The 288,358-nt window shown below is 39.0% G+C and overlaps 2 protein-coding genes across 2 annotated transcripts; one reads left to right on the plus strand and one right to left on the minus strand.

Annotated features, from left to right (window-relative positions):
* Positions 1 to 2,310: 2,310 nt before the first annotated feature.
* Positions 2,311 to 219,661, minus strand: LOC126354951 (dynein heavy chain, cytoplasmic-like). The gene is given in 75 exon segments (XM_050005032.1): positions 2,311 to 2,872; positions 4,270 to 4,366; positions 9,969 to 10,143; positions 10,413 to 10,610; positions 12,576 to 12,704; positions 12,782 to 12,972; positions 19,706 to 20,048; positions 20,183 to 20,377; positions 22,639 to 22,852; positions 41,553 to 41,845; positions 43,354 to 43,516; positions 43,666 to 43,889; positions 45,911 to 46,087; positions 46,166 to 46,377; positions 46,551 to 46,848; positions 48,501 to 48,665; positions 52,283 to 52,456; positions 54,693 to 54,848; positions 58,428 to 58,643; positions 58,756 to 58,873; positions 71,087 to 71,285; positions 74,689 to 74,890; positions 77,942 to 78,101; positions 79,017 to 79,225; positions 81,604 to 81,848; positions 87,467 to 87,647; positions 87,731 to 87,922; positions 88,167 to 88,428; positions 89,235 to 89,428; positions 95,686 to 95,961; positions 96,148 to 96,335; positions 100,410 to 100,569; positions 104,325 to 104,538; positions 106,115 to 106,272; positions 106,373 to 106,576; positions 107,226 to 107,403; positions 107,710 to 107,945; positions 109,632 to 109,661; positions 109,783 to 109,871; positions 110,994 to 111,117; positions 112,435 to 112,621; positions 117,093 to 117,327; positions 118,601 to 118,760; positions 118,763 to 118,863; positions 120,493 to 120,775; positions 120,928 to 121,128; positions 122,222 to 122,407; positions 126,371 to 126,536; positions 126,708 to 126,875; positions 129,357 to 129,529; positions 137,538 to 137,684; positions 140,887 to 141,096; positions 141,732 to 141,988; positions 144,785 to 145,007; positions 147,407 to 147,553; positions 147,638 to 147,751; positions 147,885 to 148,068; positions 151,012 to 151,133; positions 151,347 to 151,613; positions 155,977 to 156,120; positions 161,168 to 161,431; positions 161,528 to 161,599; positions 168,262 to 168,300; positions 169,199 to 169,333; positions 174,290 to 174,528; positions 175,745 to 175,880; positions 187,797 to 188,105; positions 188,372 to 188,642; positions 193,416 to 193,537; positions 196,772 to 196,992; positions 199,052 to 199,238; positions 201,687 to 201,942; positions 202,030 to 202,203; positions 206,089 to 206,194; positions 219,400 to 219,661. Coding segments are annotated over 75 exon segments (14,064 nt in total). The 5' UTR covers positions 219,644 to 219,661; the 3' UTR covers positions 2,311 to 2,697.
* Positions 219,662 to 219,717: 56 nt separating this feature from the next.
* LOC126354952 (gastrulation defective protein 1 homolog) lies at positions 219,718 to 222,394 on the plus strand. Its single transcript, XM_050005033.1, has one exon. It carries the CDS (start codon positions 219,991 to 219,993, stop codon positions 221,980 to 221,982), a length of 1,992 nt encoding a protein of 663 aa, XP_049860990.1. The 5' UTR covers positions 219,718 to 219,990; the 3' UTR covers positions 221,983 to 222,394.
* The last annotated feature ends 65,964 nt before the right edge of the window (positions 222,395 to 288,358 follow it).

Here is a 288,358-nt window from a genome sequence, read left to right on the forward strand (position 1 = left end):
AATGTGCGTTCACCACGATGTCGCCAAACACGGATGTGACCATCATGATGCTGTAAACAGAACTTGGATTCGTCCGAAAAAATGACGTTTTGCCATTCGTGCACCCAGGTTCCTCGTTGAGTACACCATCGCAGGCACTCCTGGCTGTCACGAAGCGTCAAGCGTAACCGCAGCCATGGTCTCCGAGCTGATAGTTGATCCCGCTGTAAAGGTCGTCGAACTGTGCGTGCAGATGGTTGTTGTATTGCAAACGTCCCCATCTGTTGACTCAGGGATCAAGAGGCTGCACGATCCGTTACAGCCATATGGATAAGGTGCCTGTCATCTGGACTGCTAGTGATACGAGGCCATTGGGATCCAGCACGGCGTTCCGTATTACCATCTTGAACCTACCGATTGCATATTCTGCTAACAGTCATTGGATCTCGACCATCGTGAGGAGCAATGTCGCAATACGATAAACCGCATTCGCAATAGGCTACAATCAGACCTTTATCAAAGTCAGTAACGTGATGGTACACATTTCTCCTCCTCATACAAGGTATCACAACGTTTCACAAGGCAATGCCAGTAAACTGCTGTTTGTGTATGAGAAATTGGTTGGAAAGTTTCCTCATGTCCGAAGTTGTAGGTGTCGCCACTGGCGCCGACCTTGTGAGAATTCTCTGAAAAACTAATCATTTGCATATCAAAATATCTTCTTCCTTTCATTAAATTTTGTGTCTGTAGCATGTCCTCTTGGTGGTGTAACAATTTTAATGGCCAGTAGTGTAGTTCTTTGGAGTACTATTCATCACATTGCCTGTACATACATTCAAACCATTTTTAATTTTATTGATACTACTTCAGTGCTATTTGACAAATTAAAATTACTGTTCTTTCTTAGGTAACTAATACTACACATATGAAACGCTGGTCCGATATAAATGAGGTCTTAGATGTTTTAGTCTACCAGGTTAAATAAACAAACACACCTACATCCATTTTCTGCAAGCCACTGAAGCGCATGGCAAACGACTGTTTTACCAGTTATTAGGACTTCTTCTCCCTCTACTCATATGTAGCGCAGAAAGAATGATTGTTTAAATGCTCTGTGCATACTGTAATTAGTCTAATATTGTCTTCGTGATCTCTACGGCAGCGATACGTGGAGGGTTGTAGTATACTCTATGACAAATAACCTCTCACGGTATGAAGGAGTTATCCTAAAGGGACAAAAATCAGTTGATGTGATGTACATGCACAAACAAATGATTACAGTTTAATAAAAATTGGATGATTTGCTCAGGTGAAAGAGCTTCACAAATTGAGCAACTCAGTAACGCATTGGTCCATCTATGGTACATCTGCAAGAAGTTATTCAGCTTGGCATTGATTGATAGTTGTCAGAGGCCTTCCTGAGAGATATAATGCCATAATCTGTCCAAATAGCATGTTAAATTGTCAAAATTCCAAGCTGTTTGTAGGACCCTGCCCATAATGCTCCAAACGTTCTCAGTTTGAGAGAGACCCAGCAATCTTACTAGCCAAGGTGGAGTTTGGCAAGCACGAAGGCAAGCAGTAGAAACCCTCGCAGTGTGCGGGCGGCCATTATCTTGCTGAAATGTAAGCCCAGGGTTTCTTGCCATGAAGAACAACAAAACTAGGTGTAGACTTACCGCTTTGCTATAAGGGTGCCGCAGGTGATATATTCTCTCTCTCTCCCCTTTTACAGTATCAACCATAGTGTATGCAAATTATTTGTATGATATTAAGTAATGTGAATAAATGGTTTCTCACTGATTATAAGTGTTTCCATGATTTTCAGTGACAAAATGTGATTTTTGGAACATGTAACAGTTGCTATCAGTTATTAAATTCTTGGGGAATGAATAAAGTGATTTAATTAATACATAGAAGGAAATACTTCTCTTAAAATTACCTGTGTCTGGTTATTCAGTGTACCTGACCTGATGTCCAAAAGGTCAATATCAAATAATTTAAGAGAGTTCACGATGTTAAAAAGGGCCAATGTCCTCTTGAGTCCTTTAATTATGAAGTTGAAAATTCTAGAAATTTATTATTTAAGATCAAGCTTTAGTTAAGTTGATTTACTATAATGATAGTAACAGATAGTCCAAAATATATTGTTAATAGTTGTCAGAAAATGACAAAAAATATTCAGAAGCTTATAACTTAAAACTAAGATTCTTGACATTGGCCCTTTAGAACCAAGCCACAGATTTATTGAGGTAGTGGAAAGAAGGAATATTTGAAAAACAAGACTTCAAAGCTTTTTGTGTAGCCAATGGTACAGTGATAACAGAAAAATTTTAGAAACAATTAAGCACAAATTTATTCAAATCATCTATACAAAGAAATAAATCTGTAAAAAAAATTTAAGTTAAAAATACTGCTTGTAAAAACTTTTACGAAATGTTCACCAAATATAACAGTCCTAACTGCTACAACACTGTACAAATACCAAATTAACAAAAGCAGCTTTGTGCATCACAGTAAATATTTTAGATGTTCTAACAACTAATAGTCTAAAATATACAGTTTCTTTAAGATAGACATATTTTGCTTATGGACAAGACAAATTTGCAATTAATGCTCAATATGAATGTAGCTGTTAATTAACTGCACTTATTCTGCTGCTGCTAAAACAGATTTAACGTATAGATAACAACAATGACCAAGCAGTAAACTTGATATCTAATTGAGGGCAGTAGAAGTGAGAACAGCAACACCACGCTCATAGAAGCTGTGGTGGTCTTGGCCAGGAGCTATGTTTAGGTCCACTGTGAAAAGGAGTTCAGTGCGTGTTGAGTTGAGGTACACTGGCAATGAGAGCTTGCTTCGTGCATGTACCTCTGCAGTACTGCCATTCCTGAAAAGAAGTTTATTTTGCCTATGAGATAAATCATGATAAAAATCACAAAAATTAAATAGATGTTACAATTCCTTTCCTTTTTTCTTTGTTCACTCTATGTGCTTGACTCTTCACCAAGGAAATATCGTTATATTGTCAGATTATTTATTACTCTTGACTCCTCAAACTTCATTTTAAGAAATAATAGTAATGATCTATTGTGCTGAATTTTTATTTTGTTGTTTAGTAGTAACAATCAGTTTTTGTGACTGAAGATAGTCAGCATAATGGGAATTAATGGCAACGTTAGACAAGGAGACACAGTCAATGTACTGCCCATTACATCAAGATGCTAGTGAAGCAATATTATCTTTAGGAATTAAGGATTTTTCCCCCTTACGAAGAGACAGAAGGGAGTAAGACCCCACACTGAAACAAAAAAGAAAGCCATTACAAAGGCAACAACAGGAAAAAAACAGAGCACCAACACTGAAATGGAACGTATTGAATTGAAATATGCATTTGGTCATACGAGCACAAGTCACAATAGACAACAGCTGTGTACATGAGAAAAAATTATTTAAGTCAGTTGCAGAGTTTTAAGAAAGCTAACCACTCCATCAGGATTTAAAGTCCACATCAAACTGAGTCTTTTTTCTTGTCCTTTCAAGTCATCAACAACTATGTTTTAACTGCATCTTTGACCACAGGTATATTTAATATATTAAGTACTATTGCTATTTTGCTGAAGAGAGTCAAATTGCATAAGATCTTAATTTAGTACTTATAATGTACATGAATATTATGTTTTAGGAGTGGAAGTACTATGAAGGCTAGGTTTCTTCACAGAAGTAGCTCCAGTGAATCATTTGAAGTCAGCAAACCACTTCTTTAAAAATACGATACATATGCACAAAAGACGGAGATTTCTTATAGAATGTAAATAATTTAGGAGCAAAGATATGACTCCCCAAATAATAGAGGCGTTGAGTTGTCAAAGGTATGTAGCCAAGACTAAAAACTTTGGTAGCATTGGGACTAAAACTTTTTTGAGCTAAAGGACTCTCTCATACCCATATTATTTACAATTTATAATCTTGATTTCTTTGGCCCACATAAATGTAAGCACACATCGAATATTTTCCAGAACATCAATGCAAAAGTGTTACGATTTTGTTCAAGTGTATTTTGACTTTGAAGATTCGTCCCTCTATGCTACGAGAAATTTATAAAAATTTACAAATTCTATTTTTCTGAGCAAACAGAATTAGAATGAGTATTAAAAACTGAACTAGAGAAAAATTTTAACAGCTGAAAAATAAATAGAAATTTTAAAAATTCTTTTGCAGTTACTGGTGTGTAATTTTAATTTATTCAAAACGAAGTCCTTAAAGTGATCAACCTAAACTACATACCTGATCCACCGAAGAAGTGTTACTGGCAAATCCATCATGATGGTTGATGTCAAATGCAATTGATTATTGCGACAATTAGCTCCTTGCAGCTTTAAGCCTATAATAAAATAAAACATTAACAAATTTTATCACACAAATAAAGCAAGATATGTTAGGGTACAAATGCACATAAACATACCCTGGAAAGCATAAGGCACATGATATGAGCCTTGGACAATAACATTCCATTGGTTTTTGGCAAAGCATTCAATTCAATATTACTACTTATTCCAATATTTTTGCTGAAAACCTTCAACTCACTGTCAAAGTGAGACAGTGGATGAATTCTTAGGGTATAAGCATGTCTGTGTACTCTGGGCAATGCCAAGACCGTATGGCAGCTATACTACGAAGATCAAGACTACCACGTAGCAGTTGCATTGAACACAGCATTTGCAAGGTGTTATCTCTGACACAATAGTTTTACCAGTGACTGGCATTTGTTACTATAGTGTCACCTGTAACTCATGTAGCTTGAGCTTCACGTCATATCTTTGAAGCACAGGTGAATGTAGCACATCACCAGTCATAGTAGAAACTTGAGTGTTGAAGATCAAGTGCTGCCAGCATCCTATACAAACAAAGCTGCAAATCCAGAATGTTTGTGGGTAATGGTGTAAAATGCCTGGGCATTTCTAAATTGGGGAAATGCCCAGGATAAATGTCCAGGCAAATGCCCAGGCATGTAGGTATTTTAGAGATTAACTGATAACTGGCACTGACAAAAAACTTAAAATGTTACTCTGTATTGGAAAACGTGTTTTGCAACCCAGCTTCAGATTTAGGGGTGTGTTATTAAGGAAAATAAATTGGACTGTAAACATAATTTTTAAAACATCTTTAATGAGGTCAATTCTTTATGAGTTCATAATTAAAAAAAAAAGAACCACCACTCAAACTCCATTTCTAACTCTGCCTTAGAGTCTCCTGAATGTGATTCTTCGCTAACTACCGGGTTTCTTTCCATTTTGACTGTTCATTATGGGTTTTTCCTTGGGATCAACAGGCATAGGCTGTGTTCCTGCTCCAGTTAACTTCCAGTTATAGGAGAGGTAAGTTAGTTTTGCAGCTCTCTCTGATGTAAATCTGTTTCTTTTTTTACTATGGACCCATCCAAAAGTGCCAAAGGAAGACACTGTAGCAGCAAGTGCAAATGGTGTGCCGTGAATTTTAATGGCAACTTCTGACGATTCACAAGTTCCTCTTAAAACTCACCACCACAGTAAAAGATTTACACAATGATTTTTGTCTTTCTGATGGTGACAATCCATTTCTTTCAGTAGCCTATTGTACTAACACTTTCAATAACAGAAAGACAAGGTCCACTGCTTCTCACTCAAACACATAGCTTCACATGGCTGACAGACAGACAAACAGACCAGTGTTGTCAATTGACTAAATAACCAACAGAATTGCATAAATACCTGAAACTGCCAGCGACTCACTCAAGATGTCATCCATATTTGCAACAGCAGCAATAGCACTAATATTTGCATAGACTAACTGTAATTAGAGTAAAGAAATTCTCCACTAAGATTTTAATTAGGGATGTCTCATGTCCCAATTTAAAATCCCCGATCCCACGAATTGCCAATTCTCTAGTAATCAACTACGGTTAGAATCAAACAATTCTAATGTCTTGGGCATTGATTCTTTGTTATTAAATCTTTTTATGTTAGTGCTCTCATTTTATATTCACAGCAGTTTAGGCATATGGAAGTACATAAAGAAAGGAGCAGGACAGAAAATTATAGTCTGTCAAACATCGCTGCATCTGACAAAGCATCTTTTTTGTTGTTTTTTCGCTAAAAACTGTTGAAAATTTAAGAATACATTTATCATCAAGAAACACATGCCAACTGTTTAATATGACTACAGATACGATGTTCATATTCACAAGACATATAAATTAGAATGTTCTAGAACAAAGATTCCAAGACTTAACAAGCGGGAAAGCACCGGTAGACAGGCACAATAAATAAAACACACACACAGAATTTCTAGCTTTCGCAACCGATGGTTGCTTCTTCAGGAAAGAGGGAAGGAGACGGAAAGACGAAAGGATGTGGATTTTAAGGGAGAGGGTAAGGAGTCATTCCAATCCCGGGAGCGGAAAGACTTACCTTAGGGGGAAAAAAGGACAGGTGTACACTCACGCGCACACACACACACACACACACACACACACACACACACACACACACACACACACACACACACACACACATCCATCCGCCCATACACAGACAAGCAGACATTTGTAAAGGCAAAGAGTTCGGGCAGAGTTGTCAGTCGAGGCAGAAGCACAGAGGCAAAGAAGTTGTTGAAAGACAGGTGAGGTATGAGCGGCGGCAACTTGAAATTAGCGGAGGTTGAGGCCTGGCGGATATCGAGAAGAGAGGATATACTAAAGGGCAAGTTCCCATCTCCGGAGTTCGGATACGTTGGTGTTGGTGGGAAGTATCCAGATAACCCGGACAGTGTAACACTGTGCCAAGATGTGCTGGCCGTGCACCAAGGTATGTTTAGCCACAGGGTGATCCTCATTACCAACAAACACTGTCTGCCTGATCATTCCCACACAGAAAGCGTCACAGTGTAGACAGGTCAGTTGTTAAATCACGTGGTTGCTTTCACACGTGGCTCTGCCTTTGATCGTGTACACCTTCCGGGTTACAGGACTGGAGTAGGTGGTGGTGGGAGGGTGCATAGTACAGGTTTTACACCGAGGGCGGTTACAAGGGTAGGAGCCAGAGGGTAGGGAAGGTGGTTTGGGGATTTCATAGGGATGAACCAAGAGGTTACGAAGGTTAGGTGGACGGCGGAAGGACACTCTTGGTGGAGTGGGGAGGATTTCGTGAAGGATGGATCTCATTTCGGGGCAGGATTTTAGGAAGTCGTATCCCTGCCCCGAAACGAGATCCATCCTTCACGAAATCCTCCCCACTCCACCAAGAGTGTCCTTCCGCCGTCCACCTAACCTTCGTAACCTCTTGGTTCATCCCTATGAAATCCCCAAACCACCTTCCCTACCCTCTGGCTCCTACCATTGTAACCGCCCCCGGTATAAAACCTGTCCTATGCACCTTCCCACCACCACCTACTCCAGTCCTGTAACCCAGAAGGTGTACACGATCAAAGGCAGAGCCACGTGTGAAAGCAACCACGTGATTTAACAACTGACCTGTCTACACTGTGACGCTTTCTATGTGGGAATGACCAGCAACAAACTGTCCATTCGCATGAATGGACACAGGCAGACAGTGTTTGTTGGTAATGAGGATCACCCTGTGGCTAAACATGCCTTGGTGCACGGCCAGCACATCTTGGCACAGTAGTACACCGTCGGGGTTATCTGGATACTTCCCACCAATACCAACGTATCCGTACTCCGCAGATGGGAACTTGCCCTTCAGTATATCCTCTCTTCTTGATTTCTGCCAGGCCTCAACCTCCGCTAATTTCAAGTTGCCGCCGCTCATACCTCACCTGTCTTACAACAACTTCTTTGCCTCTGTACTTCCGCCTCGACTGACATCTCTGCCCGAACTCTTTGCCTTTACAAATGGGCGCGCGCGCGCGAGCGAGTGTACACCTGTCCTTTTTCCCCCCCTAAGGTAAGTCTTTCCGCTCCCGGGATTGGAATGACTCCTTACCCTCTCCCTTAAAACCCACATCCTTTCGTCTTTCCCTCTTTCCTGAAGAAGCAAGCGAAAGCTAGAAATTCTGTGTGTGTGTTTTATTTATTGTGCCTGTCTACCGGCATTTTCCCGCTTGGTAAGTCTTGGAATCTTTGTTCTAATATATTTTTCCCATGTGGAAGTATCTTTCTATTTTATTTACATGATAAATTAGAATGTTCTGCAGAAATGATTACCTTTTGGACAATGTCAGCCTACAGGTGCATGGTCAACACCGATATCATGGCGCAACACCACCTGCCACTAAAATAAGCCCGCAGCTCTCATTGTCACTATAAACTGAAGGTAACGGATCAGTGTGACTTGAGCAGACGTGTAGGATGCCTCACAGACGTATGTACAAATTGTATCGTCAAATCAGTAAGTTTGAAAGAGGGCACATTGTTGGCATGAGAGAATTTGATGTATCCATGCGAGAAACTGCTTCCGTGTGGGACAAAGTGTTTGAGCAGTGCAACGGTGTGTGCCGAACGGTTCACAGAAGGCTATACAACACAATGAGACGGGTCAGGTCACACCACCCAGACCAAACCCCGAGAAGATTAACACCTCATTCAAATCGCACTGCAGAAATGATCTGAACCCCCCCCCCCCCCCAGCTCTGGTGCAACAATGGAGCAGTTTAACACATCATACACTATCCGGAATGACAGTCTGTCACTGTTTACTACTGCATGGCTTATGTGCACATTGTCCACTTCTCTGCCTAATTTGACTAACATGCTGAAACATGCTTATGGCAATAGTGTGTGGAATGACATCACCGGAGGACAGGAATGGCATCAGATAGTGTTTCCAAACAAATCCAGGTCCTGTTTGTTTGAAAATGATCACCGCATTTTGCTTTGCCGCAAACAGGAGGAGTGACATCACAGTGACTGCATTCGCACAAGATATACAGCACTAACTGCAGGCCTTATGGTGTGGGGTGCTATTGGGTACAATCACAAATCACGTGCGAGTCCACGGCACTGACCAGTGAGACCAATGAGAACAACATCCTGTGTCCCACAGCCATAATCTTTCTGCGCACCTCACATGTCACTTTTCAGCAAGACAATGCACAACCACATGCTGCTGTACGAACACATGTTCCTGGTGTCAGTGGATGTCAGGTTTTTTCCCCTGGTCCACCAGATCACCAGACTTGTCGCCAATCGAAAATGTGTGGGATATGGTGAAGCAACAGGTGCAGCGCTGTGACCTAATGCCAAGCAACACAGATGAACTTTGGAATCAGATGAATGTAGCATGGATGGCTACACCATAGGATGCTATTCACACCTTATTCCCATTGATGCTATCATGCATGGAACAAGTTAACAGGGCCCATGGCAGACTTTTTGCCCATTAGGCAACAGGATACATGCTGAACCCAGAGGAGTCAAATGCTGATCATTTCTGCAGGATATACTAATGTACATGCCCTGTGAATATGAACATCCTGTTTCTAGTTGTTCAAGGTGGTCTGTTTTCTGAAAATAAGTGTTCTCTCTCTCTCTCTCTCTCTCTCTCTCTCTCTCTCTCTCTCTCTCTCTCTCTCTCTCTCTCACTCACACACACACACACACACACACACACTTTCTCCCACTGTGCTCAGTGATCTTATCTCAAAATGATTATTTATTTTTACCTGGAGGAAGAAAACACTTGTACATACTTAAATCTAGCTATCTTTTAGTGTCATGTTACAGTAGTATTCTAAGTACTGGAAGTAAAGGTGGAAATGTTCTTAACTATTGAATATGTGGTAGTGTATTGATGATGGTGCAGCATATAAATGGATGAGGAACTGCTATGATGCCTTCAAAGTAATGTGTGTCTTTTTCAGTGGTTTGTGATATACAGTCTTCTCCTGCTGATAGTTAGCCAATACTAGCAACATCAGATTTGGGGAACAATAATAAAATGTCTCCCCCCCTTACAAATTCTAGCAAGATAGAGTATGCTGAACCTTACCTATGACACCAAAGCTGCAGTCATCTGAAGATGATTTACTGGCATCTCCATCAGTTATTGTTACATCCAACATGAGTTCCTCCAAAGACCAACTGTTGGCCTGTGCAATGCATTGCCTAGTAGCAGTAATATAAGCTTCAGGATTCAACAATCCACCAAGCCACACATGGAAACTCTGTAAAGAACAAATATGATATAGCTAACTGTGTTGGTAATGTGCAAGTGTTAACTTAATGGTTAAATTTTAATTTAAAACAATTACACTCTTGTGACAGAACATAGATCTCTAACAAAAGCCCTCCTAGTAGAGAAATAGCAGTTACTCTTAACCATAAATCTCAAGCATTCACTGAACAGATATCTGGAGAACTAGAAACAAAAGGCAATAGAACACAAAAATTCATGAGCTTATGATGTTTAAAGTGATCTTTTAGGCCACTTTACCTTGAGACCCTGTGCACCACCTTGTGAAACTAGTGCAGACACTTGTTGTAGCTGTTTTATACGCTGAGCAAAGTCGGTGATCCACTGCATGACAGTGCAGCCACGAGGAACAGTATATCGTCGCCAGCTTGGTGGAATTATTCCTTTAACTAGGTCACTCAACATCGCGCGATGATAGTTAGTTTGCTTCTTTTCACCCTGAAATTAAAGAAACATACTTTTGAAGCTAATTTGCATACCCTCGTTGCTGCACATTGCAGAAAAAAAAACAGCAAAATAATGAAATGCAAATACCTTATTGTTTCTGCAACATACATATCATATTCATATGCTCACGAAAATATAACAACTTCATGATGACAAAGTTGGCATGTTACATTGTAACCAAGCTGGGGAGCACTGAGGATGGCCTGTACTGGCTGACCTTGTTAAGGAACTGTATTACATCATAACTGTGACTGTGATAAAGTCAGTTACAAATTTCAGTATCTCTCAATAGACATTAATGATGAATTGTGTTGAGGAGGCATTCGACATCACGATCATCAGCGCCCTGTCGAAAAATCAACAAGAAATCTCGTGGGTGGGGACGAAGGCTATCCCCACATGCAGAGCGGTTTATAACATACTAAAGTCTGCCGCCCTTCCCCACCAGTTAAGGGATGAGGCCTGATAGTTCACAAAATTACACCGCTCTGTTAACACTGGTATTGGTATCTGTGAGGACAGTGGGCAGATCTCCAGCGAGACCAAGGGCTGCCCTATTATCAGTATACAGGACACACATAGCCACAATACGCTGAACTGAAAGTGGCATGCCACAAACTTCACAGAGGGGTGGATTCTCCCCACCCCCCTCCCCACACGTCAATGGGTCTCTATAGGAATGCAGTTGGGTTAGAAGCACTCTGGAAATCACGAACTATGGAATCGATTTGAGGCCCCTGGACGACAGTATTTATTATGTCACATGAATAAAGAGCAAGTTGTGTTTCTACAATAATATTTTCTGAATCCATGCTGTGTGTCAGTGTGTGTTCCTTAAGGTAATTCACACTGTTCAAACACACAGTATGTGTTACAAAATCCTAATATGAATTTTGGTCAGTGATGCGAGTCTCTTACTCAGTGGATTACTCCTATTTTCTTTCTTTAGTGTTGGTGTGACCTGTACAAGTTTCCAGTTTTTAGGTACAAATCTTTTATCAAGCAAGTGGTTGCATACAACTGCTAAGAATGGAGGTATTGTATCAGCAGACTTCGAAAGGAATCTAACTGGTATACAATCTGGCCCAGAAGACTTTCCTTTATTACACAATTCAGTCTGCTTGGCAATATTTAGGATATATACTTTTAAGTTACTTGTGTTGACTGTTGCCCAATTCAGATTCTCAATTTTTATTAATTAATTTTTTTTAGAAATTTTGGAAAACCCTGTTCAGTAACTCCACTTTTGTGGCACTGCCATTACAACATTACACATTTATATCGCACGGCAATGGTATTAACTGTCTTGCTGGTGGTTTACTTTACATACAAGCAGAATCTCTTGACATTAGGCCAGATTTTGTGACAGTTTTGTTGTTTAAACTGTTAAAAGCATCTCAATATCAAAGTCCATGCTTAGTTTTGTACTTCAGGAAAACATTTCCAGTCTTTGAGATTTTGCATTCTTTTGAATTTGGCAACAGTGTTCTGACTGCTGGGTTTGTTCCATCTCTTATCAATTCATTTGGTACAAATCTCTGTTTCTTTGCATATAAACTTACATAGTTAGTTTTGAAGCAGTTGAAATTATCTCTTAGGAATCCATCAAGTGAATTTTTATCTTAACAGATAAATTTTGCTTTTATTTTTGTTGAATTTGGATGTTATAGTACACAGCCTCACTGCAACAACCTTGTAGTCATTAAACCTTGCATCTGACATAATGCTCCCTAATTGGAAAGGATTATTTGTTGCTAAGAGGTCAAGTATGTTTTTGCAACCATCTACACACTAAACGATTGAACTATGTTAAAAGTACTAGTACGAGTGCACTTACAAGAACACAAGTAGTCATTTCTAGTGCACAGTCATTAAGTATAATTTCAACAAAGAGCAACTATAGCTCTCTCCAGAGCTCATCAGCAGCAAAAATTTAGAACTATAGAAAAAAATTACCTGGCAGATCAAAACAACATCTTCCAAGTCATGGATGACATCTTGCAGCAATTTAGCTCCAGAGTTAACTTCACGTTCAAAGTAACGATACAATGGATCCTTTATGTTCTCCACAGTTCGTCGTAAAGTCTGTAAGAGGGAAAATTCAGTTATGGGAGGTTTGACTGGTTTGTGGGAGGAAGAAATTAATGGTGATCCAAACCTACCTGAAGAGATCTAGGAAGCAGCTGCAACCAGGTAGATGCAGAATTGTGCAATGTTCGCATCCAGGTAGGTCTTCCGTCACCAGCACCTTGGTCACGTGCTGCATTATCCAAGCTTTCATCTGTTGAATATGCAAGTTCGTCGTCATCTTCTAGCTGTTGCATTTTTAGCAGTTTGCTCACAAGATCCGTACCTGCAACATAACAATCAATGTCCTAAAAGATTCTTAAATTATTTTGTAAAAATATACATTTGGGAAGTAATGGGAAATAATGTTATTAGCTGCACAAATCTACAAGGGTAAGTAGTTCACAGGAGAACCCAAAGAAAGTATTCACAACTTTGGAATTATTATTGTGTGTGTGTGTGTGTGTGTGTGTGTGTGTGTGTGTGTGTGAGCACGTGCACGCTTTCACGAAAAGGGGGGGGGGGGGGTGTTTACATGCAACAAGCATGAGAATGTATACAGATGGACAATTATGTTATTGGATACTTCTTTATCCTCTTTGCTTTCTTTTCCTGGAACTGCAAAATCTCATAGAAACACATGATCTTGATGCATCATATAAGAATGCATGCAAGACAATATCAAACTAATCATCTGTGAGAGTGAAAGCTAAGAATTCGTCTCCAGCTTAGATCAATTCTTTCAGTCTGACAGAAAGGAAACATTGGCTACTTTTGAAGCCTAATCTTCACACAGTCACTTACACAGTCAGGGTCTTAACGAACAGTTGTTGGCTGGTTGGTTACAACCATCTCAAAACCTCAAATTCTTATAAGTCACTTTTTGTAATTTTTGGTATGCAGCAGCAGCACGCATCTACCCTCACTTCTCATGCACTCACTCAATCTGAAGTATCTCTTAGGATTACATCCCTTTCCAATAATGCATGGATTGCTTTTAATCTGTGTTGCATACCAAGCAAGAGAATGAGAACAAATACTGTGAGAAGCTCCACCACACAGGCACAACCACTCACCTGGCATCTCTCAGGCCCGTGAAGCAGCCTCAAAAATGGTACTCACTAACCCAGACCTCTTCCAGCTTCCACATCACTACCTCCAGTGTGCCGTAGGTCCACCGACAGAGTGGACAACAGCAAATAGGAAATGCTGTGAATTGTGGACTACTTTGATTCTACCTTTTATTGATGAATATGAGAATCCTTCCACCAACAGGCTCTAAACACAAAGGACCGCAGACACTTAGATGGTTCCACACCAGCAATTGGACCTTCACAAGCCAGCAGTTACACAATACTCTTCAGTGCCTGTGGCTAGATCAGACAGTGCTCTGAAGACTACTCTTCGACTTAGCAGTCACTTTTTACGAAGAACTATGATCAGTACAGAGTATCTGCAAATGTTACTCTTAACAATACTGACAATATCACAGACCGCCGTGAGATGATAGAATTAGATGTCGCTGCATTAGGTTTTGGACATCAAATGCCACACATTAAGCTGTACCGAAGTTACGTGCAATTTGTTATGCACTCTTAATAAAGGTTACTTTTTTATATCTTTTGTACTGTAACATCTTTGTTATAGTGCCAACCTATCATACAACTGTTTATCTGCAAACATGCAAATCAGTCACCATTAAGGAACCATAGTGGGGCAACAGTTTTCTGCTACCATGGATATTTAGGCTGAATTAATAGTAGTTTCAGATACTGTATACACAACAGACTAATACTGTCTTTGCAGTCCCTATGCGAGTGGTATGTAGGAGGGCGGAAGTATATCTCCAGATTCTTTACTTAATCTTGGTTCTGGAAAGTTTGCAAGTAGACTTTCAAGGATAACTGGTGACCATCTTCTAGCATCCATTAATTTCAGTTATTCATCATTTTGCTGACGCTTTTCTGTCAGTCAAACACATCTGTGACCATTCACATCACCTTTCTTTACATCCAAAACAATGAATCGAATTGATGAAGAAATGTATGGCACAACATGACTAAAAGATGGAACTGGTTGATAGTACACATCCTGAGGCATAGCCACTGAGGTGCCGGAGAGGCAGAGAAGTGGTGGTGGTGGTGGTGGTGGGGGGGGGGGCAAATGTATAGGGAGATGCATGGGATACAGTAGTGTGGAGCACTGCACCAAACCATTTTTCAGACTGAAGATCATATCATCATATAAGAAAAGAACTGCTATAGGCTGCACCAAATAATAATGTGCTTCTAAAGTTTTCACAAAAGGTATTTACAGGGGTGCTGAATGAAAAGAAAAAAAGTACACAAACATATCCTGTGACAATATGAACGTGGTTTTTGACCAGACAGACACCTCAAACCAGTGTCTATCATTAGCCAAATAACGGGAAAATTTATGAATGTGGAAGATCTACACTTCATGTATGTTGACTTTAAACAAGCTTTTGCTAGTGTTAATAGGCCACAAAGGCAAAAGTAAATAAAAAATAACCAAACCTCTACAGTTTTTGCCTTCAAGCAGCACCTAAATATAATCACACACATCAATGTGCAATATTAGCTGTAACTCTTTTGACTTGCACAATAACATCATAAATGCTATTTTTCAAACTTATCTGAATTATCTGTCACCAATAATCCAAAATGTTCATATAGCTTCCTTTTTCCCCTTGATGAAAAGAAAGGCTAGTGTTTACATCTCCAGTAGGGTTGGTTTTCTAAAAGATGCATGCTCGAGTACAGAGAGGGTGTTCTCAGTTTTGGTTATAAGCTCTTTGTATTTCATTGTTAAGTTTCCATCCTGTTTGACCAATGTAGATCTTGTCACAGTTATTGTGTTTAATTCTTAACATCCATAACCTGTCATACTTCTGATGTTTTCCATTTTGTGGATTATTCTCATTCTTAGTTCATTCCGGGGCAGAATCTCATTTTAATCTTAGTATTATGAAATGTGCTACTATTTTTTCGCATCCTATTTCCCATGCATGGTAAATTAATGAATTTCTCTTTCTTCTTTCTGTTTTCACCAATGTTACTTCCTCACTGTCATTTACACGCTTGGCTCCGATTTTCTTTCTGTATATTTGCAGCTACAGTTTTTATTGTATCTGTCTCTGTCTTCATTTTTTCCTTTAGTAAGCAGAGCGCTAATCACACAATCTATCATAACATGATAATATGGTATTTATGTGCTTTGGGGTGAAATGATGAACAATCACATGCAGTTGACTCACAAATTATGCAAGATTTATGCTATTTTTGTAGCTATGAAGTTCTCTATTTCATGATCAATGGTAAATTTGATATTGCACATATAATTCATTTGCTAAGGAAATGCATTAATTTCATCACTATTTCCATCAACAAGAATGGGGGTATCATAAACACATCAGTAATAAGCAATTTTATCAGCCTATTGGATTTGTTCTCTAAAAAATTATTTTTTAAGTTATCTAAGAAAATATCTGCCAGGGTTCATTCAAGACAGATTCCCATGGCAAATAAATCATACTGTTTGTATACCTCTCCCTGGAAGGAGAAGTAATTGTGTGATAGACATATTTCTAGAAGACTGATCAGTTCACATATTTATAGTTTGCTAATCTTGCCACTATTATGGCACCTGCGGTCGGTCTTGGGGTAGCATCCTGTCCTCGGTACTGGGCTCAAAACCCGCAACCGCTAAATTTTGATTAATGATCAGGATTAGCAGCTGAAGGATGCCAGCATACGAAGTCACCCTCATTCTGCCAATGGCCTTGTCAAAGAGGGCACAGGAGTGGACAAAGGTTCGGGTACACACTTGTCCTTGGGGGCGGGAAACTGCCCCTAAGGCAGAAGAATGAATAATGAACAACATGAGCATGCAGAAGGCAATGGAAACCACTGCATTAAAGACGCATAACGTGTCTCCACATTATATGTGGTCTATAGTTGAAAAGTGTCGTGATGATTTGTCCATTGGCAAAAAGATTCTGGATTAGGCCCCCATTCAGATAACTGGGAGGGGCTGCCAAGGAGGTGGTGACAACAAGAAAAAGATTGAATAAACAATGGGCAATGTTCTACGAGTCGGGGCATGGAATTTCAGAAGCTTGAAAGTAGCAGAGAAGGTAGGAAATGCTCAATCTCAATATAATAGGGGTCAGTGAAGTGAAATTGAAAGAAAACAAGGATTTCTGGTCATGTGAGTATAGGATAATATCAACGGCAGCAGAAAATGATATATTGGGATTAGGATTCGTTATGAAAACGAAGTGAGTGGGTTACTGTGAACAGTCCAGTGATAGGGTTGTTTTTATCAGAATCGACAGCAAACCAACACTAACAACAATAGTTCAGGTATAAATGCCAACGTCGCAAGCTAAAGATGAAGAGATTAAGTTCAAGGATATTGAAAGGGTAATACAGTATGTAAAGGGAGGTGAAAATCTAATTGTCATGGGGGACTGGAATGCAGCTGTAAGGGAAGGAATAGAAGAAAAAGTTACAGGAGAATATGGGCTTGGGACAAGGAACGAGAGAGGAGAAAGACTGAGTTCTGTACTAAATTTCAACTAGCAATAGCTAATACTCTGTTCAAAAATAACAAGAAGAGCAAGAGGAGGAGAGGTATACTTGGAAAAATCTGGAGGATACGGGAAGATTTCAGATAGATCACATCATCGTCAGACAGATATTCCAAAATCAGATACTGGATTGCAAGGCGTACCCAGGAGTAGATATAGACTAAGATCAAATGTTGTAGTGATGAAGAGTAGGCTTAAGTTAAGAAATTAGTCAGGAAGAATCAATATGCGAAGAAGTGGGATACAGAAGTACATAGGAATGATGAGATAACCATGAAGTTCTCTGTGACTATAGATACAGCAATAAGGAATGGTTAAGTAGGAAGTACATTTTAAGAGTAATGGGCATCTCTGGAAAGGACAATCACAGAAGTTGCAAAGAAAAACACAGTTACAAAGAAGATAACTGCGAAGAAACCATGGGTAACAGATGAAATACTTCAGTTAATTAATGAAAGAAGGAAGTATAAAATATTCAGGGAGATTCAGGAATACAGAAATACATGTTGCTGAGGAATGAAATACATAGAAAGTGCAGGGAAGCTAAGACAAAAGGCTGCATGAAAAATACAAAGAAATCTAAAGAGAGATGATTGTCCGAAGGACTGACTCAGCATATAGGAAAGTCAAAACAACCTTTGAGGTAAAGGGGGAGGGCAGCTTGCCAAATTTCTGTAGGTTATTTCTTACAACATTTACGGTTTCAATAATTGGTACATTTGTGTATAGATAAGTAACATTTAATGAGATAAATTTTCCATTTACTGGCAGTTTTGTGTCTTGTCTGATTAATTAGGCCCATGGAATTTTTAATTTTTTATTTCTTAATAAATGAATGGTATTGGTTAAGCAATTTATTTAGTTTTTAATAAGGACCAAGAGAGGTACAATAACGAAATCAAGTCATGTTGGATACAAAGATGGTATTTCATTTGTGGCAAGCAATAAAAAACACAATTCAAAACACTATGTAATGTAAGCGGAAGGAGCAAAAAATTGGACACACTATAATCGAAATTATGTGAGTGTCTCCAATTCCAAGACCAGCTAACCACCACATGGCCTGAATGCCTCTAACAAATATTTTGAAGGTGTCAGCTGCTTCAATTATGTAGGTGTCCTTTTAACCAGTGACAAAAACATGAGAATGTATATCTGAGAATGTATTACGTAAAGGATAGACGCAAGGAATAGAGCCTATTTTGCAAATTACAGATAGTTACAAATTTAACAACATGAACAATGAAGTTAATATTATACTTTTACCTGTATGTCCAGTTCTTACAAATGAGTGAATAGAATGGACAATGACATACAGAGGAAAGTTATAGTCAACTCATCAAATCTCAAAATACACTGAAGACATACAAAGAGGACGGCAAATGACTGAATGCTCAAAATAATAAGGAAAGGAAGGTCATGCTACAGAAGAAAGCATGTAATTGAGATGTATGGAGTCACATTGTTGACGAGGCTAAGGGCCATCAATGGTTGTGGTACTGAAGTAGAATAAGAACTGCAAAAATTGAAACTGTATTGTTATTTGTAAATGTTCACAAATGATTTCCACTATATATTACAGGTTATCAATCTTTTGTAATGAAGGGAAGCCAAAAGTTGCAATGCCGGGATGTATCAGGTGTCAATCAGAAGTCAGTACTAATGCCACTTATTTTACATATGTTTGAACACACTTTGTGTACACAGTCACTGCTATTACCAACTCTATACAAGTGACCAACTGTATTTCAGAATTACGCCACAAAATCTGAAAATAAATATAATCAATATTATCAGATATTGTTGAAGTCTTTTCCCACCCGAGCAGCAGAACAGAGTCCGAACAATGGAAAAATCCAAAACACACACGCACACAAACATAATTATTTACTTTCAGTATGCAGTCCCCCCTCATCAACTACAAGCCCCTACACCATGTCGTCTTATTGTAGCAACCTGTCCCATGGTATCAAAACCTACTGACGGTTTAAAAAATAAACTACTGTCACATTGAAATAATGTTATGTCTGACTTTACTTCACACTTACTAAATGTAAAAATGCAATATGCAAGCTCATGATCTCTTCCCCCCCCCCCCCCCCTTCCCGACTATCTTGACAGAACACAGGTAAGTATAAAACATCATACGCAAAAAAAGGAGAGAAGTAACCTAAAAAAAAATATGTAAATGGTCAGCATCTTACACTGAGAAAATATGTTGTAATTGTACAACTGACTTTTTTCTGAACCATAAGAAGAGACTGAAATTATGATTTACAGAATTTGCAAATAACTCAATTAAACTAAATTCTCTCACTTTCCCATTAATCTGTACAATGTAAAGCCTGGAAGGATCCAATCTGCACACAACAAAAGATGTAAACACACACTAATGCTTTAGTTTTACCTCTCGTTGTAAGCAGCACTTTCTCAGCATTGTTGGGCAACCCAAGCCAGGAAGGTGTCTGTCTATCAGCCAGAGACTCAATCCAGTGCAGGAAGTGATCTCTCCTTGTTCCATCTGGCATAGTAATGTGCCTCTGACCACCTGGACCACCAGCGACTCCATCCACATTTGCAACAAGGGCAAAATCTGCTTCAAAACTTCTTGCTGTAAAAAGTTTAGCTAGAAACGATGATAGTAAACGCTGGTCATAATCATTGTCTATCTTTCCACCATAAATGCACTGAGAGAGCAAAGTAACTAGTGCATCCCATGGCACCTTCTCTGGAGGAAGATTTGTACGTCCCTAGAAGGAAAAAAAAAAAAAAAAAAAAAAAAAAAAAAAAAAAAAAAAAAAAAAAAAAAAAGTCATCAACACAATATCAATTTGTACAATATTTTGTGAGAAGTTATATTCTCTTGCCACTTAAGATCAAATACCATTGCAGTTGCTTCAATCCAGGTATCCAATGTGTCACATGCCACTCGGAGATCACTTTCATTGAATTCATAGTACTTAGCCCAGCCCAATGGGACATATCTAAGTCTCTCCTGCACAATTGCATGGAACCAGGCTAGAAGGAAATAGAGTCGGGCCCTCTCATTTGGCGCTTTCATCATGCGAGATGCTGGCACCTGCAAAGGACACCAATAAAATTCTATAAGAATGTTACATTAAATTAAAGGAGCTGTTAATGTACAATAAAATTGAAGAGAGATATTCATCCTCACTGCACACACACAAAATACACTGTCAATTATTATAGTAAATTTGCAAATACTACATTCATCCTGATTTCTAGCAAATTATGCTTCAATGAAAAAAAGACAATAATGGATCATGCTTGCCATGGTACAAATGCATGCCAGAAGATAACTGGAATGTGGAAACAAACAAACAAACAAACAAAAACACACACACACACACACACACACACACACACACACACACACACAGTGGAAGTTTGCCAACTGCCGGAGGAAGCAAGACCAGTACCACCATAGATCACCACAGGGAGGGTGGGGTACAGAAGCTCCATCTATCTGCCTGTGTGCAGACAGCTTAATCTGGGCTTCATTTTTCCACAAAATCAGAAGCTACACACAGAGTTACAAATCATTTAAATATCATTCGTAACCCACACTTATCTTACTACATATTGACATGTTTAATAATGATCCTAACTGCAACAATTGCGTATAGTCATCAGAAGGAAAGGTAACAGAACATAATTGAGAAGTACAAAAAACAATTGCAGCAGACAACATTGGCTACATCACAAAATGCTCTCAGTTAGTTAATGTATGCTGCTACAAAAAACCAATGGCTACCTGCCAAGGCCATCTGGCTTATAACAAATCAGGACAAGGGAATATATTGATCAACTTACAGCTAACACACTGTATATAACATTAATTTGGAAAAAGCATTTGATGCAGTGGGCTGGAATATCCCCACAAAGATATTAAGAGGGGCTGGTGTAGACAGAGGACAGAAGACTTCTAAGGAAACTGTACATAGGACAGAAAATGGTAGTAAGGATTTGTGATGAAACTCTTGAGACAAGCACCAGAAGAAGTGTCACACAAGAGTGTTGTTTGTCACCAAGACCTCTAAATATGTGTGTTGATAAACTAAAGTACACAATTGTGGGGGAGGGGGGGAGGAGAGAAAACGAGAGGCGTTATAGTAGGAGTAAGGAAAAGTCAACCACATAGATAATAAAGCAGTATTGGCTGAATCAGGAAGACTATACTTTATGGAATGAGGATGAATACAGACAGACCAAACCAATGTGAAGAGGATCAGGTTGCATCAAAATATTCTTGTAAGGAAAGACTTTGGAACTACTAAAATCTTGTAATTTCTCATAAAGCTTGGTAACAGAAAATGGAAGCTGTATGGAGGAAATAAGTGGCTCTGAGCACTATGGTACTTAACATCTGTGGTCATCGGTCCCCTAGAACTTAGAACTACTTAAACCTAACTAACCTAAGGACATCACACACGTCCATGCCCAAGGCAGGATTCGAATCTGCGACCGCAGTGGTCAAGCGGTTCCAGACTGAAGCGCCTAGAACCGCAAGGCCACACTGGCCAGCGGAGGAAATAAGTATAATATCTATGAGAAAAAAAGCTTTTTTAAAGGTGAAAGGTCTGCTGGCAGAGAAAAGAACTCAGATAATTTAGAGACATATTCAACAGGAATTTTATTTGGATTGTAGTAATGTATGGCAGTGAATTATGGGCAGTTAAGAAGAAAGCATGTGAAAGTTGCTGGATTTGGACCGGTTACTCCTGTAACTGAAATATCAGATCTGAAGATGGTTCTGAATGAACCGAAACCGTTCATATGAATAAAAAATTTGCAATCAAGACTGATTTTAAGTAACATTATAAAATCACTGAATGCTGTTATCCCAGAAGACATTATGTCTGTTTTTGCAAAATAAAAAGAAAGAGGAAAAATACTTTTTTTAAAGCTTTGCAATGTAGTTGTGGAAAAAATGCAAAAAGTGAAATGCATTGACAGAATGAGGTCTAAAGGACATTTACAGATAGTAGAGAAAACTAATGGAAATTTGAAGGAGGAGGACAACATCTGGGCTGGGACATATACTGTGAAGAACTTGTCTGCAACGAAGAGTCACTGAAGGAAAGACTGCGGGGAATGGAGGGGGCGGGCGAGGAATGGAGGGGGGGGGGGAGGAGGAGGAGGAGAACTTAGATTCCTGGATGAAGATTAAATAAAATAATTAAGTTACCAATAAAAATCTTCACTTTGTCAGACAATATAAACTAAGTAATTCTGCACCAACTTATGCCTTAACTTCATAGAATCAACCATCTAATCATAATCTGCAGTAAAAAATACTACAATTCCTTTTTTACTCACAGTGCTGAATGTGCGCAGCAGGTTGGCTCGAATGCCAGGTGGTGGCTCAAATACAAAGATGCGTCCTGCTCGCAACAGGTTGACTGGTACTTTTGGATTGATCTCCATTGTCAAGAATAACCGGAAGCTGGCATGAGGCTGTAGGCTATGTAGTTTCTTCTCTAACTGCACAAGCCACTGAGGTGCCAAGTGTACATTTTTCAAAAGTACCCATCTACAAAACGAATGGTTTTTTGTTAGTGGCCAGTTATGTTACAAATTCATCAATTGTTTTCTGTGACCAGAGAGATGACATACAGCATGAACATGCTCATACCACATTGTTGATTGAATAAATCTGATATGATTATACAGACAATGTCATGATGGTAAACCCAATACTGCGTAAACACTCAGCCAAAATTAAGTCAAGATAATTTTTGTGCATTATTCGGTATTGGTATGATTTGCAGTCGGGGAATATTTCTATTTTGAAGCAAGACCATGAAACCAGCTTTCCTATCATTCTCACTCAGTTGTAGAGAAAACTTCAGAGTAAGAACTGCTCAGTGATGCACAAGTGATGGCAATCACTTCAAACTGTTCTCAGAGAAACTTTTGCTATCATAACTTCATTACCATCACATATTCTTCTAATGCAGTGTTTCTCAACCTTTCCGACACCATTACCCCTGAACTAGATTATACAAAAGCCAAAAACCCAACCATTTGAATACTACTAGTTTTTAAAATTACAGGAAAATACATCAATTTCACTGAAACACTCTGATGTTTTTGCAGGTGTCATATTAAAACAAGTCAATGAGATGCATCATACTGCATATTTCTAACAATATTTTTCATATTCGGTTTGGTCTTGGCCAATGCACCTCATAAAACTGTGTTCTAAGTTCAATCATTTCCTCGTTTTTGTTTTCATTGCCACCATAGTCACTAAGCCAGTTTCACACATGTTTTATGATGAATGGAATCCGCAATCTTACAACTTTTTCCAATAATAATGGATAGTCTGCACCAATCTTTCTCCAGAATGTTACTAGTACTGTTTTAGTGAAATATTTTTCAGTGTATTGTTTTCATGTACCAGTAGTCAAATTCTGAATTGGTTTTTACTTCACTGTTTGACAATATTCATTCACTCTCTGAAAACTGCCTTCAAACCAAGGCATTTACTAGTTGATTCTCCAGTTCAGGAGAATAGTTACTGACTGACTATTACTGATAAGTGCTGATTTATTCCATCTGCAAATAAGGAGTTTTCAATGTTGGTGTTCAGTATCATTATCTGTTCCGGAAAAACTGAAATGTATTGAACTTCGCCCCGCATTGGTAAAGCTTCGACTTGTGAAAAAACTAACAAACTTAATCTTGTGCTGACAAAATTTCACCATATTTACTTGCGATTTGAAGTTAAACATATTTATTGCAACAAAAAGATCCATGAGATGTGTCACTTTAAATGAATTATCTGTTATTTTGACACACAAGTGTATCTTCTTCCACCTTTGCCTTTTTCCAGAAATAAAGCAATTTGCCATCAAATATCGAGCCTCAATACGATACCTAGCCTGTGATAGTCAACTACTTCTGTTGAGAGAGGGGTCATGTAGAGAGGGGTCATGTAGAGAGGGGTCACATCAAATTTAACTTGAACCTCTTAGTACAACTGAGAACTCTCATGTTTTTTGCATTACCTCAGACACACGGTTTACAAACTTTACTACCCAAGAGTACATGCCACAAATCAGATGGGAGGGTTTTCACAGCCAGAGCATAAATATGTATAATATAGTGGTTGAATGGTGCATTTGGAGCAACTTCTTTTAACAAGCAAGAAATCCAGGGTGAACACCCAATGTGTATGGTGCTCCATTTGTACAAACACCTCTACCAACTTCGACTAATGCGTCTCATTTTCCTCATTAAAATTCTTCAGTCATCAGAAAATATCTTCGCCAGGTATAGTAGTGTCCAGCAATCCCAGGAACAAGTATTCTTCTGTCAGGTTTTCTCTCTGTGACAGATTAATGATGTACTTCCGGATGTTCCGTCATGTCATTTCCATTTTATGTACAATATTCGACCAAGTGACTCAGTTGTCTCCTTCAGGTGCTGCAAGTTGTGCTCCTATCTATACTCGCTGCCTGGACTCCAACCAGACTGCAAAAGATTGTTGGTCTCAAGCTGCTATTTATAGCTGATTGCGAGTTCGACTGCTGATGCCAACTACAAACTTTATGCTCCATTGTTTTACTGATCCTACAATGATATTCAGCAAAACACAAATTGTTTCTGTGTTTCAGAGTCCTGATTGATGTGGTGGCTTGTGAGATCTTAACAGAGTACCATACCTCATTTATTTATTTATTTATTCATTTATCTGAGATACATATTCCATAGATCCAGTATGGCATGATTACGTATGGATGTGGAACGAGTAAAGCAGATAAAATATAGATATCTCACAATACAATACATACTGGTATATTACACATGGTAGATGAATGATTCAAAACTGGTACAATACAATAATATAAGAGAGATAACAAACAATACAATACAAAAATACAATAGTGATTAAAAAAACAATACAGATACAATGACAAAGGAAATAATCTAAATTACTACTCAAATTATTTATCTCTTCTGAAGAATTCATCTAAAGAATAGTAACATTTTTCCAGTAGGAATTTCTTTAGCTTTTTTTAAATAGCTTTTTTTTAAAGAGACTTTATATTACTCGGGAGTGTGTTAAAGATTTTTGTACTTTTGTACTTTATCCCCTTTTGTACCAGTGAGAGATTTTTCCATTCACAGTGCGTATCACCTTTCCATCTTGTGTGATAATGATGGTATGCCTCATTTGCTTCATATGCAGAGGAATAGAGAAGTGTGAAACCCATGAGTGAGAGGAGATATTGTGAGATAGTGGTTAATATACCTATCTACTATTTTTTGTCGTCTGTCTTCTAGATACGATCTGAGCCAGTTATCCATTTGTCCACAGATTCCATATTGGGCTGCTTTTCCTAAAAGTACTCTGAGATCGACACAGTCGAAAGCCTTAATCAGGTCACAGAATATGCCAAGGGGTAATTTTTTCTTTTCAAGGCATTCTAAAACGTTATTTGTAAGTGCATAAATTGCTTCAGTCATAGATATACCTGATCTGAAAGCAAATTATTATTTACTAATTAGTGCAAATTTTTCAAGGTGATTGACAATCCTGACGTATATCCATTTTTCAAAGACTTTAGAAAATGCTGTTACAAGAGAGATAGGATGATAGTTTGAAACATCTGTGGGATCATCTTTTTTGTAGAGGGGCTCCACAGTAAAATAGTTCATTCTGTCAGGGAAGATACCTTGATTTAGAGAGGAATTGAATATATGAACTAGAACTTTAGAGAGTTGAATGCAGCTGGTTTTTATCAGTTTGCTGGAAATGTTGTCTACACCTTATAACAATACAGCCCGACCCGTGGGTTAACTGAAATGACTGATACCAACTGTTTTTTGATATGTAACTGTGTAGTTATTGGACAATACAGTGCCCTAGGGATTTGTATGTGTACCTATGTGTATTTATATATCAGTCTGTCGCATTTACTAGTAATATTCTGTATTCATTGTGAAAAGACTTATTGTCGTCATTAACGGAATTACATAATAAATGCCAAATTAAATGATTCATCAGCAGGGTGAGCTAAGAAATGTAAAGTAACGGATAATAAGATACTGTAGAAGTATTGGTATAAGTGGTCAGAGCCACTAATTACGATCATTTGGAACAAGAAATGTATTAGTATAGAAAAAGCTTCATTATCTTGAGAAACAGCTTTTTAAGTGATTACCAAGCAATGTATTCGTACTTGTTATTCATTTTATATCCTATTTTGAAATTAATGTACTTTGTAAACACATTTTGATTAACTCTCCAATTGTTTGCATCACACAATGTTCAGATTTTTCGTATTTCAGGGCGTATTTGTAACTTCCTTGTATACAGTCTGATAGAAAGCAGAATTTGTGATGTCATTAAATGTTAGTATCTGAAACCGAACTGTAATTAATTAAATAACTCAAAATTCACAAAAGACATTATTGTAATTAGAACCATATCGATTTTTAATATTTAAACCTAGTGATGACACTACAAAAATTACGTCAACTAATATTGTTAATTTTTCCTTATTCGGGTGTAATGTCTGTTCGCAAACATTTTGTACATTTTAATTGTAACTTTGAAATTCTTCAGAATTAATAATGCAATATTTTGTGAGTGATTGTTAAAATTCTATATAAGCAGAGATGATGCGAGGTCAGAGTCAGTCAGTTGTTTGTGATGTTTTCGGCTGGAGAGTCTGTACAAGTGACGCCTGTAAATAAATAATGTGAAGTGTGAAGAATTCTCCGATTTCTTCATCTAAAAATGAACCCCCAAAAGTTAAGTTTATAAATATAAAGCTGCTCGACGAACAAGTAGCTTTATAAGTGGTGGTGTGAGCTGGGATTTGATGATTGAAATCGGAACTGTTTTTAAAAAGTAATTGTTTCAGGTGACCGCAAGACGAATACTAAACATAAATTGTGAAGAAATTTTTGTGTTTATGGACGCACAGAACGAGTGGATGTTGCTGCATGAGAAGAGTTGGTGTGGAAAAGAAATACAAAGAAAATCATCACCTGCATGGGGAGATCGTAAATCATAACAACTGATCTGATGATAATGGACCAAATTCTCGGACTGCACCGCTGGAATTCAGATGAGTAACAGTTTTTTTTAATTAATTTGTGTTTTTTTTTGTTTTTGTGAGGAAAAGATTTTACTATGGCTGATAAAAAGTGTGTAGGCGGTGAATCAATTGAAAACACTTCGGACCTAGGATCGAGTATCAGTGAACTAAGTGTAGATCGAGGTTTTGGTGGAGAGGGTTCCAGTGAAAATGTCGCCACAAGTACTCCAATTGCACAGGGAAGAGTAGGCGGAGACGATCTGTTAATGTTATTAATGCAACATATGAAAGAAGCGAAGAAACAGATGGGACAGATTAGGCAGGATACTAGTAAGATAAGGGAAATCCAGGATGGTTTGGCAGCACTAAAAATGACTGTCGAGACAGGGCAGGGTGAACTCAATACTCGTGTAGGAGCAGTGGAAGAACGGGTTGATGTATTAGAAACTAATTTCACACAAGAGTTGTCCAAAAATGAGGAAAGGTTCAAAAAACTAGATAACCATGTAGAAGTAGAAAATTCAAAACTGAAAGTAGAGGTTGTTCAGACTAGGAGAATCTTAGAAGAAAAGCTTGAATCCAATAAAAAGAATTCAGAGTTAAAATTTGCAGAAATTTCCAATCAAATAAGTAATGTAGATCTAAAGTGTGATGAAAAAATAGATTTGTGTAAAAATAATGTTGTAGGTTTAAGTAAGAAAGTTGTAGAGTTACAAGAAGGTGTAGCCCAAAGAAATTTTGTTAGCAATTTTAATTGTGTATGGGGTGGCATACCTATAAAATGCTTTCCAGGAGATGGGAAATTGCATCCAGTTGATTTTTTACAGCATTGTCAGGATAATTTTAGTAATGACATGACAGATAATGTAAAAAATTAAATTTGTTAAACGATTTTTGGATGGAGAAGCAATCTCGTGGGCATATCAGAATGTTAATTCTACCATGTCATATAATGAATTTGAAAGAAAGTTTTTAAATAAGTTCTGGTCAGATACTGAGCAAGCTAGGATTAAAAGTGAGTTTTTGAATGGTCGAGTGTATAGGGAAAGTGATGGTAGCTTGAAGTGTTTTTGTGAAAGTCAGTTGAGGAAATTAGTACACCTCGACAAACCTTTTGATGAACTAATACAAATAGATGCATTAAAAAGAAGACTACCAAAAAGAGTACAGTGGGAGTTGATTTATGGACCAGATGATTCTGTAGATCAGTTCTTGAGGTATGTAGATAAGTTGGATAGAGCTTTTGAGAGAAATGAGAGGTTAAACAATGGCAGATTTGGCAATCAACCAACTGGGGGGTGGAACCAAAGCAGGAATCAAGGCAGGAGTAATAATAGTGATAACAGATGGATCAACCATAGTAATGGGGATGGAAACAGAGGGCACAATAGCAGGGAGAGACCTTGGGAAAATAATAACAGACAATTTGATAATCACCAATCAGGACGAGGCAATTTAAACTGACAGATGCCTCATTGGGAGCCTGTCAGTTTGGGGCAAGAAATGTGTACCGAAATCAGGCTAAACACCACTGGTCTAGAGACACCGAAAATAATTACAGAAGACAGAATAATCGAAGATGTTGGAGTGGAAGTGACAGTACTAATGTAAGACGAGTGCATCAAATTGGCAAATTGCAGTTTAACAGTAAACTCTGGAAATGTATGAATGAAAGTGTTGTAGATAGAAGTAATAGCATCTGTAAGAATGTTGAGGAAGTTCCGTTAGAGGAAGAAACTATTTCAAGTCTATATAATCAGTGTGGTAATGAAGTTTGCAAGGAAAATGTTGGTTCTGATAGTAATCTTGATGAGTTTGGATTAAGTAAATTAATGAAAGAAGAACCTATCCCTGTTAAGCACTTAAGTGATGATACCTGTACTAGTGTACATGTCAACAATTCTGATGGTCATAGTAAAGATGTTGTAGAAGTGTTCAGTGTTGGAGATGATAGTATATGTAGTAATATTGATAGTGGAAGTGTTGGAAGTAATGATGAATGTGAGGAAGAATTAGATGACATGGTGTATTTGGAGGTTAAAGAAGATTTAATTAGTAGTGAAGAAGATGATATCAGTAGTATTTGTGAAGAATATGAAGATCAGATTGTGCCAATGAAAACTGGGAAGGTATCATCAGATAAGGAACACGCAGAGAGCCATCATAATGTAGATGAGATGCTAGAAATGTTATGGGATACTTACAAGGATTATAGTGACAGTGACAGAATAAAAAGGGTCATCAAGATTATTTGTGAAGAATTGCATTCCAACTGGCAAGGTAGAACCAATCAACAGGCTTACAGTGGGATCAGTTCCGGGAAAAACAGACAGTGTGTTAAGGACAGACGTGACATCAAGCAATCATCTGATATAGCATTAAGTAAAATTCAGACAAGTAAGAGAAATTGTACAGGCAAAAATGGTACAAATTACTTGGACTTTAGAGATATTGAAGAAGATCTGTTGGATGAAAATGAGGACAGTAAGAAGGAAAAAGTTTTAGGTTGCCCGTATATACGTATAAAAGTTGCAAATTATGAAGGACTTTGCCTCTTAGACACGGGTAGTCCTGTCTGTGCTATTTCTGAAAAATTTAGAGACCAGATAAGACATAGTGATGACTTTGAAGAATATCCTGTTATTGGAATCAAAATTAAGGGAGCAACTGGTAGGCACAGCAAAGTTGTAAACAGGCAAGCCTTAATATCTTTCACTATTAATGATGTACAGTATAACCAAGGATGCTTTGTAGTACCTGATCTCAATGAGAATATTTTATTTGGAATGAATTGGATACAAGGAGTAAATGCAGATTTTGACTGGAATAACAAAAAGTTAAAGCTCACCAAGCCAAAGGCAGATGGAACACATGTGACTGAACTAATTATCCAAAATTGCCTAGAGAATAATTTTCAGATTAGAAGAGTGATTTGTACAGATGAGAAGATCGACATTAACAAGGAAGACAATGAAGAAGACTGCAGTGAAGACAAGTATGCTGAATTAGTGGCCACCAAACTAAAAGAAGCTGGTAATTTAAATGAAGAACAGACAGATCAACTAGGCAGTTTGTTGTGGGAATACAAAGATGTGTTTAGTGAGAAACCTGGGAAAGTGAAGAACTATGAATGTAGACTTAAACTAAAACCTCACGAACCATTTTTCATCAAACCCTGTGGAGTACCCATTTCAAAAAGAAAAGCTGTGGAGGAAGAACTACAAAAGATGGAAGAGTGGAGAGTAATTGAAAGATGTAATAGTGCATACAATAACCCGTTGGTGGTGGTTTCCAAACGTGATGGTGGAGTAAGATTTGTGCTCGATTCAAGACATTTAAACAAATACCTTGAGAGGGAAACTGATCACCCTGAAAATATAGATGAGTTATTACATAAGTTTGAACATATGAAGTACATGTCTAGCTTAGACTTAACAGCTGGTTTCCATCAGATACCATTAGAGATTCAGTCTAGAAAATATACTGCGTTTTTATATAGAGGAAGATGTTATTGCTATTGTGTTGTACCATTTGGCCTTAATGTATCAATTGCAGAATTTATTCGAGCATTGGATTTTGTTCTAGGAAAAGAACTGTTAAGAAAACTAATCCTTTATGTTGATGACATACTTGTAACAGGAAAAAGTTGGGAAGAACATATACATTTGTTGGGTGAAGTGTGTTACAAATTAAGACAGGGAGGCATGTCATTAAAACTAGAGAAGTGCAAATTCGGAGTTAAACAGCTCAAATTTTTAGGCCATACCATATCAGAAGAAGGAATCTTACCTGATGAAGAAAAACTTGAAGCCATTGCAAAATTTCCTGCACCCAAGACTAAGAAACAACTTAAATCATTCTATGGAATTTGTGGCTACTACCGGAAGTTTGTCAGCAATCAAGCTTTAAATGTACCGTGTTTGAACAACTTGTTGAAGAAGAAGAACACCATTTGGGTATGGGACAAGGATTGTCAGGAAGCATTCGACAACATCAAGAAACAGATGTGCAACAGTAAAATGTTATACAGACCTGACCTTACAGAACCATTTTGTATCATGACCGACAGCAGTGACTATGGACTGGGAGCTCATTTGTTCCAAGAAAAGATTGTAGATGGTGTGACGGAGCACAGGTCAATAGCTTTTGCCAGTAGAACTTTACAGAAACATGAGAAGTCATACACTGTCACCGAAAAAGAATTGTTAGCAGTCTATTGGGCTTTCATCAAGTTCAAGAATTACCTATTAGGACATCAAGTGGTAGTATACACAGACCATAAGGCTTTGATCTACATACAAGAGTGTACTTTGCATCACAGCAGGATAACCAGGTGGGCACTATTCCTCCAGCAGTTCGACTATACAGTAAAATATATAAAAGGTTAAGAAAATCAAATCGCAGATGCTCTATCAAGGTTGCCAATGGGAGGAGAAGGTGAAAATAACAGTGATGAGTGTGAAAGGGAGTTTCGGATTATGTATCTAAAAGGGGTGAAAGATGAGAATGAAATCAGGAAAATTTGTAATGACATCCGTAGATATCAAAACCATGATTCCAACTGGAAGTTAGTTAAAAGTTATCTAGGTAAAAGAGGATATGAGAAAGTAGAGCAGTATTATAAAGTGCATAAGGGTATACTATTCAGAAGATACAGTGCAGACAGTGACACTTGGAGATTGTGTTGGCCAGAACAGTATATTGAAGTGTTGATAAAGTATGTACATGAAAGTTTCGGGCATTGTGGGACACTGAAATGTATCCAAAAGATTCAAGAAAATGTGTACTTCTACAACATTGCTAGGAGAGTGAGAAAGCAAATATCTACATGTGACAGGTGTCAGAGAGTAAAAGTTAGCAATCAAACTTGCAGAGGATATATGCAAAACATCTTGCCAAAGGAACAACTACAACTTGTAGCAGTTGACCTTTATGGATCATTGCCTAAGGCTAAAGGAGGATTTTGTTACATATTTGTCATGGTGGATCTTTTTTCAAAATTCATTAAACTATATCCATTGAAGAAAGCAACAAGTAAGAACATCATTTTGAAAATTAGAAGAGACTATTTCACAAAGGTGGGAAAACCAAAGAGCATGCTCTCTGTCAATGGAGCACAATTTACTTCTAAAATTTGGAAAACATTTGTGGAGGATGAGAACATAAACCATATTCTGATCTCTGCGTATCACCCGTCCAGCAATCCGGCTGAACGTTACATGAGAGAAATAGGGAGATTATTTAGAACTTATTGCAACAAAAATCATGTGAGTTGGATAGAGTACGTAGACAGCTTTGAAGATATACTGAACAGCTTACAACATTCGTCTACTGGGTTCTGCCCATATGAAATACTGTATCATAAGAAACCGCCAAATCTGATCAACGAATTAATTGAATTCCCAGCATGTAAAGCTATGAGTCCACAGGAAAGAGAAGAAATAGTCAAGAAAGTAATGGAACAACAGGGGAAACTAAGAAAAAACAAACATGACAAGAAGTTGAAACCTACAAATTTTAAAATTGATGATCTGGTCCTGGTGAAAACACATGAAAAATCCAAAGCGATAAGCAATGAATTAAAGAAATTCTTTGACATCTATATTGGCCCATTCAAAATTCAGTCTATGCCACACCCAAATGCATATAGATTAGTGTACCCAAAGTCAGGAAGACTATTTGGTTTACGTAACATAACTGAACTGAAACCTTATAAACAAGTGTCAAATACCAAGAAAAAATAAGATAATGTAAAAGCCCTCAGGAGGATACATCCTGTATCAAGTGCGTGCCGAGCACTAGGTCTCCGAGCTATGTAGCATTCTATTTTCTTCTTTTCGTTTTCGGATGATACATCCTTTACTCATCTATAAACCTATAACGAAGTTATCTCTCACTGAAAATACTAGCCATTCTTTTAGTATAAGTTTTTTTGTATGTCATATGATTATTGAGTGACATTGTTTGAAAATAAGTAAATAAATTTAACTGTGTATAAAATTTGAATCCTCCCTTGACTAATGACTAATAATTCTTTAAGCATTTCAGGCAATAGTTATTACTATAATTCCTGATTAATATGTGGTGTAAAACTTTTCCAGATCCATATGTGTGTGTGTACTCTATGTTATGTAATATTGTAAATAAATTACTGTTAGCATTTTCATTACAGAATAGAATCCAAGGGGATATAAGATAATGGAGGTCATTGTGGTTATGGTCTGTAGAGTATGTATTTGATTTGTGGGTGGTTCTTTGAAGATTATAGGCTTGGTCATGATTTTGTTAGTTTGCCAATGAGATATACAAATGGACAATGTTAAGGATGTACACGTGTTACTAAATGGACAAGTTGTACTGTGAAAAATGAGTAAGTTTGTCATTACAAGGTGGTGTGCTAATGAACAATCAGTGAGTTTGTGTTTGATATGATAAAGAGCTAAAGGATATCTGGGACATTTAATATGCTGTATAGTGTATTATGCTGAAATATTAATCAAAAAGAAAGGATACATAAATAATTCATTTTTGTTCATTAACTTTAAGTTGTATATAGCTAAATCCTTACAGTTTAGAGATGCTTAATTTTGTGTGATTTTGTCTATAAATATACTAATAGTGTAGGATAGTATGTTAATGATTTTGATACATTTATACCTGATGTGACCTTAATTGTAACCTGCACGAGTACCTTGCGAAATGAGTTCATCCCTGTTCCTACCTAGAGAACTGTATCAAAGATCCTTACCTGACCTGAAAAAAAATTAAGAAACTGAAAAAACTAATAGTGGACTGTGCTATTGCAGTGTAGAGACTGCCAGAAGCAGAGGGGCTGCAGACACAAGATGGACAGCGCATTGGGACGGATGATTGTGAGCTGCCAATTCATTAAGATATACAACATGCACCAGTGACTGGAGTAACAGCTAAGAAAAAAAGAAATTCTATTTTGGAGGGTATTTAGCAGCCATTCATACAAGTTACACTTGTAAGAGTGGCTGGGGGGGTGTATAACAATACAGCCCGACCCGTGGGTTAACTGAAATGACTGATACCAACTGTTTTTTGATATGTAACTGTGTAGTTATTGGACAATACAGTGCCCTAGGGATTTGTATGTGTACCTATGTGTATTTATATATCAGTCTGTCGCATTTACTAGTAATATTCTGTATTCATTGTGAAAAGACTTATTGTCGTCATTAACGGAATTACATAATAAATGCCAAATTAAATGATTCATCAGCAGGGTGAGCTAAGAAATGTAAAGTAACGGATAATAAGATACTGTAGAAGTATTGGTATAAGTGGTCAGAGCCACTAATTACGATCATTTGGAACAAGAAATGTATTAGTATAGAAAAAGCTTCATTATCTTGAGAAACAGCTTTTTAAGTGATTACCAAGCAATGTATTCGTACTTGTTATTCATTTTATATCCTATTTTGAAATTAATGTACTTTGTAAACACATTTTGATTAACTCTCCAATTGTTTGCATCACACAATGTTCAGATTTTTCGTATTTCAGGGCGTATTTGTAACTTCCTTGTATACAGTCTGATAGAAAGCAGAATTTGTGATGTCATTAAATGTTAGTATCTGAAACCGAACTGTAATTAATTAAATAACTCAAAATTCACAAAAGACATTATTGTAATTAGAACCATATCGATTTTTAATATTTAAACCTAGTGATGACACTACAAAAATTACGTCAACTAATATTGTTAATTTTTCCTTATTCGGGTGTAATGTCTGTTCGCAAACATTTTGTACATTTTAATTGTAACTTTGAAATTCTTCAGAATTAATAATGCAATATTTTGTGAGTGATTGTTAAAATTCTATATAAGCAGAGATGATGCGAGGTCAGAGTCAGTCAGTTGTTTGTGATGTTTTCGGCTGGAGAGTCTGTACAAGTGACGCCTGTAAATAAATAATGTGAAGTGTGAAGAATTCTCCGATTTCTTCATCTAAAAATGAACCCCCAAAAGTTAAGTTTATAAATATAAAGCTGCTCGACGAACAAGTAGCTTTATAACCTGATGAATTTTTACTTTTTAGAGGCTCTATGGTTTTTCTTTCTTCTTGCACAGTTATGGGGGCCATACCTATCATGTCTATAGAGTTAGGGAAAGTTCTTTCAGAGTTTTTATTGCCTTTTCTGAAGAGCCTTTGCCTGCTGTTTTCTCAGCAACAGTTAAAAAGTTCTCATTAAAAATTTTAGCTAGAATGTCTTTATTTTGAACTAGCTTACCTTCACTGTTATAAGCAACATTTTGGGTCTTGGGGTAATTTGCACCAGTCTCATTTCGTATCAATTCCCATATAGTTTTGATTTTATTAGTGGAGCTATTAATTTTTGAGCACAGATACATACTTTTTGATTTCTGAATGACTTTGTTCAATATTTTACAGTATTGTTTATAGTTATTTAAAAGGTTAGGGTCATCAGATTTTTTTGAGCCAACGTACAACTCTCTCTTTTGCAAGAAATCCTAATTCCAGTGGTAATCCAAGGCTTGTTGGTAGATTTTTTAGTATGGGTTTTATGTACTCTTTTGGAAAAGTACTGTCAAATATTAGAGCCACTTCATTACTGAAAAGGTTAGATTTGGAATTGGCATTTTCTAAATTATATACCGGACCCCAGTCTACATTTTGGAGACATGATTTAATAATCTCAGTAGTTTCATCAATAGATTTCCTAGTAATTTTCCAGTTGGGATCACTATTAATCTCACAAATACTTGAACTGTTAATGGTGAGTCTTTGTCCATCGTGGTCAGAGAGACCATTCAGGACCTTTGTTATGTCAATAAATACCTTATCAATTAATGATTTTGTTCGTGAAGTTATTCTGGTAGGAAAATTTACAACAGAAGCAAGATTACATGAGGACATCAAATTCTCATAATTCATTCTGTTTCTGGAGTTCGTTAGTAAATTTGCATTGAAGTCTCCAACAACTATGACATCTCTGCCAAGTTTAAACATGTATATTAAGAGTGCATCTAACTGTTTCAAAAAAATGCTAAAGTTAACTGAATGTGCCCTGTATAAAGCTACTACTGCTATGTAAGAATTATTTAAAGCCAGCTCTATGGCACACTTTTCAAACCGTTGATCTATACAAAAATTCAGCATATTAATTACACTACATGTGATGCTGTTTCTGACATAGACCTTGTGTAAACTGAAACCTACTTTCCTGTAAGGTTTTGTGGCATTTTTTTACTTCAGTAGACACCTTAATCATGCTGCCCAGGAACTTCACATTTGCACCACAGTTCTGGTCTCATTACATTTCACTTCATGATTACATTCAAAGCAGTGTTTGATGACAGCTGATCCGATTGCTTATTTTAGTTGAGTGTGTCGCCAATGTTCCTTAGACCTCTCATTGACTGTTCTCACAGCTTGTTCTACATACGAGGTGCCCCATTCACAAGAAATAGAGTACACACACGGCTTTCTGAGACCGACATCCTATTTAACACTACAAAGATTTTTTTATCTTTGTTGACAGGAGCAGAATATATTGGACCACATGTTTCCATAGGAGATTATTGAACTTCTGGATAATGGGCCATCTCAAGTTAAGCAAGTGACGTTTGGCTTCTGTTTGTCCTAGAAAGAACCTCTTGCTCAAATGTTTTAAATTTTGACTGCAATGACTGCTTAATTTGATAATTGTGTATTAATTCTTAGGTGAGACTCACCTAGTCTGAAAGCATTCGACCTCTACAGACCAGAGTCTAGCATCCAATTTCTTTGCAACCAATGGTGGAGGCTTGAGGCATGGAGATAGAAATCAGTTAGTGTGTGTGTGTGTGTGTGTGTGTGTGTGTCCTGCATACACTATGACCGAGAGATCCATCCAGTTGCCTCTTAAAGGGGGTAGGACGTCAAACAAGCTGACTTTGAGCAGGAGAGGCACCACAGGAAATTTTAATTTACACTGTCTATACTTTTACAAATAAATTCATAAAACTGTAACAGCATGGCCAGGAAGGATTCAGGATTCATACTCATAGCAGTGAAATCTCATAAACGTAACAAAACACTTTTTTATGTGAAATTTCATCATTTTTTCACTTACTACTGGCTGCATTTGTTGCTATAGGTACACTTTTCTTCCTAAGGAAGAGAGATTCTGTGATGACTTTTGCACAGCATACAAACCATAGTTACAGGTGTATGAAACTCTAGAATGTATTTAATTTATGAAAAAATGAATGAACTGTTGCATTTTAAGCTTCATGTTTACAAAAATCTCAAGTTTTATAGCTAATTATCCCAGTTTTTCCCACAGTTTTTTTAATAGATTTGGAAAATCCTAGAGTTTCATACAACTGTAACTATTGTTTGTATGCTATGAAAAATTCATCGAAGAATCTCTCTTACTTAGGAAGAAAAGTGTACCTATAACAACACATGCAGCCAGTAATAAGTGAAAAAATGATGAAATTTCAACATGTAAAAAAAGATGTTTTGCTACGTTTTTGAACTTCCATTGCGATGAGTGAGAGTTCTCAATCCTTCCTGGTCATGGTGGCAAAGTTTTATGAATTTATTTGTAAAAGTATAGACAGTAGAAATTAAAATTTCCTGTGGTGACACTCCTGCTCCAAGTCGGCCCGTTTGACGTCTTACCCCCCTTAACTAGCAAGTTCAGAGATATCAAGGATAGAGTTCCAAGGATAGAATTTAAATATTCAAGGAAATCTTCAAGTCATTTTCCATTCCATGAGGATACGCAACAAATTTGGTGTCCATATATCAATAAAAACACATTGGTTTGAACTTTGTGGATTCTGGTGTCTTTGCCAAGTGCTCCATGTGTAAGTTTGCCAAGACAGGCAATATCTTACTGCCTATCGCCATGTCATCAGTTTGTTCACAATGTTCACAACACAGAGTTTATCAAAAAGAATCATACAATTTGGTACGTCTATATTTCTGAAACTAATAAACATACAAAATGAATTTTGTGTTTTGATGAAAGGGAAACTCAAAAACTTTTTTTTCCTTCTTCATACCTTTTCATAGGTATTCAATATGCACCCCTGGATACATGTGGTATATGTCAATGTGGTATTCAAATTGTTCCCACATTGCAGCTAGCATGTCTTGAGTTACAGCTTCTACAGCTGCTGTTATGCGATGTCTCGATTCCTTCATTTATTGTTGTTGGTAATGGAGGCACATAAGCAAAGTCTTCCATAAACCCCCACAAGAAATAATCACACAATCAGGTCCGGTGACCTTGGAAGCCAGTAATGTAATGCTGAATCATTTGGTCCAGAGTGACTGAAGCATCGTTCGGTAATCCTTTGATTTAACAATTCCTGCACTACCAGATGCCTGGGTGGCAGTGCCCCATCCCCTTGGTAATGAAATCATTCAAATCAGTCTTCAACTATGGAAAAAGACAATTCTCAAGCATATCGAGATATGTGCTTCCTGTAATAGTGTTCTCAGCAACAAAAAATGGACCATACACCTTTTCCCATGAAACTGCACAAAAGACATTAAATTTTTAAGAGTCCCCTCATGTTGTACAACTTATTCTTCCATACCCCATATTCTCACATTATGATTGTTCACTTTTCTATTTAAAAGGAATGTTGCCTCATCACTAAACACTAAGTGCAGAAGAAAACTGTCATCCTCCATCTTTCCAAGAACGAAATTGGTAGAAATCCCCACGTTGTTGTTTGCCACCTTCATGAAAAGCTTGCAGTAGCTGAATTTTGTATGGTTTCATGTGTAATCGTCAACGCAACATATGCCAGATGGACATCGGGGGCATCCTGAGCTGCTAAGCTGCAAGGCAAACAGATTTCTATGGACTCCTTGTGAAACTATTGCAGATGCGTTCATTGTCTGTGTCAGACACTCTGAGACGGCCCGGCAATTTGCCTTCACACAAGCAACACATTTCTCAGAATTGTTCATGTAATTGTCTAATGTTCTGTGCTGTAGGAGTATCCACACCATACCTAGTACGAAAGTCACACTAAGCTGTTATTAGTGATGCACACTGCGCAAAATGTAGAAAAAATGCTATCCGTTGTCCTGACACCAGTTTTACTAGAACTGAAGTGATCACACACTGCAGCTACCTAGCAGGAACCATGTGAAACTCTTAAGTTTGCCTTTCCAACAGCATGTTGTTCATGCTAATATCTCAAACAACATAATAGTTACGATTTTTTTTTTTAATCTGATGATTCTTTTTGATGCACCCTGTATTCCACCAAATAGAAAATAAACTGACAGAACTTGCCTAAAAAGTTCAGAAATGTAATCAAACGTTTTGGCTATTAATACGAAGAAGTCAGGAAGTTGGACTTTCAAAGATGCAGACCACATTGATGCTGACCATAACATCAATATTCTAGAGCCACAGTTAACTGAGGTAACGTAAAAAAGTGAGTGGTGTTGCAAATGTGATATTTCCACATCCTCATATATTCGCTGATCAGGTCTAGTTTAAGATCAAATCAACAAAAGTGGCCACTTGGGGGCGCCAAGCTGAAGTGAGCACCAGAGATGTCCAAATTCATTTCTGCCTCATTTAGATTTATTTATAAATGTCTTTCCAAGAGTCCAAGGAATGGCAACTGACATGGCAGGAAGTGCGAGAAATAGAAAGGGGGGGATTCAAGTGATACGTCACTTGTGCGGAAAAAAATTTTCTTGGACTGTCTGAGAATGTGTTTCAGGTATTTTGACAGTTGCTATGTAGGTGCAGAAGAGCAATGCCTTCCTTGTTTACTTAGGAAGGGCATATAGTCTTTGTGACAGACATTTAGTAACCATATGAGACAAGCCTGACTCATTGGGAAGAATTGTCATCTTCCTGTCAAATGCACTGGTAGGATTGTCACTGTGTCTGACAACAACGTCATTCAAGAGATAAAAAATAATGATATTGCAGACCACATGTGGCATTAGGACCGTAGCATTGCCCATGTCTGATGTCAGAATTATAATTCTCTCTTTTCACGTTAATTACAATGTTGTTACAAAATATATCTCAGATTTCTGTACGGATTTCCCTTATCATAAATTTCTTCAACTTCACAACAACCATGATTATGCCTGCAAGTTTGTATGTCATATATTATGCACAGTGGTACATATAAAAATAAGAAAGCAACTTTCACACCCACTCTTATCAGCTCAGCTATTCATGTGCTGTAAATTATCAGGTTCTAACACAACAGTTGGTACTTGAATAGGAAACTAATTTTATCACCTGATCCTCTTTCTCATCTAATGCATCGGCATTGATGTTGATATTTGACAATTTTACAATTATTTAACTACCTCACATTTATTGGTGTAATGAGGTAGTGATACTGATACAGTTAACCAACCACCCTGCCCAGTGTTTCATTTTACCCCTTTGGGCAATTACTCCCAGGTTGGAAACCATTGTTCTGATTTTTCCTAAAAAGGTTCATAAACGTAATATACTGTTAAATTACCACCTTTCCTTATTGCATGCATTTTCCTAATAAGTAGGTCTCACGTTTGCAGTAATGACACAGTTTTCCATTAAAAAATTTCTTAAACCAATGTCAAACTTCGTAACACTATCATTGAAGCCAATTTTCTCATTCATGATTTTTAAAAGTTAATGGGCCACAGCGTATTTCTCATTTGTGTACATTTCTAAAACAGTGTGCCTCAAAACAGCCTTGTCAAAATGAACCAGAACTGTTACATGTGCCTTGCAATTTGGGCACTTGCCAAGCTGCTCTTGCTTTGATTTCTCCATTTACAATTTACTGCTCACACTCAAATCAATGGCGTATGTTATTGTAATTCATGCTGGGAACTTTGAAATGCTGGTAGATCAGTTCAAAACTAGACAGCCTTTCAAAATGACATGTACTACAGAACTGTCCAAAGATAGATAGCCTTACAATACCCAGTATCTGTCTTAGCCAGCCTGTACACAGTAAGCACTTAAGTATTTTAACATAAAATTGCTTTTATTACTTACTACTGTTTTGGAAAGAGCACTGCTCAGCATGTTTGACTTGCAAATTTACAAAAAAAATTGCATGAATGTATATTTTGAGAAAATAGAATTTTTAATATTTACTCATAAAAGTTATAGGCCACTTAAAATTTGCAAATTACATTTGAAATGACTTACCTTCCTGTCTTCACTGCCATGTTAATGGCACGTTCAGCTTGGCTGAAACCTTCTGCAGAACCAATGGCAATACTTGCAATAGGTTTGCTCAGTTCAGCAGCCAGATCATCCACTCTTCCTGAGGCATCAAAGCCTGGCACAGAGCATAACAGGGCAGGAACATTTGCTTTCAGCTCAGTTTCTACACTAGCCGCCAGATCCAATTCTTTCTCTGCAGCTGGCATGAAGTCTTCCCCTAACACCGCAGATACCAACAGCTGACTGGCTGCTATCACACGATCTGGGCGGAATGCCTGAGAAAGAGACAAGCAAAGCCAATAACAATTTCAGCCATTCATGAAACTGCTGATGGAAGACATATTTGTTAACTTTTTATTACATTTGAAAGCAACAGAAATTAATTTTTCAGTTTAACTGTAACACATTGACTGAAACTAAAAATTCGGTCAAGTGCCGCAAAAATCAATTCTCATTATTTTCCGTGATTGAGCACACGTCTCCACCTCCTGTAGAGGCCCACTTACACTTTAGCACAGCAGCTTGTCAGTGCCTTGGAAGCCACGGTGCAAAGCGCGCAGACAACTACGTCAACCCCCAAACAACTGAAGATCATAAACGAGGACTGTTGGTTTGTTCTAAAATGTCAGATTGGTAGATTGGCATACGTCATGATCTGTTTGGAGCTGCCAGTTACAACAGATCTGTTCACCGACAATTGTAATGGAAGCTGTACACATAAACACTGCATGTAAAATAAGGAACAGTTTCCGCAAAATTGGTTACATCATTTAGTAGGTTGAATGGACTGGATCTCTCTTTCAGCACCCGCCTCAACTGCAAAAGGTTAATAAGCCACAGAGCGGCATGGCATAGCAGGTCCACTACAGAAAGTAACAGAGATAACTGTGAAAACCAGATAATTAAGGTAAAGTTTTTGCGTATATCAACAAGGTGACAGACAGTACATGGAGTGGAACACATTGTAACCAAACCCATTACCCTACAGTTTCCACTTGCCTGACGATAACCGTTGTATATCCCTCTCCCCAGTGTGTGTGTGTGTGTGTGTGTGTGTGTGTGTGTGTGTGTGTGTGTGTGTCGAGTGGCTAGGGAGGCAATGAAATGATCAGTTGCATATCAGATTCAGAGACATTAAAAATAAAGAGATGTGTCTCAATACCAAGGTCAAGCCAGGAAGTGTGTCATTAAAAATTGGGTGAAAAACATGTTTAAAAGGGGGATAACAAATTAAACTACACAAAAAACTCATCTGCCACAGCTGGGAATGATATCAAGATTGGTGCCTGAAGAGCAAGAGCAAGAGCAAGAGCAGGAAAATTCTGTACCTAAAGGAGAAAAAACCTTTTTACACTGACTAATACAGTATCCATGGTCTGAGGCACACTTTACTTATTTAAATTTTTTTATAGCCTGTTTTTTTCTTTTAGACTACTGGACACTAATGTACCCTACACTTTCCTATTTCTTTCTCTTTTTTTCAAATTTTTTAATAACAAAGTTTTCAAGAACACTATTTTTTAGTTAGAGCCAGCTATTTAAGACTCAATTTCATCATCATGTATAAAACATAAAACTGTTTTCTTCTTTCTTTACCAATATGTTATCCATAACCTGTTGTCTGCTTACTCTGGAACTGTATATTTTGCCTTACATCATGGGCACTTAGCTTCGTGTTAAGGACAGGTATAGAGGAGGGGGAAAGGGGGAGGGAAGCGCACAGATAATGGAGAGGTATAGAGTGGCACAGAAATGTTATACTGTAAAAAAATGTTTGACTTGCCTGTATTATCAGCAGCTGATACATAGCAGCTGTTACAGCATTAACTGGCTTCTCCTCCTGCCACAACTGAGGAACACACTGTTCAGGTGTGCTCTGTTGCAACCATGATGCAAATTCAGGCAGAGATTCTATTTTTTCAATTAAATTCTTGAAGGATGGTAACCTAAAAAAAAGGACAAAGCTGTAGATACATTTCACTAGAATACTTTTTCTGTACAGGCGGAATTGCACGTTCGCACGAAACGTTTATTCGTATAAATTAAAGTTTCAGTGTGCCAATACAAAAGGTAGGACTTCATATGCAGTTCTTACCTTAAGGATAAGCGGAAAAGTGCCTCTAGCTGCTCAGAATTCAATCCTTCAACAACAGGAGTCTTTGTAGTAATGACACCCTCTTTACCCCTAAGGAAGAAAGTAAATTCTTGGTCCAGACTTGGTTGATTCGGGACACCTTTCAGGAATATGCGGCACAGCAATAAGGCAAACGAAATGCGATCATTGTGCAGCATACCACGAGCAACACGTTCGTAACAGACCTGCAAATAAATGTTTGATCATTTCAAACAATTATTTTTGGAATTACAAAACTTTTTGAAGTTCTCATAAGCACATCAGAGCACCAACAGAAGGTTGCTAATTAAACTACATGAGAAAGAACAAAAGTTCAGATAAACTGAACAAAATTATAAAGTTGTTATTATTTAGATCCCTAACTTAGGTAAACTGCACTACACATTACTCTCCTCTACAGTTGCACAGTTATAATTTATCATCATCATCATCATCATCACGATTATCATTATTATCATTATCATTATTATTATTTCTTTCTTATCTCAGACGTTATGTCTGGTCAAAAGTAGGAAGTGACGCGGACCTTGATCAAGCGTGATTTCCTTTTAACTGTACGGTATATGTTACATTGCATTTAGGAACTTTCGGGTAATTGAACGTGTATCAACAATTACGGATTTCTGTAGTTGTATATTTAAGTTTGGATGTAGCTGTATTGCATTGATGTACTGGTGGATATTGTGTGGTATGATTCCTGTAGTTGATAGTATAATTGGTATAATGTCAAGTTTATCCTGATGCCACATATCCTTGACTTCCTCAGCCAGTTTGATGTATTTTTCAATTTTTTCTCCCGTTTTCTTTTGTATGTTTGTTGTATTGGGTATGGATATTTCGATTAGTTGTGTTAATTTCTTCTTTTTATTGCTGAGTATGATGTCAGGTTTGTTATGTGGTGTTTTATCTGGTATAATGGTTCTGTTCCAGTATAATTTGTATTCATCATTCTCCAGTACATTTTGTGGTGCATACTTTTATGTGGGAACGTGTTGTTTTATAAGTTTATGTTGTAGGACAAGCTGTTGATTTATTATTTTTGCTACATTGTCATGTCTTCTGGGGTATTATTATTATTATTATTATTATTATTATTATTATTTTACAAAATTTGGCAAAGTGTTTTTCCAAAGTTTAAAATAACTTGTGTCTCCTGCTTCAAATGAAAGGCTATTTTTGTACAGAAACTAGAACAGCAAATGCTTCATGAGACAATAGGCTCAAAGCAGAGAACTCCAGACACAGTCAGTTTCCCACTTTGGCTTGCACACCCTTTTGAATGCATGTCAGCAGGCTTTGTTGTTAGAGTTTTTTGCTACACTGTTTACTTGGCAAGAGACAGTAATAATGAATGGGCTTTTGTAATGTATGGTAGGGCCATGGCATGTCTCTCACAGAGTTTCAATTGTTAATGTAACACACATACATTTCCAATTCGGAATTGGTTTTATGAGTAAAGAATTTATTACTCATTGTGAAATCAGCTATGCCTAAAAAAGGTGCATTTTTAAATCAGTGATTGTATGTCTACTAATGTGTGCTGTGTTGGTTTACTAAGTAACAAGCTTTATGTGATGAGAAACTCTTACATTACTGCACAAGACACAGTAGGAAGTGCCTCCAATGGTCAAATATATTTTTAGAACCACATTGATGCAATTTTGTTCTGCGTGTTGAACATTTCAGCAACAAGCAAGTACATATGAATAATCAATCTTGGCTAGATGTGTAATGAGAAATACTGTGCCAGAAAACTACCACAAAACTGTAATTGAATGTATGTGACCTCAATTATAGAACATAGGTCAATGGATTTGATTTGGATTGTTATTCAGACACAGTCCCTCGATATTCCCAAGCGTCGTAACAGTCCAGTTGCTGTGCCGTACAGTAATAGCCTGGAGCTGGCAATATCACAGAGTGAGTGAAAAACATTACTGGTCACTGTGCATACTTTACATTGTGTTTGTGGGACCTATTTCTGTAGAGACAATTACTCCTTTGATAACAATTCATTATGTGGCAACACTGGGGGTTTAAGCACAAGAACAAAACTAGCTGAGTACTCCCCTCCGAGCCTCTTATTGCTGCTTATAGTACTGTGGCATGGCATAAATTACAAGAACTGCACAAGACTGATGGAAGGGAATACACCTCTAGATCAAAAAATTCTGAAGCTGAATCACAACAGCAATGTAATACTTACACCAAATAAGTCCTTTGTAATTATGCCCAGTCGATCCCTGTAGTCCGTGAGAGATGCCAATTTTGGATTATTGTGTAAAACTGAACTAAATATGTCCAAAAAGAACTTCAGAGAATACTGATACAAGAAATGAATCTGGTTCAGGCTATCCATTGTGAAGTATATGTTGCTGCAAGCCTACAACAGAATGAGTCGATTCATCAGTAACGAAAAGGCTAAAAAATTACCTGTTAAGTATTCAGATATTAGCATTACCTGCGAAAGAGGCATATACTGCTGAGACACAGTCTCAATTTCACCTATAACTTTGTCTGTCTCTTCCACTTTTTTGCTGATGTCAGCAGCTTCTTGTTTCAACGTTTCCAATGTTGTTATTACACTGTCATCATCCAGAATCTTTCCTTTAGCATCATTCAGAGCTTGAAGCAAGGATTTCTCCAACTGCCTCAATCTGAGATGGAACTCACCTATTACATGAAAGGTAATCATCTTCTAAAATCCTCTAAATATTGTAAATTGTATAAAAAATATTGCCAACATTTAGGCCCCTTCACAAACACACACACACACACACACACACACACACACACACACACACACAGCGAGAGAGAGAGAGAGAGAGAGAGAGAGAACAACATACCCTGTAGTTTCAGCAAGTCAGACCTCTTTTCGTCAATGTCTGGACGTTCTGCTTTTAGGACCTGATTCAAGCACTGGCTCTGAAGTGAACTTCGAGTGACTGTGAAATTCACAAAAGTCACCCTTGAGCATATGTCTGGTGGAAATTCAACAGTTGGATCTCTTGTCGACAGGAAAATAACAAAAGAAGGCGATAAATCAATGTCCTGATCACCAAGGGTAATCAAAACACGACCTCCAGTACGTCTTAATTCCCTGTTGAGGACAGGATTCAGGATTGGGTCATAATTCTCCACATCCTATACATAAAAAAAAGAGAAAGAGAATTATAAATCTGTACATATTTACAAAATTTATTCTGCTAAAATGTAGGTACAAACAGACGTAGCTATTAACTGACATAGGTACTAACAGAAACTTCAAGTAAAGTAAGATCGTGCCACATTTATTGTGTGTCTACTCTAAGTATTTGAAATGTCTTGTGGTCCCGCCCTCCACGAAAAGAAATTTGATGCCATAATATGTTTCATTGTTTACACACTTTCAAATAGTTTATACTTTGTCAATTACACTGTGCTAGATATAGCAACAACTTGAATTATAGATAGAAGTTTTTCATAGTGGAAATTTATGGCAAATCACATAGTTGATAAATTAATTCTCAAACATTGTGGCACACTTCATATTACCTATGAAAAAATTACGCCAAATTTTGAATGTAATATTATTCTATCTATATCCGAATCCCGCTCCAGCTACTGACGGATCTGGGTGCTGACGAGTCCTCTCCATTTGGCTCGGTCCTCCCACCACTTTTTTCCCTCCACTTGCTGCCAGGTCACACCTCTCCTTTCAATAGATATTCTCACTCCCATTTTCCACCCTGTTCTTGGGTGCCCTCTAGGTCTTTTCCCATCCACCTTTAATTCTTCCATAATTCTGGGAGAGTCTGCCCATGCATCCTCTTAACATGCCCATACCATCTTAATCTCTTTCTTTCAATTTCTTCTCTCATACTTTCTTGTTTGAGGTCCTTTCTAATGTCTACATTCCTTACTCAGTCCATTCTTGTTTTTCCCTTAACTGCTCTGAGAAATTTCATTTCCCCTGCTTGCAGTCTGCTCCAGTCCCTTTCTGTCATTGTCCATGTTTCTCCACCATAGGTGACAATAGGGATGTAATAATTCTTGTACATAACGAGTTTTGCTCTTTCTGAAACCTCATTATTCCAAATCAGATGTTTTATTGTTTGGTAGAAATTGCCACCCTTCTGTAATCTCCTATTAATTTCATTAGTTATTCTTCCATCCCTAGATATTTCACTCCCTAAATAAGTGAAACTTTCTACCACTTTGAGGGGTTCTCCATTCAAAGTAATATTTACATTGATTCCTTTCTCTCTTCCAAATACCATTACTTCACTCTTATCTTTATTTATTTTTAATCCATACCTTTTAATTATTTCCTTCCACATATCAAGCTGTAACTGTACATCTACCTCTTTATTACCCCATATTACCGTATCATCTGCAAAAATTATCTTTCTCTTTTACTATATCTTTAACTGCCCTATTCATTCCCTCCATCGCAACAATAAAAAGCGCAGGAGATAGAATACTTTCTTGCTTAAGTCCTTGTCTTACTTCGAAGTATTCAGAATTCCCCAATGGTGTTCTAATTCTACAATTGTGGCCTCTGTACATTGTCTTTATAACATTAATGTATCCATCTTCTGTATCTATCTTCTTCAGTTCTTCCCAGAGTCTTTCCCTGTCAACTGAGTCATATGCCTTTTCTATGTCTATATTATTCTAATCACCATAAATTACAGGAAGAAACAACTTTCAAAATCCCATTTATGAATAAATTACCCCTAGAAACACAATAGGTAGTATTTTAAAAATTTCTGTAACACTCAACAACAATGAAATAATTGAAGATGTATTCTTACCTGAACTAACAAGGGGTTTCCAAATCGCAAAGCGGACTCTAAATTCTTGCGGAAAGAGTCATCAAGGAAACTTGTCTTAGTGATTTTTTTATCCTGGAATTCATTCAGTATGAATTCTGTTGCTTGTCCAGATGGATCAATGATAAGAGGGTATCTATTGAAACGCTGCAAGATTAAATTAACATGGTACTGTTATGCAGAAGTATGCCAGCAACTAACACACTATTTACATATTGAAAATGTACACAGTATCACAGTGGCGTAACAGAGCTCCCAGCACAATTTATCAAAATAATGAAATAATACTCGGCAACATCCATTCTAAGATGAAACCTTAGGCTATATGAATACAGTGGAACTGCAATTTTACATTCTCAGATTTTACATTTTTCACAATTCTATACCATAAACTCATAGCCCCTTTGAAAAACCCATAAGATCAATGTTAAAAATTCCCCAATTTTACATTTCTTCCCAGTAATGTTTGCCTCAATCTTACTTGACATCTAACTTGGCTTTGTCTTATTTTCTTCCTATTGACATTTGATGTGACTAAATGAGTTACAAGTGGCACAAAAGACAAATGGTTCGCAACAGGAGTAACACCATGGTTAAGGATATATTTTAGGCCATTGTGGAGAGAGGACGTGTGAGAGGAAATACTAACGTAAGCCATGATTGATGCTGCCAACACAACTTGCAACATTTAGCTTCACCACACTATTATGATACAACTACTACTAGGTTGCAGCAGTAATGAAAAAACGAGACAATCGATACGAAGTGTTCTGGATTGAGCCAATGCTTGAAGAAGGGGCCTTGCCACCACCTTTTCTTGTGCCACTTATAACTCAGTCTCGTCTCTTTTCATGCATTTCCGATGTACTGTATTCAGCACCAATATTAATCATCAATATATAAAACTGAGTCTCAAAGAATATGCTGTGTCACAATCAAGGAAACACTGCCCTTTTTTGGCTAGTGAATTCTTATTGGCTGGCAACTTGTTAAGTTGCCCAATAGCAAGTGCAGCCACCTCACCAAACTAATACACATAAAACAAGCTCACCTACTGGATGTGAGGAGAAAGGAATGGCCCTTCAATGACTGAAGTGCAGGTGGGGGGTGAAAACACTTTGTGAAGTGCTGAAAATATACTTTTTGCGCAGGTGGTGTGCTATGACAGAGATATCGCACAGAACTACAACAAGGGGTTTGTGATAGCACATTTTGAAGATTTTCGGTTCAAAAGTGACACGATAGACTTGCAACAAATATGTAGACAACTCAGATATATAGCTTGCACCACACGCACTCACTACGCACTGCAGATTGTAAAGATTGGCAGCAGTGACAGAGGGCATGAAGCGAAACTGAAGCACCTACGTTTTCTTTCAAATTTACATTTTATACATTGTACAGAAATTCACTGTACCGACTTCTAATAAGCTTCTAATGTCAACTAGGGATGTAAACTCATTTTTTCTTATCTCTGTTTGTCTCATATAGCCTAAAATAACACTTTAACAGTTGTGAGCATATGAAGTGGGGCTCGTAACGCAAGCATTACACAATAACAGCAATGGTGACAAAATTTGTCACTAAGCAGATGTCTGCATTTATGCTTATCGTTTAACAACTTTGCTGCTGCGATGTTTTGGGTTTAAATCAACATGTTCATCAATTTTTGCTTTTTTCTGGGAGAGCACAAAAGATGATCTTTCTAAAATGTGTGTTTTGAATGTATAGTTTGTTATTGTAGCATGTCGGCAAATAGCTTGATTACCTTGTACCCAGATGCCAATTTCAATTTTTGATGAGCTTTTATTTGCTGTTACACATCTCTCATTTTCTTAAAAAGAACTGATGAAATCCATATCCACAAATTATCATATAAACATTGTATTGCACATTGCATTTCCTTCCCTTAGGCAGATTGTATACAAAGTATTGGGGCAGATTGCGATTTTTAATCAGATATGCCACATATGTGTTTTTGCTTATATTTTGGGGGTTTTTAACATTTTCCTCAGTTCTCCATTTCCCTCAATATTGCGTTTTTTAAGTCTGGACAGCACAAAAATGTAAACTAGGGGGTTTCACTATACTTGGTTTGCATTACGAAAAAGAATAGAACACGAGTAGTGAGGAAAAAAAAAATTAATGAAATTCTGAAAAATCCTTGCTGGGCTGTGAAGGGTGTGTGTATGTGTGATGGTGGTGCGAGAGGAGGGGGGGGGGGGGGTTGTAAGGATGTGTGTGGTTTGCAAAGTTTGTGAACAGTGATTATCAATGGTAGTGAATAGAACTCAAAAGCAAGAGCAATTTCAAGAGAGAGTTGTGACGAACCCAGTATGGTATTTCAAACGGTATCTTCAGAAACGGAAACTGAAGGAATGAAATTGGAAAAGGAAAGGAAAAGATGAAGTGTGTAGCTGAAATATTGTCTAGAAGTCATCCCTGCCTGCTTTACAGTTTTTTGTCTGTCCTGGGAGGGTTAGGTTCTGTTTCCGGAATGAATATCATTCTGCAGCACATTGTGCACTGTTCTGAAGCATGGCACTTGAAACCAGACAATAGTCTAGTAGAATAGATGGGTCTGTCGTTTTTTTAAATCAAAATTTTAATAAAATTGTGGCAGGGCTGACAAATGAAACTGAAGCATTCATACAAAAAAGTACAAAAATTAAAACGTAAATGAGGCATGGTGTGGGGGTTTGGACCAAGGAAGCTAAGATATTCTTACTACATTATTAGTTTTATTACAGAACTCTTACATCTAGTTTGTTATATTACCCAAACAAAGTGATTTCTCAGCAGGTAATATGTTGTTAATGGGACAAAAAGGTAAGGACGGTTTACAGTAAAAATGACAACTGTTCTAACGAGAAGGAGATTCAAGCACTGCCCCTTCCGCAATTACTTTACTTGTTCAATTTTTATTCACGAAAGGAAAACAATGGCTATGTGAGTGAAGTTTTCTATTAAAATCAATTCCCATGTGTAGATTAAAGTTTTTGAAGGGCATATATTACCTTAGCTGCACTTCATTTAATCAAGAAGAAGAAGACACAAGGGGAAGTGTGCGGAAAACGTCCATTTAACTACGCATTCTACATCAACAAATCCATCACGAATAAGATTTATGGGACACTTGACTAACTAGTTAACTAGCAAATATGTTAACTCTTAGTGGCTCAAGAACACATTGTACCAAATTCAAAAAGAATTGCGAGGTTTATGGATGACAACAATAGGTGCAGTTATCTCCACCACCACCACCACCACCACCACAGATGGTAAATACTGTAAAATTCTTTAGCAATATGTATACTTCGATAGAAGAATTACAGGCAACACGATTTTAAAGAACAGTAAAATACTATTAAATTAGCAACAAGCAACCTTTCTGGACAGGACTACCAGGCTTTGCCACTTTCAACTGTTTGAATCTCATTTTTTGTGAGTGCACAGTATATTGTGCATAACCTTACCAAACTGCTACAAAATGATGTACTTAATTCTCAAATTTGCCAATATTTAATTTGTGAACCACAGTGGGGCACAGCATGTATGTTCCAAAGCAAATCACAGGGGTACACTTTGAAGGAGGAATATTAGTGTTATGACAGAAGCACCTCTAAAACAGCCTCTCTCTGGAAATTGGGGAAACAACTGGGTACACTAAGTAATATTTTATACACAACCCATTATTAAAAAAAAACTCATTGTGCAAGAAAAGTTGTTAGATGAATGAGCAATAGCAATTTATGAAATTTTACCTTAAGCATGATCGCATTCTCAGTACAGAGATCATCTGAAGGCAATGCGTTAGCCTGCCAACGAAGCCTCTCATCTGGATTTGATAGATACTCAGTCCGTGCAATGTCTGGCCGGAACTGCAAGCCTGCTTGCTGCAGGTGCTGACACCATGTTGCAAACAAGTTCTGGCGATACTGTACAACAAACATGTCAGTTTTTAATTAAGGTTGCTAAAAACTAGGTCTACCACAAAGTTACAAATCTTGGTATAAAAAATATTCACAATTTGTTCGGAACTAAAAGAACAGTATTGATAAACAATGTACTGGTGTAAATAAAGGAAACCTATCCCCCCCCCCCCCCCCCAAGGGAAACTGATTTACAAACCAAATTGTTACAAAATTCAATAAACTTAGAAACTAGTTACACTACGAAATCCATCTCTAGAAAGTGATATGATTGCTTGAACATCAAAATGGCCCACTGGGAAAATAAATCCTGCTAAAAAGGTACTGAGCAACTACAACATTTTTTTATAATTAATCTATTAAAGAGTTGTTTGCACCATTTCAAGGTTAAAATATCTCCAAATACTAGCTGGCTACTTTTATTCATTGTGGGCAGGTATCACCACAAAAGTTTTATACTCTTCACTCTTATGAGAACTGGCTATCATGACAACTTAAGATATCCTTACAGCTCTGAATTATTAATTCTCTTGTGAATCTGTGTGTTGTCCAAGATAAATATTGCCACAAGTGAGAACATCTGCATATTGTCAGTAATGGTGGACTGAAGTTTCTCTCTCATGTTTGCTACATCAGTACATGTAAAAAGTCACTGATGCGCTAAAAGTCACTCTAAACATTCTTCCTGGGGTAAGTGGACACAACACAATCCTGCTCACCTGATTTGCAGGGCATTTCATACAGGGTATCTCTCATCACTTCCAAGTAAGGGTACCCCTCAACGATTCAGTTCTTTGGATGTTGTGCACCTATTTCTTTGAGCTCTTTCATACACACCTGGGGACTATTCTTATGTTTACCACCCCACGGCACTTTACGTACACTGGAACATTTATTACAGCTTACAGGCCAACCAAGGATACTAGCCTTCTCTCTGTTCAGCATCACCTGTCTGTACAACTGCAATTCATTGAACAAATGTTGTGTGCTACTTGCTTTCATTGCTTTGAATCATCCATTAATATACATTTGTTCAATACATTAGAACAAAACACCTATGGCATTCATAATTTCATTAGAAAAAATTAGAATCTAGATTGAAAAAGCTAACAAAAATCCTTTTTGTTATACACATTGACTTCTTGCCCTTAATTGTTAACAACATCACATACATTTATGAAGTATCATATTTTCCAGAGTGCGAGCATAACAATAAGAAACATTATTTGCAAAATAAATAGATATAGATTTTTTTTTTTTTAATACGAAGTTGCTCTTGTTAACCTAAGTTTCCGTATGTGAGGTTTGAAGAAAGAAAAATGTTAGATGAAGTCTCTAAACTGACAGGTAAAAGCAACAAAGGACAAGTGTCAGGTACTAAAAGTGTGATAATCAGTTTTCATATTTAACAGTTGTATCCAATAATTTAATTTGTTAGAATTCTCTTCTGAGTGCACACACTATTGTTTGTTTCAGCTAGGAATTTTACTTCAAAAAGTTAAGAAGTGGCCAGCCACTTTTGTCTCCTTTTAATTTTAAACAAATCTGGGATGATGATGATGATGATCATAGAAAGAGACTAAAAAGAAAGTGTATGTGGTAGAGAACAAAACACTGAAAATAATGCTTATAGAAGGAAAAGAAATATTTACAATTTAATGTTCCATCATTACAATTTAACATTCCATCAACAGCACAGTCACTGGAGACAGAGTACGAGACTGAGTTACAAAATAATAGCAAAGGAAACTGGTCATGCGTTATGCCCTTTTCAAAGGAATGATCCTGGCATTTGCCTGGAGTGATATGGGGATCATAGAAAACTTAAGTCTGGATGGCCAGATGAGGATTTGAACAATCATCCTCCCAAATGTGAATTCAGTATGGTAACCACTGCACCATCTCACTTAGAATGGATATGAGATGTGGGGATAGATATTGGGGGGAGGGTGTCCACTCAGCATTCTAGAATCTTCTGTTCGCTGTTTTGTTGGCCTTGTATTACTAATGAAAAAGACTGCTTTAATGAGACACTACTGCTTAATAATTGACTGTACCATAACGTAACACAGTAAGCTGCACACAGACTGCATCTGGAGGATGCAAGTAGATATAAGAAATTCTACTATGGTAATATGCTCAGTGTTACTTCTGCCAAATAGTATGTAATTATGTACTATGCTACATTCATAATTAAGAATTGAACTATCTATTATAAAAGTATTTCACAGACAGTACTCACGTGCTGGTCAAAGTAGCCGGCGTATGCCAAAAATGCTGATGAAAGGAGAACATCTCCAATAATGGTAGACATTTGTGATCTGAAAGTTTCACTGGTAGCTTCCCAACGCTCTCTCTCAATTGCAAGTGATTTTAGCAAAGCAATTGATCGATCAACCTGTTGATAGTTACATTTGTCAAATTTACTCTCTATCAGCATGATACTTCAAAGCACTACTTACTTTAATAAAATACACCAGCGCGTGGTTAATATACTTTACAGTACAATGGCTGAAGAGATTATCAGTATTACAAATTTTATTCAAGCTCGCATACTGAAATATTTAATTTATTTTTGAAACTAGAATCTTCACCAAGCAGCGACAGGAAACCCACATATGAAAGTCTCCAAATTTGCAAACTTCTGGAGCCAGTGGCTCCTCCTCCTGGCAACAGGCTTGAAGAGGAAGGAAGAGGGGTTAAGGAAAAGGTTTGGTGAGGTTTAGGAGATGGGGAATGTTCGGGGAAGTTGCCCAAGACACTGGACAGGAAGACAGGAAAGAGTGTTTCCTTCTCATCCTGTCTGGTAAGTCTCCCTTGGCCAAGGTCCTGGGTGACTTTTCGAAACTCTCTTCCATTTCCTATCCCTTGGCAGTCATTTTCTTTTACACCCTTCTTTCCCCTTCAACCCTTCGGCCAGAAAGAGTCATTGGCTCCCAAAGCTCGCCCGTCACTCACCTTCAGGAGACAAAATGTATAGCACCACTGGGTGCACATGTGAAGTAAAAGGTACACATCTAGCTTTTGGAATCAATAGTTCCTTTGTCATGGAGGAAAGAGGGATATGCTGGGGAAAGTTGAAAAAAGGAAGGGCAGGTCAGTCAGACCCTGGGACAAGATACACACCGCTGCAGTGATCAAACACACTCAGGTGCGAGCATGTGTGAGTGAATGGTCTTTTTTTTTTATTTTTTTCAACTTTCCCTCATCATAGCCCTCTCCCCTCAACTAAGGAACTATTACTTCCAAAAGCTATGTAGTGTGCTCCTTTTACTTTTATACATGTGCTATACATTTCGCCTCCTGACAGTAAGTATTGACTGGCAATTCAGTCTCATAATTTATTAGTTCTCTCAATTGAATTTTCCTTTAATACAATATATCAACACAGGAAAATCCAAGATGGAAGGTAAAAATTTATGAAAAAGGACAGTTGCTACTCACAATATATGGGAGACGCCAAGTCACAGATAGGCACAATAAAAAGACTGTCAGAAAATGAGCTTTCGGCCTTCACACACGCACGCACATACACTGCTGCAATCTCTGGCTGCTGAGGCCACACGGCAAGCAACTGCGCATGATGGGAGATGCAACTGGATGATGGGGTAAGGAGGAGGCTGGGGCAAGATAACAAGTCATGGGTCTCTGAAGTGCTGCTAATGGGAGCATACAGGGGTGTGGTGAGAGGGGGTAGGACAGCTGGGTGCAATCAGGAGATCAGGAGGTTAGACGGGGAGGGGGGGGGGGGGGGGGGGAGGGTAAAAAGACTGTGGGTGCCTTGCTAGAATAGAGGACAGTGTAGTGCTGGAATGGGAACAGGGAAGGGGCTAGAGGATAATGATAAAGACTAATGAAGGTTGAGACCAGGAGGATTACAGGAACATATGCTATATTGCAAGAAGAGTTGCCACTTACACAGTTCAGAAAAGCTGGTGTTTGTGGGAAGGTTCCAGATGGCACAGGCCGTGAAGTAGTCACTGAAATGAAGAACATTCGGTTGGGCGGTATGCTCAGCAATGGAGCGGCCCAGCTTTTTCTTGGCCACAGCTTGTCAGTGGTCATTCATGCAGACAGACAACTTGTTAGTTGCCATGCCCACATAGAATGCAGCACAGTGGTTGCAGCTTAGTTTGTAGATCACATGACTACTTTCATACGTAGCCTTGCCTTGATGGGACGGATGGTGATTGTGATCAGACTGAAGGAGGGGGAGTTGGGAGGATGTATGGAACAGATTGTGTGTCTAGGACTATTACAGGGATATAAGCTATGAGGCAAGGGGTTTGGAGCAGGAGTTATGTAGGGATGGATGAGGATATTGTGTATGTTCAGTGGGTGGCAGAATATCATTGTGGGAGGAGAGGGAAGGACATACCTTATTTCAGGGCATGACGAGAGGTAGTCAGAACCCTGATGGAGAATGTGATTCAACTGCTCCAGCCCTGGGTTGTGCCGAGCCATGAGAGGAACGATCATTTGTGGCCAAACAGTGGGACTTTGTGAGGTGGTGGGAGACTGGAGGGACACCTGTTTTTGTACAAGGTTGGGAAGGTAATTACAGTCTGTGTAGGACTCCGTGAGATCCTCAATGTATTTTGAAAGGGACTTCTTGTCACTACAGATGCATTGGCCATGGGTGGCTAAGCTGAATGGAAGGGACTTCTTGGTTTGGAATGGGTTGCAGCTGTCTAAGTGGAGGTATTCCTGGTGGTTTGTAATGGAGGGGGATACTGATGTAGGCGTCTTTAAGTTGGAGGTTAACATCGAGAAAGGTGGCTTGTTGGGTTGAGTAGGACCAGGTAAAGTGAAGGAGAGAGAAAGTGTTTAGGTCCTGGTGGATTGTGGGAATAAGGTGTCCTCACCCTTGAACTGGATAATGAAGACGTCATCAATGAATCTAAACCAGGCGGGGGTTTGGGATTCTGGATGTTTAGGAAGGATTCTTTTAGATAGCCCATGAATAGGATGGCATAGGACGGTGCCATGCGAGTCCCCATAGCCATACCCCAGATTTGTTTGTAGGTAATGCCTTCAAATTGCGGTTGAGGATATAGTCAATCCTGGTGATTAGGAAGGAGATTGTCAGTCTGGAATCCATCAGGCATTGTGAATGGTTTTGTTCAACAGCAGTAAGGCCATGAGAATTAGGGATGTTAGAGTAAAGGGAGGTGGCATCAGTAGTGGCAAGCAGGTAAAGGAATAATGGATTCCAAACCAACTTCCGGTACAGGTGAGAACTCTCCCTGCAAGATATTCTACATTCCCATAATCCTCCTGACCTCAGCCTCCGTTAGTCTTTATCCTTGCCCTCTAACCTCTTCCCTGTTCCCATTCCAGCACTACACAGACCTCTATTCCACCAAGACACCCACAGTCTTTCTGCCCCTCTCCTTTTCTGCGACCCCTTCCCCTCCCCCACCCTCCATCTAACCTCCCAACTGCACCTAGCTGTTCTACCTTCACTCCACCTCGTCCCTACATGCTTCCATAAGCAGCACTTTACCATCTCCCACTCATGCCCTGCTATCCTGCCCCAGCCTCCTTGCCACCACTACCCAGCTGCATCTCCCATCATGTGCAGCAGTTCTCTGTGTGGCTGCATCAGCCAGAGACTGCAGTCACATGAGCGTGAGTTGCATTTGCACGAGTGTGTGTGTGTGCAAATGTATGTTCTACCTCTGATGAAGGCCTTGTTGGCCATAAGCTCATTTTCTGACAGTCTTTTTGTTTATTCCTGCAACTCAGCATCTCCACTATATGGTGAGTAACAACTATCCTTTTCATAATATTGTTACAATATATCACAACACTAATTAATAATACTGCAACAGTAATATATATGTTTTACTAGTGTGAATTTCGTTGAAAACTATTCAATTGAAATTTTGAAGCCTAAAGTTTGGCTATACACCACACACTGGTGTTAGGACATTTAAACTGTAAGCAAGCATTCCATTAACATATTTAAAGTTACCTTGGCTTGCACATTCTCCAAGTCAGCTTTTATGGCCTGGGCCTGAGATATCAGCTGTGCATACTCCTCTTTATATGAAGCAATGCTCTGCTCTAACTGTGCTATCAGCTGTGTCACTTCATCTCCTTTCTTCTTGTTCTCATCTGCTTGTTTCTCTAGAGATGAAAGTTCTTCTCTCAGTGGTTCAACTCTCTTCAGCATATCTGCATAATTAATCTGAAATACAAATGAAACTTAATTTTTCTGGTCTGCATTTTGATCAGTTCTGCAGTAAATCAGCAAGCACATTAGAAAATTTGCACTTCTTTTGTGAGTCATTTGTACACACCTGCGCAATGGCCCATTTAACCATAGGACCACATGCCATACTGGCACGATTAACTTTTTCAAAATTGTAATCAGGATTGCTCAAGTATTTTGCTTTCATCTTCTCCCTTACATCATCACTGGGAACATGCAATTTATTATTAATATGTACAGAACTTTCAAGTAACAAGTTATTTTATATTATAGTTCTAGACACTTTTATTAATACCAGCTTTTAATCAAAGCAACTTTCACTGTACGTAATTGCATTCTAATTTTGGAGACAACAGGTAGGAATTTATACTAGCATCATATTTATCACGAATACACTCCAAACACACACACACACACACACACACACACATACACACACACACACACACACACAAATATAAATGACCCACATATTTCTCATTAATATCTTCATCCCAATCTAAATTTCAATAAAATTTAAACAGGGTTCATGTTTTTAATCTGGAATTTTCACGTTTCACAGTACGAGGCAACATGAGCGGAATGAAACTTCATTTGCTACAAATGCACAGCAAAAATCTGTGTTTCATAAGCAAGAATTATCCGCAAAGCTTTCCCGATTAAGTATCTATTCTTTGGCATAGTTACATACAGAATTTCATACTATTTAACTTTTAAGATTTCTTTGAAGGTGTTAAGCATTTTATTTCGTGGAGACATAGTGCATATGTGTAACTGCTCAGTACTACAATCTATACAACCAGAACTTTAAAGATTCAATTAATTATTCAGGTCTGAAGAATTAATATTTAGCAATCAACGTTAATCGTATTTTGGGGATGTATAGGAGTTTATCTGAAGGATCAATGGTGGTGGTGGTGGTTGTGGTTATAACTAAACTTTCACTGCTTCATCTCATGTAGACAGAAAACTATTTACCATATGGGTACTCAACTCTATAGGAATGATGTCCAGACTGTGCACTGTGTCATGACTTTTCATTAGGCACCAGTACTTTTACGGAGATGGAGGGCTGAAAGAAAATTATCAGCATGCAGTCAGTCAACACGGGCCTGAACCAGGTGAATAGGACTTCACATGTAAAGATGTTTTATCAAAACAACAGCAGTTTTACTGCAGCTCTTAATGAGTACCAAAGCATTAAAGGAATCTGAGAGATCCCCTTTCCCCACCAGTGTTGAAGAATGTGATTCAGAAGTTCGAATTAACTGGTGATTTGGGAATTGCTCCTGGGAGAGGCTGACAGCCAATTGTGCCACAAATTGTTAAGTTACTGTTGCCAAGGCTGAAATGCTGGATGCAATGTGCGATATTCAAGCACGGCTTGAGCTATGTCATGACAGCTGAACATTCCATGGCCCACCATTTGAATAGTGCTGCAAACAACTGTGAAACAGAATCACTAGTGTGGTTCCACGTTGTTATGGATGCAGATGGTTACCACACTGAGCAATGTTTTTAACTCTGAACATAAACATGGTAGGCAATTAACAAGTGTTACACTCTCTTATGGAAATTAAAATGTGCTTTTTGTGACAGTTTCACCATTATTTCTCTTCCATAAATTCTTACAAATATTTTAATGAAGTTTCACTGTCCTATGATCATCTTTTTTCGAGGATGATCCTCTTAAGCAGCCAAAGTTCATATATAACCTTCCCATAATTTAATTAGGGAACAGGCAATTCAATAAAAGTAATCAACATCAAGAATTGGTGCAATAGAGAAAGCAAATGAGAAGACTGCGTAATATAGACAAGAGTTTAAAATCTTAATTTATGTTGGTATCACGTGTCTGCCTGTGTTGAAAAAGAAAGCACAGAATTACTTCCCAATGTGACTTTACATAATGTTTAGTATTTGTTTATGAGGGTATATTACTGTGACCGGACAACTTTATCAAACACACATTATTCTTTCTCAAATGACATACAGTGAAGGACTACAATTATCTACAGTCATTTAACAACACATAAAAATTAATATTAGTATCAGTTTCCAATAATTACAACTACAGTGCTCCAAATAGAAAATAAAAATAAATGTAATAAAGACAAAGTTTTGAAAATAATTCCTCCTCTTCATGAGACTAGTATAAATGTGTAACCTACATCATATCTTAGGTAGTACATCTGTGTGCAATACGCTCAGTATTTTAATCATGTGGGGAAGTTGCTTGACAAACTACAAGCCATACAAAAATTGGCAGATAACCAAATAGATTACAGTTTGTATACATGAGGCTCAATGATTGTGACATCAAGTTAATTTTATGTATTTTCCCATTGCATAGTAAATATCAAAATGTTACTCAAACTTTCATTGCATTGACCTGTGCCTGAAACTGTAACACTGAAAATTAAGCTACAATTCACTACTGAAGCAATTTTCTGAGCAACACAACCTTGTGTTATATGTCCGGACCGCGGACTGTAGGGAAACTATGATTTGCAAGCCACATAACTGTGCACCAGCAGGACTATAGTCTGCTGCCATGTTATTACCTCATATTTTAATACATTATCATCAATAAATTCAATACAGTGACTAACCCAATTCGTTTGTTTAAAGTAATGATCCACTAAGAGTTTCACTTTTAAAGTTTGTACACGAATTAATTCCAAAACTTTGTCAGCTGTCACATATGATAACAGTACAACAAAAATAAAACTCTTAAAACTGTAACAAATTACATTGCATTATGCAATGCCAAAGAAAAAGAAAACACACATTCCTGTAAGTTATTTAAACAATAAAAATTATTTGAAAATAAAAGCTATAAAACAAGCATGAGAACATGCAAAGCAACAACTATGTGTGAAACTTTCACCAGCCCTCAAATGTACAGCACTTTAGAGAAATTACACGATTTGTGCAGTGTTGGCACAACAAGTAAATAATGGGTCCTTACTCACCAGACATTTATAATTATGGTATTTATGTATTAATTGTCAATCTTTTTGTTAAATCACTTTCAGCCAAATTTGTTTTGTGTTATAAAGGGTGGTCAAAAACAGTTTGAAAATCTTGTAAGGGTGTTGCAGGGGAGGTTGTGATGAGAAATAATTGTTAATGAAAAATTTGTGTGTGTTCTGACACTTCAGAGTTATTTGGGATTGAAGTTAGCCAATCAGGCAGTCAGCTGTACAAATTCAAGCAGCTTGCAAGAGGCAGTGTCGCTAAATGTTTTCTTAATTTGGTTTCTTAAAAACCAATAAATGTAGCTTAAATTTATCAGTTTTGAAAAATGCACATTTTAACAGTAATGTGCTCTTCAAGTAGTAGCTAATGGACCCATAGATGTCTGCAGATTATGGCATTTTAATGCCTACAAGTGCTGGAATTTGTGCGAGCAATGACCTGATTGGCTAACTTCAATGCTAAATATCTCTGAAATGGTGCAACATTCCAATTTTTTTCCCTACACCATAACCTCCCCAGCAACACCTTTACAAGGTTTCAGACTGTTTCTGAGCACCCTGCATATCTGGCAAGTAAAGCTCCTCCTATTTACAGTCTTCAAGGCCTCCAAAATTACAGAACGAAGTTAGTAAGCCACAGCTGGTAGCTGTACCAAGGTACAAACTTGCAAAACTTTTGAATGAATTACGATATTGTCTAGTGGTTTATGGTAAGACATAAGGAGACATACAAATGATGTACATACTGTACAAAATTACGTTACTTATTCAAGTGCCGTTTAACATAAAATTATACTTCCTACACCAAGAAATTCCAAACAATGGAAAACTTTATTGGACACCCAGATGAATTCGTGACAGCTCACTGAAGTTTCACATTGTAAATGAAATTCACAATGCATGTTATTGTTAACAAGAAACATTGCAACAACTTATAAAATACAGTACTTGGTATTTTAAAGTTTGGTTAACATGTAACTATTGAACAGCAGAGCAGCTCACACATGAAGTGTTACACAAATACTGCCAAAGACTTTCTTGCCATTCCAGTCATTAACAGCATAGCAACGAGTGGTTTAAGCCATATTCACATCTTGCAAAAAGTTTATCATATATGAAACAAATGGTTGATTTTTGGGGTATGGTGATCATTCTAATTTTTTACAGCTGCTCCCATAAGCCACTATCAACAAACAGGTTCAGCAGTGTTTGACATCATAAGTGTCACGTTGCTGAAGTGATACGTCATTTTTTTAACAAAATTCATCAATTACAAAATAAAATGAATACTACTGAACTGCTAATAGTTTCCTCTGCCCATTTTATGTACAGAACTACAAGAATCTGTAGCTGGATTGCAATGAAATATTGTTAGTTTCTAACTGCATATCTGTTTATTGCATTTTGTGTCTTCTCCCAAGAAATATCAAACATGTCAAGGACAACTAATTGTTATAAAGCCAAGAAATTCCATTGCTTCTCTTGAAATAACATTATGTGGTTCACCAAGTCCATAAATAAGAAATTTTAAACTGTTCAGTTTCTTCACAGTTTCTGCACTTTTCTTTGCTCTATTACCTCCATGCACCATGTTAGCGCTCTGAAATTTGATTACATCTCTTTATAGTCTTCCATTATCTTGAATTGAGGGTGAGGTTTTAGTTCCTCCATCAGCCGTATTGACATGGAGTGATCTACAATCGTAGAATATGTGATCAACATGTCACCAATCCCTTCAGCAGTTATTGCCAATAGATGAATCCTAGTGACATCACTGCTTCCTTATTCAAGCAGTTCCTCATACAGCCTGGCGAGGCTTAGTGGATCCCATTCCAGACCTTACCATCTCAGTAAAAATCTACAGAGGCACTGGGAATTTAACCCGGGACCTTCCAAACGCTAATCATTCAGCTATGGAAGTGGTCACAATTACTGTGTGTGTGTGTGTGTGTGTGTGTGTGTGTGTGTGTGTGTGTGTGTTTTTCAATCTGATGGGTGCCCAACAGCGAGGTCCTCAGGGCCCTTACACTTACGAAAACAAACATGGAGATGAACTAAAAGTGTTGTACACGCATGCACTTGAAATGATCACACAGTCACTCTTTATCACATGCACTAAAACCAATTGGGAGGGGGGAGGGGGGGAAGAGCAGTAATCAAGAAATTAAAACACAGAGAAAACAAAACACAGAAGAACTAAAAGGAAAGCACAGGGAAATGTGACTGGCTGACCACTTACAAAAAACTAGGGTGAGCCAGCCACCCTTAGACACATTAAGAACATCTCCCCAAAACTTTGTTAAAAACGTTAGACAATTCATGAAACTTTACAACTCTAATCAAATTCATTTCATCATTACATAAAAGAGACGGCAGACCGGCCACAGTCCGCTGGTTGGCACATAAAATGCAGTCCAATAAAATGTGGCGCACCTTGTTCTGCACGCCAAAAACACCCCACATTGTAGGGTCCTCTCACCAGAGTAAGAATCCACATATCATAAAGCTGTGGCCTATGCGAAAATGAGCAAGAAGAACCTCGTCCCACCAACGTGGCTGGAAGGAAGTACTCCAGGGCCGAATTGTGGGCTTGATGACATGGAGCTTGTTATCGGTCACTGCCAGCCACTCGTCTTCCCATTGACACATGACTTTGTACCTCAACAGCAAGGTGATAGCATGCAGGGGGATAGCACACCAAAATACCAGAGTATCACAAAACGTCTCCTTGGCTGCTTCATCCACCGTTTCATTCCCTGCAATTCCAATGTGCCCAGGTACCCAACAGAAAGATACATCCTTTGCACAGTCATAGTTGTAGGATGTCGCCCTGGATATTCAGTGTTACTAGATCTGCTGGGTACAAATGTCTGAGAAAGTAAAGGGTGCTCAGAGAATCTGAGCAGATGATAAATCTAACATGGGGAGAACATCTCATCTGCTCCAGTGCCCACAATATCACATATAATTCTGCATCAGACAGCAAATTCTGGAAGCAGTCTGACCTTGAGGATACGATCCAGGAAAACAACAAAGCAACCAACGGAGGCCCATCCGTAAAAAGAACTACACAGTCATGGTACTCAGATAAAATATCGAGAATATAACCCATTAAAAACAGAAGCAAGAGTGCTACCTCTCCACTACCACACCAAACCTAAAATCACTTAGGGTCTCTCCAGTAACCAGGGTGGCACATGGTTAAAACTCTTGATTTGGCATCATACTGACTCCAAACAGAGTAACTCCAGCACATGCTGCACGCGCATCCCAAATGGCATCATGGCTCTTGGACGGTTGGAAAAAAAGCATTCCAGAAGTGGACAAGCTATAGCATGGTATGGTGTGCGCAGAAGTTTGAGCTCCAAGGAACTTACACGCCTGATGCACCATGAGGAGCTAGCACCGGATGGTAAGTGGCAGTTCCCCTCCCTCAGCACTAATGCTAGGTATGAGACTGCTCCGGTAAGCACCCATGGCCAGCCAATCCCCTCATGATGGACAGCATCAATGATCCACAAGTAAGAGGGCCTTGCTGATCCACATACTGTGCAACCATAGTCAAGCCACAAATGCACAGAAGCCTGATAAAACTGAAGTAGACACACCCTGTTCACTCCCCAAGACCTGCGGCTCAGGCACTTGACGGTGTTCAGGTCTCGCAGGTGTGGTGATCACGACAATCGGGAGTCAAAAATGAGGCCCAGAAACAGCACTGTCTCTAAAATGTAGGGTGGTGTCCCCCATATCCAAGACAGGCAAAGTAAAAAGACGAGGGGGATGATTAAAATGCACACACACACACACACACACACACACACACACACACACACACACACACACACACTCTTATCTGCAGAAAACTGGAAACTCATCTTTGCAGCCCACTTATCTAATCACCACACCAGAAGTTGCAACGGACAGCTTGCCATTGCAACACTGGAGGAGGAATAGAAAACAGCAAAATCATCTATGAATAACGAGCACTGTACAGGACTCCTTACCGTAGATGTGATACTGCTGATTGCTATGGCAAAGAGGGTAACACTTGAGACACTACCCTGAGGAAAACCATTCTCCTGCTCAAATGGATCACACAGCGTGTCAACAACTCGGGTCCTAAAGAAACGCTGAGACAGGAAAGACCGTACGAAGATGGGGAGGTGTCCATGAAAGCCCCATTGATGCATTTGAGCAAGAATAAATTGTCTCCAAGAAGTATCATATGCCTTACTTATATCAAAGAATATGCCAATACAGTGATGCTTACAGAGGAAATCCTGCTGAATAGCCGCCTCTAGGAGGAACAGATTGTCGACAGTGGACTGAAATCTTTGGAATACACACAGAGAGGCTAAGGACTTGCCTGGTCTCTAGCAACTAGACCAGACGATGGTTAACTATTCACTGCAGGGTCTTTCCTACACAGCTAGTTAAGGCAATACTGTGATAATTTTACCAGGACATGTGCAGTTCTTTCCTGGTTTGAGGAGAGGGATCAGAATTGCCTCCCTTTATGAGTTGGGAAAGTTGCCTGTCTGCCATATTAGAGTAAAACATTCAAGGAGGATTTCCTTTGATGTCGCTGGTCACTGTTTAAGCATGCAGTAACGGAGTTGGTCGTGAGCAGGTGCAGTGTCACGGATCTCAGTCAGTGCCAATTCAATCTCCCACATGGAGAAAGTGGAGTTGTAGGCCCTAGAACTGTTGGATCTAAAATCAAACTTTTCCACTCTCTATAGTCACATGATAGCCATGAAATGCTGGATCCTGGCTTGCATTGGCAGTGGTTTGTGCAAAATGTTCGGCCAGCATCTAAGCAATGTCTCTGGGTGTTGTTCAGAGGCAACCCCGTTTCAGCATTGCTGCTGTCAGTAAACGGCTTAATTTACTGGAAATCTTCCGGCCACCTTCCCATACTTTTATAGAAGAAAGTGGAATGACTGACCGAGTCCAGGAACGCTTTCCATGACCTTTTCTTACTCTCCCTAATGATGCGTCGAGCCTTGGCCCTCGCGACTCTGAAGGCCCTAGGGTTGTCTATTGTTGGCGGCATTTAAAATGTTGAAGAGCTGCATGCCTTTCCTGGATCGCGGAACGGCACTCAGCAGCTGTCCACCAAGGTACTGGGTGCTTCCTAAGATGTCCTGAGGACTGTGGGATGGGGAGGTCAGCGGCACGATGGATCGCTCGTGTGATGTGGTCCACCCTTCCTTGGATGTTGTCACAATGTTTGAACACAGCCAGCTGGCTGGCTGAAACGCATCCAGTTAACCCTGCTGACCATCCATTTTCAGGGCTTAACTTCAGGTGGTGAGCCATTTAGTAGGTGAAGGTGAACTGGAAAGTGGTCACTGGAATGAAGGTCATCAGTGGCCTCCCACTGCACAGAGTCATCGAGGGCACGGGAACAGAAAGAGAGGTCGAAGGCTGAAAAATGGCCCAGCAGCAGTAGAGAAATGTGTGTGAGTACCCATGTTGAGGATGCACAGCTCGTGAGATGTCCTGAGGCCTTCCAAAACCCAACCTCGAGGGCTGGTATTGGTCAAGACCCACAGGACATGATGGGCATTGACATCTCCAGGAGGAGGAATGGCCGTTTGAGTTGTGCAATTAGATCCGTGACAGCCTCAGAGTCGAGGGCATCTTGCGAGGTAAATACAATGAGCAAACTGTGATCCTTCTACACACAGGAATTTGAACTGCAACTGCTTGCAGGTCAATAGCAAAGGTGAGCGCATAGGAGTGGTGTGCACTAGTGACAAACACTGCAACACCTCCTTTGGCCCTTTCCCCCAAAAGGTCATCCTTGCGGTATAGTGTATATTTCTGTAGCATAGGGACATCTGTATCTTTAAAATTGTTTCTTAAAAACTAAAGCACATGGGACATGCCTGTGATAGGAGCTTTAGTTCCTCCACATGATTCCTGACCCCATTCATGTTCCACTGTAGTATGGAAGCCATGTCATAGGTGCACTTTTAATTTACACTTATCTTTCCACAGGGGAGGTGAAGCACTTTAAGAGTGAGGGGGAGTGGAGGGGCTGACTGGATCCAAGGCATGTAACTCCATGATATCCTCCTCATCAGTCAGACAGGAAAGCTTTTGACCTGAACGTCGTGTCTTTACCTGCACCCTGTCCCTTCGAGAATGAGGGGGAAAGGGGGCATTGAGAGATACTCTGCTTTTCTTGTACCTTTTGGATGTTCACTGCGGGACTCTTGTTAGTCTTGCCTGGTGCAGCTGCCTGGATTGCTTTGTCCCTACTCCTTTCCTCTACATATACTTGTGCAAGTGCAGTTGCTTGAGGAGGATAGAGGCACACTAGGCATTGTCTGTGTCGAATCATCTGCCTTGGGAACAGGTTTCTGCACCATGGAAGAATACAAGATGGCAAAGACGGGGGTTTCGTGGCCTTATATACCTTTTTGGTTTCGGCATAGGGGATCTGCTTGGTCACTTTTATCTCCTGTATTTTGCATTCTTCAGCAAAAACAGGGCTGTCTTGGCTCCAGACTCGGTGGTTCCTAGAGCAGTTGATGCAGATCGGCGCAGACAGGCACTTAGTTCCAGGGTCAAGAGCAGCTTTTCTGCAGTTCCTGCACATCACTTCACCTCGAAAACTCAGGGTTATATGGCTGAAATACAGGCATTTATAGCACTGCATAGGATTTGGAATGTAAGGCGGAACATTAAGTTGAAGGAACCCCACCATAAGATGTTCAGGCACTGTCGGAGAATTGAATGTGGCAATGAAAGTGGCAGTCTTCAATTACTCCATTATCACTGCATGTTCATTGCTCCACATCGATTATTTCACTATTTCATGAGATGCCCATTCTTGCTTCCTCCATCTATCACCAGACACACATTGTTAGACATGACTCCACAAGCCCTGTTACTGCACCCCAATGTATTCTTTTTATCAGGAGGACGAGCCTCTCTCATTCTTTTGGATGAATAAGTGTGAATATTCGCAGGCGATACACCCTTCCCACTGGGAGGAGAAGATTTTGAAGGTTCCATCTCGGTCCCACTTCAGCGCACAGCACACCTTTGAGTTTTTTTTTTTAATTAATCCTGCCCTCGTGATCCGGGCGGTCAAGCCAAGATCTCCGTTCCCTGAGACACACAATGTTTGATTACCGTGCTCCGCAGTGGTCACTGAAACATGCCCAGAGCTTACGGTGACGGGGGTTGGCAGCACTTACCAGCCCCCAGGTCAGGAACCCTGGATTTGCCAAGCCTGTAGCAAGCAAATCAATACTGAGCCCCTGAGGGCAATTACTGGTTTAACAAACAAATTGTGCCGAGCTATATGCAGTCTGCTTCCATCACAAGATATTTTATCATCACAAAGTGTTACTTTTTGGCTTACTCTTAAGGGCAGTGTTTTTCACTGAAATTTGTAGTTTTATTTCTAGTTTTATTTGTGTTACAAATACAGAAAAATAAAAATTTAGCTTTGTTATTCCTTGTTACGTGTCTCCTTGGAACTGTGGTTGAGTAATGTTTTGCAGGCGCACACAGCCATTTCTGTAACTCAAGATGCTTTTGCAAAGGGAAAAATCACTTGAGGACCACATCCCTGATGTCCTACAGACAGCCTGTTGGAGTAAGTTCTGATGCAGTGTCATATTTTGTGACTTGGCCTTGACACTTTCAAAATTAATAAAAAGATATGATCCATTATGTAACTACTGTCACTGCCCTATTTTCTTCAACAATTATTACAATGTTTCACCTTTTTGGTGAACAGACCGTCAATGTCTTCATTTTTGCTAGGTAAGCACCTTTAACATAATCCAGACAAATGGCAACCACTTTATACTGGGTTGAAGTAGGTAAAGCCACATTCTGCTCCAGTTAAAAAAATGGAATTTTTTACATCAAAGTAATTGGATTGTGTCTGTCAAATATATGATTTATAAACAATGAAATTTCTGCACCTACAAATTTTTCTAACCTGATGATACTTTTGTAAGATCTTGGATATGGCCACTGAACCTATCCCAAAAACACAGGAGGAGGCGTCCTTTGCAGTTGCTCTCTGAACGTCAAACTTATGACCTTCAGGAGAGAGCTGTGGCTTCACACCTCTATCTACTTTTATCATCAATGAAACTTACTACATGTCAGAATTTGTAGCACCATCGAAAGACCCTAAATTCCAAAGGCACTTCATGAAGGCATTAGTTCACAATCACGATTTGAAACAATGTCTTAATTGTAAATTCTGATTAGATCCCTGCCATTCTCATGATTCTTGTAAACCAACATTCAAATTATTTCATTTATTGATATACTTTAGTGAAATTCCACTGATTCTTGTTTAGAGGTAAAACAATGAATTAAATTGGTGAAAGTTAATACTGCTGTAAAGTGAATATTCAGAGTGCCTTGTCAGTACTTATCTCCAAAGGTGTGATTCCTGCACCATCAATATACACACTAAAAAGTAGATAAAACAATAATACGAGCTTTCGGAACTCTTACTTCTTTCCACAGGAATGACAGAGTGATAGGTCTTTCAGATGCCAGGATGAGGATCTCCTTGTTTGATGAACTGCTTTCATTGTTGAAGGATTGTCTCGGTCTGATGGACATTCTTCCTTGTCAGTTACCCGTTCTCTCTCTCTCTCTCTCTCTCTCTCTCTCTCTCTCTCTCTCTCTGTCTCTAGTGATCTTGCATTATTCCCTTCCAGTTTTATTACCTTTCACAAACCTCTACAGTGAATTTAACATCTAGTTCTAACAGTGGATTTATTTTATCACGAAATATTTTCTACACATTACCCAGTCTTGTTCTACCCCTGTTCTCTTCATAATCACCTATCTAACTCATATCCCTTTTTTCCACCAATTTCATCATGTTTCCTAACCCAATTGTTCCTCCGGCACTTGCTCAATCTTTGTCATTGTTCCTAAAGGCTTTACCCCAGATTGCAGCCACATATAAGAACTATGTTTCCACTAACCCCTCTCCAATTTCGAAATAGATCTATCTGTAACTCTTATCCATATTGAAATTCAACTATATGCTTTCTCTGTCAACCCTGAACAGCTGCTGTCCATTCACAATCCTCTCACTTTTCATCCCCTGGAAGTGCTAGCACACACTGTGTACTTCTTCATGAAGGAACATGGGACATTACACATCTTTGTTTCCAAATGGCCTGACTCTTCTCCCATAAACTCACTCTCTTTCCTTCCTGTGGAATGAACCAACAGTTCCAAAAGCTTGTAATAGTTTGTCACTGGTAACTCTGAGCTCAATAAACCAGTTCCTACATCCACATAATTAACACAGTACCTTAAAACAAGCAAAGAAGAGTTTCACACAAGTTATGTTTGCTACCAATCACAAGCTCAAAATTAAAGCAAAACACAAAACAAAATGTTAATCTACAGTTAAGAACATAGTTGCATGCTTACGTAATATCCTCAGTACTGAAATTAGAGACAATGCTATTGATAAAGTTGTCCCTCATGATTACGGCACGTATAGATTTCCAGTCACTTGCATTTTCACCGAGCAGTAAGCAGATGGATTCAAGAGCAAGTTTCACAAGAACTGGTGGATTTGCCATAGAACGGACTTCCACGAGATGCTGTCTTCTGATTGATTTCACAGCTGTAGGAAATGTTCATGACAGAAGATAGCAGAAGTGTCAATTTTCATTTAGCAGGACAGGCATTGTTAAATTGCAGTACGGCAAAGCGAAAGAAAATGTGACCCATTTTTAAACAAGAAAGCCAGCTACAAATTTCTGTGACTAATGGCTACAGGAAATAGTCGTGCATTTTTATCATCATCTTATGAAAGTATATTATTATTATTATTATTATTATTATTATTATTATTATTATTATTATGAGACTGGCTGGCATACAAGGTTAAAAACGTGTCACTGCTTCTGTAAACACTATGTACATATGAACAGACATGTTAGAATATTTTGCAGGATAAATATACATCTGGGAGCAGAGGCATGCATACAACCAAAAAGAAATTAAGAGGTTATTTGGGCCTACAAGAGAAATATTTCCCCTTGTTTCTTACGTCATGTCTTCAGTGTTGAAGTTGACAATGGTTGAGATGAAGTTGTCGCGCATGGTGACTGATCGAATGCTCTTCCATTCCGTGGCATTCTCACCGAGCAGAAAGCAGATTGATTCTAGTGCAAGTTTTACCACTGCTGGAGGGTTTGCCATGGAGCGCACTTCCACCAGATGCTGCTTTTTGATTGACTTCACAGCTAGACAAGTTTCATAAACATTTTCAAAATTGAGTTTCAGCAATTTTTTCTAATATTTCCTCCAAAAATAAATTGTTCAAAACAGAAAGAGTTTGGTAAAAACAGACTGAGTGGTGAGAGTAAAATACTCAAGCCAACCCACTGGTGATATGAAAACTGGAAATGTTACTTAGGAAGAATTTTTCTTTATTTAAATGTACCAAATTTTCATTGACGTGTGTAGCTGCTGTTTGGTAATGCCACAAAAAAATACACATTTGTTACTCACAGAAACAAAATCACCAAGTTTAAAAATTTGAGTAACTACTGCCTTCATGAAAATAGTGTGTAATGCACACTACATCAAAGCTAACACTTTCCACAAAACTATGACAACAACGAAGTACATGTAATCTTCCTACCCACAGGGGACATTCAAGAGTATAAAATATTTTTACATACCCCTCTACAGTCCACATTTTCAGCCGGCTAACCATACAGTACCAAAATGTGAAATACACATTCCAAAATTATGTTAGAAAGCATTAGCACCAGTGCACATTGAAATGATCTTGTGAAAGTGCAGAAAATCAGGGATGCGATATTTGCAGATTTCATTGCAGTAATCTTATTTGTTTAAAGCACTGTTTAGTACAATGTAAGAAAGTCAAAAGGGCTGCAATAACTTTTATTTTGAGTTCTATACAGCATTCTGTGTCAAGACTTTCAACTTTTAATTATCCACAGAATCCCTTACACACTTTTTTCTGGTCTACAATTTCCTTTAGATGCTGATCGAGGAACAAGACTTTTGGAATATTGAGATTCATTACCTTTATTTTCAAGTTTATTATTTATATTCATTTACTAGTATGTAATTGTTTCTTGCCTTACTACTTCTGGTTTGTATTTGCATGGTACAAACACTTACAAATCAAACCATTTTCATCAGGTTTTGATCATGGTATTAGGCAGAAGCTGCCAACACTATACAGGATATAATTAAACAAATGGAGAAGTAGAAAAGTTGTCAACATATGGAAGACACCAAGAGTGGTAATGCACCTCTGCCCACCAGGAACCCTTGTAATGTATGTATCAATGTCTAAGACTTCCAATTTATTTTTAAATGACTTGTTATACAATTTCTATTTATCTTCCTTGGCCATTTGTATACTCACAGCTCAGATATCTAAATCCCCAGTGATTGAAATCGAAGGCCTGAAAACACAACAGAGTACACGAACATATTCCATTTAGACTTCATTCCTACAGACTGTAATGAAGCCATACCAAAATGAGTGTCCTGCATGAAGAGACCAAGATGGGAAAAAAAAACAGCCCAGAGACACAATACCATTTCTCAAAGATGGAAGAAGGTAACTTTGACATGGCAGTGTGGTGGAAGTACACCCATATAGAACAAGCATGTAATTTAACTTTCATTCAGTGGTTAAACCTACTTTGTGGCGAAAATCCCGCAGTGGGCAAAAAGCACTGTGCAGGAGTACTTGTTGAGAACAGAGGCAAATTGTTATACAGGCTAATTCTCTACAAGATTCTGATAATATATATATTCCAATAAAGATTTATTAAATTTAATAATGCAATTTGAATAACCCCTTATTCAGCGAACATACCAGTTTAAACAAAAGTTTATGCATACAGGTGTACTCAAATTCTAAGTTTGTCAGCTTGTTTTATCTGACTGGTAATGAATCAGTCTTACATTTTTATTTTGTAATGAAAGCATTCAAATACTATGTTCAATGTGAAGTAAATAATTTTTTGACATGATTATTGCCTATCCAAAACAAAAACCAAAATCATTAATTTATGATTAAAAATATTTTACTTTGCTCTCAGTTTCCATGTTAGCCCACATTTACAGTCCAAATAAACACTAACCTACTAAAATTTGGATGCAAAACAAGTTATGGTACTGCAACAAAAGCCATGGAGGGTGAAATACAAAGTATAGATGTGGTTGGGAAAAAAATGTGAAGTATCAAAATTAACTAACAGAAAACTTAAATTGCACTCGCTATAACATCTTCAGTAGCTACACTTTATTGGTTCATCATTTCTTCTGAATTTCAACTTTTTCATTCTGGCTGTTAACTGTTCTATTAGCATATTTTTGCTACCTTTAATAAATAAAGCCATGTTTTTTGTTCTTTCTCAGTACTTGAACAACAAATGTTTTTTTAATATTAACTGACCATGATGAAACACATTGCCTATTGTTTGTCAGATTTATGTATTTCTTAATACTTTTCATTATATGAGGTGGTCAGAAACAGTCTCAAAAGCATGAATGGGTGTTGCAATGTAGGTTATGCAAAATTCAATATGTTGCACCATTTCTTATATAATTAGCTCTGATGTTAGCAAATGAGGTCATCATACACAAATTCAAGCAGCCCACCAAACACAGTTAGTATCAGTTGTACTCCTAGCACACGAGACTGGTCAGCCTCCGAGCTGGATTTGATCCTCATTACTGCCCCAGTTTTAGGAAAAACTAACAGAGAACACATTTGGCGACACTTTCTCTGGCAAGCCACTTAGACTGAGTACACAATTTCCAGACTGGCCAATTACAATGCTAATTAACTCTCAAATGGTGCAATGTATTGAATTTTTTCTTTACAATAATTTCTCAGCACAACCTACCCTACAACACACTCAAGCTTTTCAGATTGTTTCTGAGCACCCTGTATTCTATTTGAATAATCCGAAGTTGATTTAAAATCACAGGATGTCATTCCTATAAGCAAAGCACATTTCAGAACTTACCTTGCTGAGCATCTATGACAGCTGGTTCCACTTGAGCTAAATCAGCCATGACATCTTCACGCTTCTGTGCTATTTTTACAGTTTGTATCTCCAGTTCAGCTTGAATCTCCTGACTCTGGACTTTCTTCTTTTCTGCTTCCTGTTGATCCTTTACCATTTGTTTCAATTTCGCATTTGCAGCTTCATTCTTGGCTTGCAACTCCTACATAACATACATGAAATCTCATTAAACTTTGCACAGTCTTCTAACAATAACTAGAGTTAATACAAGAGTTCAGCTTGCCAAGAAAAACAATGAGGTCATAGACTTTGACTTTTGGGGGGGGGGGGGGGGTTTTCAGCATTTCAGATTGTGATACAACAGCCTAAGAATGTCAAACAATGAAACATGTATTCAACTTTTTGTTGCTACACAGTTGTAAACAAGCTAAGAATCAAGAAACAATTTTTGTGGAATAAAAGGATACAAATGCATTAGTTACAAGTATTGGCAAATGTAGATGAAACGTTTCCTCACAAAGATGATGTTTGAATAGTTGAACGAAATACCAACATGGGACACCAAAACATTATCTTAATTTGTTTATCTCAAAGACAGTTGTCAACAATCAAAGACAAATGCTGCTACTTTGAGTTGGCGTAGGGATATGGAAGAGGAAGGAGGAGGAAGAAAGTGTAATTTGTAGAGGCAGGTGACAAGGGAAAGAATATTAAAAATTTATACCCTGTTGATACCAAGCCCCTACGCTCAGACTGGATATTTATGGGGAGACGAACTGCCCATTTTGTTTGCAAATGAATCATCCACTCAGTGCCTTAAATGATTTCAGGAACTAATGGTTTACTGCTCCACTTACTAGGACATAAATATTTGATTAGTATGAAGAGTAGCCATTAAGTTATAATTATCATTTAAAGAAAGTTATACAGTTTTATGTTTGTAAGTATGTGTGTGCAATCCTGATACACACTGATAGCCCACCACCACAGCACTGCTAAACTCAGCCAGAGAAGCCAAAACAAAATGAGACAATCTACCGTTTAACTGTGGGAAATTGGGCAATGATTAGTTTCCTGCATTTGAAGGGGAAGGACTCACCAACTGTCCATGCCGAGTTGGTGGAAGTGTACAACATTAAAGCACTATCACATGAGAAATTGGGCAGGTGGCTCAGAGGCTCCCAGTGTGGTCAAACTAGTCTGAATAATGATCAATGAAGCGGTTTGCTGAAAACTGTGACTTTCAAGAGAAGTGGAGGCTCTAGTGCTCAGAGGTCAGCATAATATAATTGAGGCACTTGTTGGAGAACCAAAAGCTGCCGGGGATCATTTTTAATATCTTAAGCAACAATTCTGAATTCCACAATGGTTACCATCCACTGGTTTCTGCAACAACTTACATTCACTCAAATCTTACTGAACAGAGGCAGCAGCAGAAATGTTGCAAATGTGCCTATCCTCCTTTAGTTGCTTAATCACCATGTTTGAGTGCCGAGTCTGTCATCATTAATCCATGGCAAAGGGACAAAGCAAGCCAAAAACGTGGATTCACCACTGGTGAAAAAGGTGAATGCCCACCCATTGTCAAGCAACTTGACATGGAGTGTTTGGTTTTCTTTTCTTTAGAATAGCCACGATATGGAGCTAACAGTTTATGTTCATCAGGGGCAACAGTACCAGGACCATACAACTGTAACCACTTTACAAGTTTACAGGAAGCAGTCCCATCACAATATCCCAGCTCATTCTGCACAGGACCTCATCCCACAAGCTGCTTCTCTGAATGTGAATATACAGAAGTACTAATGTAATATCAAGTTTCACAGTCCCAGCTTGATTTTTTATTTTTTTTTAGTGATAACTGAAACTTTATGATTTCTTGGTAAATGAAGACAGTGCATTTCTTCCAAAGATTTTGATTTAAGTTCCCTCATCATCTCAGTTATACCTCTGTGCTATATTAACTGGTTATATTCTAGCAGCATGTCTCCAAATTCTGTCAATCTCTGCTTTCATTCCTACTTTATATTGCTCTCTCACACTGGAGCAGTGTTCTGCAATAAGTTGCAATTATGTCTTGTGTGGTTTCAGTAAAAGGCACATTGCACTTTCTTAAAATCCTCACAACAATTCTGGGTTCCACCTGTCTCCCCTGCCAGTGACTTAATGTGTCCCTTCCATTTATCCCAGAAGAAGGAAGCAAAGTAGTTAGCTCAAACAGGACAAGGATTGGGAAGTAAATTGTCTGCATCATCCTGAAAGGGAGTATCCCAACATTGTTCTTAAAAGTTTCCCTTAAGGAACCAAAGTTAGCCTGAATCTGGGTAGACTTCCTTACATAAATCCAGAGAGTACACACACTGAAACAGCATCATCATCATCATCATCATCATCAACCACCAACCAATGTCAATGAGTCTATGTCAAGAATACCATCAGTCTTACTAAATTCCCTTGGGATGGAAGGACAGCCCACATGTGCCCCCTCCCCCATACATATATATCATTTTTTTCATTTCTCTCTTAAGATCACTACCAGTGTAGTTCACCATGATTAACTACTTACAAATTCTGAAAGTCAAGCAGATATTTTGTGTAGGTAATTTTGTGCAATTGTATGTCTCATATCAGACTGCAATGCAGAATACCATTCAGAAATATATATTTATGAAGTAAGCATACTAGGCATAATCAGGAGTTTACAAAAGTCACATCTTTACATATTTATTTCAGAATTTAAACTGTAACACTGCTGTTATCAGATTTAAGATATGAGAAAAATTTTAATAAAGAAATTCATTAACAACTGCAAAACACTTAGTACAAAAAGCACACTATTTTGGACATTACAACTGGGAAAAAGAGATATTACATTCATTTTCAAAACATGGAGGGGAAAAAAAAATTAACGTTATTGAAGTACTAAAGAGTGAGATACACCTAAACAATTTGTGACATATTCCAATGGCCATAATTATATGCACTGGAGAAGTTTATTGATAATGCATTGGAACATACTTTGGATGTGGAGCTAATTTTTTCGAAACAGCCATACTCCTCAATGGCCTATGTCCAAATTACCCATGCACAAGGATAGGTCGGTCTGTTTCCATACAATAGCATAGCATTAAGCAACGGTTCTTATATATACAACATTTATAGCATATGCATTCAGCAAGAAGGAAGCACATTGGGAGAGAGGGAGAGGGGGGAGGCAGAGACAGAGAACAAACTTATTTCAGTGCTCCAATACCTGAGATTTCACAGCAAGTGATTTTTGCATCTCTTCTACTTGTTCAACTGTTTCTGCAATCTTGCTCAAACCAACATTCAAATGCAGCTGCTGCTCTTCAAGATCCGATCTCTTTTCATTGTACAGCTTCACGAAATGGTGAATGAAGTCCAGATAATGCCTGCAATGGTTAACAAATAAATCAATGCAATACACCTACATAAATTTTGTTACAATGGATCCATTGTTTATTCCATGAAACCCTTAATCAGGACAATCTAAAAGGAGGCAAAACACATTTTTTGACATCATACATATTTCAAAACAAACTCATAAAATACTGTTACTTCTATAGTTCCTAAACCAAACCTTACTTCATACGAGTAGTATGTTAAAATTTTTTTTTACAAATTAATGCAAAAGTATCACAAACATGCAGATTTATACTTATATGAAAAGCTATTTCTGATTCCTAAGATATAATAGCCATTCACCATTTAAGGAAAACAATTAAGAAGATGTCTTTATACACACTGAATTGCTGTACTAAAGAAATGCAAGTGCAGAAGTACAAGATTCTGGATACATTAGTCGATAAAGCACTTACTTACGAAAGATAGAGGCACCAAGTTCAAGTCCTGATCTGGCACAAGACATGAATTTCCCTAACAGTGACCTCTTCGCTGCAGTGTAAAATGTAAATGTCAAGTGACTAGGGCCTTCCGTCGGGTAGACTGTTTGCTGAGTGCAAGTTTTTCAATTTGATGCCACTTCGGCAACTTGTGCATCGATGGGGATTAAATGATGATAATTACGACAACACAGCACCCAGTCCCTGAGTGGAGAAAATCTCCAACCCAGCCGGGAATCAAACCCGGGCCCCCTTAGGTTTGACATTCTGTCGTGCTGACCACTCAGCTACTGGGGGTGGACAGTGTAAATTCATTCTGGTGCCACCAAAACAACTTATAAATAAAAACCTTAATGTGACACCATAATTTCCAATATCTCTATCTTTTACTGAAGATCTCCACTAAGGTTCATTTGATCTCCAGTAAGGTTCATTTGTTTTTACACAATTCAACAGCTCGTTTACCTTGGAGTAATGGCCATCGTGCGAGCTCCTCTTTTAGCAAGACGAGCATTTGCCTTATGCAGAGTTTGATGAACGTAAACACAAGCATTGATAACTGCATCACGGTGAGTTGGTGAAGCTGGAAGGCCTGCATATGCTGTGGGGAAGAAGTCTGGTGCCTTCCATGAAGGACGCTCTAAATCTACACGGTTTGTGAATTCCCTGCCAACCTGCAAAGAAATTTTTCAGCACATACAATTTAACAACCAATCACCAAATTATATAAAATGATAACTACGTAATTGACATGTCAAAATAAGTGACAGTGTTAACAGCACACAAAAGCCTCACAAAAATTTGTCATCATATTACATGGATACAGGTTTATAAATTAAAGTACATTTCAAAACACTCCAACGGCAACTAACATATTGGCCTAAAATTTCCCATTTTTGTAAGCAGTTGCAAATGATTTTTCTCATTGGAAATCACATCTAGTGACTTTGAGGATATAATTATATATGTGGTTGCTACTGATTGTCCTTGTCAAGGGGTTTTAGTTAAAACCTGGTATGTGTAAGAACTAAAACACTGCCAAAACTTGATGAAAACACTGGTGCATTGTGTTTCCCACATTATACATGGACATCATCTTTATGTGGTTTTCAAAAACCATGTGAAAAAATATTTCAATATATTAATAAAATATACAGAATGACTTTAATTAGCCATTGATGTTTTGCCATGTCCAAAGCTTGTTACGTCTGTGAGAAAGGGATGCAACATGATGTCCCAACCAGCTAGAAGAAGAAGATTGCCCACTGTGGCAGAACATGGTTAACAAAAAAGTCTTACACCTGTAAGTAGATAGGAAACAACTAGTAAATGATGGTTAATATAAATAGTTGAAGACAAACACATTGGCATCTGTGTAGTGGCTACTCTTGGTAGAAGTGGTCAGGATGAGTGACTATCAAGCACATTCAGGTAAGTTTTACTTCATTACATCATATTAACATCATCTGGGAACAGTTTCAGATAAGGACATGCTTGAATTCTAATGGGGAACTCTAATGTAAAATCAAATTAAATTACTTTATTTTATCATTGCATATTCACTGAGGTAAGAAAATGGAACTTAACGAATGCTGCACTTGTAAAAAGTGCTAATTCTCCATGACACCCCGAAGTGTTTGACAACTGGCTCTCCCAGTCAGGTTGTCCAAAAGCTAAGAGTATTGGTTCCGATTCTATGCTTTGTCACTTTTACAAAAATGGCCAATTTTTAAATATCTGAAACATTACCAGAATCTTCCACAGTTTCACTTTCAAAACAGAGCTTTCTCTTGCTTGCAACATTCATGCAAACAGGTCTATCAGGAGGATTTCTAATGCCTAGAAGCCATTTTCCATTCATGTTTAGGCAGAAAAGTTTTACATATATGTATCCAGTTCTCAGAGTTCACTGTTCCTGCCTCATTGAGCACTGTAATTGGGCATCTTTGTGGGCAAGAATGAAATGGTACTCTATGATCTGCAGCAGCTCTTGTCACAAAGTTCTTTTTAGCCATGAAACACTATACATGGGCAAGTTCTGAGCAGTCACACTATTTGTCAGCCTCAATTCTGACATTCCCACACTACATTTGAACTGGAGTGATTGTCGATGACAGATAACCCAGAGGGCATTATGCAGCAACACCTGAGAAACCTTTCACATCCTTCAGAGCTTGGCATTTGATACAAATTAGATTATTAGATTAGATTTATTTTCATTCCAATTGATCCGTAGTGAGGAGATCCTCCAGGATGTAGAACACGTCAGAAAAACAACAATACATGACAAATATTTACAACTCAAACAAATTAACTAATGTACCATTCCACAGGTCCCAAGTGGCATGGTCATTTTTTAATGAACACTGTATGAAAGAATCATTTTACAAATACTAATGCATTGAATTTAAAATAAAAAAAGTTATTTATTTATATATAAGGTAATAAATGTGTAATACAACTACTAAATACTTATTTACAATGAACACATTACTACACTGAACTGGTACAGAAGTTAGATTGTACTTTTACACACACACACACACACACACACACACACACACACACACACACACACACACACACACACTTTTTTTACAATGAACACATTACTGCACTGAAATTGTGCACAAGTTATATTGTATCAGTTGGTTCTACTGAGAAATTCATCAATGGAGTAAATGCAAAAATAATCTCCCATTCTCCCATTTTTCTGCCTCTCCAACACATCAATCTTCCAACCTAGAGTTAAAAATATCTAACACAATATGCTCTGCAATGCGCTTCTGCCATTAACACACCGAGCACAAATCTACACCCATTAACTTATTACCCACAACCCCGCCTCACTATGTTATCTGCTTATATCTCAACTTCTTATCTTTGGCATGCCACTTTGGTAGTTTTTTTGGTCCAGTGAACAGGATTACTCGCATAAAATAACAACTTGTAAAATAATAATTATTAAGTTAAAAAAATTTGAACATGTGCTCTTAAAAATTACACTTGTGCATAAATGTCAAACCTCAATACATTAATAACAGAAAAATACCTGGAAGAGAGCACCATCTGACCAGTCTCCAAACCAGTTCAGAACACATCTGTTGAAGAGTGCAGGTGATGTTGCAGCTCTATCTTTGAGCCCTTCAGAAGAAGGATTCATTGTAAATACAACATGCAAATTCTTCATCACCTGACCAGTAAACCATTTGTATAATTCCTCATTAGAATCCAACATCAGACCTTCTCGTTGGGCCCCTTCTTTACACTGGGTCATCAATGTTGAATATTCATCCCCTGTGAACAAAGATAGGGTAGAGATTCCATACACAGCAGAGCCCCTAAAGACTGAAAACAGTATAGGTGTGAGATTACCTATAGCTAGAGAAAAAGACACTGAAATTACTGGTGTAGTGACTGATGACGTTAGATTGTTTTGTATATACAGGTCATGAAGCGGGAAGATTAGCATTTTTCTGGAAAAAATGGCCAACTTACCAAAAATGACTCTCTAAAGTACTGGAGGGGACTAGGAAATGCCATTAAGGTCCTAGACCCGATGAAGGGAAACTCCTGATCTACACCTCCAAGCGGTAGAGAGTGGGCAACATCACTTCATATGATGGCTAACGTAGACAGGGACCGAAGGATGACCGGGATAAGTCATCACCCCAGCATCTGCTGGACAGGGCACCCTCTTGCCCTGGAAATGAGAAATCATTTCCAAAGGCGGAAGAACCAGCTGATGGTCAACGGCATAGGATGTGGAAGGCAACGGGAAACCACCACATTAAAGAACTACAGTTATCCCAAGCATCAGCAGTAAACCATGTCAGTATCTTCTGTAAAATTTTCCGGAGATAAAATAGTCCCCCAATCGGATCTCCGGGTGGGGACTGCAAAAGATATAGACAACGTAAGGAAATGAATCCCAATTTTAACATAGCCACTTGGAATGTGAGAACACTGCTTCAGTGTAGCAAGCTAGAAAATGTAAAACTTGAAATGGAGCGACTGGAAATCGATATCCTGGGTATATCGGAGATGAGATGGCCCCAACCAGGTGATTTCTGGTCTGGAGAATACAGAGTCATTCACACCGGAACTGACCAAGATAGACCGGGAATGGGAGGAGTTGGAATAATTTTGAGGAAAAACTATGGCTCATGTGTCAAGGGATATGTGCAATATAGCTCTCGAATAATACTAGTCAAACTTGAAACTAAACCAAAGGACACTGTGATAATACAAATATACATGCCAACATCCAAAGAAGAAGATGCAGTCATTGACGAAATATAGGAAGAAATAAGTGATGCGATGAGAAATGTTAAGGGAGATGAAAACCTGATTGCCATGGGGGACTGGAACGCGATTGTGGGTGAAGACCCGGAGGAAGGAATTGTTGGCAAATATGGACTTGGAAGAAGAAATGAAAGAGGTGATCGACTGATCGAGTTCTGCTCAAAGCACCAATTAGTTGTTGCAAACACACTTTTCCAACACCACAAACGAAGAAGATATACATGGAAGGCCCCTGGAGACCTGAGGAGACAACAGATTGACTACATTCTAGTGAAAGCACGTTTTAGGAACCAGATAAAAGATTGCAGGAGCTATCCATCTGCAGACATAGGCAGTGATCATAACCTGGTCATGATGAAAAGTTCACTGAGATTCAAACGTTTGAAGAAGAAGCCAGTAAAACTTAAATGGGAACTAGAAAAACTGAAAACTGAGGGACTGGCAAAGCACTATGCTCATGAAACAGACAACCTAATTAAAAATTTTCAACATGGTGGAGTAAATGAAGACTGGAATCAGATTAAATCTGGTATATACAAAGCAGCAGAAAAGATAGTTGGAAGAACTGAACCCAAAAACAAGAGGAAATGGATTACAGCAGATATTATTGAGCTTATAGAAAACAGAAGATTATACAAAAATGCAACTGAGGAACAAGGAAAAGCTGAATACAGAAGACTAAGGAATTTAGTTAATAGAGAAGCTAGGAAAGCAAAAGAAAATTTTCTTGGAGAAATGTGCAGGAAAAGTAGAAGAAAATATGCAAAACGGAAGAACTGATTTAGCCTACAGAACAGCAAATCAATTTTTTTTAACAAACGTAAAACAGTACTCTCAGGCACAATAGAAAATAAAGAGGGGAAAATGCTGTTTGGTGAAGACATGCTGAAGAGATGGAAAGAATACATAGAGGAGTTATATGCTGGAACACCTCTTTCGGAGGAAGTAATAGGAAGAGAAGAGGAAGTAGACGAAGATGACAAGGGTGATGACATTCTGAGAAGAATTTGACAGAGCTCTAAAAGAACTACAGGACAACAAAGCAACGGGTATTGATGACATCCCTGCAGAACTAATAAAGAATGCTGGTGACGGCATGAAAATGATGCTGCTTAAACTTATTAGGTCCATCTATAACACAGGAGAGATACCGACAGACTTCCAGAAATGTATCATTGTTCCTATACCAAAGAAGGCAGCAGCTACAAAATGTGAACAGCACCGAACTCTTAGCCTAATATCACATGCATCAAAAATTCTCATAAAAATAGTTCTGAAGAGAATTGAAGAGAAGGTGGAGGATATGCTGAGTGAAGATCAGTTTGGTTTCAGAAGGGGATTGGGAACAAGAGAGGCGATTCTGGCACTAAGACTCATTATCGAAAAGCAATTACAGAAAAATAAACCAACTTATATTGCCTTTATAGACATGGAAAAGGCATTTGATAACGTTATCTGGCAAGAGATGTTCAGAGTGCTGAGGAAAATTGGAATAAAGTACAAAGACATCCGCGTGATACTCAGTTTCTATAAGAATGAGGTGGCAGTGATTAGGAACTGTCACCAGGAACAACAAGCAAATATTAGAAAAGGGGTAAGACAAGGATGTGCTCTCTCTCCTCTTATATTCAATGCTTACATCCAGGAAGCTATAGACCAAGTTCGAGAAACTACTGAGGTGGGGATCAAAATTAATGGGCAGAAGATAGACATGGTACGTTATGCAGATGATATTGCTATAGTCACGGAGACAGAAGAAGATCTAGAGGAAGTCCTCAGAACAACGGAAAAAATTCTATACAATCAGTATGGAATGAGAATAAACAAGAAAAAGACTAAAGTGATGGTATGCAGTACAGGAGCAGAATATGAACCTCCGAGAATTAGAATTGGAAGAGAGGAGTGGGAAGTGATACAGGAATTTACTTACCTGGGAAGCAAAATCACAAGGGATGGTAGAAGCCGGAAAGAAATTGCGACCAGAATACAAAAGGCCAAAATTGCATTTAATCGGAGAAGGAACTTACTCACCAGCAACAACATCAGTCTGAAAATAAGGAAACGCATCATGAAAGGTTTCGTTTGGAGTGTGGCCCTATATGGATGTGAAACTTGGACAGTTGGAAGAGCAGAGAGAAGACGGCTAGAGGCCCTGGAGATGTGGTGCTATAGAAGGATGATGAAGATCAGCTGGACAGACAAAGTAACAAATGAAGAGGTGCTTAGAAGAGTACAGGAAACTCGATCTCTGTGGAGGCACATCCAAACAAGAAGAGACAAACTTGTAGGGCACATCCTACGACACAACAATATCATTGGAACAATAGCAGAAGGAGTTATTGAGGGAAGGAATCGGCGGGGGCGACCAAGGATATCATACATGCAACAGATCATGAATGACGTTGGATGGAACACATATGTGGAAATGAAGAGGAAAGCAGACAGAAGAGAGGAATGGCGCTCTGCTGCAAACCAACCTCAGGGTTGAACACTAAAGAGGAAGACCAAAAATGAATACAAAGAAAAACATCATTATATGTGGTGACTTCAATATTGACATGGGAAAAGAATCAAAACCAAGACAGATTTTGAAGAATGGTTAATACAGTACGATGTGGAGGCAACAATATCTGCACCAACAAGAGTGACTTCTCAAAGTCAGCCAGCTATTGACAACATCATTACGAACATTAGTAGGTCTAACTACGAATCACATGTAGTCCTAAGAGAGATATCTGATCATCATGGATAGCTGATTTGCTTCTGCAAAAGTAAGGACATAATATCTGAGCCAAAACAACCAACCAAAGAAATCAAGAACATCAGTGAACAAAATATGAACATTTTTAGAGCAATATTGAGCAGGGAAACCTGGAATGAAGCCCTAAAGGTGCAGAATGTAAATGAAAAATATGATTCATTTATTAAAACAGTTAAACATCACTTTAATGTAGCATTCCCCAGAGTAAAGAGACGAGAGAAGATGCAGGGCCAGACAAAGTGGATTACCAGTGAAATAACAGAACTGCGAAGGAAATGCAGGATCTGAGATGGAGGGGTGAAGCTGAAAATCATAAAATTCTACAAACTATGTATAGACATATAATATGAGAGACAAAATCAAGAGCAATTAGTGCTACCATAACTAACTCAAGAAACAAGACAAAAGCAGCTTGGAATGCAATTAATGGTGAAAGACAGGAAAAAGCTGGATCAAACAAAAAAAAAGGGTATATGGTCAATTAAAATAAACACTGTGGTTACAGATGGCAGAGAAATAGGTAACAAACGCAATGATTACTATATAAAATCCTTGTTATGAACAAAAAAAAAAAAAAAAAAAAAAAAAAATAAGTTCAGAAATAAAGAGAAGGCTGTGCACATGGGTGTAGATGTATATGAAACAAGATTAGAAAAAGCAGAATTCACTAGATCCCTAGGTATTACCATGGATAACAAGCTGAAATGTAAACAACATATTAATTCTGTCTGTAAAAAACTCAGCTCCATCATATTTATAATGAGGCAGCTAGAACAATATGCAGATAAACAGCTTCTGTGCAAAGTACACTATGGACTCTTCGAACCATACCTGCAATATGGAATGGCAGTGTGGGGAAAATCAAAAATCCTAGAAATAAAAAGTGTGTTCACATAAAAAGGCAGTCAGAACCATATTAGGAAGAAAGACTTCTGAAACGAGCATAAACTGCTTCAAAAGAGTATGCATCTTAACTTTTTCCTCCTCGTACATATATAAAGCTACGCTACATGTCACGAAAGATAGTGCCAGATGGACTACAAATGCTAGTGCACACACCCACAATGCACATAGGAAGAATGACACACGAAGCATACCCCACCGACGGAAAATGCTTGAAAAATGACCCCAGTACTCGGGTATCAAATTACTAAGTCTGCCTAAAATGCTATGTGACAACACAAATGACATTAAGTTTTCAAAGAACCTAAGAGACTATCTGGTGAAAAAGGAATTTTACTGGTGATGAGTTTTACTGTGACGACGAGTACTGTTCACATTAAATGTGCAAATATTGTTAATTATAATCAATGATGTTAGAATAGTTGGGAAGTATGTGACAATGAACGTTTTTGTATTTTGGCATGCCCTATATTACATGTACATTCACTGTATACCATGTAATCCTACAGGATCAAATAAAATTCAATTCATTGAAGAAAGCATCTGAAATCCTCCATTGGTAACTGCTGTTTAATAGAACTAATTAAATTAAAATCAAGTGATACAGCAAGCATTCCTAAAAACAGACCCAAAGTTTCAAATTTGGAGAATAAATTGCTTAATTTGGGCACAGCTTTGATGATTTTGAAATTACTGGCAGTAATATAAGAAAACAGATAATATTGAAACTATGAAAGTAAGTGCTTATAAATTGAGGATAAACAGACAGTAACTCTGATCCAAGAATATTTCTTAATCAAAGACAACTTGAAGTAACAGTAGAGCAAAAATGAAGCAGTATTTTTATATCTATCATGACCATAAATTACTGAGATATTTTTTTAAAAATCCACATGTTCACAAATCACAGTGATACTGACATTTAATTCATAAACAGTTTTATTACCTTCAAACAGACCAGGCACTTCTCCATTAGCTAATAATGTATTCATTCTTTCCAAAAACCCAGAGTCCAGAACATTTGATTCGTCCAGTATAAAGGCTATTTTTTCATCTTTGCATCCAGCACGTCGCAATACAGCTCTCAAGTCTTCATCAAAATCTTCACCAGTGTATTTGTTATGTACCTGTTACATAGAAACCGAACAATGTGTCTGAAAATGATACAGTCTCTTTTAATCTCTGGAATATTTAACTGTAATACATGTACCTTTATTTGGAAGATTGAAAGGCCATTCATCCAAGCCACAAATCTCGACAATGTGGTTTTGCCAGCACCAGATACACCAATTAAAAGCAGATGTCCTTGAGGCTGCCTGAAAATTCTATCTATCCTCAATACATGATCAAGAACTTCATCAAACAAGACAAGGGGAACATCCAACTCTTCTTCATAGAAAACCTGATTTAAAATAACAAAACTATTAAAAACAGAAGAAACCATCAAAAGGTTCACACATTTCACTGTACTTATAAGACAAGAAAGTGATTGTTACAGGTGTAATGTGTGATGTGTGATGAAAAGCAGCCATACTTAAGACAAATGAGTTTCATTTCAAATTAAAGTGGACAAAAATGAAAAACTGCAGCATCAGGTAAAGTAATAAATACTTTTAAATTCACCAGTATACCAAATCTAAACTAACCTTTAGCCTGGCTTTCACATATTCTCTCAGCTCTTCCCTATCAACTGGCACATAGTCCTTGGACAACCAATTGCTGTAAAGTATTGGGCGAGTCAAAGCTGCTTCACGTTCAACTCCTGGGAAGTGTTTAAGTGCTACAACATCAATATTGTCATTTGTCCAACGACGCTCCACATCATCAACCAGACGATCTTGAAACAGACGAAGTGCTTCATGTGCCCAAAGTCGCACCAGCCCTTCGACTGGGAGTGACTCCAGTGGCCTACAATCACACGACACAAAAGAAAATAATTATCACAAAGTTGGAAACAGCATGGAGGGGGAGGAGAGGGGAAAAAAACCAACCCTCAGTACCACAATCCACTTGTTTAACATTAAGTTCATAGTAGTCATCACATCTATACCTTGGCCCAGGAGGCAGGAACTGGGCTGAAATTACAAGGGAGAGAGAAAGGGCCAGATTATTTTTTCTTCCTTTTTCTTTTTTGCTCTTCTGTGGAGTATAAATTGTCTTTACATGTGAAAGCTTTCGAATATGCTTTAATGTGACTGTTATCGATCTCAAATGAAACAACAAGTTTACTGTTAACGATCACTGTCTGTTTATTTCCACAGCACATTATGAAGATGTAGATCTCCGCCATCGAGTAGATTTATCTGGATTAATATGGCATACTGTGTTGCAACTTTGGAGTAATATGTGGCACTGTTTCCAGTGGTCAAATGATCTTTTCTCAATTGTGTTACACCATATACTCTATCACATTAGGTTTACAACTGGTAACAGCAAACATGTTGTTTCATTCAATATGAACTGTCAGTTCAGAAGAGCTTCTTATTTAGGATCAGTTAGAACCTAGGCACAGTTTTAATAAAAAAACAGACTTCCAACAAGATTTTAAAAGACAAGGACAGGCTGCACAAAATACACAATTAGCGAAACACATTTGTGCACTGTTTTTCCTTGTTTGTTGGGCACTGTTTAATTTGGAAAATAACACTCAGAATAGCGAGAGGTAATTATGTACTTCATTTTACAGTATGAAAGGAACTGATATTACAGCTTACCTAATCGCTTCACATATACCTCGTACCCATCTTGTCATTTCTCGAGGAGAATATACATAATGTGGCTGCATGTCCTGTGTGAAACGCTCTTGTGAAGCTAAATAAAATTCAACCATTGCATTTGTAAGTGGCTCAGCATATCCACGTAGAGATGGCACGAGTCTCAGCATTGCTCTGCTGAATGTGCCATAAATCTAGCAAAGAAAGTAAATGATTTTGTTCACAGCTGTTTTACATGGTATTTAATGAAATCATTATGCCATAATAGTAATAAATAATAATAATAATAATAATAATAATAATAATAATAATAATAAGTCAGGTATACGGGATCAGTTTTCATGTGCAAGAAATACACTGTCAACCTGCGATTCTGAATGAGAATAGGAAACAATATTAATTTTTCAGCCACAATAAAACTTCTAACAGATTCCTCCAAATAGCAGATACCACTAAATTATGAACAATTTCCTCACCAGGGATACAAGCAGTTTAACAGCAATATTGCTTCTTAATAACAGACATTCTTAACAACAGGCATGTACGCAAAAAACTACCTTCGCAATGCAAATACAGCTTTTTAACAAAGGGGAACCTGGTAGAAAATGGTTGCAATTCCTGAAATTTTAAATAAGAATCAACAGTACCTTGAGCCAGCACTCAATGTCTTCTGTTGCTACCAAGCACATATAGCAAACTCCCAATTACCTGGGTTAATAAGGACCAGAGATTTCAAAGACAACAGTAAAACGCACGTATTCCAAAAAAACACAGTAACTGCTATTGATTTTATTTACAGAAAATGCTACATGTCACATCTGGAAGCTCATTTTGCACAATGATCATCCTTTTCTGTTTCTGTTTTTCATTCAACTTTTTCTTGACTACAGTTCTAGTTTCCCAGAGAGGCAAAACATCAGTAGACTCAAATGAATGTTGTATAGCAGATTCCAATAAACCAACATATCCAGTCCATCAATAAGCATGATAACAGGTTCCTGTGTTGTCTTATCTGTGCTCTCTTCCTCTACTGAATGGAATTTGTGTCATTTAGCCTTTTACTATAACCTTCACAACCATTTTCAGAAGAGAGGCTAATGTTATCTTCACATTTCCACAAGCCTTAAAAACCCCATGGACTGCACTGAGCACAATGACAACATGATCTGCAGGATATCAAGGTGGGTTGTCCAGTGAAAGAATAGCTGTTTCAAGTAGCCCTTTCCCTCTCTGAAAATGTATGCACAGAAAGAACAGACTGGACCAGTCTCAGGAGATAGTACTGTCCATTCAGACTCCTTTCTGATGGATGTATTAATGTGGTAAGCTCATTATTTCTTTAAGTGTATGCAGTTTTGTGATTTGCCACTAAATAATGGTTTCAACTTGTGTTCACACTTTGAACTTGCTTGGGAAAAAAAAGTTAGCCTTATGTGTGGGAGCATGCATTTCAGTCTGAGAGGCTACAGTTAGTGCGGGCATTCCCCTCTAGTACAGTCCAGTTTAATCAGATATGTAAATGTTCCAGAAGCTTTCGTTGCATACATGAGTATCACCTTCACAATGAAAGTATAGGAAATGGCTGTATTCCTTTCCTGGACATACTGATTAGGAAGAAGGCAGATGGCACACTGGGCCATTCAGTGTACAGAAAGAAGGCACACACAGACCTGTACCTCTACGCAACCAGCTGCCACCATCCAGTGCAACGCCAGTCAGTATTGACCACCTTGGTACATAGGGCACGCATCGTTTGTGACAAAGAAAGCCTCTCAGGAGAATTGTACCACCTAAGAAAGGTATTTTAGGGAAAGGTACAGTGAAACACAGATTGGTAGGCCCTTCAAGAGGAGACAGGCTGACAAATTTCGGGAAGAGGAGGAGGGAGGAGGAGAAGAAGAAGAAGAAGAAGAAGAAGAAGGAGGAGGAGGAGGAGGAGGAGGATAGACTTGCCTTTATGCCATATTTGGGGGGCCTGTCAGCCAAAATGGGGAGGCTACTGAGAAAATCAAACATAAATACAATCTTCTGACCACTGCCGAAGATTAAAGAGCTGCTGGGCTCAGCTTAAGACCCACTCAAATTCCACACACCTGGCACATATAGCATGTCCTACGCTGCATCTCAAAAAGGGGCGAGGAGCACATCAGACACAGAGACACGAACAGCTCACCCACTTCCCCCTCCACCCCAACCGCCGGCTCACCTAGACCCAGCCTCCTGCCGCCAAGTGGTAGGGAGAGGGGGGGGGGAGCAGCGGCACACGTAGGTATAAAGGGACCGGCATCCGCAAAGTCTCGGCACTTCGCCAGAAGACGACGAGTACGTCACTCATCGAAACGTCGCAGTTTGCGCAGTTTGAAGACACCACAACCCGGCTGGAAGCCCGAGACCTCTCCACCAAAATTTAACAGCATTTTTAGAATTTTTTGTTTCTTCTCTCATCTTTCCTATGCCTATGCCATAAATCTGAGAAACTCTGCAGGTCCTCTAACCCATTATCAACATCTAATTTCTTTTCTAGTGTCAGAACAGCAAGTTTGCATTTAACTGTCATCTTAACAGTAAACATAAACTATCCTTAACTTCAGCAACAAGAAATGAGACATACATTAACACTCACTGCGTATGATCAGTTTTAAAAGCCATGGTATTATTGCAATCTATTTGTGGCTAGAAAATTCCGGTCAACAATGGAGTCCTCCAGGCAATGTGTATCGATAAACTTTCATTTTTTATCAACACAAAGGAAGAATTCTGAAGGCAGCTGTCCAAGAATAAAACCTACATAATTTCCTTTTACTGTCTGCTTTAGGTAAGTTGGCAATTTTTGACCTTTGGCTCCTTGGGAATGGGCTAGGCAAATGTATGAACAGAAAATGGATCACAGAAGAGAAGGGTCCCCATACATAAGATACTCAAGATGAAATGAGAAAAACTGGGAAAATATTTCAGGAATGTCAGACACTGGGATTGGGATCCCTCCGCTTCAGGCAGTAAAACAAGATTCATATACATAATATTATAAACAAAAATAGTTATTCCAAGGCAGGTTACTTATTTTTCCAAAGACTGCCGAACTATGCAGGAATAATCTACAAACCAGACAATACACACACACTGATAATTGGGAGCTTGCTGTAACATTTTTTAAAGTGCAGTATCCTTTGTGGTTACATCTTTAGAGCTGAGTGTAATGCATGATACAAAGGTTGCAAGAATAAAAATAGTTTACTTTCTTCTTCAAAGTTCAAATCATCAACATTTATGACAAAGAAAATGAAAAAATTAGGTGTTCAAGATTTTTCGATGTGTGCGTAAAACACGGGCTAATTTATTTATTTATTTATTTATTTAATTGTACAGCTAGGGCCCCCCTTCGGGCAGGCCTTTCACCTGGTACTGGTCTTTCCATTGGACGGCACTTTGGCGACCTGCACTCGATGATGATGATAAAGATGATGATGACCCAGTCCCTGGGTGGAGAATAGTCCCCAACCCAGCCGGGAACTGAACCCGGGCCCAGAGGATTGACAATCTGTCACACTGACCATTCAGCTACCAGGAGCTGACGCAGGATAGTTACAAGATCAAACAATGGAAACTCCATGTTGGAATACTGATGCTGCTGTTGATAACGTGTATGCATCAAGTGTGGTTGCTCGTGTGAATGTGTACACGTGCATGATACACAACAGTTACATTTTGAGAAACACTCTCATTTCCCAACACACCTTTCTTCAATGTTCTCAACTTGTTTATGAGCTGACACCTTATTCGCAAAAAAGATCACTTAACTACTAAATTAGGGCATCATGAGTTTACAGCAACCATGGGCTGAGTCGTTAAGTTCAGAATTAAGTGTAAGACTCTTTCAAAACATATCTAGAAACTCCAGTTCAGATGACAAAAACTGGAATCTCCAAAGATTATAAAGAAAAGAAATGTGTTTAACTGTCAAGACTTCTCATTTTTCAAGAGTATGTCCTCAAAAGATGAAAAGTTTTCAAGAGAAAAAACTATTTAAAGATAAACCATTGACTTTCTGTCATCAGAACAACAGGTGAATCTGAAAAACATTTTATACTCAAGGCTACAGGATCTAAATGTTATAATGCACTTGGTTCAGGAAAACAATGTGCAGTGCTATTCAAACAGCATGTTTGGATGACAAGCACAATAATAAACTGAATGGTTGTTGGCATTTAATTGAAAAATGTTATGAAAAAATAGGAAAGAGATTTTGTGGGTGTACAAAGCTACATCACACTGCTATGTTACTCTAAAAATGTGATGATTATGGTTTTGTTGCTAAATACTACTACCCATTGCCAACACCTGGATTAAGGGATTATTAATAAACATTTTGTACAGATAAAAAGCACCGAGACATATTTTGTCTCAAATGGATGATCTTGTATCTGCAGGTGAACTAATAAAATCTATGGGTGTCCTGCACAAAACTGAGTAAATTCTTCTGCTTTGAGACAAATTTCTTTCACCAGGGGTCACAATTGTTTCAAAGAAGGTATAGTACACTTAAAGACTGTAAAAATAAAGATGGCAGAAAAACAAACTGCGAGACTAAAGCTTGGAATCTAGCACTCAGTTTACTAAGATCTCGCCAACTGTATCATCCATCTGAGGTGGAAAATACGGGATGATGTGTATTTCACAGAAAGCACAACAAATGAGCATCAAAAGAATGTAGCAGACATCACGAATAACATCATCAGTATTTCACAATCTGGTTGGAATCCAGGTGGCAAGTACACATAGCAACATAGCTTGCAGCACCTGCAGGAGACTACTTCGTCAGTTGTCAAAATATTAAGCAAAAGAATGGAATCAGTCAACTCAGCTGAACTCGCAAAAGCACACCATTAATCAATCATGCCAAGAAAACCTGACTGGATAATTTCTATGTACATACAGCTCATTTCACTCTTACATCTACATTTGCAAATATACACTGAATCACTATGAATAATGTAGCAGTAGGCACTTTTATTTTTCCATACTTCAAGATTTATTCCTCTTCCATACAGAGATGGAATAGGAACTGTGAGAAAACACTGTCACCATTGTCTTAACATATACTGAGAAGGGGTGTCTTTACTATATGCAGTGAACACAGTGACTGGTGACAGTAAGTAAATGAATAGTGCAAATTGGCTTACATTTTACTGGTGGGCCAAGCTGGCCTGTGTAATTGTTATCTGTAATGGTCCAGTGGTGGAATAAACAACTAACTAAGGTTTCGTATAAAATAGAATACTCATTTCAGAAAACTGTTAAATTTCTAAAATAATTTGAAGTGCTGTTTTTTACTTTAAAATAACCAGCAGTTTTAGGAATTGTGCCTCCCGAAGGATACGAATGGCCAGCATTTGTCTATGTAATTTAACAAATTTATAACCAAGGTTACCCTCATGCTCTCTCCGACTGCCTGACAGTTAAAAAAATTCAGCACTTCGTTTCACTTCTGTGGCTGTCAAACTGGCCTCTAACCATTCATATCACAATCCTTTTCTATACACTATGCCTCCTATTAGACAACTCTAATATTTATTGCACCCATTTTAGTAATGTTCGCAGTATGCGACAGTTATTTTGGGGGCAAAGTCTCTGAAAGAAACTGTAGCTTTCCAGTATTCCGAAAATAAATTAAAGCCTTCCATTTGTTTTACCAATAACTAAGGAATTACATACATTCCCACAGTATCTAAATATAGTTCTTTTGTAAAAGAACAATACGACTGCTATGGACAAGTTAACTTCTCATGCTCTGCTGCTCCCCAGCTGCTGAGGACATGTTTCAACACAGCTTCTAGGTTTTCCTGAAGTGCTACTGATGCGTTTACTCGTCCCATTCCACTGACCCTCTCACTGCTGCTACATACGTTAGATGTAGAAACCAATACCTCAAGAACTAAATGAGATATCACTCTGCTTTCAATTTTAAATCAAATTTCTATATTTTATCTACATCTCTTTGGAGCAATTTATGAGTTAAAATCAACCAGTCACAAAATTCACACAATGTGTTTTTACCTCTGAAAATTCTGCAATACTTTATTTAATTTGCTGCAGCACAGTAGCTATGACAAATAACAAAGAAATCCACTTCTTTATCGAGCAAAGATATCAGACTGTAAGGTGGGCAAACTATTTTTTTTCTTCTGAACAGCTTCCTTAAAACAGATCATAGTACGTCAAAGTGGCCGGAACCATGTCTCTCAACACAGGTAACAGCTCTATACAAGCAGTACAGCAATGACAAAGCCATGCTTAGCAGGGAATGTAGAGAGCACATCTATAGCGGTGAATGGGTTAACTATACACCTTTATTTGAGAGCTTTTAACTACAAAAATTTTATCATTTCAACTAATTAAAATCAGTTATACGCTTTTTGTAATAGAAAAGTCACAGGAAGCACATTGCACTAACCTGCTTGAGTGACATCTCTCCTGGGTAGTCTACATATATCACTGGCACATGCCTAAGGAAACGATGAGAAAGTGGTTTTCGGCCCGGATCAGTTGGGGGATTGCAGGCCCCAACAAACTGAATCCGTTCCAGAGACACCCATGCCTGGTCTGAAGCACGGTAGAAGCCACAATGTTCTACTAACTGCCGCAGGAATGAGATTACTCGTTGTGTGCCATACTGATCCATGTCAGGCAAATTGATCTCATCACAAAACAGCACCAACCATTTCCCCAGCTAAAATAAAATTTTAAAAATATCAGTAAGATTACAAAACAGTACTACATTTCATAATGATCCCTTTCTTGTCACCTTAATATATTTTATTAATAGGCTAACAAGCATGGTGCTACCATAAGAAAGCGCCTTTTTAAAATTCAACACAGAAGAACTACAAATACTTTAATCATTAAAAGTAATTACCTGTACTGGTGCCAGAACAACGCCATTAGGTGTTTTTCGGTATTCACAATAGTGGTCAAATGTCTTCAGGAGCAATTCTGGTGTTGTAGCTGATGAGAAGTTGAGCCCAACTACTTCCATATCAGGAAGAGCACGCAAGGCAGAAAACAAGGTCATTGTCTTCCCTGAGCCAGGAGGCCCACACAGAACTGAAACAGATGTAAGCTATCATCAGGATCTATACATTGCAATACGTGCGTTCTGGGGGGAAAAAAGAGAGAGAGAGAGAGAGAGAGAGAGAGAGAGAGAGAGAGAGAGAGAGAGAGAGAGAGAGAGAGCAGAAAATACATTAACGTAACACTAAGGAACCAAGCCACTTGATGATTAGAAGAACACACTGTGACTTTAGTAAGTGTGACCAGAAGTTCTATTCCACTCAAACTACAAATACAGCTAACCTACGAATACGGCTAACCTACGAATACGGCTACAAGAGAAAAGTGACATTACTAATTTCAACATTACTGTTTTCTGTGTTGTAGTCCAGCATTTGCCTTAATTTAATGATGCTACAGAATAACTGTATCTGGATAGCCCCCATAATTCGAGTCCAGTTGTTTCTTGAACATGAGGGGGAGAGGAGTCTGGAGAAAGGGGTTTTTAACAAATTGGGAAGGGGGAGGTGGTGGTGGGGAGGCAGTGTCCACCTTGTCAGTCGACCCAACAGATCCTTTGAAGTAGTCAACCAGCATGGAGAATGGCAACCCACAACTGTGATTGGTTTGCCATAAATAAGTCTCTTAACTTTTAGATGGCTCAAACAACTACAAGGTATTCTTTTTCCGTTGTATGGTAGTCGTCCTCAAACTTTTGAGAGTACTATGGAAGCATAAGCACCTTTTTGGCATCTTCCTGAAATTTTACTAGAACTGCTCCTACCCCACAACTGCTAGCATCGGTGTTAAGTTCTATCTCAGCATTCTCACCATACAATGCTAGAAACAGATCCCTCCTTAACGACAAGCAAAGATTTTTCTTGCCCTTTGTTCCAGGAAAATTTGGCACCTCCCTGCAGTTCTTGCAAGGGGTATGCCTTGGTACAGAAGTCCTTTATGGAGCACCAGTAGGAAGAGCACATTCAGAGAAAACTTCTCATGTTACAAATGTGCCAAAGAGTCACAAAATCTGATGGGTCTTATTTTCTCTCGATCAGGACAAAACTTAATCATGAAGTGCCCAAAGATTTTTATTTCTTGGACAATGAAGAGGCACTTTCTCAGATTCAGGAGGAGACCCGTAGCCTGAATACACTTCAACACATTAAAGACTCATTGTCCACTCAAGATGTCTAAGCAGGTTTCCCATCGTTTGTTCAAAGGTGACTGGAGTGTTGCACAATCCAAGTGGTATTATTTTAAACTCTGACGTCGTCAGGAGTTATGAAGGCAGCTTTTTGGCCAGTCAACCTAGATTTGTGAGTAGCCTGTCTCTACGTCCACATCTGCAAACTACTTTGCTCAATTCAAACACTCTAGGGTATCAGCAATGTACACCTCTACGTCCACATCTGCAAACTATTTTGCTCCCTTCAAGCAGTCTAGGGTATCAGCAATGTGCACCAGTGGCTAACACCTTTCTCCACGATTTCATTCAGTCATTGGTAGTCAGCACAGAAATGCTATGTCCTGTTGTCTACCACAAAAACCACCAGGGAGGACCAAGGACACTCTGAAGGTTCAATGAAGTCATCTTGCAGCATCTTGTCCCCTTCCTCCCAAATTATCCGTCATCCATCCAGCACCTCTACATGACTGCTTGCTAATTAGAGGATGATACCTGATGTTAACATTGTGTTTTATCATGGGTCACTTGGTCTGTCTATTCGTCACTCCAGATTGAAAAGCAGCTGAAAATTGATGCCAAATGGTTATCACCCACCATCCTTGTTCCTCAATCAGGCCATATCTTACTGGCAGTTAAATAGTAGCTTTCTCCTGCATTGTCTGTAGTGGTCGTGGAGCATGATTCTCTGTCGATTACGCCAAGCTGCCTTTCCTGGACTGGTACTGTTGTACCTATGCATATACCTTTAAGGGTTGAGTTGTGGCTGCTCTTTACACTTGGTGATCTAAAGTTCTCCTTGATCATCTACAATGCGTGTTATTGTCCCTGGCATCAAGATTTATTTTGTGACCCTGAGTGACACTTTGCAGTCAACAAAAGCTTCTTAGTTTAACTGAGTATCTCAACTGATGACTATAACTTGTGTCACTGATGGTGGGACACCACCACCTTCAATGGCAAACAGCCATCCAGAGCAATCTATGTTGATCTGTATTTATTGTATTAGCTCTGTCAATCTGGAGCTCTCATCTTCCACAGTCTCTGACTGCTTGTGATGCCTTCTGTTAAAATTACAAATTCAAAGGGCTGTGTTAGATCACTGATAGTTATTTGTGAGATACATGTTCCAATCAGCTGGACGTATTTTCCATTTGCTGACCTTCAGCATAATCACTTTTATATCTTGGAACAGTCTTCTTTAGCTGCTGCCGAAAGGCATTTTACATCAAATAAATAAAAAATGCCCAACTGTTTGGCCATCTAGTGTTTATTGGGTTAATATTTTTGGTTGCTATCTCTTGCTTACTCAGTCCTACAGTTCTCATTGACATAAATCCTGTATCTCATCTCTCTCAACTTTTGTGTATGAGAGGCAGTATTGTGGCGGTCTTCTGTAACAGGCATAGGGACCACATTTGGGAGTCGATCATACTTCTTTCGTCCAACTCTCTTCGGTTGTACTTCCTCAGTGCATTGGCACCACTTGATTAATGCTTCTAACATTGTCTTACTTTGCCAGAGAAGCCTGTGACTCTTTTCACCAAATTTGTGGTTTTGTAGACTTCGGTTGTATCTGCATTCACAGTGTTGCAAAGGCCCAAAACATTCTGTGTGTATGACTGTGTCACTTTGCCATGACTTTGGACACTGTTCTTCAATTAAAGTTCTGATAAAGAGACTTCCTGTTTACTGTCACCAAATGTTGTCTTTGATTCGTCCTGGAATTTGTCCCAGCTATTAAACTTCTCTCCACTGTTTTTGAACTGGGCTGTGTTGTCCTGTTGTATTTGGTGACTCAGTTGAATTCTTTCATGCATATTGTTGACTCTTTGGCCAACATCTCTGGAAAACACTAATGGATGCTTAATGTACAGCTGACTTGCTGCTGGCTTAGACTCCATGAGTTCGTCTCCTATGAACTGTGGGAACAATTTACAGCTTGTATTCAGGTTCTTGTCTGGGTAGCTGATACCTTTTACACCGCCAAATCGGCACAATGTTTTAGATTTCTTGAGAATACCTAGTGTGTTCCCACCTACTTACTGACAATGTACTGCCAAAACCAAACTGATCATCCCCTGGATGTAGAGTGCAGCTAAACATCAATGTTCCAGGTATACAAACATGACAAACATAAAACATTTCAAGGAGCTTCTTGAAATGACTAGGAGAAAATAACAAATAACTGCTGGTGATTGTATTTGAAATGATGACCCGCAGCACAGCAAGCAGCAACGTTAACCACTACACCAGTAACTCCCAACCTTTTTGAGAATTCCCCCATGTGCGATCACATATTACCTAGTACCTCCCCACCTCACCCCCCCCTGCCCCCCCCCCCCCCCCCCCAATTACCAACATTACCACTTAACTTTAGAATGAAAAAGTATTTTATTTGAATAAATTCATTTTTAAAATGATGAAAGATGAATATTTAGTTTCTGTGCGGATTTTTTTAAACAAGAAATGAATGAGTCAATGAGATAATTAGTACACCTTATTTCTAACAAACTTGTTTTATGTAATGATGAAGCGATTCTCAATGCATTGTGAGAGCTATATACAACTCCCTCTCAGAAAAGAAAGTAGATAATCTACATTGGGAGTAGACACTTGTTATGAAACATGCTTCATATGCACCAATCTTCCCCATAACGATACTTGCTACACCTAGATCCTGCACCCCCATTTAAAGTCAACCAAATTAAAATGTATGCTACAATAAGGCCTACTTTTTGTAATCACTTGACTACTAGACAACAGTAACAGTAGCACTGATCTTTAAAAGTGATTTACTTTCATTACTTGTTCTTGCCGATCAGGAAACAACATTTTACCCCTTAGGTGGCAACTACCCCCAGCTTGGGAACCACTGCACTACACCATACTGATGACACCAGAGCTCGAGGCAATATAACAAAAAGTCATTTTATGCTTACCAAGAGGTTTATGTTCAGCCAGCCAAGTGTAAAGAAGGGATTCATGCCTCACAGTGTCCAGAGTTGGCACAACTACATCAGGAGCTGCAACTTTGTGTGTCTCCACCTCAATCTGAGGAACCTTGTTTGACCATGGGCACCATTCTCCAGTAATGCTCACCTACAACAAAGAAAACACTTTAATACACGCTTGTGCAAAATACACTGAGGTGATGAAAAGTCATGTGATTGAGACACAGTAAAACCCCTATTTTACATTTTCATGTGATCCAGACTTAAAAAGGGGAAAAACTGAGGAAAATGCAGAACCAAGGAAAATGTTAAAACCCCCAAAATACGAGCAAAACCATGTGTAATTGGCATATATGATTAAAAATTGTAATCCTCTCCAATACACTGTACAAAATTTGTATAAGTGAAGGAAATTAAAATGTTAATACAGCAATTTGTGATAATTTCATCAGTTCTTAAAAAAATCGATAAAAAAATTTATAGTCAAAAGCCTACTAATGACGTCACGACTGCAAAAAGTCGTGTGAAGTCTACTCAACACTACTGAATGGTTGAAAAGGAGCATTCTGCAGTATTTCCAACATGCACTGTTTGTACTTTGAACTCGTCACTTGCTGTAGTGTAAACACAGGTGGTTTTGTGAAAGCACGAGCATATTCACCCTTCAGCAAGTTCAATGTTTCTCTGTCCCAGTAATCCGTTACATTTATAACAATCTGTCTGCCATCACAACATGTAAACATCATTGAGGACTGCGACAAAGACAAACAAGCCATCACACAACAGTTCACTAAACACATCCTGTTAATTGTGGTGCTGCACATAGCAAATGGAGTAGCCTACACTGGCTGCAGTCTGTAGAGGCACGAAACATTCTGAATTCTGTTGACAGGCTCTGAGCAGAACTCCAACGGTTCAAACGGCTCTGAGCACTATGGGACTTAACATCTGAGGGCATCGGTCCTCTAGAACTTAGAACTACTTAAACCTAACTAACCTAAGGACATCACACACATCCATGCCCGAGGCAGGATTTGAACCTGCGACCGAAGCGGTCGCATGGTTCCAGACTGAAGTGCCTAGAACCGCTCGGACACCGGCCGACTCCGAGCAGAACTACTGTAACAAAAATTTGCGCACAGCAGTGAATAGTGTATGAAATATAACTACATAAATTAAACCTAAATGGAAGTTGAGGTCACTCCATTTGCTATACACCGCTCAAATCAGCTGTACTTTGAAACCAGCCGCCAAGTAAGCATGCTATTTATCAATCTATATGCTAGAAGCCACTTCATTAGCATGAAATCACCCTGCTACACAGTTACTGGCTGCAATTGGGAAACAAACATCCAAGATTTTGTAATGCGGCAGTTTTCACTGTAATTCAGTTTATTTCACCATGTAAGTTATAAATTTTTGCTATTTCGATATGAACATAAAATGAAAGAAAGTTCAAAACTGCTTGTTTTATGGGTATAATTTGTGGGGACTGTGTGTTGGGAAATGGCTCAATTACCTCGAACATCATTAGCAAAAAGAGATAGTCTTTTCAATTACGTACCGTATGTTATAACTAGTGCCAAAACCCACTTTTTCCTGATAGGTCTATCATATGATGTAAAACGTTGAAATTTCATTCTTGTTTGTGGATTTGTGATTTGGTTATGTCAGTTGATGTCATGAGTGTTGTTAACATTGCTACCAAGGAGGAGGAGAATGAAATTCTCCCACCAACTGATTTATAGCTTCTGTGCTTGTTCATACTTTTCATTTCTGTACTTTAGGAATTTCAACGTTTTGTAGGTTAAGGTCTGTAAACTTACTACGTAGTGAGCTAAACAAAGCGGCAAACTCATTTTACACGTGTTAGTGTAGTGTGGTGGCTGCGCTGACTGTTGGGTGATGTAACAAGTTGCCAGCCAATGTGAGCTCATGGCTCACAAGCCGGAAATGGCAGACATTTCCTCTATTCTGACCGAGCATATTCTTTGAGACTCAGTGTTCGAATTTAAAAAGTTGACAATCAATATTATTGCTGCATACAGTACATCAAAAATACATGTAAAAAGGTGAGATTGAGTTATAAGTGGCACAAGTAAAGGTGGCAGCTGGGCCCCTTTGTCACATATTGTCTAGGTCTGAAACATTTCGCACCGACTCATTGCTGCCACAACCTAGCAGAGGCTGATAGTAACTGTGCAGTGAAGCTAAATGTTACAAGTTGTGTTGGAAACGCTGATCATTGATTACATCAGCATTTCCTCTCTCATACCTCCCCTCTCCACAATAGCGTAAATTATTCCCTGAACTACTACTACTACTACTACTCCAACACCACCACCACCACCACCACCACCACCACCACCACCACCACCACCACCACCACCACCACCACCTGACGCAAACTGTTTGTCTTTTGTGCCACTCCCAGTCAGTCACACCAAATGTCAACAGGAAGAAAATGAGACAAAGTCAAGTGAGACATTAAATAAGAATTTAGAAATGAGGTAAACCCTACTAGGAAGAAACTTAAAAATCAGGGAATTTTCAGCACCGATCTTATGGGTTTTTCACAAGGAGCTACAAATTTATGGCATAGAATCACGGAAAACAAAATCAGAGAATGTAAAATCGAAGTTCCACTGTATTCACATATAAAGATGGCGACAGTGTTGGTGCCTTCACTAACAGTACGGCATTGCTTGAGGCGCCTCTCCTGGTCTCCATATTGGTTGGACCCTAGACAACTTGAGAACCGTGGCCTATTCAGATGACTCAATTTCAATTGGTAAGAGCTGATGATAGGGTTCAAGTGCAGTTCAGACCACAGAAAGCCATAGATGCATGCTGTCAATAATGCACTCTGCAAGTGTGTGTGTGTGTGTGTGTGTGTGTGTGTGTGTGTGTGTGTGTGTGTAATGTTATGGATGACAATGCATCTTGTCAGCAGGCCACAATTGTTTGTCACTGGTTTGAAGAACATTCTGGACAATTGGAACAAACAGTATGGCCGTCCAGATCACTTAAAATCAATCCCATCGAACATTTAAGGGACATAATCGAGAGGTCAGTTTTGTGCACAAAACCCTGTACCAGCAACACTTTCATAATTATAGACAGCTATAGAGGCAGCATGGGTCAATATTTCTTCAGGGTCTTCCAACAGCTTGTCGAGTCCATGCCACATCAAGTTGTTGCATTACATAAGCCAAAAGGAGGTCTAACAATATCATGAGGTATCCCATGACTTGTCACCTCAGTCATGTCATAATGACAATAACTATTAAAACTGGGATCTATACTATATTAGGAGGCTGCCGAAATTTAACTGTTTATGGCAGAAACTGTAAACACAACAAAAACTTTCAAATATATTTATGCTGTACATTTTTACAAGAAAAATAAGCTTTTATTTGGTTATCAATCCTCAACCCTGGGAATTTTGCTGTAGTTTCCATATGTATTCTATGAATAGCTGTTTAAATAAAGTGGGATAGTTGGGAAAAGGAGCAACAATGCAGAACATGGGAAAGCTACCATGGTTGAAACAATGTGAAATTTTCTTTATTTGATACACAAATAAAAGTTGTAGAAACTAAGACTAAGTCCACTGTTTTGAACCATCCTAAACTGTTAGGAGCTGTGGACAGGAGGGGTCAGGACACCTGTACAGTAGAATATATTCTGGAGCTGTGTATGTGCAAGACTCAGAAAGTATACCTCCAACAATATATAGCTACTTTAATGTGTACTGCATTTTTATCTTTAATCAAACATTCTAAGGAAGAAAGCTCAGAAATTTCACACCCAATAACTATTCAGTAGTTATTTTGTAAATAAATAGTTTCTCTGCCAAAGATGAAGTACAAAAGTAGTGTTAACACCATGAACGGTACTTACCTCATAATCAATTATTGACATACTAGTTGATGGTGGCAGTGCTATAGTAGTGACTGAGCGAATAAAGTCTCCCAAGTCCTGCCGTACTTTGAGCTTTGCATCACCAGCAAAACTCCACAGCAAAGCATAAACAAGGCATTTGGGAATATATCTTTCAAGCTGCTCAGAGGGCAGGGGAAAATCAGGATGTGAATGGTTGTACTGTAAAACATTCCTGAAACAATACGGTATAATTTGGAGACATTCCACATTATTACATGCTGTAACTTATCAAAATTATATTTCTGTATGTCAATGTAGAATTAACTGTCAGTGTAATTTTAAAAGAAATCAGCAGCAATTCTCATTAATGGAATTGAACTTGCATGCGTGTCTGAAGGAACAGACACTGCTTACGATCTACCACTGTAGAAAATACTTCGAAATTAATTCGCTGCCTATGAATTTCTTGATGGTGTTTCTATTAGGAATAGGACCCCTGACCAATAGTCACTTAGGAAAAATTGTGTGAAGTTCTAGTCCAGGTCTGGCACAAACCTTCACCTCACTACTCGTTCGTGGATCTATACCTAATACAGCTGCTGTCAAGGAATTCACAGGCAGCAAATTAATTTTGTAGCATGAAATTGAAACTGACATGATTTTAAGAACCGGAGTAATGACACTTAAAATGAAAAAAAGTTTAAGAAATTTTCACTAAAAAATGAGAACATTGTGATAGAATGGAAGATTTTATGTTTTAGCAATGGGAATGGAAACAAACAGAACAGTGTTCAAAAACACACAAATTCCATTTCCCATTTACACACTCTAAAAGCAGATTTAGTTAAGATAAAACAGAAATATAAGAAATAGGAAGAAATTTTGAGTGTGTTTTATGCAAGAGAGAAAAGAGTTTTGTTAAACTTTCACTTGAGAAAGACAAAGTGCAAGAAAGCATTTTGAACTGAAAGGAATACTGTTAGCACCTGTTGCAGCATTAAAGTGATGCCAATGACATCCTATTTCAATCTAAATTGATTCTGCAGTTAAAATTTAACTTAAGTTACATTAACAGAATAACCACATCCAACTTATTTTTTATCATTAAAAGTCTTACAATGTTGCCTACAGTCCTAATATCTCTCAATGTTTCTGCTAAGTACAGTTTATGCATGATGGACACCTGAAGAAACTTATGGCTGGCTTACTTAGTTCCTACCATAAAATGTGGAGGCGTGTCAGTTATGGTATCCCTTCAGTTTTATTGTGTTTCATTATAGTTCTGTTATGATGAAAGTTTTTATCTTCCTATGTAACAAGTTGGACATAAGGCCAAATGCAACAGAACATAAAATGCAGATACAGGTTCAGGTTAAAACTCAAATTCCACTGCAAAGTAGTGTCATTTCAAAAGGAATTCTTAATGTTAATATGAAGAATTGCTCTATAACTGAGTCAACCTGAATAACTTAACAGAATGCCCCATTCACTGTCAGTGAAATGTGAAATCAATAAGAAAGCAATAACCATTAACAACATGGAGGTAATAGTAGAGCAAACAATGCAAAAGAACTAGGTTACTGCAGGACAGTTGCTTAAGCAAGTTCATTTTTTTCCTTTTTCTTTTTTTTCCCTTCCAAAATGGACTTACAGTTCTGGCCTCTCCATAAAAAGAATGATTACAACATTTAAAGATTTATGCAGATCAGTGACTTTACAAACATTTTATTTCAGTGGAATGGTACTGAAACCTTAAATGCTGAAACTAAATCACAGAAATATGAGCATAAATGAAAATAATTTTTTACCTCACACTTTGGTTGACCATGGAGAACAATGAACTCAAAGCTCTTAATCTAGTGAAGTCCATAATGTGTTCTTGCTTCATAGCAAACTCCAGGCACTTCACCACAAGACCATCAGGGGAAAAGAAAGGCTGAAGAATGCTGGCAACCTCATTCTGGATCTAAAAGAATGATTATTGGTCAGTGAAAGTTAGTGAGTGTTTCTGTAACTGATAGATCATCATGATGGATTATCACTACTCAGTTATCACTTTTTATTACCTGTAATGCAGGTGACATTACATCTTCTTTTTTCTCTGTCTTTTTACCAAAGCCAGAATCTTCATCACTTTCCTCAAGTGGTATGTTCCTAAGACGGGACATGTAATTCTCAAAAATCATTTCTGTTGACAGAACATCCTCCGAGAACCACACCATACCACAGCGAGAAACAGTAGCCAAAGTTGCATACTTAAGATCTTGGACCTATAACAAAATTTAAGGCAAAAGGTGTACAGCAGTTAAATTTAATAATAATAATTATTATTATTAGTTGTGACATTTATAAAAAGAAATAATGTGAATGAAAATACTGCATTTTCACTGTTTACCCTCCGAATATAGCCCTTTTACCTGAACTCCCAGATCTTTGTCAGCAAAGGTCTCAAATGATTATAGTGTGTAAATTGGCAGCACAATGTAGGACTGTTGAACACAACAGATGTTTAATTCCAATGAAATTTTGTCTAATCAGATTTGTTATGTAATGTCTTGTGCAGTGGGAACCCCCCCCCACACACACACACACACACACAAAACCACAGTCTCTGGCTGCCTAGACCAGGCTCTAAACGTGGCAGCCAGAGACTGGTCATGTGAGTGAGTGCGTGTATTCTGATGAAGGCCTGTTTGGCCAAAAGCTCTGTCTGACTGTCTTTTTGTTGTGTCAATCTGTGACTCAGCATCTCTACTATGATGAGTAGCAACTATCCTTTCCAAAATATTGTCATCATTCCAACGTCAATTCAATTGTTACATACTAACAATTTATATTCTTCACATACCTCTCATATGCCACAGACAAAGAAAGAAATTATTATGCTCAAATAATATAAGCAAGAGATATTTAACTAACCTCAAACATCACTCTAACGTTAGGTGGAAGTGAGAGTCTTTCTCCATTTGGCAAGGTAAGCAACTTGTTATCATCCAGCACAGAGTTCAAATTCTCAACCCACTCAGGATCCACATCACCATCAAAAATTATCCACTGTCGCTTGTTAATTTCACCACGTACATTGTCAATTATCTTCCTGTAAAATTGAAGTCCATACTTTGTAAGTGGCTCAATATACATTACTAAAATAAGCTACCAAAACATAGCAGGAGCAAAACTGATCAATATTTAGTACATTTAAATTACAGCCACTACTTATCAGCTTCAATGTGTTTCTCGTAATATTTGATTAATGTTACAACAGCTCTCTCTGCACCATTTGCCAAGTTATGTTTCAGAGAGAAAGAAGGCAAGAAAGGTATCTACAGAGTAAAAACCATGTGGTCTCTTCTTTTAGAGTGACTGGGATATTTTACTTGAAATGGTCTCTGTCTGATAATACCTGAGAATATGGGTGAAAAGTCCATCAGTCCATTCTCTTGTGTTGGGATCCAACACACCATAAAGAGCCTCTTTTGAAATTGCCTTGGGATCAATGACATGTGCCACGCCCTCAATGCCTTCAAAGCGTTCAAGTGCTTTCAACAGGATTTTCCATGCAGTTGTCTTGCCTGAACCACTTGGGCCTACCATCATTAAACCGTGGTTCAAGTTGCAAATCTGGTACAGCTGGAGAACCTGTTGAAAAAAGCAAAACATATAAACAAAAAATTTTGAAACTTTTCTTATAATTAGTTTATGAAAGTAACATCATTAATATTTTTTCCTAGAAAAGTCTAGTTCTAAAACTGTTGCAACACTTTTGTTAACTCGATGATTCCACAGCACTCCCTCGTAACAGTTACTGAAATGTAACTTTTATGTATTTTTGAATATTTGTAACAGCTTTGCTTCTGGGTGCCTTATTTAATGCATTTCACAAGCTTTGGCTGAATGAACTGCTCAGATTCTGTTACATTCCTGCCCCCTTCATCATGTGGAATAGTCAGCTTTTCTGCAGATTATTTAGAATGACTGACGCCATACTTTGCAAAAAAAAAACATCCCCATGTTTTCCACTGTATATCTTCCAGATTTTTCATCTAGTACTAGTTGATGGGGCCAAAAGTGCAGGTTAGCAGTGGAACTGCATCTGTATTAATGGCACTTAAGATGGTTTTTTCCACTTAGTTTGAATTTCAAATTGAGGACATTGTGACTATGTACTCATAAGGCAATCTATTTTTTAATGCAAAGGTCATCTTCCTTGAAGGATGTCTAAATACTTTTAGGTTATGTTTCCATTGCTTATCTAAAACCCAGCAGTTTGGATTTTTTTCCCTTGCTTATGTTCATTCTCCCATATTTACCCAGCTTAAATGGCATGCTTATGTTTCTAGGAGACACTGTTACAATTTGTGGGAGGTGGGTCATCTGCATTTCTGTTGAAACGTATAGTTCAATACCATCCATGTACGCCAGATTACTTAATACATGGTTAAAGTCACTGCTGATTTTTATGGTCCTAAAACTGAGTAAATATGACAGTGGGCTGAGTGCTAAACAGAACCGAAACTGGCTTGATATGTCATCCTGAAATATGTCTCTATTGATTCTAATTTTCTAAGTTGTTAATGTAGCTTCCTGAGGACAAACTAACAAACAAGCATGTTGATTTCAGAAGACAATATGGTACATCATAAATATCAAAAATTCTTTGGATTATGTACCACAGTCTGATTAAACTAATACATATAAATCAAATTCAGGAAAGATTTGTTGTTTTCAAAGCACGGCAACAGTTTCATTTGCGCCTTAATACCTTCTCATATATGTTCAATTCATAATTTGAAATATTTATTAATGAATAAGTTGTTCTCAAAAACATGTATTCGTATATCTACACCACTGTAATATTTATTTTGAATGTGATAGTGATTACTCCATAACAATTTCAGCAAAGGAGCAAGTTCAGAAATTAACACAAAGGAATTTTGAAACGTGTCTTCAATCACTGTGTCTTCTCCTGAACTGACAACATAGGTTTGCGTTAGAATAAATTCATAAATTGTACTCTCATAGTGTTTTATCAGCAATGGATAAGCTGCTGAATTACACAGTTCCTTTTGAATAAGACTGGATTATATGACCATCAAAGAGAGTATGTCATAACAACAGAAACAATGAGAGAGAAGTTATTGGGGACGGGGAAGGAGGAGACAGAAAATTTTATGCTGTGCTGTATGATAAGGAAAATTACTAACATGTACCCAGCACTATAAAATAAATTTCACAATGCTAAAATTGCATCAAACTTCACTTCATGCAAAAAGTATTTACACCATTTTGCACAAACAAATTTTGCACTATTGCAAATTTGCATACCTTTTCAATCCATGTTTCTCCAACAGATCCCTTTGCAAGTATTGAAAGTAAGAACAAACATTATGTAAGTAAGTAAAAACATTATTTACACTGAACATACCACTTAGTAAAGTCCCAAAACTAAAAACAGATTGGCATACTTCATTTTTACCTTTTCCATCCAGGTTCCACCTTGCTCTTCTCCTTCACCACATACTAGATATTCTTCCTGGCACACTTTACGGATCTGTTCCTTCAACCCTGAAATGGAAATGGTGTTGCTACAAATCACTGCCCTCTGAACAGAATTTTAAGAACTTCACTGTAATCAAAACTGTCTTACACAGATTAAGAAATGTCTGTGAACCAAGCTAAACTCACAGTAGATATTGAAAATAAAGATAATAAACAGAACTGGGTCAGGACAGAACTAGATGAAAATATTAGCTGAACATTCACATGAAACATCTGAGAAGAGCTCATAAAATAATTTTCAGCAATGAAGATCTTCATGAAATAAAGAAACATGCATGGCAGGTTACCTGTAAATAATTTTATCATTTACATCTTGTCTTCTACTTTTGACAGTCTGTGCATCTTAGTTTTTTGAACCCTATTCTCTAACTTTCTTCCAGAGGAATAATTATTTTAAAAAACATAATGCTTCAGGATAAAATATTTTTACTTCCAGACTACCTGATCACAAACAACTCATCTAAATAAAACCTGGCCCAGTTCTTATAACCTGATGCCACTTTGGCACAGTTAGTGTGTCAATTTCCCTGATTATTTTATGAAACCTTGCTCAAACCTTTCTACTACAGAAAAATCCCAAGCAGAAATCTAATCTAGGAACTCTGCACCAGTCACCTGTAACAAAGACTAGATAACCAAAGTAGCCTACATGAAAAACAGTCATTCCACAAATATTGAATTTAATGTGAACTCACAGATGTTCAGGCTCACTTTTGTAGTTATTAGAGTGTCCATTTCCATTCAGCAGGCTTTCCAAGAATTGTTCTTATTTAAATTTATGGAGAGGTGGGTAACATGATTTCTGCTTTTTATAAGATACAGTCAAACCTAGTGTTATCATTCACACAGTTCCATAATTGTTACATACAACACATAAAACTAAACTAAGGAAGGCAATAAAACAGCTAAATCTGAAAATAATAAAACTAATTTTCATACACTTCTAACCTCTATCTTCTTTGACTGCCAGTAACTCACCCTGGTCACATATGCAACAGGTTTTATCCCTAACTTTAATTTTATTATAAGATACTGCTCAATATCCTATAGATTACTGCATCAGAGGTCAAGTGTTCTTAAGAAAGTTCAGAAAATACATTTTCAACAAATACATCCTAACATACTTACCAGCCATCTCAGCCCGTGTGTAGTTTACATTAGGGAAGACATCAGACAACAGCGAGAAAAGCAAAGGAATGTCCTCGGCAACAAGTTTTGGAACCATTGTTTCACATACTGATTGTATAAGAATCTGAAAGACAGAAAGAATATTTTTTAAATTTATTACGCCTGCATGCCATATGAAATTACAGTTAAGCCACGAAATTAATTATGATGTATCACAACAAAAATCTGTATTTTGTTAATTAACTTTCCCTTTGTTACTAAAACTGGATATTACTGAAAGTGGTGAAGAAATTTTAATGCTTCACAGGAAAAAGCCAGATTATTTTGATTTACTGGGGGTGGACAACAATGTGGAAACACCAAAACACGTCACCATGCTTAATAAGGTGCAGGAAAACCACTGGCATTGAAAACAACTTCCAGCAGACTTTTATTAAGGATAAATACAAGTAATGTATGGGTTTCAAGGGAATTCTTCCTGCAAAACACTGGAAAGTTCAGGTAACTACGATATAGGTGGACAGCAGTCTCCCAATCTTCTCTCCAAAGTAGACAGAGCCTCAATATTGAGAGATCTGGTGACTGTGGTGGCCGGGGGAGATGCAAAATTTCATTGCCAAGCTCACGAAGCCAGTCCTGGATAATGCGAGCTGTGCAACCAGGGGCCCTGTTGCCTTGCAACACGTCAGCATTGGGAAACTAACACTGTACTGTGGGATGGACCTCACCAGCCAAATGGTCACATAACCCTTAGCAGTAATACGAACTTGCAGAGTAGCCCCGGAGCCTATGGAATACCGTGAGATGGCTGCCCAAATCACCACCAAACCCACATCATGGTTCGTAACTGGGACAAACTCTGCCAGAAGTTGGAAACAGATGGAACCTACCGTTGCTCTATAATCCGGGTTTTAAAGCTCTGATACCACATATTCCAGTTACAGGCACCTGCATCACTAATGGTTTTGGAATTCTCACCCTTCAATTCCCTGCTTAAGCAGCTCCCTTTGAGCTATTTTGGTGCTGACAAGTTTCGCAAGTGTGACATTCAGTTCAGGGTGACTTTTGCAGATGTCATCTCATTTTTCGACACAATTACCTTCAATGACCAACTGTCACAATCACTCGACACATTTCTTCGTACGAGTTGAGACTTAGCAGCTAGCGTCTTTCTGCTTTCCTTGTATGCGGTACAAATTTTTGATACAGTGCCTCTTGAAACACCAAACACTTCCACTACTTTCGCTACTGAAGCATCCATTGAACGAGCAACAACACTTTGAACACTGTTCTGACCGCGACTGACACTTGCAATGCATCAAGGACAATGTAGCGGTACCCTCCGTGGTCAAATATAATAGTGCAACATGCAGGCTTGGCTAGTTTCCGTATTTTTGTCCACCCCTTGCATGACTAAATTCACTCTAAAAATGGCACTTACCTCTTGTTCTGGAAGGTTTTCTGCTATGGAAGCTTCATCAATGTTAGATTCACCTCTCAGTTTTTTACTTTCTTTAATTTTCATTATGCGATCTCGCTTGACATTACCAGCACTTACAAGCACCGACTTCAAAGCTCGAAGACCAAAATCATAATGGGATTGATTTGATAGTTGCTCACCACATAATCTGAATAAGGTAAAACAAATGTTATCTCATAAAAACTGAGTTACCTACAGCCCATCTTTGCTTCATGTTCAAAAGCAGAAGAATCTGGAAAAGTCTGTTAACTGAAATCAAAATTTAGGTCCAAAAGAAATGCAAGATACTTCTCCATCCACGAGACATTCTGAACATGGGTAAACAAACTGCTGCAGGCAAATCAGAACGAAACAACAAATTTAAAGACTCCTTACTCTCCTTCCCTCCCTGACTTTTGTGTTTGCTTCAGTTCTGTTCAAGCCTCACTAGACAGCAGTGTTTCTATTAATCCACCTTCTGCTTAATAATTTGAAACTTTATTATACAGGGTGATTATAATTAAAGTTAAACTTTTAAAACGCTGCAAAAATAACATCAGTGGTCAGAATGATATCAAATTGCAACAGAATATGATTTAAGAAGGGGGAGAATGTATGGCAGAAGAAAAAAAACTTGTGTGAAAATTGATCAATAGACGATGCTGTATGTGTCAATACATAACAGAAAACAGCTGTCATGCACACGACCCATTAAACTTGGCATAAAGACATCAGGTACATGGCTTTTCCTACTTTTACATCTGGGACTTTCGCCACGACTGTCTCAATGCAGGATCGTGCTTTGCTTGTAAAGCTGTATTACAAGGAGGATGATTGTGCACCCATCACTCTGCAGAAGCTCCAGACATTGAAGGGTTTGAAAAAAGGCGTTCGTCTGATGACTGCCATGGGTCTGGAGGAAAGGATTCGGAAATTTGGAAAGAGACGTTCGTTTGGTGTGCAACCTCGTACAGGGAAGAAATGAATTGATTTGATGTCAAAGGAAGCAGTGGCCACAGCAATGCAGGAGGAGATGAGTGATGGTGTGTAAATGTGTAGTGCACGAAGAATTTCCCAAACATTGGACATACCCATGAGCATAGTCCATAAAATCCTACAAAACATCCTCCTTTGCTGAAGTTCCTGGAAGATTAAAACTGTCTGCCGGACCGAGACTCGAACTCGGGACCTTTGCCTTTCACGGGCAAGTGCTCTACTACCTGAGATGCCCAAGCATGAATCACGCCCTGTCCTCACAGCTTTACTTCTGCTAGTAACTCGTCTCCTACCTTCCAAACTTTACAGAAGCCCCCTGCTCTCCTCAGGAGAGCTTCTGTAAAGTCTGGAAGGTAGGAGACGAGGTACTAGCACAAGTAAAGCTGTGAGGACAGGGCGTGAGTCATGCTTGCGTAGCTCAGGTAGTAGAGCACTTGGTCGCGAAAGGCAAAGGTCCCGAGTTCAAGTCTCAGTCTGGCAGACAGTTTTAACTTGCCAGGAAGTTTCATATCAGCACACACTCCGTTGCAGAGTGAAAATCTCATTCTCGACCTTCTTTGCTATCCATTCAAAATTACCCACGTGCACGAATTGCTTCCTGTTGAACTGCCAGCAAGAGAGACCTTTGTGAAAATTATTTTAGGAGCTCTTCTCAGATGTTTCATGTTAATGTTCAGCTAATATTTTCATTCAGTTCTGTCCTGAGCCAGTTCTGTTTATTATCTTTATTTTCAATATCTACTGTGAGTTTAGCTTGGTTCACATACGTTTCTTAATCTGTGTAGGACAGTTTTGACTACAGCGAAGTTCTTAAAATTCTGTTCAGAGGGCAATGATTTGTAGCAACACCATTTCCATTTCAGGGTTGTAGGAATAGATCCGTTTAGTTTTAGAATTTCTTGCTCCCATGGAAGTGGGCAATGATTGACCATGGAAGATTTCGTGAACACATGAAGCCCACTTTCATTTGACAGGACATGTCAATACACAGAATTGTCGAATACGGGCAGAGGAAAATCCACACGAAAATCAACCAGTACCACCTCATCCTGAAAAGGTCACTGGGTGCTGTGGCTTTATGGCATCATTAATCATAGGGCCATGTTTTTTCAAAGATACTGGTGCTTCTGGTCCTGTTACCTGTACCGTCACTATTAAGCACTAGGAGAGTCTTTTGCACAATCCCATCCTTCCAGCTCTCCAACAGCTTAGATGAGTGGATGGGATCACTTTTATGCAAAATGGCGCACCTCCACACATTGTAAATCCAGTTAAGCAGCTGCAGAAGTGCCATTTTGGAAACGCTACAATTATCAGCTGCCATTTCCCTACAGCCTGACTGTCCCAATCACCTGATCTTAATCCGTGTGACTTCTGGCTGCAGGGCTATGTGAAAGATGGTGTGTTCAGTGTTCTGACTGCAAACTTTGCTGCATTGAAAGCATGCATTGTGCAACACATTCTGAATGTGACCCCAGAAACACTTCAATCAGTTGTCGAACATGCTATATCTCTATTTCAACTTGTTGCTGAAAATGGTGGACAGCGTATTAAACGCGTTTTGCACCCCTCGCACAAAAACTAATAATCCGATTTGATTTTGATTGATTCTTTTTAAGCAGTTTTTGGCCTCAGGACAATTAAAAACCAAAATTTTCCCATCTGATGTGACCTTGCCATAGTGGATGGGCTTATGTAATTAACAGTACCACACCTGCACACCCATGCACACCGAGTAGTACAGTTTAATGTCAAACATACACCTTAGGCATTATTGTATGATTCGTTTGTCATTTGTAGTTGGCCACTATTGAATTACGATTCTTACTGCACCATCTATTGCTACATTTTGTAACTTTATTTTTCTTCTGCCATATATTTCCCCCTTCACCACTAATAATCCACTGCAATTTGACGTCATTCTGACCAGTGGTGTTATTTCTACAGCAGTTTGAAAGTATAACTTTAATTATTATCACCCTGTATATCTTGCAGACCTCTTCTCCCCGGCATACACTCATTCTGAGTTATTTGCTTTATCTGTCACTTTGTGGGCTCATTATTTCAAAACCTACTGCCTTCTACATTCTAAATATTACAAATCCCATGTTCTGAACTCCAGAAAATTTACACATGGTAGATACAAAACAGTCAGTAGAGCTGTATGATGCACACATTTTCAGTTCATTAATCACTTACATAAGGACAAAGAAAATATCTGATCTAAACTGTTACAATTACCAAAGTCAGTAAAAATGTACAAAAATAACATGTTTGACGTAAATTCATTGTATGTTATGTTTATCATTACACAGAAAGTACACTGTCCAGTCAAATTAATGTGACTGTCAAAAGCCTGAATAATCACCTTTTGCAGCATAAACCCCTGCAATACATGCAGGAAGAGTCAATGAGGTTCTACAAGGTACTGACAGGGATGCAGAGACATACCAACTCTGGTGCCGAGAGCAGCTGCACAAGGTTGCTCGGCTGATGACGATCCCTGGTGGGAACAGCCCAATCGAGGCGGTGCCACAGATTTTGCAACTGGGTTTAAATCTGGCAAGTTGAGTGGCCAGGAGAGTGAAATACACTCCTCCTGGTGTTCTTCAAACCATGCATTTACATTGCAAGCTGTATGACACATTGTGTTGGCTAGCTGGTACAAGCCATCAAACTGAGGAAAAACAAACTGTATGTAGGGGTGGACATGGCCTCCAATGTCAGATGCCTATTTGTGTTGAACTACTGTGCCTTCCAGAATGACTAGATCACCCAGGTAATGACACAAAAAAAGTTTACCAAACCATAATGCACCCTCCTCTGGCCTGGACCCTTACAATGATTGTTGCAGGGTGTTTGCTTTCAGTCTGACCGAACATAAAACACGATTCATCTGAAAAGGACACTTCTTTCCACTCATATGACCTCCAGTTGCATTATCAGCAAGCAAATTCCAGCCTTTGCCGCAGATGAACAGCAGTCAGCACTGGTGCATGAACCAGGGGCCTGCTGAGGAGGCTCATACACAGCAATGGAACGGCATTGGGGAAATCCCGTTGGTAGCTTCTTGGTCCATCTGGGCAATCAGATGCTCACCAGCTGCACAGCTATTCACCCATATACATCTCCGCAGCAGTAGTTCACCCACCATCTATGGCTTGTGCTGCATCATAGTTAAAGCAACACCAGTTTGGGATAGCATCATTTTTCAACTTGTGTTATAATTCAACCACGGAAGCACACAAACAGTTAGTAAATACAAACTTAGCCATTTTGGAAATACTTCCACCATTCGCCTAAAATCCAATAATCATACTAGTCTGGATATCAGTCTGTTTCTGCATTATGACAATGACTGCACTGTTTTCTGCTTACCCCCAATATATACCATCCACTGCTTGTGCTGCTGCCTTCGAGTGGTTACTGACTGCGCAGTGATGTCAAACTTAGGTGATGGACAAATTAATGTGACTGGATCTTGTATATGAATAATTCCTCACAATTTCACATCTTTAGCATTAATACTATTGTTAACTGGGATCAATCTCTCACTGTCACACCCTCTCACCCCCCCCCCCCCCCCCCCCACACACACACACACACACACACACACACACACTTTCTCCAATCCGAAATCTTACTTGAAGAATGGGACAATCTTGCAAGCCAACTTTTCTGCTGTTCGGAATCCTTGAGAGAAGAGCATAACTTCTGCAATTAACTGTCTGTCTGGCTTTGTCATGGCCAGTGAACGGAACAGTTTCTTCAGATTATCGGGCAGATTTGAACGACCAGCATAGCCTGGATTCATTGTAATAAATATGGCCATATCTGTAGACACACGTACTTGTTTGCCAACAAGTTCAACTGTTATACCTGGAAAAAAAAATAAATAAAATAAAATAAGAACGAAGTGTGAAATTGCACTCTAATGACTGCATCACCTTATCACAGAAAGTAAATCATTTTACCTTAGAGGAACAAGAAAGGCTGAATTTGGAATAGGGGCACAGACTAGTAGATGGTTGGGCAGAGCGGGCAGACTGTTAAGGGGAAGGAGCATAGAGGGCGAAGATTGGGGATGGGAGGGAAAGGGAATAGCGAGTGAGAAGTAGGAATGATCTGTCTCGCGTGTGTTTATGTGGTGGAGAGGAGGAGGCATGGAGTGAGAAGATGGTGGAGAGGAACAGAGGGAGAAGAGGGGCATGTGAGGAAGGGGAGGGAGATGAGTAGAGTTATGTGTGGAGGAGAGGGCAGAGGGGTGTGTGTGTGTGTGTGTGTGTGTGTGTGTGTGTGTGTGTGTGTAGGACAGGTAAGGAGGAAAAATGGTGAGAGTGTGGAAGACAGGAGTGGGGAAGAGAGGTGATCAAAGATTATGGGTAACAGTGTGGAGCAGTTGAAAAGTGTGGGTAGAGGAGGGTGTGTAAGGAGAGGAAGGGTAGAAGGCTGTGGAAGGACAGGGTGTGTAAAAGAGGGGACTCAGAGGGCAATAAAGAAGAACAGAAGAGAAATGGGTAAATAATATCATACAAACTTCTGAAGAATGTAAATGAAAGTAGAAAATAAAGATATCAGGAAAAGAATACAATTAACGCAAAAAATCATACAAACAAGATTTAAAAATATATCTAATGTTAGTAACGGCAGTAGCTTATCATCATGCAATACAACCACTTAACTCCCTTTCTTTAAAGGATCAAACTGCCATTCATGAAACAGTTTCGAAAGTCTCATTACTTTTCAAATAAAGTGTTAAATATTTGATCTGACGCGTGTAAACAACAAAAAGTTAAGAACAGGTAAAAAATTATGCTTAAAGTTTGTTGGAAGTAGCTCATTTTCAAACACTGGACAAATGAAGTCCAGATATTTGCACACTGTTGGTTAAACTGGCTCCAGACGAACACACAATTGCTAATTTTAATACTTGTCTTAGTGTATGAAACGTTTAACATAAAATTATACTGCTTAATAAGCAGATTACAACAGAATTTTAAATTTTTAAATATGATCAATAACTAGGCGAAATACTGAAAATCAAATTTATGCTGCCCACTCTCGGACAATCTCTTCGTAAAAAGACAGTGTGTTCATGCCTCAAAATCTGCAGTTTTCCACTTATCAGTACTGAGGCAAAATGACTACTTACTTCCTTCTTTCTTTCCATCCTGTGCAGATTTCAGTGCTTCTTGTATAGTTTGGACTTGCTGAGACACAGCAGACAACATACGTTCCTCCAGTCGATTGAATTCGTCAAAGCAGCCCCAGGCACCAACCTGACAAAGTCCTACAAAAATTCGACCCATAGCTCTTGGAAATCAAATGTCTCATCACAGTTGAACACTAGAACAAAACGACCAAGTTGGTGTCCAAGGGCTTTCACAGACTCCGTTTTGCCAGTTCCAGCAGGACCTGCAAGAAACAAACTGATTGAAAACAGACAGACAATTTCAACTGTACAGTTAACAAAGTAAATGAGAAGTGGCAGTTTAGCACAAATGGTTACCAATTTTTCTTCATTACACACACACACACACACACACACACACACACACACACACCATTAAACTTACATTTGTAGTTATTTACATTATTTTCACAGAAGACTCAAACTTATTCCCATCATCATACTTTGAATTTACAGCCATGAATTCTAACAGCAACCATATATCTTTTGTATCACAATGACCATTAATCAAAGTACTTTGATGTAAATGATATATATATAAGCGGGAAAGCGCCGGCAGACAGGCACAATGAACAAAACACACAAACACACACACACAATTACTAGCTTTCGCAACCGATGGTTGCTTCTTCAGGAAAGAGTGAAGGAGAGGGAAAGACGAAAGGATGTGGGTTTTAAGGGAGAGGGTAAGGAGTCATTCCAATCCCCGGGAGCGGAAAGACTTCCCTTAGGGGAAAAAAAGGACAGGTGTGCGGCGCACACACACACACACACACACACACACACACACACACACACACACACACACACACACACACACACACACACACACACACACACGTTGCGAAAGCTACCAACTCTGTGCGCGTGCCCGCGCGTCCTGCTAACTGTGCCCGCGCGTCCTGCTCACTGTGCGTGCCCGCCCGCGCCGCCCGCCCGCCCGCCCGCGGCGCCCCCCCGCCCGGCAAGTCCCAGAATCCCCGAGAAAGAAACTTCCACATGGGAAAAATATATTAAAAACAAAGATTCCATATATAGAGACATGGGAGGGAGAGAAGGGAGGGAGGGGAGGGAGGGAGGGGAGGGAGGGAGGGAGGGAGGAGGAGGGGAGGAGGGGGAGGGGAGGGGAGGGAGGGAGGGGAGGGGAGGTGAGGGATGGAGGGGAGGGGAGGGATGGAGGGGAGGGGAGGGGAGGGATGGAGGGCAGGGGAGGGGAGGGATGGAGGGCAGGGGAGGGGAGGGATGGAGGGGAGGGGAGGGGAGGGATGGAGGGGAGGGGAGGGGAGGGATGGAGGGGAGGGGAGGGATGGAGGGGAGGGGAGGGATGGAGGGGAGGGGAGGGATGGAGGGGAGGGGAGGGATGGAGGGGAGGGGAGGGAGAGAAGGGAGGGAGAGAAGGGAGGGAGAGAAGGGAGGGAGAGAAGGGAGGGAGAGAAGGGAGGGAGAGAAGGGAGGGAGAGAAGGGAGGGAGAGAAGGGAGGGAGAGAAGGGAGGGAGAGAAGGGAGGGAGAGAAGGGAGGGAGAGAAGGGAGGGAGAGAAGGGAGGGAGAGAAGGGAGGGAGAGAAGGGAGGGAGAGAAGGGAGGGAGAGAAGGGAGGGAGAGAAGGGAGGGAGAGAAGGGAGGGAGAGAAGGGAGGGAGAGAAGGGAGGGAGAGAAGGGAGGGAGAGAAGGGAGGGAGAGAAGGGAGGGAGAGAAGGGAGGGAGAGAAGGGAGGGAGAGAAGGGAGGGAGAGAAGGGAGGGAAGGACTTCAGCTTCTATCTGTTCTTGAAATAATTTTTATCATCAAAATACTAAGGGCCAATTCACACTTGAAAGAAAAAAAAATAAGAATGTGGTATAATGGGTGCTTACCAAACGGAGAACCTCCAAGTCTAGCTTCCAAGGCTTGTGTCATTGTAAGGTAGCAACGATCAGTAAGTGGTGTCTGCACCAGCCGGTCTTGAACACCAAGATATTCAAACCCATAAAAGAACTTTGCATTGGCCATGTGAATTGTAAGCTGCTGTAAAACATCTGTTTGTCGAGGATCAAAATAGAAGCGCATCTGGCACAACCACTCAAATGCCTTTGGACCAGATACTCCCGTAGCAATTAGCCTTCTTGTGACTGTACGTTTGTGTACAAACTCATTTATCTGAAGTATTAAACGATCAGCATCAGTGAAATTATCAACAGATGGTAGCTTGAAAAGATCTCAGAAAATTCATACACTAATTCTGCACAACTTTCATGAACTACATTTGCACTAGTGTTGTTTCTACTTTTAACTAGTGAGTTTCTCCTTACCAAATGTTCCAGTTTCTTTCTCCGCAGGGGTGGCTGCTCCTGCAAGACTGAGTCTGCAAGCACGTTAAGTGTCGTCTCAACTTGGCCAAGAACACGCTCCAGAGGTGCCATCCCCTGTTCAGGACTAGCACCTACTTGATGCAGTGCAGCCTCAACATCCTCGCTCCAAAGAATTTGTGCAGCCAAGATCACTATTTGAGCCTGAAAACAATATAAATGACAACTCTCTACCTCTCTTTAATTATTGTAAAAATCTCAAGTAAAATCAGTTATGACAACAAACATTATGGAATGGTTAACATCGTAAGGAAATACATTGATAAACGTCCTGCACTATTGTCAAAAGTGTCTCTTATCACAAATTAAAAATGGTGTTACTGTTATTTTATAATTGAAAAATAAAAGGAAAGATTAAATTGGAGGTCAAAATCATAATTTATGAACTGAAGTTCTGAATATTTCGAATGAAGGTGTCACAAATTGTGTGTTAGGCTTACTGTCAGTTCAACTGTGTGTTTCATTAATTGGTAAGTATTCACACCAAGTTTCTCCATTGTAATGCCAGTCAATTACTCTCAATTCAGTTCTTTTTGTTACTCCTGCATTTGTCTTCCATATGTTTTATGGATAGAATCAATTTCATTTACTACATTCCAACATTCACTGAAAGGCATAGAATGGAGAGACCAGTGCCATTTGCTCTATTCATTTAAAAAGTGTATTATTTGTTCGATAATTTAATAGGTATTTTTCCGTCACTGCCTTACAGAAATGTAATTTTCTTATGGTCATGTTTGAAGGAGGAACCTTATAACAAAATCTGTGAATACAAGTTTCAATGTCTCCTAGCATTGTCATGAAGGGTGAGAAACTGCATTTCCCTTGACAATTACGGAGGTCCTCAAAATACCTGATCATTATTTGAATTTAGTTGGATTAATGTTTCACCAATGCCTTACATTTCTCTTGCATTGCTAATAGGTAGTGTACTGATTAATTTATTATTATAAAAAATAAAATTTTACTCATAGGAAATGATATTACAGATATCTGACATCAAATATTCTTCACAAATGAAGGGCATACTACATCATCCAAACTTAATTCACAATTATTTCAAAGGTTTACATATGTGCATACTCAATAAATTGTGCAGTAAGAAAGGGGAAAGAGGAAAAGTAAGCACTTTACTTAACACTTATGTGCTTGCAAAATAACTACTTAGTACTAATTATAAAAAATTATGTTCAAATAACTGCTTCTGTGAAATATGTAACAGAAGGTAAGGAATTACCTGATATTTGTCACACCAGTTCATGTAAGCTGATGGATCAATACCACCTTCTTTGAACTGCTTAATATCTTGCACAGCCTGGGCCAAAGATGATGCCAATGTCAATCTCATTTGGCTCTCCACTAATGTAAGCCACTCATTTATCTTTGGATGGTCCACTGTTGAAACTGGCTCCATGAACTTGACCTAAACAAGAAGAAAATTTAGTGCAGTGAATCTGGACCAGTTTTGTTAGTTTGTAAACAGTATTTTCATCAATGTGAAGGAAGATTCTATTGTCTCTTTGGTGTGTGTATGTTGCTCTTTTTTAGTACAACACCATAAAAATCCAATAAGTTAACCACCATGAACTTTGTAAACAGAATTGGCAAGAACTGGAGTGTTAGTAACTTTATCATCCACGAATCTTTTTGTTTGTTTTTTGCCTAAGTATTTATCATTTGTCAAATAAGACAAAGGAAAAGCCACAGGGTGTCCATTCTAAGAGTCGTCAGGCACATTCTCTCTCATGTTTTGGCAGATATTTGCAATGTCAGTTTTGCAATGTGTAAATTGAGTTGTTGGAAACAAATATTGCTCTTGATATCTTTTAAGCAATACTTAGTGTTAATGGAAAGGGTCTGTTTCCCCTTTACAGACAACAGGATTATTAAAGTGGGATTTTACATGCCTATTCAACAAAGCAGTTGAGTGCAATATCAGTTTTATTTCCGTGTTAACAGAGACAGTAAAACATGAAGAATAACTTTCTGCAGTGTCTAAACAGTTCTGCTGCATTGCATAACCAGTCAGCAAGGAAGGTTGCAAGCTGTCTGGCTTGCCTCCTTCCTTTTATATACTAAATTCATCTGGCCCTTCTCACACCAGCCGATAGGCACAATTCTTCAGTTTCATCAAGTTAAAAGTCATAAGGTTACTTAATGCTGGGGAAAGTATTTTATAAATCTAAAATGGCTGTCGGTCGAGGCTTGTAGTTCCATTCTAGAAATGTGTGACAACTGCTTAGTTTGCACAGAACTCTGAAAACGACTGGAGAGATGTCACAGCATTCAGAGGCTTTGTTCTAGCTTATGCATATCGAGGAGTCACCTGACAGGCTCACCACACTCCCCTGTTAATCAAGCTAAGATGGGGTTCGCAGTATTCAGAGGAGGAGATTAGCGTTTAATGTCCTGTCGACAACGAGGTCATTAAGAGACGGAGCACAAGCTCGGATTAGGGAGGGACTGGGAAGGAAATCAGCCATGCCCTTTCAAAAGAACCATCCCAGCAATTGCCTGAAACGGTGTAGGGAAATCACAGAAAACCAAATTCAGCATGGCCGGAGACAGGTTTGAACCGTCGTCGTCCTAAATGTGCGCAGTATTCAGCACAGTACAGCTCTGTAGAAGGCTGAGAGCGGTGGTGAGAGATCACAAGTCTTGGAATGTCCGGGAATATGGGGTGGGAAGAGGAGCCTCATGGAGTTCTTGTCATGTAGGTTAGGATTCCAGAAACTAAAAAGTGTACAAAAACCACTGATTCACCATCGTCTACTGACATCAGATGGTGGTAACTGGTGAGAAAAATGTGGTCTGATTGGGCCACATCTGGAGACCTGTGATGAGAATTTATTAAACATGGCAATTTTCAAACTACTGGGGGAAAACAGGAACGTTTTTCCTTATTGGCAGCTGCGGCTGGAATGACGGAAACAACAGAATTGGGGGCAGCAACACATGAAGATAGACACACTTAGTGTGGATGTGAAAGGTGAAGGGTCACTGGTTTAAGATGTTGAGGGCTGACTTCAAACATCAGATGGGACTTCACAGTGTCTCAGCCCTGACTAGCAAGATTCTGTTTCTTCTTATGTGACCATGCACAGATGGCTTACTGTCACAGCGGACTGGTGAGAATACGTAGGGGCTCCAGTTATAGGTGGGTACTGATGTTTGCGAAAGGGATGTACCATTGACATAGTACTCTTAATCCTGGTTCTAGAGATAGTTTCATTTATTATTCATTCAAAAACTGGTGTAATTAAAATATTTGGTGGGTTGCATTCGTAATGGGGATTGAATATACAGCTAGGATATGGTAGTGCTCTCCTCAGTTGCTTCATACCTATATTACAAAAAAATTTCTAATAGTAATGTGACTGTCTTATGCTATGTCATTGCTTTTAATATAATAAAATATCTATTTAATTTTATTTTTATTTTAAGTACCTTGTATCTTCCTTCATTTCACCACCACCACCACCACCACCACCACCACCAGTTCTGTAGGATTTCATAGCAATTCCTCACCTTGGGATTCCACATTAGGGTCATTTTTGCAATAGCATCTTTGTTGGGCAATTAAAATTTAACATTTGGTAACAGGGAGTGTGACAGGGTCTGAGCAGCAACATCATTCCAGTACTAGTTCACAACCATACTCCATGGGGTTTTGCAAGTGCAGGCCACAGCACTGCCCAGTTGCTGCTGGATTAGAGGTTGTACATGTTTTAATGTCGCTGTTAATACATATCTACACCACACTACTCTACAGAATGGACACACAAAATTTTGTTAGCGGAATCATTGTTTCTGTTGACGCTGGGCATCGCATGAAAGACATAACAAGCAGCTTTTACTTGGGCTGACTCCAGCTACATACTGCAAAAAACAAAACTGAGTATCTGCCGAAACATCAGAGAAAACTCATTTGTTAATTCTTAGGTGGGACGCCCAATATACAGGGTGTCCCAAGATAATGTATACACTCTTTGAAACAGAATCTCTCTTTAATTAAAGGAGATAGAAATACAATTTTTATGGGTAATCATTTAGAAGGTGGTGAAAACCATAACAATGCTTTCTTTTGTTTCAGGCTTGTCAGCAAACATGGCGTTACCATTTGAACAATGAAAATGGGTACTAAAGTGTTACTGGAAAACAGAGAATGTGAGTGTGGTACGCCGAAGTTTGAGAGTTGAATTTAGACCACCACCACCAACAAGAGTAACAATTACAAGAATCAGAGATAAGTTTGAAGTCGAAGGAATAGTGTACAACATGAAGAAGGGACATAGCCGACAAAAGAGAAGTTCAACAGACAATGAGAGCGTTGATGCAGTAATCCAGGCACACACGCACGATCCCCGAAGAAGTCTGTGAGGCAATGCTCTTGTGAGACTGGGATCTGCAGAAGCAGTGTTAATAAAATTAACTTTAAGCCCTACATTCTAAGACTTTTCCATGCTCTTAATGAGGATAATCCTGATAGGCGAAGCAAATTTTGTGAGTTCATTAACAGATATGAAAAAGAGCAATATTTCCAAGATCAAATTCTTTGGTCAGATGAAGCGACATTTAAACTTGATGGAACAATTAATCATCATAACTGAGTGTACTGGGCCAGGGAGAATCCATACTAACTAAGCAAAGGCATGTTAATCTATGAGGAGTAACAGTCTAGTGTGGTCTGTCTTCTAGAGGGTTAATCGGGCTATACTATTTTGACAACACTGTCATAGGCGAATCTTACTTGGGAATGTTGGAAATGATAACTCCGGGGCTTAGCATAGTGTTTGGAAATAAAGATTATTACTTTCAACAGGATGGGGCACTACATCACTTTCACCTGAACGTGCGGGCATTTCTCAATCGTACACTTCCTACCACATGAATAGGATGAAGAGGGAGTGTGGAGTATCCCCCTCAATCTTCAGATTTAGCTCCTCTAGACTTCTTTCTACGGGGTAGTCTCAAGAACACAGTTTACACTGCAAGACAACACACACACACAGGATGATCTTAAGATACCAAATTGAGGATGCCTGTGATGCTATTCCATTGGAAACAATAGAGTTGGCATGTCGTTAAGTCGTCGTCAATGGTGTACTGCGATGGATAGACACCAGTTTGAACATTTAACACCTCACATCTGACCATGAGGCACCTAACACCATTAAAACTGTATTTCTAAGCCTTTCATTAAAGAGATGTTCAGTTTCAAAGAATGTATACATTATTCTGGGACACCCTGTATTTGCTACAAATCTCCTAAACATTAGAAGCAAAAATCAGAAACTTCCTGTTATGTAATTCACATTAATGGCTTTAAATTATTAAAGAAATGATATTAGAACTATAAAAGAAAACTGTATGAAACACTAAGTACCTCTTCTCCCTCTCGTGATGCAATTCCGGTGATGACAGTGTTGTCTTCATTCAAAAGTATGGCAGCTACACCAGCAAACATTTTTTTGAAATGTTTCTGCAAACGAGCTACATTTTTGCTGTTTCCTATGATCTCTAGAAGATCTTCATCACCCACAAAATAGAACCTAAACATTAATAAAATACAATAAAATGAAATGAAATTATTGTAAATCTTAAGTCTTGTTCTCTAAAATGATAGTTTATAAATCTAAAAATTTTCATACTAAAAAAATGTTACTGAAAGATATACAAAATTTTGGTTAAATTTTTATACCAGTACTATAAATGGAACTCACCTTGGGAAAGAAGTTCTTTCCCTTTCCAGGTACTCTCCCAGGGCTTTCTGTATTTTCCCCAGAAGATCTGCCAATCGCTCAAGGGATCTCTGCACACCAGGTATGTTGAGGACATCCATAACCATGGGAGACTTTGTCACTTTCTTCATCAAGCCCAAGAACTCTGAACTGGAAACAGAAAAATCAATAGTCAAAATACCAGACTACACTCAAGCAGAAAAGGGCGCCAGTTCTTTTTTTCCTGTAAGAAAAATTGTTACTTTAAACTGATTATCACTTTATACAGCAAGATGATGAACATTTGGAAATGATGCGGCAAAAAATGGTTCAAATGGCTCTGAGCACTATGGGGCTTGACTTCTGAGGTCATCAGTCCCCTAGGACTTAGAACTACTTAAACCTAACTAACCTAGGGACATCACACTCATCCATTCCCGAGGCAGGATTCGAACCTGCGACTGCAGTGGTCGCGCAGTTCCAAACTGTAGCGCCTAGGATCACTCGGCCACTCCAGCCGGCAATGATGCGAGATTCCTATATTTTGAAAATCAATCCTAACAACCATAAACAACAAGTCTATCAGGATGCAAATGTGGTTCTAAGTAACAATCTGTCAGTAGTAAAGGAACTTTGTCCCAGGATCTTCAGTTCCCATTACATTCAATATAAAGGAAACACTTATTATAAAGAGCATAATTTTAAGATTCCTATCAGTGTTTTCTTAATCCCATACAAATAGATTTCGCTGGCTTGATGTAATAGCAAGTAGTACATTCTGTACTTTGTGTGTTTAAATAAAAGTTTGTGCAACCATTACAATAATGGGCTGCAAAAATGTCATACAATAAGATCTGTTGTACAATATATGAGGTACAGTTGAGGTTTGAACTACCACTTCGGAAAAACACTTCTGTACTTTCTTTGTTCAAGGCTATGCTTTATTCAAGGCTATGCTTTAGTGTCGATACTTTATTGTATCTCGTGTAAAAATAACATTCATTAATGGAAAATACTGGAACAACAGTTTGAATTAGTTAATTATGACTCATCACTTCTCCTCCTCCTATCTCCCCCTCCTCCATTATGGTTTAATAACCGTTCACGAGTTTTAGCCTCTTCAACAGGTTTCCTCTTTTCCGCTCTTTCCAGCACAGTTCTCCACCATTCTCCAACTACGAAAGATGTTTATATCTTATTTCACATCACCTACCCACTGCTTTCATGGGCTTCCTCTTTGTCTTCTTCCAGTTGGCCTCTACTCAAAAACTTTTCAGTTGTTAGCCTCCTAAGGACATGTCCAAGCCAGGTTATTCTCCCACTTTTTACTGTTCTTAAAATGCCAGCTTCTTGTATGAGGCGATCCAGCTCAGTGTTCATTCTGGATCTCCAGATCCTGAATTTTCCCACAGACCTCGCACACAACCCTGCGTTCAAATATCCGGAGCTGCTGCTGATCAGCACTCATTAGTGCCCACATTTCACATCCAAAGGTTACAACTGGTCTGACCATGACCTTATAAACTGGAAGTTACAGTTGTTTGTTTAATAACCTAGAGGCCAACAATTTCTTAAGCATGTGGAACTATCTATTACCACTTAGAATGCACTGTTTTATTTTAGTTGACATGGAAATTGTCCTATTAATATTAGGTACCAGATAAAGTTAAGTACATATTAAAAATTGAAATCAATTGCTGATAGTTTATCCAGAAATTCATATATTTAGTCTTCTTTTTGTTAATACAAATGCCTCGAGATAGTGTGGCTTCTTTCAGCTGACCTAGTGTTCTCCCTAGTGAAACCCTTCCACTAATAATTGCTACATCAGCATATGCACATATCTGCGTTGACTTTGTTCCTACGTAACCAGATATTTGAAGCTTCTGAATGACTGCTTCAAGAGCTAGATTAAAAAGCACTGCAGAAAGTTCATCGACTTGTCCGACTCATTTACTAATACTGAACCATTTACTGAGGTCTTCATCACTCACACTATCGTCTTTGAACCAGCCAACATTGGCAGATAAGTAAAACATACTTGGATGGTATACCACTCTGCCCTATCAAGACTATCAAAGGCACTGTTCATCACATGGGATGTTGAAATTTAAATGTGCCTGTCCGGTGGTCAATGCCTCCTTTGTATGTTGGGTAACAATCTATCCTACCTAAATTATATTTTTGTTATACCATCCTTGATCTTCCATTGATCAATTTCACATAAAGGGAAATAGGGTGCTGTACAGAACATATTATTTGTAAATGGAAACAATATTCACTCGTGATTCACAAGCCTTTGATACTTTTCTATTATATCTTCCAAAGTTGGTTCTCAATGACAAAATATTTAAATACTTGTGACATCTCTAATTTTGTTTTAAATTAAACTAATCACAACTTTACACATACTTGCATTCATCACAGTATTCCCTTTAACTGTTCTCCAACTTAGCTTCACATTCTCTCAAAATCCTCGTCTATTGGGAAAAGTATGCAGTTCTCCCAGTTTGTTTACTTTATCACAATCCTCTGATTATTATGATGGAATAGAAGTAATGCACTGGACATTTAAAGTCTTCAAGGAGAGTACACTAGATTTTAAAAAACAAATACTGAAGAGTTATTTTTCCACTAATTGATAATACATACCTGATGCTTTGGAAACGAGATGTTTCAACAGGGAGCAACACTTTAATATCTGCACTGCCTGAGAATATTCCCTCCAAATACACCCACCGTCTCTGCACATCAATCCACACATCAAACAGTGCATTTATACGATTCAATTTTTCTTCCCAAGTAAGTGCTTCCTCTTCGAACACCTGTTGGAAGACACATCACCATATGAGACACACACACAAAGTAAGGAACTACTCTAGATCAGTTAGTTAAATAGGAGACATCTAGCAAAAACTGTTGTCCTAATATTACCACTACTTCCCTTGATTTCAGACATCATTTGATAGGATACTGAACTTTACCTCCATACAACAGTAAACCAACTAATAATAAATGTATTTATTGACAACAGACACAAATAAAATTTCTTAATTAGTTAAGTGCCAAGCTGGTAACCAAATGGTGCCTATTTAAATTGCAGAAGACCCACTCTATTCTTTGTGTGATTCTCTCTATTTTTTTTTTCAATAAATAAGAAAAAGATGAAGGTGCATGTTCCACCAACTTATAGAATGTTCCCAGAGACTGTGTTTCATTTAACTTAAGTTGCCAGAGTAGAGCTAGCACATTCAACATCTGTGCTAGTGACGTCCTAATGAAATATCAGTTCACATCTGTATTAACAGTTTTAGAATTCATTAATACTGTATCTTTCTTCTTAACTATTTACAACGACAAAGTGATTTAGTTTTTGAATATAGAAAGTTTCTACTCATAACAAATTTAGAAACTGGAGCCGGCCTGCACAGAAAGAACAAGCTGCAAGAAACATCTAAATTTGCTGGCACTTCAATTGGCAGTCAAAAAGTTAACTTTTTAATGTATGATATGTCTATGAAACACTGACAATTTCATAACCAACTGTTAATGTATTTTAACAACATTCTTACATTAGCGTACATTCAAAATGAAAAATATTTTAACCATCTCTTTATCTATCTCTCATGTACCAAAACATAGGAAAGATTGTACCCTATTACGCATAATTAAAAATACCATAACCTAACTAAACATAAAATACAGGAAGAGGTAACCATATAGCAGTAGCTTTGCACAAAAGAGAGCTTAAAACTTCCAAATTAGCTGTTTCTTCAGAGCTGTACAAAAATATATGGTTTGTTAAAAAAGAGAGGTTACCAACAAAAAAAGTTACACTTAATGACAATATCAGTTCATTTTAAAAGAAGCCATGTTATCCCTACTGACCCAGCGTACAGAGTGGAAGAGATGTCTGTAAAATCCGGGGTCTGACATACGGTGTTTAAGTAGAAGAAAATAGATACAACAATACTCAAACTTTATTTGGTAAGAGGCTGGCAAATTCAGTGCTTAGAATGAACCTTTTGTTTTGCGTATAGTTTTCCATTGGACAGGTGATTTGAAAGTGGGCATAGCATCATACGTAATGTCCCAAGTATACCTACACTGCTACACCCAAGGATAGTCTAATGAAATCATTAGAAAAAACAATACAAACTACAAAATGATTTAGATAACATATCTGTATGGTGAAAAAAGTGGCAACTGATTCTCGACAGTAAAAAGTGTGAGGCCCTCCACATGAGTACACGATGACTGACAAAATGAAAGGTCGTCAATTCAACAGAATACCTACAGATTTCAATTACAAACAGCTTAAATTGGAACCATAACAAAGAAAAATTTCATGAGGAAGACCAATCAGACTCTTTTATTGGTGGGACACTTAGAAGTGCAAAACATCATCTAAAGAGACTGTCTAAATTGCACTAGTCCAACCTCTACTAAAGTATTGCTGCACAGTGAGAGATGTTTATATTATTACATCATAATTATGTAATTTAATACCTATTTTATGTTATCAATTTAAGGTGTCACATTTTTTTGCATATTTTCGGAAAAAGAATACATTTCGTAGGTGTGAATTTTGGACTATAATTTGTTTATGTTGTGATATACTCTAAGTTGTGCGATTATTTCAATAAAGTAAAGTTTGTGTTGCTATATGCTATCCATTTTATTCTCTAGTAAGTACCTGAAGTGAAAAGTTTATATAGTGTAGGTTTAGTTCTTTACCTTTTGTTTCATCATGTAAACAATACAGGTTATATCGTTTTTGTTTCTCCAGAAGTTTTGAATTGGTACCTGAACTTTAGGCCTAAACTTTCTAGGAAATTTAATATATTAATTGAGTAGTCTACGAAGTAATACGATTGTTAGTTACGGGGTGTGGTGTGAAGGTTGTTACAGTTTCTTTCATGTAGGTAATTGTAGCAGTATGGGAATTGGGGAAATAAACAAGGCTCATTGGTTGTGTAGGATTTGCTGTCGAGATAGGAAGATAATGGAACAGGTGGAGAAGATTGCTGCCCTTCAGGCAGAACTAGATAAAGTGAAACAAGATCTGGATAGGTTAATGGGGGGAGAAGAGAAAAGAGAGGTGGGAACTGACAACAGGTTATACAAGTAATAGGACGTTCTCTGACAGTGTGATTGCGAATGTGAGAAACAGGTTTGATCTGTTGTCACAGTTGGAAACTGATAAGCCACAAACAGATGTAGGCATGGACAGGACAAATGTTCAAAAAGTGTTTGATAAGTAAGAAGTCAGAAAAAGCTGTGAAGAAAAATTAAGTTTTGTTGTTAGTTCACATGGTAGAGGTCTTGGCCAACTGCTGCAGGATGAACTAGGGTCAGATTACCAGGTCACAAGTTTTTTTAAACCTAGAGCAAGTCTGGGTAGGTAGCAGAAGATGTAGGTTCACTCTGCAAAGACGTCATAAAGGAAGACACCGTGGTAATGGTGGGTGGGGTACGCAACAGCACAGACAGGAACCCTAATTATTCAATTGAGAGTGACCTGGTAAAGATAGCTTCAGCAATGAGACATACTAGTGTTCGGCTTGTGTATGTTCTGAGGCACCATGACCGGTCTCATTTAAACTCTCCTGTTAGAGTTAATTTAGAGGTGGAATGGCTGCTTGGATCAGGTATGGGGTCTCATATCAGTGTGGTTCCTGTGGACTATCAGCAGGTGGGACTCTACTAGGCATGGCCTTCACCTCAACAGGGAAGGGAAGGGAAGGGAAGGGAAGGGAAGGGAAGGGAAGGGAAGGGAAGGGAAGGGAAGGGAAGGGAAGGGAAGGGAAGGGAAGGGAAGGGAAGGGAAGGGAAGGGAAGGGAAAACTAACTGGATTAATAGCAAATAACTTACGGCAGGCACTGTCACAAGTGGTAAAGTACCAGTAGTTACAAGTGACAGATCAGCAGTTCCTTTAGGGTAGAGAGGGCAGAAAAAAAAGATGTTCAGAGACAGGCTGAAAATGATATTCATATTCATAAAACAAGCAGCCACAAAGCAAATTTTAATGTAGACAATTCATGCAGACAGCCTCTGATCGAAACTAGAGATACTCAAAAATTGTCAGAAAAATTAGGTTCATCCAGCGCACAAAATCAGTTATCGCTATTGCATCAGAATATCAGAGGATTAAGGGGGGTAAGCTTAATGAGATGTTATTTGTGTTGAAGATTCAGAGTTGAGCAAACAAGTAGATATAATCTGCTTCTCTGAACATCATGTGACCACTCATATAGATATGTTAAATGTTACAGAAGTTAGCTACTTAATTCTGCAGAGAAAATTGGGAGAAAGGAGGAGTAGCCACATTTGTCTGAAACTGTTGATTTCAAGAATACAGATATCAATAAATTTTGCTCAGAGCAGCACTTAGAAGCTTGTGCAACAGTAGTAGTAATAAATTAAAAACAAAGATTCCAAGACTTACCAAGCGGGAAAGCGCCGGCAGACAGGCACATGAACAAAACACACAAACACACACACAGAATTACGAGCTTTCGCAACTGGCAGTTGCTTCGTCAGGAAAGAGGGAGGGAGAGGGAAAAATGAAAGGATGTGGGTTTTCAGGGAGAGGGTAAGGAGTCATTCCAATCCCGGGAGCGGAAAGACTTCACATCCTTTCATTTTTCCCTCTCCCTCCCTCTTTCCTGACGAAGCAACTGCCAGTTGCTAAAGCTCGTAATTCTGTGTGTGTGTTTGTGTGTTTTGTTCATGTGCCCGTCTGCCGGCGCTTTCCCGCTTGGTAAGTCTTGGAATCTTTGTTTTTAATATATTTTTCCCATGTGGAAGTTTCTTTCTGTTTTATTTACATCGTCATTAAGTAGTAGTAATAAGTTCTTTATAATAGTGGGTATATAGAGAGCACCTTCAGGGAATTTTAATCTCTTTATAATAAAATCTGGAAGCTCTGTTTCATCTCATGGTAAAAAGTAGGGAAATAGTGGTTGCTGGTGACTTTAATGTGGATTTATTGAAAAGATCTGTCAGTGAACAATTACTGCAGTCACTAACACTATCATTCAATTTAGTTCCTACTGCGAACTTTGCTACTAGGATACATAAATCCTCTGAGACAGTTACTGATAATATCTTTGTAGACAAATCTAGGGAAGAAAGTCATATCACAAAACCAATAGTAAATAGCCTATCTGATCATGACATGCAACATCTTGTGTTAAATGTTGTAAGATGTCAGGATTAAGAAAATATATTAATCTGAGTACAGGAGGGTAATAAATAAGTCAAAAATTGAGAAATTTAGGAAATTGCTCGAAGAAATGAAATGGATAGAATACTTCTGACTCAAATGGAAAATACAAATCTTTCATTAATAAAGTTACTTCCACTTTTGAAAATTGTTTTTCTCTAAAGGTAACTCAAATCACACAGAAATCAAAAAATAATCAGTGGATTGCACAAGGAATAAAGATATCATGTGGGAAAAGAAGAAGACCGTATCTACTATCTAGCAACAGCTTTGATGTTAGAATTGTACTGTGTTGCAAAGAATACAGCAAAATATTGAAGCAAGTAATCCAGAAATCAAAGCAGTGTTATTATGAAAAAAGATAATTACATCAGGCAACAAAACAAAAACTGTAGGATATAGTGAAGACAGAGACAGATGGGGCCAAAAAGGAAGAGGAACAGATAGCTCTAAAAATAAATGAAACTTTGGTAACAAGTGCATGTAATGTTGTAAACCTCTTAAACAAGTACTTCATTTCTGTTACTGACAGATTGGGGTTATAAGGTTCGGTGAACACTGCAACGGGGTATCCGAGACCAGTCTTTAAAAGTAACTTCAGTAAAATGGAAAGACACACATGTCTCCTAAAGTAGCAGCATCCATCATAAAATCCTTAAAATCTAAGTATTCCATTAGCTATGATAACAAATCAACAAAGTTAATCATGCTCATGCGAGTTGAGTTCTATCTTAAGTTATTTGTGTAATCAATCTCTTATCAGCAGAACATTTCCAGACTGGCTAAAATATGCTGAAGTTAAGCCTTGTAACAAGAAAGGGGATAAAGAGATCCCATCAAACTATTGAGCAATTTCATTTTAGCTGGCTTCCACAAAAATATTCAAAAAGGTTGTGTTGAAGCGTCTCCTTAACCATCTGACTGCAAATAATATATTGTCCAAGTAACAGTTTGGATTTCTTAACAGTTCTGATACAGAGAAAGCTATTTAAACTTACAGTGAGAATGAACTTAATTCATTAGATAATAAATTAGAGGCTACTGGCATTTTCTGTGAGCCATCATAAGCATTTGATTGTGTGAACCACAGCATTCTCTTAATTAAATTAGAATATAATAATGTCACCAGCAATGCTGCAAAATAGTTCGAGTCTTATCTATCTGACAGGAAACAATGGGTGTCATGAAATACCTGTGCAGTAAGCAGTTAGTCTTCATCTGACCAGGAATTAATTACATGTGGCATTCCTCAAGCTTCCATTTTGGGTCCATTGCTTTTTCATGTGTACATTAATGACCTGTCATCTGCTACATTGCCAAATCCTAAGTTTGTTTTGTTTGCAGATGATACAAACATTGCAATAAGTAGTAAGTCAAGTACAGATCTAGAAATAGCTGCTAACCAAAATTTTCACTAACATTAATAAATGGTTTAAAGCTAATTCACTGTCATTAAACTTTGGAAGACCCACTATCTGCAGTTCCGAACCTGTAAGAGATTTCTTTCCAGCATGTGTGTAACATATGAAGACATGCAGATCAAAGAGGTTAACAGTGTTTCTGGGATTACAACTTGATAACAAATTCAGTTGGGAAGGGCATACCACAGAATTGCTTAAGCACATAAACAAGTCTGTATTTGCAGTGAGAATGTGTCAGAGGTAGGAGATACTTTGCTTTCTTCATGCTACTAAGTCATATAGGATCATATTCTGGGGCAACTCATCAAACTGAGCAAAAGTTTTTAGGGTACAAAAGCATGTGATAAGAATCATTTGTGGTGTAAATTCAAGATCATCATGTAGAAACCTGTTGAAGGAACTTTTTATTCTAACTACTGCTTCTCAGTGTATTTATACCTTAATGAAATTTGTTGCAAGTAATACATTTCTATTTCCAACCAATAGCTCAATATATAGTATCAATACTAGGAATAAGAACAATCTACATAAAGATCTAAAATCAGTTACCTTGGTCCAAAAAGGGGTCCAGTATTCAGGAACACACATTTTTAATAAACTGCCAGCAACCATTAAAAACTTGGTTTCAGATAAAGCACAGTTTAAACAGAGATTCCAAGACTTACCAAGCGGGAAAGCGCCAGTAGATAGGCACAATAAATAAAACACACAAACACACACACACACACACACAGAATTTCTAGCTTTCGTAACCGACGGTTGCTTCTTCAGGAAAGAGGGAAGGAGAGGGAAAGACAAAAGGATGTGGGTTTTAAGGGAGAGGGTAAGGAGTCATTCCAATCCCGGGAGCGGAAAGACTTCACTTAGGGGGAAAAAAGGACAGCTGTACGCACACGCACACGCACACGCACACGCACACGCACACGCGCGAGCTCCTTACCCTCTCCCTTAAAACCCACATCCTTTTGTCTTTCCCTCTCCTTCCCTCTTTCCTGAAGAAGCAACCGTCGGTTGCTAAAGCTAGAAATTCTGTGTGTGTGTGTTTTATTTATTGTGCCTATCTACCGGCACTTTCTCCGCTTGTTAAAGTCTTGGAATCTTTGTTTTTAATATATTTTTCCCATGTGGAAGTTTCTTTCTATTTTATTTACAATTTAAACAGAGTTTGAAAGACTTTTTGATAGGCAACTCCTCCGACTCTATAGATGAATATTTTAAGAGAGACTTAAGCCAGCTTAAGTAAAAATATCTGTTAAGATTTCAGTTTTGATAGCACTTGGTCACAAGTCAAGATTAGGTATTTTGTGTATGATAAATTTATTAATAGTGCATAACAATGTTTCATTCTGACAGCATGTTAATTCTGTAAATATTAGTTGTTCCAGTTTACCGCATTGTATTCGCCTATTTCGACAATCTCCTAACAAATGATCAGGGTAATAAGTAATATATTCAATTGTTTCTTGTTTTTACGTTATACTTTCTGACAAGAGAATTCTCTCATTTTTTGGGTCTATGGAACGAAAATTGAATCAAATCAAATCAAATCAAACCAAATCTTTATAAAAATTAATTGCTGAATAGACATATGAATGAATAGAAGAAAACAAATGAACTGACAAAACAAGGGTTGTCAAGTTTAAAACCCAGTTCAAATCATAGACAATGATTTGTGGTGGCGTCTTATCACCAAATATAGTGCATCATGTTAATGACACTTCCCAGACAACTCACACAAAAATATTTACAAAAAGCCACCCTAAAATGCTGCAGAGTGATCCGCTTATTAGGTTCAGCAATACATGCCTCCATCAACAGATCAATTTGTTTGCAACTGCAGGAGGAATATGTCTACCTCAAGTAACTTGTATTTTATATGTATATTATCCAGACACCACCATGTTACTTAGGTTGAGACCCCCCCCATGTCTGGTCATTCTTTTTTTTCCCTAAAAGCTGTCACCACAGCACTTACCAAAGTCATCTGCACTCTGAACAAATATAATACTGTATTAGTACAAATAAGGAACCATTTACGTTTTTAAATATTGGTCATACAGAAGTAGGGGGACTGTAAGGAAAAGCCAAACTACTGCAATAAAACACACGGTTGGATAACTCATTTTGTGATATTTTTAAAATAACTGTCATAGCAGTAGCAGTATATTGTTTTAACATATTACCTTATAATAAGGTGACAACTTCATGGCTGCAACAGAATTTATGTGTTCTTTGACTTTGTTGAAGAGATCATCCCATCCTCTGATGAGACGGCACTTGTTCTGATAGTTTATCAGATCCAGTTCATAATTCTGCCATGATTCTCGAACCTAAGTATTTTAGAACATTTATCAGTTAGTCTTTTTTATTTTTATTACAAAAGAGAAACAAATACAATAAAGGTGACACTGAATTTAGCAACAATTAAAAAATATTTATGATACATATTAATCACACTGCCTGGCCTCTCGAATCAACCTTACATACCTTAACAGACACCCAAATTACTATGATTAAGCTTGGATTATTTAATTACATTTCTACATAAATCAAGGAATGTTTTAAAGTTACAAATACTTCTGCTCTAGATACCTTCAACTGCATTCCACACTGTTTGAAGTTCCTGGCAATTGTATAATGAGAAATTACACAAACTATTATTAAGAATAAACATGAAAAATGTGTGAATAATAATTTGTGACAAAGTCTAAAAGAAAGTAATCAAACTGAAGGTATTATACAGTAAAGATCAAAACATGTCTTCTTATCATTCCGAGGGCGTAGCAAGACTAACCCCCACCAAGGACACAGGCAGAGGGGACACAAAAACTAACGAGCAAAGAAATGAAGAGCAATGGTTTAAGAATAACATTAACCTGGAGAGGTACACAAGTTCCCCTAATCCTCGTGCTGTGTTCTTCTTCCCACAAGAAGCAGCCTATCCCTCCGACTGCAAGTAATAAGCTTGCTGTAATTACAGGTCATTCTGTCCCAGTAGCATTATCAAACAGTATCTATCATTAATTAGATGGCAATGGTGCTGCACTTGTCTCACAAAGTTGCCACCTTACTCACTTTTATCAATGTGGCTCTTACTGTTTCTTTGCTATGATATTTGAGGATCCCAGAGGTCAGCGAACAGGTGCAGAGGCAAATAAGCTATCTGACTGAAGGTTTCCAATTTTTGTCGCTTTCTGCTGACTGAAAACAGTTTGACACAGAGCGCTTCAAAGTATTTAACAGAATAATGAATGTAACACAAAACAAATTTCTCTCATATGGTACCATTTCATCTGACTTGAACGGTCAGGAAATGCCTCAATTGTAAGTTCTGTACCTTATACTGCAAAATGTGCATTTGATTTTGGTACAAAATACAACAGAAATATTGATGAAGCACAACTTGTTAACGAAATAGCTACTTTCAAGTTCCACGTGAAGAAACTGACTAACACTGATATGACTACCCATTTGGATTGAAGGGTTTTTTTCCTTAACCATCAAACATCGAATTACCTTTGAAGATATTTAAAACAATGTCAGTGACTGCTGCATACCATGAAGCAGTATCATTAAATTATGATAAAGGAGCTACACAGATTCTAAACTTTACTTCAGTAACGTAATCAGTGTTTCCGTCAAATTAAGGAGTTGCAGAGTACAATTACAACAAAACTACAGTTCCAGTAGACTTTTTATTGTCATTTCTGGCCAATTACAGACCACATCAAGATAGCTATTTATTTTTATTTTCCTCCTCCTTTCTCCAAAACTTTCATTTTCAGAGAATGAGTTGCCTCTCTCTCTCTCTCTCTCTCTTTCTCTCTTTCTCTCTCTCTCTATCTTACCTAGCCACTTTACTCTAGCTGTTGTTCTGTGCAGACTAGAAGTCAAGAAATTCAAAGGTTTTCTGGAAGTTGAATACCTTCAAATTTTCTGATTTCTAATCTGAATTTGCCAAGTAAGCGTCTTGTACAATTCGCATTTCTTCAAGACCATTTTTCGTATTGCCTCCCCATCCATTTTTTTCATTTCTCTCCCTGTTTTGGAAGAGCATGTGGATTTCCTTTATTAATCTGTCTTTCTTCATTCTTTCTAGATGTATCATGCCTTTTCATAATCTCATCTGTAATTTTAGGGCAGACTGGGTACTTCCTTATGTGGTCTTAAAACCCAACTGCCATCTTTGTTCTTGATGCACCTAATATTTTTTGCACAATTCTTGTTCCTTTCTTTTCTAAATTTTCTAATGTCATTTTGCATGCAGATAAAAGTAAGGTTTCTGACGAACAGAGGGCTTCTTCTTTAACAACTGTATTATGGCTGCCTTAATTTGACATCTTTAGAAAAAATTTTATTGCACCGATTTCGCACTTTCGTGTATGCTCTTTTCATTTTTTTCAATTCTGATTTTAATTGTTCTTGTCCACATTTATTTTTATATTTTCACCCAAATATTTAAAGTTATCTGTTTTATTGATCTTGTCATACTTGCATCTTAGAATTCTAGTCGAGTTGATCTACGAAAGTCTTTTAAAGTGATATTTGCAGACCTGCATTTTCAGTTGTCTCCTTTACATTCTCTAAGGTTCTATTATTATGAGATCGGCAAAGGCCAATGAAATTAATGCTTCTTTCAATCTACCCAGTTGTATGTAGTTATTAACTTTTTGTTTTCCTTCCTCTATTTTCCATTCTCTTACAACTTTTTATCAGCACCAATGTAGAATCGGTGTCTTAATAAGATATTGGCTGTTTGAATTTAAATTCTTTTTTTAAATTATACAATTTTTTTTCTTATTTAACACAATTTTATTTCTTATGCATAAGTCAGACCAGTGGTCTAGTTGTGAAGTGCATACTATGAATGAATGGTCAGGGTTGATTCCTTGTCAGACCATGGAATATTTCAGTCTTCCCTTCTTGATGACGAGAAGATTCCACGTGAACAACACATGGTTCGGATTTCACCTGAAACTGTAGCCCTCCCCCCGGTACAATTACTGTAGTAGGCTACAGGCACCCAACTTGCACGAGGCCACTGAGTCATCATCATCATCATCATCATCATCATCATCATCATCATCATCATCATCATCATCATCATTATTACAATATATATCAATATAGTTCATTTACATGATATTTTCCATTAATGCTTCATTTTTAATAAACTTGTTTACATGATTATAAAATCTGCATCTGTATATGCATAGAGAAAAATTGCTAATGGGTTGTTTCATGGAGAAATGACATGGGGTTCGCAGCTATGGCAGTTTTGCCAAGGACACACACACAAAGTGAAAAAAATGTTACCCTTAAAAATGAAAAAGAGCCTTTTTTCAAAAAAGCTGGAAGGACTGCAGGAAACAGGACTATTCTTGTATCAAGTAGAACAGCTCAGAACTGGTCTAGGGTGAAGTCAAAATTACATCTAAAAACTCTTAATATTGCACTTCTGTTGTCTGCCCTAGTCAAATACCAAGATAGCTGAAAATATAGTTCTCTTAATTAAAAGCATTCACTACTCACTTGTTTCAAAAATTCTTCTAGAGCCATTTCTCCTTGTGCCACAAGTATGATGTCCTTAACAATTGATTCATTCTTTTGAAGATCAACATCCCATACCATTCCTAAATTGAGCTCAGAAAGAACCCAATTTACACGCAGTTGTTTCATCAGAAGTTTCCAGTGACGTTCCTTCAATGCATCCGATTTTAGTTCAACGATCATCATGTTGATCTATGAAGGAAGTTAGTATTAATATAATTCACACGAGTCAGTTTCACAAGTCTTCAATCAATTTCATCACACATTAAAGAAGTAATATAATTAAAATTTCAGGAGGTCCATTTGATGCAACTTTATGTGCAACAAAGAGGCATGTACACTAGAACTTGCACAAATTATGACTAAATAACAAAATGCTACTTCCCATTAATACACACACTTTTCAGATACACTTCATTCTCACAAACATAGTGGAGAAATTATGGACCCTAATACAAACTTTTGCGTCTTTATGTTAATTATTACACACAAATGCAATAAGTAGTTATTAAAAAAACAACAGGCGCACAAGACACTACGTTTACAGTGCAGAGTGTGCCTCGGTGACAGAATGTGTGTCAAACTAAAAACCTAAAAGTTCTGTCATTTTCTGTCACTAATCACGTGTGTGTGCATGTGCAGGTATCATGCAAATCATCTCCTCCTGGCCAGAAATTCACTCTGTCATTTTCACTACACCATACACAAGTTTCATACACCTAATAACTGCAAAGAACCTGCTTTTGACATTACTGAAATCTGATAAAAACTTCATTTCATACTAAACATTAATACCAGAAAGTACAATGAAAAACAATTTAACATACCTTTGTGTACCCCAATAACATCTTTCTAACATATTCATAAGAGGCATATTGGCGAAGTCTTGCAGGAAGTTCCTTCAGCTGGCTCAGCAACGTATCTAGCTGTGCTCGTATTTTGCGTGGCTGTACAGATAACCAGGGTTTCTCACGGATTTCATCAATTTGTGCCCAGATGCGAGACAATTCTGACCAAACACCTCTGAGATCCTGTAGTTCTTCGAACACCACTTGCATTCGATCTTCACTTGTGCTCACACCACCTGCATTGAAACAACCACCTTCTAAACTGGTCTACATTAAAATTTCCATCATTATGACTGACTCCTTTGTCGTCACATGATAACCGATACAGTATTAATAAGAAGTAAGTACATTTTGTGTAGAGAACAGCTAATCATAACATGTAGTTCTGAGGAAATTTCATAGGTAGGAGAGAAAACAATGATATTTGCAAAATTACACATTAATGATAATGATACACTTCTACATTCATCTAAATAGTGCAGTAACATTTCTTTACATTAAACACTGGGTCATATGAATAAAAAAAAAGAGAACATTCTTCAGAGAAGATTCTCAGCACAAAAGAATATTCTCAGAGAAAAAATTTGAAGCATATTCTCTGATGAGGGAGTTCTTTCTCAGTATTTCCACTCCTCCTTGAGAAGATTTTATTTTTGTGTGCATCTACAAATCATTAAGATGATTACAGATACTTTATAAATGTGTGTTTTCTTGTTATGTTACTGAATTTTCAACACGTGGTAAACTTTTTTGTTATTGAAGTTAGGTAAATACATTACACAAACAAAATCTTATGGTTAGATGACATTTTGATCTACTCCAAACCGTAACTCTTGTCATATTGGTTAAATAAGATGCATAACGGTCCACTTGCGCATCTAGTATGTAAGTAGTTGGCCACACGTTTCGTTACAAGGAACAAGTCACTAGTTTTGTAATAACTCACTTATTAATTTTTCTGATCTACCTAATTAATTTTAACACAAAAATATATTATTTATACTGTGAGAAAATATTATGAACTTCTGAAAATATACCTAAGTCTTCTCATACACCAGTCTGAAAACTTGGGTCTTAAGGTAACGGGGGATAATATGGCCATACAGCAGCTTTGCTGGCAATGGAAAATCAGCAATGGAAAAAATGGATGGAATGCAAAAAGCACAAAGAAAAATCAATATATTTATAGACCCATATTTCCCTGATAAAGAGAAAGCATATTCAGCAGTATCAGATGGTTTAAATTACTTGGTTACATAATTGCAGATAATTACTGTACATGGATTTGCACTTAAGTAAATAATGTAGGGTGTGCTTGTAATGAGCCCTTGGATCATTGAAATAGAAATCATGTGAAAACGAGCCAACTGCAAAGTAAGTCATTATTTAATATGAAGACACCATTCAATTTCGATTTTCGTAGTGCCAGACAGGTATTTATATGTCTTGTATTTCATGCAACGACATCATTAAATGAAGGGAGAGGGTGAAACTGTGCCAAAACATGAGTTATTCCTAATTATGTAAATCTGATAGCATGTCATAAATTAGTCCCGATTTTAATTTTCCGTGCTTAAGAATAAAATTACGTATTAAATGCAGAGAGCAAATACTGTAATGCAAAATGGACATGAAAATACTTGTTTTGTGTCTTTATGAGCATTGTAGTTCTGTTGCATAGTTTTTTTCTTTTTTTCTTTCTTTCTTTTTTTGTAGTGAATTATAAGATTATGTGGTGATAAATGTGTGTAAAATTATATAATGTATTTAGGTTTAAGTATTTAAATCTTATAAAAAATTGTAAATGAATTGTGGTCCTTTTTGTGAATTATTTTGATTAATGTAGTGTCACGTGACCCGACTCAGGACTGGGGGTATGAGCAGGAAAAGGAGGTCTGTTGTCCGTTGTGGTAAGTTCGGAGCAGTAAAGTGCCGCAAGTGTAAGACTGGATGCCAGTGTATGTGAATAAACTGTGAAGAAACAACATGAAAGTGCTTAGGTGCGAGACAATAAACCATGTGTACGAATTGCACGAAATACTAATTATCCAGATTGGATTTATTTGTGAACTTAAAGATGCATGGCCACAAAGTTAGAAGTGCTTTTAATTAAATAAGTTTCAATCTGAATTTGCATAGTGTACCTCATTTAGCGCAAGGTTGTGGTATAGACAACTGTGTATTCAATTCACTACTGTCCAAAGGCTAGCCTATATACGACTCAGTATTAGGGGCACAAATGCAACCGTTCACTACCAACCCCCTTTGCAGATGAGCCATTTGAAAAATAGGTAGTGAATGAACCCGTGTACAGTTGCAGTCTGTTATATGACAACAAAAATGCTTCAATTTTCACTTAGTTTCAAAGGTCCCAATATTCTTTCATTATTTTTGGAAAGGAATATCACCAGAAAATAATATTTTTATTGTTAAGCCCATATAAACTTCTATTTCTTCTCTCTTCAGTATTTCTTCAGGCTACATGTATCTTTTCTTGCCTTCCAAGCAACATAAGTTCTGCCACTGTTACTAAAAATAACTCTGTAAAGCTGTTATTTCAACAGAACGTACTTAGCTCTAAGTATACTACAGAGTTCATTTCAAAAAAGGAGAAAATTGTCGACTTATTAGAAGCTCTTCTAGTTTTATTCATACAAAATCTGAAAACATTATTTGTCTTTAACAACTTCCCCCTTCCTTTTGCTCATGGTGACGACATTCTCGGGTGAAATATATTCTCCTACACACTTTATTCAAGCGAAGCTGAGAATGTTCTCTGAAATTCTGAGTATAAAATATATTCTCCATTTTATTCATACAACTCATTGTTCTTAATATACAGGCTAAGGAAAAAGTGTGCAATAAGGTAACTCGATATCTTTGCAGTTAAATAGAGTACCTAGGGAATTACAAGCTTCATACCAGGAAATACTGATGTTACTAAAACAAATATTTGTTTCCATTATGCTCTTTACATTATCCTAAACAAATAATCCTGTACAACAGCACAAGATATCAAAAAACAAAGAAACCTGGTTCTTGTAGCTCCAGTGCTTCCTTAGCTTTGGCAACATTGTCTCGCTCTTCTTTAAGTCTGGCAAACTTTGTTTCATACATATGTAGTTGTTGCAGTGCATCATCAGGCCGTAAGTGTCCTTCCACAGGCTTATTACGTTCCCAGTCATTCAAAAAGTCATTGGTACGAGCCTCCACTGCCTTATCTTCCGTCACAATTTTCATCTGCAAACTTGCAACCTACAAGAAATGAAATACCATCAGCAGCTGCAGTTACAACCCTGAAGCAAAACTTAAAAAGCCATCTTTTTTCCTTTCATACAAAAGTATAGAAGGATATACAATTTATTTCAATATTATTTACATAAAAAGTCCAGGTTGGTGTGTAAACACTGACAATGCAAAGTACTGCTCATCTTGAAAGCTGTCAAGATATATAAAAAGACATATTAAACATAAGATAAAGATTAAAGCCCAAACTTTTGTTCCACCTAGTAGCAATAAGAATCTAGACACATCAAGGTGTATACAAACTTAAGATACAGTCACATGTGCTCAGTTTTCTCTGCTCTGCAGAAGATTTTAAGTTAAAAATGTCAGCAGTCACCTGATATTTTTACAAGTCTATTCACCATACAGCATTACATCTTAAGCTAACTAATGATTTGTCATCATAATCGATACTTGTTTCAATACACTTTTTGTAAAAGTGCAACAACTCAATGCTTCTGTCAATGAAAAGGTAAGAAAATAGCCAACAATTCTCAAGAAACACAAAATACTTTCTCTTTTCGTTTGTACAAGAAGTTCCACTTTGTATTCATCTTCCATTTTTCCGTAATCTACCATACATTTTATCCTGCCTGTTGGAATGACTCCTTACCCTCTCCCTTAAAACCCACATCCTTTCATTTTTCCCTCTCCTTCCCTCTTTCCTGACGAAGCAACTGCCAGTTGCGAAAGCTCGTAATTCTGTGTGTGTGTGTTTGTGTGTTTTGTTCATGTGCCTGTCTGCCGGCGCTTTCCCGCTTGGTAAGTCTTGGAATCTCTGTTTTTAATATATTTTTCCCATGTGGAAGTTTCTTTCTGTTTTATTTACATCGTCATTAATTTTAACCCAACAATTACGTTTGTTATTGTCTCTGTTGCATTTCGAAATCTTCTCTATCGTCTTACTTTCTCTTTTCGTTTGTACAAGAAGTTCCACTTTGTATTCATCTTCCATTTTTCCGTAATCTACCATACATTTTATCCTGCCTGTTGGAATGACTCCTTACCCTCTCCCTTAAAACCCACATCCTTTCATTTTTCCCTCTCCTTCCCTCTTTCCTGACGAAGCAACTGCCAGTTGCGAAAGCTCGTAATTCTGTGTGTGTGTTGGTGTGTTTTGTTCATGTGCCTGTCTGCCGGCGCTTTCCCGCTTGGTAAGTCTTGGAATCTTTGTTTTTAATATATTTTTCCCATGTGGAAGTTTCTTTCTGTTTTATTTAAAAAGTACAGTTTGTTACACAATTTAACACTCCACAGAAAACATAGTTCAAATTTTATGTGAAACAGACTAATTACTCCTGTAATATCATAGTATAATAGTTATTTACACAAACATTTTTACAACAAACATCTTCTGAAACAATTTCAAACATAATGTAATTTGCCATTCACAAAAGTCACTTTCGTATCTGCTGAGGCACGACAATGCGACAAAACCATTATGTTGGCATAAATGTCACTACTCTAACCAATGTTGTGTGCTCATACTAGAAGCCCAAGAGCTCCACTGGGGAAGAGGAAACACTCAATAAGTAGATCAATCTATGGGAGAGCAGATATCCCAAATGCCACTTAGAGATCCTTGGAGAAAAAGCTCAAAGTGACCAAGGAAAATCATCAAAAAAACTGATGTGCAGAACCAAGAGCAAGGCACAATATGAAAGCCAAGTCTCTGTAAGTCAATCTCACTCTAATAGCTCACTAGCCAGCCTACACTGCCAACACACAAGTCAATGGTTCTGCCCATACGACACTCCACGTGCAGCATCCATGATAGCTTTCCTCACTACTATGCCGCGAGACCCACACCTACTCATCTGTCACCTAATGTACATTCACTGGTGGGGATACTGAACTCTCTACAAGGACAACAATTATTTTTAGAAAAGTTGCCAAAGCTATGCTAATCATTAGTGAAATTTGAAAGGAAAACATGCATTCTCAATGAAATTTAGGAAACTCACCATACTGTTCACAACATCAATGATTTCCTAATTTTATGAGTAATGCTTTACTTCAGTGCAGTATTATACAATGGTTACCACCTCTGAGACTTTTCCTCAACCATTTGTACTGCTTATCCCACAACATTTCAGCTATCTTCTTACTATTTCATTAGCAAAGCTAACCACAAATATGCTAACACACAATTTGCTTCTTAGAATCAGTTTTATGAAATTTAAGTTTAACCATAATAATCAAAATACAGAAATTTTCTTTACCAGCATAGTGAGTTAATATACTGCCACAAAGACATACTATTCTAGATCAATACATTTCTACTATTTTAATTAAAATGAAACCAAACGTTTTAAACTTATGAGCAGTACTGTATATCACAGCTGAGGAGATTTTATTTAAGCACAAACCTGTGACTGTATTGATGAATCCTTGCGCTTTATTATTTCATTAAAAGCACTCCATTCGCCTACAATGTTGTCAACATGTAGCCAAGAACTTGGGAACTGAAATCTCTGCCTCTCCAAGATTAACTGTCCTTCACTGTACACATCCACCTGAAAGTGTGTGATACGTAATTATTCTGCATTTCTTTACAACACAAAAATTAATGATTAAATAAATAAATAATTTTTATGTACCTGTTTTTCCCAGGCCTTCATCTTTCTCTTTAGACTTTGCACGTATGTTATGAAAGTGACTGCATCAGATGTGCTTGCTGCTTCAATACTCTGTTGCTCTAGTTCACTGCGAGACTGATTTTTTTAAAAATCATTTTAATTAAAAATATATTTTTCAAAAAAATTCAGTTACTATTAACACTGTGTAAAACAATACAACAGACTGAAATGAATACTCTAAGAAGAAAAAATTAATTCATGTAAATACCTTAGAAACTTGGGAATGAAATTGAGCCATTTCATTTCCTAGCAGAGAACCAAATTTAGCAAGTGTCTCCTTGTGCCAAGAGTCATATTTGAGTGATACTTTGCTTTGTACCTTGGCATAATCAATCACAATTGGACCAAATTCCCGGCGTGTATCTGATGTGTCAAACGTAGTTCGTGATTTTCTGAAAGCAAGTTCTTTTAGTAACATCTGGCGTGTACATAATTAAATAATGGACTGTCTGATTCACAGGAGGAATCTGTTTATAACACTGTGCCCACAGGAGTACAGTAAACACAGAGGATGGCAACAAGTAAGCTTGTGGAAATGACAAACCAGATGATATTATCAATCTGAATACCAGAGAGAAATACACAGAAGAAAGCGAACGATCACATTCCTAATTACATCATTTGAGATAAGCAACTCATATTCAGTAAATAACTTATTTGTTGCCAGCTACCAAGCAATTTCTACTAGTATATTTGTTGCGATATTAACAAAACAGTGAAAGTAAAAATTACACTTCCAAATTTATGACCCAAGAAATACTCTCTTTCCCTTGCCCTGTAAATTTCTTCAAAACTTTCTCATATTTAATTAAATTTTGCCCGACTGCTGTAAGGACTATGTAACAGAGGTAACACTATAAAAGTCAGATCTTTATTGGGGATCTAGTAAAAATGATGGAGATCATTAGTTAAAAAAAACATGAATTCAGGGTTATGAATTGTGAAGATAAAAGAATTGGGATGTATGTGCTAAATATAAGAGCAATTAAAAATGCAGAAAATGATGTAACTGACACTGGTGGAAACGTGTGATGATGAAATGAGGTCCAAAATAAAAAGGCCAAAGATTTCTTGCATGATGTATTATATAAGATCACAAATTGAGTATGAGAATACACAGAGCATAAATTATTTTAAAGAAAGTCCAATAAAAATCACTTTTTAGTTGACACTTGTCACATGCACTAGAGCACTGTCACAACGGTTGTGAACTGCACAACAGCTAAGGCCCTGGTTGGTTGGTTTTGGGGGAGGAGACCAGACAGCGAGGTCATCGGTCTCATCGGATTAGGAAAGGAAAGGGAAGGAAGTCAGTCGTGCCCTTTCAAAGGAACCATCCCGACATTTGCCTGGAGCGATTTAGGGAAATCACGGAAAACCTGAATCTGGATGGGTCCTCCCGAATGCGAGTCCAATGTACTAGCCGCTGCAGCTAAGTCCTTGGTCAACCAGCTGTTACCATAATGTATGACTTCCCAATGAGGTCAACACCGAGTGAACAGACTTTTAGCAGGACTCAGCATCCCATTTGCTAAATTATATTTGTGTCATACGGATCATCTGCTGACGTGTAGGTGTCCCACAAGCGAACCAATGTTTTGTGACGGCACATTGTCAGAATCAGATGCTTCATTCGTGACATTCACAGCTCTCAGAGGAATTCTGTTTCAAAGCTTAACGTGTCAGTTAAAAAGTCATTTTAATCAGACTATACTGGTGACACAGTGAGATATTATATGTGAAATCCCTTTGTATTCACTCAAACACCAAGTTAAAACATAGTCGGCACATTAAATGGGGGACTCAAAAGATCGCAACACCACACAAAAGGCAACAGAATATTCAGCCTATTGCACTTTGTCACAGAAGAGAGTTACACCTGACAAAGTAACAAAGAACTCATGAGGCAGATGTTTTTGTAATGTATTGGAAACTACAGCACAGAGCATGGACATAAATGCAAATAATTATTTGTGCAATGAACTGGCAGGAAGTGATGGATAGAGGGTGAGAAAGGTCTGACACAGAGACTAACTTATCATTTTGCTTTGTGAGCGAATAAAGTAACTTTTCTTCTTCTTCTTCTTCTTCTTCTTCATAGCATTTTTCCCACGCTAAGCAGGGTCTGCTCGTTGACACATCTGCCTCCATTTGGGTCTGTTAAGGGCATCTTCGTAGGTGGAATTGATTAATTCCGTATCCTTCTATATACCGTCCATCTATTGGATCTTGGGTCTTCCACAACGTCATCGGTCATTTATGTCTAGGTGCATAGCTGTTTTTTGACACCGAGTCTGCTTTAGTAAGCATTACATGTCTGTATCATCTGAACCTGCATTCCCGTAGTTTGTCCGAGATTGGTGTAAACCCAAGTCTCAGTCTAACATTGACGTTTGTTGCATAGTCAAATCAGGTAAGCCCAAGGGACCATAAGAGCATATGCATTTCCATCATCTGGAGAGCACGCTCATGCTTCATTGTCATTGGCTGACACTGACCCATAAAGTACAATTGGAAATACTACTGTCTCATAAAGCTTTGACTAAAGGCATATGGCAATCACACAGCATGCTAGTCACCTGGTGCCATTTCATCCAGCAGGTGTTAACAAGGCAACAGACATCAAGTAAACTTTCGCCATCCACTACATATGAGTCAGCAAAGATATTTGAATTGCTCCAATTTCTGCAGGTCTTCTCCACTGACTTTGTCCCATCAGTTTCAATAAAACACTCCATGTATTCTGTCTTCTTGATATTCAGTCGGAGGTCAAATTTACCAAGTCGTTGATTCCATTTGTTGACTTACCAAGTAACTCGTAACCATGATAAGTTACTTGATAAGGCAATTATCTTTTAATGGTTATAAATACCAATTTTGTACATAAAGAAAAGTGTTGCAAGTAAGTTTCATTATAGTGGCCTTATACTGACACCTTATCAATTTGAGGCATTAATTACCACAAGGACCTCAGGACAGTAGGCAAAGAAGGAGAGGAACAAACTACATTGTAGACATTGACAGTAGAATCCAAAACACAAGAAAACAACTAATTCATTGTTACCTATAGCTTCCTAATATCTTAATGTTTGCCCAGCAGAGACATTTGTACTTTGCACCTGCTGCAGCTACACACCTATCTCCAGAAGATGGGTTCCATCTTTGCATCCTTTTTCCTCCTCCAACTCAGACCTCAACTAACTACAAAAGAGGCTACTAATTGATTGAGTAAATATAAACTCTGTTCCACTGTGAGTTGTCAAACATGTTGACATGCCTTGCTCAAATCCTTAGCAGATTTCATAAGAAGAAGACTAAGATGGCAATATACTCACTTTATATCGTGTAGACACTTCATCCAAAGATCAATATTTTCTCCGAGCTTCCCATAGAGATTATCTGACTGAAGGTCCCACAATGACTGGAAGCAAAGCCACTCTCCAACATACTTTTGTACCTATTAGCAGAAAAACATATTTCAGCATGATATGTACTGTCACTGAACATGAGTAAAAAGAATTACTAAAAAAGTTTAAAAAACAGTTGTGAAAGTAGCTCTTACACAAGAAGACAGAACACTCATTTGCAACCCCATGCATATTTAATCGTATTTACGATTCTATCTCGGATTTTCAGTTCTATAGAAAGATACTCTTCAGAGGTCACTTACCTCCTTAATCTTGTTTTCAATAGCATCATATGCTGACTCAAGTACATTACAACCCTGGGGTAATTTTGTGAGAAGGTTGCGATATGTTGGTGAAGATGGGCGGTCAAGAGCGACTTGATACCTGGAGCTTTGTAATCTTGTCTGTGAAGTCACTATAGCTTGCCATGCAAACAACTGTTGCATTATTTGAAAACGAGCTTCTTCTATACTCGGATACAGATACATGATCTGATTTGTGATTCTCACTTCATGCACCATTACTTGAATCTGAAATGCAAATACCATATTAATATTCTGAAATCTGCAAACACAGAGGAGTTGTTACATCTTCTGTTTTAACATATACAGCGACATAGCTACAGCTGCACATTACCAAAATATAAACCATACTGCACAACCTTTGAAGGCACTTCTATTTATATGAATTTATAAAACTTCAAAGTTTAACTGACGTTTTCATTTAAGTATTTTACTTTTACAAACAAACATTTAATGTTTTCTCCATCACTGTCAAATCCATCTCATCTTTAAGGGTATGGGATACATATATATGGTGTAAAAAATGAAAATTTTTATGATTTTATTAAGTTCTATAGTCTTTCCTGATTGATATATACATTAAAGGGTTCCAAATGAAAAATGTCAAATTTTAAAGTTATGGTCTTGTATGCCGCCATGCCCCCTTTATTTCTGTTAAAGAAACCAGTATTATTCCGAAAAGAATTGTGAACTTTGTTTCCAGCAACTATACGTATGATTCATTGTATATGCTGGTAACAGTGCAGGTTGCTAGTGTCTGTAAATGATTATCTTTGCTAGTATTTGCTTTTGTTTCGCTGAAGCAGTTTGTTCTATGTGTTACTGAATGTTTGTTGACCAAGTGCTACATATATTTCTGGAAGTACATATCCTTTAGTGTGCAATAAATACAAACTATGCCACGCATCAAGAAATTCAATAAAAGGAAATTCGTGGTAACCAGTTCACAAACAAAGCAAGCCACAATGTTTAAAGTAACTTATGTATCAGTTCTTCAGGGAAGAAACTCCCACATGGCACGCCTCCTGGTGATTCAAATATTTGTGTTAACAATGACGCTGTTATCTTCTTTGTTTACATTTAGCCAATTCCTTTATCACTGTGATGGTGTAGGTTGTCTGGAAATGACTGAACAACAAAGTAGCAGGAAGGGTTTAGCGTCAAATTTAGTTGTTCTGTGTAGATCCTGCAATAAATCTACCTCAAAAATGACTTCGAACATTGTGCATAATTCATATGATGTGAATCTGAAGTTAGTGTTTGCAATGCATGCAATACGAAAAGAAAAAAGGCTACTCAAAAGTTTTGTGGTTTGATGTACCCCCCCTCCTCCTCCTAGTTGTTTCAGCAAGTACATAATACATTTAGGTGCCTTGATGGTTTTGTCTAAAGCATCTACAAAACGTGCAGTAGAAAAACCTGTAAATATTAGTGGAACAACGAACATAGTTGTTGCACTTGATGGGACATGGTAACGTCAAGGATATCGTTCCTTGAATGGTGTTGTAAGTGCTACTTCTCTGGAGAATGCAAAAGTTGTTGATGTTAAGTGCTTATATAAGTACTGCCACACATGTCATGGTAACACTGAAGAACATTTGAGTTCTAAGAATTATGATTGTTACACTGGAGGTATGGAGTGTGATGGATCTCTAAAAACATTTCAGAGGTTGGTGAGCTTTTATAATGTCAGATATATGAAGTACCTAGGCAATGGTGACTCTAAAGCTTTCAATAAAATTAATGAGTTCAATGTTTATGGTGATACCTTGGTAACAAAACTGGACTGTTGTGGACATGTGCAAAAGAGGACGGGTGCTAGACTGAGGAAGCTACAAAGAGAAATGAAAGGAAAGTTGCTATCTGATGGAAAATCTCTGTCTGGCCAAGGCAGATTGACAGAAACTGAAATAGACCTTCTACAGAGTTATTATGGACTGGCCATTAGATGAACTGCACCCCTGAATGTTGTTACACCAATGAGAAAAGCTGTATGGGCCACCTACTTTCCTAAGTTGTCCACAGATGACCACCCTGTTCACGGACTTTGCCCTGAAGGAGCAGATTCTTGGTGTGGTTACCAGAAACCAAAAGAAAGTGGTCAAATAGACCCTCATAAGCATTCTCTTCCAAATCCTGTTATGAATTAAATAAAACCAATTTTCAGATACCTGAATGACCTTGTTCTGCTTAGTAAATGTCTTCATGGGGCACTCAGAATACAAATGAAAGTTTCAACCATTGCATACTAGAAAGATTACCCAAGAATGTTTTCATAGGACTAAATACATTAAAAGTTGGTGTACTAGATGCAGGGATATGTTTCGAAGGAGTAATAGGAAGGTTGGAAATCCTGAGAAATTTTGTCATAAACTGGGGCTCTAATATGGAAGATCAACTGCTTGCGCATGGCAGACAATGGGTCGTGAAGCTGAAAGATTCGCTCTTCAAGTTACCAAAGAAGCAAGAAGTGCGAAAAGGAATGGCAAGATGAAGCTTGAAGATGAAAAATATGCTTCAGGAATGTTCTGAGGCACAGTTTAATTGGACTCTTATCTTCATTCGCAATTTCCTGCAAGTTTTATTTTTCAGAATTCAGGAACAAATATTTCCTCAAGTTTATTAAGCATTGCTCTAATTTTTTCTGTAACTTGCAATAGTACATACTTAAGTATTAGACCTAAGCTTTATTTCAGGATCAACTAAATTCCAGAAAAAATACATTTTTATTAGGAAAAAATTATAAAAATTAAAGTGTAAGATATTTTTTATCCTTGTAATATACATGATAAGTGGAATTAAATAGGTCTAGTACCTCAGCCATCATGTCACGCATATCTGGTAAAAAATTCTCTCCCCTTCAAATGTATAACATTGGATTAAATGGCACCTCAATTTGAGGAAGCATTTTGGAAAAAAATTCATCAATTACCTTGTAATTTTTTTTAATAAACCTAAACAGGTTCAAAAATATTCAAAATACTTCTAATTTGTTTAGAAAGTGTGGCTCTGAGCACTATGGGACTCAACTGCTGTGGTCATCAGTCCCCTAGAACTTAGAACTACTTAAACCTAACTAACCTAAGGACATCACACACATCCATGCCCGAGGCAGGATTCGAACCTGCGACCGTAGCAGTCGCACGGTTCCGGACTGCGCGCCTAGAACCGCGAGACCACCGCGGCCGGCTAGAAAGTGTGCTGCATTACCCGATATCAACAAAATATCTGTAAAACATATAAACAGTGCCTGAAAGAAATAGGTTTTGATTTTTACATAATATTGAGCCAGAAACGTATCCGGTATCCTTAAGAAACAGCACAGCTTTATGCACACTTTATCAAATTTTCTTCTAAAAAGAGCACTGCTATTTTCATAGCAATACAAAATATTCTCCCTGTTGCTCTGTTCAAATAATTTAACTTTGTATTCTGATGCAAAGGAAACTACTTTTGTCAGTAAATGGTATGCTGTACGGCTTACAAAACTCATTACAAGTTTCAGACACAGGCTTCAGCAAGTAGGTTACTGGTCTACTCAATATGAATCCTTGAAAGTTATTTCAATTAATTACAATTGACATTTATGCATTTCAGGTGAAATGCAAAATCTCTAACATAGGCTAAGAAAAATGTTAAAACGCACAAACACAATGGAATAGAGAATTTGTTGTTATAGATGAACAGCTTTAATTAGTGTACTGACACACAGAAAATGTTATGAAAATGTATAAAATTGGCAGTTTACTGTAGTTAGTATTGTGGTGTAACAACTCACTTCAAGGATAAAGACCTGTTGACCAATGGCTAAATCACAAACAAATGGTGATTATGACCACTGGAAGTCGTTTTTGTGTTACTAGAAGTCTGTTTCAACTCAGAGGGAGAGGGGGAGGGGAGGGGAGGGGAGGGAGAGCGCAGCGGAGATATGGGGAAGGGAAGGGGAGGGGGAGCGCAGCGGAGATATGGGGAAGGGGAGGGGAGGGGGAGCGCAGCGGAGATATGGGGAAGGGGAGATAGAGGGAGGAAGGGGAGATAGAGGGACACCATATATATGCCAGACAGGGCGACGACAGCAGTCTTTCTGTGAGTTACAGCACTTGCTGGTTCACCAGTTTACTAGATACCACCACTATTGTCCCGCCTAGGAAATGTGCTGGAAGCATGGAAGAGGAGATCATGTTGTCTGCATTGCCAAAATAAATGACTTCTTTTACTTAGTATGACAGTTCTGTATTGAGAGGTACAATTTGGACAGACAAGCATCATCGGAGAGGAAGTTTTGTAAATGAATAATATATGGAGTGATACAGTGCTGTATTGGAAAGCAACACACACACACACACACACACACACACACACACACACTTAAAGAAGAATTCAATATCATCTGGCAGAACTTCATTTCTTAAACTATATTTAAGCTAGCACAGAATTTGCAGCCAACACGGCATCTGAAGAAACACGATGAAAGTGATGGTTAATTCTGGTGGTGTACTGCAATAAATATAAGCCTGAGGAAATTAGCAATGGCAAACAAAAACGTGTTCCACAAACTGTATACCGAACATAACGCAGAACATTTCACTACCTGTGGATCTCCTCCAGGCTTGTGTGTAGGCTGTGCTGGGGCATCTGTATCCATGCTGTGGTCAATCTCCTTCTTTTTACCATTTAGTGCATTGGTCCAAGCTTGTATCCCAGCCTGCAATCGAGCTGCCAAGTTCTTCTCTACCTAAAATTAAAGAAAGAAAAGCTACATCAAAAATGCACCTAATTACACTTTCATGAAAACTAATGATATCTTACAAAAAATTACTAATTAGCTCCAGTGTAATTACTTCTTTAGCCCACACGAAGAGATACACAATACTTTTCCTTTCCACTAGCTACAACTGTTCCAGGTATCAACCTCTTAACACACTCAAGAACCAAAGTATCACAGTAGGTCAGAGCACCATGTAAACATTTCCGCACATGATAACATACAACTTTTAACACAAATGTTGAACAATTGGAACTACGTGTTAACCAACATTTTTGTCCTCCTGCAGTAACCAACATTTTTGTCCTCCTGCAGTAACCAACATTTTTGTCCTCCTGCAGTAACCAACATTTTTGTCCTCCTGCAGTAACCAACATTTTTGTCCTCCTGCAGTAACCAACATTTTTGTCCTCCTGCAGTAACCAACATTTTTGTCCTCCTGCAGTAACCAACATTTTTGTCCTCCTGCAGTAACCAACATTTTTGTCCTCCTGCAGTAACCAACATTTTTGTCCTCCTGCAGTAACCAACATTTTTGTCCTCCTGCAGTAACCAACATTTTTGTCCTCCTGCAGTAACCAACATTTTTGTCCTCCTGCAGTAACCAACATTTTTGTCCTCCTGCAGTAACCAACATTTTTGTCCTCCTGCAGTAACCAACATTTTTGTCCTCCTGCAGTAACCAACATTTTTGTCCTCCTGCAGTAACCAACATTTTTGTCCTCCTGCAGTAACCAACATTTTTGTCCTCCTGCATACTGATGGCAAAAGCCACTTTGTTTTCTTTTCATTGTCTTCCTCCCTTCCATTATTGGTTCTAACAGGCTTCCTAATTAATTCCTAAACAGTCTTGCTTACATCTCTCTTCTCTTCTGCAGATAAAAAAACCACTGACACCCAAAGCTGCCGTTTATGTCACCTTTTGTGTATCTGCACCTGCTATTTCACAGTAAGTATTATATTTCCTTTTTTTATATGGTTTTAGTTTTATTTTGGATATTATCTTCCTTACAGATGTTACAACAAATGTAAAAGGCCATAATCATGGTTGTGCTTTTTTTCCAAAACACTGGGTACCCTTGGGAGTTCCAAGTTATGTTCAGCCTGAGAACCAAGACAAAAATTAGTGGCAAATGAGAGAATTCTATTGAATAATACAGAAAATGACAAAGTGTCTTTTCAACTGTGTAACAAAAGGTACCTTCTGCTTCAAAATTATTTATTATCAGCATATATCAAGAAACTTCAACTTGACAACCCAAAGTAGTCCTTTAAGTCAACAAGCATTCTTAATTATACGCAATCATCAACAAGTATGTCTTAATTTTCATCTAGTCATCATGGAACATCTGTTTCATTAATAAACAATCTGAATGAGTGGCCAACTTAGTCTAATTTATTACTATATAATATCTTGCACTGTTTACATTGTTGTTGTTGTGGTCTTCAGCCCTGAGACTGGTTTGATGCAGCTCTCCATGCTACTCTATCCTGTGCAAGCGTCATCATCTCCCAATACCTACTGCAACCTACATCCTTCTGAATCTGCTTGGTGTATTCATCTCTTGGTCTCCCTCTACGATTGTTACCCTCTACGCTGCCCTCCAATACTAATTTGGTGATCCCTTGATGCCTGAGAACATGTCCTACCAACCGATCCCTTCTTCTGGTCAAGTTGTGCCACAAACTTCTCTTCTCCCCAATCCTATTCAATACTTCCTCATTAGTTATGTGATCTACCCATCTAATCTTCAGCATTCTTCTGTAGCATCACATTTCGAAAGCTTCTATTCCCTTCTTGTCCAAACTATTTTTCGTGCACGTTTCACTTCCATACATGGCTACACTCCATACAAATACTTTCAGAAACGACTTCCTGACACTTACATCTACACTTTATGTTAACGAATTTCTCTTCTTCAGAAACGCTTTCCTTGCCTTTGCCAGTCTACATTTTATATCCTCTCTACTTCGACCACTGTCAGTTACTCTGCTCCCCAAATAGCAAAACTCCTTTACTACTTTAAGTGTCTGATTTCCTAATCTAATTCCTCGGCATCACCCGATTTAATTTGACTACATTCCATTATCCTCGTTTTGCTTTTGTTGATGTTCATCTTATATACGCCTCTCAAGACACTGTCCATTCCATTCAACTGCTCTTCTAAGTTCGTTGCTGTCTCTGACAGAATTGCAATGTCATCGGCGAACCTCAAAGTTTTTATTTCTTCTCCATGAATTTTAATACCTACTCTGAATTTTTCTTTTGTTCGCTTTACTGCTTGCTCAATATACAGATTGAATAACATCGCGGAGAGGCTACAACCCTGTCTCACTCCCTTCCCAACCACTGCTTCCCTTTCATGCACCTCAATTCTTATAAATAACTGCCATCTGGCTTCTGTACAAATTGTAAATAGCCTTTTGCTCCCTGTATTTTACCCCTGCCACCTTCAGAATTTGAAAGAGAGTATTACAATCAACATTGTCAAAAGCTTTCTCTAAGTCTACAAATGCTAGAAACGTAGGTTTGCCTTTCCTTAATACATTTTTTAAGATAATGTCGTAGGGTCAGTATTGCCTCACGTGTTCCTACATTTCTACGGAATCCAAACTGATCTTCCCCGAAGTCGGCTTCTACTAGTTTTTCCATTCGTCTGTAAAGAATTCGTTTTAATATTTTGCAGCTGTGACTTATTAAACTGAAAGTTCAGTAATTTTCACATCTGTCAACACCTGCTTTCTTTGGGATTGGAATTATTATATTCTTCTTGAAGCCTGAGGGTATTTCGCCTGTCTCATACATCTTGCTCACCAGATGGTAGAGTTTTGTCAGGACTGGCTCTCCCAAGGCAGTCAGTGGTTCCAATAGAATGTTGTCTACTCCGGGGGCCTTGTTTCAACTCAGGTCTTTTAGTGCTCTGTCAAACTCTTCACGCAGTATCGTATCTCCCATTTCATCTTCATCCTTTTCCATTTCCATAATATTGTCCTCAAGTACATCGCCCTTGTATAGACCCTCAATATACTCCTTCCACCTTTCTGCTTTCCCTTCTTTGCTTAGAACTGGGTTTCCATTTGAGCTCTTGATATTCATACAAGTGGCTCTCTTTTCTCCAAAGGTCTCTCTAATTTTCCTGTAGGCAGTATCTATCTCACCCCTAGTGAGATAAGCCTCAACATCCTTAACATTTGTCCTCTAGCCATCCCTACTTAGCCATTTTGCACTTCCTGTCGATCTTATTTTTGAGTCGTTTGTATTCCTTTTTGCCTGCTTCATTTATTGCATGTTTATATTTTCTCCTTTCATCAATTAAATTCAATATTTCTTCTGTTACCCAAGGATTTCTACTAGCCCTCGTCTTTTTACCTACTTGATCCTCTGCTGCCTTCGCTACTTCAACCCTCCAAGCTACCCATTCTTCTTCTACTGTATTTCTTTCCCCCATTCCTGACAATTGTTACCTTATGCTCTCCCTGAAACTCTATACAACCTCTGGTTCTTTCAGTTTATCCAGGTCCCATCTCCTTAAATTCCCACCTTTTTGCAGTTTCTTCAGTTTTAATCTACAGGTCATAACCAATAGATTGTGGTCAGAGTCCACATCTGCCTCTAGAAATGTCTTACAATTTAAAACCTGGTTCCTAAATCTCTGCCGTACCATTATATAATCTATCTGATACCTTTTAGTATCTCCAGGGTTTTTCCATGTATACATCCTTCTTTCATGATTCTTAAACCAAGTGTTAGCTATGATTAAGTTGTGCTCTGTGCAAAATTCTACTAAGCGGCTTCCTCTTTCATTTCTTAGCCCCAATCCTTATCCACCTACTACATTTCCTTCTCTCCCTTTTCCTACACTCGAATTCCAGTCACCCATGACTATTAAATTTTCATCTCTCTTCACTATCTGAATAATTTCTTTTATTTCATCATACATTTCTTCATCATCTGCAGAGCTAGTTGGCATATAAACTTGTACTACTGTAGTAGGTGGGGGCTTTGTATCTATCTTGGCCACAATAATGCGTTCACTATGCTGTTTGTAGTAGCTTACCCGCATTCCTATTTTCCTATTCATTTTTAACCTACTCCTGCATTACCCCTATTTGATTTTGTGTTTATAACCCTGTAATCACCTGACCAAAAGTCTTGTTCCTCCTGCCACCGAACTTCACTAATTCCCACTATATCTAACTTTAACCTATCCATTTCCCCTTTTTAAGTTTTCTAACCTACCTGCCTGATTAAGGGATCTGACATTCCACGCTCCGATCCATAGAACACCAGTTTTCTTTCTCCTGATAACGACATCCTCTCGAGTAGTTCCCACCCGGAGATCCGAATGGGGGACTGTTTTACCTCTGGAATATTTTACCCAAGAGGACACCATCATCATTTAATCATACAGTAAAGCTGCATGCCCTCGGGAAAAATTACAGTCGTAGTTTCCCCTTGCTTTCAGCCATTCACAGTACCAGCACAGTAAGGCCGTTTTGGTAATTGTTACAAGGCCAGATCAGTCAATCATCCAGACTGTTGCCCTTGCAACTACTGAAAAGGCTGCTGCCCCTTTTCAGGAACCACACGTGTGTCTGGCCTCTCAACAGATACCCCTCCGTTGTGGTTGCACCTACGGTACGGCTATCTGTATCACAGAGACACGCAAGCCTTCCCACCAACAGCAAGGTCCATGGTTCATGGGAGGGGAGGGGGGGGGGGCTGTTTACATATTTGCTTAAAAAGTGGAAAAAAATCATTAAGCACTACACAGTACATGTTATGTTTCATGCTTTCAGCACTTAACAAAAGGTTTGAATGCTTTTCAGCACTTATGCCCAATTATGAAACCACAACTTTAGATACACTACTCTGACAGTCCTTACCACTGATTCATCTTATTTGAGCAGATTGTTGATTCTTTGACTAAATATAAAACGATGTTTAAAAAATAAAGTACAGTAGACAGAAAGATCTTGAATACAAAATAATGTAATATCTGAAGACTGAACTAACCTCTTCGTCCAACCTGTTGACCCAAATATGAAGGTTGGAGTATTGGCGTAAACTGAGATCATCAACAGCATGTTGTATCTTTCCAAGAATGTCTGCAAAGGTATTAGCCGAATATGGACAAGTTTCAAGGGAACGGACATCCACATCCAGCTGTTCCTCAACGAACAGCAGATCTTCTACTTTTTCTTGGAAACTAACCACAACTTCTGCTAAGCGCTGTACATATGGATCCAGCTTGTAACTATCCCAGACTAATCCAATACCCTACAATACAATCAGTCCACACATTAGAATAAACTTATAACAATTTCATTTTGCATCTACAATAAGAAAAAAAAGAAAGAAAAACCCAGTTCTCACCTCTGCAATCAGTGACTGAACTTCTTTCCTCATACCTGCAACCAAAGGTATAATGCTGGCTTTGTCTTCAATCTGAAACAACCCACAGTATGCTTTATACACTTCAACACAATTAAATGTGACAAAGAAATTAGCATCACTGAAAATCTACAAAGAACAAATACCTCAGTTCCAAAATTTTCCTACATAATGATTCAAATTATAAACAAATGAAATTAAGGAAAACTGCAGAAATGTTTCTGTGCAGAAACAGTTACAAATTAAATTTACATTCAGATTCTCAAACAAAGTGAGAGTACAGCTTCAGCTTACTACATAAAAACACATATTACAACCAACGAAAAGATAAAAATACCTAAAAACATGCCTCAAATACAAAGCAGCTAAACACTTGTTTTTGTAAGCACGTGACATTTCTAAGTCTTTCAAAAAAATTGATCTTAACATCAACTTCAAACACTGAAGACAGAAACTGAAGCTAAATACATATAATACAGCAATTCGTTACAGATTCACCAATGTCAAGATATGTGAACAAGTTTAAAATAAGGAAAACAAAATAATTTATTCTGACCGAAGCGTAAAAAATATAAAATAAAATAAAAAGAAAAGAAAAGAAAAAAATCATAACAGAAGTATTATATTTGGACTGGTCACAATTTCTGCATTCAGTGATCATAATAATTTTGTCTAGACCTGCAAACACTATAAGCATTACATTCTTAAAAAATACCTGCTACAAACCACAGATAAACAAGTTATCGCTAAACCAACAATTGCTGGAAGTTTATTTCATTATTTCCAATGGCAGTAACCAACTGACTAATTATTGGCAGGGAATTACCTAAGCAGTTGCTGAATGTAATAGCATTTCTATAAAGGATACCAAATATTTTAACCACTGCAGCATAAGTAAAGTTCCTGCATGTCTAAAGAAAGCAATATGCAATACCAAGCATTCCTGTTGTTACAAAAACATGACTTTCCACTTGTTACAATTTGAAAATTCCAGGATGAAAACAAAAGTGCAGAGAAGCAACCATTCACTTGTTGCTGACATTTGTGGTGAATAGAAACATTTAACAGTAGATTGTCATTACTAACTTTAAAGTTACTGCTCTTTTTTAGAAGACACACACACACACACACACACACACACACACACACACACACACACACACACACACACACACACACACACACACAGAGAGAGAGAGAGAGAGAGAGAGAGAGAGAGAGAGAGAGAGAGAGAGAGAGAGAGAGAAAGTAATTCAAAAGCTTATAACAACTCTGTGCTGTTTTATTAGTTTATGAATCTGTTATTTATCAGCAAATTGGTTGCCTTCCTTCATTTATGTGCTTTTCACAAAATGCAACAAACTGGGCATAGAAAAGTGACAAAGCTGCTTTGTCTGCATGGTAGTCCAATGGCTTAGAAGACATTTGTACAATCAAAAATTATGCAACACATTGATTACCATAAATATCAATCTTATCATTGTTTCATGCTTCATTGCTAAGTAGAATCAAAGGTAAGTAATTAATTTGAAAACACAAACTCAATATCTATACAGCCAATGAATTAATGTAGCTTTGCTGAAGACAATTTGCAAAAGCACATTAACTGTTAGTAATGTTGCAAGCATACAATTTAAAAAGGTCACTGTCCAAAAGATTGAGGGAAAGGAAAATTTCTTTGTTGTAAAAAGACTACCATTATACATTTATTGGGAGTGCCTAACCTCAGCGCTGCTGCTTAATCAGGCATCAGGTAGACACACGAGGCAGAATATGGGGTAGGGCAGAGTCAGCCACTCAAACATTCCATTCACATAACTCTGCATGTACAACTGCCATACCCGCCAAAAACTGCCTCCATGCCCTCCCCACCACCACATAAGTTAGTTCTTCATATCAATCATGAAGAAAGATTAGGTCGAAGATCTCATAAAACATCCATCCTGTACCACCTCTTGCAATCCAATCCCAAAAGAATTTTATGAATGTCATTCTGGGGTAGTCATTTTTAAAATACGTCATATGCAGCAACAACATTACCAAATCATTAACAACTTTATCAACAGACTTTGACACTGAAAAAAAAGGTATAAACTGTTTTGAGCGAAGTACAACTTACCATATTTTATATACTTAGCGTAAAAAATTTCTCTAGTAACATACAATGGGTTTATGGCAACTGTTAACATAATTGATCTCTTCATCAGAATGATTATAATAAACTACAGCACCCAAAATAGAAAAAAAAAATTGTACTACCACTATTAGGTGAGGCACCCTGACACATACATCATTAGAGCTGTGAAATGCAATGTTCCAATAAACAGTACCTTCAGCCTCCAACATCACAATGGTTTGCTAAGTATAAATGTGGATATAGACACCTTGAGGTGTTGCGTATTCTGCTGGATACCAGTGCTGTCCATGCACAATATTTCAATAACGTGGGTAGTTACCTTCATCACGTGCTACCTGAGACTGCGAATAGAGTGGAATAGGCTCAGTATTTATACCTACAGCCTCCTCTTTCTCTCCCCACGGCCATTTACACACCTAGAACCTAAGTGGCAAGTGTTTTAATGACACCACTTTGAAAGGTACTCAGCAGGAGCTTCAATTTTACAACAACTCCCAGAAACGTGCATATTTTCAGTTTCATCAGTACAGTGGACCAACTAGCCAAAACACTTCCATCAAATGTGGCAGAAGAAATTCGCTGGGAGACCTGCGGGGTACTCGTTAAGACAATGCATCCCAAATCGAACATCAAGTGATGAGAGGCTTTGCAAGCTTACAAAGGGAAGTGCAATCATTTTGTAGCAGGCTGATTATTATTAGGAAGTGTGTCAACTTCTGGAGGACCCTGTATAGGAGCCTTTGGAATGTGACCTTACAAAAGGACAAGACCATCAGGGATCTCTTTAAGAAAATGGATATGCCTACAACCCATGAAACAACTATGATAGAGTGTCGGTTTCACCTAGACTAAATAAGCTGCCAAAAGTAGACAAAGAGAGCACGCCACTATGTCCAACTGTCAGCAACAATGGTGCATCAATGTATCTGACAACAAAGTTCTGGAAGAAACTTTTTTCCCCCCGTATGTGAATAGTGTATTCATCACATCCACAACACTGAGGATTTTTTGTAATGTCTCAAGCAACTACATATCACAGAATGTGACATAATGGTCAGTTTTGGTGTGATGATGAGAATTGGTTTGTGGGGTGCTCAACAGCACGGCCATCACACCCGTACGATGTCCCAATTTTTACAAAGTCCATTTTCTTTTCACAATCCAATCTCATCACTCTCACAAATGATGGTGATGAAATGATGAGGACAACACAAACATCCAGTCCCTGGGCAGAGAAAATCCCCAACCCAGCCCGCAATCTTATCTGGGACCCCGTGATTCAGAGGCAGCAACACTATCCCAAAGACCACGAGCTGCGGACTGTTTTGATGTCGTATCCCTGTTTAGCAAGGTGCCACTGAGAGACCCACTGAAACTGACTGCGGAGATATTTGACAATACTCTGTTGGACCTATTCAGGCATATACTGACATCAGTTTATTGCACATACGGGGGTCAATCTTACAAGCAGAAAGGAGGTGCACCATGGGCAGCCATCGGTTGTGGCACACCTGACGTGTGGGGAATCTATTTCTGTCAAAACCAGCATGATTCTCAAGAAGAAGAATATGAAGTGTGTGTTCCATCCACCTACAAAAACAAGAAGACTACTGGGAAATGTTAAATATGACCTGGTATTACAGGGACCAATAATTTGTAACATACCTTGTCAATGTGGCATGTCGTACGTCGGCCAAACAACTAGGACAGCAAACATCTGAAGCAAAGAACATCATAGGCACACCTAACTAAGAGGCAACTAAATCAGCCATTTCCAAGTTTGGAATTCAATCTTTCCAAGAATTATGACAGCACAATGGTTCTGGCAAAGATCTGCAGATACTGGGTAGTGTTATAAGAGAAAGGTGACAGAAAACTTCATGAATTGTGAAATTGGGTACCTATTCAGTAGAGCCTCGAATGCTGCACTGAAACCGCTGAAAATGTAACAGGGTAGCAGCATAACTCCACAGAAGAAGAACAGAGTTTAGACATGGGGAATGAACCCAGACAGAGCACCAGGCACACTGGACCGAAGATTGGACATCACAGGATGCTTATAGTGGGAGTTGATCACAGGGTAAATTCTGGAACTGCACTGAACTGAAAACTGAACATGAGTGCTCAGCCAGGCACACTGTACAGAAGATTTAACACCCAAGGATACCTCTCCAGTGGGAATGGACTGGAGATGGAATGCCTGGAGCTGGCCATTGAAGGTGAAGATCATAGGTATAAATACTTGGCCCATTCCACTCAATGAGCAGTCTCATGTAGTACTTGATGAAGATAACAAATGACACTCCCAAAATATTGTTCAAGAACAAGGCTAATATACGGAAGAATACCCCACACCTCAAAATGTCAACCAATTACTGGGAAACAAAGAATTACAATGTAGACATGGACTGCCATTTGTTGACTGCCTGCTGATAGTATCCTACCCATGACTCTGGTTCAGAGGTCACAGCAAGAGTCTGCCGGAAGTAACTAGGGCAATTCAAGTCGTCCTTGATCTGGAGTGATTCCTAATGAAAAGCTTCAGCTTTTTTTATGAAAGAACACAGCTGTCAGTTATTGCTATTCTGCATTTCTGTTTACATTGTCTAGTATGTACAATGACAATTAAAATAAGTGACTCTTTGGATCCACTCTTCACTGCTGAGAGTAGTAGTGTCCTCACTTAAATTGTGTGTTACGTAACATCCATACACTGTGAAACTTCCTGGCAGATTAAAATTGTTTTAATCTGTCAGGAAGCTTCATATCAGTGCACACACTGCTGCAGAGTGAAAATCTCATTCTGGAAACATCCCCCAGCCTGTGGCTAAGCCATGTCTCCGCAGTATCCTTTCTTTCAGGAGTGCTAGTTCTGCATGGTTCGCAGGAGAGCTTCTGTAAAGTTTGGAAGGTAGGAGACGAGGTACTGGCAGAAGTAAAGCTGTGCGTACCGAGCGTGAGTCGTGCTTCGGTAGCTCAGTTGGTAGAGCACTTTACCGCGAAAGTAAAGGTCCCGAATTCGTGTCTCGGTCAGGCACACAGTTTTAATCTGCCAGGAAGTTTCATATCAGCGCACACTCCGCTGCAGAGTGAAAATCTCAGTCTGGATCAATACAATATTACAGCAGACTTCCCATATGCAACTAAGGTTAATGAGAATGAAATTGTACAGATATGTAGCTTCATTTAAAAAGCATAGAGAGAGCAATACACTGTATAGACTGAATACTCATATTTTTTGGTGACTGCATCTAACAAAATTCTACTCCGTGAAATATTAAGTGTAGTTATTTTTCCCTAAGTATGGTTTATCTATCAGTCTACAACAATCAGACAATTTTGGCCGCTACGGCATTATCAAGTGATCAATATGTACAGGTAACTCACAAAAATGTGTATAAAATCCACATTAAGTCAACATAGTAAGGAAATCCAGTACTGTCCACACAGGATGAGGAAGGAAAGCAGCTGCATTCTTTTTGACAAACTATTCTTGTTTTGGCATCAATTTAGGGAAGCCACAGAGAACAAAATTCTGAATGGTAAACACAAGGACCTGAACGCCAGTCTTATTAACTGCAAGCCCTTTCCTTTGACCACTGTGCCACCTTGCTCAGAAACGACTGTAGGATGTACAAGGGGACGAACTGGTGAAAATGTGAACATCCAATTCTTTAACTTCAACAATATAATAAGCCCTACGATTATGCAAAATAAGTGAGAAAAAAAGCATCACCATGCTGCTATTCACTGCATGTCAGTTTGTGTGAACTTAATATTCTTCTGTATCAAGAGTTTGTTTTTCAGTAAGAGCCCACAAAAAAAGTATAACATTAAATACACAGAACATTGAATTATAACTACATAAATTTCTCCTCTGGATATAACTCAGATAAAGGAGAAACATATTGTCACACGATACGTGAAATGTTAGGCTTTATTATATGAAATACGTCAAACAGATGCAAACTCAAACAGACAAAAGTTTTTTAACTGACACAAAACACAGAAGATAAACACAATCCACCTTTCTCTGGCCATTTGCAGTGCATGTATTGCATTTGCTCTGTAGGCATCTGTACTGCATGCATATAATGCAACAGTAGCCATTTCCTCCCTGTATTTGCTCTTTACAGGAAAAATACAGTAAGTAATTTAAACATCAAGCTCTATCAGGAGAGCAATAATGACTAAAGCTAACAGCTGACAAATACATGCAGTAATTCATCCTGTGTCATGCTATTTTTCATTCCTATATTACTTTCCAACAACAGAATGACCAAAGTCACTGACTTGGCCACCACACCAAAGGAACAGGGGATTAAAATCTACAATTTATATCAACAAAATATTTACACACCAGAAGTGAACAAAGAACAAAATAACTATCGCAGAAAAGTATGTGAATGAACATCACAGGAAATACTGTCTTCCATATAGATTCACAAAGCAAATCAGTCAGTCCAATAACACACATAACAGGAATTAACAGCACAGGCAAAATGCTCAGGCTCAAACAAACAGTCAGGCAGTTAACAGGTATTAGTATTTTCGACAATTATGTGCTTGCTATCTCTACCTTGAATGACGGGCTATTGGGAGAACTCCGGTTCAAGAGCTGATGGATTGTAAGGAAGAAAAACAAAACATGTTAACATACATTAAAACTGAGTGCTGTTTCAAATGCACTCATGCTTATAGGATGTAATCATTTTAACACAATTACAAACTATAGGATAATTTCTAGAACTTATCACATCTAAATAACAAAACTTCTCTGGACATAACACAATCAATTCAAATTTTATGAACATATTTTTTCATAGTACTTCATATTGCTAAATTAGCACTGATAGTACAGCAGCCAACATCCACTGTTCAGTCAACATCAATACTATCAATATGTAGATCATAGCTAAAACAATCTCAGAAACTACAAACTGTAGTGAGCATTAAGTTACAATAATTACATTTCTAAAGTGAAATGAACTATTTACTTTCATGCCCAAGCTGCCCGGCATTTGAAATGTGCAAAGTTACACAGTGGATGGTGGCTTTAAACTTTCACGTTAAGTCAGAAAATAACAATTTCTTTAAGTCAGTTTCCTTAAGTCAATACTTTTACATGTGCAGGAATAGCTATAACAGAAGGTAATACAAACAAAAAATAGCAACAGATAACATAAGTAGCACATGTGACAGCAGGCTGCTCTCCAATTATTTTTCTGCAGAGAACACACTGAAAAAATATCTTCTATAGCAATCACACAAAGAAACAAAGCATGCTAATAACTGATGTTCTATTGGAAAATCCTGAACTAGGAAAAAAAATAAGTTAATAGTTACTGTTAACAGTAACTAACAAAATCTGCACTCAAAGTATAGACCACACGAAATGACACAACAAACTATCTTTGTTGGCAATAGTGATATTCTTTAAATGGCACTAACGTTAAGTAAGTGGTTAGCTGTAGTAAGATTATGAGAGTGACTAATATTAAAACAACGCTACACACCTTCTCCAGTGTTCTCTCATATGTCCTGACACTTTCAATTAAAGATATGGCCAAAGGATATATCTGGTTTGCTTGATGGGCTTTATTAACAATTGCAAGAGGAACTCTGAAACCCAAGTTCTTCAGATTTCGGACCTTAGACAAGAAAAAAAGAAATATTATTTTTAACATTAAGAATGCATCAACACACACACACACACACACACACACACACACACACACACACACACACACAGTTACTATAACCAAACTTTACAGTACTTCTCACAAATAAGTTTCAATAAGCAACCACTTAATTTACACAAGACTCCATTTATTTCTGTACATGGGAACTCCTTAGGTCTATTATCACACTATCTTCAACATTCTGCATTGCTTAATGGCATTCTCATACAGGACGAGGCAGCTGATGCTGATGTGAACACAGGCCCAACACTCGACTTCACAAGTGATAGTGCCATTGGCACACAGGACGAGCTAGTTAATGCGTTCTGTACTCCCAGTGCCCTCTAGTGGCCATTGTCAGCTTTATTTGGCTCGAAAATCAGACGGCTTCTTTATGAAAATAGATGCAAATAAAGTAGCTGCATTAACTTTGTTAGTAATTGTCAAAGATGAGTGGAGCAAATTAAAAAGAAGATTCTTGACTCATCAATGCCTTTAACACTGAATTGCTATTAGTGAATACTGCATAATGCTGTATAACAATCTGAGACATATACTAGTAGACTTTTTCCATTAACTCAAGTGGATTTTCATCCCATTTTCAGTTTTAAATTGACTATAGTCCGTGTAAAGTGTAATGTCAGTTTAGGCATACATATTACCCAAATTCTCAATGTTGCATTGACTAAAAACACTCTGAAGAAACATATGACACAGATTTCAAGATCAAAATTCTGTTTCACTGTTTCATTTGAACGGAAAAGAAGATTCTTCTGAAGCTTCTCAGCATCAATTAAAAATATATTTACTGGTAAGATACAAAACATGAGCCACTCAATAAACCCAGAGATAGGTATACATATTTACATAAAGTTTCATAGTAATGGACAGTTCCAGTGTGTAACTTGGGTTTACTGTCAAGACCAACTGCAGTCACATTATGATTTCTGGCCACTGGAGAAACAGTCCAGTCATTAGTCTTTGCAACAAGATTTTATTTATTTTGTTGAGTCATCAGTCTTCTGACTATCTTGACGCAGCCCACAAATTCATCTCCTGTGCCATCCTCTTCATCTCAGAGTAGCACCTGCAACTTACATCCTAAATTATTTGCTGGATGCATTCAAATCCCTGTATTCCTCTACAGTTTTACCAATAAATTACTTGTCATCAACACTCCAGAGACTGGTTTGATGCAGCTCTCCGTGCTACTCTATACTGTGCAAGATTCTTCATCTCCCTGTACCTACTGCAACCTACAGCCTTCTGAATCTGCTTTACGTATTTATATCTTGGTCTCCTCCTAAGACTTTTACTCTCTACACTTCCCTCCAATACTAATACTAAATTGTTGGTCCCTTCATGCCACAGATCATGTCCTACAAGCCAATCCCTTCAAGTCAAATTGTGCCACAAATTTCTCTTCTCCCCACTGTATTCAGTACCTCTTCATTACTTACATAATCAACCTATCTAATTTTCAGCATTATTCTGTAGCACCACATTTTGAAAGCTTCTATTCTCTTCTTGTCTTAAACTATTTATTGTCCATGTTTCACATTCATACATGGCTTCACTCCATAAAAATACTTTTAGAAAAGACTAAGACATAAATCTATAATCGATATTAACAAATTTCTCTTCTTCAAAAACTCTTTCCTTACCATTGGCAGTCTACATTTTATATCCTCTCTACTTTGACCATCATCATCAGTTTTCTGCTCCCCAAATAGCAAAACCCATCTACTACTTTAAGTGTCTCAGTTCCTAAACTAATCCCCACAGCATCACCCGATTTAATTAGACTTCATTCCATTATCCGCATTTTGCTTTTGTTGATGTTCATCTTATATCCTCCTTTCAAGACACTGTCCATTCCATTCAACTGCTCTTCCAAGTCCTTTGCTGTCTCTGACAGAATTACAATGTCATTAGCAAACCTCAAAGTTTTTATTTCTTCTCCATGGAATTTAATTTCTATTTCAAATTTTCCTTTTGTTTCCTTTACTGCTTGCTCAGTATACAGACTGAATAACATCGGGGATAAGCTACATCCTTGTCTCACTCCCTTCCCAACCTCTGCTTCCCTTTCATGCCCCTCGGCTCTTAACTGCCATCTGGTTTCTGTACAAATTGTAAATAGCCTTTCGCTCCCTGTATTTTACCCCTGCCACTTCCAGAATTTGATAGTGTGTTCCACTCAACATTATCAAAACCTTTCTCTAAGTCTATAAATGCTAGAAACGTAGGTTTGCCTTTCCTTAATACATCTTCTAAGGTAATTTGTAAGGTCAGTGTTGCTTCACATGATCCAACATTTCAACAGAATCCAAACTGATCTTCCTCGAGGTTGGCTTCTACCACATTTTCCATTCGTCTGTAAAAAATTCGTGTTAGTATTCTGCAGCTGTGACTTTTTAAACTGATAATGCAGTAATTTTCACACCTGTCAGCACCTGCTTTCTTTGGGGAAGGGATTATTATATTCTTCTTGAAGTCTGAGGGTATTTCACCTGTCTCATACATCTTATTCAGCTGATGGTAGAGTTTTGTCAGGGCTGGCTCTTCCAAGGCTATCAGTAGTTCTAATGGAATGTTGTCTACTTTCAGGGCCTAGTTCCGACGTATGTCTTTCAGTGCTCTGTCAAACTCTTCACGCAGTATCGTATCTCCCATTTCATCTTCATCTACATCCTCTTCCATTTCTATAATATTGCCCTCCAGTACATTGCCCTTGTATAGACCCTCTATACTACTCCTACCTTTCTGCTTTCCCTTCTTTGCTTAGCACTGGTTTTCCATCTGAGCCCTTTATATTCATACAAGTGGTTCCCTTTTCTCCAAAGGTCTCTAATTTTCCTGTAGACAGTATCTTACTCCTAGTGATATATGCCTCTACAACCTTACATTTATCCTCTAACCATCCCTGATTAGCCATTTTGCACTTCCTGTCTGTCATTTTTGAGACGTTTCTATTTCTTTATGTCTGCTTCATTTACTGCATTTTTATATTTTCTCCTTTCATCAGTTAAATTCAGTATCTCTTCTGTTACCCAAGGATTACTACAAGCCCTTGTCTTTTTACCTACTTGATCCTTGCTGACTTCACTATTTCATCTCTCAAAGCTACCCATTCTTCTTCTATTGTATTTATTTCCCCCATTCCTGTCAATTGTTCCCTAATGCTCTCCCTGAAACACTCTACAACCTCTGGTTCGTTTCAGTTTATCTAGGTCCCATCTCCTTAAAATTCCCACTTTTTTTTTGCAGTTTCTTCAGATTATAGATGTCCGACACTGTAGGCTGGAAAGACCGATAAAACAGGACAGGTGGCAAACTGTGACAGAACTAAAATCAGACTTTAATGCTGGACAGAGTACAAGTGTGTCTGAACACACAGTGCACCGAACACTCCTAACAATGGGCCTCTGCAGTCGACGACCTGTCCATGTGTCAATGTGAACACTATGACATTGGCAGCTACAACAAACTGGCACCACACCGTCAGCACTGGACGTTTGTGCTGTGGCATAGCACTGTATGGTCTGATGACTCCAGATACCTTCTTCATCATGCTGACAACAGGACCCGAATCCATTTTCTTCCAGGGAAACAGTTCCTTGACACTTTTACTGTGAGACAGTGACAAACTGGTAACTGCTCCATTATTCTGTCAGAAACATTCATATGGGCATCCATGGGTCCAGTGGAGCTCGAGCAAGCCACCATGACAGTGGTTGTAGACAACTTACACCCCTTCATGACAATCATGTTTCCCGACAGCTGTGGCATTTTTAAACAAGGTAATGAGCCATTTCACAAGGTCAAGAGTGTAATGGAGTGATGCAAGTAACACAGTGGCGAGTTCCCACTGATGCGCTGGTTCCCCAAATCGCACAATCTGAACTTGATTGAAAATATCTGGGATGTGACTGGACTGAATATAGACAGAGTTCAAAGCCCTCTCTCCCAGAATTTACAGGAATTAGGTGACGTGTGTGCATATGTACTGCCAACTCTCTCCAATGACCTACCAAGGCCACACTGTTTTGATGCCAAAACGCATCGCCATTGTTGTCTGTGTCAAAGGCTGACATACTGGCTACTAGGTAGGTGATCATAATGTTCTGGCTGATCACTGTATGACATACATTATCAAAAGACTGTACCTCTGAATGTTGTTATTTGATTCCGAATATGCCAGAAAAAGACACGATTTTGATAGATCGTAACTGTGCTGTAGCACATACATGGTACGCTTTCATAGCACCCAAATAACACTAAAAATGTTAACCACAGGAAGCCTTTGCCTACCAACAAGTAGTTGCCTGTCACTTTATTACAAACAATTATAGCTAAAACAATACATTTTCAAGAGATCCTCAATTTGCCAATGCAATATTTTTATCACACATTCTATGGATAAAAAAATCCATCAAATATGATGTTTAATGCCATACAATATGGCAGAGCCTATGTTCTGCTTGCGACATTAAACAATGCCCCATCTCACTGGCCACATTCCTCTCCATGAGACAAAAATCTGACATGCCAGATCATTTATGTCACACACTGCAGTGTAGTGGAACATGTAATTCCACACTGTGACACTACCAGTTTCCCGTCCACGGGCATTTTTATATCCCATGAGAGGACAGCTCATGTCTTTAAGAGATTTATTCAGATTAGTGATTTGCTTCCTGAACTATTAAATGGTTTCAGCTGAAAAGCAACAACTGATGCACCAGCAAAATCGCTGACTGGTGATTTCATTTTAAATGTAATTTCTTTCTGTAAAAATCCATACAGATTACACTAACATAAGGGGGCTACAATCAAAACGTTTCCCACCCAGCTGAATTTGCTGTTCATATATCAATGAACAAGGTCATTAAGGCCATAACAAACAATATGCCTAAGGCTTACCTCTTTTGAAAGCGTAATTATTTCTGGTAAGAAATTAACCCTCAGTTTGAGCACATTGCCACGACCAGTCCTCGAACGTTGGCTATCAATAGCAAAAATACGACCACCAACACCCAAGTTCCTTAACTGGACTTTCCGTGCCCACTCGTCAAAGATCTCTTGAGTGTTCAGCTTGACTCTGAAACTATCTCCATCAGCCTTCAAGGTTTGTCCTTCAATGTGGTTTTCCCAGCCTTTTCCTGAAACATTAAGTGCAAGGTCATAATACATTTGCCAGCAGAGAAAAACTATCACACAAGAGCATACCAGGTTGTAGGGAATAATCACTCATCATGATCAGCCTCACTTCGGAAGATGCAACATTTAAAAAAAACATTACAGACTTTCAAAGAGACTGTAAACCAAACATATAATTTAGCATGTATTCCCACAGTGAGTTTCTGTAAAACAGAGACTGTGTCAGGTGATAGTGCCATAGCAATGGCCTGTCTGCCGGCGCTTTCCCGCTTGGTAAGTCTTGGAATCTTTGTTTTTAATATATTTTTCCCATGTGGAAGTTTCTTTCTATTTTATTTACATCAAAATATGCACATTCTTATACAAAATAATCTAGAAGGAATTCCCATAATTATCAGTGCAAGAAGTTTAATACAAATCTATTTATTGTTAGCATAATTTACAAAAGTGGCCTGCAGTTTCTTCCTGTTAATGTATAATTTGATTGTTTCCACATCCCTGAAGGCTCTCTGCAGGATTTACGGAACACAAGGTTTGAGTAAATGAACATGGTGCTAGCAGTAGGGTATTTACACTGCATGGGGGATAGAAAGGTGCACGATTGTTGAAGGGAGATTAAGAAAATTGTCCTTGTGCTCTTATGTGTGCTGCAAAATGATGAATGTGTTGACAGAATCAAATAGTCATCTTCCTAATAAACTATGTGAATGTAAGTGGTAAATATGTGAAAAAATAATTTAAATGCCAAGATGACAATGTATTATTAAAATGTCTATATCTATTGAATTTGTAATCTTAATAATCTGCTTTAACATACATATTATTTCTTATGTGGACCAACAAACAGGTTGCAAAGAGATGGAAACAATAAGATTAGGTTTGAAATAATTTAGACAAACTATAACCCCACCACCACCACCACCACCACCACCACCACCACCACCACCACCACCAATTCGCTTTCTTGTTAAAAATGGCCCAATATTGCATACGATAGGTGAAGAAGGTTTCAGTGGAAAGAATAGGTGAAGTACGTAGTCACCATATGGTTAAATGAGCTGCGAAAAAAATCACACACTTTGAAAAATACTTTTAGACATGATGTTCTCCAGACAGAAGTATGCAGTGTTGGGAGGCTGATCCTCCATAGCTCTTGGAGAGCACATGGACAATATAAAAGAAATGAAATAATTAAGCTATAATGTAAATTAAACTAACCTAGAACATCTTCAACACGTCGTAAATAAGCTGTAAGCTGACGGTCTATCTGTTTGGCCCATATAATAGAACCTGAAACTGGTGGTAGATCTCTAACCATACTCATGTGGCAGGCTTTGCTCTGTGGGTACTGGACCTGTAACCAAACAAAATCATCATTTTTGTACTAAAAAACTGTAACCCATTCTTAACAATTTTATAAATTGATTACAACACAAATATCGAACGTTAAGTACAAAAACGGAATTATGCCATTAGTATCCTGAAACAAAGAGGACTGTACAAGCACATTAATAAATATATGAAAATAATGCAGTGTATAGGATCAAACACATCATTCGTAGGAAACACACAGACCAGACATAAGACTGTATTCTTTTTGACACGTAGTTTTGTTCAGAGTACCGTATTTACTCGAATCTAAGCTGCACTCGAATCTAAGCCGCACCTGAAAAATGAGACTCGAAATCAAGGGAAAAAAAAAAAATTTCCCGAATCTAAGCCGCAGGTGAAATTTGAGACTCTAAATTCAAGGAGAGAGAAAAGTTTTAGGCCGCTTCTCCAAATCGAAACAAAGTTGGTCCATTGTAATATGAGACACAATTTAGGTCGAATGAATGACGATACAGTTAAGTAGTTTGGTTCGAGTCTTAAGATTAACAGTTAAGCTTTACCAGGTAGCCATAGCTATGCGTCAGGCACTCCGTCCGTATTTATACAGGTACCCTTCCCTTTTCCACGTGCTTCATCTGGTTTGAATTGATTGCTTATTTTCTTTGATCTGATAAGCGCTCTTTTCTTTGTTATAGGTGTTTACGTCACTATAAGCTGAAAATTCATTACTGTGCTGTGTCATGCATTGTTTGTTGCATTCTTATAGTGCATGTTTACGGCCTGTCGCCGCTCGCGGCCTGGCTTGCTTTTGTGCGCACTACCGCCGATTGCAATTTTTAAAAGATGTTCTGAACGAGAGTTTAGCGCAAATTTTTCTCCGTTGGAAAATCTTTGCAGGCACTTCTTTAGTACATTACATTCTGCACAGAAATTAGACTCATCTTAGATTTAAAAATCTAGTCAATTGCTGTGCTTCATTTCTGACTGTATCACTGTTAGGCATAAGAATAATACGAATATAAACATGACATATGTATATTCTTCCGCGTTTGCTGTTGTCTCACTCTAGTTTCATAGTTTATTAGGCAGACAGGATTTAAATGAGATAGCAGCAAACACGAAAGAATACATGGCAAAATGTTTATATTTGTATTATTCTTATGGTGAAGAGAATACTGCATGTGATTCACAACTCATAAAAGTTCCTGTTAGCAACCATCTCTTCTCACAGGTAGGAAAAAATTCACAACATAGAGTTGGCCATATTGACAAACATCCCAAACAGTCTTGCCAGTCGGATTTTCATAGTACATTGAAATGCTGCTACATTCGAAGATGAACAATACAGAATTTGTATTTACTTTGTTGGATAATGTATGAAAATGCAGTGGTCGAAACCCGGGGGCGAAGAAAAAAGCTCGTCTTCCACCTTTTTTTTAAAATTTATGTACTGACGCAGAGGATTTGGCGCCAGTATTTATCTTTGTGCCTACAAAGCACACCTGTGTAGCGCTACATATATTCGACGGCAGAAGTTAGTTGTGGCGGCACCCACCAACATTTTTCAGAACTTCCGCTTGCTTTGCACTCAATTCTAAGCCGCAGGCGGTTTTTTGGATTACAAAAACCGGAAAAAAAGTGTGGCTTAGATTCGAGTCAATACAGTACTCCTACTAATATTGATCATAATGGACCATCCTTTTTTTCCTTTTAAAATAACAGGAGAGCAGTCCTTAGAATTTCTCTAGGGATTGATACCTTTATCGCCATTACAAGGAATGTGCCACCTGTTACAAACTGGCATCTGAAAGTTTATCTACTTCATTGAACCTGTCAGTATCACTTATAGCCTGGCCTAGAAATGCCCAAAATAATCAATCCAAAGGTAGCTTTCGATACATTATTGCAATACTAGGAATGCTTCATGAAGTCATCAGTTTATGATGATGATGGTGATGATAGATATAGGTTTAAAGCAACATCATGGTTATCAATCCCTTGCTGTACCGGTAATTTCCTTAAAATGACTTGATGAGAAAAGGAGAATTTTCAGCTCCAGGAATCATCAGAGCTGAAAATCTGTGAGACAGTAGCTAACGTCAGAATGTTACAAATGAGAGAAAATCCAAACAACTAAAAAATTTTGTTGGTCACTGTAGTCAATACTACTAGAGTGAGGTGAGAAAATTAAGATTGTATGGAATAGAGTGTCAGTCAACTTAAACTATTAGATAAATAGAATAAATACATAAAAATTTAAAAGTGTAGAAAGTAGCTAGAGGTAGACAGGTTGATGGCTTGTCTCATGTCAGTCAGCACTGAGAATATGAGCTATCATGGACTGATTACCACAGCTAGAGGAGGAGGAGGAGGAGGAGGAGGAGGAGGAGGAGGAGTGAGTCCTCTTTGACACAAAATGAGCTCCTGTGTAAATCTGGTGTGACCAATACACAGGTGGTGCAGTACATTGGCAACTTTTATATCTTTCCGATAGGATGCCACATCTTGGTTGTCCCCTTGAATAGCCTCAGTTTGTTGAGGTTGTGGCAGCCTGCCATTCTATATACCAGGTTTTCAAAATCTGATTCCACAGCTGCAATCTTAAGCCTGTAACCAGTAGTCCAACTTCGTCTCTTATGATTGCATCTTTAGCTATTTTGTCAGCAAGTTCATTTTCCGCATTAAACACACGGCTATGGCTAGATGAATGCTACAAAGTTTCCAGAGCTGTGGAAGTCAGCTAATGAGTCTTGGATGCTAGCAATCAAAAACTTTCCGGGGTAGCACTGACATCTGCTCTGTAAGCAGCTCTTTGAGTCACTACAAACAAGGATGTCAACCAGAATATACACTTGTGTGTGCAAAAGCTTAACCAGCCCTGCATACTTTAGATCCATCTGTGTTGATGTACGTCAAATTTGGGTAGTCGTGTTGTTGTCTTCAGTCCTGAGACTGGTTTGATGCAGCTCTCCATGCTACTCTATCCTGTGCAAGCTTCTTCATCTCCCAGTACCTACTGCAACCTACATCCTTATGAATCTGCTTAGTGTATTCATCTCTTGGTCTCCCTCTACGATTTTTACCCTCCACGCTGCCCTCCAATACTAAATTGGTGATCCCTTGATGCCTCAGAACATGTCCTACCATGGGTAGTCGTGGGGAACCAAATGGAATATATGTCTGAGCATGGAAGGATCAGCATTTTCCATAGTGTCACAGAAGAGTGTACAAGTTCCCCAGGTCCCAAATGCGATTAATTTTTATTACTTAAAGTTTGCGAAGAGTCTGCTGATTTTGCCTGTTGCGTTTCAGCTTACGCCAGGACGAACAATCTACCGTTTCACACCCGACTAGGCTGAATCATCATCAGTAAAGCCACCTTTGCCAATTAAATCACATTACAAGAACACCTGACTTCTAAGACTGAGGACACTGAGTGTGATCAATAAAATATCTCTCTCGTGTTCCACGACACTGCCTACAGCAGATACTAAATGGCTTAGTTCCTTCACCTTTGAATTTTGCCTTCTCCTTTGACATGGGTCTTGGCCTACTGGAGTTATGTTCTCTCATCCCCCTGGCAATCCTCACCAGGTAATCCCCATCAGCAAATAAATAAATCTACACAGTTTCTTTTCTTCATTCCAAGTACACGCTAACACGGATTACTAACCATGACTAAGTCTACAAAGGGGTGTATAAACCGGTGCATGATTAGGATGCCACATTCAAACTTTTCAAGGATTTGAGGCGATGCAAACGAATTACTAAGCCATGAGCAGACTTGTGAAACTGTAGTGCAGTGCCAACTGGCTGCATGTTGTGACAACTGACAAATAATTAGCCCATTCAGTGCGCACTGCCTGCCGCAGTCTAAATAGAGCCATCACTGCCACCATTGCCACAGTTGCACTTGGAATGTGGCCGTTCAACCTTGTAAGTCACCTAAGCTGCCTACGAACAAGGCCACTCTGACAAGGCACCACTATCTTGTCATTGCCTGACAATGCCACACCACTCAATCATCAGATGTGTGTTGAGCTTCACCATTGCTGGGGTCAGATGTCGCTAATAGTGGCTGGCAAAGATTCCGTTTATTTTGATATGTAGAGTGTAAAGCGATGCTCACTGCCAGGTCACAGGGACAGCTGGAGATTGATCCTGACGTGCAAGCAAGGCTGGAGCAACTTTGGCTGAGAATGAAGATCTGTAAAGGTTCCTTAATGAAGCATTAGGTAATGCGAACTGGCAAAATGGCACTGTGCCTGCAGCCAGCTGTTTATGAGATTCCCACAGCCAGTTCCGACCCGCCCTGTAACTGATGCTGCATTGGGTTTCTGGGTTCCAACTTCTACAGGTAACCCAATGAATATATCTACTTCATACCCAATATAACAGGTGTAGGGAAACTGTCTAACTGGAGTGAAATTGTTGGTGGGAGTTGCCAACCTTATGTTGCAAAGAGACGCACCAGCTTTGTAAATTCTGTGGAAGGGCTCAGAAATACCAAAGCATCCGACTCACTTGCGAAAAGGATTTTGGATAGATATGAGAAAAGCACAGCATTAGCTATTACAGGGACCATCTTTCCACACTAAACTAAAATTTCAGAAACGATTTACAGCCTTTTTCTGACAGAATACGAGCTGTGTCATGTTTTACCTATGTACAAGGGAAATTAATGGAAGGTACTAGTCAGCGAAGCTGAAACACTGTAGAAGTATTTGTTTGCAGGACTGACCCATGAGAAGTCTCAGCAATTTGTCTAATCCTCTCCTAGGATAAACCATGCTCAATATGCATTCATTGCCAATGTGCACTGCACTTGTTGCCAAAGTTCAAGTCACAAGGCTCTCAAGTGTTTGGCAATGGCATGTGCCTATGGCAGAAAGACTGGACATGAGACAGCAAACCGTCCATTTCTACAGCATAGCTCAGCTAACCAAATAGATTATGGAGGTTCTCAAAGCAATGAAAATACAGGAAACATGAATGGGAGATATTTTGCCATTGCTCCTCGCTCCCCTTCCACAAAGCGAAACCTGTTAGAGAAGTAGGACTAGCTTAGGTGGCAAACTTAACTTTGAAAGGTAAAACTCAATGCTAGACAGTCTTAGGTATCACTAATACAGAAGACTATCCAGTGATTTTAATCAGCCTTATCGTCAGGTTGGCAACCAATTGGTACCATCCTAATGATTACCTAGTCACTGTAAGGATGCTGGACAGTGTGTGCTCATCTCTTTCTAAAACAAACCAACTGCAGTCTGAGGGGGAGGCCTTTCAAAGTCACATGACCCCTATTCTATTACAAATTATATCACTTCCTTTACCTACTCTAATAATGCTAGGAATCATTCACTTCCTATATTAATAAAAAAATAATAAAAATCCTCAACCTATAAACATGTTTTGATTATTTTTGTGTTATATCCTAATCCTTGTCTTACAAATATTGCATTTGCTTGTACTCCTCATGACTTTGGAACCAGCTTCGGCTGCCATTGTAATGCCACCACAATCACAGTCCTGTGTTGACAACTGTAGTCACTACATAATGACTTAATTATGCTTACACTCACAAATTTGAATCATTAAATGAAATTAATACATTGTGCTGTTAAATGAAAATCAAATATTTTAACCCTCTATACTTACAGCCCTACTGAGATTGCCGAGTTCACCTGTGGTTAACTTTTTCAGCAAGAGGGGAGGTGTACAAGATGCCCCAGGTCCTGAATGCTAGTAATTTTTATTATTCAAATTTTACAGAGTCCACATATTTCATCTGTCGCCTTTCAGCCGATGTGACAACAATCTACCAGTTCATGCTAGAATGTCATCAGCAAAACCACCTTGCCAATCAAATTACATCGCAAAATCAGCTGACTTGTGAGGCAGAGCTCTTGGAGCCACAACCGAAAAACACCTCTTTTTTTCTCTTCCCAGTCACCATCTTTCTGCGACTACTGGAGTTATTTTCTCTCGTCCCCTGGCAATCCTTGTCATGTAATACCCATAACCAAATAAATCTACACAGTTTCTTTTTCTAAATCTGAGTACCTGATATTAATTTGAAGCCCACATTGCTTTCCAATCCTAGCTACACATCTGATGGAATGCACAGGAGGTCCATCCAAATCCCAAGACTAGACACACACTACAGGGAACTGTTGAGAGGAAACTTTACGTACACAAACAAGAGGGGGCAGATGGAGATCCTTCCACAGAGCCTCCAGCTGTATCCCAGCCAGTTTCTCATTTAGGACAATTTGTGATCAGTCTGAACTGTTGGTTGTGAAACAGAGCTGAGTTAACACAAATGGACATGAAAATTGTGACCACACTGTTCAGAAAAAGTTGCTACACAATTGTGAGGTATCAGCTTCCACTGTCTATAGGATTCATATGGAACGCTTTAGTTGCCAACCATACACCACAGTAATGGACAGGGCCTAACAATCACTGTACTGGTGGTGCTGCTAACACGCACGCAACACATCCATAGTACAGGATGGATACAATCAAAGCTTTGTTAAATTTCATATCTGTGCAACCTGCACCCCAGCAGATCATTGAGAAATCTGAAGGTATTAAGTTCTCTCAGGCAATTTGCCTTGAGCTAGCATACATATGGCAGTCTTGTTACCTTATTGTCAAATACAAGGTCTAAAGAATTGAAATTTTCATTTTCAAGGAACTGGTTACTGAGGTTAAGGTTCTCAGTGCAGATGCAAGTCCAAGGCTGATGAAAGGTGTGAGATTTTGTGGGTGAAAATTGATATCCGTGATTCAGGCCCCAGCTGTACATTTTCTGTAAAGCCAGCTTTGTGGCACACAATGATTTAGAGTTGTAATACAGAAATAGGTAATACACATACAGTGACAGTGACACAATGGGTTCCATTGCAATCACAATACCATTGATTGCAACAGAAAAGAGGGTTACACCCAGAATTCTCTGACGAACCCTGGATTCCTGTACATATTAGCTGCTGAGAGTTGAATCTTTGGGTGTGGGCTCCCAGACAATACATACTGTTCCCAACACTGCTGCTTTCCCTTTTTCATTAAAAACCATGCATTTTGTCGAAATCTTTTGAATACTGTTAAATGTTTTGTAGAAAGATGGCACTTGTCTTGAAGTTCCTTTTGACGATCTGATAGCTGCAGTTATTTTTTCAGAGCCCCATGGCACAGGTTGAGGGTGGGTAGGATCTAAAGAATGGGGCATCATTGCTTCTGCCATGTTTATAGTCTTATCAGTGGCACCTCGTGCCACTCCTTTGACACTGTTCTCTTGACTGGTTTCAAAAGTTGCGTTGGAGGTGAAAGCTTGCCAGTTTGTCTTGCAAAGTGATCAACATGGTGCATGTTAAGATGTTGGTGGGTGGAGAAAGAGAGCAATAGGGCAGTGATCGCTGTTGCATATGTCACAATGGGCATTGCACATGATGAAGGATGAGATACTTGGGCTGCAGACTGTAATGCATTGCAGCTCCAGTGTTAAGTATACAGACTTCCAGTTCTGATACTAATTGCTCTACTATCTGTCACCTGCTTGATGTGGTTTTACTGCCCCATAGATAATTGCAAACACTGAAGTGCCCAAGTAAGGAGGAGGCGGCAGCTGTTTCACTAGCTCCATCAGCTTGTGATCTGTCTACAGGTAGATACATATTGCAAAATGTTACCCTAACTATCGGTGGACATAAACAGCCACAGCTTCTAAAGCATAGTTTAGTGGCATCTGCTCATTGAAAGTGTCAGGTCAAATGAGCATACAGACTTCCCAAAAGCCCTCTTGATACTAACATGATTTTTACCACATGATGTGTAATTTTTAATAGTAGAGACTTGGGCTTTTGAGAACCGTATTTCCTTATGTGCCACCCCAACTTCAGAGCAAATAAACACAGAGTCTGGCTAGTTGGCAATTAAAGCCATTTAAGTTCCATTGAAGGAACATCAGACTAGGAACTGAGAAAGCAATGAAGAGGAAATGAAAGTGTGAAAAATTACTTTGTTACTGAGTAGTGCTCCACCTGAACATGTGATTTCATCAGTACTCAGAGGATCCACCTCAGGGATGAGGAAGCTGAATCAACATGGAACAACAGAATTCGGTTTAACATTCATGTTTGTCACTGTGAGGTTTTGGATTTTGTGAGGATTTTTCTTACTTGACTTTTGGGATAGAAGAGGACTGTTCTTTTCTATGAACAGCAGCCAGTGGTTCTCTCAGCAACTGGTTGGTGGTAGACTGCCAGCCTGTTTCATCCTGGAAATGGGATACCTTCGCAGGTGTCTTCTTCCCCAGAGATACCAAAGGAGGAAAAGACATCTGTGGCTGCACCAGTGGGGTGGTGATATTGATGTTGGGGGTTTGGGGATCTATGAAGCTAAAGCACCTCGCCCAACTGAAAAACAGTTAGTGACATGTGGCTAGGGCCAGGAGTTGCTGTTTGAAACCTTGTCATCTCAGGTTTGGAATTTGATACAGTATTCACAAACTTTGATATCAAACAAACTTTTTCTTAGCTATTGACCAGGCAGGCAGGCAGGAAGTCAAGTGTTTTATATTCCTCCTCCTGGAAGAATACTGGAAATTTTGATCAACAAGAGGGATAGTTGTCTGGGCAATTTACATATGTAAGGGTTTATTCACAAGGGCTACCCCCATGCAGTGTCCTTCCACACATCACACAAGTAACCTCATTCACAAAGCATGAGGAAATGTGTCCCAATCTCTGGCACCCAAAATATCCCATAGTGTCTGACATCACACCTATAAACGATGACACTAATTATTCCCAGGTAAAACATTCCCATCGAGAGAAAGGGTGAAACTTCCACTGTTCAACCATTTATCTTTAGGTCCTTTCTGAATGCATTATGCCACCATAGGTTAGAATGCAGTTCATCTGTTTGTAACATTAGGTCCCTATGGAAGACAACACCTTTAATACTGTTGGGTTTATGAAGATGATGTCTGTTCTTTTGGTTGTGTCTGACATGTCCAAAAGAACAAACCATTGGTACTCTTTCAGCTCTCAAAGAATGAAATTACAATGACATCCAGACCATTAGCTGCTTACAGGTGGTGATAAATATCAACAAGGACACATTTTCAAATGACCCCATTGGTATTTAACAACACCTGTATGCAATTAATGGTGTGGATTTCATTGTAATTTTCAACTGTCCTCATTGATATTTATTAATGCCTGTAAGCAGCTAACAGTCTGGATTTCATAGTAATTCCGCTGTTCAGTTTGTTAGGAGGAGAGATGGGAACTGGTATTTCACTAAGTTTTTCACAGGCCTCAAGTGTCTGGTTTGCATTCAATGTTTTGACCGGAGACCAATCTCTAATCTTTTCTATTGCAGTAACTTCTCCAAACCTATCCACAATATCTTCTATGAGAAACAGTGGCTTCATTGTTACAAAAGATTCTCCATGAGTTTTGAGAATACCAAGAACTGGGCAAACCGTCCTTGCCAAACTGATCAAGTTGGGGTTGCCAGAAACTACAAAGTTGTATGCCTCAGCATTAAACACTTTTTTTCTGTCTGGTGAGATGGCTGTGATCGCAGAGCAAACACTGTAGGTGAGTGATCTGTTCTCAATGCGGGTCATCTACTCATGCACTCACTCTGGAGGCTCACTCTCTGTGAGCGTCAACCCACCATGGTAAAAGCTACCTGGCATAGTAGCCGTTGCCTGGAGTCCCAGTGTTCCAAACAGAACAGAATATGGGGTATTCTGTATATGGGGATTTACGGCTCAAGCACTAGCAGTGTGACCCCAACATTGTCACAGAAGATGTCTTCCTTGAGTTTTGGAAAAGACAAGGTCAAACCCTAAATGGGGACAGTAAATAATTACATGAAAAGGTTGAGGGGAATGGTTATGAAGTGAGCTAAAACTGATAGGAATCCTAACAATAGCCATGTTGTCAATGTAAAAGCTTGAATGGGTATGAGATTCCTTCAGCCACTTCTTACAACTAAAAAGGAATCACTGTGAGTCTATTCTAGCCTTTGACAGCATAGGGTGAGAGATCTTTAGAGACGGAATGCAAGCTGTGATTTGGGAAGGATGGGGAAAGACGATAGCCGTTCCTTTCAAAGGAACCATCCAAGTATTTGTGTTATGAAGTTTAGAGTAATTGCAAAAAACCTAACTCAGGATGGCATGGCAGGGATTTGAACCTTTGTCCTCATAAATGACAGTCCAGTGTGTTAAACACTGTACCACCTCACTTGGTGATCCTGCTGAAGGTCACACAGCCTTTCTTTCCATGCTGCTGAGAACTGACTGCCACTCTGCCTAAAGAGAATATCTCATACATATGATTCTGGCAGTAAACAAAACTTCCTGGTGTTGGCTATCAAGTACTACTACTGCCAGAGACGGTGGTACTAATTTTAATCAGAGGAAATTACCCTCATTGACACATTTAGTTTACTTCCAATTTTTTTATTTCTTCAATAGTTACTCATAGCAAAGGCTGAAGTATCTGTAAAAGGTCACAAACCATGTACAAACTTACAGCCAGTGGTGTGATTCTTCCACTTTAAGAGTACTGACTTCAATTTCACATCTAAATAGTCAAATCACGAAATACTGCAGTTTCTTTCTCTTTTCCTTTTCCATCAAAAGTACACCCTTGTGTTTTTTAAAAGCTTGAGAACTTACATGTAGTAACTGTTATTCTTATGTTATCCATAGTTTCAAATGTCCAAACTTTTATATCTGTACAGCTAAGAAAAAAACACTAGCTGATTCTAAATTATTTTAGTGATTTGACACTTCTGCATAAGCTGTATACTAGTTAGTTATTTCAGTTTCTGAATTTTTAATTCCATTACTTTGGCGAAAACGAATACAATATTTGCATCATGGCCAATGAATGGATGATCTATAAATTTTCATTTCTTTCTTTTGTATGGATATGTAATATAAAAAATACATTATGAAGCTTAGTATTTGGAACTTGTGTTTCAATACTTTGATACAGATGATTAATATTTATGATTATCCCTCTCCTTAACCCAGTACTTGTTCCTCGATTTTAACAATTGTATAGCTTGTTCTTAGATTACTTATTAAAAAAAATTATTATTTACAAACACAAAAATGCCTTTCTTGTGCTAGTATACATTCCATTTGTACCTTGTCCCATCCCCTACTCAACCAGCTGACATCTTCACATCACCTGAACACAATCAGTGAAAAAATGAAATGTCGTGTGGCTAGGGCCTCCCGTCGGGTAGACCATTCGCCTGGTGCAGGTCTTTTGATTTGACGCCACTTCAGCAACCTGTGCGTCGATGGGGATGAAATGATGATGATTAGGACAACACAACACCCAGTCCCCGAGTGGAGAAAATCTCCGACCCAGCCGAGAATTGAACCCGGGCCCTTAGGAAGGTGTTACGCTGACCACTCAGCTACCGAGGGCGGACAACACAATCAGTCATGATAACATAACAATTTGGTACATTTTCTACAGGGCTGCTGACAGTGAGAAAATTGGAGTCTCTGCCATTTCACAAGTTAAGAAAAAGAAGTATTTTACAATCTATACTAAGCCAAATTAAGTGAAAAAAATATTTTACAAAAAATGGCTCCGAGCACTATGGGACTTAACATCTGTGGTCATCAGTCCCCTAGAACTTAGAACTACTTAAACCTAACTAACCTAAGGACATCACACCCATCCATGCCCGAGGCAGGATTCGAACCTGCGACCGTAGCAGTCGCGCGGTTCCGGACTGAGCGCCTTAACCACGAGACCACCGCGGCCAGCAAAATATTTTACAGATCATATTAGTGAGTAGTACAGCCTCTCTTGATAACTAATGATTAGCTGAACCCTGGTGTAAAATTCCTCAGCTCTTAAATAGTGAAACAGATTCTGATTTACATTACCTTAAATTTTTCATGTAATGCTTCAATATCGTCTTTAACTCTCTGAATGAGTTGTGTCTGGTATTCACGAATGGCACCACGAATGTGTGGTCTCACAAATAGGGCATTAAAACGGGAGAAGATCCTGAACATTTCATTGGCATTTTTTGCTGTTCCCAATTGATCTCTCAGATGTGCTGTGATTCGCGCTTCCACACGATCTATGCGTTCCTCATATCGTCTCACTGCTGCATCCCATGCTTCAAGGCCCTCACGTGAAATGTCCAGACAGTCTACTTCTTTCACATTCTCATAAGCCAAGTTTACCTCCTGAAAAGCATAAAAGTTATTTGGAGACACACAATTAAATGAAAAGGAAACAGAACTACTTCATGAAACATACAATTAATTTACTATGTTCATATCTGTTGAAAGCTAAAAACATTACAGTGGTAAAAACTTGTGCAATATTGACCCACATACTGCAGATACATCTCAATATGTAGCAGAAGCAAAAGACCTACTAATACTGCAAAGGTATATTTACTTTCTTGCAGGTAACTTTCCTCCTTGATGAAACACACTGAAGAACTAACCTCAATAGCATTTGCATCAGCTGCCTGGAGAAGAGCAAGGGAATCTGGTTTCATGTCCACTGGTTCACCTTGTTCAGGCGTAGTGGCCGAGTGCTGTGGCTGCTGTGGTGCAAGAGTTGGTCTCAGGACCCTTACAATCACAGTACGCAACTGCTCATGCTGTCGGCGGAATGTACGCATGTGTTCCATTCTGGTCTGCAGCCTCTTATGAGCTGGTGACACACGCCACACCATCTTCAGATGTTCATCACGCTTCTTCTTCACAATATCTCTGACAAAATACAGGAAAGTTTCATAATGCTCTCCAATAAGCAAAATGCTACATTAAGTCACCAGTTCTTAATTCACATATACAAAAATGTGTTTACATACTTTCACAGTGAATATATCCCAATTTACATACCATATTTCAGAATTTTTAACAATGTTTTCATAAATAACCAAGTCCAAAACACCATAGAATGACCACAAAAAACTGCATATTGTAACTAGAAAATATACTTTTTACATTTTGAAATAATTTTCTATTCAACACTGTGTGCCTAGAAACAGTCATAAGTTGGCAGATTTTGGTGTGGGCCGTTTCCATACAGAGATCATGAATTTTAGAAGCTGGAAAATTGGCACAAGAACGCAGTCAGGGAGCAGGCAACTGCAGGCCAAAGACAGAGTTCAGACAATAGTAGTGATATCAGAGAAACACTGTTAGCTTGAATTCCCTTGTTCTGGAGGAGGGTAGCAGTTGCCACTCTGAGCTCAGCAGAGTATAGTGCAAAATAGTAGAATAATAAAATAGACACATACATGTAAGGAAACTGACTAACACAGAGCAGCATGACATTCTACAATGACAACAACAATTTAAATAAAGTTACACTGTACTGATGAGGTGTTCTAACATCAATTGTGATACAGTCCAGGGAGTTGAGGCTATGCATGAACAGGCAGCCAGGCATAGGTAGATGGGGAGTGGGAGCAGTTACCTTTGGCAGCTGGCATTGATAAGTCATGTGGTGGCTAGGGTGAGTAGCACGAGCTGCTTTATGATGTCACGTGACAAGTTGCAGTGACATTCAATGGAATTATAGGAAAGTAAGTAGTGATTCACTGAATAATCTCTCTCTATAGTTGGTACACCTGTTCTGAAATGACCCAAGCTCCTCTAGCTTGAAGGAATGCGTATTTTAACCTAATTTAAAATTTGAGGTGATAAACTATCATCAAAAATTTTAAATGATCCTGTGTGTCACATTTTATGAACTAGCCCAGTTCAAATAAAATTTTAGATAATTTCAGAAAGACACTGCCGACCAACACTTAAAGGGAATGGCTTATAAACAGTCACTATCCTGACACCTTAGCAGTAATCTTATTAGCAAACGAAAACCAACAATTTAAACTCTTTTGGGGCATTAAAAGTTCCTGTTTCAATTGTATAATAGTTTGACATGTCAAATAACTTCAGTTTAATAACTGACACTTTGCACTCCATAATGCAGACACTTATTTCAATTACCAAACTGCGCAAGTCTCTCTGTGAAAACAATGAGACCACTGACCAACAACCACAGTACAAATTAAAAGAAAGTGCACTTTTATTCATATATATTTACATAAGCATTAGAATAGAAAACTTATCATTGTGTGATTTTTTTTTTTTTAATTCTTCAGGACAGACCATTTCTATCCTAATTTCACTCTAATTCAATCCCATAGGCTTTGGTGGGCAGAGTATATTCACATAAAAGGTTTCCGAGTATCATACCATGTCCATGTAAAAAATCTATACTGGAGAAATTAACTTTTTGCGTGTGCACGCAAGTTTAGCCATAAATTACTTTTTCCCCCCAATTTAATTCAGTAACTCACCATTAGTTATTCATTCTACCCATCTAATCTTAGGCATTTTTCTACACCACTACATTTCAAAAGCTACTATATTTTTGTCTGAAATGCCTATCATTTAAGTTTCGCTTCTGTACAAGGCAGCACTCTAGAGAATTACAGCTAAATTTATATTAGATGTCAACAAAATCCCCTTTGTGGGAAATGCTTTTCTTGCTATTGTGAATCTGCATTAGCAGAGCACAGGTGGGGGAGTGCTGTCTGGTGTAGTTTGCAGGGACTACTTTAGAAAGCAGCATAATAAGGCTCAGGCAGCATCGGGAGAGTGAAGGGGAGAGGTAAGGGAGAGTGAGGGAGAGTGAGGGGCAGGGAACAGGAAAGGAGAGGTGCACAAGGGAAAAGGCTGGTGGGTGTGTTGGCAGTGAGCAAGCACAATGAAGATGAGGGGATGTGAACTGTGAGAAGGTTGTAGGATAGAGGGGGCTGAAACTGTTGGGGGGGGGGGGGGGGGGGGGGCAGTAGATTATCATAAGTTTAGGCGGGGATAATTTCGGTAGTGGATAATGTGCTGTCAGGATAACTCCCATCTGCACAGTTCAGAAAAGCTGGTGGTTGAGGGGAGAATCCACATGGCCCAGGTTGTGAAGCACCTATTAAAATCAAGCATGTAATGTTCAGATGCTGTTCTACAGGGTGGTTAACTTTGCTCTCGACCACAGTTTCGCAGCAGCCATTCAGCCTTGTTGACAGTTGGCTGATATTCATACCAACATAAGAAGCTGTGTAATGATTGCAGCAAAGCTGGTACAGGACACGGCTGCCTTCAGACATGGCCTGGCCTCTGTTGGGGTAGGACAAGCCTGTGACAGGAGTGGAATAGGAAGTACTGGATAGGTGGATTACACAGATCTTGCACCTGGGTCTTCAACAGGGATATGGTCCCTTTGGCAAGGGGATGGAATTGGTAGTGGCATAGGGATGGACTAGGATGTTGTCGAGCTTCACTGGGTGACAGAACATCACTTTAGAAGGAATGGGAAGGATCTCTGGTAGGATGTCCCTCATTTCAGTGCATGACTATAGGTAATCAGAACCCTGACAAAGGATGTGGTTCAGTTGCCCCAGTCCAGGGTGGTATTGGGTGACAAAGAGAGGCACTTCTTTGTAGCTGGTTCTTGAGGTTGAGGACGTGTGAGGATATGGCACAGGAGATTTTTTGTGGACTAGGTTTGGGGGATTGTGCTAGCCTGTGAAGGCTTTTTGAGGCCTTCGGCATACTGGGTGAGGGAGTTTTTGTCACTGGGTGTCCACGCTGTATGGAAGGGATGGCAGCAACCGAAATGCAGGTACTGTTGGTAGTTTGTGGGTTTAATGTGGATAGAGGTGTGGATGGAGCCATCAGAGTGGAAGTGGTCAGTGTCTAAGAAGATGGCACACTGGATTAAGGAGGATCAGGTGAAGTGGATGGGAGAGGTGTTGAGGATGTAAATGGCTGAGAATATGATGTCTTGACCCTGAGTCCAGATTATGAAGATATCACAATCAACCTGAACCAAAAGAGGGGTTTGGGGTTTTAGGACGCTAGGAAGACTTCATCTAGATGGTTTGTAAACAGGTTGGCACAGGAGTGTCCACAGCTGTGCCACAGATTTGTTTGTATAAGTTCCCTTCAAAGGAGAAGTAGCTGTATGTTAGAAACAAAGCTAGTAAGATGTATGAGAAATGATGTAGTGGGTTTGAGGTGTGCAGGACATTTAGTGAGGTAGTATTCAACAGCGACAAGCCCATGGGCGTGAGGGATGTTGGTGTATAGGGAAATGTCGTCAAAGGGTTGAGGCTGGCCAAGAGTTGTTGAAGGAAGTGTTTGGCGTCTTTGACATGGGAGGCTAGATGTTGGGCAATTGGTTGGAGATGTTGATCAATAAGGACCAGAATTCTTTCAGTGGGGGCACAATAACCACCTACAATAGGGTGTCCAATATTGATGGGTTTGTTAATTTCGGGGAACACACACAATGTGGATGTGAAGGATGACCGGGGGGAGGGGTGGAAATGGATTCTGGGGAGAGGTTCAGGGAAAGGCCTAATGCTATAAGCAGGGATTGGATGTTATGCTGACTTCTGGGATGGGATAACTGCGGCAGAGTTTATAGATGGAAGAGTCCGACAATTGGCAAAGGCCTTCCACAAGGTAGTCACAGTGATCCATGACGACAGTGACAGAAATTTTGCCTGCAGGTAGGATGATTAGGTGAGGATCAGTTTTGAGGCTGTGTATGGCTGTCTTTTCTTCAGCTGAATGCTTGATGTTCTTAGAAATGGATGTGGCGAAGATCAGCTATTTTGCTGCCCAAATAACGAAACTCGTCACTACTTTTAGTCTCTCACTCTGCATCAACTGATTTACTTCAACTACATTCTTTTATGTTCATTTCAAAATCTGCTTTCAAAACACTATCCATTCTGTTGTGAACTGTTCTTCCTAGTCCTCAGGTGTGTGTGACAGAATGACAATGTTATTAACAAACCACAAAGTTATATTATATTAATTAATCCAGAGGAATTCTTCCACATTGTAGTTTCAGGGATTTGCAGTAGAAAACTGTTCCTTCATACTGCCTTATTATTTCAGTACCACACTTAAACAGCATATCCAATAAACTGACACTACTACTCTTCCTCTCCTTTCCACAATGCTTCCTACGACCAAATCTGGCTCTCCCTTCCAACTATACAATGCTCCCCCCCCCCCCCCTCCTTCCTTCCTTCACATTAAGTTTTCCTGTTGTTGAACTTTGAATAATCCATTTCAAGCCCTAATTCTTCACCCCATATACATCGCTGCTGTACCAATGATTATATAAGCCTTCAATATTCCAGCAGTTTCTTCTCAGATTACTTTAACATGGCACAGTAAACAAAAGCCATTTTAACTCTCACTTCATAAGACATCCCTCAGATCCATTGAGGCATTGTTGCTCTAATAACATACCAGCATAACATTACATTTTGTGCCAGTTCTACAACTGCAGAGGTGACAGTTCTACTTAAAGAGCTACATTCTTCCCATTTATCATATTGTTAGTAGTGCACTGACATTTTTTTTTCTTGTCATATGATTAGCAAGTCAAGTGTAATTTTATTTGCCAGGTGCTAGGGTAGAACCATTGCAGTATATATATAAAGGTATTTTCCTTACCTCAGCAAACTCTGCAACTTATCATATTCATCATCCCATGTAGAGAAAACATCAAAACATTGAGTCATAACTTTTTCAAACTCATCAAAGGGAATGTGCATGAGACGACGTGTTCCAAGAACCTGAAAACAAAAAATCCTCAAACACTGACAATAATATCATGTCTGTAAATAATATGCTATAGCATTAGTGTACTGACCGTGTGTATAGAGTGAATATTCAGACTTTGAAATGGCACAAAAAAGTCTAATTCAATTTCTTGGTCAACAATACTAAGTAAAATTATAGCTACATTGACTTCACAATTCTACACAACTGTCAATTAACCATCAAATGTAGGGTACCCATCTGTCACTTCTGTTGGTCACATGTGGAGCTACATCTAGATAAACACCTCACGAGTCACTATATAGTTAAAGCAGCACTCAGGAAAATTCTGTTTAGGTACGTAGGACAATGTGATAAAGAACCACTGTTCTTCTCCAACTGACTGAACACACACAAAATTTGCTATGTGAAGATATCCAATTGCTGTAAAACACAAATCTGTAAATATTAAGTCATCATCTGTTAATGAATATAATTTTCAAAATGATCTGTTTAACACAATATTGTTCTATTTGGAATCTCTGCAACTTGCACAGAGTACACCTGCTTGGAGGTGTGGCAGTTACATTCAACTTCCTCCAGTTCCATTCATAAATCTCATTTATTTAAATTTATGTTGATACCTCATCTAGCATAAATGGAAATCACATTAACTCATTTACCACTGCCCCTTTTTGGGACGCAAATATTTTATTTACTTCTACATAAGCAAAGGCACTTTTCACTCCGATTACTCCACCTAGAGGTTCAATTGACTGCTATAATGCCAGCAAATTTAAAAGAAATATTTTTGTCTAACTTACATTATGAATGGGAATAATTATTTTCTATCATAGTAACTGACTGCACTGCATGGCTGCTGCACGTTTTTGTACACAATGCATTGTTGAGTTGTCAGGGTGTATTTCTTACAAAGATACGTATATATGTATGTCCATGTTGCATTCAGTATACCTCTGACTTCCTGAAGTGCAATATCAGTTTATTTTGTGTGCTATAATAATGGAACAATGCCATCTTACATCCTCACCACTTTGTTGATTGCCAAATTACTGTATATACATCTCCCATACAAAAATTACTATTTATTTTGTTCAGTTTTTATTTTTTATTTTTTACACTGTATAAGATTTTATTCAGAGTTAAGTAGTGGAGTGAAAAATTCCCTTTCACATGTTAAGATTCCATTAGGATAGAAACATGCAGTGTGGACTTACAGTTGAAGTTCTATCAGAACTGGTGACCTATAAAGTCAGTGAAGATGAAGCTGATGATTTAGAATTGGTAGTTATTTTCATCATACTGTGAGTAGACAATAGCAGACAGAAGCCATAAGGTGTGAGGGTAATAAATGAGCTAACCTGCATAATTTCATAATCACAGTATTCAAATCACAATACCTGTTACAATGCTACATCTTATTGAAGAATACACCACCAATACGGGTGGCATTGATATACTAGACAAGCACATCATTTTATAAAATGAGGATAAGAGCAAAGAAATTGTAGTGGCCACTATTCACCTGCATGATTGATATCTGCACGGTAAACACATGGCATGCGTACTGAATTGCTAACCCAAACGAGAATCTCCCACTTTTGGAGGTCCAACGAAGAATAGTGATGTGCCTTCTAAAAAAAAAGAAGAAGAAGAAGAAGAAGAGAGGAACACAACCAAAAAGCAAAGGACGACAAAGAAACTGATGGGAGGTAAGGTGAGTTTCTTGTACTGAAAAAAATGTTCTGCTTTTTAGTAGCTAATGTCCTAAAAATGGGATGGTCTATAGTTTTTGTACTAATATACTAGAAGTTTTCAAAACAGCCTTTTTCTTTCATTTATCACTCAGAGTATCACAACGTAAGAAAGACTGGAAAAATAATAAAGTTTTGCAAGTACAGGGTTAATAATCAGTTTTTTTCCACTACTGACTTGTTGGATAAACACAAGAGCACTTATTTCTTACAAAATTATCTATAAATTTGTCACATTCGTGATAAGACACAACAAAAGGTAATCTATGTACAAAGTGTGTATGTATCTCTCTCTATACCACTTTATTAATTTGACGCGTATTGAAACAAAACAAATATGACTAACAGATGAATCTTCAGGTAGAATGCCATTTATATGCAGCTTTATACCAATGATGCTGGAACATGATCCGTAAGATGCAAAATACACAGCGAGAGAGAGAGAGAGAGAGAGAGAGAGAGAGAGAGAGAGAGAGAGAGAGAGAGAGAGAGAGAGAGAGGGGGGGGGGGGGGGGGGGGGGGAGTTAACTCTGTCCTGCATTTCCAAGTGGTGAAGCTGAGTGATCTGATGCTTCTCCAATCAAGTTTAGTACAAAAGCCTTTTTAAGCAGTCTATGAAAAATTGTTTCACAATGTAAAAATCATTCAGTAATCTGTAGAATTAATTTATTTGAGATAGAATAATTTAAAATACAAGGAAACTTATATCAATCTGCATAAATGTTCCCTCATCAAAAAACTTATCTCAGTTGATATTTTCAGAAAGGCTATTGCTGCCATTAAAAACAAAGATAAGCAATTGCTGGCTTCACAGAATCTAATAATAAGAGATTACCACTGCAATTTCCAGCATCCCAGACACAGTATAAAAAAACAGTATTCTAGGAGGAGAATATTAACTAATTTCCAGTCACCCTATATGTTTTAAAAACCCAGTTCAGCATTTCATATACCATAGTTAGGCAGTTAATTCTCACTACTCAATATTTATTTCTACCTTTGATAGCATTACAATTGATTCTTTCGCATCTTTAAGATTTTACTACCAATCAACATTTAACTGCACTACTGTTTAAGAGAGTACTCACATCTATGAGCCAATGATGGGTTACGTTACACATGAACAGCTTAGCCAATGCTAGCATGTATCAGTAACTGAAGCTTTTCAATTATTGTCTTATTAACCAAACAGCAGGTTAAAAAATGAAATATGGGTATCTTCTCAAGTCTCCAGGCATAAAATTCCACAGCACTTATCACTTTCTCACCCTCATAATAACATTTAAATGGCAACCGACTGAATAAAGGAAATGCAAACACTCATTTAATATTTGTTTTAACTAAACCTCTTTTCATTCAAAAAGTAAGTTCTTCCAACCTCAACAGCTCATACAAATGGTTATTTTTAGTCCACATTTTTACTATTGTTTGTTTCTACAAAAATGCACATTTATTATTAGGCAATGCTTTCATTCATCACTGAAGTGTAAATACCTTCAACAGTTGTGAGCCAAGGTCTCTTGATATTGCTTCTACAAGCCTTAGCGCTCTCTGGATGGGATACTTTGTGGATCGGATTTTTCTTAGATGCGAAAAGATGAGCTGAACAGCAGAACGAATACGGTCTAACTCTGTCGCAGACAGCAGATCATTAATTGGAAAATCTTTCATCAATGGATTGTAATCATTCACTGTGGCTAAAGCTTGTTTAAGTCCTGAAACCACAACATAAGCATCATGTAAATTCATTAATCTGTCGAAATAAATTATTTTCTACCACATAATAAAAATTTTATAGATAAACAGAAGAAAAATGTACACTTCACGTGATAGTTATTTATGTCCATTTGGCTGTTCATCTCGACACACTGAACATCTTGAGTAGAAAAGGTAGGCCCATTGCACCATTTCTGGACACTAACCATCCTAACATACCGAATATTCATCACTTTTCAAAACTAAATATTGCTAACTTGTGAACTACCTGTGAACACTGATTACTGACAGTTATCCATGAATTTTTAACAAAAAGAACCTCTATTTTCACAATACCTTCATCTACTATTTTGGTGATGAAATGTTTTGGTAAAATGTAAATAATTTAAACAATGGTAACAACTTACCAAATAGAAGAGGTGTTGAGTTGTTGATAGACACACAAATAAGATTTACACACACACACACACACACACACACACACACACACACACGCACACACACACCACTGTATTGTATTCTTGTGTGTATGTGTACACTAGCTTGGTGCAGAATTCATCCAGAAGCAAGACAAGTTTTAAGTCTTGTTTTTGTCCTGTCAATGACTTCAGACAGAGATTGCTTATATTCACTATTTGTCACAAAAGCTGTTTTCTATGCCAGAGATTCCCAAACTTTTCCTCTGATGAAACATTTTTATTTTGAAGGTTAATAAAATCTTTAAAAAATGAGAACTGTTTCATTCAGTGATTAATTTTGTATCATAACTAAAACGTAGATACCATAATAAAAGTTTAAAAAATAATTATAATTTAGCTGAACAATGAAAAATCCAGGGTGGAATTCAGCTGCCAGAGACTGTGTGTGTGTGTGTGTGTGTGTGTGTGTGTGTTTTCTTTTTTGACAAAGGCCTTGTTGCCCCAAAGCTTCTGATTTAATTGTACAAATATAATTATCTACCCACCAAGTGGTCACAGGTAAAAACGCACAAACTGAAGATTACGTAAATCTGTAAACTTTTGGAGCCAGTGGCTTCTCCTCCTGGCAGGAGGGGTGAAGGTAAAGGACTGGTGAGGTTTAGGAAAGTAGAAGAGTTCGGAAAAGTCACCCAGAACGAAGGATCAGGGGCGAATTATTGGACAAGATCAGTCTTTCCTTCTCATCGCATCCATTAAATCTCCCCAGCCTGAGGTTCTGGGAGACTTTTCCAAACTCTCCCAATTTTGTAAGCCTCGTCAGTTTCTTTTCTTTTGCCTGTCTTCTTTCCCCTTCAATGCTTCTGCCAAAAGGAGAATCCACTGGGTCTGAAAGCTTGCACATTTCCTTAACCTTTATGTGTTTCCTCATGCTGTCGCTTGGTAAGTACGTTTTTATCTGTTCAACTACATCACGTTTTTGTAGATTGATTACTTTCATTAAAAATAATTAGTATCATCAAAATGTCAGGAAAAACTTATGTTATTAACAGATTTTTATGGAGCACTTATCTTCTGCAGAACACCAGTGTTCCACAGAACACAGTTTAGAAAACTGTGTCTACACCATACACAGTCTCAAAGTTGAGTCAGTAACAGGAAGTCACTAGGAACAGACACACAACAGACACTGATTTACTAAAATATTGCCCCATCAAGAAACATTTAGTTGATTACCTCCTTAAGATGTTTTCAGTCAAATTCATGGAAGTATGTTCCATCTTTGCAATTAAATGAAAGGCAGTAGTTTGTTTTCTGTCATAGATGTTTCATTCCTTTTATTCATGAAGCATCTTAAGTGGACTGTAATACATGCACTTCATAACTAAGAGATGCAAAACACATGTGAAAAAAGAAAAGAAAAAACTGCCTTTCATTTACTTGCAAAGTATCACGAATCTTGAAGAAACTATGAAATAAATGGAAAACTCCAAAAATGATTAACATGACAATACTTATGACAACAGCAGAAGGTCTAATTTGCCAGCCAAAGCACTTTCTAAGTTATTTCTACCAGCTCTGCTACAATTTAAGCAGCTGGCAAATCATTTTACTTTCTTTAAATTTTTGTAGACTAAATTACCTGTATCAGTGTCAAAGCTCACAGTAGCATGAAATCTTTTCCCGTGCTTCAGTATGTCCAGCGTTAGAGCCACTTCAATGCTTTCACGCTTTTCCTGAATCCTATGCAAAGCTCTCTCAAGGTTCAGCCAAAAACTAATTTCTTGTAGAGCTGTTCCAGATGAGGGATCTCTGTCCAGTTTTGTTACCTGAAATAATTGATATAAAATTACACATTTTAAATATTTCTTGGAATCTATTCAGTATATTAGTATTAAGTAAATCTATCAATAAAAGTAAATAAAATAGAAAGAAACTTCCACATGGGAAAAATATATTAAAAACAAAGATTCCAAGACTTACCAAGCGGGAAAGCGCCGGTAGATAGGTACAATAAATAAAACGCACAAACACACACACAGAATTTCGAGCTTTCGCAACCGGCGGCTGCTTCATCAGGAAAGAGGAAAGGAAAAGGAAAGATGAAAGGATGTGGGTTTTAAGGGAGAGGGTAAGGAGTCATTCCAATCCCGGGAGCGGAAAGACTTACCTTAGGGGGAAAAAAGGATAGGTATATACTCGCGCGCGTGCGCGTGGATGGATGGATGGATGGGTGGGTGGGTGGGTGAGTGAGTGAGTGAGTGAGTGAGTGAGTGCGCGCGCACGCGAAGAGCCTTTAAATATGTCTGCTTGTGTGTGTGTGTGTGTGTGTGTGTGTGTGTGTGTGTGTGTGTGTGTGTGTGTGTGCGCGCGTGTGTGCGCGTATATATACCTATCTTTTTTTCCCCTAAGGTAAGTCTTTCCGCTCCCGGGATTGGAATGACTCCTTACCCTCTCCCTTAAAACCCACATCCTTTCATCTTTCCTTTTCCTTCCCTCTTTCCTGACGAAGCAGCAGCCAGTTGCGAAAGTTCGAAATTCTGTGTGTGTGTTTGTGCGTTTTATTTATTGTGCCTATCTATCGGCGCTTTCCCACTTGATAAGTCTTGGAATCTTTGTTTTTAATATATCAATAAAAGTAACTTACACATACTGATTAAAAACACACAGGCAAGAATGAAAGAAAGTTTAGAAAGTCAAGATTCAATCAATATCAATGTCATTAAAGACTGAAGCAGAATGCTGTAAGAAATCTGTCATTGCCTTGAAGAAATTCCCCAATGTGCATCTGAAATAATTCATGGAAACCATAGAAAACCTAATTTACGATGGCAGAATGGGGAATTCTAATCCAGTGCCTTAACCACTGCACCTCCTAACTCAAACCTATACTGTAGCCAGTATAGTAATATCTAAATGTTTTCTAGGTAAACAAAAATCAAGCATTTCATTTAAAACCTGCCTAACTTATGCAGCTGTAGTTTGAACGTAAGGACAACATCAAAACTAAAAGAAAAAATCTATAATTCTGTTCATGCTACACCTAAATGTCAATGTACTATGGCATCCAGAAGCAGAGAACGTGCTAGGGTTGCTGCTCAATGCTGAGGGAAGGGGATGGGGGTGGGAGGATTGTTTTCCTCTCTGTACTGCAAAGACTAGGTTACTCTGAGCATCAAATGATTGAAGTTTATCTCATGTCCTGAAGATAGGATACGGGCTTTACAGCTGCCTTCTTGAATAACTGATACAACTTACAGTAATCAATAATAACGAATTACACTACAATGTGCACAGCATTCAACTGTTTACTGCTCCACACTTGATGCTGGACCAGAACCACGAGTCATTGTAAGGTGGATGAATATAGTTTACTTACATATAGGCAACAGAAATTTTGTTGGAGAAATCTCTTGGCTAAAATTACAGCCATATACAAACAAGATGATTTATGTTTAGGAAGAGAACATAAGTCTAAGCTCTCTTTCCAGAGTCTTATTTTATGATAAGAAATTTTATTTATTGCAGTAGTCAACATTTTCATTTAAAAAAAATGTGCCATACTACTATAACTGTGAAGCAACATCTGTAGGACAGTGGCAATCCTCTTAAGTCGGTGGTCCAGGTATAACTGATACAAAATGATTCACATGCCTCTGACTACTAAGAACAGTCTAGAAGAAGCCCAAATAAATAATTTGCACTAGTACCTCACACTTATTCTCCAGTAAATAGAGTATTGCATCAAAGGTAGAAGTACACAGTTGCTTGCTTGTCTGTCTATATATTTTAGTGCTCAATTAACCCGTGTTTTATCTATATCTCCTAATCCCACTCCAGCTACTGCCGGGCCTGAGTGCTGACGAGTCCTCTCCCTTTGGCTCGGTCCTCCCAACACTTTTCTTCCTCCACTTGCTGCCAGGTCAAACATCTCCTTTCCACAGATATTCTCACTCCCATTTTCCACCGTGTTCTTGGGTGCCCTCTAGGTCTTTTCCCATCCATCTTTAGTTCTTCCATAATTTTAGGTCCTTTCTAATCTGTACATTCCTTACTCTGTCCATCCTTATGGTTTTATCTATGTATCTTATATTTCAATGATGATACTGTTATGTACAAGACTGAGATCTGGCTAATAATATTATTAGTAATAATAGTATTAATTGGTCTTTCATACTACTAAAATGAGTAATTTCAGAATCACAACTCTGCACATGAAGTAAAAGAAAGGGAGAAAAAAAAATGTTCTTATACCACAATAATCTAGGTATTCTTACCTTCTGAATCTCTTTTATCCACCTATTTACTCCATTTTGTAACTGATTAAGAAATGAAGAGTCTTCCACCTTGTCACCAAAGTCTGCTACTTTCGGTTTACGTCCTTCATCCAAGCATTGTTTAATTGTTGCCGAAACAACAGGATGTACAGGCAGTGATATCTCTGGTATATCAATATTTTGCTGCAAATGTAAAAGACCCATTTCCAGCTCTGCCATTTTTTTCTCAACTGAGGGAGCCATTTTGTCACCATCCCTGTAATGGACAACACATTTTACAATCATTATCAGAACACCTGTAGGTTCATTTCTATAACCAAATTAACTTTTCTTTTAAACTCACCTATCTGCTCTCCCTGATTCCTGGACATATGATTTGAAGTACGGTGCCATTGTTTTGCTAATAAATGCATGGAGTGTTTCATATGGAGAACCATCACTGAAATTCACCAATCTCAACTGTGAGTGAATGCTTTTATCTGCTTCTATCACAGCTCCTCTCTTGATACAAGCAAAGCTGGGAGAAAGTTCAACACAATAGATAACATTACATGCTTTTGTCAATTCAAAAGATACATACAATCTTAAGTACTTTAAAAACTAGTGACTCCAAAATCGCACAACAGATGCGGGTTTACCAACATGAAAATTCACTTCATCTGGTAAAACTGTAGGAGATACTCATTCTAAAGAGGTTATGTCCACAGTGCCTTAGTGTTCTAATTATATCTGTCAGTGTCATGTCTGAAGTAGCAACATAAACTTCAGCTAGTACATGGTAAGCCAGTGAAACCTGACTTCATGAAACTGCATTCTGCATGCTCTCAGAGAGTATCTTTCTTAAAGTTCAAATCACAGAAGATCAAACTGATATTGGCCACAACACATACATAAGAGAATATCACACAAAGCCTTATTCATAATAAGTCATGGATGTCAATCAGAAATGAACTATGATCACTTGACAGTCAAAGAATTCTGTACAATTTTCCAAGAGTACACAACATTTCAATGAAGGAACTGTGCATCAATCAACCAATATCAAATTTAAAGCCCAATTTGTCAAATCTAAAAGTCTAACATTATAAGCAATATGAAAAAGTATGAAACATCACATTAACAGTCTTATATCCTCACGTAGGTAAGAATGATAAACCTGTACTGATCAAGAAAGAAGTAAATTAAAATGGTGTTGAGCATAAGCCTGTGGTGCTCATGTTTACGATGTAGCTAGTTCCATAAAGAAGTGAAAGTCATTGACATTTTTCACAACCTATCTAATCGTTACATGCAATTTGCTCTTACAACAGTATATATAACGGGGAATATTAAACAATGCATATGAAAAAAAAATAAATGTGTCCCATCAAAATTCTAGTCTCTCTGTGCAAAGTCTCAAAGCCTGCAAGTGCATTACAGAATATGGAGGTCAGAGGCTTGATCTTTCTCAATGAAATAGGAGGAACAGCAAAGGTCTAATGACAACGCCGGTTTAGTCGCAACTGTTTTGGAGCACACTGTTTCAATTACATTGTTGCAAATGGGCTCTGCACCAGATTATCCTTATGGTTTGCTATGTTGATGTCATTGTCAATTACAAATTCCATTTTGACAACATTGTCAATAACAATTGCAGTATAAAGTGTGGACAGTGGCTCAATGGAAACATGGTGTCTGACCAAACGAATCTTGTTTCTTCTTACACCAGGCCGATGGTCATGCCCGGGTAGGTTGAAGGTTGTGTTCAGTTACTCCATCATCAATGCAAATGGCTGGTTGGAATATACACTGTCACAGTCTCATGCTGGTAAGGGCAGTATTATGCTACGGGGGACATTCACCTGGGCTTCCATGACACCTGTGGAAATAATCAGTCACCAAAACAGCTGTGGACTATGAGAACATTACTGCAGACCACCTGCGTTCCTTTAAGCTACATGTCTTCCCCGAGAATGACAGCATCACCCAGCAGGACAATTTTCTAAATAACAAGGCCAGAATTGTACTACAGTGGTTTGAGGAGCACAATATATGATCAGAAAAGGGGGAACACGATACTGGAAGAAAGGAAATGATGTTGACTTAAAAAGGAACTCACAGCTAAGAATTCATGGAAGACCATACTCAATGTACAAAGGGACAGCTGCTACTTTTAAGCAGCCAGTGACATGTGTTGTTTTAGTTCGAACCAGAAGTATAGTATTGTGTTTTGCACTAGATGGTACAATGTCTACAAAGAATATCACCATTTCAGTTTCACTATCATTATTCTCTTGCTACTATAAAAGTTTGTTTTCAGAAGGTGTGTAAATGCAGATATTCCTGCAAATCATTGCTATACTAACACAGGGAGCTTCTATTTGTCCAGTTTTACCAACACACTGAAGAGCAACAGGGTACATACTTAACAGGGTGCATTGAAGTAACTCATATTGCCAGAACATGTCACAGTACATATGATCAGCCCTGTGAGAGCAGAAGGCAAGCCAGCATGCATTACACAGCTCCTAACGGTTCAGGAGGTTGTGTGCAAGTACATAGTAAAATGTTCAGACATTTTAGGAATTCCTTCCCGACAGCTACAGACTCTTTAAGAGAAACTTAAAAAGGGGAAAACAACGTACAAGGACTCTAGAAGATACAGCCAAGTTCTTATGCTCATAAAAAATGTTCAACAATAATGTGAATCACATCAAAGCACACATTTATAGTTTTCCAGAGGAGAAAGTTATTACAACAGAATGAGGTCAAGTAAAGAATATTTCAGCCTGGACTTAAATAAAAGCTGTATGTATGCTTCTTCAAAGAAAAACAGGTGACTTCTTCAGTGAATTACAAATAATATTCTACCCTCTTCAAGAAATTTTCCAGCAGTGTTTAATTGGAGAAATCAAGAAATGACACACATTATCTACATGATAAGCTGAGTATGCAGGCTAAAATTACCTCTGATTAATCTGTCATGTCTCCACTGCAATCTCATCATGAAAACACTGAGAACACTCAGCTTGATGAAAATCATGTTTACAAATGCCCATAAGTGAGACATGCAGTGTGTCCATAGATCTGTAACAAGCTACTGTTTACATCTACACTAATGCACAGCAGCGTGTTTTACTCACAACAGCTCTCAAATTGTAGCTTGGGAATACATGCTGATTTAGGCAAATCATTCATGTGCATGTGGCATTGGGCCTAGCTGGTCAAAGAGGTAGTGAAGTGGCATCCTGTGTATTGAAGGTTATGACTTCAGGATTCACACACAAAAATAAACTCATTTTGTTGTGCGATTATTGTGTTGGACAAAACAGAAATCATGTGATGATAGCTTTAATGTTGCTTACTTTAGAAGATGTCCTTGAAAGCACTGAAATCTAGTTCCTAGAGTATGGTCATGATTACATGCCTTCCAATCAAGGCTCTGGCACTATAGAGAAAAAGGAAAATAATATTAAATGTATGGTGTCTGAAGAACTGGAAAAGATGGTGACCACAGCTACGGTAGGAAAACTTTTCATGGTAATCAACATGGGTGAAGGAGATTTCTTGGATCCGGTTTCCTTAGCTAATACTGATTCTGATGAAGTAGACTGGACTGAGTTCGCTTTGTTCAAAAAGAGAGAGAACTTCAATGATCTGTCATCTTTAGAAAATATGACCCAATTTCCACCATCAAGTAAATTAAGTGAAAAGAAAAAGAAGGGCCCCTTGCTGCGATTCCATTTCTTAATGTGAAATATACAACACTTTATGAATATTTGTGCAAGTAATATCAGAGTGTAAGAACTTGAGTGAACATCAGCATTTTCTTGGCTATGAAGCACAGCACATCAGCCTTACCAAAAGTTAAGTTTCAAGGGAGTCTATGCTCGGTATCAAATGTCCCTTTACAAAATGTGATTTGATGAAATGTTAATAGCAATGCCAAATATCAGAATTTATTTTTCATTAAAAACAAATTATTTGTAACAACTTTCATACAATTATTCCCACTTTCCTAATCTTTTATTTTTGGCGCATTCTGTGTTTCCCACTTCCAATCTTCTACAGTGACCTCCTGCTGATTTCTTTACCACCAACTTTGATCTGAAACTGATGGGACACATCTGGATCACTTCTGGGCATCAGCTCTGTACTCAAAAACCCCCACCCCATAATATATAGTAATTTCGTGATCTGAAAACAGGTACATGATGCATCATATCTTCAGAAACCTACCACCAACTTGTCAAATCCATACCATACAGAATCGCTGCTATATTGCATTCCAAAGGTGGATCAACACACCATTAAATACCTGATCATAATGTTTTGGCACGTCACTGTATTTACAACAAGGATGTAGGACAAAATGATTACACATAACACAACTAAAAATCATATGCAACAAACACAGCCTTACCTGCACATTTTAGGGTTAGTAAAGCGTACTTCATTTGATATGTAATATGCAACTGCATCTTTTTCATCTTCACCTTCACCTTCACCTGATTGGTCATTGTCGTCATCTGCAACAGATTAAAGAATTATGCTTCTTGAGTTCAATGTATAAAAGAAAGTTCCTGCAGACAATGTGTGAATATGATACTACACTCAAGACAGTTTATTGTCATTACCGTATCAAAGTGCAGATGGCAACTATGTCGAGTAAAATGTTGTAAAATCATATGCAGATCCAAATTGTGGCACAGCTGCTTAATCTCTTTTAGAAATATCTAATATAAATCATAAAGGAAGTGGTTAAGTACCAGACCACAGACACAAAGGCTTCAGGTTTGATCCTGTGTCAGTCCCGGAATTTTTATCTGTCACTTTGCACTTCTTTTATCTCTAGCACTGTTCGTTAAAATGAAAACTGCCTATTTGCACAATGGTTCTGAGTCCAACAATGTATCACCTCCAGCAGGACCAAGATTAGTAAACCACTGTACTGTGGTATTCAAACCAACCTTCAGGTTGTTGACAGCTTCGCAATGTACAGACAATTACGCCAAACAGTCATTCTCACATTTATTGTTAGATAGGAAAGCTGCCAAACTATACAGTGAAACCTATCTAGGCTGTCCACAGTGTGGTTGGCAATATGAACAGCACAATTATGGAGCTCACTGAGGCTTCACTGGTACTTGACAGTTTCACAATCCTTGTCCAGTCAGTTACAATTAATCCCAACTCAATTTCCTGGGTGATCTTTCACTAAGAACACTAGCTATTGTCTTCATAACAGAAAATTATTACAGTGTTCCACCTTTTGTCACTCGTTCTAGCATCAAACTACTCCTGTAATAATCTTGAGGTTTCCTCACGTGCTGTTTCCATTGACTTTTACCACTTCAACAACGTCAATGGAATGATTCAAAAGTCTGATCAAACAGGGTATCTTAAGAATGACAACAGTTTTGTCATTCACCAATTTATTTATTGTAAATCCAATAATTGCAATTTTTCTTTCATTCGTTATCAAGTGGTTTAGAGGCTGACACACAACAACTTTCAACACAAGTAAAAAAAAAAAGTGGATGTGATCTTGTATGCCTTGTCAGTGTTGGTTAGTATAACAATCTACATATAACAGATGGAAATGTTTCCCGAGGAACTGTCTTCAAGGTGTTTCCTCGACAATTTTCATCTGTTGTATACTGCTGCTGTCTTTCAGCATCTAAACCACATGATAATGATTTGAAGCTGAAATTTAGATATTAGGATTTACAATAAATGCTTGCAGTCAAAAGAAAAAATGTTGTCAATTAAAAAATTCAACATGACTGAATTCTAATCAAATTATGCCTAGAAGTATCACTGTTACTCACACTTTTTTTTTTTCATGACTCACCGAAAGTTTTGCTGTAAAGACGTACTGAGTAATATTTGAGAAAACCAAGAAAGCCATTCATTTGACAAACATTTTTAATTTATTTTTTGTTTTGTTGAATCTACATCTACGTCTGTACTCTGCAAACAATTTATGTACATAGCAGAGTGTGCTTCCACTTGGACCACACATTAACATTTCTTTCCACATCATTCCCATATGAACATTGGGAAAAATGGCTTCTTAAATACCACTATGCAAGTCATAATTAGTTTAACCTTGTCCTTGCGGTCACTGCAAAGGTGATATGTAGAGGTCTGTAGTGTATTCTTGTATTCCTCACTTACTACTTGTACTTAAAACTAAGTAGGTAGAGAGAGAGAGAGAGAGAGAGAGAGAGAGAGAGAGAGAGAGAGAGAGAGAGAGAGAGAGAGAAGGGGGGGGGGGGGGGGGGGGCAGCTGAGACTTTTTTTTGCCTTTGCATGATGCTCTTGTGGAGCAAACATCTATGTGATCACTGATGCTGCCCTTCCTTGCATACATTCAATGTCTATTGATAGTCCTATTTGATATGGATCCCACAGAGATCATATCAACCATTTCAACACAGATAATATCTGGTGTAATACATTTTGGAAATTATGTTCCATTTTCTTTAATTTGTCATTTTCTTCTTTTAGCAACATTATCAGTACAAGAATATATAAATGGCAGATGGGGTACACGAAATAGATGTCGATAAAAACTGATGAAATATTACCTCAGAGTGAGTAGGCCTATAAATCGCTCTTCCACAGCAACCACATCAATAATGTTGGGTCGAATCAAACTACCTTCGTTCAATAATATTTAACAATTTACAGAAATCAAGGAAAACCTAAATCTGAAAGGCCGCACAAAGGTATGAACTGTCATCTTCCCAAATGCAACAGCAGTGTGCTAACCACAGTGTCACCTTGCTCGGTTTTTCAGCATGAATGAACCACTATTACTGTCATCAGATACACTTCAAGTAATCCACTTAACTAGCAATGCCAATATCCACAGGATAAAGTTGCCTAGCAAGAAACGAGATGCCTGAGCCATCAGTGAGGTGCCAGCACCAAGGCTGCTGTACAAATGTACCCTTATATCTAGCATCTTACTCAATCTGTACCCAACAGCCACGCCAATGGCAAGAAAAAGCTTTGATGAAATAAAAAATGACAAGACAAACTATACTACTCACTGTGGCAACAGAACTGATTTCTCTCTAATATAGCAGCTTTCTCGAATTCAAGTGCTCACAAATGCAAAATGAACATCAGGGATTATTAAAATAAAACTATCAAAAAAGAAGTATGGAAATTCAGAATAAAAAAAACTAATGAAAGTATGGCTCCATTATTTGTTGTTGTTCATCATAATTCATATCAATCTGGCCACTATAAGCACTTTCTAGTCATATCCCTGAAAAATATCCTGCAGCAGGGAGAACAGCTCAGAATGCTCCTTTAAGCACAGCAAATAATCATCACTCAATTCTTGCCCCACAAAGGCAAATCCAGATGGAATTACGACAATATTATGAAAAGGATAGATTGCTGCTCATCACATGGTGCAAATCTTGAGTCACGGCAGGCACAAAGAAAAAGCTGCTGAATTAGAGAACACCAATGACTGCAGACTGGCGTCGGCAACCAGAGACTGACCATCGCGCGCGCGATTGTGTGTGTGTGTGTGTGTGTGTGTGTGTGTGTGTGTGTGTGTGTGTGTGTGTGTGTGTGTGTGTGTGTGTGGCTGAAAGCTTACTTTTTAGCTGTGCCTACTGCAACTCAACATTTGCACTATATCTTGAGTAGCACTCTCTCTTTATAACACTCACTGACATTTCTTGCCAAGGTTAACTCTTGATCGCTGTATAATAGTACTAGGAAACAACAGAATATGAAAACTACAAAATCAGCATTGCAGCATTGTGTACTAAACAAAGTTTTTGGCGATATTCTGAGGGTCTCTTCACATTTCACTAACCTATTTGGTCAAAAACTGATCAGCTGAGATACTAGCAGATCTGACTGATGAAAAAGCATAAGCCTGTTGTAGGAATACTTCCAGTGAGAGCTTTCTGTGAATTATAAGATACAAAGTGCTGTGGAATGAACGAATCATCTTTATCAAGAAACTTCAAGATCACCTGCATGTTAAAACTTGTGACATGTTCATCCCATTCTGCTACATAACTTAAGGAACTAGTACAAGGAAGATTCTAGGGGCAATCATTGTTTAGTACAGACTGTTCCACCAGATTTCTTTTTTCCAGCAATCACTCAACATGCAGCCGAGAAAGCTGACGAGTTTCTAATGTGGTTCTGTTTTGAGCATAAGAAAAAATGAAATTATAGATATAGAAAAATGGGCTTGTAAGATGAACTGGATATTTACAGTCACCAATAAGAAAGCCCCAGACCTGGTACGTAACAATCAGCGTGATCTTAATAGGGATACTTAAAATATTATACACGATCTTTTATAGTGTGTGTCTTGTCACTGCACTTAGTAATGTAGTGGTTATTTATGCTGACTGGACATATGATCTGTGCCTGCTAGACATTTTTGGCCGACAATACCTCTTTTGCTTCTCTCATACCTTAAACTCCTACCTTGGGCTCCAATTCACCTACCTGTGGAGTGAAGGTGGTGTGCTCATTTTGCAGCCAAGTCAATGTTCTCTTCTGTTTCATTGTTTTATTATTTGTTGTGTAGTAATTAAACATATTTTTCTGCTGAATATCTTCATGATTCAAGTTGGCTGGAGATTTGCAGCAGTCATTTCATGTAGCCCATGTGCACAGATGTCGGGCTATTGCACGCTTACCTGTGCAGTAACGTTGTTGCACTCATTTTGCAGCCTATTTATTTATTGTATACCACTTTCCATCCTCCTTGGTCTCTTATCTACATCACATACTGATGGCCATAAAACTTTAGAAGTATTCACCTTATAAATTATGCATATATTTTTTAAACTTTTATATTGTGTTATGATATTAGGTATAATTAATTATTTTATCCATTATTTACAGATTGTATAACTTAACATATTACATGGTCTTATTTAATGTAACTGTGTATCCCTGCACCGGCTATCGGCATGTCACCTTTCTTTGTGACCTGAGCAAGCATGCATAGCCAATAGTCTGCTTACAACCCTCAATGGATCACATGCTACTAGACCCACTATCGCTCCTGCGCATTATTTTTTTTTTTTCGTGTTAATGGTGTAACAATACCGTACATAAAATACTGTATATCAAAGCAGATTTTTAAGATGAATTTGTACTCTGCAGAGTCGTGCTAGGTTTATTGCATTTTTATTTTATTTTGTAGCGATGTGTCTATTAGATCTTTAACACCTAATATTTTTTCTCAATGGTATATGCAACTATTTTATAGAAATCTGTCTTACATGAGCATCCACAGATATGGAGCTGTATCTTAGCTCATTTTATGGGCAGACACTACATATTTTTGTAACTGGTATGTAACTGACCACTGCTTATTAAGGTGTGTGATCCAGCCCTGTATCCTAAGGTGTCAGAGTTTGCCATTAATTTTACAACATCCTGGCTCAGTTACAAATGTGACACAGACGTGTGGACTGTAACCTACTATATTTAATATTAACATTGACTTCATTCTCTGGGGATGTAAATGTACACTACTCTTGCTAATTCGAACATTCCTGGCACATATGGGTGCCAGATTATTGAGTGTCTGAAATTTATTTTATTCATTTATTTTGATAACATAGGGGATATAGTGTACCATACTTTATTAAACCCAAGGATACCATTTTAAAACAGAGGATATACTTTATTAACTGCTTTACAAGCATTACATCGGTACTGCATGTATCTGGTTGTTGCATAATGTACTCCAGGAAGACCTCAGCAGCTTCAGCACCAGCAGTGTGAGAAATCTTCATGCTCTCTCCTCCTGTATCTTCTTCTTCACTTTCATCATTACTTTCTTGCACACTATCGATTATTTCTTCATCTGTTAAAGTTTCGTCCATATCACAGTTTTCCTCATTCAGCCACTTAGTAAAGTCTTCATCATCAATTTCTTCTCCTCCTTCCAGGTTGTGGAATATGTCAGTGCACAAAGTAATTGATAATTCCAAACTGACTGGCTCATTGCTGTCACTCACTACTGGATCCAACTCAGCATCAATAGATGGCCACAATTTTCTCCAGCTCTTCATTATGGTAGTGCTCTCCACTTTATCCCATGCTTCAGCTGCTTGGAAAACAACAACATGTATGTCAATTGCTTTCCACGCCTTCAGCAAAGTCACAATAGAGTCATTCAACAAGGAGGTGAGAAGTGAATGTCAATGACATTTAATTGATTCCAAAATTCCCTGGTCCATGGGCTGAATTACGGCTGTCACAGTGCTTGTACATGTATACCATCGGACTTCAGATGTTTCTCTCAAGGATGACTCAGAGCATTATCAATTATAAGGATAGCTATCAGTTGAAGCTCTCTTCTTTAGCTCTTTTCTCACTGCTGGTACAAACGTTTCATCACAAGAAATACAACTTTAAAATTTAAATGGCATTCCGAGAGCAGTATCCAGTCAGATCAAAAGCAGTTTTGGATAATTCGACTTTAGAATAAGTCTTTCAAATCTCTTATTTAAGCTGTCTTGTAGGTTTCCATTTTGACTCTGATACTGAAAATAAAATACATAAATTCCAAGCTCCCTGTGGTACCACTGACAAAATATTGAGTCCTAAAAAAACAACAACTATCAAGGGGATGAATGGGCATAGGCAGAGGGTATATACTGGCAACATGCAATATCCTGTTGCAGAGCAAGCTCTACAACATAACCGTGACTTCAAGGCCTATTTCACTACACGTGCCGTCTGGGTCCTTCTCCACACACCGTTTTCTCATAACTCCGAAGTACCGCTGCATCAATATCCTTGGTTCTCACCACCCACCTGGCCTTAATTTTTTCCATCTTAGCATTTCTGCACAGTAACTACTCTTTTCTTCGCCCTTTTTAGTTTTCTACATCTTTAATTGTCTTACCTGTCCCATTTTTCACCACCCCCTTGGCACCTCTTAAGTACATTGCACTTAGCTTTTCACTCTTATAAACTCATGCATGATGTTCAAGCAGTAATCTCTGTCTTGCATATTATCCTGACTTCCACTTTTAAGCTCTCAGGTTTTCAAATTTTATCCAATGCAGTTGCCTACAAGCAGTCTGACCAACAGTTCTAGCTGACTTCCACGAAATCTACCACTTTTTCTAGACCTCTCCAATCATTTTCCATCACCCCTCTTCCTTCCTCTTCAACCCTTCTCCTGAAGAAGGAACCACTGACTCCGAAAGCTTGCCTAGTTACAACCTCCTTTTGCAGTGTGCCTTCTGCTAACGCTTGTTGAGCAAGTTTTTTTATCTATCCAAATAAATTATTTTGTCAAAAATTGATTGTTTTGTTGTTACAAATTATATTACAAAGGACAGTGGCTTCCTCCTGGACAACTTGTAGCCTCATATTGGTTTTTAATTCTTCAATTACCAGTTACAGCTCTACATCCACCTCTATTTTCTGCAAACCACTGAAGTGCATGGGGTAAGGTATTTCCCAATGTACCACTTATTACAATTTCTTCCCATTCCATTTGCATATTGAATGCGAGAAAAATGACTGCCTGAACACCTATAGGCATGCTACAGTTAGTCTAACCTTGTCTTCACACAATTCCTAGATCCCTCACTAAATTACGCATGGTTGTAATTGAAGTGCAGCTGTTTACAGAGGTCCAGTGTGGGCTGTAATTGTCGTATGGCAGCGAAACTTTGTAGATAGCCTAGAGCATTAATGCAAAACTGATTTTCACTGGAAAAGAATTAGTTTCAATTTTCACCATCATCTGCAAACCTCGCACTGAGAATAAAAGAAAGACATACAGAAATGTTTCCATGTGTAATGGATTAGGAACAAGCTGTGGGCAGAAAAGGTCAGACAAGTGAGAAAGGCATAATGCTGATTTCATTATTAATCAGTTACATAATTTGTTCAATATGAAAACCGGAGAGTTGACCTGATTTGCATCTTGCTGTCAAAATTAGAAACTTTTTTTTCCCCCAGTATAAACCAGATCCAAACTGACCCATTAGCATATCTAGTAATTTCACTGCCATACAATAATTACAGCCCACTCTGGACTTCCGTGAGTAGCCGCACTTTAATTATAACCACCGCATACTACCACCTGAACATGACCACTTCTTCATATGAGGAGGATATTAGTCATATTTTCTGTGGCTTCACAGAAGGTATCAGACTAAGAAACTAATATAGCATTTGATGTACTATGGAAATGCTTTACCACGAAAAACAGAAGACAAAGGTGTATAACCTCTTATATCACTTACACGTGAAAAAGACTTACACGTGAAAAAGACTTACACGTGAAAAAGACTTACACGTGAAAAAGACTTACACGTGAAAAAGACTTACACGTGAAAAAGACTTACACGTGAAAAAGACTTACACGTGAAAAAGACTTACACGTGAAAAAGACTTACACGTGAAAAAGACTTACACGTGAAAAAGACTTACACGTGAAAAAGACTTACACGTGAAAAAGACTTACACGTGAAAAAGACTTACACGTGAAAAAGACTTACACGTGAAAAAGACTTACACGTGAAAAAGACTTACACGTGAAAAAGACTTACACGTGAAAAAGACTTACACGTGAAAAAGATTTTTTCATTATAATATACTAAGAATGATAAGCACACTGACTTTTTTTCCGTTCTGAGGCTGGCTGTGTGGCTGATTTCCAAAAGTCATTCATAGATTTTAAAAAACACCAGTTCTTTGAACTTTATAAGTGACCTATTGTGGGATAATTGGCATGTATCTTCAACCATCTGACAGTTCCGTATTTCTGTGATGCTCATCAATGACAGAAACAAAACCTGTGAATGTTTGTCCTGCCTTTCTTTCTATACGTTCAACGTCCCCCTTAGTCTTAACGGGTATGGGTTCCATACACTTCATCAATCTCTTTCACATACAACGGTTGGCTGACCATTGTTAGTCGAGCAGCAGTCATGTACCAAATAGTTTTATCTTGTGACTTTGGTTTTACATATCTTACGGAAAAGAATGACCATTAGAGCAGTTTTTTTTTTAAATTTTTGTGACGAATTTATGTCAGCTGGTCTGCCTCATGTATCTTTATATCCAAATGGTTTATAAATGTTAATCTACATTCAGATCTGCTGATGGCACCTTTAATGTGTTGAAACCGGTTATCCAGTAAATAGTATTTAAGCGATCTTGGCTTTTGAATTATTTCTGCAACTGAGTGATCGGCCCACTAAGCACTATGTGTTCACTGCAAAATACACTAGATCTGTCTCATGACAATCAACGTGTTAAAAACCAATAAAGTCGCAAAACAAATATAGCCAATGTTGTGTTCCCTTTCTGTTGTGCATGTAAGAAGTAATGTGCAACATCATTACAACATTACAAGGTGAAAGCAATATCTAGTATTCGCAGGTTCGACTGATCCTTCATTTCAATTGTTACGAACTACTATCAGGACAAAGAAGTTTTTGGTTCCTGAGTAGATACATACGACATTCCATTCCAGAAAAATGAATTGTAATACAATCATTAATAGAAAACAATATAACAACTAAAGCACTAACTGGACAACATAACTCAACACAGAAAATTTAAACACTGTTTTTTTTCGCTTCATTGCATCAAAACAAGTGTTCAGTTCCTAGTGCTGTGAAATGTGAAAAACAAAAACCCCAAGTAGCAATTATAAGAATAGGAACAGCACCAAAAATGGAACAAAAACATAACATGTAAAAAACTGTCCATGGAACGTGCCACTGATGCCATCTTGAAGAGAATAAAGACGAAATGCATATGGCACGAAGATTGTTTTATTCAGTTGTGGGAAGACAGTTCAAAAGTAAAAATTATAAATAACATAATATTACACGCAAGCCCTACAAAAACTGAAGATCATTCAGAACATACCATACGTCTTTGGATCTTATAAACAATGATAACAGTTGTTATTGAAGAATAAGAAGATAAAAGAAGCAGTACCTAACTTACAAAAGGAGTCATTGAGAATCACAGTTTGTATCCCAAGTCATTCAGTCTTTAAATATAAGCAGTAAAGAAAAGTAAGATGAAATCTGTCAAAGGAAATAAAGTTCATGGAGACAAAATAAAAACTTTAGGATTTGCTGGTAACTAATTCTGTCAGTATCAACAAAGGACTTGCTGGAAGTAGCCTAAGTTTGGTATCTGGGGAGAAAAATTAGTGAGAACAGGAGTAAAGAAGATACAGCACACAAACTTGAAATTAAATTTCCAGGGTAAATCAATTCACTGATTGTGTGTGAAGACTAAGTTTCTGTTTGTAGTCCAAAACGAAGTCCATTATCAAAAGAGTGTTACTAACTGGCTTACCCTTAACAATTTTTCTTTATATGCTTCCAAATAATGAGAAAGGGTGGGGGGGTGGGGGGAGCCTTGCATGTTTTGTTGGTGATAAGAGCTAAATACTGCAAACATTTGTTGACACTGATGATGCTCTAGACAAGACAAGCATTTGTAAATTCAACTACTAATCTATATTCACTCAGTGTTTACAGGGACAGGTTTGTTTACTATTTAGGATGTTGATGTAAGTACAGTTAAATTTTACACAGCTATCTTTGAGTACTTTGTAGAATAATTTATATAGCAAGGCTTCTAAAGTTGGTCATTTCATAACAGGCCTCAAAAGTTCAAAACTTCACAATACATTTATCTTGTTGTACGAATTGTTAGATAAGGAAAGCTCTGGCAATTTTAACCCTTACTCTGGCTAAGGTTACACAAAATAGCTGGGCTTCACAGGCTAACATCACCTCCACAATCCCTGTATATCAATACCTTTGTCATTTAAACATCAAAATATTGCAGAGTTTCTACAGTGCCCAAGCACTGTTGTCTCACTTATATTCAAAAAAGTGTTAATGCTAATATTTACTTATGAACAGCATAACCAATTACATCTACTTTTTATTTTACAGTATATTATGCACCAATCTACAAATGCATATGTAACATGCTCATTCAACAAATATTGCAGTTTCCCAGGTCAGATCTGAAGCAGCAAATTGTGTTTATAAAATTCTTAAGACAGTTACAGATCTTACTCAGATTTGTTTATACCATGGATACATTTGAGCCTAATAATACTGCTGCACTTGGGGCATTTGACATACAGCAAAGATATTAGTTGACTGCTTACAATATAACTTTAATCCTATCTTCTCTACTTGCATGAAAAACTAATAAACTTTATTTAACAAGAAGACGCTCTTATCATCTAGATAAGCTTAAGAATTATTGTATGAGTGGGACAGTGCACAAATGGTTTATAATTCATATCTAACTGGAAGAATGCAGAAAGTTGAAATTAACAGTACACAGGTCTGCAAAAATCAGCAGAGTCCTCTAACTGGGGTGGTATTAAAAATGGTGTCCCTTATTATTCTTAATATATGGGCCATTCTCAAAAACCTGGTGCATTTTGTAAAAAAAAATTATTTCTTTTAATTTTTAAAAATTATGTTTTATACAATTTTATGTTAGCACAATCAAGTAGGTACTCTAATAGTGGTTCAAAAAAAAAGTATTTTTTGAAAAAATAAAAAAAAAATTGACTCAGTGTAATATCAGAAGTTAGCTTGATAGTAATGGAAATGAAAACCCCTAAAATGTCTGAACATTGGGTAAATTAGAGGACAATAATTGTTATTGAAACATAAGTGAATCATTTATTGTTCATGCTATTACTATACGAACAGATCAAAATACAAATGGTACGTCAAGCTGAAATATTACAACTTTTCAAATCATCAAAATAGTACTGTCCTCAGTTACTGATGTCTGGTGGATTTAAAACTCAAGATTTCACAACATTCTACATGAGACACATACAAATAAATAGCCCTAAAAATGTGAGGCCGTAGCCCGAAACAAGGTTGTGAGTGCAGTAAACAGTTTTTAAAACTAAAAAAACATTAGGCTATTGTATGAAACATTAATATAAACCTACCCAGCAAGCAAATATAAGTACATAATTTCATCATTACTTTTTAGAAACACTATTTACAGTTCTGTACAGTAAATGGCATAACACCGTTGATAAATATAGACTTTGAACAGAAGTCTGTTGCTACAATGGGATATCAAAATTTCGACGTGTGTGCAATGATGAGAAACTGAATTGGAAGAAACAATGCTGAAATTTTTAGGTTCAACTATTACTTATGCTATTGGAGTTACTGCAAATTTTGGTGATAAATATATCAGTAAATTAGCCTAGTATGCCTAATTTCATTCATTGCTTTCATATGGCAACATATTTTGGCGTAATTCATCATCAAAACTAAGTATTCATTGGACAAAAGTATGTAATTTGAATAACAGCTGACGTCCCTCCATGATTTATGGAATTCTGGTTTTTCTCAGTACTTTCACAATACACATAATTACAAAATTTGTCATTAATAACCCATCCTAATTCATAAATAATAGCAAAGTGAATTTCTACAACATTAAAATAAAGGATGATCTTCACCATTCTGGATTAAATCTGACTTTGGCACAGAAAGGGGTGAATTATGTAGCCACAAAAATCTTTAGTCATTTACCAAGTATTATTAAAAGCCTGACAGCCAACCAGCATCTTAAAAAAATTCTGATTGACAACACCTACTTACTAAATGAATTTTTAGATATGAAGTGGTAGTTGTAAAAAAGAGGGAAATAATATACCGTGTAAAGGAAACTTATGTTAAAATGACACATTCCACATCATTATGCAATGTACTCATGATCTATGGAACAATTATTAATGCAATGTACCATAAATAGCCAGATCCAGCTAAGCAATGGTGCATTTAATGAGCATTCACTCTTGCATGCAGCAAAAAAATTCTCTCAATTTATGTTAGTAGTGCATTGGGAATTTCAAGGGGGCATACAAAGCCATTTCGCACTGTCAGAATGTGTACAAAAACAAATTCACGTGTTTATTACTGATTAGCACATCAATACGGTTTAAATAACATTACAGTTCAGCTGGAAACCAAGCCCTTTGGGGGAAGGGCTCTAGTACACAACAATCTAAATCTGTAACGAGTATGACAAACTATTCGCTCAATACAAATGTTAAAGTGAGAAAACATAGGTCATCCATCTGCTACAAAGAAAATAAAATCACATAACTGATGTTTTTCAACATAAATACTTTATAATTTCTGACCTATCGTCACCTTATGCCAGTCTATTCCCTTATTTTCTACATGTATATATTATTCCTGTAATGTGTGTCGGATACTATTGCACTAAATGGTGTAAAACCGAATATGAGAAAGTTATATCGAATATTGGCGGAACCCCCTTTCCGCCGTTTTCTTACAGACTTTATACTGATACTCAAAATCATTTGATAAGGGTAACATGTACATTTCTGCATACGTCGTCGTTCGCACTCCAGCTGTGCGGAAAACTTAAGCTACGAGACATCAGCCTAAAACGTAACGGACTTTTCCCCCTTCCCTCCACTCCTTCAGATTAGCATTCCCTCAACGAGTAACTTATTTCAAAGTTTGTGTCCCGGCTTGCTGGTGACATTGTAAAGACATTATTTAGCAATGTATTGTTTTGTACCAAAAACTGTAGAAAACTACAACGCAGATTAATGGCTAATTCACAACAACCAACTTGTATAAATCAATCAAGTGCCGATTTTATATTTTCAAGTAACCTCAAAGACAATGATGTAAACTATTACCTTTCGATGAAATACGCTGAACAAATAGTATTGACACTTGGGAATCGCTTAAGAATTTTTGAATGCATTCTTGATTACTTTTGTCATTCAACGCAGCATTTAATGCTGGAGGCATGGCATCGTCATCCTCTGGAAGCAAAATAGTTGCTGCTTTTTTCAAGTAACTAGCAAATGCCGAAAAGTCAACTATTGAGACATTTTCCGAAACTGGGGGGATGTCCCCAGTATCTGCAGAATCGCCCATTTTTAATACTTAGTGCTCTACTCCACCTCTGACATGACACCACAAGCACTTCCACACCTCATAACTGACACTGAACTTCAATGACTCATGCACTTGCACACACCCTGGTGTCATCTGCAGTTCGAGGTCACTTATATCGATCAAGTGTGTCTCGATATCGGTGTGATCGAATATCGAAACTTTGTTGATATTTTTTAGGACTAGTAATGTGGAGAGTGTAATACAGCGACGTGTTTTGTGTCATGTGTGTAATGTGTGTTTTGATTTGTGTTCATATTGAGATGAACTATCTCATGTAAGCTACCTGAGTTATACAAATAAAAAACTCATTTTGCAATAGCATCAAAATGAAGAGAAGCAAAGCTATAATATTCGGAAAAATAAACGCTGATTGTTTACGAAATCCAGCCGAAGAAACCAGTGCCGTAAAGACAGTGGGCACTTTCGGTACCTTTGGTAGCAACCAGAAAAACGATACAACAAAAGATGAGGAATACAAAGACACGGAGGCGAAAGGTATTTACGAAGTTATGGGTTTCGGTGGTTTTGGAAAAAAGTCCAAGCAGTTCGACATCGAGGAGATGGTCACTGAAGCAACGGAGACTGCTAGAATAAGACACAAAGATGCACTTGAGAAAACTACTGACAAACTGAAGCCACTTTCTCTGTCAAATGATCCGTCAGTTCCTTCGCCTAACGACAGTTCCGACAGTGAATCGAATGAAGAGGACTTAATTGGACCTCCGGTGCCAAAAGATCTGTCATCCACGCAGGATGATAGAACTGAAAAATTAGGAGTGGACCCCAGTGCCGAAAGAAATCATGCCGTAGACAGTAGTGATGAAGACAATAGCGATGACGAGCAAGATCTTACAAAAAGTATACCAATGAGCCATGAAGTAGAAATGCTGCATGGTTCAAAAGCTGTCACATCTGTAGCGGCTGATCCGGCTGGTGCCAGGTTAGCTACCGGTTCCATCGACTATGAAATAAGGTTCTGGGATTTTGCTGGCATGGACGCTTCTTTGCAAAGTTTCCGAACTTTACAGCCATGTGAAAATCATCCAATTCTTAGTTTACAGTACTCCATCACTGGTGATGTTATTTTAGTAGTGTCAAGTTCATCACAGGCGAAGGTACTGGATAGAGATGGATTCGAAGTTCTAGAATGTGTCAAAGGAGATCAGTATATAAGCGATATGGCGAGAACAAAAGGCCATACAGCTTCTCTGAATGGTGGCTGCTGGCATCCAAAAGTAAGGGAAGAATTTTTGACCTGTTCTCAAGATAGTACCTTACGTCTTTGGGACATTGAGAAACCAAACCTCCACAAAAGTTTAATAAAGTGCCGAGCACAGAATGGACTGAAAACTGCACCAACTGCATGTGCTTATAACCGTGACGGATATTTGATTGCTGCTGGTTGTATTGATGGGTCATTGCAGATGTGGGATCACCGGAAAATGTTTGTCAACACAACATTAATGCTCCGTGGGGCTCATCAGAATGGTTCAGAAATATCATGCATTTGCTTTTCATATTTAGGAAATTCATTGGCCACTCGCAGTTGTGATGATACCATGAAATTGTGGGATATTCGTGCCTTCAAAAAGCCTCTTACTGTTTTTGAAGACTTGTTTTCCCGCTATCCAACAACAGACTGTATGTTTAGTCCTGACGATCGTATGCTGATAACTGGAGAAAATATGAAAAAAGACAGTACATCGGGAAGGCTGCTTTTTTATGATACTTCTTCATTTACAAAAGTTAATGAAATCTCTGTGACAGATTCTCATGTGATAAGAACACTCTGGCATCCAAAGCTAAATCAGATATTTGTTGGCTGCGGTAATGGGACTGTGAAAGTTTACTATGATGAAAAGCGCAGCCTTAGGGGCGCTAAGTTATGTGTAGTTAAAACGCACAGAAAAGTGAAACAAGTTGGTGTTGTTGCTGCTCAGCAGATATTGACACCCCATGCATTACCCATGTTCCGACAAGAAAAGCCAAAGTCAATAAGAAAACAAATGGAAAAGGACAGGCATGATCCTGTGAAGTCGAGGAGGCCTGATCTGCCCATTTCTTCTGGACAAGGTGGCCGTGTCGCACAGTCAGGTGGTACTCTTAGTTCATATGTTATACGCAATCTAGGTTTAAGCAAACGTGTGGAAGATGACCAGGATCCACGAGAAGCCATACTTCGCTTTGCTAAAGAGGCTGCAGAGAATCCTTATTGGGTTTCTCCAGCTTACTCAAAGACACAGCCAAAGCCTATTTTTCAGACTGATGAGGATGATGAAACAGAGGAATCTGCATCAAAGAAACAAAAGACAGAGTAAATGATTTATCATCATATGTTGTCAGTGAGATGTTTATGTAAGGTGGTAGCACTTGTGACTGCGTGTACTATACGTTGAAGCTTTTCATGATGAACTGCCACCATTGTTAATTTTTGTGGCACAATATTATTTGTGGGTGAGTTACCACATCATATTTCTCAGAAAATAATTCTTTATTGAGAAGGAAGAGTTTTATGAAAGCAACTAGCAGATTATATCAAATCTTACATGCCTCCACTTCAAAATAGCTTTTGTAAATATGTTATGACAGTTCATTGTACTCATAATCTTGTAATATTGTTGTATTTACGCATATAAGTTTAATTATAAATGTACTTTGTATGATGAAATATTGGCTGTTAACATATTATTGTGCTACTATAAAAGAAAAATAATAAATACATAGCCAGTTCTTTTAGTATAATAACATTAAAGAGGTAGATGGATCTATGCTAAAACTAAAGTATCAAAGAGGACACATTGTGTAATTATTTATTCTCAAGAGACGAATACAAGTTTTCTATTGGACTGTGGACATATAATTCACATCCAAATTTTTGGGAACAGTTACAAAAGCTACAGTTTACAGGGTAAACCTGGACTGTACTGACAAAATTTCAGAAGTTGCAAAGAGATGTTTCATGAGTATCTTGGTATAAGGGCCCATAGTCTCCTGAGGCTCATGACAGAGTAATTATGTTTCTTTGATATCTCATCCCAGTTTATTTCTGTATCTGTAATTGTGGGATCAAGACACTGAAGAAAAATAAACCTAAAAAAGCATGTTCTATAGTAACTAGTTGAGAACAAGGGACAAATGTGATAGAGCCTTGTTGATAGAATGAATAGAGAAGTAAAAAAGGACATCTGCAAAGGGAAAAATGAAAGCTTGGAGGAAAATGTTAGGAAGTCGATTAATGCATGGGGCCACAAAAATGGTGGTAGCAAGGAAATTAGTTGTAGGACTGATGAAAGAAGTAAAAGAAAGAGCAAACATCCTGAGTGTTGGTCAGGCAGAGAAGCATTTTAAAGGCCTACTAACAGAAAAAAAAGACAGGAGTACAAGGAAATAAAGTGGGTGGTACAGGAGATCCAAGGCGGTGAAGAGGTTGAGAAAATAACTGCGAAAGAGGACAGAATGTGGCTACGTAAATGAAAATTGGGAATTTGTCCAACGGGATTAGTGCGGTATGGTCCAAGCATTCTGTATGAATATCTAAGTAAGTTATTTAATCCTTTGACTACCACTTTTATTTTAAAAACTTATGGTTACTATAATTAGTCTCTTATTCAGAAGCAACAATATGAAAAGAGTATTTCCCACCATTTCATTTTCCAAGGGGTGGGTGATAGGACTTGCAGGGTTATTCATAAGTACCTCCAGGGTTTCAGAAGATGACTGCGCAAAAACTACAAAATGTATATAAACAGATGTGTCGGTGGACAGAGCATCTCTCCAACACTGGAATTCACACTACAGCTGCTCAGTGTGGGCTTTGTTCATGATGTCGCAAGTATCAGTTCATGGGTGCATGTCGTTAATGTGTCTGTGATGGCACAAGGCAGCAGGCTCTGTGAATCTGGTAATTGGGTTGCCTGTCTGTAGGTGTAAACTAATTCGATGGGACAATATGGAGACAAGGGTAAACTTGAGGACAGAACAGCCTGCAACAGAATTCTGCTAATCATTAGTTGGCTTCCCTGTCACCAATGGAACATTGATGCATAACAGTAACATGCAAATAATTCCAATTGCTTCTCTGATAACCTCCCATGAGCAACATCTGTCCCATAATAGTCAGAGGTTTAATTAATGTATGAGATATGGGGAAGAAATTTCAGCACAGCACCAATGGAACATTGATGCATAACAGTAACACGCAAATAATTCCAATTGCTTCTCTGATAACCTCCCATGAGCAACATCTGTCCCATAATAGTCAGAGGTTTAATTAATGTATGAGATATGGGGAAGAAATTCCAGCACAGTGGAACTTAGCCTATCTAAGCCCGATATATAAGAAAAAGAAGCATGGAAGTTTGTGGCAATTGTTATGGCGTAAGTGTCACAAGTACAGTTAGCTGGCTGTATAGGAGGATTTTAAAATCAAAAATGGAGAAGATTCTAAATGAAAAGGAACAGAGTAGCTTTAGAAGAGGAAGCTCATATGTAGATAACATCTTTACCCTAAGACAGATCATGGAGAAGAGAGTGAAAATGGAATCTAAGCAATCATTTGGCCTTCAGAGAACTTGATAAAACATTTGACACAGTGCCACTAAAGCTATTATTAAGGTGCTGTGCTTAGGGGAACTGCCAAAAAATTATGCAAGAAGTATTACAAACCTCTACAAGTTGGCATAATTTGTTATTAAAGTGGGGAAACAAATTTCTAGAGAGGCCTTCAGAATAATTAAAAGACTCAAAAATGAATCTGAAGGTTAAAATTCATTGATACAAATCCACAAGACCGTGGAAAGGGTGGCTAAGGGGTGCCCAAAAAGCAATGGAGAGAAGACGATGAGGAAGAATGGTGGGATCAAGGTGTTTGGCGGCAGAGATGCTGGATGCGGTGACAGCTGTAGGACCCCCGCAACAACAAGAACATCATCTGTAATGCAATGCAGTTTTAAGTGGTATATGAAGCATGTATTGTTTGAAAACAAATGTGTTCCACTCACAGTATTTTCTGTTGACAACAGTGTTGCCTACTTTGCTCTTCACCCTCAAAATTTCATTCAGTACTGCTTGGTTCTGTCATAGGTTTATTTTTCCAAGAGTGTTAGTTGTTCGTTAACAGCAGTACACAATGTTATGGATAGCTTCACTGATAGAGAGATGGCCATTATGCATCTCGTGTACGGGTTCACCAAAACCAATGGAAGAGCAGACCGATGATGCAACGCTGATCTGTCCGGGCAGTGACAGCAATCACATTGCAGTACTTTTGCATCCGAGGGTTGTTGCATTACTCTTTATTTTGTATCGTTCATTTTGGTGATTGCATATTACAGGCTTTTTTTTATTGTTGTGAAGGTATTTTCACAGAGATAAAGATAATTGGGGTGACAAACCAAGTCAATTACATTATTCCTGTGTAATTAGTCACCAGATACCATGGATCCCTTATGCTAAAATACTTAGAAAGTATCCCCAAACAACCTCCAAAATTTCAATGGTGAAGTTTGTGTTCAGCCTGCATATCAGTCAGTTATAAGTAATGTTGTACAATCAAAGATAATACTCTGAAGTGAACTGCTTGTAACAAACTGGTACATTCTTGAACAATGGTAGTGATAGCTTCTCAATACTGACATTCTGTATAGTATTCTGTCTTATCAAGAAACACAAGTCTTAAGAAATGAAACATAAATAGGAACATATTCGTAAACTGAATAGACTGTTACTACAGGACTTTTAATTTTAATTATTTGTGCTGATAAATACTGTTTTTGTCAGTTCATTCCCCATTATATCCTCTGTCACAGCCTTCTGTGTATTGTTTTGTGGGATAGCCGTATGCACAATTTTTTAGTCTGTGGTAAAGACAACAAAGAGTTCCATTACATCAACACACATTTCACTCAGAATTAGATACAGATATCATGTAGGAGCAAGGGAATCATTTTGAGTAGAAATCTTATGTGTTAATTTAGAGAGTTAAGCTCATTTGGTAGTAGCATGATAATAATACAACACAACAATCAGCTTATGAAAGAAGTTAACATGATCAAATTCCTGGAATGAAATGTGGACAAGAACGTAAGCTAGAATACACATATTGACTTCCTATCAAATAAACTATGCAGTTTTGCATTTGCAATGCAAATACTAGCAATTTACACTGACCTGAGTACATGAAAATTTACTAATCATAGTTATTTTGAAGCTGTTATCTGGAGAAGTTCAAATAACATATCTTGAATACTGAAACTGCAAAAGAAAATTGTCAGATAAATGTGTGCTATACAGCAAGCAGAGTCCTGTCACCCGTTATTTCGAAAACTACAAATCCTAACTGTTCCCTCCATATGCATATGTGAAATTATAATCTTTCTACACAGCAGACAAAAATTATTTGAGGAGAATCATTTTAAACACACATACAACACAAGAAATAAAAATAATTTTATGCAAGCGCACACTAGTTGCAATTATATACATGGAGTCTACAGTATACGGCAATGACAATATATAAAAAAAGTTAATTGGCAAAAATATATTAAAAACAAAGATTCCAAGACTTACCAAGTGGGAAAGTGCCGGTAGATAGGCACAATGAATAAAACACACACACACACAGAATTTGAGCTTTCACAACCGGCAGCTGCTTCGTCAGGAAAGAGGGAAGGAAAAGGATGTGGGTTTTAAGGGAGACGTTAAGGAGTCATTCCAATCCTGGGAGCGGAAAGACTTACCTTAGGGGGAAAAAAGGATAGGTATATGCTCGCACACACACACACACACACACGCATATCCATCCATACATACACAGATACAAGCTGTGTATGTATGGATGTGCCTATTTACCGGCGCTTTCCCGCTTGGTAAGTCTTGGAATCTTTGTTTTTAATATATTTTTCCCATGTGGAAGTTTCTTTCTATTTTATTTACATCATCATTAATTGGCAAAAAGATATTTAATATGAAGACAGCAATTTTAAAAATGAGACAACAACAGATTATGTGGGGAAAATGCTGCTATACAATAGCAGAATTCATAGAAGATGAAATGCTAATTTAGCAAGGGGTAATTAACTGTTAGATTTTATTGTATGTACGCATAACAAATTTGTATTATTGTAATGATGCTGTTTGTTAACATCAGCTGTTCTGTGTTTATTGTAAAATTTTATTGCAATTTTGATGTGTCTCCTGTACCTGAATCATATGATTTAGATTATGTAAGTTATGAGACAAATAAACCACAATAATGTAAGATCACTGTGCAATCTGTTAGTTTAGTAATTTTCTTCAAAGAGCACATTGATCACTTTGGAGTGCTATAGATGTCGAACTAGTACCCAGAAGTCGTGTGATTCCCCACTACTTATCAAATTGATGGCAATGGATAATGTGTTTGTGCCAGTTAATTGTTTGGAATCAATAAGGTGGATCAGTGTGCAGATGTTACGGAATGTCTGTCATATTTGGATGCACTCATGACCACATAGAGAATTAATTGCCCAATTTGTTGGCATATTAATGTGTCTACAAGGAATGGTGTGCCACTCGCAACTGTGTATCATGGCATAAGGACAGTTTTCGTAAAAAATATCCATACAGGGATTAGACATGAGTTCCATGTCTTGTTGATGACAGTTGCTTTCAAACACAACAGGAATAGCTCCTGTCAGTGAATGCATCCCCGTCTAAATCATTTGTAGGTCAGTACCTCAGGAAAGGTAGTTGATCACAAAGATACCAAAAGTTACAAGTATTCAATGGGCCAAACAGCTCAGAAACTAGAGAGGATGTGTAGTGTAGTTCAACGAGTCACAATTTACTCTCTTGATGACAGGTGTCAAATGCACAAACGGTCAAATGAAATGTTTAATCTGCATTGTTTTGGGGGAGTGTAGGTCATGCAGGGAGTGCTTCTGTGCGGTTTTGGAGGTACCCCCCCCCCCCCCCCCCCAATACCTTGATTTGAGTCCACCTAGTCATCTTCCAAGATGATAACTATATTTGTAGGGTCGCATGCATACATTCCTGTTTTGTTGAATACTCAGGCTTCCTATCATACCTTGACTGGCCCTCTATATACCTGATCTTAGTCCCATAGAAAATGTTTGGAACAGCATATCAAACTTAGCAATTAATATCTTCGCAATTTGCTAGCTCTACAGGATGTTATCATCAATGAGTGGTTTCAGTTGTATATGGTTTATCTGAAGAAACTTGTAGATTCTTTGCCTTGTCAAATTAATGCCCTATCAAGGCGAGATGTGATATATATTATAAGCTGGATGTTTCCTGGGCATGACTAATTGTTTGCCCAGTGTGCACATATAGAACAGAAGAAAAGAACCTATTTACTATAGTACTGCTCTAGGTAAAAGATGTCAATTCCTGAGCTTTTCAAACAAGATGTATGGGTCAAGAGAGTAGGGGGGCAGAAAGGTGGTAGATGCTGCATGAAAACTGAAGGGAAAATACAACTTTCTAAGATCGCTGCTAGACGGGCATTTAGATGGAAATAACAGTGGAATTTAATAAGTTACATTCAGTATTACCTTCTGTAACAACTATTAACTCCTCATATGTCCATTGTCTCTCCTGGCATGGCATTAAAGGACTTTCTCTTCATTCACTACACTGTTCTTTCACTGCTGTATCTTCAAATCCACTGTTATTTTCCTTTCTAGTTTCCCCTTGAGAGCTGTTTTTCATTGACTATATCTAATCTGGTTTCAAAGTATATCCTCATAAAATAGCATAGTGCATCAGTTACTACAGTGATCTTCTGCTCCTAATGAGTGGGTTTCAGACCCCAGCCTAGTATTTCCAATATAGGTTTGCTGTACTGTCCTCAGATAACTTCAGAAAAAAACCAATAACATATTAGTGCAACGTGCAGGCAATTTCTTGCTTCCACTCTTCTCCTACTGATTTAGTGTCTCATCTTTTTCATTCTTTGCTTGTGGGACGTTCAGCTCATAAGTGTCCTCCCTTAAAATAGTCGTGTCTTTTTCTTTGGAAGCTGGAACTCTAGTTCCAGATGCTTATGCTTCATGTTTTGTGGGACTGCTGATGCATTTTATGTAATCAGGCAATTCATTAATCTTTGTTTATTTAGTTTTGTACTGGCCAAGGGGAAGAATAAAAGGGTATGGGTGGATGAAGATGCTAATGGTGCCTGTTGGTATGTGCAGAGAACTCGTGGGAATAGGATAGGACTGACAGCTACAGCATCAAGAGGCTGTACTTGGGAAGGATGGAAGTACGGGAAAGGGCTTGTAGGTGCATTGGTGGAATAGTCAGAGAAAAAGAGAGAAGGGGGGGCAGGGGGGTGAGAAATGCATCTCTCATGTTATCAAACAGTGTGACTAGTCAAAATTTTTCTTCAAATTCAATAATTACTATAAAAATATCAATTTAATATGTCTATAATTATTAATATTCATTTTCCTCATAACCTATTACATCAGTCACTATCAACATTGAACTTCAACAACAACAAAAAGATTCAGTTAATGATAATGTAATGTAAATTGAAAGATAAAAAATCTACTCATCAAGCGGTGGCAGGGGAACACACACACATACACAAACACTAAATGATTTAACTTGTACAAGCTTCGGAGCACACTACAACAATCAGTATGCACAAGAATATTTACAGTGAGTGCTCCAGCCCTGAAGTCCAAACACTGTAACACTTCATTCTCCCTATGTTTCGATGATTAAAAACAATTAAAGCACCATATGTTGCAAATTTTACAAATGTAGATGATGAGAATAATGTCTGGGAGCAATGTCTCCAGATAAGCGCATTAGAAACTCATTTGGAATTTGAGTTTTGCCACTAGCAAACTTCCTTTCTAGGTAAGAATTCAACAGGCACCTACATGTAGGCTTGATAGCATTCATTACACATTCAGGAATGCATTTGTTGTCAGTATAGAAATTGTTATTCTGCAGACTGTTGTGAAATGGAGTGTAGCCAGAAAATATTGAATAACATAGGTTCTTTTTTCACCACCATTGATACGAATTCAGAAATGAAGTATTGGGGAACTGCACTACTAAATGGAAACAAAATCTAAAAATGAAATTGTTGATCACATTTGCGCGCGCGCACACACACACACACACACACACACACTTAAAGTAAAGCAAATCTTGTTGGGCGGCATGTACAACAGCAACAGGCAGACAGCTTATTAAGCAGTCATGCCAACATAGAAGGTTGCAGTTAACTTGGCAGATCACATGGCTGCTTTCGCGCATGGCCCTTTCTTTGGTTGCTGAAGATGTCATTGATTATGACTAGGTGAAAAGGGGGGGGGGGGCTTGGGATTGTGGGTTGTTAGCAAGGATTCCTCTAGATAGCCCATGAATACTTCAGCATAAGATGGAGCCATACTGGTGCCCATTGCATAGTGACCAGGGAAGGAGATGTAGGTTTGGAATCAATCAGACATTGGGAAAGGCAGTGTTCAGTAGCAATCAGATCATGGGCACTGAGGATACTAGTGTAGAGAGAGGTGACATCAACAGTGACCTACCACAGCATGTTGCTGCTCACATCAGATGCAGCTGCAGTCTTGCCTTGCAGAGCATACTTCTGCTCACGTCAGATGCAGTTGTGGTCTTGCCTTAGCAGATGCAACAGTAGGCACGTTTTTGTGTGTATGAGAGTTGTTGGTATGTGAATGTGTGAGAAGTCTACTTGTTTCCTTATTGTTGTTATTCCATCATGGTCTTTCTATTGTTTGTACTTAGTTTTGTGTTTCATTTTCAAGTAGGGTCTACATTTTCCTGGATATAGCTCTAGTATTTACTTTTTCTCAGTAAGATGTTCAACATAATACTTTGAAGCCACAAATAGGACCCATGTACAATCTTCGTGGTAGAATTTTGCACAGGGAACAACTTAATCATAGCTAACACTTGGTTTAAGAATCATGAAAGAAGGTTGTATACGTGGAAGAGGTGTTGAGACACTGGAACATTTCAGATAGATTATATAATGGTAAGACAGAGATTTAGGAACCAAGTTTTAAATTGTAAGACATTTCCAGGAGCAGATGTGGACTCTGACCACAGTCTATTGGTTATGAACTATAGATCAAAATACTAACAAAGAGATAGAGGGGCTGGCCAGTACTTACCTTAGCTCAGTACAGCCGATAGTTACACAAAACAGAACAGAAAATTTACATTCCTAGCTTTCGGAACTTTGTTCCTTCATCAGGGAGGAGAGATGGGGGAAGAAGGGAAAGTGGATTCAGTTACTCTCAGCCAAGGTTATGAAGCAACAGGGAGGGTAGCAAGGATAGAGGCATGGTTGTCAGAGGGGAGCCAAAGATATTCTACTGTTAAGTACTGTGCCAGCTTCAAACAAAAGAGGATGCATACAGAAGTAAAGAGGTATATAGTATTAAGATAAACACAACTATGTAGGATGAAAAGATGCGTGAATGGCTAAAGAGGATAGGGAAAAAGGAGAAGACTGAAGAGTAAATGGGAGTGAGGTTGGTTAATGTAGGTTCAGTCCAGGGGGATGGTGGGATGAAAGGATGTGTTGGACTGCAAGTTTCCATCTCCGCAGTTCCGAGGGAATGGTGTTGGGTGGGAGCAGGCAAATGGCACGTATGTTGTAGCAGGTTCCCAGGTCCCTAGAATTATGCTGGACGGCATGCTCTGCTACTGGGTATTGGACATCGAGGCCAGGATAATACTGGGTGACAAGGGGGATGCTTCTGTGTGGTCTGGGGGTAGGAACATTGTTGTTGGATGGGGAGGAATGTATTGCTCAGGAGATCTGTTTGTGGACAAGGTCTGCAGGATAGTTTAGGGAGAGGAAAGCACTGGTCAGGTTATTGGTGTAATTGTTCAGGGATTCGTCACTGGAGCAGATACGTTTGCCACGAATACCTAGGCTGTAGAGAAGGGAGTGTTTGATGTGGAATGGATGGCAGCTATCAAAGTGAAGGTACTGTTGTTTGTTTGTGGGTTTGATGTGGACAGAGGTGTGGATGTGAGCTTCAACAAGATGAAGGTCAACATCCAGGAAGATGGCTTGGGTTTTGGAAAAGGACCAGGTGAAATACAGATTCGAAAAGGAGTTGAGGTTATGGAGGAAAATAAGGAGTGTTTCTTCACCATAAGTCCAGACCACAAAGATGTTATCTATAAACCTATACTAGGCAAGGGGAAGCAGCTGTTGGGTCTTCAGGAAAGCCTCCTCTTCCATGCGGCCCATGAAGAGGTTGGCATAGGACAAAGCCATCCTGGTTCCCATGGCTGTTCCCCTGATTTGTTTGTAGGCCTGGCCTTCAAAAATGAAATAATTATGGGTGAGGATGAACTTGGTAGGTGTGATAAGGAACGAGGTTTTTGGAAGATCTACGGGTGGGCGTTGGGAGAGGTAGTGTTCAAGGGCAGAGAGACCATGGGTATGTGGGATGTTTGTGTAAAGGGATGTAGCATCTATGGTGACAAGAAAGTTTTCAGGTGAGAGGGGAGTGGGAATGGATTTGAGGTGTTCTAGGAAGTGTTTTGTGTCTTTGATGTAGGATGGAAGTCTGCAGGTGATAGGTTGGAGGTGTTGGTCTACCAGAGCTGAGATACGTTCTGTTGGGGCCTTGAAGCCTGCCACAATTGGACGGCCAGGATGGTTCTCTTTGTGGATGTTGGGTAATAGGTAGAAGGTTGGGGTACGTGGCTCAGGTGGAGTGAGTAGGTCTATGGAAGCCGTTGTGAGGCCTTGTGAGGGATCTTGGATATGTAGGATTTTCTGCAGCTCAGTCTGGATGGAGGGAATGGTATCCTGGGTAACAGCTTTGTAGGTCGAGGTGTCGGAGAGTTGACGCAGTCCTTCTGCCACACTTAGAACTATAGATTAAAACAGAAGAAACTTCAAAAAGGTAAATAGACGAGGGCTGGTAGAAATCCTTGGGTAACAGAAGAGATGTTGAATTTAATTGATGAAAGGAGAAAATATAAACACGCAGTAAATGAAGCAGGCAAAAAGAAATAAAAAAGTCTCAAAAATGAGATGGACAGGAAGTGCTAATTGGCTAAACAGTGATGGCTGGAGGACAAATGTAAGGATGTAGAGGCGTATGTCACTAGGGATAAGATAAATACTGCCTATAGGAAAATTAAAGAGACCTTTGGAGAAAAGAGACCCACTTGTTTGAATACCAAGAGCTCAGATGGAAAACCAGTTCTAAGCAAAGAAGGGGAAGTAGAAATGTGGAAGGAGTATATAGATGGTGTATACAAGGGCGATATACTTGAGGGCAATATTATGGAAATGGAAGAGGACGTAGATGAAGATGAAATGGGAGATATGATACTGCATCAAGAATTTGACAGAGCACTGAAAGACTTCCTTCTTGCAGCAGTGTGCCATAGGTCTCTAGAAGAGCGTAGCGTTCCAAAGATTGGAGAAGGGCACAGGTCATTCCCATTTCAGGAAGAGACGTCGAACAGATGTGCAGAACTATAGACCTATATCTCTAATGTCGATCAGTTGTAGAATTTTGGAACAATTATTATGTTCGAGTATAATGACTTTTCTGGAGACTAGAAATCTACTCTGTAGGAATCAACATGGGTTTCGAAAAAGATGATCGTGTAAAACCCAGCTCGCACTATTTGTCCACGAGACTCAGAGGGCCATAGACACGGGTTCCCAGGCAGGTGCCATGTTTCTTGACTTCCGCAAGGCTTTTGATACAGTTCCCCACAGTCGTTTAATGAACAAAATAAGAGCATATGGACTATCAGACCAATTGTGTGATTGGATTGAAGAGTTCCTAGATAACAGAACACAGCATGTCATTTTCAATGGAGAGAAGTCTTCCAAAGTAAGAGTGAGTTCATGTGTGCCGCAGGGGAGTGTCATAGGACCATTGCTATTCACAATATATAACATCAGATGTTCACTGATGCTTTTTGCGGATGATACAGTAGTATATCGAGAGATTGTAACAACAGAAAATTGTACTGAAATGCAGGAGGATCTGCAACGAATTGACACTTGGTGCAGGGAATAGCAATTGAATCTAAATGTAGACAAATGTAATGTGCTGCAAATATATAGATAGAAATATCCTTTATCATTTAGCTACAATATAGCAGGTCAGCAACTGGAAGCAGTTAATTCCATAAATTATTTGGGAGTAGGCATTAGGAGTGATTTAAAATGGAATGACCGTATAAAGTTGATCGTCGGTAAAGCAGATGCCAGACTGAGATTCATTGGAAAGATCCTAAGGAAATGCAGTCTGAAAACAAAGGAAGTAGGTTACAGTACACTTGTTTGCCCACTGTTTGAATACTGCTCACCGCTGCAGGATCCGTACCAGATAGGGTTGATAGAAGAGACAGAGAAGATCCAACGGAGAGCAGTGCGCCTTATTACAGGATCATTTAATAATCACGAAAGCATTACGGAGATGATAGATAAACTCCAGTGGAAGACTGCAGGAGAGACGCTCAGTAGCTCAGTATGGGCTTTTATTGAAGTTTTGAGAACATACCTTCACCGAGGAATCAAACAGTATATTGCTCCCTCCTATTTATATCTTACGAAGAGACCCTAAGGATAAAATCAGAGAGATTAGAGCCCACACAGAGGCATACTGACATTCTTTCTTTTCATGAACAATACGAGACTGGAATAGAAGGGAGAACCGATAGAGGTACTCAACGTACCCTCTGCCACACACCTTCAGGTGCTTTGCGGAGTATGGATGTAGATGTAGAAGTCAAAACAAGGCCCTGGGTGTAGACAACATTCCATCAGAGCTACTGACTGCCTTGGAAGAGCAAGCCCTGACGAAACTCTACCATCTGGTGAGCAACATGTATGAGACAGGCAAAATACCCTCAGACTTCCAGAAGAATGTAGTAATTCCAATCCTAAAGAAATCAGGTGTGAAAATTACAAAATTTTCAGTTTAACAAGTCATGTTTGCAAAATACTAAAACGAATTCCTTACATACAAATGGAAAAACTGATAGAAGCCAACCTTGGGGAAGATCAGCTTGGATTCCATAGAAAATTTGGAACATGTGAGGCAATACTGACCCTACAAATTATCTTAGAAGATAGATTAAGGAAAGGCAAATCTACTTTTCTAGCATTTGTAGACTTAGAGAAAGCTTTTGACAATGTTGACTGGAATACTCTCTTTCAAATTCTGAAGGTGGCAGAGGAGCAATACCAGGACCAAAAGGCTGCTTACAATTTTACAGAAACCAGATGGCAGTTATAAACCGAGCGAGGTGGCGCAGTGGTTAGCACACTGGACTCGCATTCGGGAGGATGACGGTTCAATCCCGTCTCCGGCCATCCTGATTTAGGTTTCCGTGATTTCCCTAAATCGTTTCAGGCAAATGCCGGGATGGTTCCTTTGAAAGGGCACGGCCGATTTGCTTCCCAATCCTTCCCTAACCCGAGCTTGCGCTCCGTCTCTAATGACCTCGTTGTCGACGGGACGTTAAACACTAATCACCATCACCACCAGTTATAAGAGTCGAGGGGCGTGAAAGGAAAGCAGTGGTTGGGAAGGGAGTAGGACAGGGATGTAGCCTATCCCCGATGTTACTCGATCTGTATTTTGAGCAAGCAGTATAAGAAACAAAAGAAAAATTTGGAGTTGGTATTAAAACCCATGGAGAAGAAATAAAAACTTTGAGGTTTGCCGATGACACTGAAATTCTGTCACAGACAGCAAAGAACCTGGAAGAGCAGCTGAACGGAATGGACGTATCTTGAATGGAGAATATAAGATGAATATTAACAAAAACAAAATGAGGATAATGGAATGTGGTAGAATTAAATCAAGTGGTGCTGAGGGAATTATATTAGGAAATGAGACAAAGTAGTAAATGAGTTTTGCTATATAGGAAGGAAAGTAACTGATGAAGACTGAAGTAGACAGGATGTAAAATGTAGACTGGCAGTGGCAAGGAAAGCGTTTCTGAAGAAAGAAATTTGTTAATATCGATAATAGATTTAAGTGTCAGGAAATCTTTTCTGAAAGTATTTGTATGGAGTGTAGCCATGTATGGAAGCAAAACATGGACAATAAATAATGTAGACAAGAAGAGAATAGAAGCTTTTGAAATGTGGTGCTACAGAAGAATGCTGAAGATTAGATGGGTAGATCACGTAACCAATGAGGAGGTACTGAACAGAATTGAGGAGAAGAGGAATTTGTGGCACAACTTGATCAGATAAAGGGATCGGTTGGTAGGATATGTTCTGACGCATCAAGGGATCACCAATTTAGTATTGGAGGGCAGCGTGGAGGGTAAAAATCATAGAGGGAGACCAAGAGATGAATACACTAAGCAGATTCAGAAGGCTGCATGAGGGTTGTACCAAAAGTAAGGTTCCCAATGAGCTACAGCTTTGAGGGAAGGTGCTAGGCTAAATCAGACAACAGCGCCTTGTGCAGTGGTTCTGCCACTGTTGAGCCCGCCCGACCGCAATTCACTATATCGCCTATTGTTGACTTGGCAGCTGTCAGAGATGAAAGTGTTGATCGCTGCTCCCACCAAGCGCGAGGTTCAAACAGTAATCCGGTTTCTCCATGCAAGGAAGTTACCACCTGTGGAGATTCATCGGCAACTGATTGAGGTTTATGGTGAAGAGTGCATGTCCATTCAGCATGTCGACAAATGCTGCAGGGCTTTTGCTGGGGGTTGCACAGAAGTTCATGATGAAGAATGGAGTGGATGACTGCGGGGTTTGGATGTGATTGTGTAGAAGATCAACAGTGAGCTGCTCAAAGATTGGAGGATCACTGTCCATGAACTTGTTGAACGCATTCGTGAAGCTTCCCATGGCACAATTGAAAGTACTTTAACAGAAACGTTGGGTTATCGCAAGGTGTGAGCTTGCTGGGTCTCCTGGATGCTGTCTGACAGACACAAAGAGCAACATCTTGACTGCTTGCAAGTTTCTTCAAAAATGTTAGGGGGGAGGTAACAAGGAGGAGTTGTTGGACTCTATCGTCATGGGAGATGAAACATGGTCGTTTCATTAGACCCTCGAAACAAAACAACAATCTTGTCAGTGGCGTCACTCCGGTTCACCGTCACCAAAGAAATCCAGACAAACTCAGTCGGCAGGAAAGGTTAAAGAGACTGTGTTTTGGGATCAGAAGGGGGTACTCCTCGTCGATTTCATGCAAGCTGGGATGACAATAAACTCAAACAGATATTGTGAAACATTGACCAAACTTGGGCAAGCCATCCAGAATCGCTGGAGAGGACAAATGAAGGAGTGAATAGAGTTCCTTCACGACAATGCTCAACCCCACATCGCTCGTCAAACACAGGAGCTTTTGAAGAAATTTGGGTGGACTGTTATGCCCCATCCCTCATACAGCCCAGACGTAGACCCCAGCAGTTATCACCTCTTCCCCAAGCTAAATGAACACTTAGGTGGCAAACGCTTCAAGAGCAACAATGAAGTCTGAGAAAAGGTCACACGCTTCCTCAACAGGTTGGTGGGAGATTACAAAAGCTGGAGCACCGTCTTCAAAAGTCTCAAAAAAAATGGAGACTATGTTCAAAAATAGACAAAAGTGTAAGGTTTTCAACGATGTATAAATTAATAATATTAAACAATGTTTTCCTTTTGTAAAAAATATGAGATTCTTACTTTTGGTACAATCTTCATAGGTTGCAGTACTTACTTGGAGATGAAGAAGCTTACACAGCATAGAGTTGCATGGAGAGCTGCATCAAACCAGTATCTGGACTGAAGACCACAACGAGAACATACAGTCCACATTTATTGTCCGTTTTATATTGTAACACAACTTCAGTACATTTTGCAAAAGATTTTGAATTTCATGTTGGATATGAGTGATATTGGAAGCAGATGCGAGTGTTTTTAAAGACTGTGCACACATTTTGAATGTTAGATTTTCTATGTAATTACTCACCGTATTCTTGAAGATCAAATCCGATGGAGTTCCATCAGCTGAATGAGGAGGGCATACTGTTGAAGAAACATTTACTGTGTGACTTGTCTGACTGTTGCTACATGCTGAAGGAGTATACATTAAGTAAGGATACAGTTCTGGGAGTTATGCCCCTTTGTGTGGGGCTACAATTTGTGTTGTGGAAACATACTACAGACACACCCATACTCCATTTGGCATTGGAAGAAATGAAAGAGCTCAAACATTATTATTCTTCTATTGCTCTGTAGCTCACTATTCTCTTAGGCTTTGTGACATCTTTCATGTTTCAGAATCTTGTAATAAAGAGTATATGGCCAATTTTACAAAGTAGAAATAATGTTCAGATACAAATACACACGTTTTGTTTCACTTTTGGGCCTCTTTATATGCAATCAGTGTCATCAAAATTAACAATAGTAATAATAGTACAAACTTGGGCAAACTTAAGCAGTACATAATGCAAGATAGGCACACTGCATATTTCAGTAAGTGACAACAACAACAACAACAACATCATGCCTAATACAGCAATTACAAGATAAATGAACCACATAGTTAAGCTACTGATAAGGCGATAAGTAATTAAACAGATAAATGAGAATATGTACATGAAACAGTGATAAATTAATTACACAGTGTGGCATACATAAAGTTTGTTGTTAGTTTATTGTTAATTTTCATAAGAAATGTGCCCAAGACTTATTATTACTAAATTAAAATTAATGTTTGTTAGCAAACTGCAGTGTAAAATTTCATTTTCCCCTCCTGATGCAGGCTGTTAAACTTAATTTAATTTTAGCCTACTATCACCAAACTTTTTCTTTGTTGTTTCCACAGGGAGAAAAGGAGACAAACTGATTTGGGGTTAGTGTAATGTTGAGACAGTAAGTTGCACCTTGCCCACTTAATATTACCAAGAGCTGTACTGGGATCAACAGCTTGTCAACAAAGCTGATTCATATCTAAATGTTGCCTTTAAACAAAATGGAATTTGAATGATATATGGACATTTTATTTCATTTTTAATTAGTTCTTCTTCTGGAGCTGGTACAAATATAACAGCTTGCCAGCTGGCATCAGGTAGGAAACTGGAAATCTCCAAATATTCGAAAACAAAGTGATGGCTTACTTCATTAGTCAGTCCTTCTATAGTTATCAGAACGTCTGAGCTCAGAGATACTTTGATTTCTCCAGTACAGGTAGCAGAAAACATTCTGTGTAAAGTTATGTAATGCTTTGTTGGAAGTATTATGTAAAAACAGCAGCTTAGTAGTATAAAAGGAGGAGCAGTATCTTTTTCCAAAGATGCAGTTTTTATCATAGTGGATTAAAAAATCATAATTCAGAAGTAATTCTTATAACTATCAATATGAGTAGATCAGAAGTAGTCTTTGGTAGTTGCTTTTGCCTATTAATGTTTGATTGGACTCCTCCTACATTCCTGAAGGTTTCCTTCATGTTGGGATGTACAGAACATGGTGTATGTATGAATTAGTAAATATTCCAAATATTTTCTTACATTGTAACTCTTCCAAAATTTTATACTTCTCTAGGCATGGGCTTCCCTTCTGCCATCATTAAAATTATTGCATGCTGTTTAGATTCATGTACGAATGAATTGCTGTCATTGGTTTTACTGAGGAGAGGGATTAACTCACAGAATTACCTATTAGGATTCCACTGAAAAAATGTAAAATGGTGTGAAAAGAATAATAAATAACAAAACTGCACACCACAATAGCACTCAACTGTGGTGTTATTAGCATCTAGTCATGTGTTGTATGAGGAGAATAAAAGGCAAAACTCATCTCTCTCTTTCATAGTTTAATAATCTCCTAAACAGATACATGGTCTTGCTGAGTTGATGTTGCAAATGGCTGACAGCAAGCCATTGCATTTTCGAAGGACACACAGCTCTACTATATGGTTCAATGATAATGGCATTCTGTTAGCTAAAATATTCTGTAGATAATGAGACACTTTCACTCATGCTGTGCATGATTTCAGAGATCACGTGTCCATATGGTTCACAGGCCCGCTTGTAGAAGCCACCTGGGTCGGCCTCCTGGAATGCTCTGGTGAGCAGCCAAAGAAAGAGTATTATTTAAGTGATTGAAAATGAGTGTTCAGCCAGTTCTGTAACCTGTATTACTGTTGTCCAGTCAATGTGTCCAGTGGTACACACAAACTGCACTTCATTGTATCTTACATTTTGGTCTATAAATTGTGTTTGTTCTTGCATAGCAAACTTTGCAGCAATCAAATAAAGGAAAATCCAGGATGAAATGTAACAATATTAGAGAAGGAAAGTTGCTACTCACCATATAGTGGAGCTGCTGAGTCGCAATAGGCACAACAAAAAGATTCACACACAATTATAGCTTTCGGCCATTAAGGCCTTTGTCAGAAATAGACACACATACACACACGTGCACGCACACGCGCACACACACACACACACACACACACACACACACACACACACACACACACACACAAATGCAACTTGCACGTATGTCTGCAGTCTCAGACAACTGAAACTGAAACCACACTGCAACTGCAAGCAGCAACACCAGTGCATGATGAGAGTGGCGACTGGTTGGGGATAGCAGTAAGTGTGGGTTATGTTATCTCTGCATATCAGTGTCAGTATTAAGTCACCTGAAACAACTCGAAGGGAGAAATACTCCAGTCTATCATTGCCCAGCTGCAAACTTATGTGGAACAATAGCAGGCTCTTGACACTGCTCTCAATCAATTGGCATATGCGTATTCACCACAGGTTACTCTCCAGTCAGTGCAACCACTGCCCTTTCCAGCATATGATGGCTCGGCTGAAGATTGGGACTCCTACAAGACATGCTAATGCCAACATTTCCAGGTTTTTTGATGGACGATGCAAACCTGTGTAGGGCATTCTTTCTTACCTTGGCTTTTGCCATGCATTTCTCAATTGTTGTGCCAACTTGTGCCTTTGCAAGAACCAGGCACCTCATCATTTGATGAAATGTGCAAGCTTCTCTCAACTTATTAGTGTGACAGAACTCAAGTCATTGTGATGCATGTAGAATTTTACCGTTGTCAGAAACACCCAAACCAGGCATACAAAGCATGGTGAGATGGTGATAATTACAGCCTCTTAATTCAGCCAGGAAAGAAAACCAGGAAGGGCTGGACCAGTGGAGATTTTACACACTTCTGGTTGAACACAAATTTATTTTACAGTTTCAGTTGCATAGCATCCAATAAGCTTTATTATTTATTTTTAATTTACTGAAAGACCAAGTAATGAGAAACTCATTTAAAATTCAGTGTCAATTTAAATAATTTAAAGAAAATTTAAAGTTATCTTTACCCCAAGGTGACTTAATATTCCTTAAATTCCTGACACGTTCCACATCATTACGAAGTGTCGTATTCATGATCTATGGAACAAGTATTAATCTAATCTAATCTAAGGCAAAACCCACTCCATGTAAGGCACAGATTGGAATAAGAATACAGCCACAATAAAGGCAGATGTAAATCTAAACAACAATAACAGAACAGATCAAAAGAGCTGTAACTATCAAATGGTGAGAATAAAGCATGATTTAAATTTGACTGATAAAAAAACCTGAAACCATACTTAACACAACAAAAAACAATTTAACACCAATATGCAGACAAGATAATTTTAAACCCAGAAAAACACATCAATTGATTTTTAACACATTTTCCAATAACACAAGAATAAATAAGTTACAACAGATTAAAGTATATGTTGGGATCCCAATGCACATAAAAATTCGCTTAAGCTGAAGAACACAAGATAATGGATCCAAATTCAAAATTATTCCAAGTGTAAAATTAACTTGAACAGGAACATTAAGTAGTGTGGCTGCAATGGGAAGAAACAGCACAAAAGACAGACAGTGGCAAGAGCTGCATATGGACTCCAAATGACATAAACAGCCAGCTAAGGAAGCAAACAAGCTGTGAGGAAGTGGGACCTGATCCTGGGTGACACATACCAGCAGTGGAGTACAAAAGATTAGTAACAACATTTCCTGTGACACAAATAATTTTAACTAGATAGAATTCCAAGACAGCCATACATCAGATAAATAACTCTTAGTGCAGAATCAATTAATCTGAGCTCTAGCCAAAAACCATGATAATTTAACTGCCTTTTTAGTAAGTTAACCAAAAGATTAAAAAAAACAGCCACAAATATTTTTTTAAAATAATTTCAATGATAAAACAGTAATATCACAGAAATTTTGCTTTCCAGCAAACCATTAACGCAGCCACAATGATATTCACATGACATTCAAAGTGCATCTGTACACACATTGGTCTGTAGTGGTTCAAGAGAACAGATGCAGCCTGGAAGAGACTAAAATTTATCTGAGCCACTTAAATAGAACAGATGCACTATATTAATTTATTAGACAGCAGAGGCCTTTAGCATTAGCTAAAGCAATTATAAATAGACCAACAAAACAACAAAGCTGATACACATTCCGACATGAACAATAAATCATCCATGGTAACTGGTAATACTGAACATTTGACTACACTTCCAATTGAAAATTACATTCTGGAACATGACACTTTACACTAGCTAAAGGTTCACAAGTGCCGCAGATACATAAGTTTAATACATAAAAATATGATTCTTAGCCAATGAATCAGTCCAAAATGTCTAACAGATATTACAATCACATTGACCTTCAAATATCTGGAGTCACGAGTGTCCATACCGAACAAACAGAAGGAAGACAGACCAAAATGACAGAGCACACTCACCTGACACTCGGCACCCTTCTGATAAATTTCAGCATAAGCACATTGGTACTCGATGATTTACATGGGTAACATGACCCCAATATAGGTTGCCCACCATCTGCTAATACCGCGGTGTAGAGGCCACACGTTATAGTTTCGTTACTCAACTCATACTGCCCACCAAACCAGTCACCACATCCGGAGCCACCACATGTAACAGGACAGCCTTCTCTGGCATTACTTTTTCTCAACAGTAGATGTTGATACCAGTATTATTTTTAGAATTTTGGATAGGTCAATATTAACTCAGTTAATTTTCTGAAAACTTTCATATACTTTTATGCGCAGTATGTTATATTTCAAGCTAAAATTTGTGAAAAGAAATTACTTTATAAAATATTTTAGATTCGATGTTATAATTGAGAAGCACTAGGTTTGAATGTACAGTTAATTTTTGTTTTTTTTTTAGAAATATTTGAAATTACTGTTTACTGTCTTTATTTCTGGATTCATTTATGAAATAGTAATCGAAATTAATAATGTAATCAGAGCTGGTAGGAATTCATTTGTTAAGAAAAATTTTAAACCCTTTGGAATATTGTTTTTTCCTGATGTGATAGGAATTATTTTTGTTTAATATGTGTGAACAATGTAATTTTGGCCTTGTTAATGTGAAAAATCAAAAGAATGTGTGATAAACTTAAATGTGAGAAAGCATATTTATGTAACAAAAAACTGTGCATCAACAAACTTCCAATTTATTTAGTTCAAACAAATCGTGAGGACCTGATGTGAGATTTTCAGCTTCAGGAATCAGATCCTTAGACACAAAAAAACTGGATCCATCTTAATATTACAAGCTAAGTAAACTTGAAAGCTTATTGTAATCTTCATGCCTCTCAAAATCTTCACAAAGACTTTACTTATTAATTACTTGGACTGGGCATTGTTTAATGTGGACAATAGCTGGGAGAAGGAAGGACGGGGGAGATTACACACACCAGAGTGTGCTGCACTCCAACAGCAACACGTTAGTCAAAGATCACAAGAATAATAGTGCTATCAATATCTATACATTGTGAGAAAGCCACCATGTCTTAACCTTGACCACCAAAGCTCCTATGCTGCACTCTAGTGTGGTTTAGGGCTAAAACTCTCAACTTTCCATCACCTCGCTAACATGTAAGCGAGATAACTTGCCAGTTTTTAGGTTATGCACTAGTAAACTGGCTGGGCTCAGTAACTGAAGAACCCAACAAGGACCCAAAAAGAGGTGATGGAATTTACCAGAGGGTTCTAGTCGCCATCCTCCGCTCATGGTGAAGTTACATATAAACACTGTATCAGCAATTTCAATCTTACAGGGGTGCCTGCTGTGGCTATAGCTAAGATGCTGCCTCCAATGCTCCAAGTCTGTGTTCTTCCTAGCATTACTCGAATTACTTTCTACAACACCTGATTCAATCTTGCCAGGCAAAATTTCATAAAGAGACCACAAATTGGCAAGGGCAAGTTAATAGGATAAGTGAACATCAAAGAAGCTTAGGTAGCCTAATAGCTTTATACTGAGTGTTATTAAATGCAAAATTAAGCCATGGAATAGAAGAGCCACTGTCTCTTTTCTTCTCGGCCTTAACATGGAAAATGATAAGCATCAATTTAAGGTTCATATTAACCATATCAGCAAATGATCTTTGAAGATAATAAGGAGTAGTTTGAACATTCTGAATGCCATTTTGAAAACAATGTCTTCTGAACTCCTTAGAGACAAATCGGGGAGAATTGTTGCTAACCAAACTCTTACATGGACTGAAAGCAGAAAATATCTTAGATAGATGTTGAATGGTCAAGTCAGCAGTGACTCCCCGACTAGGAATCAACCAAGTGAAAGGGGTAAATGCATCTACTACCACAAGAATATGATGATACCCATTCTTGATGTGAGAGAGGGGACCTACATAATACAATATAATTATTGTCCATGAGGCGATCTTCACGATTAGAATGCAAAGAACCCTTCCAAGAATTGGAATGTGGCTTAGCTATTTTGCATTTTTTGCACTCCCCCACCAAATGCCGAACATCCTTATACAAGGAAGGCCAAGTACCACGTTCCCTAACTTTGACAAGCGGTCTATGTAATCCCAAGTGACCCCTGATAATGGAACATGGTAGGTATTAACTCACTAAGGAGATAAATCTTTAGTCCCTTGCCTTGGCTATCCTTACGACAAACATTCCCCTTACACAGAACATAATCATTGACCTGCTCTCCCTCTTGTAAGCTGCATTTAACAGGTCAAATAAATGGGTTTTGGCCTTGCTTAAGTTTAAGATCCTCAAATAACTCCAGAACTTTTGTGAGTATGGCTCCAGTATGCCCATTTTTATAAACAACATCCCTTGGCTCAGTATGGTCATGTTCTTTGAACGTTCTGCTAAGGACAATGGCAACATGATTGTCAGTGCCTTTAACATGTCTAACATGAACTTAAATGCGGATATATGGACAGCCCAGTGGACAGTTCTTCTCATTGTTTTGGACACCCCCAGAACCCAGCTTTATGCCTGATTATCTGTTTCAAGCTGAAAATCCCTATGCTCTAAATAAAATTTGAACTTCTCTAGGATGAAGAGAACAGAAAGGGCTTCCCGTTCATATACCATATATTTTAATTTGGCAGGTGATAATTCTCTTGAGGCATAAGCTATAGGATGTCTTTGCCCCTCAAACTCCTGCAAAAGTACAGTGGTCACACTGGCATTCAAAGCGTTGGTTTGAACAGTAAAGGGAATTTCAAAATTAGGAATTCCTAAAATGAGAGGGCTAGCTAGAGCTTTCTTAATGGCTTTAAAGAAAGCTTGTTGACTTTCACCCCAAATAAAGACTTTTCCTTTCTCATGTAACTTATCAAGGGAAGCAGCTTGCTGAGCAAACTTTGGGATGAATTTCCAAAAAAACATTGCCCTCGTCAATAAGCCTGGCTAGACCCTTCTTATGCTTAAATGGTGGAAATTAATGCAGATCATGCGTATGCTGTTGATCTATTCTGATTCCATCAGATGAAATAAATGACCCAAAAAGGAAACCTGGAGTATAGCTAAGTTGATCTTAGATGGTTTGATCTTAAGACCTGCCTCTCTAAAATGAAGTAACACTTTCTGAAGATGAATCATCTACATCTACATCTACATGACTACTCTGCAATTCACATTTAAGTGCTTGGCAGAGGGTTCATCGAACCACAATCATACTATCTCTCTACTATTCCACTCCCGAACAGCGAGCGGGAAAAACGAACACCTAAACCTTTCTGTTCGAGCTCTGATTTCTCTTATTTTATTTTGATGATCATTCCTACCTATGTAGGTTGGGCTCAACAAAATATTTTCGCATTCGGAAGAGAAAGTTGGTGACTGAAATTTCGTAAAAAGGTCTCGCCGCGACGAAAAACGTCTATGCTGTAATGACTTCCATCCCAACTCGTGTATCATATCTGCCACACTCTCTCCCCTATAACGCGATAATACAAAACGAGCTGCCCTTCTTTGCACCCTCTCGATGTCCTCCGTCAATCCCACCTGGTAAGGATCCCACACCGCGCAGCAATATTCTAACAGAGGACGAACGAGTGTAGTGTAAGCTGTCTCTTTAGTGGACTTGTTGCATCTTCTAAGTGTCCTGCCAATGAAACGCAACCTTTGGCTCGCCTTCCCGACAATATTATCTATGTGGTCCTTCCAACTGAAGTTGTTTGTAATTTTAACACCCAGGTACTTAGTTGAATTGACAGCCTTGAGAATTGTACTATTTATCGAGTAATCGAATTCCAACGGATTTCTTTTGGAACTCATGTGGATCATCTCACACTTTTCGTTATTTAGCGTCAACTGCCACCTGACACACCATACAGCAATCTTTTCTAAATCGCTTTGCAGCTGATACTGGTCTTCGGATGACCTTACTAGACGGTAAATTACAGCATCATCTGCGAACAACCTAAGAGAACTGCTCAGATTGTCACCCAGGTCATTTATATAGATCAGGAACAGTAGAGGTCCCAGGACGCTTCCCTGGGGAACACCTGATATCACTTCAGTTTTACTCGATGATTTGCCGTCTATTACTACGAACTGCGACCTTCCTGACAGGAAATCACGAATCCAGTCGCACAACTGAGACGATACCCCATAGCTCCGCAGCTTGATTAGAAGTCGCTTGTGAGGAACGGTGTCAAAAGCTTTCCGGAAATCTAGAAATACGGAATCAACTTGAGATCCCCTGTCGATAGCGGCCATTACTTCGTGCGAATAAAGAGCTAGCTGCGTTGCACAAGAGCGATGTTTTCTGAAGCCATGCTGATTACGTGTCAATAGATCGTTCCCTTCGAGGTGATTCATAATGTTTGAATACAGTATATGCTCCAAAACCCTACTGCAAACCGACGTCAATGATATAGGTCTGTAGTTAAATGGATTACTCCTACTACCCTTCTTCAACACTGGTGCGACCTGCGCAATTTTCCAATCTGTAGGTACAGATCTATCGGTGAGCGAGCGGTTGTATATGAGTGCTAAGTAGGGAGCTATAGTATCAGCGTAATCTGAAAGGAACCTAATCGGTATACAATCTGGACCTGAAGACTTGCCCGTATCAAGCGATTTGAGTTGCTTCGCAACCCCTAAGGTATCTACTTCTAAGAAACTCATGCTAGCAGATGTTCGTGTTTCAAATTCTGGAATATTCCATTCGTCTTCCCTGGTGAAGGAATTTCGGAAAACTGCGTTCAATAACTCCGCTTTAGCGGCGCAGTCGTCGATAACAGTACCATCGGCACTGCGCAGCGAAGGTATTGACTGCGTCTTGCCGCTTGTGTACTTTACATACGACCAGAATTTCTTCGGATTTTCTACCAAATTTCGAGACAATGTTTCGTTGTGGAACCTATTAAAGGCATCTCGCATCGAAGTACGTGCCAAATTTCGCACGTCTGTAAATTTTAGCCCATCTTCAGGATTTCGCGTTCTTCTGAACTTCGCATGCTTTTTCCGTTGCCTCTGCAACAGCGTTCGGACCATTTTTGTGTACCACGGGGGATCCGTTCCATCTCTTACCAATTTATGAGGTATGAATATCTCAATTGCTGTTGCTACTATATCTTTGAATTTGAGCCACATCTCGTCTACATTCGCATAGTCAGTTCGGAAGGAATGGAAATTGTCTTTTAGGAAGGCTTCTAGTGGTACTTTATCCGCTTTTTTAAATAAAATTATTTTGCGTTTGTTTCTGATGGATTTGGAAGAAATGGTATTGAGCCTAGCTACAATGACCTTGTGATCACTAATCCCTGTATCAGTCATGATGCTCTCTATCAGCTCTGGATTGTTTGTGGCCAAGAGGTCAAGTGTGTTTTCGCAACCATTTACAATTCGCGTGGGTTCGTGGACTAACTGCTCTAAATAATTTTCGGAGAATGCATTTAGGACAATCTCGGAAGACGTTTTGTGCCTACCACCGGTTTTGAACAAGTATTTTTGCCAACATACCGAGGGTAGGTTGAAGTCCCCACCAACTATAACCGTATGAGTGGGGTATTTATTTGTTACGAGACTCAAACTTTCTCTGAACTGTTCCGCAACTGTATCATCGGAGTCTGGGGGTCGGTAGAATGTTCATCAAAGCTCACATTGTGAGAAAAACATTGTCCAGTTGTTGACATAGTTAAAATTTAATTTCTCTGAGCACATTATCTAACAAGTAGGACACTACCACAGCCCCAGTGGAAAGCCCGAATGGAACATGATTGAATTCATAAGGATTCCAATCAGTTCTGATCTTAAACAGTAAAATGATGCACCCCTAAATACCTAGCAGAACAACTGTGTAGATCTGGTAAGTGAACAGACTCTAAGGTGACCTTTTTATTGAGAAACCTATAATTGACAACAGCTCTATATTTGTCCCCTTGCCCCTTGGGAACGAGAAAGACAGGGGAGACATAAGAGGAGAAGGACGCCCTAATAACTCCTTTATGAATCATACCATTGATTATTCCCCCAAGGGCTTTCATCTTGGGAGGGGATAATCTATAAGGAGCTTGCCTAACAGGTATACCAAGTTTCAAATGGATCTTATACTCAGTTCTGCTAGTAACGCTAAGTCTGTCAGTCAGTAAGGGGAAACCCTGAAGGATCTGCAACAACTCCCTACCTCAATCAGTGTCCAAGTGGGCAAGATCAAAACCAAAATCTTGCTGGTGAACCATATTAACAAGAAAACATGCCTGACAAGAGCAAAGAGCAATATGTACACTAAAACAAAACATGATAGAAAACATGTCACCCCCATAATCAAGGACAAGTCCAGTACAACGTATAAAACCACACTCCAAAAGTAAATGATTGTCTCAATCAACTACTAACAGATTAATGAACCATGAAAACCTAGGATATTACATTTCCCCTGCACTTCACCTATAAGAGGCAACATTTGCCCATTGATAGCATGACATCGCTGATCAGAAGCACACAAGGAGGGCAACTTGCAAATGGCATGAAACTTGAGATGCTATTGATAATCAAGCAAGAAAATGGTACTACCAGAGTCAAGAAGAGCACAAACAGTCTCCTAACTGAACTGCATACAGACATTAGGAAGTCTTCCACACCCAATTCCAGTCTAATACAGGTAAACTGTTTATGAGGTTTAAGGGCATTATCCACATTGATGTTGTGCTGTGCTCACTCCCAACTATGCGTTTTCGTGAACTTGCCTGTCTATCTGTGTTTGCTTTCCCACCCTTTTTGCGGTTATGCCATAATTCTTCTTCCTTCTACATGTGGCAGCAGCGATGTGTATCAATATTTGCACCGTGTACCATCTTTGGTTCTGTGTTTATAGTTTCCAGCTAGGGGGTCTGTGGACAGTCGGTCAGTTGCTGCAGACCAGGGAAGTTATCTCTGCACAGTGCACTCAGCTGGGTCTGCTGATAGCCCCTGCACAGTGTTGAAGCATGTATGGAGCTGTCCAATCACTATGAGCTTGATGGTCCACTGACCCAGGACGTCAAAGTTGTAGTGGTTTCAAGCACCCAAGCCACGTCCATTCATATTGTGTGGTTCGTTTTGGTTGTTCGCTGTTGGGGAGGTTTTCCTGTGAGCAACACTGAGTGTTTGTATTGCTAAATTTTAGCCACCATGCACCAGTGGAATTTTCTGCCTTGTGGCCATTAGTGTTCTGATTACCTGCCCTGGCCACTAACGAAATTTCAGGCAGTGTCCTTTCCTCACCTGTTGTCGCTGTCCAACACAGTGTGTAGTTTTGACAGCTTAATACATATACACATTTGATTGTGGACAATCACACCCATAACATTTTGTGTTTGAATTCTCATGTACCGATTGATGGCAAGCAAGTTGTTAGTCGATCAGTCCGTGGCTGTCCCTTGGTCGGGTTTCTACGGATCAAGTGTAGTTGGGCTCACCACCTGTCTCACCAAAGTGAACAAGGGCAGACTGAACCCCTGGAGGCTTCTGAGTGCTGTTGTCTTTACTGTCTTTCTCACCGGTGTTTAATTGTCTGTTTGTAATCTATCATTGCCAATGATAAAAGAAAAATTCTTCGTTTTACTTTGTTTTATGTAAATAAGTTTGAATTCTGGCAAGTGTATATTTGCTAAAAGGTTATTGCTGTTGTGTTGTCTTTTCTTTTAATCCAATATCAGATACTTAAAACGTAAGGATTATGGTTTTATAAACAAAGATTCCAAGACTTACCAAGCGGGAAAGCGCCGGTAGATAGGCACAATAAATAAAACACACACACAGAATTTCTAGCTTTCGCAACCGACGGTTGCTTCTTCAGGAAAGAGGCAAGGAGACGGAAAGACGAAAGGATGTGGGTTTTAAGGGAGAGGGTAAGGAGTCATTCCAATCCTGGGAGCGGAAAGACTTACCTTAGGGGGGAAAAAGGACAGGTGTACACTCGCACACACACACATATCCATCCGCACATACACAGACACAAGCAGACATTTGTAAAGGCAAAGAGTTCGGGCAGAGATGTCAGTCGAGGGGGAAGTACAGATGCAAAGAAGTTGTTGAAAGACAGGCGAGGTATGAGCGGCGGCAACTTGAAATTAGCGGAGGTTGAGGCCTGGCGGATATCGGGAAGAGAGGATATACTGAAGGGCAAGTTCCCATCTCCGGAGTTCAGATACGTTGGTGTTGGTGGGAAGTATCCAGATAACCCGGACGGTGTAACACTGTGCCAAGATGTGCTGGCCGTGCACCAAGGCATGTTTAGCCACAGGGTGATCCTCATTACCAACAAACACTGTGTCCATTCATGCGAATGGACAGTTTGTTGCTGGTCATTCCCACATAGAAAGCGTCACAGTGTAGGCAGGTCAGTTGGTAAAACACGTGGGTGCTTTCACACGTGGCTCTACCTTTGATCGTGTACACCTTCCGTGTTACAGGACTGGAGTAGGTGCTGGTGGGAGGGTGCATAGGACAGGTTTTACACCGGGGGCGGTTACAAGGGTAGGAGCCAGAGGGTAGGGAAGGTGGTTTGGGGATTTCATAGGGATGAACCAAGAGGTTATGAAGGTTAGGTGGACGGCAGAAAGACACTCTTGGTGGAGTGGGGAGGATGTTCTGCAACTCACCTCTAGCTAGCGGGTATAGCAGCGACAGGATCATGTGGTGCAGAATGCGAAAAGTGGTCGCATGTTGTTCGAGACGAACCAACAACCACAATAGATTTTCTACTTCATCAATCTGCTCTACAATCAATTTGGTCTGACCCTGAAAGAAAAAAAGGCCAGAGGGTTAGGCAACTTAGCAAACACAGTATGTAACTTAACAGCCGCTGGAACAATGCCACCCCCGGCCTGGCCCACATGTTCCCCCTGATAGTGCAAGTCACTATCTTCAAACTTCTTCCCATCCAACTCCAATCATGTAAGCTTAAACTGCAATGTGCTCACCATAGTTCCCAACTAAGCACCCGATTTTTTGTGATGCTCTCCCAACTCTAATGTACTCAAATCAGCCACCCGATTAGTTAAATGCACCAACTGTGCCCGCACCAGACTCAAATGAGTGTCACTAGGTCGGGTTCCTTCTAGAAGACCAATAGTATCCCCAAGACCTTTAAGGGCCTCACTAAGAAATCAGATGGCCGCACCTATCTCACTGATCACTGCCGAGGTGACGTCAAACAGCAGCAGCATGGCAGCGCCCAAATGGGCTACCAATTCTGGAACACTGCCCTCTGTCAGTTGACGCCTTACTGCCAACTCATAACTGAGATGGTATCTTCTCAGCAGGCCAATATCCGGACACTGTCTGACTGTCATTATCTTAACACCTGAAACAATAACAAGCCAAAGAATATGATGCCACAGATACAATCGAAATTCTGCTACCCATGAGACGCCTGCTAAACCTGCTGGGCAGAACAAGTGATTAGGATTGTGGAAAGGGCCAAATAAGTTTGGGGTCCGTTTCACCTTAAAATTGTAATTTATTGTAACTTAATAACACATTTACAACCAAAGTGGCACATAGCCAAACTTTTACACCTACAAGTTTCAAATTCCAAATCTTTCACAGCTGAAGGCCTCCAAACAAGAAATCTTAAAATCAACAAGGTAAATTTCAAGTGACTGAAAATAGGCAGTTACAATTACAAATAAAAGAGCTCAAGGCAAAGGTGGATAGACAAACATAAACAAGATGCAATACAAATGGCTGAAGGACCGCAATAAAATTTTCAAGATTTTAAAATAAATTACCATGACCTTTCAAAGGCAGAAGGCCACAATATTTGAGCTTGAAAGGTAATTTTAAGAATAAGATTCCAAGCCGCGATACTTAAGCCAAAGAATTTACCTTGCAGCAATTAAGATTAACCATTGGGGTTCAGAAACCACTTTGGTGCCGCCACATTTGAGAAGTGCAGCGGGGTGACGAGCAGCTATATCAGTATGTTGATAGAGTCCACACGGCCTCCTTGGCCTTGGTGATTGAATTATCTGAATGCAAATTAGTTTCTATCATTCTCAAGGGAATGCATGTGATGGATAAGTTGCAGTTTGTTTTCTGTAAACAACCTGGCACCTGGGGAGAACTTCGTGATGTGGTTGTAATAACATCTGCATTAGCCCTTGAGAGTCACGGGCATCGGTAAGTTTGCAAAGCATGACATAAGGGCCAATTCCAGATTATCCACACCCATGGAAGTTAGCAAAAGGGAATCTAGGCATTGTTTCAGATGTGGCAGTACAGCTCATTTGGTACGCTCTTGTGATCAGCCTTGTGCTCTTAGAGACACCGGGTTGGTACGCAAATCCGGATTTGAAACCTTAGGCCTTGGTGTACTCGTGTGGTCACCCCCGCGTCATCCCCTTTGCCTTAAATTTGTTCTTTGGTAGGCGGCAAGCCCATCTGCGCTCTCTTGGATTCCGGTAGTTCCTTGTCATTATTGAGTTTTGAGTGGTTTTTGGAATTTGGGCATCTTACTAGACTTCGTTCAGTCCCAACCCTGGTGCAGAGATGTTGGGTGGCCAATTGCCAGGTGTTACCTTTGCAGGATAGGGTCTGGGTGAGTGTATCGGTTGCTGATTTTTCCTTGCCTGTATCTTTAGCTTTGGTTAAGGGACTGCCTGTTAATCTAATATTGGGGTGTGATTTCATTTATAAAACCAGGCTCATATTGGATTATTGTGATAGCACCTTTTCATTCAAGTTCTCTCCTGGTGAGAAGTTTGGCCTTTGCAAGTGCACTAAACCGGGTGTATGGCAAACTGCCAGTACCTTCGGCGTACATGTTGCAGTTAATGAATTTGATCTGGCCCATCTATTGCCTAATCAGGCATCTCAGCTACACAGTTTGTTGCACAGTTTTCCTCAACTGCTTAGCAATAACCTGGGTGTCACCAGCATTCTTGAATATCATATCCGATTGTCTGATTACACCTCCATTAGGCAATCTCCTTACTGCCTCTCACCCATGAAGGTTAAGATACTCAGGACTAAGATATCGCAGATGCTGGAACAAGGAGTCATCAGACCCTATACTTCTGCGTATGCTTCTCCAATTTTTCTTGTACCTAAGGATCAGGAGTGGGATTTTAGTCCTGTCATTGACTATCAGCGTTTGAATCCCAAGGTTGTATTCAAATCAGTACCTTTGCCGGATTTGGATAATACTTTTACTTGGTTTTCTGGCGCTAATCGATTTACTGTTCTTGATTTGAATCAGGCCTACTATCAAATTTCGTTGGCTGACGAATGTAAAAATGTCATTGCCTTTTGTACTGATTGGAACTTTTTTGAGTTTAATAGAGTCCCCTTTGGGTTAGCTACCGGAGTGCCGGTGCTTACTCGTTTATTGTATAATATCCTTGGGGACTTGAAGTTAGTTTGTGTCTATAATTATTTGGACAACTTGGTTATCTATAGTCATTCATTTGAAGCTCATTTGAGCAGATCCAGCAAGTTCTTTTGCGGTTACGATGAGCTGGTGTAACTGTTAAACCTAGTAAAATTACACTAGCTAGGTGGGAGATCTCTTTCTCAGGATATCTACCACAACTGTCTCTGCATTCCAAGGATAGTCAGAAGACTTGGTTTACTCTTGTAGACAGCATCCTCAGTGTCCAGGGAGTCTTATCCAATCAAGCGTGGTTTGTATATTTGATTGCAGTTCTGCATGAGCACACAGATTTAATGTCTGATCTCATCCTCATGGCACCAATGAGGGACCACTATGAACACGCAACATCTATTATTCTTGGGTGCTTGTCGAGAACTCCACAAGAAGCAATTAATCACATAGTGCATGACATATCATTTGGTGAGCTCACACCACTTCAGTTGTGACAAAAGATCAGAGCATTGATCAATCCCTCTTTCCTGTCTGACGCCGCTTTGTGGTCACTATGGGTAGTGAAAATACCAGAAGCTCTCGAGCTGCAACTTTTCTCACACACCACCAACCCCTTATAGATGCACCTACAGCTAGCAGACAACACCTATAAAATCATCAGACATTGACAACTCACCACAAGGAGTCAGCAATACTGCACACATCCCAGCTAGTACTTTCGCGCAAGGCTGTGTGAGGTCACTCTAGTCAACAACCTCGGTCAAGGTGCTACCTGGTGGCTGCAGCAGTAAACCGGCTGCCCCCTTCATGTCTCCTCACCCAGGCCCCCCCTCCACCTCACCCAATTCCTGCGCTGCAACTACAGATGTTACACACAGTCCGCAGCTGCACCCCGTATATCTGCTGTGTTGGTACCGTACCCACCATGGAGATGCAGCTCAGAAGTGTAGCCCACCCTGCAACCTACCTTCCATCGCAGGGTGCATTAGCACGTCATCTCATGGGTATTCTACAGGATGCTTGCAGCAACACCAATCTTCCCACAGTAAACATCTACCTCCATGCAGATTGTACGTACGTGACCTCATCAGCAACATGTTCTTCCTGGTCGACACTGGTCCAGATACCAGTGTCATACCTCCAGCATTGTCAACCTTGCTACTGACGCCTTCTACCATGACACTGCGAACAGCAAACAATTCGTTGGCCAGTGTCTATGGCTCCATACACCTTCGCCTCAAACTTAAACCGAAATTTTGTTTTGAATGGACATTCAACGTGGTCGATATTGATGAACCAGTGTTTTGCATTGATTTTCTACAACACTATGGCCTCTCTCCAGATTTATCATTGGGAATGATGCTCCATCAGTCTCCTGAGACACCCATCGATGGCTTCTTTGTCGCAACACCCACACATTCATAATCAACAACAGCTACCAGTTTGCATCAGTTGGCTGAACTCCCATCCCTCACTTTGGAGCTGGTGGATTCCCTGTGCAAGCTACTCAACCAATGACATGACATTGTGGCCCTAAGCGCAGCCAATGCATTGCTGTAGGCACTGATTAACAACACTTCAATGTATCTGGCATGAGTGCAAATGACCATCGCAGCACTTTCAGCTGCTACCACACTACAACACTGGCCTCTGCTCCAGCCTTTCTCTCTATGAGCAACATTCATTGTGAACAATCCTTTTGTTCCCACGGCAAGCAATCTGCCTCCTCCACCTCAGCAGACTACACTTTCTCTACAGCTGTCAAACCAATGAGCTACACAGCTGCTACGATCAATGCAATCCTGCATGCTCATGTTGAGCCCACACAGCCTCATGCCACCTTGCCCACTGCTGACACAGTCTATGCCCCTCTCACTGCACTGGCACTGCATACAACAGATCGCCCGGACTCCACACCCACAACTACTGACAAAGTTCCTGATGGCAGAGAATCTTCACCACCTTTGCCACCTATTCTACAGGTCAGTTCTCAGTTTTACAGTGCCACGTGTGACATTGTTCCCTGCTCTGGAGAGCCTTCTTCTCGTGTAGGCCCAGTGAAGTTCTCCATTAAAGTTATTACAAATGGTACATGTCATAGGCTACATACTATGGAAGGATCCCCAGTCCATGCAAAACCACACTGTCTATTGTCTAAGAAACTTCACACGGCAAAAGAATGCATTCAGCAACTTGTACAAATAGGAATTGTATGTCCTTCTGACTGTAATTGCTCATCACCTATTCATCTCATTGCCAAAAATGACTCAACCTTCAGACTTTGTGGAGACTACTGTAGAGACAATGCCTGCATCATTTTAGACAACTACCCCATCCGCCACATTCAAGATTTTGCACTGCAATTACTGGTGCTTGGCATTCAGTTCCATTGACTGTCATAAGGCATATCATCAGATCCCAGTGCACAAAGATGACATTCCTAAGACAGCCATTGTAACCCCCTTTGGCTTGTTCAAATATTGCTATATGCCTTATGAACTTAAAAATGCACTTCAGACATGGCAACATTTTGTAGACTCATTATTTCCCCAGTTCCCATTTTGTAATGCTTACCTTGATGACATTTTAATTTTCTTTGCCTTTGCTTTATTTATTTTATTTATTTACATGTCAAGTTCTGTAGGATCACTCTGAGGAGCAAATCTCGAAGATCATGGAACATGTCAGTACATGAAATTACAACATAAAATTAGTGACAGACAAAAATAAAACGTTTATGAACCTGAAAATGTCAAGCCATAAGTTTAAGTAAACATAGTCAACAATACAACAAGAATCTGCTTAATTTTTCAAGGAACTCCTCGACAGAGTAGAAGGAGTGACATATGAGGAAACTCTTCAGTTGCGATTTCAAAGTGCATGGATTACTGCTAAGATTTTTTAATTCTAGTCGTAGCTTATTGAAAATGGATGCAGCAGTATACTGCACACCTTTCTGCCTTAAGGAAGTCCGATCCAAATGCCGAGTACTAACTAAGTGAAAGCTGCTTATTCTTGGGAATAAATTAATATTGTTAACAAGAAATGACAGTAAGGAATACATATATTCAGAGGCCAATGTCAGAATACTCAGACTTGTGAACAGGGGTCGACGAGAGGTTCGTGAACCTACACCACTTATTGCCCAAACTGCCCATTTCTGTGCCAAAAATATCCTTTTAGAACGGGAAGAGTTACCCCAAAATATAATACTATACGACAAATGAAAATAATCTAAGTAGACTAATTTTCGTGTCGAACGAACACTCACTTCAGATACTGCTCAAACAGTAAAAATGGCAGTATTAAGTCTTTGAACAAGATCCTGTACATGGGCTTTCCACAACAGTTTAGTATCTATCTGAACACCTAGAAATCTGAACTGTTCAGTTTCACTAATCATATTCACATTCCGTGAAATTAAAATGTCAGGTTTTGTTGAAATGTGTGTTAGAAACCGTAAAAACTCAGTCTCAAGCTGATTTAGTGTGTGTTTGTTTCCACAGTCCATGATCTTATGTCACAAACTGCATTCTTTGAAACCTAGCCAGTGTTGCACACAACATCCTTTACTACCAAGCTAGTGTCATCAGGAAACAGAAATATTTTAAAATTACCCGTAATACTAGAGGCCATTTCATTTGTATAAATAAGGAACAGGAGTGGCCCCAACACTGATCCCAGGGGGCACCCCCCACTTGACTGTACCCCACGCAGACCCCACATCACAGCCATTCCCAACATTGTGAGTAATGACCTTTTGTTGTCTGTTGCTAAAATAACAGGTGAACCAGTTGTAAGCTACTCTCTCTATTCCAAATGATCCAACTTCTGGAGCAATATTTTGTGGTTCAAATGGCTCTGAGCACTATGGGACTCAACTGCTGTGGTCATTAGTCCCCTAGAACTTAGAACTACTTAAACCTAACTAACCTAAGGACATCAAACACATCCATGTCCGAGGCAGGATTCGAACCTGCGACCGTAGTAGTCGCACGGTTCCGGACTGCGCGTCCAAAACCGCGAGACCACCGCGGCCGGCAATATTTTGGGATCAACACAATCAGACACCTTAGGCACATAAAAAAATTTACCTAGCGTCCAAAATCTTTTGTTTAACCCATCCAGTACCTCACAAAGAAAAGAAAATATAGCATTTTCAGTTGCTGAATGACTTCTAAAGCCAAACTGTACATTTAATAGCAAATTGTGTGATATAAAATGAACAATTATCCTTACATATACAGCCTTTTCAATAACTTTGGCAAACACTGATGGCACAGAAATAGGTCTAAAATGAAATGCTGCTAATGAACAGGAGCAACATCTTTTTCAAGTACTCCATGTGCTCTCAGATAACAGTGTGGAGATAAATGAAGACAAATCCCAGCACCAGCCAGAAGTTATGTCCTGGGCCACACATTGAACCCTGAAGGCATATGCCCTACATGTGAATGTGTCACTCACATTACAAACTTACCACCACCTGTCACTTTTTGTGAACTATGTCGCGGCTTGGTCATGATCAATTTTTTCATGCATCACACCCCTTATGTCACCCCCGTGCAGCCTCCTCTAACTAACGCCTTACAAGAACATATCTTGGGTGATCACAAGGTAATGTGGACCCAGTACATGACTCGCACCTTCAGTGACCTAAAAACGGGCCTAGCTAATGCCATCACACTAGCCCATCCCAGTGCCGATGCGCCTATCTCAATCACTACTGATGCTAGTGACACCACGATCAGCACCATGCTGCAGCAACACATTCACAGAGTCTCTCAACCACTACATGAAAAAAAAAAAAAATACCCACCTCTCAACTTAAATGGTCAGCATTTGACAGGGAGCTACTGGCCATTTATGAAGAAGTATGCTATTTTCGAGAGGAAATACATGCTGCGTAACTCTGCTTGTGATCTCCCTCCATGCATATCGATTTCATCAGCCAATATATGACCAACATACATTTTAACAGAGGTGTGGATAACATTGTAGCAGATGATATGTCATGCATTAATACTATTATGAGCCTGTTTGATCTTGAGGAGCTAGTTTGACTAAAAACTATTGATCTGGAGGTATAGTTATCAGCTGCTAACAACTCCACATCTCTCCACATTCAACCATTCCCTTTCCCTAGCATTGCACAACTGATTCTTTGTTATATTTCAAGTAACATACCATGACCACTTGTACCCCTTCCCCTCTGACAGGCCATTTTCTCTTCCATGCACAGTCTAGTTCATCCGAGTATCAGAGAGACAGTATGCCTAGTAACTGAACATTTCATTTGGCCACAAATCAGGGAGACTGCCATGAGCGGGCATAAGCCTGTGTACCTTGCCAATGTGCCAAAGTTGGTCAACATGTGCATCCCCCTCTGGGACACTTTGAAATATTGAAGGGATGCTTCAAACACATTCATATGGACCTCGTCAGCCCCCTACCCCCTTCTAATGGCCAGTGTTACATTTTTTCAGTCACTGACCATGTGACACGGTGGGTGGAGGCAGTTCCTTTGAGTGGTATCTCGGCAGATACTGTGGCTCGAGCATTCCTTACCTGCTGGCTCTCCCATTTGGGCTGCCCTGCATCTATCACCAAAGATCAGGGCAGGAAATTCGAACCTCTGCTCTTCAAACGATTGTGTGTCCTATGCGATGCCAAGTGTTTCCATACAACAGCCTATCACCCTCAAAGTAACAGGTCAGTGGAGTGCTGGAACCACACGCTAAAGGCAGCATTAATGTGCCACTCTGACTCTTGGTCGGATGCATTTCTGTAGGTACTGCTAGGCATTCGCAAGGCATATAAAGATGATTTAAAGGCCTCTCTGGCAGAGATCCTCTATGGAAAACCCCTGGCACTCCCAGCAGAATTTGTTGAGGGCATTATTTCTCTTCATGAAGAGAGGCTATCCTCCTTAGCTCAACAAGTTCACTCTCATATCTCACATATGCGCATACCACAACCACAAGCACATGTTTGCCCACATGTCTTTTTACACAAAGAACTCTCAGACTGTGACATTATTATGTTGCGAGATGTTAAACCAGTATGAGTTCTCACTGAACACGTCTCAAATGATGAGGCCTGAGAGCTTTCTTGAATTGTCAACACAACAAGTGAACTGGTTTCCACTCAGTGTTCAGCAGGCACTTCCCCTCCCCTCCCCCCTTGGTGTAATCTCCCTCCCTCTTCCATCTATTGTCCACATTAAACAATGCCCATCCAAGTGGTTAATAAGCAAAATCTTTTATGAAGATTTGAGAGGAGTGAGGATTGCAATAATCTTTCAGGTTTACTTAGCTTGTCATGTTGAGATGGTTCTAGTTCTTCTTGTTTAAGGTCTGATTCTTGAACCTGGAAATCTAAGATCAGGTCCTCACAACTGGTTTGAACTAAATAAATTGGAAGATTGTTGTTGCAGAATTTGTTACATAAATATATTTTCCACTGATTTTCTCACAATTTAGTCATACAGTATTTTGATTTTTCACATTAACAAAGCCAAAATTACATTGTTTGCACTTATTATACAAGTAGGCATCCGTTCACAACAGAGGCAAGCTTACGACTCCCCCACCTGTAGAAATAACAACATTCCAAAGGATTTACAAATTTTTTTAGCAAGTGAATTCCTACTAGATTTCATTACATTATTAATTTCAATTATTTCATAAATGAATCCAGAAATAAACATAGTGAACATTACAGGACCCTGTAATTAATAACAGAAATTTTAAGTGTGCAAATAATCCATATTTTCATACGTTAAAAAAAAAAAAAAAAAAAAAAAAAAAAAAAAAAAAAAAAAAAACCTATGTATTCAAAACTAGTACTTATTGATCATAACATCAAAACTAAAATATTTTATAAATTAATTATTTTTCATAAATTTTAACTTGACATATAACACGTGTGTATGAAATTATATGGAAGTTTTGAGAAAAGCAACTGAGATAATACTGACCTGTCCAAAATTTGAAGAAAAATAATACCAGTATCGACAACTACTGTTAAAGAAAAGTAATGCCAGAGGAGGATGTTATGTGACACCTCCCTCTTTTATATCTTGTGAAGCCAGTGTTACTGATTGTCTCTCCCCCAGTGACAGCAATGCATTTGATGAACTTCCTGTATTCTTCTTCTCACTGCCAACACCGTGCTCAACTATGACTACACTTGCTGTCAATGTCTCAGCATTTCCAGTGGATGACATTTTGGTGCAACATCACAATGACTATTTGTTTGTTTTTTCAGCACTTTCTAATGTATGGAAATCCAAGGAGTTTTTCACTTACCCGAAGATTTAGTCAACGGCTCCCTTTGAGCTTTTATCTACAAGGATGGCCAGCTGTTGGTTGTCATTCTATGTGACCATCCATGGTCCCTCACTTCCCCTCATATTAAGATCCCCCTCTCCTGTGCTGGTAGTCCTCTACACCAACTGACGTGAATGAAAGTTGTGTCTTCCCCGATCACCTCCCCAATACAATTCCCATTTCCTTTTGCTCCTACACCATGCTTTGCTCTCCCAGGTGGGGGGAGAGGGGGCTCTGTGTCAGTTTGATATATCAATCCGTGTGATCTCTCTTTATGATGACCTTTGAACTCACTTGCTGTCTAGCTTTGTTCTGTGTTGTTACATTTTGTGATCACGGAGTGAATAGAGTATATTATTACAATAAAGTGGTGTTAAATGTTATTATGTCACTGTAATATCATTACTTGCCACAAGGTGAAGGCCACAATCTAATGGATACAAATTCAGAATTATTCCAAGTATAAACTTAACTTGAACAGGAACATTAAGTAGTGTGGCTGTAAGTAGTTGGAGGAACATACAGTGACAAGAACTGCTGAGTGCATGCACTCCAAATTATGTAAATTGCCAGCTAAGCAAACCAACGAGGCATGAATAAGTGGGGCCCAAACCTGAGTAACACGTACCACCAATGGAGTGCAAAAGATTATTAATGACAGTTTGCTGGGGCACAAATGATTTTAATTAGACATAATTTCAACACAACCATACATCAGATAAATAAGTCATAGGGTAGAATTAATTAATCTGAGGGTAGAATTAATTAATCTGAGGTCTAACCAAAAACCATGAGATTCTACCTACCTTTTCAATAAGTTAACCAAAAAATTAAAAAAAAAACTGGCTACAAATATTTTTAAATAATAATTTCAGCAATAAAACAGTAACGTCAGAAAAATTTTTCTTTCCAGTAAACTATTAAAGCAGCCACAATGACACTTGCATGTCATTCAAAGTCATCTGTACACACATTAGTCCATAGCAGTTCGGAGAAAGGAAATGTGTCTTAGAAGAGACTACAGTTTATCAGAGTCACATAAATAAAAGAGACACACTATGTATTTCATAAACAGAATAGGCCTTTAGCATTATCTTCAAGGAAACCAGAACAACAAAAGCAAATCATAAATAGGTCAATAAAATAGCAAAACCAACACATATTCAGACATGATCAATTAATCATCCATGGTAACTGGTAATATTAAACATTTCACTGGGCCTCCAATTGAAAATTTTGAAAATTACATGTCCAATCATTTACTTTAAACATCTGAAGAATTAAGGGGAGGCTGACAAGAAGATGTAATGCCTATACCTATGCACACTGCAAACTTTCAAACTATGCTTTCTTCTGGAATATGCACTTTACAATAGCTAAAGGTTCATCAGCAACATGGATACATATAAAACAAATTATAATGAGATATCAGCCAATGAATGTGTCTAAAATGTCTACCAGGTCTTCCAATCACATTTCTCTTTGAATACCATGGAGGCATAGTACCCAACAAACAGAAGGAAGACAGACCAAAATGATAGTGAACACTCCCCTGACAGCTCAGTGCCCTTCTGACAAATGCACAAGGCATTTTGGTACTCGATAAGTTACACGGGGTAACATGTCACCAGTATTGATAGCCCACCAAGTGCTAACACCACGGTGAAGGGGCTCCATGGAAAGCTCATTACACCTTCAATACTCAGCTCATATGCTCACCAAACCAGCCACCATGCCCAGAACCACCACACCAGAGGGAGCTATGGTCAAACGGCGGCATGCTAGTCAAAGATCATAAGAATAGTGATAAAGATATATTGTGAGAAAGCTGCCATGGCTCACATGGGCTACAGAATTACATGGATTAACCATCATTGTAAATTTCTCACTTGTAGCAATCATGAATCCTATGCTGATAACATGGTGTGTGATGTTGTTATTCTTGTGGTCTAGGATAGCCAAGTCTGCAAAACAGCCCTCCAATGTGAGAATCGGACACTTACAGATGTGCTCAATGCTCACTGGTGGCAGGCAGAGTGCTGCGTGGAAGGAGGTATCGGAAGTTGCTCAGTCAACCCCTGTTAGGCACACTGCAAGTGTTCAGGATGATAGGGGAAGCCGTTGCAGCAGTACAGCCTATGACTCAGCATCGCTTGGACAGCATTGGTTATGGCCACAGCAGCAACAGGCCACGTCGCAACAGCAGCCGTGTGGCCCCTTTCCATCTTGCCCATACTGTTCCATCAACATGAGTGTGTTGCATGCCCTAAGAATTGGGCTGTTCACAACAGATGTCGATAACAAGGCCATGTTTCATGGGTGTATAACTACTCTTCACATGTGGCAGACACAGTAGTACCATTGGGCACTATGTGTATCTCTACAATGACTGTTTTCCTGAACAAATTGTTTATTGACTTGCGTGTGTTTAATAAACTGCTAAAAATGCAAGTGGGCACAGGAGCTGCAGTGAATTTAGTAAATGCACAAGCATATGTGGACTTGGGCTCCCCTCCACTCACACAGGTTTCACAGAAGTTAGTTAGCCACAATAAACAGTAGATTCTGATCCTAGGTCAGGTCTCCATTCCTGTCTCTTACAAATCTGTTGGTCACCCTCTCACCTCCCTTTTTGTGGACCATTCCCATTCTGCAGACCTCTTCAGGTTAGATGCATTTAACACTTTCAGTTTCTCCATTGTTTATGAGGAAATTTAATTTCATATTAAGTTCGGTATCAGCAACTGGTGTTCCTCTCCTCTGGGTTGTCATCTCTGTATTCCACTGAGCTCAGTTGTGCTACCAATTTTCAGGCCCACATTATGATGAAAGAGTATGCCCACCCCCACCCCCACCATCATCATCAACATCTCTTCTTCCCCCCAACCCCCCCCCCCCTCCCACCTCCACCCCCCCCCCCCCCCCCCCACCCCCACCCCCTACAGGTGCGGCAGGGGCGAATTAGACTGTTTGATGTCACTCGATGTCATTCAGCCAATTTCTTCCAGTGAATGGGCTACACAACTGGTCATTAGTAAGAAGCCAAAAGCCAATGAGTAAGCTTTGCCTCTGTGGCAACTTCAGTGTCACAATTAATGCACAATCCATGATAAAATACATACCCTTTGCCCTGCACTGATGAGTTGCTCACAGAATTATGAGGTGACCACTACTTTTCCTAGATTTATTTGTCCAAAGTGTACCTCCAGCTCCCCATGGATGAGGTCACTGGGTGCTTTCTGGTTGTCAATACACCTTTTGGCCTATATTAACACTTGGATTTTGACATCACTAGCACACCTGCAATTTTTCAGCATTTTGTAGAACAGCTGACAGCCTCTGTGCCCAGTTGCATCAGTTACTTTGGCAATATCATTGTTTCAGATTCTTCCACCAAAGATCACCTTAGAAATCTCCAATCATTGTTTTCTGTTTTGCAGTCCACGGATCTCAAGTGCAATCTTGCCAAATCTCAATTTCTTCAACCATCAATTGAATACCTAGGTTTTAAGGTTTCTCACACAGGCGTCAAGCCATTGCATTACCATGTGAATGCAACTGCAGCTTTGCCGTGGCTGACCTCCATTAAGGAACTGCAGGCATTTCCAGGTAAAGTTGCATACTACCATAAGTTTTTACCAGGTGCATTCACCATTGCTCAGCCCCTACAATTGCTTTTGTGTACAAATGTGCCTTTTTTCTGGCCCCCACATTGTGATCAAACATTTGCTTTGCTTAAATCTAAACTTCAACCTGCCCCACATCTGCTCACTTTTCAGCCAGTTGGCATGACATGTTGGCTTCAGATGCCTCTCAGCACGGTGTTGGTGCACAAATATGTGGATGGGTTTGAATGACCCACTGCTTATACTTCTAAGACTTTAACTCCCGTTCAGAAGTGGTATTCTCAGGTTGAAGAGGAAGATGTAGCGACTGCATTTGCCCTCAAGAAATTTCATATCTTCTTGTATGGTTCTAAGTTCCATTTAACCACAGATAATTGGTTGCTCTTTTTAATCCCTCAGCTTCCTTGTAGGACAAGGCAGTGGATTGTTTGCAGCACTGGACTCTCTTCCTCTCCCGTTATCATTATCAGATCAAATTACTGGTTGACATGCAACATGCCAGTGCCGATGCCTTCCCTCGCCTTCTGCTTGAGCTGGGCCCTATGTTTGATTAGGATGAGTTGCTTTGTTTCTGTTTATATATTGAGAACCAGAAAGCAGTAGATTGTATTCCCATCACTAATGCCACAATAGCATTGGCCATTGCTATAGATCCTGTACTTAGTCAGGTCCTCTCTTTTGTGCAACCCCTGGGCCATGCCTTGGGTCCCTTGTATAATTACTTCTCCCTCCAGCACTGCCCTTCTGTGTATGATGACGTTCTTTTGTTAGCTATGGAGGATGCTTCTCCTTGGGTCGTGATTCGCATTTCCTTACAGCATAAAGTACTGCGGCTTCTGCATGTCGGTCACTGGGGGCACCAGAGCTTCAGCCCACTGGCATGTGTATTGGCTAGGAATAGATGGGGACATTACATGGCTTATTGCTGCTTGCAGTCATTTGTTCAGCAACTAGTGGCCCCGCAGGCATCTTTTTCTCCCTGGGAGCATGTACATGCCAACTTTGCTGACCACTTCCTCAATCAGTATTGGTTCATTGTTGTGGATGCCAATTCAAGTTTCCCTACATGGTGCATTGTCCATCCATATCTGCAGTGGCCACTCTTTGGGACCTATCTAAGATTTTTACAGTTTTGGTACCTCCATATATCATAGTTACTGATAATGGCCTCCTGTTTGTTTCTTGAGAATTTCCATCTTTCCCTCAGATTAGTAGTGTTTACCATCTAACAATTCCCCATTCATCCACAATTAAATGGTGAGTCTGAACACATGGTTTGGATGTTTAAAATTCAGTTGCGCAAGTATGTATCTGGCAGGTCCTGTGAAGCTGATTTACACTTTTTTTTGAGTTCGCACCATTTCACTGCAGTGGGAGACAAGAGCCTGGTGAAGCTGCTACATGGATGCCAACCATGGACCTCCTCCACCTGCTGCACCCAGTGCCGCATCCACCAGTGTTGCTGGCTCCGCCTTGGTTCCAGATGTGGGCACCTGGCTGGGCTCATGGTTTCGGGCATTGGCCGAACTAAGTTTCCGCCATCAATGTGTGTAGCCAGGGCCGGTGACTGTGCCTCATCCACACTCCTGGAGGGTGGACATCATTTCGACCAGCTGCGACTGCACACAGTGGCATCTGTTCCAGAGGATGCACCACCTTCCCCACCCTAGCTGCCACCATTGCCTGTTCCTGTGTTACAGATGGTCCATTTCATCCTGCAGCAGGGATTGCTGCATGGCAGATCACTGTCTGGAGTTCCTCCCTCCACTCCTCAAACGCCACTGCCAGTGCAGCCCGCACTGCACCTGAAACCACAGCTGCCACTGCCTCCATTCTACATCTACATCTACATCTACATTTATACTCCGCAAGCCACCCAAGAGTGTAGCGGAGGGCACTTTACGTGCCACTGTCATTACCTCCCTTTCCTGTTCCAGTCGCGTATGGTTCGCGGGAAGAACGACTGTCTGAAAGCCTCTGTGCGCACTCTAATCTCTCTAATTTTACATTCGTGATCTCCTCGGGAGGTATAAGTAGGGGGAAGCAATATATTCGATACCACATCCAGAAACACACCCTCTAGAAACCTGGCGAGCAAGCTACACCGTGATGCAGAGTGCCTCTCTTGCAGAGCCTGCCACTTGAGTCTGTTAAACATCTCCGTAACGCTATCACGGTTACCAAATAACCCTGTGACAAAACGCGCCGCTCTTCTTTGGATCTTCTCTATCTCCTCTGTCAACCCTCCTTTGTTGATGGACTACATTTTCTAAGGACTCTCCCAATGAATCTCAACCTGGTACCCACCTGACCAACAATTAATTTTATATGATCATTCCACTTCAAATCGTTCTGCACGCATACTGCCAGATATTTTATAGAAGTAACTGCTACCAGTGTTTGTTCCGATATCATATAATCATACAATAAAGGATCCTTCTTTCTATGTATTCACAATACATTACATTTGTCTATGTTAAGGGTCAGTTGCCACTCCCTGCACCAAGTGCCTATCCGCTGCAGATCTTTCTGCATTTCGCTACAATTTTCTAATGCTGTAACTTCTCTGTATACTACAGCATCATCAGCGAAGAGGCGCATGGAACTTCCGACACTATCTACTAGGTCATTTATATATTTTGTGAAAACCAATGGTCCCATAACACTCCCCTGTGGCACGCCAGATGTTACTTTAACGTCTGGATCCTGTGCAGCCATCATCTCTGATGAAGCTGCTCACATCTTCAGTGCTGATGTCTGACCTCAGTGAGGGTGTCACTATGGAGACACCAAACCCGTTCCTGCCCTATGGCCCCTTGGGAGATGGGGGACAGTGTGGCAACCTGCCCTCTCATCACATCCACCCCTACTTGCCAGTGACTGCCCACCACATACTGCAGCAACTGCCATCATAAGATGATGAAATGGACATCAGCGCCATCATAGGTGTTTTCTGTGACTTGTAATCTCAGTGCCTTTGAGAGCAGTGCTTTATTTTTCATAGTACCTGTGCTCTTTCAGTACCATTGCTTATGCAGCAGTGTTTTTCTGGTACCAGTGCTTTTTGGTACCAATGCTTTTTTGGTACAAGTGCTGTTTTTCTGTACCATGTGTTTCTTCTGTAACATTCATTTTTTCTGTACCATGCATCTTTTGTACCAGGTATTTTTCTGTGCCGAGTGCTTTTATGTGTGTATGTGGTTTTCCCATCCAATAGAAGGGAGGAATGATGCACGTTAACTCTTGACATGCGTGATTTCAGAGATCATGCATCCATTGGTTCACAGGACCACTTATAGAAGCCACATGTGTTGACCTACTGGCACGCTCTGGTGAGCTGCCAAAGAAAAAATAATATTTAAGCAATCACAAATGAGGTCTTCGCCTATTCTGTAACCTGTATTGTTGTTGTCCAGTCAATGTGTTCAGGGCTATGCACAACTTGTACTTCATTGTATCTTATGTACTTCTCCCCCAAGTTCTATGTTACATAAACCATGTTTGTTCCTGCTATAGCAGACTGTTCATGAAGATGCTGATATTAGGAAAAACAAATTTGGCATGCATTTGGAGCATGGACTATTAGATCTTTAATAAAATAGGTAGGTTAGAGAACTAAACAATAGAAATGAATAAATTGAAGCTAGATATGGTTGGCATTGGTAAAAAGAATACAATTTTTGGTCAAGTAAGTTCAAGATTACTAACACAAAACCTGGTGGTAATGCAGGAATGTCTAATAAGGAATAAGAAAATAAGAAAACAGGTGAGTTAATATGAAGCCCTTAGTGAATGCTTTAACATAGCCAAGATAAAAACAAAGCTATCACCACCACAGCAGTACAAGTTTACACACCTACTAGCAACGCAGATGATGAAGATATTATTTCGTGTCCAATGAGGTGAAAGTATTATCCTGAGAGTTAAGGGAAACAAAAATTTAATTGTAATGGGAAGTGGAATTCAATGGTAGGGAAAGGAATAGAATGATAAATATTAGGGAAAAAAAGGATCAGTGGAAAGGAGAACCCAGCATGATTTAATCGTTACTAACACTTGAGGAAGAGACTGGGAGACTCAGGAAGGTTTCAATTAGATTATGTAATTGTAAGACAGAGTTTTTGAAACCAGATTTTAAACTGGAAAACATATTGTGGGAGAGATAAGATCTTTTGCCATAATTTTTAGGTTATGGACTGCAGATTGAAACTGAAGAATTTGCAAGATGTTAGGACCTCTGTAAGTTAAAAGAACTAACAGCTGTTGAATGTTTCAAAGTGAGCATTAATAACAACTGACTGAAATAGGGGAAAGGAATACTATAAATGATAAATGGGTTGTTTTCAGAGATGGAATAGTGAATGCAGCCAATGCTTATAAAGGCAATAAGACAGAGCCTAGTAGTATCCTTGGATAACATATGAGATATTTGTTTAACTGACAAAGAAGAAAATATAAAAATATAGTAGGCAAAAGGGACTAAACATGGCTAAAAAATTAGATTGACACAAAGTGCTGAATGGTAAAGTAAGAACAGCTAGAGGAGAAATGTAAACCTGTAGAAGCATGCGTGACTGTGGAAAAGACAGATGCTGCCTACAGGAAAATTAGACAGCTTTGGAGTAAAGAGAAGCATACGTATGAATATCAATAGCTCAGGTGCCAAGCCAGTACTAAGCAAATGAAAAAATGCTGCAAGATGAAAGGAATATACGGAATAGCTATACAATGGAAACTACCTTAAGACAGTATTATGGAAAGGGAAGAGGAAGTAGCTGTAGATGATATGAGAGATAACTTACTGCAAGATGAATTTGACAGAGCACTGAAAAACCTCATTACAAAACTATTCCACCTGATAGTCAAAACATATGGGGGACCAAAGAAGCTCCTGAATTCAAGAAGGATGTATCAATTCCAATTCCAAAGAAGACAGGTGTAAATATTGAAACATCATGGCTGCAACATATGATGTGAATTATTTATAAGATAACAGAAAGACTGGTAAAACAAATATGAAAGAGACAATAATGACCCCCAGAACCTATCTTAGACAATTGGCTGGACAAAGACAAATAAAAATTCATAGATTTTGTAGATTCAGAGGAGGCTTTTGACAATATTGACTACAATCTACTCCTTAAAATGCAGGTGGTGGCTGCTATGACTCTGTATGCAACACCTGGATATGCACCACAGCACCAGGCCACTTGTGTGGTATGCTTCAAATAGTCTGCCAATGGCTGCTGCGTGGGCTGGTTATGAGAGGGTGCCTGCAATGGGTCACAAGGCTAGTGCGCACAGCTCAACATCCAGCACGCAGCCTACCAGAGCCCTCTCTATATAAAGATAGCACAGCTGGTGCTCCTTCTCAGGTTTTGTTTTACTGCTTATTGTAGTGTTTCTGCATTCATTTTTTACTTGAATGTCAATAAATAAATTTTGTTCTTAGTGGCTGCATTGTTTGTTATGTAGCATTACAACACAGCTGGTGACAATTGTGGCATTCAGTTCCGTGTGCTCAATCTATCTGGTTGTTCTCTCGTATTGACATGTGTCTTGTACAAGAAACTTGCCTCAAACCTGGGGTCAACATGAAGGCCAACCACAGCTGCTACCACACTTTAAGTCCAACTGTGGGAGGTGGCACTACCATCATTGTCAAGGTGTCACTACAGCATCACTAGAGCAACTGCTGGAGTGAGACATGCTGGAAATCATAGGGGTGACTGACTACACCACTGCTGGGAATATTGTCTTCATTGTGGACTACAGGCCACCAAAAGGACTGCTCCAGGAGGCTGATTTCCACGCCCTGTTGGCTGTGGGGAGATGACTTTTCATTGTGGCAATTTCAATGCAAAGAGCATGGAATGGAATTCTCACCTGACCAACAACAGTGGGCATCATCTTATAGTGAAATAGTACTGTCACTCTGGGGCCATTTGACCCCACCTGCTTCACTAGCCAGACATGCTCAACATCACCCTCCTGAACGCCAATGAACAATTCCTGTCTACCACAAAGCAAAATGTCCTGTCATTGGATCACGTCCCTGTAATTTTTGACATGTATGTTATCGGTGCAGCACTGCCACCCAACTGCCCAAATTACTAAAACATGAAGGTGAGGATATCTAAGTGGAGGTGACCAGCTTACTTGACAACTTATCTGACACTGATCAAATGGAGGGTGACACAGCACTGGCCTCACTCAACCACAGAATACTCTGAGCAGCAGCTGCAGCCACTCCAAGGCAGCCACAATGGCCATGAGACTTCTCACTTGAACTCCTGCCCCAAATCACCAAGAGCAACCAGCTGTTCTCTGAATGGCAGCTGACCCACCAACCAGACACAAACCACCACATTAACCACATGAGGTCAGAGATTAAGACAACCATTAAGGAGCACAGGAACTGGGATTGGACAGACATGGTGTCTACACTTATCCCTGATGATGACAGCACCTGGAGAATTGCCAAATCTTCCTACATTGACAATAGTGCATACCATCACTGCAGGGTGGCAAGGACTCCATCTGTGATACAGATGCCAAAGCCAGCGTGCTGGTCAACACATCTGTGATCAACTGCATGCAGGTGACCAACATTGTGGACAAGAAACACATCCACTGGGTCATACAGCTGCCCACATTACTGGCAGCCAGGGCAGAAGAAGACATCATTCAATCAATTTCAAAGGAAGAAGTAGCTGTGCAGCTTTGGCCTCTGAATTCCAGGAGGACAGGAGGCAGTTATAAGGTCAACAACCACCTGCTGAAGAGTCTTCCAGCAGGAATCCACTGGCCACTAACTAATATCTTCAATCAGATACTTCAGCTGCGGGTCTACCCTTGCACATGGAAACACGTGGAAGTGGTGGCTATCCCAGAAGCTGACAAGGACTCACATCAGGAAGCCAGCTACAGGCCCATCAGTTTGCTCCCATCCCTCTTGAAAGTGTTTGAGAGACTGTAGGTGAAGAGGGTGATGCAACATGTCATTCAAGAGAGTGTCATACCAATTAACAGTTTGGATTTTGTAGTGGCCACTCCACTTCTCGCCAGTTGCTGTAGCTGGTGGAGCCCGCAGTGAGATTCCAGAAACAAGGGAGTACCTTGGGATGATTCTTCTCGGAGTGTCCAGGGCATTTGACTCCATGTGGCACGATGATCTTATGTGCAAATTCTTTGAACTCGGAACACTGACATCATATGGGGCTCTTCTTCAGTTCTGCCTTGCTGGGACGACCTTCCATGTGATGGCAGATGATGGATCGTCCGCAGAGAGGCAAATATGCACAGAAGAGCTGCAGTGGTTAGTGCTTGGCCTCTTACTGTATTCCCTGCACTCTGTCAATGCACTGTGGGTGGCACATGTAGATCTGGTGCATCACACCAATGATACAGCACTGTTCACTCACAGCATGACACTGCCCACTACTGGGGTGGGATGCACTGGAAGCATGGGTGATGAAGTGGTGACTTAAATTCAATGCCACAATGAACCCGGCAGTAGTCTTCACCTGAAGTAGTCTTCTGCTTAAATCTTGGTTGTCACTGCCTCCACACCATGGCATTACCCTCTTCGTAACTCTGGTCAGACCAAAGCTAGCATATGTGGCCACGGTGTGGAAAAAGACCACTAACTCACATATCGCAGCGCTGAAGAGGGTGCAGAACTGAGTTCGGGAACTCGCTTTGTGCCTTATGTGTACGTATTCAACTCATCAGCCACATGAAGAAACAGGCACCCCACTACTGTAGAACAAAATCTGGCAGATAATTCGCACCTTCTATGAGAAATCAGGTCACTTGTGCAGTCGACACATCCTGGAACTGGGCATCAAACAACGTCACAGACCATCAACATGGTGGCCAGATCTGCTGCAAGAATAATTTTCTCAACCTCAACTCGAGGACAAGCATCTCCACACCACTTGAGGCCAATCCAGCAAGTAAGGTAATCATAACACTACACTGAGTGGTTCAATGGGAATAACATTTTAATGTTTGACCTGCACATGTACTTTGCCTTTTTTTCTCTTCACACAACACACAACTAGATGCCAATAATAGCACTCAATAGCACTGAGTGCTGTTGTGGTGTGCCAGTTCTGTTATTTATTATTCTTTTCACACCATTTGACATTTTGCCAGTGGACTCCTAATTGGCAACTGCCTTGAGTTAATTCATTCTTACATGAATCTAAACAACATGCAATAATTTCAAATTAATGCAGAAGGCACTCTGAGACCCAGAGAAATATAAAACTTTGGAAGAGTTACAATGTAAGAAAATATTTGGGGGATTTACTATTTTACACATACATCATGTTCTGTACTTCCCAGCATAAAGGAAAGCCTTCAGAGATGCAGGAAGACTCCAATGATATATTAATAGGCAAAAGCAGCCACCATAGAATATTTACAATCTATTCATGTTGATAATTATGGGAATTACTTTTAAATTGTCATATATATATTTATGTGCTTCAGGAGAAAAATGGCTTCTTTGGAAAAAGCCACTGCTCCTCCTCTTATAATTATAAGCTGCTCCTTTTATGTAATACTTGCAACAAAGCATTTACGTAACTTTACAGAGAATGTTTTCAGCTACCTGTACTGGAGAAGTCAGTGTATATTCTGATACATTGTAGAAGGAATCCATTACTTTGTTCTTAAATATTCAGAGATTTTCAGTTTCCTACCTGATGCCAGTTGGCAAGCTGTTATGGACGGTCAACAATTTGTAATAGCTACCAGAAGAAAGAAGAATTAAAAGTAAAATAAAATTTCCATGTATCATTCAAATTCCATTTTGTTTAAAAGCAACAGAACCAATTCAAACTGAAATCCTTGATCAGTAATGGTATTGGAAGGACACTATAAATGGGACATCCATGTAGTAAGAAAAGTATGTGCCACTGTTTTCATTGAGGTGTCAGCAATAGACAAGGCTTGTGTAAGAGTCAATTCCCATAAATATGTACCTGAAACCCTTTGCCAGAGCTAGAGGCACCACCAAATCAATGTGTTCATGTGTGAAATATTGTGTAGATTCATTGAATGTAGGGGAGAGAGAGGGAATTTGGTGCAGCAGATAAAATGATGCATATCAGTATGTCTTTCACTGTGAGAACTAGTCTTGTATGATTGGGGATGCAATATGGCTTTCAGTTAAACAAATAAGTATACAGGATGCAGGAACCGTTACTTACCAGATGTCAATGCAAGAAACAAGAGTGTGTTTTATCTTTTTTCTTCTAGTATTTGATCTCCAGTTTCTAAGAGGTAAGCCATTACCTGTTATGTTAAAATAAGTTTTTTTTTCTTATGCTTATCTCTGGACATTAACACACACCATTATAAAAATATTATTTCTCTTAAGAAAAACATGAGTGTGGAACTATAGTTTTATATAAGCCATTCTTCTTGGGGTAATTTGACACACAGAGGCTGAACGCATCATTTTACCCACTTCAGTTTCATACTACTGGAAGTAAATAGCTAAATGAGATATGTTAATGTATATTTAATTACAGTCAAAATAACATAGTATGTCATTTTTATAAGAATAGGTTGCCCTGTTCAGAGGCCAAGGAGTACACCTGTAAAACATGGAGAGCATTTTGGATGGCGGGTGAGTTCAGAAATGTTGTCAGTACTGTTCATACTGGGACTTCTTTTAGACAGAATGCCATCCAGCACAACACACCAGTGGCAAAAACCTGTGCAAAGTATGTGGTGAATTTGGCAAAATGATCAGGAATGGTACCAGTGTATTTCTTGTACTTCTTGGTGTAATTCTGAAGACAGGAGAGACAGTCTTAAAAACTATAACTGTAAGTTCTGTCTGAAGAAGTGTTATTTGTTTTACAGGTATGTGAGAGGCCAGTTATTGAATATGATTACATTTGAGTCTTCTTCTTCATTTTTGTCCCTATGTATAAAAAAACTATTATTATTGTTTTGCATGTATTCCATCATTAATTAAGCTGATATTTTAGCTATTTTATTTTTGTAAACTATGTTGTTCGTGTTTTATTTGATATACTTAATATTCAATGCATATATTTTCTACTATAAGATGTGTGGAATTAAATACCTTATACCATCTCTTGCACCAATTTACTCCACCCACTGTGTCATTTTACCTGGTATGTCAATTAAAATGCCACAATGCAATGATGTTATAATTATCAGTTTTTTCTAAAAAGAGTAGCTTTATATTTATAGTTTATATTGCAGTGAACACGCACAGCTAATGCTTTACAAAATTTGAAAGCTCTAGGTATTATAGAACAAAGGTTATAGTCAAAATGCAAATGCCTCAGGTGCAGCAAATTCCTCCACTTTCCCCTACCTAATGACTTGTGTACATGGCAGTTTACTTCAGCCTTCCAGATGATAATTGAATCTGTGCTCACAAGAGACAGTCACACTTAATGCATTGCAAGACATATCTGTCAGTGACAAAACAAAGCATACAATTTTCTCCAGAGTGTGTGGGTCCCTAAATAGAATCAAAATTTTATCTGCAAAAAAACAAGAGGCACAGAAGGGTGAGGCTGGTTTTTAGAAACAGGATACCGTAATAATGTCTTAAATTCATCCACAGGGAGCCTTTTTTGCTCCAGTCCAGTGTTTTGCCTCCTGATAATTTGTCATAATTGATATCTATGTTGCCAGATATAACATTGATCCTAGAAAAATAATATGCCACTACACTGTCTGCCCCTTTTACAGGGCATATGTCTAACTGGCTGATAAATTCCAGTTCTCAGAATTGGCAGTGTGAAAAGATTCACATAGCAGTGTAAATGCAAATGAAATAGGTTTACGATCGGGAAACACAATGAAGAGTCATGCCTCCACATACAGTCTAAAGTGCCTAATAGCCTCACAACTGGCTAACAGTTCCCTGTCATAAGCACTCCACTTTGTCTCACTTCTCAGAGATATATCTAAGCAGCTGCAGTGAACGCTGAATTTGTTGTGTGAAGCAGTCGGCACTTGTCCAGCATGAACTACAGTGGTAATAGGCGCAGAATGGTCAAGATGTGCTAAGATGTTTTGTATTTTGTACAATAGTGGAAATAGGTGGAGACTGCTCATTACCAGTTGCAGCCTGAGTCACATGGGTGGTTGATGCAAGCTGAAGCTGAGGAAAATGCTCTTGTGAGCTCTATAATCCACGGTGGACGGCCTCCTGTTCCTTACATTTTGCATACACTTTAGAACATAACACTTCATTCAACTCCACCACTGGGAGGTACCATGGAAATCCCAGTGCCGGTCCCAAGCCTGGATAAAGGAGGAGGGTTAGGCATTCAGCTAATAAACCTACTCCCAGAAGAAAGAGCTTGTTATGGAAACAAAGGACAAAGGAAGCCAGATGGATGTAATGGATAAAGCACCTTGGCAATGAAAATGGCACATCAAGTGGTATTTAGCAATATGGTATGTGAAAACACTGAACAAGACTGGAGGACTACAGAATCTGAAAAAGGAAATGAAGATATGTAATGTGATGTTGGTGGCAGTACCAGAGGTGAAATGGAAAGGAAGTGGAATATTAGCAGCTGAGACACACATTGTTCTATAGCTGTGGAGGCAGAGGATATGGAGGCACGGGTTTTTAGGTTGAATTTTAAGCCTGTTGGTGAAAGAAACTGTGTTGTTGTTGTTGTGGTCTTCAGTCCTGAGACTGGTTTGATGCAGCTCTCCATGCTACTCTATCCTGTGTAAGCTTCTTCATCTCCCAGTACTTACTGCAACCTACATCCTTCTGAATTGATGTTCATCTTGTATCCTCGTTTCAAGACACTGTCCATTCTGTTCAACTGCTCTTCCAAGTCCTTTGCTGTCTCTGGCAGAATTACAATGTCATCAGAGAACCTCAAAGTTTTTATTTCTTCTCCATGAATTTTAATACCTACTCTGAATTTTTCTTTTGTGTCCTTTACTGCTTGCTCAATATACAGATTGAATAACATCGGGGGAAGGCTACAACCCTGTCTCACTCCATTCCCAACCACTGCTTTCCTTTCATGACCCTCGACTTTTACAACTGCCATCTGATCCCTGTATTTTACCCCTGCCACCCTCAGAACTTGGAAGAAAGTATTCCAGTCAACATTGTCAAAAGCTTTCTCTAAGTCTACAAATGCTAGAAATGTAGGTTTGCCTTTCCTTAAAATTTCTTCTAAGATAAGTCGTAAGGTCAGTATTGCCTCATGTGTTCCAACATTTCTACAGAATCCAAACTGATCTTCCCCAAGGTTGGCTTCGACCAGTTTTTCCATTCGTCTGTAAAGAATTCACGTTAGTATTTTGCAGCTGTGTACTATGAATGAACGCTCACTTCTTCAATATATCCTTCATATGTATGTATGCTGCAATAGAAGATGCAGAGCTGGTGTAAAAAGATATAGTCTATGAGCAACTGGAACGGGAAATAGCAAGGGTGGCAAAGAATGATGTCAAGGAGGTTATGAAGAATTCAATGCTCAAGTAGGAAGAGAAATTGCATGTAGTAAAGCGTCTGGTAAGGAGTGTCTTCATGAAACTTCTAATGACAATGGTATCAGACTAATTGATTTTGCCTTAGGGAATAACATGATTATTAAAAGCACATAGGTACAAAAGGAGGATATAAGGAAAGTTACACGATGCTCCCCAGATGGGATCACAAAAAATCAGATTGGACACATAGAAAGACAGCATGCTTCTGATATATTAGAAGTGGATAGCTGTTGTGGTGCTGATGGAAATAGTGATCACTGTTTGGTAAGAATTAAATGTGGACAGAGGATAGCCAATTACAGACAGACCAAGAAAACTATTGTGCCAAGGTTTGATGATGCCTATACAACAGTATAAAACTATTTTGACAAGGAATGTTGCTTCTCACCATATAGTGGAGATGCTGAGACACTGACAGGCACAACAAAAAGACTGCCACAAAAACAGCTTTCTGCCAGTAAGGCCTTCATCAAAATTAAATGACAAACACAAACATTCACACTCACACAAATGCAACTTCTATGCACATGACTGTAGTCTTAGGCAACTGCGAGCAGCAGCACAGGTACGTGATGGGAGTGGCCACTGGGTGGAGGCAAGGAGGAGGCTGGGTTGGACAGGGGGAGGAATAGTAGGGTAGGGGTGGTAGACAATGATGTGCTCTTGGGGAGCATGTAGGGATGAGGTGGAAAGAGGGTAGGGCAGCTATGTGCAGTTGGGAGGTTACACGATGTGCAATGGGGAGATGGGGAGGGGAGGGGGGGGGGGATAGCAGAAAAGGAGAGAAGTAAAAAGACTGGGTGTGATGGAGGAATGAGGGCTGTGTAGTGCTGGAACGGGAATGGAGATGAAGCTGGATGGGAGAGGACAATGACTAACAAAGGTTGGGGCCAAAAGCGTTGTGGGAACATGGGATATATTGCAGGGAAAGTTCCCACCTGTGCAATTCAGGAAAGTTGGTGTTGGTTGGAAGGATCCATGTGGCGCAGACTGTGAAGCACTCACTGAAATGCAGCATGTCATCTTTGGCAGCATGCTCAGCAACAGAATGGTCCACTTGTTTCTTGGCCACAGTTGGTCGTTGGCCATTCATGCAGACAGACAGCTTGTTGGCTGTCATGCCCACATAGAATGCTGCACAGCTGCACAGTGTGTCTGCAGCTTAGCTTGTAAATCACATGACTGATTTCACAGGTAGCCCTGCCTTTTATGGAATGTGTGATGTTTGTGACAGGACTGGAGTAGGTGGTGGTGGGAGGACGTATATGACAGGTCTTGCATCTAGGTCAATTACAGGGGTATGACCTATAAGGTAAGTGGTTGGGATCAGGGGTTGTGTAGAGATGGACGAGTATGTTGTGAAGGTTTGATGGATGGTGGAATACCACTGTGGGAGGGGTGGGAATGATAATGGGCAGGACATTTCTAATTTCAGGGCATGACAAGAGGTAGTCGAAACCCTGGCGGAGAATGTAATTCAGTTGCTCCAGTCCTGTGTGGTACTGAGTTATGAGGGGATTGCTCCTCTGTGGCCAGATGGTGGGACTTTGTGAGGTGGTGCGAGACTGGAAAGATTGGAAAGATAAGGCAAGGGAGATTTGTTTTTGTGCAAGGTTGGAAGAATAATTACAGTTTGTGAAGTTTTTAGTGAGACTCTCGGTATATTTCAAGAGGGACCACTGCCGATGTGATGACCATGCATGTGATGACCATGCATGGCTAGGCTGTATGGAAGTGACATCTTAAGATGGAAAAGGTGGCAGCTGTCAAAGTGGTGGTATTGCTGGTGGTTAGTAGGTTTGATATGGATGGAAGTACTGATGTAGCCATCTTTGAGGTGGAGATCAACATTAAGGAATGTGGCTTATTGGATTGAGTAAGACCAGGTGAAGCAAATGGAGGAGAAGTTGTTGAGGTTCTGAAAAAATCTGGATAGGATATCCTCATCCTCAATCCCAATCGCAAAAATGCCATCAATGAATCTAAACCAGGTGAGGGGTTTAGGATTCTTGGTGTTTAGGAAGGATTTCTCTAGATGACCCATGATTAGGTTGGCATAGGATAGTACCATTTAGGTGCCCATAGCCATACCCTGGATTTGTTTGTAGGTAAGGCCATCAAAGGAGGAGTCATTGTGGGTGCGGATGTAGTTGGTCATGGCGACAAGGAAGGAGGTTGTCGGTTTGGAACCTTTCAGGCATTGGGAAAGGTAGGGTTCAATAGTGGTAAGGCCATGGGCATTGCGGACATTTTCTAATGAAACTGGTAGAGACAGGGGTACCACAGGGACCAATGCTTGGACCATTCATCATAGCACTACAGAGCCCCACCCCTTCCCTCCAGCAGTGCGGAGCACTTGTGGCATTATGCAGGGGGGAAGGCATCAGGGATACTGCACACAGTCAAAGATCCAGGAGCATTAGGTACATCTGGGTCTGTAGGCAGAACTGTGAGTTGCTGCTGATGGACAAGGGAGAGGGGGGAGGAGTGACTTAGTCCTTATGCCACAAAGGTAGGCGTAATAAGTGGTCTGTGAATAAGCGGTGTGGACCATCAGAATTATTCAGGGGGGAAGGAGAGAGTGGGATGGTGACAGTTAGGAGGCCTGTAACATCAATGAAAGAAGAGATCACATTGATCTCTGTGCCTGGAGGGAGTTGGAGATGTTCGATGATGGAAATGGAAGAAGTGGTAGTGTCGTCAGCTGAGTGGAGAGGAGCGTGAAGGATGGAAATGAAATCGTTGCATACCTGTAGAGAGATGTCGTCTAGGGAGAAACCTGACATATCAGTTTCTAGGGTAAAAGAGCTACGAGGGGAAGGGGAAGAGTGGGTAAGGGGTGAGGAAGGGGAACCCTCGCCATCAGGGCTCGGGCTCGGGCAGGCTGGAGTTGGAGCCGGTGCCGAGCAGCTGTTGGGCGGTGAGACATCGGTGTCGGCAGAGACCTCATTCAGTGATGTACGCAGCTCCACAGCATTGTCAGCAATGGTCCATGTTGGCTTCAATCAGTGGATTGAAATGGTGAGAGGTCAGTTGTGTAGGAGGATGTCAAATGTGTTTGTAGCATGTGCTAACACTTTATGAAGGCCAGAATATGAGCATTGTAAAGCTACTAGCACTGAGTCATTGCATAACATCACATAATTGCACTTGTTTAGTTCCTTGTAGATGAACATGGTCCGAGTGGACTGAGAACCGGGAAGCAGCACACGCTGTCAAGAAATATGGGAGTGCACCTGCTCTTTTAGGGGAGGGAGTTCAGTGTCTGCAAGCAGAGGTGAGTCCTCAATGAAGTGGGACAATACAATATTTCGACTGTAGAGGCCTTGAGGTCCTCCTCAAGAAACACGCGGATACCCAGGAGAACGCAGGGTAATATGTCAGACCATGAGAAGTTGTGGCACATGAGAGCAGCTTTTAAGGTCCAAGGGCCACCACTCCACAAGGCTGTTACTTTGGGGGTGGTAGGCACTAGTCCGGAATCGCGCCACACCACAGAGTTCGGATAATTTGGAAAAAAGTATAGATTTGAACTGACAGCCTTGATCTGTTCTAACATAGGATGGACAGCTGAAGCAAGAAGTATGGAAGAATGAGCAACAGAGTCTGCAGAAATGTCCACCATGGAGGTAGCCTCCACTCAATGGGTCATCCTATCGATAATTGAAAGGATGTATCTATAGTTTTGTGAGGGGGTCAGTGGACCAACCAAATTGAGGTTTACATGTCTGAAGTGACCTGAGGGTACATCAGACCTGCCAGTCAGAGGTTGCACATGCCTACCCACCTTGGAGTGTTGGTATGCAACACATGCTCATGTCCAGTCGTGGCACTGAGCTTTAATTCCAGGCCACATGAAGCATTTGGTGATAAGTCTAGTTGTGGCCTTGATGCCTGGGTGGGGAGGTTGTGTATGGCGTCAGAAATCTGTCTTCTCGCAGATGATGGGATGAGTGGGTGGGGTGAACCAGTTGAGACATCACACTGCAGTGGGACACTTGACCCATGGAGTGTGTGAGGCTCAATCTTAAGAGCTGCGACACTGTATGTGAGTAATTACATGATTTCTGCACCATGATGTTGCGCTCAAGCGAGTGCGTCAAAGTCAATGACACTGTCTAGGGCAGAGATGTGGGAGAGGTAATCAGCCACAATGTTGACTGTTCGTGTATTGAGCAATAAGGCCTGTGTTGTGAGACTGGCGGCGTGGGGTCTGCAGGTGGGTTGCATAAAGTGCCTGTGAGGGGGCAGTGGTCAATGAAGACCGTAATATTTCTATCCTCAATGTCTTTGTGGACATAAAATATAGCCTCATACACAGCAAGTAGCTCCCAGTCGAATGCCGACCATTTCTTGTGGGAGAGCAACAACTTTTTTGAGAAAAAGTGTAGGGGTTGTACTTCGTCTCCAACGTGCTGTTGCAGGACGGTTCCGATTGAAGAATCGCTGGCATCCATGGTGATGGAGATTTTGGCATCTGTGACCAGGTGGACTAAAGTGACAGCTTGCGTGAGGGCCTGTTTTAAATCCACAAATGCACACTCCATTTCCTCAGCCCACGGTACTTTGCATGTGCCTGATGTACGTGGGCCTGACAGAGCATCTGTCAGTGGTGTTTGTAGTGATGCAGCCTTACGGATGCGGTGACAAAAGAAGTTAATCATCCCCAAAAAATGTCGCAAGTTGTGGGGCACTTCAGGTGGGAGTAGCTGGCTAACCAGCGCATTTCTGTTCGAGGTGGGTCTAATACCTGAAGCCGACACTTCGTTGCCGAGAAATGTGACCGAAATGCATTGGAGTTGTGTTTTGTACTCGCTGATTACCACACAGTAACCAGATAGGATATGAAACACTGTCTTGAGATGATGTTTATGTTGTTCCACTGATGATGAAAAAATTATAATATCATCGAGATATGCATAGCAAAATGGAAGCACAAGAAGGAATGAGTCCAAAAAGCATTGCCACGTCTGCGCTGCACTTTTTAACCCACATGGCATGTAGCGATACTTGAAAAGGTCACAGGGCATGATGGTAGCAGTTTTATGTATGTCATCAGTGTGCATCAGGATTTGATATGCTTTCTTCAAACCTACCATGCTGAAGATCTTGGAACCACTCAGTTGGGTGTGCAAAGTCCTGTATTTGAGGAACTGGTTAATTGTCCAAAATGGTTCTATCGTTTAGTATATGGTAATCCCCACGAGCCTAAATTGACCACTTTTGTTTTGGAGCGATTGGTGATGACTTAGCAATCTTGAGTTTATCAGGGTTCAGTCTAACAGGGAGGCTTTGGGTAGTGTTCAATTTATGACACATACTGTTGGTGACAGCCAAAACACTTGGTGACTGGAGGTGGGCATCACACTGTTCCCTAGGTGAGACAGGAACATTGACCTTAATATCATCCGTAGCACAGTGGTCAATGTTGGTGGCAGGTGGTGAGGCTGAACAGTTGGTGCTGCAAAGGGTGGAGATCTCACATCCGGTGAGGTCAACAGCACGAGTAGTATCCTCGATGAGTCACTGTAACGTGGCTCGATTAGTGTGGATGTCATTAATCTGTTGGAGTTGAACAACAATGTCACAAGTCGCACTTGCAAGTTTAGCTGTAAGCAGAACACACTCTGCTGTCAAAGAGCTAAGAGAACTGCCACGAGAGGGTGGGGGTTGCACTTGAGAAGCAGATATGAGAGGAATAGTCGTATCAGTAGGTAGATGACGCAGGGTATTTTTCGACATATTGACAGAAAATGAGTGGTGGCATAGGAAATCAATGCCTAACATTGTGTAACTGACTTCTGATATGTTATATGTCCACAGAAATTGCAGAGAGGCAGATAATTTCAATGTGAGTGGAGCTGTACCAACCAAGTTGTTGTTTGAATCATTTGTGGCCCATTGTAGTGTAGGCAAGGACTGCAGATTCAGAGGTGCAAGTGATGGAGGAATGACACTTGTGTCAGCCCCACTGTCAATCAAGAACTTTTGGTTGGTGGTAGCATTGTGCACATACAGGCATCTGCCGATGGATGAAGCAATATATGCTGACTGCTCATTACTGTGACGCTTTGTGCGAGATGAGACGCCTAGTGCATCTCGCGTTGCATGTTTTCGCCATGCATGGTGAGCGACAGTTGCGGGCGGTGTCACAGAATGTGGCATCAAATCAGTGTGGATGTGGTTGAGTGGCCCTAGTAGTAGCAGAGGTTGCTGCTACGCTGTGCTGCATGTCACTCAAGGCCATTGGTGCGGGGAGGAGGGGACAGCAGGCCGCAGGTTCATGGTTTAGGCCACCAGACAGAAGCACTCATGGTGACTGCTGGCTGCATGGACGTGCATGTCCAATACAGGATGGTGGAGATGGCGGTACTGTGCCTATATCATTTGGTATAGCAGGGGAAGCTGGAATAGGATATGAAAGTTTCCACTGGTGAATTATCTTGAAAGTGCGGTCTGCCACTAACAGTTTCTCATCGAGCAAGCTTGATGTGAGAGGCAGGAGTTGTAGTTTTAATGTTTCCCGGAGTTTCATTAACAAGATCAACCACAGATCAACATGTGTTACAAGGGCATGTAGATGATGCCACAGTGCGGAGGGAGTAAGGTTGCCTAAATGTTCCTTGTGAATAATGTGGTGAATGTCCTCATCAGAAGATAACAACAAGTGTTCACAGATAATTCATTTAGCATTTGTGTATTGCAGAGGGGGAGACGGGTGCACCACAACCTCACCGGGTAAGTCCAAAGAGTCATGGAAATGGCTGGTCCTTTACAAATGTAGACAATTTTGCCAGGGCATTGGGAACTATTGAGGCGAGATAGTAGCATCTTCCATATCGGGAATGCACAACTCAGAATGCACAATAGGTGTTGGAGAGAGTTGTAATTCAGTCGGAGACACAGTTGGCATGCACGGTGTGACAGACTCGACCTCGTCCGAGGCAAGACAGCACAGGTTGGCGAACCCATGTTGTACGAAATCAGATGCAGTATATATCGGAGCACGAGGCACAGATTGCGGTACATCACTCTTGTTCGAAATGTCTGTACATGTACGAAGGCAAATTCTGAAACAATATGGTAGCGGCCATGTGGGTCCTGTTAACCTGAGCTGAGGCACTCACAGGCACAGCAGAAAAATGATGAAAGTTCGTGTTCGGAAGTTCTAGTTGCATAGCTGGAAGCAGCAATGGCATCTGGTTCACTGATAAGTAAGGAGCTTGAGTCACAGCCTGATCGACAGTAAAAGTCTCACTGGGGAAGTTAACAATAATATTATCTAAGCAGGTTTCTTTACGAGCAGCATTTTTACTTGTACAGAATAAATTTAATGACCTTTAGATATTGGAAAAAGTTTATTATACCTGCTTGTCACAGTCTGACATTTCTATATTGGAGTCACTGCAGATAGCAATATTTTCTTTGTTCCTTAATTTTTTTTCACAATGAATTCAAAAATTTTCAAGAATACTTCTTCCACTCCATTTGGAGCTCTATAGAAACTTAGAATTATCATATTGTCGTCCGTCAGCTTTATGCAGCTTAACTGTGAATGAAACAAACAGAAACCATAATATTTGGTGCAATGAGAATTATCTTCTGCTTTGCACTTCAGACTGTTTGGAGAGTACTGATGTACACGGCTTTCGGTGAGGCTGAGATCAACAGCAAGGAAGCTGGCAGGGATTTTTGAGTTAGTCACTTGTTCCACTGCTTATTTGCATGATATATCATGAGACTGGAGGAATAGTCAATTTGATTGGCATTCAAATATGACTGCACACTGGCTATTTATAGATGTGCTCATACAACAGAAAACAATATTTACTTTAACAACACAAATAAGCACATAAAACTTTTGCACTAATGTCTATAAACAGCACTTTGCACTAAAAGTCTACAAATAAAATTTCTTCTACGGACTACAGAACAGAAATTGTCCAGAAGGAAACTTATCGCCCATCTTAATTTAGTACTGCTATCTGTCAGGTATTTCATGACGAATCCAAAATTTTTCAAGAATACTTCTACCACCAGCTAAGTGATCAAGGACTTTGGTAGCAGCATTATTTGTTTATTTTTGACTAAACTCAATTTTAATGAAAAATAATTAAGAACATTATCTCTTCTAGTACTGAAAATATGGATGTTATTGTTTCTTGCCATTTGCAGCAAATTCCATCAAATAAAATATGTTTCGTTATGCTGCTGTTAAAACTGTGGCCAAGAGATGGCTGGATCATCTAGTTGCTGAGCAAGATGTGCTTCACTTAAATAACTACTTTACAGCTTATGCCATCTGGTTTTGTTGTCGCCAACACCAGCTTTTCTGAACTGTACAGGTGGGAACTCACCTTCCAACATAAGTTTTGCTCCTGTACCCCCAAGTTTTGTCAATTCCTGTCCTCCACCTACTTATCTCCTTTGCTGCTCCTCCTGCAGTACTACATATGCCTTACAAGCCACCAACACACCTGCATAGTCTTTTGCCCTTCTCCACGTCTCTCCTCCTCCTTGTCCTTGTGGTACCCCCCCCCCCCCCCCCCTCCAGCAGCACAGCCTCATGTTCCACCTAGTACCGCTATCCTGTACCCATACATCCCTGCACACTCCCACAGGGTGCACTAGCTTCTTCTCTCACCCTACCCTTTTATCCCCCACTCACAATTCTTCTGTAACCCCAGTATCCACCCCAGCAGATTGCTGTTCACCTAGCTCTTTCATGTTGCACCTAGCAATCCTATCCTGAAACTATCCTGTCCCCACCATGTGGCATTCTTTTTCACTGTGCCTGTCTACAACTCAATGCATCCTTTATGGTGGCAAGCAACTCAATGCCTCATTTATGGTGATAAAAATCAATTTATTCTTTCTGACTGTGGTAATTTCTTAAAAAGTAGTTTCAAGAAGCTGAAGGTCAAGCACTACATATCATTCTTATATCATGTTTTTGAACAGCAAAGACTTCCCTTCTTATGTATGAAACAATGGAAAATCCCGAGTTTAATAATGACAATATACAGGGTGAATAGCATTTAAACCGATAAACTCTGGGAGGTTGTAGGGAACAACAAAACAAATATTTTTCCCTGTCATTTTTTTCCTATGAGGATTATTTAAACCGGTGTAGGCCGTATTACGATCTTCAGTTGTAGGCAACTGCTGTCCACCAGTGCAGTAGTGCATTGTCTCTGTTTACTAATGGAGCAATACACCTGGAGTGAGTACACTGGTACACTGATAGGGTTGGTGCGTACCACGTAGCGCACAACAACAGACGAGTTGCACAGCGGCTTTATCAACAACAATATCCTAATCGCCATATCCCGTATCATACAACCTTTGCTGCTGTGTACCAACGTCTGTGTGAGACTGGGTCATTTAGCAGATTACCTGGACGGGGATGCCATCGTATGGTAAGAACGCTGCAATTTGAGGAAGCTGTCTTGCAACATGTGGAGTGGGATCCTTCATTCAGCACTCGTGGAATTGCACGTAACATGGGGACGAATTAGATGAATGTAAGAACAGTCCTTTGAGAGCAGTTGTTACCTCCATTTCACTTACAGCGGGTCCACAACCTGGAACCATTGATGATCCACCCCAAGCACAGTGACAGTACCACTGTGACAGTGGTACCTGGAACAGTGTGAAATGCATCCTACATTTCCATCCTCTGTGTTGTTTACCGATGAAGCAACGTTCGGGCATGATGGCGTCTTCAACATGCACAATTCGCATGTTTGGAGTGAGGATAACCCACAAGCCACAGTTACTAGAGCTCATCAAGAGCTGTTCTTTTTCAATGTGTACGTCGGTGTTCTTTGGGACTGTTCAATTGGGCCGTATCTGCTACCTAGGCCATTAAATGGCAGGCACTATTACAGTTTTCTTGCCAAAGCATTGCCAGAATTGCTGGAAGATGTCCCACTCCATACAAGACAACACATGTGGTTCCAACATGACGGGGCGCCGGCATGGTTCAATCGTTGTGTGAGTCGATTCCTGGACCGACGGTTCCCAGGAATGTGGATTGGCAGAGGTGGTCCCGTACCATGGCCTGCTCGATCCCCAGATATGTCCCCTCTTGGACTTTTTTGTGTGGGGAGAGATGCGCAACCTTGTTTACGCAACTCCTGTTGCATCAGAAGAGGATCTGGTTGCCCGGATAGTAGCAGCAGCAGGAACAATTCAGGATACTCCTGGGGTTTTTGCCTGTGTCAGACAAAACATGATCTGATAGTGTAACCTTTCTTTACTTGTCAATGGAAGCATTTTTGAAAATATAGTGTAACTGAAATTTGGTTGTGTTAATGTGTTGTCTCTTGGTCATAAAAAAATGGAGAAGTGTTTGTTGGTTTAATTACTTTGCCTCCAGAGAAATCTTCCTCTACCAGTTTAAATACTCCTCATAGGAACAAATGACATCAGGGAAAAATATTTGTTTTGAGGTCCCCTACAACCTCCCAGAGTTTGTTGGTTTAAATACTTTTCACCCTGTAGTGGAAAAGTTGAATTGCAGAGAGGCACAACAAAATGACTGCAAAACAATTAAGCTTCTGGCCAAAATGCCTTCTTCTGACTTAGAACGCGAACACACACACACGCACACGCACACGCGCACACACACACACACACACACACACACACACACACACACACACACACACACACACACACAGTCTCTGGCTGCCGAGGCCAGACTACAAGAGCTAGGTGCTGTTGGAAAGTTAGATGGAAGCATGGGGTGTGGAAAAGGAGAGAAGTAAAAATACGGTGTGTGTGTTGTTGCAATAGAAGACTTGTACAGCTAACGTGAGAACAAGGAAGGGGGTAGGTAAGTGAAGGACAGTGACTAACAAAGGTTGAGGTCATGAGGATTATGGGAACGTAGGTTATATTGCAGAGAGAGTTCCCACCTGCACCATTCAGAAAAGCTGTTGTTGGTAAGAAGGATCCAGATGGCACAGGCTGTGAAGCAGTCATTGAAATAAAGAATGCTGTATTGGACAGTGTGGTCAGCAACTCAGTGGTCCAGCTGTTTCTTGGCCAGAGTTTGT

Source organism: Schistocerca gregaria, chromosome 3 (assembly GCF_023897955.1).
Source record: "Schistocerca gregaria isolate iqSchGreg1 chromosome 3, iqSchGreg1.2, whole genome shotgun sequence".
NCBI lineage: Eukaryota > Metazoa > Arthropoda > Insecta > Orthoptera > Acrididae > Schistocerca > Schistocerca gregaria.

What these genes read in the sequence shown, in the direction of transcription:
- LOC126354952 (XM_050005033.1), top strand. Translation starts at nt 219,991, where the DNA reads ATGAAGAGAAGCAAAGCTATAATATTCGGAAAAATAAACGCTGATTGT.